This window comes from Chiloscyllium plagiosum, unplaced genomic scaffold, assembly GCF_037043375.1.
Source record: "Chiloscyllium plagiosum isolate Xiang-an unplaced genomic scaffold, Cpla_swu_hap1 HiC_scaffold_45, whole genome shotgun sequence".
In the NCBI taxonomy this organism is placed as follows: Eukaryota; Metazoa; Chordata; class Chondrichthyes; order Orectolobiformes; family Hemiscylliidae; genus Chiloscyllium; species Chiloscyllium plagiosum.
In genome coordinates this window covers 10,563,746-10,804,812 of record NW_028270183.1, presented here as the reverse complement: position 1 = coordinate 10,804,812, position 241,067 = coordinate 10,563,746, and the positions used below count along the sequence as shown (strand labels likewise).

Below are 241,067 nucleotides of genomic sequence, written 5' to 3'. Positions count from 1 at the left end.
CACGCCCCCCCACACACACACACCCCACGCCCCCCCACACACACACACCCCACGCCCCCCCACACACACACACCCCACGCCCCCACACACACACACCCCACCCACGCGCACGCACCCCACCCCCCACACGCGCACGCACCCCACCCCCCACACGCGCACCCCACCCCCCACACGCGCACACACCCCACCCCCCACACGCGCACACACCCCACCCCCCCACACACACCCCACCCCCCCACACACACCCCACCCCCCCACACACACCCCACCCCCCCACACACACCCCACCCCCCACACACCCCACCCCCCCACACACACACCCCACCCCCCCCACACACCCCACCCCCCCCACACACACACCCCACCCCCCCCACACACACACCCCACCCACCCCACACACCCCACCCCCCCCACACACCCCATCCCCCCACACACACACCCCATCCCCCCACACACACCCCACCCCCCCACACACACCCCACCCCCCCACACACACCCCACCCACCCCCCACACACCCCACCCCCCACACACCCCACCCCCCACACACACACCACCCCCCCCACACACACCCCAAACCCCCCCCACACCCCCCCCACCCCCCCCCCACACCCCACCCCCCGCACACCCCAAACCCCCCCCACACACACCCCACACCCCCCCACCCCCCCCCAACACCCCACCCCCCCCCAACACCCCACCCCCCCCACACCCCACCCCCCCCACACCCCACCCCCCCCACACCCCACCCCCCCCACACACACACCCCACCCCCCCCACACACACACCCCACCCCCCCCACACACACACCCCACCCCCCCACACACCCCACACACCCCACCCCCCCACACGCCCCACCCCCCCACACACACCCCACCCCCCCCACACACACCAAACCCCCCCCACACACACCAAACCCCCCCCACACACACCCCACCCCCCCCCCACACACCCCACCCCCCCCCCCCACACCCCACCCCCCCCACACCCCAAACCCCCCCCACACACACCCCACCCCCCCCCACACCCCACCCCCCCCACACACACCCCACCCCCCCCACACCCCACCCCCCCCACACACCACCCCCCCCACACACACCCCACCCCCCCCACACACACCCCACCCCCCCCACACACACCCCACCCCCCCCACACACCCCACCCCCCACACACACCCCACCCCCCCCACACACACACCCCACCCCCCCCCACACACACCCCCCCCACACACACACCCCACCCCCCCCACACACACACCCCACCCCCCCCACACACACACCCCACCCCCCCCACACACACACCCCACCCCCCCCACACACACACCCCACCCCCCCCACACACACACCCCACCCCCCCCACACACACACCCCACCCCCCCCACACACACACCCCACCCCCCCCACACACACCCCACCCCCCCCACACACACACCCCACCCCCCCCACACACACACCCCACCCCCCCCACACACACACCCCACCCCCCCCACACACACACCCCACCCCCCCACACACCCCACACACCCCACCCCCCCACACACCCCACACACCCCACCCCCCCACACACCCCACCCCCCCCACACACACCCCACCCCCCCCACACACACCCCACCCACCCCCACACACACCCCACCCACCCCACCCCACACACGCGCACACACCCCACGCCCCCATACACACACACCCCACACCCCACGCCCCCACACACACACACACACCCCACGCCCCCACACACACACCCACATCCCCCACACACACACCCACACACACCCCCACACACACACACCCCCACACCCACACACACACACACACCCCCACACACACACCCCACCCCCCACACGCGCACACACCCCACCCCCCACACGCGCACACACCCCACCCCCCACACGCGCACACAGCCCACCCCCCACACGCGCACAGCCCACCCCCCACACACACCCCACCCCCCACACACACCCCACCCCCCACACACACCCCACCCCCCACACACACACCCCACCCCCCCCACACACCCCACCCCCACACACACTCCTCCCCCCCCCACACACACTCTTCCCCCCCACACACACACACTCCTCCCCCCCACACACACACACACACACTCCTCCCCCCCACACACACACACACTCCTCCCCCCCCACACACACACTCCTCCCCCCCACACACACACTCCTCCCCCCCACACACACACTCGTCCCCCCCACACACACACTCGTCCCCCCCACACACACACACCTCCCCCCCACACACACACTCCTCCCCCCACACACACACTCCTCCCCCCCACACACACACACCTCCCCCCCACACACACACTCGTCCCCCCCACACACACACTCGTCCCCCCCACACACACACACCTCCCCCCCACACACACACACACAAACACACTACACCCTTCCCCCCCCACAGTCCTCCAACCCAACCCACACACTCAAAACCCCCTCCCCACACACTCATATCCCACCCCCAGCTGTAAGCCCCTCCCCCTGCACTCTGAGTTGGGTTGAGGAGGTGGGAAATGAGACGAATCAATTGTTTTATTTCCATGTGTTTTTTTTTAGCTTTTCCTCAGGCGCTCAGGTTTCATTTCTCCCCACCTTATGGATTCAAGGAGTTGCCATTTTGGGGAATTTTTAAGTGGAATTAGACAAATAATGTTAACCCTCTGTTAATTTAAATCACAACACACAAGGAAAGAGGCTCTTTCCTAAACACAATGACTTAAATTGGCACAAGACAATATGTATTAGCCTTTTTTTCCCATGAAGTAACTGACACACACTTCTGACCCCAAAACTTCATCCCCCGAAACACACCTTCCATAGACTGGTGAAGTCACAGATAATAGATTTTTGTCGTTTATCAACACCTGGAATATTTTAACCAGGCAGTTGTTTCCTTTCTCACTCCTCAGATGTCAATTTAACCAACTGACACAGTGTTCACTATCATAGTTTCAACTACATTTTCTCCTGTAGCAGCTCCTGAAATTATGCAGTCTTAAACTTGAGATTCCACATTCATTTGCAGGGAAGCCATTACATCAATGATTTCTTTTGTTTCTTATTAGCTGACTAATGTTTGGTCGACATGTTTAGAACTAGACTCTCCGTTTTTTTTTAGCCTCTCTCACTCCCTCTTCCTTTGCAACCTCCCTCTACCCATAACTTCCTAATACCCTTCTTGCAGTTTCTCTTTTAACCCCATTCCTCTTGCAACTTCCTTCTCCACCCCCTTTCAGCCTCCCTCTGCCCCAAAACTCCCTAATGCCATTCTAGCAAACTAACTTTCTCAACCACCTATCTTGCAGCCTTCTCTCTCACCAGTAGACAACACCCCTTCTTGTGACAAAAAGGCACAGCTGCGCCAAAAATCCCTAAAGGGCCCAGCTCCAGGAAAAAGGTCCCAAAACCCGTGTGAAAGCTGGCTCAGGCTTCCCCAGTGGCTCCTGCACAACCAGTCCTACCTGCTCACTGCTCCACCAATCACAACTTAGTTTTAGGCCACCTTTGCTGCTGATGTGAGCCTATCAGCAGCAAGTACTGAAGAGAGCCAGCCAGTGATTGGAAGTGCCGCTGCTCAGAGATTCTGTCCATTTTACATGCAGATGCATGCCATTTTCCCTCGACATTCTGGGCATTTTTGGGGGCAAATTCTCCCTCCTTGCTGGTGTATTTTAAGCTTTGCAGTGCAGCTTGAGGGGGATTTACAGCAAGAGGAAAGGATAAGGACATAGAGGGAATTTGAAAACAATGATGAGGATTTTAAAATTATGGCATTGCTCAACCAGGAACCAGTGCAGCTCAGTAAATATGAAGGAAGTGGACCTTGGTGAGAGTTCGCACACAGGCAGCTGTGATTTTGGAAGATCTCAACTCAATCTTATGGTGGATAGAAAGTCACAATAGTCATGTCTCGAGAGGTAATGTCGGCACAGGTGAGGATTTTAGCAGCAGGTACATAGTTCCTTGAAAGGGATGTCACAGGTAGGCAGGATGGTAGTGTTTGGCAAGTTTGCCTTCATTGGTCAGAACATTGAGGATAGGGGTTGGGACATCATGCTGCAGCTGGACAGGAAATTGCTAATGCTGCTTCTGGAATAACGTGCACAGTCATAGAGTCATAGAGATGTACAGCATGGAAACAGACCCTTCAGTCCAACCCGTCCATGCTGACCAGTGGGCGGCACGGTGGCACAGTGGTTAGCACTGCTGCCTCACAGCGCCAGAGACCCGGGTTCAATTCCCGCCTCAGGCGACTGACTGTGTGGAGTTTGCACGTTCTCCCCGTGTGTGTGTGGGTTTCCTCCGGGTGCTCCGGTTTCCTCCCACAGTCCAAAGATGTGCAGGGTCAGGTGAATTGGCCATACTAAATTGCCCGTAGTGTTAGGTAAGGGGTAAATGTAGGGGTATGGGGTGGGTTTCGCTTCGGCGGGTCGGTGTGGACTTGTTGGGCCGAAGGGCCTGTTTCCACACTGTAATCTAATCTAAAAAAAAAATCTTCAATATCCCAACCCAACCTAATCCCACCTGCCAGCACCCGGCCCATATCCCTCCAAACCCTTCCTATTCATATACCCATCCAAATGCCTCTTAGATATTGCAATTGTACCAGCCTCCACCACTTCCTCTGGCAGCTCATTCCACACACGTGCCACGCTCTGCATGAAAAGGTTGCCCCTTAGGTCTCTTTTATATCTTTCCCCTCTCACCCTAAACCTATGCCTTCTAGTTCTGGACTCCCCGACTCCAGGGAAAAGACTTTGCCCACTTACCCTATCCATGCCCCTCATAATTTTATAAACCTCTGTAAGGTCACCCCTCAGCCTCCGACGCTCCAGGGAAAACAGCCCCAGCCTGTTCAGCCTCTCCCTGTAGCTCAGACCCTCCAACCCTGGCAACATCCTTGTAAATCTTTTCTGAACCATTTCAAGTTTCACAACATCTTTCCGATAGGAAGGAGACCAGAACTGCATGCAATATTCCAACAGTGGCCTAACCAATGTCCTGTACAGCCGCAACATGACCTCCCAACTCCTGTACTCAATACTCTGACCAATAAAAGAAAGCATACCAAACGCCTTCTTCACTATCCCATTTACCTGTGACTCCACTTTCAAGGAGCTATGAACCTGCACTCCAAGGTCTCTTTGTTCAGTTCTGGTCGCCCTCAGGAAGGGTGTCATTAAATTGGAAAGGGTGCAGAAAAGATTGACATGGATGTCACTGGGACAGGAGGGTCTGAGTGATAAAGACAGACTGAAAAGGTTGGGACTTTTTTCCCCTGGAGTGTTGGAGAATGACCTCATAGAGGTTTATAAAATCATGAGGGACGTGTTTAGGGTGAAATGTATTTTTCCCAGAGGATATAACATGGAACATTACAGCCCAGTACAGGCCCTTTGGCCCTCGATGTTGCGCTGACCTGTGAAACCAATCTGAAGCCCATCTAACCTACACTATTCCATTATCGTCCATAGCGGTTAGGGGAATATGGGCCAAATGCTGGCAATGGGACTCGGTCAGTTTACGATATCTGGTCAGCATGGATGGGTTGAACCAAAAGGTCTGTTTCCGTGCTGTTCATCTCTATGACTCTCCGACTTTATCATTAGACTTCAGTAATTGGCAGCTTCTCTTTCAAGGATATGCTGGACTGGTTAGGAATGTAGTGGATTATAGAAGAGGGTGATTTGATCAAATCGCACTCGATCCGGAGAGGTCATGACAGGGGAGAATGTGCCCTCTTGTGGGAGAATCTGGAACTAGGGATCACTCCTGAAAAAGGAGTCAACCATCAAGGCAGAGGCATGGAGACAGTTTCTCTCTCTGAGGGTCATGCGTCTTTGGAACTCTGTTTCCACTGTCTTTTCAGGAAGAGAGTCTTTGAATATATTTAAGGCAGCAGAAGGTCCCCTGGTTCGGAGACTTCAAAACCAGACAATATAGATTTGAGGCGAGTGGGGAGAGATTTAAAATCGACCTGAGGGACAGAGGGTGGTGCGCATATGGAATGAACTGTCAGAGGAAGTGGTGGATGCAGGTATAGTTACAACACTTAAAAGACCCTTGGACAGGTACATGAATAGGAAAGATTTCGAGGGATATAGAGCAAACACAGGCAAATGGGACTATTCAGGTTGGGAAACCTGATCGGCATGGACAAGTTGGACCAAAGGGTCTGTTTCCGAGCTGTACGACTATGACTCTAGACAGCCATAGCGTCACAGAGATCTACAGCCCCACTTGTCTCTGCCAGTCAAAAGCAACTACCACAAGAGCAAAGTCTAGTTTAATATTGGTATTTCTAGCAACCAGTTCTGAACAATACAAGTATCAACTTTAGCTTAAAAGCTTATACATTGGTACAGCAACATATCACACTTCAAAGACATCCACAGAAACACAGACATAAAAAACAGGGAATCACTCCTTCCTGAAAGCAATCAATGGTTTGGCTTCATCTTTCTATGGCGGAGAACTCTACAGGCTCCCCACTCTCTAGGTGAAGACATTTCTCCCCACCTCAGTCCAAAATGGCCCTTGTATCCTTAGACCATGACCCCTGGTTCTGGACTCCCCAGTCATCAGGAATGAACTTCCTGCATTTTCCCTATTACACTTTTTTCCCTATTACACTTTTACCCTCAATTACTGAGATTTCCCCTCAATTACTCTAAATTCTAATGAATGTAGTCCTGATCGATTCAATCTATCTTCCTACATCAGTCCTGCAGCATATCACGTGATAAATTACTCTAAGGCGCCATTTCAGTTATGGTAGCCATTTTGTGAACAGGAAGATACCATAAATGAGTACTCCATCTGTGCCTGGTATTCCAAAAGGATTACCTTCCAACCTTCAAACAGAGCCATGGAAATCATCTATCCAGCAGAACCACAGAAATAGACAGATAAGACCCAAGACCAGCACCTCTGACAATGTGGCACCGACCAGGTGGTCACTAACAGTAAACTGGACAGGGTGCAAAGGTTATTAAGTTGATGTTTCTCTTTCAACAGTTTACCTTGGTTTCAGCATCTCCAGACTCTCACTGAATTGGTTATTAAGAAACAAGTCCATAGCTGACATACATTCATCCAGCGATGTCTTCAGGTCTACCATTGAAGAACTGCAAAATATAAATTGAAAAGAAGAAATCAGAATATTATCTACAGTTTACTTCCACCTTCCTGGTCCCCCGCTGGGGTACAAAACTATTTACACCAATATCCTCGTGATAATGGACCTGTGTACTGCATCACAAATTTTCAGGACAACCTGTGCTCCCATTCGGCAATGTGTGAGGGGAAAGGTACAAACTATGGAGGTGCAGCTATCCCAGCATTCATTGCAGTTGTGAAAGTTCCCTATTTATACTTCCAACAAATTGCTTTCAGCTCACACAACAAATGACTCCAAGAGGGAAAAACAAAAGAAAATAGGAATGTTGGAACACCATTCGGGACAAAGCAGCCCGCTTGATTGGCATCATATCCATAAACATCCACTCCGTCCATCACCACCTACAAGATGCACTGCAGAAGTTCACCAAGGCTCCTTAGACATGATTTCCCAAATTCACAAATACTCAAAGGACAAGGGCTGGGAACACCACCAGCTGCAAGTTCCCCTCCAAGCCACTCACCGTCCTGGCTTGGAAATATATTGTTGTTCCTTCACTGTCCCTGGGTCAATATCATGGAATTCCCTCCCTAACAGCATTGGGGATCAACCGACAGCACGTGGACTGCAACAGTTCAAGGCAGCAGCTCAATAAATGCAGATCCAGTCAACAATGCCCACATCACACAAATGACAAAAAAATCTCCATTTGCTGCATCACCATATTATCAAGCACCTTCATTCTACAAAGCTTTTACATTTGGTGTTACCTAGCCACTATCTTATTTAATGTCTTATTCAAACAAAAAGCTCTTTGCTTTCACCAAGAGTGCTTCATTTATAAAATTGCTACAAAAAAAATTATCTCCATCTGAGTTTGATTTGGTTGTGTGTCAGCCAGTGTTCCATTGTCCCAGTCTTTGGAAATTCAAGTCGCACACCATGGGCTGACACAGAGAGAGGGCACTGCAGTGTTAGCTGTTCTGATGGGAAACAATGCCAAGGCCCCTGACTGTCTGAGATTGAGGTAAATTGTAAATGTGAATTATCTGGAAATAGAGGGGAGAAAATCTTCCTGGCATCCTGTAGTCAATATCATAGAATCCCGACAGTGTGGAAACAGGCCCTTCAGCTCAACAAGTCCACGCTGATCCTCTGAAGGGGTGCCCAAAGCTGGAAGTGAACCCAGGTCGCTGTGAGGCAGCAGTGCTAACCACTAAGCCACCATGCTGCCCCAGCTCCTAGTCTCTCTCTAGTTATTCTTTTTTCCTTTAATACACTGAAAGAATCTTTTGAATTCACCCTAATCTTCTTAACCAAGGCTATTTTGTGCCCCCATTTCACCCTCCTAACTTCCTTCTTCAGTAAACTCCTGTGTCCCCTTTATATCTCCGGGGATTCCCTTGATCCCAGCTGCCTGTACCTGAGCCATACCTTATTTTTACTTGGGGTAATTTCCCAAAATTTGCTGCACTCTGGAGCAGTTCCAAATCACATCTTTCAAAAAAGCTTGCTTGTGGGAGCTGGCTGTGTGCAAATTAGTCCTCACACCATAACACTGACTGCACTCCACTAAGTTCGTCATTGGGCAAAACTCATTGAGACATTCTACTGTCATTAACGGTGTTATATAAATGCAAATACATGTACACACACATGGATATACATACACATGTTGAGAGATACATAACTGCTAATCAACCAACAAAAGTTATTTACTTAAAGAGAACATGTACTGTTTGTCTTATTACTAACTCAACCTACCCCTGAGACAAGTTGCTAATTATAGGCAATAAAAATCTCCATACAATTTACCTGTGGTTTGCCTGTCTGCAATACTGTCAAACTGCTGCATCACACCACCTACTCCCACATCATTAAGGAGGTGGAAAAAGATGAGAGAATAACATCACTTCACTTCTGCAAAGTCCTCGCACCTCCACAAAAGGAATTCAGCAGTTCTGGAAGAATGCATTCCGATGTCTACATTCTCTTGCAGTTTGGTTACGTGGTTAAGGAGTTGCCCTAGGACTCCTCATCATTGACATAGGACTCCATGAAGTCTCATGGCTTCACGTCAAAAATGGGCAAGCAACTTTCCACTCGGTTGATGAATCAGTGCTCCTCCAAGTTGAACACCACTTGGAGGAAGCATTGAGAGTGACAAGGGTGCGACATGATAGTATCGATAAGGGAGACCAGTGCACAGTCCCTGTGGAGACAAAGCTCCGTCTTTACACTGATAACTCCTACATTACATTGTTTGGCACTCTCACTGTCTCCATGAAACAGACTTTGGACAGAACTAGCAATTCAAGTCTTGGCCTCCATGAGGCACTGTCATCCATCAGCAGCAGAATTGTACTTGAACCCAATCTGCAACCTCATGGCCTAGCATATCCCCGCTCTACAATGACCATCAAGCCAGGGGATCAATCCTACTTTAATGGAGAGTGCAGGAGGGCTTGCCTGGAGCAGGACCAACCATTCCTAAAAATGAGATGTCGAGCTGGTGCAGCTACAAAACATGACTACAAGGGGTGAATTTAATCTGAGGTGGACATTAAATGGAAGTGTGAGAGACAACCAAACCTGAGCCAAAAGATGACAAATGCACCTCAGATTAATGAAAGCTGGTGTGTGGATCGTTGATGGTTGACTGCAAATTCTCCTATTTCCATCTCCAATATCCCATCCTCTGGCAAGCATCAGAACTCATGAACGACATGGAGAGTTCAAACTCACTAAAGTCACACGTACTTGCCTCTCAAGAACGGACTTCATAGAAATCTGCAACATGGAAAGAGACCATTCAGCCCATCAAACCTGCACTGACTATCTGAAGACCATCCCACCCGGACACCCCCCTCCACTTCAGATTCAACAAGGTTAATCCATCCACCTGCACAGCCCTGGACACTCTGGGCAATTTCCTCTGGTCAATTCACATAACCTACACATCTTTAGATTGTGGAAGGAAGCCAGAGCTGCCGGAGAAACCCACACAGACACTGGGAGAATGTGCAAACTCCACACAGACAAACACCCAAGGCTGGAATCAAAACTAGTAGCCTGGTGCTGCCAGGCAGCAATGCTAAGCACTGAGCTGTTGACCTGCTCAGTTAGACTGCAGATTATTAAAAGAATTAAATTGATGGGATGTGGGCGTCACTGACCGAGAGGCTTTTGAAGATAGAAAAGCTAATTGTGTGACGGGACACGCAAGCACTAATGCAGAATAAAGCTCTCTTTACTTTGACCCAATAAATTCTCCAGCTCTCACTGTAACACAAACCCAAGCACCCCACCCCCAACCAAAAACACTACCACCTATTGACAATTCTTCATCTCAAATCGAAGTCAGGAGTCTGCAGTATACTCTCTACTCGGCTTAATGGATGCAGCTCCCAGAAGCTTGACACCATCCAGGACAGAGAAGCCCACTCAGTTGGCACCTCATCCACCACCTTTAATAGCCGGCATGGTGGCACAGTGGTTAGCACTGCTGCCTCACAGCGCCTGAGACCCGGGTTTGATTCCAGCCTCGGGTGACTGTCTGTGTGGAGTTTGCACATTCTCCCCGTGTCTGCATGGGTTTCCTCCGGGTGCTCCGGTTTCCCCCCACAACGTGCAAAGATGTACAGGTTAGGGTGAATCGGCCAGGCTAAATTGCCTGCAGTGTTAGGTGCATTAGTCAGATGGAAATGGGTCTGGGTGGGTTACTCTTCGGAGGGTCGGTGTGGACTTGTTGGGCCAAAGGGCCTGTTTCCACACTGTAGGGAATCTTTTAAAAAAAAAACTCCCTCCATGACAGTGACAGCAGTGTGTACCATCAACAAGGCACACTGCAGCAAGGACATTCCATCAACACCATGACCTCTACCTCTGGAAGGGCAATGGGCAGAAGGTGCATGTCAATACCCTCATTTAGTTCCCCGCCAAGTCACACACCAACCTGAATTTTATGTTTAATTTGAATTTTACTTTCTTTCACGAGTGTTGCTGAGGCCAGTGGAGAATATGCAACCACACTCCTGACCTTTACCCTGTAGATGATGGGAGAGATGAGGTGACTTTCTGCAGGATACCTAGCCTCTGGCCTGTTCTTGTATCCGCTACATGAAGTGTTAATCAACTCTCTGCTTTGGACAGGAGCCAGGAGAGGCCAAGGCATTGACAAATTAGGGGGAGACTGACTAGATGCAAGTTTTCCTTGAGATCTCTTTGGACCGGGTGCAAAGCAAGTCATCTTTCTCTGCTTAGGAAGGGTACGATAAACATTAGAGCAACTTTTCAAGAATAAATATTACACACCAGCTGGTCTTTTAGAACAACATTGCACCCCACCCTCATGTAAACATTAATGTGGGCTGTACAATTGGTTCAAAGGAAAATGGAATTAATCAAGTTCAATTTTTATTACAATGGATTCTGGCAATGGAAACGAGGGCTGCAGAGATTACATTTCATCTGTTTTCTCGGGAGAAAAAGAAGATTGTAAGCCATTTGTCTTGATTAAAAATGACAAGTTGGCACCTCCTCTGTTGCCATTTATAGACCCAGACAGGTTTTCTAATGGTATATTTGGCAAGGACAGCCAAATAGCTGAGACAAACAGACCTTATAGCACTCAGGCTTCACTCACTGTTTATGCTGAGTTCACCGATCACAACAAAGGCAATTTCGTCACAGGAGCCCCTCACCAAAGTCCAGAGAAACAAAGAGGTCCCATGGTTTTGAATGGGGAGGTCATGATCAGGTTCAACTGTGACAGTCCCAAAGGTCATACAGTGCTGCTGCCATCTAGAGAGGCTGCCATGGCAACATCACCAGATTATCAATCCTGAGGCCCAGGTAAATGTTCTGAGGACACAGTTTCACATCTCGCCATCACAATTGGCGCTTTTTAAATTCAATTAGTAAAATTTGGACTTTAAAGCTACTCCCACATGACAACCAACAGACCCATCTTGTTCACTACTGTCCCTCAGGGAGAGAAATCGGCCGTCTTTACCTGGTCAGGCCTACAATGTGAAGGTAGGCCTACATATCCACAGATATGTGTTAGCCTTTAACTAACTTCCAGTGGCCTAACAGGGAAGGGCCACAAATACTGGTTTATGGCCAATGAAAGAACTCAAAAAAAAAAGGTTGACATCAGGCAAAATATCAGAAGATGTTGGGAACTTGAAGCAAGTGGCAGAAATTCCCAGTGGCTCACACAACGTCTATGGTTAGAGGGGAAAGAAAGAGAGGTTTCCAGTTGACAACCTTGTGTTAGAGAACTAGAAAAAAGCCAGGGGTTTTAGGACAAAGTAACCTCGAGGAGATTTGGAGACTTTAAGAGAGAGCTCAGATGTGATGCTCTTTCATGGCAAGTTCTTTGGTCGGTGGCCACCAATTGATTTAGCGAGTTTTGAGAAGATTTGTAGCTCAGTTTGAGGTTCTACATCCAGAACCAATTGGTTTAGCCGACTACAATGGGCCTGGAGTCACATGTAGGCTACACCAGGAAAGGTCTGAAGTTCACCTTCGCTGAAGGGGCATTAACAAACAGATGAGCTTTTACAACGATCAGCGATAGTTGTCGTACTCACCTTTACTGAGGCTAAAGCTGAAAATGTGTTGCTGGAAAAGCGCAGCAGGTCAGGCAGCATCCAAGGAGCAGGAGAATCGACATTTCGGGCATGAGCCCTTCTTCAGGAATGGGCTGAATTTACTGAGGCTAGCCTTAAATTCCACCCGTACTAATTGAATTCAAATTCAACCAGTTTTGACAATCAGAGTTGAGCCCAATCCTCCAGGACTGAAAAGGTTTGACACAATCCAGGTCAAAACAATCCACTCCAACTGGCATCCTATGCACCACCTTTTAACAGTCACTCTCTTCATCACCAATCCAAAATCAAGATGCACTGCAGCAACTCACCAAAGCTACATGGACAGCATCTTCCAAACTCTCAATCTCTGACCCAGACAAAGATGCCTAACTCCCACGAAAGAGTATTACAAAGCTGGATTGGATGTGGAAATACAAATGGAGTAATGACCTTTGAGCCTTGAGTTCCTGGTGAAATGTGAAACAATTTGGAATAGTCCCGACAGCATTTTTACTTAGCTCTTCACATTAACTCTTAAGTGGAGTCATTACTGCTTTTGCTATGCTGCATAGGAAGATCCCATAAAGAGTAAGGGAAACAAATGACCTTGTTAAACTGTTTCTGGAAACTACTTTCTTCCCACAGTTTCCAGGCTCATGGCAACAGAATAATAAAAAAAATCATCACTCACTTCAGCAGCTCGAAATATCTTCTGTGAAGATCTAAATCGGAGCTTTATAGGAAAGTTGTGCCAGCTAATAAACCGATCACATGGCTGGGACTTCACAAGACAGCAACACAATCACTGGGCAGTCACAAAGTCGCAAGTGCCATTCACATGAGAATGAGCTAATGTGGGTTAGAAACAGGCAGTAGGGACTGAGGCAGCTCTGGTAGTCTGTAATAAATACCCAGAGCTTTAGGTCACAAATCAGACTAAAATTGGAGGACAAAAGTTAAAAATCACACAACACCAGGTTACAGTCCAACAGGTTTACTCAGAAGCACTAGCCTTCAGAGCACAACTCCTTCAGGTGGTTGTGAAGCAAGACCATAAGGCACAGAATTTATAGTAAAAGATTACAGTGTCGTGCAAGTAAAAAGATATATTGAATAATTGTTGTTAAGTCTTTCACCTTTTAGAATGGGTTGCAGGTTTCGGTTCATTAAAATGTAAATCCAGAACTTCTTTTAAATCACATTCTTGAGATAACTAAAGGTTTTATTTTTAAAAAACCATTCTAAAAGATGTAACAACAATCTAGGTTTGTTCAATATATTATTTCAGTTGCATGACACTGTAATCCTTTGCTATAAGTTCTGTGTCTTATGGTCCTGCCACCAAGAAGCAGCGCTCCGAAAGCTAGTGCTTCCAAATAAACCTGTTGGACTATAACCTGGTGTTGTGTGATTTTTAACTTTGTCCACCCCAGTCCAACACCAGCATCTCCACATCGTAACATTGGGGGAGCAGAGAAATCCCAAAAACAGCAATGTGTTAATCAGCAGATTAATTTGTCCCTTTAAGGAATAAACGTTGCTCAAGATACCTGGAGAATTCCCTACTCTTCAAATGGCAGTGTGGAATACTAACCTATCAGGCGTGACTTGGAGAGTTAATTGGAGCAGCAGTAAGCCATTCGGCCCTTCAATCCTGCCTGTTTCCACACTGTAGGGAATCTAATCTAATAACGGAATAAAACAAAAGTGACTGCACCTCAAAATGGTCACCAGTTGTGCAATTTAAATGCAAGTCTTCCCTTTTCCAGTATTAGACTCATAAAGGTCAACAGCACAGAAAAAGGCCCTTTGGCCCATCACGTCAAAAATAACCACCTAACTATTCTGGGTTGGAAGGTCTGTTATTCTGAACGTCTAATTTTTGTTTTCTAATGTATTTCTACGATCTGCAATGCTGGACTTCTTATTCTTTATTTTTCTAATTAGTGTAAGAATTTGTACTTCAGAACCTCGGTGACTTGTAAACTTTTCACTGTACTCATTTGAGTACATGTGACAGTCAAGCTAATTCTAATTCTACATTATAATCTGATTTTTCAGGGCTTGACCCATAACCTGGCCTATCTAGCTCAGTCGGCAGAGCATGAGACTCTTAACCTCAGAACCATGGGTTTGAGCCCCATTCTGGGTGCTTCCATTTTGGGGCTGCATGGTGGCTCAGTGGTTAGCACTGCTGCCTCACACCACCAGAGACCCGGGTTCGATTCCAGCCTCAGGCGACTGTCTGTGTGGAGTTTGCCCATGTCTGCGTGGGTTTCCTATGCGTGCTCCTGCTTCCTCTCAAAATCCAAAGAGGTGCAGGTCAGGTGAATCTAAATGTGCAGGGATATGTAGGTGCATTAGTCAGGGTAAATGTAAATGTAAAGTAATAGGGTAGGGGAATGGGTCTGGGTGAGTTACTCTTCGGAGGGTCAGTGTGGACTTGTTGGGCCGAAGGGCCTGTAGGGATTCTATGATTCTAAGTAATCTTGTAGGCCTTGGTATTACAAGTGCACATCTAAATAATTCCTACCTCTACCACCCGGACAGGCAGAGAGTTCCAGATCCCCACCACCCTCTGGATGAAAAAGCTTTTCCTAACATCTCCTCTAAACCTCCTGCCCCTTACCTTAAATCTATTCCCCTGGCCATTAAGCTCCTCCATCAAGGGGAAAAGTTTTTTCCTGTCTTTGCCCCTCATCATTTTCTGTATCTCAATCATGTCCCCTATCAGTCTCCAACTGCAATGTGTCCAATCTCTCTTCATAACTGAAACACTCCAGGCCAGGCAACATCCTGGTAAATCACCTCTGCACCCTCTCCAGTGCCATCACATCCCTCCTCTGGTGGGATGCACACAACACCGTATCTGTGAGAGGGGCGGCACGGTGGCTCAGTGGTTAGCACAGCTGCCTCACCGCACCAGGGACCCGGGTTCAATTCCTGCCCCCGGTGACTGCTTGTGTGGAGTTTGCACATTCTCCCCGTGTCTGCGTGGGTTTCCTCCGGGTGCTCCGGTTTCCTCCCACAATCCAAAGATATGCAGGTTAGGTGAATTGACCATGATAAACTGCCCATAGTGTTAGGCGCATTAGTCAAGGATAAATATGGGGAATGGGTCTCGGTGGGTTACTCTTCGGAGGTTCGGTATGGACCTATCGGGCTGAAGGGCCTGTTTCCATACTGTAGGGAATGGAATGGAAAGTGGAAACCTGACCAAACATTAATACAGTTCCTTCCTGCTTTTAGTCCTCTCATCAGGCAGATGGGGTCCGCAGTTTAAAAAGCCTTACCCCCAACGTAGTATCTGCACCAATGTAGCACTCTCTCGGGGCTGTGAAACAACGTGAAGTGTCAGGCAACTGTGTCAGTGCTTTCCACTGAATTAGCTAAAGAAGGGGGCATCCTACAATTACTAACATGGACACAAACATTCTCACACAGTGAGTTTGCGTGGTTTGTATTATTTATGCCAATGGAGGGTAAGTTTTCAAATGTGGCCTTTCCGTAGCACACCACTGTGTGACATGGGTCAAGATCTGCAGCTGGCCTAGGATTTCCTGTGTCTGTGCAATGCCCTCTCAGAGTCTCACAGTAAACCAACTGGGGTTCAGATGGGCACCCTACAAACCAATCACCTCTTCCACCTAGAAGGACAAGGTGGCAGTCACATGGAGACACCGCCCCCTGCAGGTTCCCCTCTAAGCCACACTACATCCCGACTTGGAAATCTATCACCGTTCCTTCAGTGTCGCTGGGTCAAAACCCTGGAACTCCCTCCCGACAGCATTGTGGCACACGGACTGCAGTGGTTCAGGAAGGCAGCTCCCCCCCACCTTCTCCAGCGGGGTTAAGGGATGGGTATTTATACTGAGCTTTTCACAACCACCAAATATCCCAAAGCATTTTACAGGCAGTGAGTCACCTGCTAGAATGTTGGGAATGCTGCAGGGAATTTGCACACAGACGGAAGTGGGTACTGCAGGTGCTGGATATTAGAGTCAAGATCAGAGTGGTGCTGGAAAAGCACAGCAGGTCAGGCAGCATCCGAGGAGCAGGAAAATTGAAGTTTCGGGCAAAAGCCCTTCATCAGGAATGACAAGGCGGTGTCTCTGTAAAATTTGCACACAGCAAGCTATCACCAACTGCAGCGTTTAACAACCAGATCATCTGCTGCATTGGGTTGTTGACTGAGGGATAACATTTGGCCAGAACTCCTCTACTCTTCTTCAGAACAGCAGCAAGAGATCCTTTACAGCCATGAATGCAGGGCAACAGAATCTCAGTTTAGCATCTCATCTGGAAGACAGCACTTCAGACAGCGGAGCACTCCCTCTGAACAGCATTAGAGTGTCAACCTTTGTGCTCAAATGCCCAACCTGGTCCTGGAGTCTCTGAGCTGGGCTTTGGCAAAAGGCAGTCACACCGAGTGAATCCTTCCCCATACATGGAGCAGATCGCTTTCTAGCTCAGACTCAAATTCCAAATGCAGTCTCTTCCATCAATAAACCCCTTCATCTCCCCCAATGCCCGATCTTCACCTCAAATCCACAGTGAGCCAGCCACCCAATCCACCAGCAGAGAGTTAGTCTGATTCGTGTGATGTTCCTGGGAGAAAGAGCGTTGACCAAGAAGGAATCCTTGCAGTGTTGCACAAAGTTTAACAATCCAACGGCCACAGGTAGAGGAGCTTCATTTTCACAATCCAACATTCTGTACTCTGCAGCCCTGTCAAAGCATCAGCCACAATGCTCTCACGGGCCCCCTTTATGTCCTTTATCACCACCCTGGCTCCCTTTAACATTGTAACACAAGTTAGACAAAACTCATCCATAAAAATGCAGCTCAAAAACTGTCTACTGCTTTATGGCGAAGCTGAGTGACTCCACTTTTATTTAGCTTCCCTCCCAGCGACCTCTCGAGCCCACTCCCTCAGCTCCTAGCTAATGAATATGAGCTCCCAGCAAACGGTCCCACTCAAATGTGAAACACCCCATTCCCAAGACTTGAGCAGGTCATCCATTGTGACACTCCAACGCCACTGTGAGGGAATGCTGCATTGTCACAGATGCCTATTTATTTTGTTTGGAATATTAAACCCTCATCTTCTGATATCTCAGGTGGACGAGGTCAACCTCATGGTACATTGAGATGAACATGGACTTCTCTTAATGGCTAAACCTTCCCTCATCAACATCAACAGGGATTCTCAGATCATTCATTTTTTTGCTTGTGGCATCTTCCTTTGCACAGAACTGACACCACCAGGACTAAGATTTGTATTGTCATGATCCACTGTGTCTTGAACTTTCAATCAACATGTTCAAAGACTGGGCACAGTCAGCATGGACGAGTTGGACCGAAGGGTCTGTTTCCATGCTGTACAACTCTATATGACAGTCTCAAACCCACAAGGTGTTAAACACACCACATCACACCACATGATATTGGAAGCAACATGAACACATCCTTTTTTTTTTAAAAAAAGTCTTGAATTTGTTGATTTTTTTAAACCATCAGCTTGAAGCTGCTCCTAGTTAATTCGGCCAGTAGATCAGCAGTCAAAAAGCCCGACCACAAACTAGCCACAAGTCGCCAAACAACCAAGGTAATTAACAACACTACCTTGAAAGTGCAGATTCACCCCAATAGAGAGAAGGGCTCAGCCCAACTTATTCCAGCTTCAGTTTTACCCCTGAACCAAACTGCTGGATATTCGAAGACAGGCCTCAGAACCCACAGAGAATCCTTTGTTTTACAAACCTCACTCCAACTTTAAAACATCAACACCATCCAAAAGACTACAGTGGGAAACTAGAAACATACATCAGAGAGTACAAAAACTATGACCTGTAATAACAAACTACCTTCATCCATATCGGACACATATGAGTGTGTGTGTGTCTGTGAGACGTGTCCACTTTGGTGTCAATGTGTGGGAATAAATTACCTTTACTTTAAACTCACAAAAGCTTGCTGCTGTTTTCATACAATTGAAATACATATTCAAAGGGGTAAGACAACACATAACTTTGATACAAAGGATCCCAATCGTGGGTAATAAGAAACCATCTAAATTCTGTCCATAATAAATCATTAAAGTGGCTCTCTCAATGTTCTAAAATACAAGGTGGATACACACAACATATAGGCTAAGTGGAAAGTAACTTTCATACGATCAGGCAATTCCCAATAAAGGTCAGACAGGCATTAATGCTGTGCCTTCATGTCTCCAAAAGCGCTTCCTTAACTGTAAAGCAGTGAAGTGTCGATACTGTCGTTACGTAGGAAACGTGGCAACCGATTTGCACACAATAATCTCCTACGTACAACAAAGAGATAATGAGTAAAACATTTGTTTTGGGTGTTGGCTAAAGCATCGATACACATCAGGATCCAAATAGTCACTTTGAAATAGCAACTATTGTATTCACTTTTTTGGGTTTAGTCTGAAAGGAGGCTCTTCTGACATTGAACTCAGGCTTTGGCTGAGGATTTTAAGTCTTTGAAGTAGCCCTCATAGAATCATAGAACCCCTACAGTGTGGAAACAGGCCATTTGGCCAAACAAGTTCACACCGACCCACCAAAGTATTTCCCACCCAGATTCATTCCCCTACTCTATTATTCTACATTTCCCATGACTAATGCACCTAACCTACATACCCCTGAGCACTAAGGGCAATTTAACATGGCCAATTCACCTGGCTTGCACATCTTTGGACTGTGGGAGGAAACTGGAGCAGCCGGAGGAAACCCACGCAGACACGGGGAGAATGTGCAAACTCCACACAGACAGGCGCCTGAGGCTGGAATCGAACCCAGGTCCCTGGCGCTGTGAGGCAGCAGTGAACCACTGTGCCTTGACCCCATATCCTCAGGAATGCATGTGCTATCAACTGCTTCAATACAAGATACCTGAGATGAGAAAATCCAAGCACTTTCCCTTTCATGCAAAAATGGCATCAACATTGAATCACCTCCTTAACTCACTAAATCCCCTTCCAACAGCTACAAGCCACAGTCTGGAGTACACCCTGCTTGCTTTAACACTGAAGGAATACAGCGCTGTGCAGATCAGAGCAGTGCAGAGTATGCAGGTACAGCAAATGAGTAGGAAGGAAAATCAAATGTTTAATGCAAGGCAAATAGAATATCAAAATAGGGAATCTTTTTCTACAATTGTACAGAGCATTGGGGAAATCAAATCTGGAGTACTGTGTAGAGTCCCTATCTCCTAACTTAAAAAAGGATTTAATTGTAACAGCTTAGAGAAGGTTTGTTGCTTTGATTCCTGGGACAAATGGATTGTTTTAATGAGATAGCTGGGTCTGTACCCATTGTAGCTTAGAAGAGTGAGAGATATTGAAACATGCAAGACAGGGTAAGCACAGGAAGGATGTTCCCAATCATCGGAGACTCCAGAACCAGGGGTCACAATCAAAGGCTAATTAGGAATGAGATGAAGAAAACTCAGAGAGTGGGGGAGCCTGTGGAATTCTCCGCTACAGAAAGCAGTTGAGGCCAAAACATTGAATGCTTTCAAGAAGGACTCAGATATAGTTCTCGGGGCTGGAGGAGTCAAAAGTGTGAGGTGAAAGCAGAAACAGGGGACTGGGCTGGATGATCAGCCATGATCCTATTGAATGGCAGAAGCAGGCTCTAAGGGCCGAATGGCCTACTCCTGGTCTTAATTTCTATGTTTCTGTATTAAAATCCTGAGGGGACTTGACAGGTTGGTTTCTAAAAGGAAACTGTGGGAGAGATTAGAGGACAGAGTTTTAGGGAAAAAATGTTATGACAGGGCAGAGGAAAACTGACGGTATTTCTTCTGTGGTGTTTTCCTTACGGAACAGCGGAGGTTGGCTTATGGAGTATTTTTCAATGCTGGCTTAGAGGGATTTCTGATTGACAGGGAGTTAAAGGCTATAGGGAGTGGACAGGGTAATGGAATTGAGCCCACAATGGGGAGGCAACAGCTGAGTGGTATTATCACTGGATTATTAGCCTGAACTTGAATCCTGCCTTGGCAGATGGTGAAATCTGAATTCAAGTTGGAGAAAGTAATCTGGAATTAAAAGTCTAATGATGACTATGCAACCATTGCTGACTGTCTGGGGACAAACTGACCTGGCTCCCTTTAGGTAAGGACATCTTACCTGGTCTGGCCTACATGTGACTCCAGACCCGCAGCAATGTGGTTGATTCTTAACTGCCCTCCGGGCAATTAGGGACAGGCAATAACTGCTGACCCTACTCAGTGACACCCACAAACTGTGAATGAATTAAAAATAAATCAGATCAGCCATGATCATATCAAACATCAGAGGATCAATGGCCCGATTACTGCAATCATTTCTATGTTCACATGCAGCGGAAATCCTCCCCGGCCTGAACTTTAATCAGTCAATGTCTCCACCGTGGTGCTGTGTGCTATGCTCTGCAGCTTCTTACAAAGCTCTGACCTCTCCCAACCAGAGGGAGAGAGCACATACAGTAGGCACCACCTCAAGTTCCCTTCCAGTCCATCCACCATCTCAACTTGGGAGACCTGTCTTTTCAATGTTATTGGAACTCTCCATCTCATCCACAACAGTCGTAACCAGCATTCAAATGACTGAGCAATAAATAGCAGTGTGGGGAGATTAAGTTTCTGTTTTGATAGACAGTCTCGTCACCTTCCCTTAAAATCGGATGCTACATAAATGGAAGAGCTCCCTTCTTACAACAGATTCCCATTTTCTCTCCAGGTAGTTGGCAGGTGCAGCTATGTGGTAGGTAAAATTACTGGCTGTATCATATTTCTGTCCAAGGATTGTTGTACACTTTTTACTCCAACCTTATGATTTTCACTGCTCTGACATTAAGCTCTCGAATTCCCTCCCTGTATTTTCAACCTCTGCCTGATTCTGTTTAAGATTTTGTTGGTCACATTTCCCAGTCTCGATACTAGCCAAACAAAGAGATTTTGTGACACAGCAGTTACCACCTCTGCCTCTGAACCAGAAAGTCCGTGGTTCAAGTCCCATGCCAGGACTTGACAGCCAAGGAACCTGTGGCCAAACAAAGCCGCAAATCCTTCCAACGGCGAGCAGTAAGAGCCAGAGAGATCCCTGGTTGATCCTGTGATGGGAAGAAACTGTGGCCTCTCCCATCACTGTCCGCAGATCCAAGGTACAACGTGAGTGTCACCACTGGATGCCACCCTCTCCAGAGTGAATGGCAACATGCCAACACCATCCATAGCCAGTGCCAGGCTGCCAATTGGCATTCTTGTGAAGTGCCAGTTGGTATCAAAAGGTGCTATATGAATGCAAGCCTGCTACATGGAGCAATTTCACCTCTTGCCATCCTGATAACAGCTGGGGGGAGGGGGGGGGGTAGAAAACAGAAACAAATTCAACCATTCCCCCACCCCACATGAAAAAACACAGGAATCAGAACATAATGGGGCCATTCGGCCCATCGGGTCTGTCAGCCATCCTCAGATACTTGCCTGCCCTTTCCCCACACTACCCTCGATTCCCTCACTAATGAAACATCCATCACACTCAGCCTTGAATGCCCTTGACCCCACCCCCAGCCTCTACAGCCCTTTGCGGTAAAGAAATCCACACGTTCACAACCCTCAACGTCCTCCTCATCACTGATCTGGAAAAGGGTGACCCTTTGTTCTAAGATTAGATTAGATTCCCTACAGTGTGGAAACAGGCCCTTCGGCCCAACAAGTCCACACCGACCCTCTGAAGGGTAACCCACCCAGACCCATTTCCCTCTGGCCAATGCACCTATCACAATTGAGCATGGCCAATTCACCCTGACCTGCACATCTTTCGATTGTGAGAGGAAACCAGAGCACCCAGAGGAAACCCACGCAGACACGGGGAGAATGCACAAACTCCACACAGACAGTCAATCGAGGCTGGAATCAAACCTGGGTCCTTGGCGCTGTGAGGCAGCAGTGCTAACCACTGAGCCATCTGCCACCAGATCGCACCCTGTCCCACAAAGGGGAAGAATCTCTCTGCCTGTACCCTGTCAAGGAACCCACTGAAAGACCATGGAATTCGTCCTGAGTAACTTTCTGCAAACACGTCTTTGGTGTTTGAGATACAAGGGGTGACCCTCAGGTTAAACTCAGCACCAGTCCATGCCTGTGTGGAGCTTGCACATTCTCCCCGTGTCTGCGTGGGTTTCCTCCGGGTGCTCTGGTTTCCCCCACCCCCCACAGTGCAGGTCTGGCAAATTGGCCACGCTAAATTGCCCATAGTGTTAAGTGTGTTAATCAGAGGGCTACTCTTCAGAGGGTTGATGTGGACAGGTTGGGCTGAAGGGCCTGTTTCCACACTATAGGGAATCTAATCATAAAACAAATGGGCCCTAGAGTTTCCTGGGATTATGGCGACTCAACCTTATACCTGTTGTACACAGGAATTGCTACATCAGCCTTTCAAAGTGGGGTGGGGTGCTGTAGGTAGCAACTGGTAACCCCCCCCCAACAGGATAGAAAAGGACCATTGTGCCTGAGTGGTTTAGTCAGGACCCCGGGTGTCCTTTATTCCGAGATGATTCCATTCTGCCGATTAAAAGTGCCACGTTTGCATCCACCCAGAGAATTTTTGTTTCTCCCGAAATGGAACGACCTGAAATTCTGACCCGAAACAAATTTGCAAGCGACTTCCCTTTGATGGCAGCAAGTGAGGTGAGGGGTGAGGGGTGAGGGCTTTGCCTCAGACTGAAGGAAGTTCCATTATTCTGTTTCTCTCCTGTTATACTTGCCTCCCGGGTGGGGACTCCCTGCAGTTTGCCATTTGCAGCCGCTCCGGTAAACGTCGAGGCGAAAGTGACTTCGGAACCAGGAATCCGGCGTGTTAGGAGTCGATGTGCTGGGTCCGAAGGGCGGGGGAGGGAGAGACGGTGCCCCGCCAACTTTTCCCTGCAGCTCCTCCAGGGGGGGGGGGAATGAACGCAGCCCAGAAAATATATCCAGCCTTCCCCCACCCCACTCCACCGCAGTTGCAACTTGCTCGCTTTCCCAGGGATTGTCTGTCTCTTAAGGGAGGTAACGACGGCCGCCTGTCGCTGCAAACAGCATCTCCAAACCCCTACACCCACAGCTTCCACCCCCCCCCCGTCACAACCTGTTTCAAAAGCGGCCTCTTTTGAATCTCTGTATCCCTCATCCGCGCCTGGTTTTCATTATTTCAGCTTTCCTCACAGACAATGGGAATTAGGGGGAGCCAGTCTGCTCCTGATTGGAGTCTCTAACACTCCAGGGAGGCATCCTCACGCTAGGTAATTCCTAACCAAAGTCCGAGAGTGTGTGTGGTGCTGGAAAAGCACAGCAGGTCAGGCAGCATCCGAGGAGCAGGAGAATCGAGGTTTCAGGCATAAACCCTTCACCACCTTTCTGATCAAAACCCGAAAGAACTGCGGATGATGTAAATCAGAACAAAAACCGAAGTTGCTGGAAAAGCTCAGCCGGTCTGGCAGAGCGAAATCGAACTTTAGGTTAGACTCCTTACAGTTTGGAAACAGGCCCTTCGGCCCAACAAGTCCACACTGACCCTCCGAAGAGTAGCCCACCCAGAACCATTTCCCTCTGACTAATGCACCAAACACTGTGACCAATTTAGCATGGCCAATTCACCCTGACCTGCACATCTGTGGGAGGAAACCGGAGCACCCGCAGGGGACCCACGCAGACACGGGGAGAATGTGCAAACTCCACACAGAGAGTCGCCAGAGGCTGGAATCGAACCTGGGTCCCTGGTGCTGTAGGGCAGCAGTGCTAACCACTGAGCCACCATGCCGCCCCCAAGTGGTACTTTAAAAGTGACCCTTCGTCTCTGGACCCAAAACCTTAACTCTGATTTCTCTCCACCAGATGCTGCCAGACCTGCTGAGCTTTTCCAGCAATTTCTGTTTCTGTCTCTAATGTGCCTGTTCAACATTGTAATTGTACACCTCTGGGGCAGGTGGGTCTTGAAACCCAAACCCTAACCCTTCTGACTCAGGATAGTGTCCTAAGCCCAACCATCTTCAGCTGCTTCATTAATGACCTTCATAAGGGCCAGGGAGGGGATGGTCGCTGATGAATACACACTGTCCAGCACCAGTCACAACTCCGCAGATACTGAAACTGCTCCGTGTCCAATTGCAACAAGATCTGGAAAGTATCCAGGCTTGGGTTGAAAAGTGACAAGTACCCAACCATATACCAGTAATATTCAAGGAGCATGATCCCTTCCAGGATAAAGCAGCCCGCTCAATTGGCACCACATCTACAAACATTCACTCCCTCCACCACCCACACTCAGTAGCAGCAGTGTGCACTATCTACAGGATGCACTGCAGAAATTCACCAAGACTCCTTAGGCAGCACCTTCCAAACCCACGAAGACTTCCATCTGGAAGGACAAGGGCAGTAGAAACATGGGAACACCACCACCTACAAGTTCCCCTCCAAGCCACTCACCGTCCTGACTTGGTGCCTTTCCTTCATGGTCACTGAGTTCAAATTCCGGAATTCCCTCCCTCAGGCCATTGTGGGTCAACCCACAGCAGGTGGACTGCAGCGGTTCAAGAAGGCAGTTCACCCCCACCTTCTCAAGAGGGAACTAGGGGCGGGCAATAAATATGGGCTCAGCCAGTATCCCACGAATGAATAAAATGCGGGAACCTATTGCCCATGAACTGAGAAGCTTGCTAGGCAATATCAGAGGGCCACTTAACATTGTTGTGGGTCTGGAGTCACATTTAAGTGACAGGGACCGAAGTCACGGGCCCTGGGAGTGTTGCTGACTCAGGCCCCGCCCCCAGAGCAGCAGGGCCCTTAAAGAACAAACAACAACAGGAACAGGTCCTTCGGCCCTCCAAGCCTGAGCCAATCCAGATCCTCTATCTAAACCTATCGCCTACTTCCTAAGGATCTGTATCCCTCTGCTCCCTGCCCATTCACGTCTCTGTCTAGATACATCTTGTGGGAAAAGATCTGCCCCCCTGCCTACCATGGCATGGCCAAAGGGAACACAGAAAATCAAGCCTGTCCAAACCATACAAGAAACACCCAGAATGCTTCAGCATTGACCAAACAAGCTGACAAAAGAAACCAGACATGAACATAGTCACTCACAGACCAGGGAAATACACTTCCCAAGACAAACTGACAATAAGCTTCCTGGACCCAATCAACACAGCTGTCCCAAAGACCTAAGGGCAGTCTCATACCCTAGTGATACCAAAACCACACAAAGGACAGGTCAGATGGAGAGGCACCAGAGTACCTGGCTCACAGGAGAGAAACAATGGAAACACCTTACTGCTTTAAAAGGGACATTCTCACCTACCGTCAAAGAGAAATTGAATCTCCTTATCCCATTAAAAACTGATGCCAGGATGCTCCATTGTATCTACAATTAAGACATTCTTCTATAACTGCTTTGCAGTTATTACCATTGTAACTGGATTACTTAATTATCAAATATATTGTATTTTCCTTGTTTTTAATTAACATCATTGTACAAGATTCCTATAAAATTTGGCTTAATTTTCAATTCGAGGAAGAAGGTTTCAGCTACCTGGACAGACTCCCTGTGCTGTTTCAGCTTAGTCCATTTCCCTTCCACTATATCACTGTGTTAATAAGCTGTTTGTTAATTTCACTTCGATCTGTGTTTTGTGATCTCTGCTTTATTGGGCTAGTTTCTCCAACACATCTTAAATGATGCTATCGTTCCTGTCTCAACCACCTCCGCTAGTAATGCATTCCAGGCCCCTACAGCCCTCTGCGTAAAGAACTTTCCACGCATTATCTCCCCTAAACCTTTCCCCTCTCACTTTGAACTCATGACTCCTAGTAATTGAGTTCCACACTCTGGGGAAAAAGCTTCTTGCTATCCACCCTGTCTACACCTCCCATGATTTTGTAGACCTCAATCAGGGCCCCCCTCAACCTCCGTCTTTCTAATGAAAATAATCCTAATCCACTCAACCTCTCTTCAAAGCTAGCTCCCTCCAAACAAGGTTACATCCTGGTGAACCTCCTCTGCACCCTCTCTAAAGCATCCACATCCTTTTGGTAATGTGGCGACCAGAACTGTACACAGTATTCCAAATGCGGCCAAACCAAAGTCTTATACAACTGTAACATGACCAGCCAACTCTTGTACTCAATACCCCATCCAATGAAGGAAAGCATGCTGTATGCCTTATTGACCACTTTACTGACCGGTGTTGCCACCTTCAGGGAACAGTGGACCTGAACACCCAGATCTCCCTGTACGTCAATTTTCCCCAGGACTTTTCCATTTACTGTATAGCTCGCTCTTGAATTGGATCTTCCAAAATGCATCACTTTGCATTTGCCTGGCTTGAACTCCATCTGCCATTTCTCTACCCATCTCTCCATTCTATCTATATTCTGCTGTATTCTCTGACAGCCCCCTTCACTATCTGCTACTCCACCAATCTTGGTGTCATCTGCAAACTTAAGCAACTGATTCCTTCCTCCAAATCATTTACGTAAATCACAAACAACAGTGGTCCCAGCAAGGATCCCTGTGGAACACCACTGGTCACAGTTCTCCATTTTGAGAAACTCCCTTCAATACTACTCCCTGTCTTCTGTTGCCCAGCCAGTTCCTTATCCAGCTAGCTAGAACAACCTGGACCCCCATGTGACTTCACCTTCTCCATCAACCTACCATGGGGAACCTTATCAGACGCCTTATTAAAGTCCATGTATATGACATCTACAGCCCTTCCCCCATCAATCAACTTTGTCACCTCCTCAAATAATTCTATTAGATTTGTAAGACATGACCTTCCCTGCACAAAACCATGTTGCCTATCACTAATAGGCCCATCTTATCCCTCAGTATCTTCTCCAGCAGCTTCCCTACCACTGACATCAGGCTCACCGGTCTATAATTAGCTGGATTATCCCTGCTACCCTGAAACAAGGGGACAACATTAGCAGTTCTCAAGTCCTCTGGGACCTCACCCATGTTCAAGGATGCTACAAAGATATCTAATAAAGCCCCAGCTATTTCCTCTCTTGCTTCCCTCAGTAACCTGGGCTAGATCCCATCCAGACCTGGAGACTCATCTACCTTAATGCCTTTTAGAATACCCAACACTTACTCCCTCCTTATGCTGATTTGACCTAGAGTACTCAAAGATCTATCCCCAACCTCAACATCCATCATGTCCCTCTCCTTAGTGAATACTGATGCAAAGTACTCATTAAGAATCTCACCCATTTTCTCTGACTCCACACTTAACTTTCCTCCTTTGTCCTTGAGTGGGCCAACCCTTTCTCTAGTCACCCTCTTGCTCCTTATATATGAATAAAAGACTTTAGGATTTTCCTTAACCCTGCTTGCTAAAGATATCTCATGACCCCTTTTAACCCTCTTAATTCTTCATTTCAGATTGGTCCTACATTCCCAATATTCTTCCAAAGTTTTGTCTGTCTTCAATTGCCTAGACTTTATGTACACATCCTTTTTCATCTGAGCTAGTCTCACAATTTCACCTGTTATCCATGGTTCTCTAACCTTGCCATTTCTATCCCTCATTTTCACAGCAACGTACCTCTCCTGAACTCTAACCAACCTCTCTTTAAAAGCCTCTCTTTAAAGCTGAAGATCCAGGCTATTTAGCCCCAATGTTGCCCCACCCCACTCCCCACCAAAGGCAGTAGTGAACCAGATGGGGTTTCACTAGCTTTCAATTCCAGATTGATTATCTGCACTCAAACTTCACGGTGAGACTGAAACCTACATCCCCAGATTGTTTAGCCTGGGGATGTGGATCCCAATCCAGTGCAATGCTACTACACTGCCATCTCCTCTGTCCAGGGAGGCAGGGGTGAGGTGTGATGTTTCAGGGAAAATCATCACATCTGGAGGAGGAAGGGAATGAGGAAATGGTTTTTATGGCACCTGAGAAATATTTTGGGGCAATAACTAAAACCAAAGTGAGTGGTACCAGATAAGCCACTGGGTATACTCACTCTGAGATATTTGTTCGCATTGACTTCTATCGAAGTTCATGCCAGGCACAACTAGGAGACAGTGGACCCAAAAGCCTTTAGCTGCCTTTTGGGGAGATGATGGCCTAGTGGTATTACCACTGGATTGTTCAGCCAGAGACCCAGGTAATGTTCTGGGGATTGAGGTTTGAATCCTGCCATAGTAGATGCTGGAAGTTGAATTCAATACAAATCTCGATTTAAGAAATGACTGTTGGGGGAAATACCCATTTGGGTCAGTCATGTCCTTTAGTGAAGGAAATGTGCCATCCTTACCTGGTCTGGTCGACATGTGACTCCAGACCCACAGCAATGTGGTTGACTCTTAACTGTCCTCTGGCCAATAAATGCTGGCTTAGCCAGTGATGCCCTCAGCCTGTGAATTTAAAAAAATCCAAAGTTATGGAATTCCCTTTCAAAATCTGTCATGTTCTACACCTCTTGTTCCTTTTGAGACTCTCCTTAGATCCTACCTCTCTATTCAGACCCCTAGACCTGTCCTGCTATCTCCTATTGAAGCTCAATGCCAGCATCTCTCTGATAACCTCCCTGTGAAACACCCTGGGAGCTACAACAAACGCACTACATAAATGCAAGATATTGTTGCTGCCTGGACTCAGCAGTTTGAAATAGGCATTTGTGTAACAGACCAAGGGATTGGTTGTGTTTTGACAATTAATCGCAGCCTGGGACAGAGAGAACAAAATCTGCAGAAATAATTTTAAAGTAGCAAACAACTCTGGTTTGTAAGGAAAGAATATTGGCCTCAAAATGTTACCTCTCTCTGTCTGGAGATGCTGCCCTCCAGCAGTATGGATTTTTATTTCAGACCTCCAGCATCTACAGGTTTACTTTTTATAGAATCCATTTCCCCACCATCTCAGGGCACTTCAAGCTCATCTTCAAATCAGTTGGTTTTCTCCTCCCTGTCTCCTCAACTACTGCCTCCCCATCCCCTCCATCTCCACACTCCTCCACTCCTTCAACCACTGCCCCCCATCCCCTCCATCTCCACACCGCTACACTCCTTCAACCACTGCCCCCCATCCCTTCCATCCCCACACTCCTCCACTCCTTCAACCACTGCCCCCCATCCCCTCCATCTCCACACCACTACACTCTTTCAACCACTGCCCCATCCCCTCCATCTCCACACCACTACACTCTTTCAACCACTGCCCCATCCCCACCATCTCCACACTCCTCCACTCCTTCAACCACTGCCCCCATCCCCTCCATCTCCACACCGCTACACTCCTTCAACCACTACCCCATCCCCTCCATCTCCACACCTCTCCACTCCTTCAACTACTGCCCCATTCCCTCCTTCTCCACACCCCTCGACTCCTTCAACCACTGCCTCCCCATCCCCTCCATCTCCACACCTCTCCACTCCTTCAACCACTGCCCCATCCCCTCCATCTCCACACCGCTCCACTCCTTCAACCACTGCCCCATCCCCTCCATCTCCACACCGCTCCACTCCTTCAACCACTGCCCCCATCCCCTCCATCTCCACACCCCGCCACTCCTTCAACCACTGCCCCTCCATCTCCACACCCCTCCACTCCTTCATCACCCAATCCTCCTTCCCCCAGATCCCTTCAGCATCCCCCCTTCTTTCACTCCATTCTTGATGATCTTCTCATTAGTCGTCTTTGCCCTCAGCTCTCAAATGCTCCCCCCCCATATATTCTGCCCTCCTGCTGCAATTCACCTTTAAGAGGTGTTGCTCTGTTTCCAATGTACTGCTGCATCAGAGGTGTGTTATAAAACGTATGTTGGAAATGTAACCACATCTCTTAAAGGTATATTGTAACACACTGCCCCTCTGTCTCCTCTTTTAAGACTCCTGTCTTTGGCCAACCCTAATGTCTCGTTCCAGTTAGTGTGTGTTTTACAATCCAGCCCAGTCTCAGGGCGTTGCAGGTCGGAGTTCAAGTAATTGTTGAACCATAAAGAGCAGAAAGATCCCAGAAGAGTCAGAGCTGCGTTAGTGTTGGGAGTAGGATTAGGTCTCAGTGCCCCGTGTAACTAATAGGTCAATTGCCCACTTCAGGTGGAATTTAAGATGGTGCATGAGAACAGGATCTAGGTTTGCAGTGATGCCACCTACAGTTCAATAGCTTACACATGGTCACTTGGGGGGGTATGCAGCAAGGGAGGGTTGTGACTCGGCATGGAGCTGAACAACCTGCCATATGATGTAAGGGAGATGATGAACAAAAATAAAATGAAATTAAACATTGTGTCAGCTCAGACAATGTGTAGAATTTTTACATTACTGCTATGTCAGGATGACCTTTAAGGTTAAAATCGTTACTCACTCAAACCACTGAGTCACTGATGCAATTCCTCTTTCAAAATGTAGATAAAAGCTGCCAGACCTGAAAAACAGGATCTTGAAGAGAAAAATCTCCTCATGGGGAAATCACATACAGCAGGAGATTTATTTAACAGCACGAGATCAAACACAGAAAGACCGAATGAGAGACACATCAAAGCTGAACTCTAACCCCAACAGTTTTGCAGGTTGACACGGTGAATTCTCTTTCTTCCACCGCCCCCCCACCCCGCCAGCACTACTTGCAGCAGAACCGATTTTAAAAGGTGCCAATTATTCCTGAAAAGGAATATCAAAGCAATTACTTCAAGGAGCATAAGGCCAAGATTAGGCCAATTAGCCTCTGATGAAGGGCTTTTGCCCGAAACGTCGATTTCGAAGCTCCTTGGATGCTGCCTGAACTGCTGTGCTCTTCCAGCACCATTGATCCAGAATCTGGTTTCCAGCATCTGCAGTCATTGTTTTTACCCAATTAGCCTCTCAAGTCTATCCCATCATTCAACACAAATGTGGTTGCTCTGAAGACCCTTTGGATCTCTCTTCCCACCTTAAAACAGCCCTTCCAGTGCGGGAGATGTGATGATTGGGTGACTCAGATCTGGGACAGACAGAGGGTATGGGCAAGTTCTGAAGAGATGGGCGATTCTGGACATGAAACATCAACTCTGCCTCTCCCTCCACAGATGCTGCCAGAGCTTCACCACCACTTCCTGCTTTCATTTCAGATTTCCAGCATCCGCGGTATTTCACTTTCAGTAGAGGCGTGGGCATCATCTTGTCACAGGGATCACTGGGCCTCGTCATCTTGCCCATGTTTCCTCAAATGTCCCAGCGCCACGACAATTTCCCAAAAATAGTTGAAACGCTAAAATAAAACAAAGAACTGAAGGTACATAAGATCTAAAACACATTGGATTCGAAGCGTTAACTCTGTTTCTCTCTCTCCACAGTTTCTGACAGACCTGCTGAGTTTCTCCAACAATTTCTGCTTTTTGTAAAAGTTCAATACTCTGGTTTTCACATTTCCCCTTTTTCTCTGTCAAATGTAAACTGGGTTCTCAAGTGGGGAAGGGGTACAATACTTGAGTGAAATTTCATCCTGTAGATATCCATCATATCACATTTGCCCTGCAAGCTACAGTCCTGATAGTAAAGTTCAAACAATGCACAGAATAATGCCAACCCTGGCCGGGCATAATCCACGAGCTATCATCAAAGAACCTTGCACCCGCAATTGCTCCTCTACCCAGACTCCTGCCACTGACCCCATGACATGCCAATCACCACAGATACCTTCCCACCTTCCTAATTGACTTTGGAAACCAACACAGAGAATGCTGGAGAAACTCAGCAGGTCTGGCAGCATCTGTGGGGAGAGAAGATTAGATTCCCTAAAGTATGGAAAGAGGCCCTTCAGCCCAACAAGTCCACACCGATCCTCCGAAGACTAACCCACCCAGACCCATTTCCCTAACACTATGGGCAATTTAGCATGGCCAATTCACCTGGCCTGCATATCTTTGGATTGTGGGAGGAAACTGGAGCACCCCAGAGGATGGGAAACCCGCGCTGACACAGGGAGAATGTGCACACTCCACACAGACAGTCGCCTGAGGCTGGAATCAAACCTGGGGCCCTGGCGCTGTGAGGCAGCAGTGCTGACCATTGAGCCACCGTGGGAATGCTTTGAGTCCGGCGTGACTCTTCATCAGAACACTTTGAAAATTTGGTCAGTGCTGCTGAAAACAATCCCAGATGGATTCGGGAAAGCCAGTGGATAAAAGTTGATTAGCTTTCATTGCAAAGGTGTTCTAGTACTTGCATTAAACCCTGCAATTTCTGTTTTAAATTCATTCATTGTTGCTCCATAGGCCAGTATTTATTGCCCATCCTTAATTGTCCACAAGGCAGTTAAGAGTCAACCTGGGCAGTATCTGAGGAGCAGGAGAGTCAATGTTTCAGGCAGGACCCTTCATCAGGAATTCTGACGATGGGTCCTACCCGAAACGTCAACTCTGCTGCTCCTCAGATGCTGCCTGACCTGCTGTGCTTTTTCCAGCACCGCAGTCTATCTACTCTGACCCTCCAGCATCTGCAGTCCTCTCTATCTCCTAGTTTAGAGTCGGCCACATTGCTGTGGGTCTGGTGTCATATGTAGGACAGACTTTAAGGATGGCAGACTTTCTTCCCTAATTAATGAACCAGACAGGATTGTACAACAGTGGCCACCATTAGGCCAAGTTTCTAATTGAATTCACCACCTGCTATGATGAGATTCAAACCCACACATGACATGTGACTGCTGTTCTGGATTACCAACCTAATGACATGAACACTACACCACTGTTATGAAGGGTTTTGGAGAGATCAGAACCAGAGCTTGTCTACAGTTTCCTCCTTGGCTTAATGAGTGAGATACCCGTCTTCAAGAGAGATGGGGGTAGGTTAGCTCAGTTGGCCGGATTGTGAGGCAGTGTGACACTGACAGTGTGGGTTTATTCCCTGCATTAGTTGAGGGTACCTCCTGGGAACAGATTGAGTCAAATATGTTTTTACTCTCTTCAGGAGACCTAACTGTTTAAAAATCTGTCTGTGGAATGTGGGCATTGCTGGAAAAGGCAAATTAAAATATTAAAAAAAACTCAGCTTTAATATAAATCAGTTAGCAAAGGCTTGTTGACTTTATAAAGAATGGAACACTCAGTCCAACATTGAAAGGAGAGGGGGTGTTGCTACCATGTAGCCCATAATATTTGATGTATAAACCAACAACAACTTGCATTTCTACAGCACCCTTAGTGTGATTGGATAACTCCAAGGCAATTCACAGCAGTGTTACCTTACAAACTTTGAAACCAATGAGTTAATACGGCCATGGACCCAGTGCCTGGTCAAAAAAAAAGTCTGCTTTTGAAAAGTTTCTGAAAGGTGGGGAGAGAGAGAGTTGGAGGAGCATAAGGAGGAACATTCCAGAATCGAGGGGCAGGGCAGCTGAAGGCATGGCTGCCAATTCGAGAGAAATAAGCAGTCAGGTTGGAAGAGGTCATCAGGATCGGGAGACAAGAGTTCATGGAGGCATTTGAACTCAAGAATGAGAGTCTTAAAATGGAAGCATTGATAGAATGGGAGCTAATGTAAGTTAGTGAGCACTGGGCTGATGGGTAAGTGAGACTTGGCACAAGTTTCGATATTTTACAGGGTAAGTCACCAGTAACTTTAACCTCATGGTTCTAGGGGAAAACGTCATTGCTTTAATGAAGGAGTGTAGTGATGAAATACACCTGGGAGTATACAGAAGCTTGTTTGTCTTCTTATAATTGTACCGTGACAGCAAGGTTACTAAAGTTCAATCTGACACTTGATTCACCTGTAGACATAAATGGACCCTATTTATTTGTCAGTTATTTTTATCTATTCTAATTTCTCTCCCTGACAATTCATGCCCTCCAGTCACCTTTGCCTAAGTTGGCATTCTTTAAAGGCAACTCTCGACAGTCTATTTGACTGTGCCAGGCATCACCACTGAACATGATCATATAGGGGAGTCCAAAACTAGAAGGTATAGGATGAAGGTAAGAGGGGAAAGGTTTAAAAAGGGCAACTTTTTCAGGCAGAGGGTGGTGTGTGTATGGAATGAGCTGCCAGAGAAAGTGGTGGAGGCTGGTACAGTTACAACATTTAAAAGGCATCTGAATGGGCAGCACAGTGGCTCAGTGGTTAGCACTGCTGCCTGACAGTGCCTCACAGGGACCTGGGTTCAACTCCACCCTTGGGTGACTTTCTGTGTGGAGTTTGCACATTCTCCCCATGTCTGCGTGAGTTTCCTCCCACAGTGTGCACAGATTGACTGTGCTAAATTGCCCGTAGTGTCCAAGGATGTGTAGGCTATGTGGTTAGCCATGAGAAATGCAGGGCTATAGGGTCGGGGGGGGGGGGGGTGGGATGCTCTTCGGAGGTTCGGTGTGGACTTGATGGGCTGAATGGCCTGTTTCCACACTGTAGGGATTCAGTGAATAAGAATGGTTAAGAGGGACACTGGTCAAATGAGACTAGATTAATTTTGGATATCTTTAGATTAGATTACTTACAGTGTGGAAACAGGCCCTTTGGCCCAACAAGTCCACACTGACCCGCCGAAGCGCAACCCACCCAGACCCATTCCCCTATATTTATCCCTTCACCTAACACTACGGGCAATTTAGCATGGCCAATTCACCTAACCTGCGCATTTTTGGACTGTGGGAGGAAACCGAAGTAAATCCACGCAGACATGGGGAGAATGTGCAAACTCCACACATTCAGTCGCCTGAGGTGGTAATTGAACCCGGGTCTCTGGTGCTGTGAGACAGCAGTGCTAACCACTGTGCCACCGTGCCGCCCGTATCTGATTGGGATGGACAAGTTAGTCCGAAAGGTCTGTTTCCGCGCTGACCTTGACCCTCATGATGTATGCTTCAACCAGCAGGGGTGACTGGGACAACATTGGGAGTGGGAATTCAGCCTTCCTGTCTGATGCCACTCAACGGAATTGTGACTGAACTAGAGATGCCCAGTATATATGGTCTTAAAGTGCCAGACATAATGCGTGATACAAATAAAACTGGATCCCACTTGACGTTATCATGCTGCAGCAACATTTCAAGAAAATGCAAGGACCATGTTTGTGTTGCCCTCCTGCAGTGTGACCAGGTGGAGTGGGTAACCAACTTTTACTGAACTGAGTGAAAATTGGCAATTTGTCAGCACTTGACCAAATAACATCCTGCCACATAAGCAGTAAAATTGAAAATGATATCTCAATGACTCTTGTTATGAAAACGAACACAGTAAGGGTGTCCTGGATGGTAAAGTTACTGTCATCACACTCGCTTGTTAGAGAAAGACAGAGATACAACTGACAGTGAGTTTAACCTGAGGGTCACCACACCTCAGGTGAGGTGCAAGGTTGAGAAGGTGGGGCCTTCAGGCTAACTTCAGACAGTGCAGGAATTGAATCCTCGCTGTCCGCATCACTGCATCGCAAACCAGGTGACTGAGCTAACTGACCCTCAGTAAAGCCTGCAAAACCACCAAGAAATTGAACAGGTGCTTAAAGGTGAAGAGAGGACTGATGGTCAGCGCTGTGGGGAAAACTGCTTCCTCTGTCGGTAGACAAGTCTGACCCCACAGTGCCCCAACCTCTCCCACAAGCCAGCAGGTTCCGAATGGACCCCAGCTGAAATGGGAAGCGAACTCCACCAATCTGACCCACACCAGGAAAACAGTGGGAAATCAACCTTCCTGTCTAAGACTAACTACAGCACCCCTGGTGCCACTCAACAGAACCCAGGGAGTCCAGGTTGCTGCGACAGCAAACACTTTCACATTCGTGTTGAAGCGGTTAAGAGGTTCCACACTCGGTGGAAGGGTCACCGGGCTAAGGTTGCCCACGCTTCTCATTAGCAGCTTGATCCCTGCTGGGAGACAATAGACAATAGGTGCAGGAGTAGGCCATTCTGCCCTTCGAGCCTGCACCACCATTCAATATGATCATGGCTGAGCTGCTTCTGGGCCTCATACCAGGTGCAGCCCCAATGGGAGGAGATGGTTGTACCACCATTACTGAAATGGCAGGCCTTTGGCATAGGAACACCGGGCTGTGGGCTGCATTGGTTAGTGCTCTCACTGGCTCTCTGTCTGATATCTCTCCCATTGTTACAGTTCCAGCCTTTAGAGTGGGCATCATTATCCTGGAATAACATAATTTTGATTTGATTTTTATAACTTTCCCTTCCTAGTTTTGTACTTTTCTGTTAACCTTTAAATGTTGTCTTGGTTGCAGTGTTGCACCAGGGGCTATTGAATGGAAATGAATATTTTCTTCAAAACAACAGAAACACTGGGATCGATGCCTGATCCACATATTTCCATCTGAAGAGTCAGGAAAGTATTGGATACCTCTAAGGCTTGGCTTCATCTTGTTTTAGAGTCAGAGAGATGTACAGCATAGTAACAGACCCTTCGACCCAACTCGTCCATGCCGACCAGATATCCTAAATTAATTTATTCCCATGTGCCAGCGCTTGGCCCATTTCCCTCCAAGACCTTCCTATTCATATACCCATCCAGATGCCTCTTACATGTTATAATTGCACCAGCCTCCCACCACTTCCTCTGGCAGCTCATTCCATACACATATCACCTGCTGCGTGAAAAGATTGTCTCTTAAGGTCCAAGTTATATCTTTCCCCTCTCACCTTAAACCTACACCTTCCAGTTCTAGACACCCCACCCCAGGGAAAAGACCTTGTCTATTCACCCTATCCATGCCCCTCATGATTTTGTAAACCTTTATAAAGTCACCCCTCAGCCTCTGACGCTCCAGTTTGAAGTTAGACATTTTGCAAAAGGATGCTCTTCAATATTCTCTAAGTGTATCTTTGAAGGAACCTAGGATCTGATAGACCTCCAAGAGACACACAGAAACCTCCGAAGGTGGAAGGGCAAGTTGAGAAGGCTGTGGAAAAGGTCTACAGGATACTTAACTTATCAATATTGAAGCAGAGGACAAAAGCATAGAAGCTATACTAATATCATAGAACCATAGAATCCCTACACTGTGGAAACAGGCCATTTGGCCCAACAAGTCCACACCAACCCTCTAAAGATTAACCCACCCAGACCCATTCCTCTACCCTATTACTCTACATTTACGCCTGACTAATGCATATATCTTTGTATTGTGGGAGAAAACCAGAGCACCCGGAGGAAATCCACGCAGGAGAGAATGTACAAACTCCACACAGTCGCCCAAGGCTAGAATCGAACTCGGGTACCTGGCGCTGTGAGACAGCAGTGCTAACCACTGAGCCATTGTGAATAAACATCTAGAGGAAGTGGTACCCTCTAACTCATTGGAAAACCTCACCCATAGCATTGTCTCCAATTCCTGAAACCAAAGTTTGGAATTAATATCAAGGCCTTCGTGAGGCTACAGAGAAGGTTTGTATAATTTCTTATTAATGTTTATTTTTGTTCATTCATGGGATATGGTATTGCCTGCTGGTACCACATTTAATGGCCATAACTAATTGCCCTGGAGCAGTGGTGGTGGTAAACACGTTTTGAACTGCCGCAGTCCTTAATTGGTAGGATTACCGACACAGTGACTGTTCGGGAAGGAGTTCCAAGCTTTTGACCCAGTGACACTGAAGGAACGGCGATATATTTCCAAGTCAGGGTGGCGAGTGGCTTGGAAGGGAACTTGCAAGTGGTGGTGTCCCCATGTGTCTGCTGCCTTTGTCCTTGGGGATGGTAGATATCACAGGTGTGAAAGATACTGTCAAAGGACCTTGTTGAGTTATTCCTTTTCATCTTGTAGATAGTGTACATTGCTGAAGCTGTGTCTTTGTGTTGAAGAGAATTAATGTTGAAGTTAGTGGATGTGATGCCAATCAAGCAAGCTGCTTCGTCCTGGGATGGTATTAAGTTTCTTGAGCGTTGCTGGCCCTGTACCCATTCAGATAAATTCTCTGCTGTACATTCACGATAAAAGCTACAAATCACACAACACCAGGTTGTAGTCCAACAGGTTTAATTGGAAGCACTAGCTTTCGGAGTGCTGCTCCTTCATCAGGTGGTTGTGGCTGATGAACCACCCGATGAAGGAGAGTCGCTCCGAAAGGTGGTGCTTCCAATTAAACCTGTTGGACAATAACCTGGTGTTGTGTGATTTGTAACTTTGTACACCCCAGTCCAACACCGGCATCTCCAAATCACGATAAAAGCTGGTTCCCTTACCCTACTGCTGTGGTCCCTTTCCCATGACATGCAATTGTAATATTTCATGATCCCATTTTAGCACCCACTCTCAAGTGCTGAGGCATTTCCTGTGTTTGAACAGTGACCAATGCCACTTAGGCAAAGGCAAACACAGGAATCAATAGTAACTCAGTGTCAGGTGGTGTGTTTTGGTTATAGAAAATGTTACACCCATACATAATAGTTCTTGTTTGTTCAGCCTGCTTGTGAAAGAGAGGCGCATTTAACTTTGACTCAGTGTTTAGCTGCTCAGGTTTCATTTACTTATTTCCTATAGGTCACCCTGTGATATTTATGGGGCACACGAAAAAAAGGGTTAGCCAGTAAGCTACTATCTGTTTTGTGGTTTACTTTGCAGGCTTTATCCCTCTGGCTTGGCTTCCCCTGATATCATTCCACTCCCCCACTTCCTTGTCCAGTAGCCTACTTCATCTTGTGAAATGTTTGCTGTTCAAATGTCCCTGGGTGGGGTGCGAGAGAGAAAGGCACATATCCCTTTGGTTATCTTGTCCACCCCAGATAGGTTGTTGAACCTCTTGTGGTCTGCCAGTGGGTTTAGGCAGACTTCAGGAATTGAATGGGAGTTGGTTAGTTCGGATGTCAAGCTTTGTGTACAAAATAATGCCAATATTCATTCACAGGATGAGGGCATCATTGGCCAAGCCAGCATTTATTACCCATCCCTAATTGCCCAGAGGGCAGTTAAGAGTCAACCACTAACATCCTTACCCACTTTGTGAAGAACGTTTTAGTGAATTGTGCTTTGGAAAAACCAGCAGGTCTTATGGGGTGGTATAGACTGGTGATGGAGCATCTCCCCCAAGATTACCTCACAAATATGGTGCACCACAAAACAGAGCAGTTTTACAAGACGTGGCAGCCGTTTCTAAATTATATTGATGCAGGCTTATCAGCAATATTAATTAGGGCCATGGTATAGCCATGGGAATCAGGATGGGTGCCTGTGGGGCCCCAGGAGGGGGAGGCTGGGGGATAAAGAGTACGGGTACTATTACAAGACTCCCAGGGATGGGAGCCAAAGTGGAGGTGTGATGAGTGAGATAGAATAAAGTAGTGAGATATAATTTAATTTAAGTTACTTGAATTTAGTTTCAGTTAATATTTATTTAATTTGTAGGGTCCCATGTTCGATTCCAGCCTTGGGTGACTGATTGTGTGGAGTTTGCACATTCTCCCCGTGTCTGCATGGGTTTCCTCCGGGTGCTCCAGTTTCCTCCCACAGGCCAAAGATGTGCAGGTCAGGTGAATTGGCCATGCTAAATTGCCCATAGTGTTAGGTGCATTAGTCAGGGGTGAATGGGTCTGGGTGGATTACTCTTCGGCGGGTCGGTGTGCACTCGTTGGGCCGAAGGGCCTGTTTCCACACTGTAAGGAATCTAATCTAATGTGGTTGTTCTGGTAGAATAGTAGGTGGTTCACTAATAATAGTATCACATTATGACTTTGTTGTACTGCCTCTACTTTTCTGTTTTTATTTTGGTGTTATTCTTTTTTTGTATATAGATGTTTTGGAAAAGATTTAAAAAGGTCTTTAATAAAAATATTTATTAAAAAAGAGTCAACGACGTTTGATCTGGAGGGTGGGTCTGGAGTCACACATAGGCCAGACCAGGTAAAAACAATAGACAATGAATTCATGATCATCACTCAGCTCGTCATTCCAGATTTTACTGAGTTCAAATTCCACCATCTGCCATGGCAGGATTTGTACCAAGGTCCCCAGAACATTACCTGGATCTCTGGATTAGCAATAAATAATACCACTCAGCCATTGCCTCCCCTCCTAATGCAGGTTCAGTCCCTGTGCTGACTGCAGTAAGATCCCAGTATCTCTCACTGTTATCCTGTTGTGATATCGTGACACAAGCCATGATGAGAAATCCTTGGTTAATGAGGACAATACAGAGAGAGAGAGTTTGAGGGGCATGATATACAATGTTAAATATCTGAACTTAAGTCTGTCATCATCAAATGCCATGTTCTTTCCAGCAGTGATCAGGAGTGGGAATCAGAGTGACTTTGCCCTATCATTGCCCAGGATACTGATCAATTGTAATGTCCCATTAAGGTTCAACTACAAAGCAGAATTTAAATTTGTAATCTTCATCACCTACAATGTGTCAGACTACATTTACTCATCAAGAAATCTACAGCTTGCTTCTCACTTTTAGGAGTTAAACTTTTGCTTTAAGATGCACCGTTAGCCTCCAAAATGTACAAAAGGCCTGGAACTGTCCCTGTGACATTCATTTTGTCAATATTGACTCCATGGTGGGAAGGGGAATTGACTGAATGAATTTTCTGCATGGTTTTCTGATAATCATGAAGGAAGGAAATCTTGCATTTGTGTCGCGCCTTTAATGACTTCAGGACACCCCTCAGCATTTGCAGCTAGCTAAATGCTGTGTTGTCACTGTTGTAACGTAGGCAATGTGGCAGCCAAGCTGCAGGCAGCAAGTTTCCACAAACTGCAACATGATATTGACTGGGATAATCTTATTGGTTACAGGATAATTATTAGCCAAAACGCCTGGGTAACTCACTGCCCTCTCTAAAATAGTGCTGTGAAGTATTTTACATCTACTTGAAAGGACAGATAAGGCCTCAGTCAACGTCTTATCTGAAAGATGGAATCTCTAGAAGTGCAGCATTCCTTTGCCCTTACTTTGGGAGTACCAGCCTAGGTGCTGTGCTCATCTCTCTGGAATGTTTATATATTGTCACTGATGTCTGCATTCCTTCAATTCTAGCCCCTTACAAGTTTACCATTTTAATTAATAGTTGTAATTTCAGTCGCCTTGGCCCTAATCTTTAGATTTCATCCTGTAAGTCTCTCCATCTCCACCTCGATGCTCATATGTTTAGTTATCTGTTCTGATTCCTTCTCCTGAGCCTCAGCATCTTTTAATGTGATCACTTTTCTTCTCTCACACGACTGAGTGCCTTTGGAACACCTTGCCACAGAGAGCTGTGGGAACAGAGGCCTTGTGCATATTTAAAGCGGAAATAGATAGATCCTTGATCAGCAGGGGAATCAAGTGTTACAGGGGAAATGCAGGAAGGTATCATAGAATCCCTACAGTGTGGGAACAGGCCAGTTGGCCCAACACATCCATACCGACCCTCTGAAGAGTAACCCACCCAGACCCATTCCCCTACTACTCTACATTTACCCCTGACTAATGCACCTAACCTACACATCCCTGAACATTAAAGGCAATTTAGCATGGTCAATTCACCTAACCTGCATATCTTTGGATTGCGGGAGGAAACTGGAGCACCAGGAGGACAATGTGCAAACTCCACACAGACAGCTGCCCGAGAGTGGAACCGAACCCGGGTCCCTGGTGCTGTGAGGCAACCACTGCGCCACCATGCCGAGATGTGATCTCAGACCACCCATGATCCTACTCAATAGTAGAGCAGGATCAAGGAACAAAACAAACACGTTTACCGTTATTGCTTTCCTTCTCTCATATGGTTGTGTTTCTTCAGAATACCTTGCAACAGAGAGCTGTGAGGACAGGGTGCTTGTGCATATTTAAAGCTGAAATTCTGTTCCTATTTCTTACAGTCTAAGCATTTGGGACATTTTTCTATGTTAAATGTGTTACATAACTACACAATGGTGTTGTTGCTTGCTTGCTTCTGGACAAATGCAGCAGCCAATCTACACTCGAGGAATGAGACTCAAACCAGTTCATGTGTTTAATCTTGTGAAATGGAATTGATTGAGGGGTTAATGCAGGTCAGGAGGACTCCTCGTGCAGAATGTGCCACTCCCTCAGTCATGCACCACAATGTCATTTTAGATTAATTTCTCAAATGGAGGAGTGACATTTGACCCTATTACTTTCAGACTCATGGACAAAGTTGTTAAGCAGCTGTGATGAGCTTTCAAAGGGATTTCAGAAACCAGGCCAGAAAATAAACATCAGAAATTATCAGAAATACGATAAAGCTTACATTTATTTTTTCAGCAAAGGATTGCACTCAAATTGGTACACTCAGGTTTGCAGCATTCATAGAGTCATGGAGGCATACAGCACAGACACAGACCCTTCAGTCCAACTCATCCATGCTCACCCAAATTTCCCAAACTAGACTGGTTCCATTTGCCTGCATTAGGCCTATATACCTCCAGACCCTTCCTGTTCATGTATCCATCCAGATGCCTTTTAAATGTTATAGCTGTGTCTGCACCAACCACTTCCTCTGGCAGTTCATTCCACAAATGGGCCACCCTCTGTGTGAAAGAATTGACCCTCAGATCCCTTTTAAATTTTATCCTCTCACATTAAAGCCACATCCTCTAGTTTTGAACACCCCTACCCTAGGGGAAAGACCTTTGCTAGTCACCTTATCTATGCCCCTAATGATTTTATAAACCTCTATTAAGGTCATCTCTTCCTCTCCACTGAAAGAAATCCCAGCCTACCCAGTCTCTCGCTTTAACTCAAACCTTCCAGTCCTGGCAACATCCTGTAAATCTTTTCTGAACCTTTTCCAATTTCGTAACGCGTATCCTTCTTATAGCAGTGTGATCAGAACCGTACACAGTACTCTAAAACTGGCCTCGCCAATGTTCTGTACAACCTCAACATGATATTCCAATGGTCTGAGCATGTTGACGATACCTTCTTGACGATCTTATCTGCCTGTGATGCAAATTTCAAAAAACAATTTGCCTGAACGCCTAGGTCTCTCTGTTTGGCAACACTCTCCAGGGCCTCACTACTAACTGTGTAGGTCCTGCCCATGTTTGTCTTACCAAAATGCAACACCTTGCATTTATCTAAAATAAACTCCATCTGCTGCTCCTCAGCCCAAACGATCAATATGCCTTTGAAATTTTGGTAACCTCTTCAATTTTGGTGTCATCCGCAAACTTACTAACCATGCTTCCTAAATTCTCATCCATACAGTTGCCTGAGGCTGTGATCAAACCTGGGTCCCTGGAGCTGTGAGGCAGCAGCACTGAGCCACCGTGCCATGCTGATAGTACTTAAGGAAAACTTGTTCATCCAGAAGTTGTTAGATATCTGAAAGTGTCAGATGAACACTGAGAATGCCGTAGCATTCAAGGCTATGGACCAGCTGCTCAAAAATGGGATGAATAGATAAAAGCCTGATGACCCAGTGAAAAATTGAGCACGGTGGCTCAGTGGTTAGCGTTGCTGCCTCACAGTGTCAGGGACCCAAGTTCGATTCCAATTTTAGAAGATGGTCTGTGGGGAGTTTGCACATTCTTCCTGTGTCTGGGTGGGGTTCCTTTGGGTGCTCCAGTTTGCTCCCACAGTCCAAAGATGTGAAGGTTAGGGTGGATTGGATTGGCCATGCTAAATTGTCCATAATGTCCTGGGATGTTTAGACTAGGTGGATTAGCCATGGTAAATACAGGGATACAATAGGGAACTGAGTCTGGGTGGGATACTGTTCGGAGCATCAGTGCAACTCAATGGGCCGAATGGCTTCTATCTGCATTGTAGGTACCCTATGATTGGTACTAAAACAATAGGCTGAAAAGTTATTTTCCACATTGCAATCCTCCATGACTAATATCCAAGACTTGTTAAAAGTGCAATTTAGAGATCTTCTATCTATTTAATCAATGCATTGTCTCTTCTACTGTGACAAACCACCAATCTCAACTTGATTAGCAAAAGGGAATGTCATAACCTTGACAGTTTTATTCTGTTTGCAGGCTGGTATTTTGACACTATCAATCGTTCCCACAAAAGCTTTCTCATTTCCTGATCGCCCCAGCCTTCAAATCAATTGGATCAGCAGGGTAGCCCCATCATCCCACAAAGCTCCGGTTCAAATCCTGCCCCAGAGTTTGAGCACAAATCAGTGGGATTACTTCAGTACAGTAATCAGTGAGTGCTGCATTGTCAATGGTGCTGAATTTCACAGGCAGCATCCAAGTCAGGTCACACCAACCTGCTTGGGTGGATGAAATCACGTGATTCCACATTCCTCTTTTAATTCAAATATTTTTACATAAGATCCCAAAGTACTGTTTCATAACAGGGAAACGATCCCCACATTCAATACTTATCCCTCATTCAACATTACAAAAAAATAGATTATTTCATCTTTAGTACATTGTTGTGCACAAATGGATGCTGTGTTTCAGAGTTATGGTGGCAGCAAAAACTGACAGCAAACAAGTCAATAACGAACGAAACAATAAAACATAGAAAATAGCTGCAGCAATAGGCCATTCGGCCCTTCGAGGAGGAGAAAGTGAGGACTGCAGATGCTGGAGATCAGAGTCAAGAGTGTGGTGCTGTCAGGCAGCATCCGAGGAGCAGGAGAATCAACGCTTCAGGCAACAGCCCTTCATCAGGAATGAGGCTTTGTGAGCAGAGGGGGGGTGGAGAGATAAACGAGAGTGGGTTGGAGCTGGGGGAAGGCAGCTCTGAGTGTGACAGATAGATAGAGGTGAGGGGTAATGGTGATAGGTCAGAGAGGAGGGTGGAGCGGGTAGGTGGGAAGGAAGATGGACAGGTCATGAGGGTGGTGCCAAGTTGGAGAGTTGGATCTGGGATAAGGTGGGGGGAGGGGAAATGAGGAAACTGGTGAAGTACACATTAAGCCTGCTCTGTCATTCAACATGCTCATGACTGATCCTTCATCACAATGCTCCATTCCCGCTTTCTCTCCATACACCTTAAGTGCCTTTAAGATCTAAAACTCAAATCTAAATTCTTTGCTTGAATATGTTCAGCGACTTGGCCTCCAGCGTCTTCAGTGGTAAGGAGGGCCACAAAGCCACTACCCTCTGACTGAAGAAATCCTTCCTCATCTCAGTCCTAAATAGTCTCCCCTGTATTCTGAGACTGTCCCCTGCCAGGAAAAACATCTTCCCTCTACCTAGTCTGTCTAGCCCTGTCTGAATGTTATTAATTTCAATCACAGCCCCTCTCATTTTTCTAAACTCTGGTGAATACAGGCCCAGTCCATAGACCAGAAAATCTTGGATTTGATCATTCAGCCCATTAAGTCTGCTGTGCCAATCAAGCAGGTCATGTCTGATCTGATTATCCTCAACTCTACCTTTCTGCCTTTTCCCCATAACCTTTGATTCTGATTCCTTTACTGATAAAAAAAATCTACCTCAGTCTTGAATTTGCTTAATCACAGAACCTCTGCACGCCATTCAGCTTATCAAGTCCACACCAACCCTTCGAAGAGCATCCCATCCAGACCCACTCCTTCCCAGTAACCCTGCATTTCCCAAGGCTAATGCACCTAACCTAAATGTCTCCAGACACGATGGGCAGTTTAAAATGGCCAATTCACACCTTTGGACTCATAGAACCCCTACAACATGGAAACAGGCCATTCAGCCCAACAAATCCACACCAACTCTCCAAACAGCATCCCAGCCTATCCCTATAACCCGACACCTCCCATTGCTAATCCACCTAGCCTACACATTCCTGGATACGATGGGCAATTTAGCATGGCTAATTCACCCTAACGTGCACATCTTTGGATTGTGGGAGTAAACCAGAGTACCCGTAGGAAACCCACACAGACACAGGGAGAATGTGCAAACTCCACACAGACAGTCACCCGAGGGAGGAATTGAACCGGGTCCCTGGCACTGTGAGGCAGCAGTGCTAACCACTGAGCCACTGTGTCATCCTAATGACTCAGCCTCAACAGCCCTCTGTGGTAAAGAAATCACAGATTTACAACCCACAGAGAAGGAATTCCTCCTTATTTGTCTTAACTGTATGATCCCTTATTCTAAGATTATGCCCTCTGCTCCTAGACTCCCTACAAGGGGACTCAACTTGTCCAAATAAACCCTGTCAAATCCTCTAACCAGTCAAACTTATCACTCCCCATAGGATAGTCCTGTGTACACGGTATCAGCCTAGTGAACCTCTGCTGCACACCCTCTATCACAAGTATATCCTCTCTTAGGTAGGCACACCAAAATTGCATGCAATAATCCAGCTGTGGTCTCAGCAAGTCTCTGTATAACTCCAGGTTATGAAGCTATCCAAACTTAATGTGATATTGTATTCTGAAAGTGGCCAGAAGAGGGAGCCCAAGGAAAACTTTCCTCCAATGCTTGGGTCCACTTCAGAAAGAAATGGACACTGTACAAGTTTCCTATTAAACCCACTCTGATACACACTATATGATAATGGTTTATTTTCATGAATCAGTAATGAAATAATGGGGGGAGGTGGAAATTCAGGCAATAGTATTGCATGAATGGTTAACTAATTAGACAGTTGTTAACTTAAGTCAACAGAAGTCAACTTCTGAAACTTAACACACTTTGCCTGGCCCCTCTCCTCAAGGTACGACTTTTATGGCTACACTAACTACTCAGGCTCTTCTCAATGCAGGAGTCTCATCTCAATATTCAACTAGGGGAGGAGATAAGGTCACTGCCACAAAACAGCAAAACACTACAGGTGCTGGAAATCTGAAATAAAAACAACGCTGGTGAAACTCAACGGCAAGAGTAACCGAGTTAATGTTTCAAGCTTAAAGACTTTTCATTGGAACTGAAGGAAGATGAAAAATTATGGTTTTTGCACTGTTGACAAAGGGGAAGGAGGAGTGAGTGGAACAGATGGTGAGGGTACCCAAGGCAAAAGACAACGGGAGTGCTAATGGAGGGAGAGGTGTTAATGATGGGTTTGAATTAGACAAAGTGAATTAGACCTGCTGGGAACAAGATATTAAAAAAAGGACATAGCAGTAGTGGGGGTGGTGGAGAGAACCAACATGGAGGATAGTGTTCATGGTCTGAATTTCCAAAAGCGGTAAAGTGCTTAAGCAGAAAGTGAGGTGCGTTTCCTCCAGCTGATTTTGAGGATCCCTGGAACACTGCAGCAGGTCTAGGCTGGAAGTGGTAACTTGCGAGCAAGACGATTTATTGAAATGGAAAACATGGAATCACAGCCAGGTTTGGCCTGATCTCCCCTCCAATATCTTTGTGCATGCATTTTCCAGCAAAGACCAAGGGTTCACAGCTCAGGTCCAACAGGTGTGTAAATGCAAACAGCCATTCAGGAACAAAAATATTTACCCCTTCCAGCACAGAGCACACTACACCACAATGTGCCTCTACTTTCCATCAGAGATCATCAGGGATTCAGTCAACCCCTCATTTAGTTTGGCAATCAACCGAACATTGTAGGAGAACTTGTGGCACAATGGGTAGCGAACCTACATAGAAAATAGGTGCAGTAGTAGGCCATTCAGCCCTGCACCTTTATAACTGGTCATGCAATTTCATTATTCCACTCCCACTTTCTCTCCATACCCTTCAGCTGCAAGAGCCTCATCCAGCACCCTCTTGAATATATCTAAAGAACTGGCTCCAACTGCTTTCTGTGGTTGAGAATTCCACATGTTTGCAACTTTCTGAGTGAAGAAATTCTTCCTCGTCTCTGTCCTACCTCTGGGGTTAAAGCTTCATGTCTAAGTACCACAGCATGACTTGTGGACAGTGTTTGTCACGTGGTCTCGTGAGCTGATAATCAGCCTGGAAATCCTTCCATCACCAGCCAGAAGTTGTATGCAAATGTGCAAAAAAACCTGTACTCTGCCCCCACCTGCTGGCTGACTGAGACAGGCCGAAGACAGCTCAGAGTCACACTATGTGACACTCTTATCTTACTGCAGTGGCTGGGACGTCCTGCAATCTCTCTGGTTATTAACAGTGCTACAGTTTTCTTAGAGCTGGGTACGTGAATGAGGTTCAGGAACAAATTACTGCAGATACTGGAATCTATACTGAAAACAAATGCTGGGGACCACAGAGGGTCAGACAGCATCCATGCAGAGACAGCTAGGTGAACAAGGTTACATGTGCCTACCATGGCTGTAAGATACAGTTTTATCCTCAGCAATCAACATATTATAAAACAATGTAGCTGACGTTTGGATTGCACTGATTGTTTTTCTCTCCATCCTATTCTGCTTCTTGGAATCAAGTTGCAAGTTAGTTAGCACTATATCTAGCTATTCCAAGGTCAAATGCTTCAATAGTGGAAGTGACAGATTCAGGACGTGCATGCAGAATGAGCTGCTGTCATACCAAACCTTAAAAACTAGGAAGTCATGGTTTACTATCCAACCAATGTAAAACACCTGCTAATATCGCAGTAGGTGACCGTTAGCTGAATGGACACAGTTGTAATTAATTAGAATGGCAGAACAGAGGTGATGGTAGTTAGCTTCTCAAACACAATTGATCATTTGTAAATGACAACTGGCCTACTCAGCTAAACCTCCCTTTTACACATCATAGGTTTTTAAAAATATTTACCTGTTTGGACATGTTCTGATGCATCTCAACGCCATCACATCCTGAGGTAGGACTTGAGCTAGATCCACTACCATTGTACCACAAAACCCAACTTGCACATTATGTGAGCAAGACCAGCAGTTATAACCCCTCTCTAATTACCTTTCACTGCCATCTTTTTGACCCACCATCGGGTGTAGTGCCTCCCATGGTGGTCAAGGGATTTCCAGGATTTTGACCCTGTGACACTGTAGGAATGGTGATTTATACCAAGACAGGATGGTGCGTGACTTGGAAAGGAACTCAAAGGCAGCTGTTGCACTTATTCTTCTGGGTGATGGAGGCACATATTTGGACAATGTTATCGACAGAGCCTTGGTGAGGTACCAGTGTGTTATGTAGATGGTACGCACCGCTGCCATTGGTGGTGACGAATGTGAATGTTGAAGGTGGTGGATAGGGCACCAATCTTGTTCACAGCCAGTGGAGGGAAAGCAGAGATCAGTAGATGGAGTGCTGATTAAGCTTCAACAGCTTTGTCCAGAATGATGTTGAGTTAATGAAGTGCTCATCCATGCAAGTGAGAATTAATCCTAATTAACGGAAACCTAACACTTGAAAATTTTTCAGTTATGTTGGGCTGAAACAAACATCTTAAGTTTCCTTAATTACCAAATATTTCATCATGACCTGAAAAGTGTATGTTTTGTTTCACAACAGCAGTCCACTCTCTATCACACTTATTAAAAATTAAACACTTGTTAATGGTTTAAATGTGAAAGGTTACCATTAAATATACCCTAGATGGCTTTTAAAGCAGTTCGGTAAGCAGAAAAATAAACAGCAGCAGAAAATGGAAAATGCTGCACACCGCAACACACTCAGGTTGCAACAGGACCCTTGTAAAATTCCCTTCGTTGTTGGGGGGGGGAAATGAGTCGACAGTCATAGGCCCCGGAATTTAAACAGCCTGGAACTGGGGGCAAAAGAATTATAATAATCAAGATATCAAAATTGGAAGGGAATGAAGTTGCAGGGATATGGCAAAATAAAAAGTGGATTCAGGAATTAATTGGATAGATCTACCAAAGAGCTGTACAGGTAGGATAAGTCAAATACACTTTCCACGCAATAATTTTTTAAAGATCTAAAATAAACAGATTCTAATAATGAACTTAACACTGTTAAAAATCACACAACAGGTTATAGTCCAACAGGTTTAACTGGAAGCACTAGCTTTCGGAGCACTGCTCCTTCATCAGGTGGTTGTGTGATTTTTAACTTTGTACACCCCAGTCCAACACCGGCATCTCCGAATCAGAACTTAACACTGTTGTTATCAAATGTATAAAACAAACATTCAGTTTAGAGTCTTATTTTAGGCAGTTGATACATTTGTTACTGGGTAAAACAATGTTGAAAGAAATTAACTTGGAAATTCATTTGATTGATTGATCTCTCCTATCTTTCGCTATGGTTCTTATGACTGGGAGAAAGTATTTTGTGAACAGTGGCATCGCTAACAGGGATGAAGGTGAACTCAATCTTGAATTCACAAGCTTGCACAGTTCCCCTGGCCTTTTATCTTGCTTAAGTGGATAAAGTGAGAGGAAAATGAAAGATTTCCCTCTACAATACATCACTCAGGATGTCTCGAAATGCCACATTTCTGAAACAGTCATTGTTGTAACCCGGCAGCCAATTTACACGTAGCATGGTCCCACAAACAGCAAGACAACAATGACCAGATGAAGTTTTAAAGTTGTTGATTGAGGGATGAATGTCCAGAGCACCAGGATTAACATCCCCTGCACATCTTCACAAAGTCCAGTGATATATATCTGGTGGTCTCTGAGGGCCTCAGTTTAACATCTAGAGTGTCAGCATGGATTTTGTGCTGGGGTTTCTGGACTAAGACATCAATCCATAGCCCTTTGACTCAGAAGTGAGAGTGCTACCATTGTGTGGCACAGCTAACATCTGTCTACAAGGAGAAAATATGGCAAACAATGGAATTCTAATACAAAAACACAAAATATTCAGCAGGCCAGGATGCACCCATTTTCTCTCTCTGCAGATCTCTCTAAACCGCTGAATATTTCCAGCACTTTTGGTTTAATACCAACTGTACAGAAATTATTTAACACAAGGGACCACCTGTCTGAACACTGTTGCTAACTTTTAACACCCATTCAAAATCACATAAGTCTACATAGAATAGTGAGGAAGTCAGGCTATAAAAGTCCAGATTATTATGGATATTATGTGTCCTTTAATAAAACAGGCAAAAAGTCAACACACAAGCCATTTCCAAATTAATTAAAAATAACTTTTAATTACACAGAAACTCTTGAAGACAGGTGTCTTTGCCAATGACAAAGCAATAATGACACTGTAAAGAAAACAAAGTTCTATCCCATCAGTCTTAATCTATTTTAAGTGGGATAACAAGAAAAAAAACATACTTCAAAGGTGCAGAGCCCATACCCTTTTTCTAAGAAATAAACCACTTTGTAATGCGAATGCGATGACTTGGCTGTGCACAGTTGCCACACAATGGTCCTGATGCAAGATAGTTCACTAAACACATACACACAAAAAAAAGGTGTACATGAAACAAAGGTGTGGAAGGTAAACTAGCAACAAGGTCCAGTCATGTACCCATTTTTGCTGCAAACATTGAGAAGCATCTGCTATTAAAGCAGGTAGTTAGTGCACTGGTGCCCAGGGTTCTCAAACTTATGGTGAACCCTTTTAAATATTCAATTGAATATGGATCGTCTCACACCCTCATGCTCCCCATTTCTGGGCGCTTAATTTTGTATCACTTCAGGTGAAAACAAATCTTTAAACCTAGTAAACAAGTTATATTTACACTTTTATTTTGCTTTAATATTGAAGATATTCTCCCCCAGTTCAATTTGCAGCCATTACAGGTTAAAATTAGTTGTGTTTCTAGCCCCACCTTAAACTGTAATGTACAGTCTCTAATAGTTATTTCTATCATTATTTACGTACACAGCTGAAAGACAGCATTTCAATTGAAGTTGGTTTGCGCACTGGAGAGCAGATAATCAAACTCTATGCCTAGAGTTTCTTCCCTGTTATTCATTCGTCGTCAAAGTTCTGCTGCAGCAAGAAGTTTGCAGCAAGATTTTCATTCTTCTCACAGGCAAAGTAAGCCTGAATGACGAGGCCTTCAGGAAAACCCAAGGCTTTTAACTGTGCAAGAGACAGAAAAGGAAAAGCAAATGTCAGACAATAACAACTTGCATTTATGCAGCACCTTTAACACAGTCAAGCATCACAAGCTGCTTGTAGTACCTGTTTTTAAGCAAAATTTGATACCAAACCACATAAGAAATTAGGACACTGTAGGTTTCGAAGACACCTTAAGAGAAAAAGAGGCGTAGAATCCAGGGAGCCTGGGCAACTAGAGGCACAGCTGTATTGGTGGAGTGACAAGAAATCAGGGATGCTTCAGAGGCCAAAATTGAAGAGACGCAGATATATCAGAGGGGCTGAGAGATTAGTGGGATTTGCAAATATGGCAAGAATGTTTAAGATGATACAAAATTAAAATAAATTCCAATCCACAAATACAACAAGTTGGGAGAACAAACACAGTTCAGGCCCACCAGAAAGGCTTAGTCTAGGCACCTTACATTACTTCTGAACAAGGTTTTTAATTGAAATATAGCCACCTTTTCAGATGCTGAAGTAAGATCTTTGTATAGAAGTTGTATTTAAATATTACACATTAACTGAACAATTTCCCTTCAATCATCATCTCTCTTTCGCTTTTAACAATCATAAATAGGTAGGAGTAAATTATGAATGTGTTACCAACTGCTTATAATGATCTACTGACAATAATCAGATCTCAATGCCAACAATTTATTGATGTACTGTGTGGACCCTTGTGGACACGTCTGATCAATCATAGGTCTGTGACGACTCAGCTGATCTTATCTGGCATAGTTGGAGATGACACAGCAATTGTCTTTTGTTCTCATACCAGGGTCAGAGCAGAAAATAATGCACGGCTACCATTTCAGTGATTAACCATAGGAAATGATGTATACAGATGTCAGGAAAGAATATTAAATTATTTGTCTATAAAACTGTAATATGATAGTCCCTTAAAAAGCAGGATGGAGGGAAACTTTTGCCTCCACAACACTACTTTGGGGACAGGAAAGGAGCAAAAGGAATCAACTGAAGGTTTTATATTCTTGTTGGTAACCATTGTGATTTCAAACCCTGAAGAGGCTACAGTTCAATAAATTCTGAGCTGGCATAAGAACATGATCAAGAAAACTGAGCATTTAGCTTTTTAAAACTTATTCATGAATATACTCAGAAGGAAACCTGCCCATGTTTACCTGATCTTGATGTGTAAAAATTGCTCTTGCCTCTTAGAACCTTCTGCTTTGCTTTCTCCAAGAACTAATAAAGGAAAGTAAATAAACATACCACCTAGCCTTCACGCTGGTGACTCGTATCACCTGGTTATGCTCCAGCCTCATATTATCCTGCCATCTGTCCTGTCTCCTTTACTTAGCCTGTATCACCCAAGCCAGAGTGAGCCCATATGTTGCCTTTCAGCAGCTTTACTTTGCAAGAGTAATACCTCTTATTGAGGGTTACTGCAGTATTACTGGACAATAGCCAAAACAAAAAAAACCATTCCAATGTTCAGTTGAAAAACATGGTGCAGACAAACACAGAAAAAAAGGAATAGTATATTTGCAAGCATCTGTAAGGATTATTTCTACCTTAGTTGGTTACAAGAAATCTGAGTTTGAGATGTAATAGAAAGCTACAAAATCTCCACGAATTGCAGTCACAGCTAAATATTACCAGAAAAAGAAAGCTGCTTTCCTCACTACTGACTGACCCAATGAGTATCTCAGTTTGAAATGAAGAAATGCATCATTCCTGTAGGACAGGCAAAAATACGATGTAGCCCCTAATTGTTTACTGCACTGTTAGTCTCTGCCAGAGCAGCCATTTGGGAATCTAAAATTGGTTTTATCTCCCTTAAGGTAGAGAAAATAAAGGGATCATAGTTTCCTCACATCCAAACAACAATCAGGAACATACTGTGCCAGGGATTAATGGACCCTGCACAAGCACAGTCCACTGTAAGGTGCATTGGCAGCAATCTTGAAGGAAGTGGGCAGTCTAACAAATAGGTTGTGCACAGCCAAGCGCGTCAGTGGGAACACGGACTGTGGCACTGGTAGTGACGTACGTGCATTAATTGTGGGCAAGGTTAGGATGGGGTTTGGCTATAACTGAATGTATCAAGGTACTGGAAAATGTCAGATACTTTATGTAAACATAACCAACACAAGTCAGTAGCCTCACAAGAAAAAGGGGTAGGAAGGATAAAGAAATTGCATCACTTTTGAGAAATGTCCATCCTGATAATATTTGAAGAGTCAATGGAAACACAGGAAATTGAAAAAGTAGGCTATTTGGTCCTCAGATTAGATCATGCCTCAATGCCATTTTCCCCGCACCATCCCCATAACATCCCATTATCCCCTAATGTCATTAGCAATTAGAAATCTATTGATCTGCACATCGTGAACATACTGAATGGCTCTGCCTTCACAGCCCTCTGAGGTTGAGAATTCTAAAGATTTACCATGCTCAGAAGAAATCCCTCCTCAACTCAGTGTTAAACGGCCTGCCCCTTATTCTGAGATTGTGCTTCTTGTATCTCAATGCAACGCCCCATCCTGCTCCCCCAAACAACATAGCTGAGGAGAGAAATATTTGGTAATTTTCCCTTCACAGCCCATTATTAAACATTCAAATAGATTTTGAACAAAAATAAGAATAAAAGAACTAGGAGCAGGAGTAAGCCATCTGGCCCTTCGAGACTGCTCCGCCAGTCACTAAGATCATGGATGATCCTTTTGTGGCCTCAGCTCTACTTACTGCCCTCTCACCCTTCACTCCTCCAGTGTTCAAAAAAATCTATCTTAGCTTTAAAACATTTACTTCACTGGGCAGGGAATTCCATAGATTCACAACCCTCTGGGTGAAGAAGTTCCTTCTCAATTCAGTCCTTAATCTGCTCCTCCTAATTTTAAGGCTATGCCCCCTAGTTTTAGTTTCACCTGTCAGTGGAAACATCTTCTCTACGTCTATCTTATCTACTCCCTTCATAATTTTATATATTTCTATAAGTTCCCCGCTCATTCTTCTAAATTCCAATGAATATAATCTCAGTCTATCCTCATAAGCCAAATCCTTCAACTCCAGAATCAACCTGGTGAACCTCCCCTGTACCCCCGAGTACCAGTACACCCTTTCTCAAGTAAGGAGACCAAAACTGCACACAGCACTCCAGATGTGGCCTCACCAGCACCCTACACAGCTGCAACATAACCTCCTTCCTTTTAAACTCAATCCCATAAGCAATGAAGGAACAAAATTCCATTTGCCTTCCTAATTACCTTTTGCACCTGCAGACCAACCTTTCTGATTCATGCACAAGGACACCCAGGTCCCTCTGCACAGCAGCACACTGAAATGTTTTACCATTCAAGTAATAATCCCTTTTACTGTTACTCCTAAGAAAATGGATGACTTCACATTTGTAAACATTGTATTCCAGCTGCCAGACTTTGCCCTCTGCAAAGTTTCACAGTCTTCTGCACACTTTGCTCTGCCACTCAGCTTAGTGTCATCCACAAACTTTGACACATTACACATGGTCCCCAACTCCAAATCATCCACGTAAATTGTGAATAATTGCAGTCCCAACACTGGTCCCTGAGGCACACCACTAGTTACTGATTGCCAATCAGAATAACACTCATTTATCCCCACCCTTTGCTTTCTGTTAGTCAACCAATCCTCTATCCATGCTAATACTTTACCTGTAACACCATGCATCTTTATCTGATGCAGCAGCGTCTTGTGCGGCAACTTGTCGAAGGCCTTTTGGAAATCTAGGTACACCACATTACCGGGTCCCTGTTGTCCACCGTGCTCATAATGTCTTCATAGAATTCCAAAAGATTAGTTAAGCATGACCTGTCCTTCATGAACCTACGCTGAAGCCTTGGTATTTCTTCCTTGATAATAGGAAGCATCTTCCCTACTACAGAAGTTAAGCTAACTAGTCTTTAATTCCCCATCTTTTCTCTACACCTTTTTTAAACAGTAGTGTCACATTTGCTGTTTTCCAATCTGCTAGAACTGCCAGAGTCAAGCGAATTTTGGAAAATTACAACAAATGCACTGGCTATTTCTCCCGTACTCTCTTTTAGTACCCTGGGATGCATTCCATCTGGGCCAGAGGACTTGTCTATCCTTAGCTCCATTAGCTTACCCAACACTACCTCTTCCGTAATAATGATTGTTACCAGGTTCTCACTTATCTTTGTCTCTTTATCAATTACTGGCATGTTATTAGGATCCTCCGCTTTGAAGACCGACACAAAATACCTATTCAGTGCCTCTGCCATTTCATCATATCCCATGATTAGATGTCCATTCTCATCCTCTAAAGGTCCAAAGTTTACTTTAGCCACTCTTTTTTGTTTTATATATTCATACAAACTTGTGCTATCTGTCTATATATTCCGTGCTAGTTTTTTCTCTTGCTCGATCTTACTTTTCCTTTTTGCTCTTTTGTGGCTTTCTGTTAACCTTTGAAGCTTTCTCAATCTTCTAATTTCCCGCTGATCTTGGCCACTTTGTATGCCTTCTCTTTCAATTTGATAGCTTCCCTTATTTCCTTAGACACCCATGGCAGAATATCCCTTTTCTTACAGTCCTTCCTTTTCACTAAAATATACTTCTGCTGAACACATTAAAAAATTGATTTGCAAGCCTCCACTGCTCGCCAACTGTCCCACAATAAAGTCTTTGTTTCCAGTCTACGTTAGTCAAGTTCTCCCTCATCCTATTATAGTTCCCTTGTGTAAGCACAGGACCCTGGTATTGGACTTCATCTTCATACTGTCCGTCTGTATTCTAAATTCAACCATACTGTGATCGCTCCTTCAAAGAGGATCCCTATCTATTAGATGATTAATTATTCCTGTCTCATTACATAGAACCAGATCTCGGGTAGCTTGCTCCTTCATCAGTTCCATTACATACTATTCAAGAAAACTGTCGCAGATACACTCAGAAAACTCCTCCTCAAGGCTACCCTGACTGAGCTGGTTCGACCAATCGACATATAGATGGAAATCCCCCCATGATAATTGCCATACCATTTTTACAGGCATTAGTTATTTATTTGTTTGTTGCCCATCCCAATGTGATGTTATTATTTGGTGGCCTATAGACTACGCCTATCAGTGACTTTTTCTTCTTAGAATTTCTAATTTTCACCCAAATGGATTCAAACTTATTCTCCATAGAACCTATATCATCTCTCAGCACTGCCCTGATGTTGTCCTACACCACCTCCCTTACCTTCCTGTCTGTCCTTCCGAATAGTCTGATACCCCTGGATATTTAACTACCAGTCATGACCAAACTGCAACCATGTCTCCGTAACGGCTTCTAAATCATATTCATTCGTGATGATTTGTGCTGTTAACTCATCAACCTTGTTACGAATGTTACAAGCATTTAGGAGAAGTGTCCTTATGAAAGTTTTCATACCCTCATGATTTCCAACATCTCTAATATCTCCTGAGTTTTCTTTCCTTTTTACTTCCTTCACAGTCTGCCTTGCAGTTAAATCCTCCTGCACACATGCTAACTCCACAATATGAAGTATGTTTTCAATGTAATGAAAATATATTTTCTAATTTAGCGAAATTCTTTCATTGTATTCACTGACCCGCTCTATGGCTTCTTTTTCTTGGGGCGTAACTTGAACGTAGCTTGACTGCGATGCATCTTCTCCAACTGCTCCCATCTCCCCTTCAATCTCTGTGACGTCCTCTATAGGTTCATTGAGCATCTGGATGAAGTGTTCTTGGTGCTGGCTGATTTGCTGCAGGGAAGTCATTACCAATGATTAGATTTGTGTTGATATAACATCCTATTACATTGGAACATCACAAAGCATTTCATATACATAAACCTGTCTTGAAATGGAATGACTCCTTTGACGTTTGTGAAGTATATATTGGTCTGAAGACAAGGAGAATATCTGGCTAAGAGCAGAAATGCACCATCAAGGCTACCACTTCAAGTTGAGAAAGGAAATTAAACCCTTTTGTTTATATATTGGCAGGATAGATTTTACAATAATTCATTTTTGAAAATTAACGACTTTTATATTGACAAACAACAGCTAATTTTTCAATGGAAAGGTCCAAGTAGCAGCAACAGTTTTTGAAGGTGAGAGTTATATTTGGAATGCCCATGTTCTTCTGCAGGTAGTGTTATATGATCTCTTAAAATTCATTCAAAACCAGAAGGAGCGTCAGCTTAATGTCCCAATCAAAAGTCAGTTCATTTAGCGATATAATAATGCCCCAGTGACATTCAAATGCGAGACTACAAAACATGCTGAAGCAGACAGTAAGGTTAAAGTGAATGTAAGAATCCGAACAGGAATAGGTCACTCAGCCTAACAAGCATGCCACCCCATTCTATAAAATCGAGGCTGATCTGACTACTCCACATTCCTGTTTATTCCCAATAAACTTTTAGTTCCATGTTTATCAAAAATCTATCAAAATCTACCTCAAAATATTAAAGCTTTTGCATCCACTGTCTTTTCAGGCAGAAGTTCCAAACTCTCAGAGAGAAAAAAAAACATTTTTTAAAATGGGCAACCTTTATTTTTAAACAGTCATCTCCTCAGGCTAGAATCTCCCACAAGAGGTAACATCCTCTCCAAACGCAGTCGTGTAAAACTTCTCAGGATCTCGTATGTTTCAATCAATTCACCTCCTAATTTTTTTAAACTCCAGCTAATACAGGCTAGTCTGTCCGACCCTTCCTCCTAAGACAATTTGCCCATTCCCAGTGTTACATTAGTAAACCTTCTCTCAATTGCTTTCAATTCATTTACATCTTTCCATAAATAAGGAGACTAACAGTGTACACATGACTCAAGATGTGGTTTATTGAAATGCCCTCACAATAAACAATAGCATTAAATTAATTTTCTAGTAACTTGCTGCAACTGCACATTAACCTTTTTGTGACTCAGGCAAACAGCTACCAACTAAGCTAAGTGATACTATAAAAAGACAGTACTGTAAGGCCACCCTTTCTAAATTATTTCGATTAATGCTGGAATCAGTGTTTTTGTGATTAAGGGGGAAATATGAAGTTTTTAACATTGTTCAGTTTCTCCAACTCATTCCTTAGCAGAACTAAGGCTTCTAATTTAATACAGCTGAGCACATATCGATTATATGTTGTTAACTGCACTAGGTTGAGAAACTACAGACTTAAGAAATATTGAGAAAGGCCACTGCTCTCTTAGCACAGTCAGATTAAAAACCTGACATTTTTTTCTTCGTCTCAAGTCATAACATCAAACTTCTTCAATTTCCTTTGGCCTTCGCTACCCTTCCTGCAAATGTATTGCTATGTGGATGGGAAATTTCCTTACTTCACTCTTGTTGCTAGTCACATATCCATCCTAACACTGCAGTTTAACTTGAAGCATATCCACCTTCCTTGCACCATTAACTAATTTATATACCTCTAGAGTCAGATTGTTGTAAAGAATTCATTAAAGTGGCCAGCAGCTTTTCACTGTTACCTGCAGTAGTTGTGGGTTCTCTCTGCCCAGCTGTTGAAGCAGGGCTGGTAACATCGTTGGATTCTGCTGAAGTACTTGTCTCATGTTTTGGAACTGGGGCAGGTCCCGGAGGAAGTCCAAAGGGTTCTCAGCTGAGCAAGAAAAGACATTTTTAACATTTGAATCAGCAATGTGACTGGGAGTCTACAAGCAGCAAATGTGCACTCTGTACCAAACTGCTAAGTTCCTCAACTCATGTCAGTGCAAAGAACAAACAAGGCAGGAGGGAACAGACAGAAAAATAGTTCCGAAGAAGGATCACTGAACACAAAACGTTAACTCTGATTTCTCTCCACAGATGCTGCCAGACCTGCTAAGGTTTTCCAGCTATTTCTGCTTTTGTTTCTGATTTCTAGCATCCGCAGTTCTGTTTATTTTAAAACACAGTTACCCTCCTCCTATTGGCTGTCTTCAGGGCATTGTTGACAAGAGGCTTGAACTCTGGTCCTAGAGCAATTGTGACACAGGAGGCAACCATTTGGCCCATCTTGTCCATACTGCCTCTACTGGGCATAAATGAATTGCCTGGTGAAGCACCACCACAGACACATTGACTCCCTATACCTACTAATATGCACTCCAAGAAGGCAACAGTGGGGTCGCAAGAAAGATTTTGGTGCCTTCGTGTCAGGGAAATTGAAAAAAAGGCTAGGGCTCACACTCCTGATTCTAATCCAGTGACCTCATGGGAACTCAGCAGTGATGCTCCCCAGGCTTTACTGTTCACTGTTGAGGTCCCAGCTTGCAATGAACACTGTCACGCAAGGAAGAAATACCAGCAGTGAGTATGCAAATCTCAGCAAGGACACGAGCAAAATCAGTTCCAGTATCAATCATCATGTGGTGACATTATACATCTGGCTATCATGTTTACTGAATGCCCTAGTCAGATAATCGATCATCTTCAATGTCTCAACTTATGCATAAATAATAATCACACAGAGGCTCCACAGTGTCTATGGCACCCCCATCCCAGAACCCACAGCACTGTACTCCAGCAAGGAGACACTGCACCAAGAAACACTCACAAATATTTCAGCATGTAATCAAGGAGCAGCTTTGTCAAATAAAAGAGCAAATGCTGAAAATACTCTTTGAAGAGAAAAAAAAACAGGATTAATGTTTCAGGTCAATGATTTTCATCAGACATTGCTCATCAGCAAAATTGCACACAATGTCCTTTACCTTGTTGTTCTGGCATCGATAGTGGACCAGAATCGTGAATATCATGGGACATCGCACTCTCCTGCACTGGGCTATGGGGGATACCCTGTAAAGATTAAAATGGAGGCATGAGAAATTCAATTCAGGTCTACAGCAAGGTCAATTAAATACTTTTACAACATTTAGATCTAATGATACAGCATAAATACTGCATTCTCCGTCATTCTCTCTCCTACTTTCAGTTATACCATTGTGGTAGCCTATACGAGAAGAAAACATACAAAATGTCCAAATCTATTGATTATTGTTGAGAAAAATGCACTGTAAACACAGGAAAGATCACAACACTTCTTCATTGTCAAGCACAATATTACAATTTAAACATGGTCAATATAGTTAATATACAAACAAAAACCACTTGGATGAGCTATTTTTCCTTCCTTTTCATTTATATATTTTTCCACAGATCATGAGCATCACTGGCTAGGCCAACGCTTGATGCCTGTTCTTTATTGCCGTCGAGAAGGTTATGGTGAGCTACCTCTTTGAACTGTTGCAATCCATGTGGTTTAGTTCAATCCACAGGGGGAGGGTTCCAGACATTTGACCCATTGAGAGTGAAGGAACAGCCAACATTGATCCAAATTAAGTTTTACTTCACCTCTTATTCACTACCACCTTTGTGTGACTAAAGGTCAATTTACTTTCCACAGAATTAAATAAAAAAATTCAAAAGAAACTGCTTTACACAAAATGTGTAGGGGGCTCTCTTGTGGCGCAGTGGTAGTCCCCCCACACCTGGACCAGGAGGCCCAGGTTCAAGTCCACCTGTTCCAGAGGTGTGTTATAACATCTCAGTACAGGATTAGAAAAAAATAGGTTTTCTTCTTTAAATTAAGAATGGGAAACTCAGTACCACAGGGAATGTTTAAAGCAAATACTATACAAACATTTAAAGGAAAGATATGCAAGCATGAGGGAGAAAGAAAAAGGGGATTACAATGGGAGGCAGATGAAGTGGACCACTATTCAGGTGATCTGAATGATCATTGTTTCTATGCTTCATATCTTATGTATTCTTATATAACTAATTGCAAGTTAACTAATACCCCTTTCTGAGGACAGCAGCCAAAACCTTCCATCCCTGCAAAATCCTATTACTTTGTCAGGTACAGTCCGATAAACGTGCAGCAAATGGGGTGTACCGCATCCACCCGTGTCCACACACACCCCCTACCGTTAGCAGGTACTCTACAGCTCTGTGTGGGTTGTTGAAGCTTGCCCTTAATGCTGCCACCACCTGTTCACGCTCATAACCCATTGATATAATTTCTGACAGCATGGTTTCGTAAGCAGTGTCCGTCACTGAAAAGGAGAAATTAAACATTTTATTGTAAAAACAAGACTTGTGTGGTGTACTGGCAATTGTCTACAAAATCACAATCTTCTATATAACCACCAACATTCAGCATTACCAAAGGGCAACAAACTAGTCAATATTCAACATGACTCTCATCAATTAACAGATAGAATACATACATGCACCAACAAACCTTCCATGATGCTGCCCAATGTCTTAAAATAATGTTACGACACAGGGTGAACCACGCCCCACACCCAGTTAATTTAAACTAGCAACACAGAAATTATTTAACCCAAGGTTTGTGAAGGTTTGTAGCTCAGGTTGAGGTTTACGGTGTAGGTTTGCTCGCTGAGCTGTAGGTTTGATATCCAGATGTTTCATTACCTGGCTAGGTAACATCATCAGTGGCGACCTCCAAGTGAAGCGAAGCTGTTGTCTCCTGCATTCTATTTATATCTTTCTCCTGGATGGGGTTCCTGGGGTTTGTGGTGATGTCATTTCCTGTTCATTTTCTGATAGATGGCATCAAGATCTATGTGCTAGATCTATATAGCACATGATGATGTGCTAGATCTATATAGCACTGATGATGTTACCTAGCCAGGTAATGAAATATCTGGATGTCAAACCTACAGCTCAGCGAACAAACCTACACCCTAAATGATTTAACCCGTGCTGTAATCCGTTACAATTCAAGAGGCCAAGAACTATACAAAAGGTCACTATTTAAAGTAGAAATTAACAACTTTTTTTTTAGAAAAGTCTAACAGAGAATAATTAACTAGCAACTATTTATAACTCCTTTGTCTAACCTATCTTTTACTTTCCCTTCTATAATACTGGTCCAATAAAACCCTCGATTAAGATTTACCAAAAATTTCAAATTGCAAAACCAGCCAGCTGTTGAATCTTCTCTTTGCACCTTTTTCTGTCTTCTTTTCTTCTTCTTAGGGTTTCTGTTTCAAAGGTCGTTGATAGATAAAGGTACCTTTAAGAGAGCTATTCTGCAGGCAGTCTGCATGTGTTGGTGGCTTGGCAGTTCTCCGACAACTGTTCAACTTGTTTAATATTTATACCCCAAAGCATCGGATCATTTCATTGGATTTAATATTGTCAAAATAATAAATTTAAACTTGATTGGATTTTAGTATCTTGCGGCATAATTTAAACTGATTGGCCAAATTTGAATTTGTTTTTGTCTCATAGCAACCCAGGTACTGCTAGCTGCTGGACCAAATGTTACATTGTAAATGCTCCAGCAGTCTGTGTGCTTACTAAGTCCTTCAACTCTTAAAAGTACAGAACCCCTTCCACCTTCAGAACAATAACAAGGAGTTACCTAGGATAGGAAGAGTGACCAGAAATAAAAGTGACACTGGAAACGTAAACTATAGCACAAGACTTTTCATATTTCATGGATCAGATCAAATTGATAAACAAGTTAAGCTCCTGCTACAAAGAGATCAGACCGTGCTGAATATTTAAAGTTCCCTCTCACAGTTCATGATTGTAAAATTCTGCCATCATCTGATTTATGTTTATGCCAGTCGTGGAGGGCATTTCTCTATAATAGCAAATTGAAAGTTAACAATATGATTTCTAATAGTAAATATTTGTAGACTTTAGGTTTTCTCCCCACCCCCTTAGTCCTATTCTTTGTGTTTATTTATTTAAAAAAAGGAAAGTTGTGGATTTACTGACCTGTGGTTGTGTTAGCATCATCATGGGGCAGGTCCTCAGACATGTCACTCTGCAAACGCGGTTCTGACATTAAATCGATCATGGAAAGTTGAGCAGGGTGCAGATCACTAACTGACAATGGATTGGACAGTATGTCACTCCCTGAAGAAGGCATTGAACTGCAAATATAAATTTAAGATGCATCTTTCACCAACAGTTCAAATATTATTCTGAAGGTCTAATAGCATTGGTGCATATGATACAGAAGCAGAATTAGGCTATTTGGCCCATCATATCTGCTCCGTTTGGTCATAGCTGATAAGTTTCTCTTGCCTTTCCCCATAATCCTTTATCATCTTACTAATCAGCTTTATTCACGATTCCACAATACCAATGTCCTTGCATTGGCACTGGTATACTGCTCTCCCATCCTATGGTTGAATTATAGAATTAGGTATTTGAGAGGCAGATAATTTTGAAGGCAGGATAAGGGATCCAGGTTTAGTTAACATCGAGAGCTGACTCTCAGAGTCTTGTCTCCTCGAACTGATATAAATTACAAAGTATTGAAGATGTTGGAAATCCAAAATAAAGGCAGAAAATTCCAGAAATATTCATGTCAGTCAGCACAGAACACTGACAGTATTTATGAAACACATACCTGTGCATTCAAATCCTAATGGCTGTAGCAGAGCCTACTGGAGAACTGCTACAGCATCAATGGGATGTCCACTGTGCTTGCTATAACTGACTTCCACAAAACAACAGCCAAAAAGGAACCTTTTGAACCTACCCTAGACACAGTGCTCCCGCTCCCCTCTCTTTTCTCCACTCCTCTTGTAAAGGTGTTCACTGATGTAGGGCAGTTGTTATTGGTTGCTTTCACTTGCTCAGACAGTAGGCATTTCTTATATTCATGCCTAAAATTATGTGCTACTTATCCATGGAAGGTACAAGAGCACAAACTGATTGCGACAATCACCCACTTCCCAACAACGGTGGTGGAATAGTGATCAGAAACCAGAAGCAGAGATCACTTCATTGTTCACTGCTCTAGACCAGGGCATGAAGACTGAGTGTAGATAACTAAGATGACACTGCATTAGATTTTACCAAGGAACTTTCTAGTATTGTTTCTAAATTTCTCCAAGCTCTGTCTCTCCCTATCTTGGAGATCTCCTCTGTCCTCAAAATCATTCAACTGTCTGGACTCCTTTAATTCTGGCCTCTTATGCATTCTTAATAATAATCGCTTGACCAAAGTTGGCATGTCTTCAGTTATCTAGGCAACCCCCAGTACTAAAACTCCCCCGTAAAATCTCTCAACATTGCTCCCTCCTTTACAGACTTCATAAAACCTACCTCTTTGAGCAAGTTTTGAGTGTCATATTTTATTTTACATTGTAGGCACAATATAAATGCAAGTTGGTAGTAGTGGTGTTGTAGTCTGCACAGCTCGGCAGTGTACCTGGGATTGAACTTACCCACCGACCAAGATTGATAGCTTCCCCTGGAGACACTTAACAGTAAATCCGCAAGTGCCTCTACATTTTTCATCAAGTCTGAGTCTTTTCCACACCTTGGGAAAAAAACACATTAGAGCATTTTTCCTTTCTCTTCATGGGAAGCTGGGAGTTACTGCTAGATTTTGTTATTATCTTATACCTGGATATTGAAACAGAGCTGGTAATAGTCTGGGTCTGGCTTCCATCATCTGTATTCTGTCTCTCCTCTCCTTCTAGCTGCGACTGTGTGGAGGATGGCGCAACTGTAGAAACAGATCCAGTTTCTGCGGGGGTACTCTTAGGCTGCAGATTTGTAAAGAAAAGGTTGCACTTTTAATTAAGCATCTATTCAAAGTCATTGAATTAATTCAGAATTAGGCATCTAATAAGTATAAAGAATGCATAATTTTACTGCAATATTGTGTCAGTGATGAGACAAAGGTAGAAACTTGCAGAAAAAGAGACACAAATGCAGCTATTGAGATAAAACTCTTCAGTCTCTGAAGATAAAACTCTGCAAATACACAACACAGATATGCAGATTAAAGTGTGTTTCAAATCTGTAACAAAGGACAAGATCACCTCAACAACAGTACAAATAGTGAACGTTACAATAATGTATCAACTATTTGTCACATTACTGATCATCACCTGATCTTGAATACAATTCCAAATATCTTGCTCAGGGGGTCATTTTGGAACGGGGTAGGTGGGATCTAGAAAATGATAGTACATTTTTCATGTGGAGGTTCTGGAAATAACAGATGAGTCATGGAAAGGTGCCCTTCGATCTATCATGTCCACACCAGTCATCAAGCACCTATCTACTTTATTCCCATTTCCCAGCAATTAACCCACTGTCATGCTTGCTATTGTTTTTCAAGTGTTCATCTCAATACTTCTTAAACGTTGTAGTGGCTTCGGTCTCTACCACCCTTTAAGGCAATGAATTCCAGACAGGGAGATTATGCCAATGCCTCAGTGGTATTATCACTAGATTATTAATCCAGAGAACAAGGTAATGATCGTGGGACCCAGGTTCGAATCCCTTCAGGGTAAATCTGGAACTAAGAGTACAATGATGATGTTGTTAATTGCTGGAAAAACCTATCTGGTTCACTAATGTTCTATGAGTAAAGAAACTGCTATCCTTAGCCTACATGTGACTCCAGAATCAAAGCAATGTGATTTTGACTCTTAACTGCCCTCTGGTCAATTAGGGATAGGAAATAAATGTTGGCCTAGCCAGTGACACCTGCATCTCATGAATGAATTATAAAGAAGTATAAATTCCCCTTCAATCCCTTCTAAACCTCTTGCCCCTCACCTTAAATCTAAGCTGCTTGGTAATTAACACCTTTACTCATGGGCTCAGTTGACAGGGTGGCTGCTATGCAACAGAGTGATACCAACAGCATGGGTTCAATTTCCACACCAGCTGAGATTACCATGAAGGGCTCACCTGAGGCATGGTGACCCTCAGATTAAAATGCTACCAGTTGTCTTTCTAATGAGACAGGAAACCTGATGGTCCAACAGGGCTATGGGGACTTACTTTGCTAATTTTTCTGACCCTCATAAATTTTTTAAGTGTCAATCAGATCTCTCCTCAACCTTGACTGCTCCAATTAAAACAGCCTCAGCGTAGTTGCTTTTCACAGTTGAAACACCCCACCCGAGGCAACATTCTGGTAGATTTCTTCTGCACTCTCTCCAGTGTAATCACATCTTTCCTGGTAACCAGGACTGCACACACTACTCCAAGCAGGGGCCTAACTCATATCCTACACAGTTCCATCGTAACTGTCTTGCTCTTATATTCAATGCCTCACGTAATAAAGGCAAGTATTCTACATGCTTTCTCAACCAACCTACCTACTTGTCTTGGTACCTTCAAGCTTGAAATACATGGTCCTTCTAAATCCTCAGCACAACACAGAATCTTACTATTCATTCCGTACACCTTGACTTGTCAGTCCTCTCAAAATGCATCACTTCACACTTTTCAGGATTAAATTCATATGCCACTGTTCTGTTCATCTGACCAGCCCATCTATATTCTCTTGTCTAAAGCTTTCCCCTTCGCTCCTTACCACACCACCAACATCTGCAAGCTTACTGACAAATTTTACAATATTCATTTTGAAATCATTAATGTATACCATAGGCATCAAGGGATGAAGCACTAAACTCTGTGGTATGCCACTGGACACAGGATTCCAATCACCAAAACAACCTTCAACCAGCACCCTGTACCTCCTGTCATTAAACCAGTTTTGGATCCAATTGGCCAAACTGCTATGGATCCTGAAGACTCTTACCCAGTCTCCCATCCAACACCTTGTCAAAAGTCTACTGAGATTCATGTAGATTACATCAAATGCACTATGCTCATCCAGACATGTGGTGATCTCCTCAAAAAATTCAACTGAATTTGTTCGAATGATCTCCCTAATCAAAGAGACAACTTGGGAAGGTTCTGAGGGAATGAGCCAGAACACCAGCATAACCTCTCCTCTATGACATCTTATTTTTCAACTGATAAAGCAGGTGTCAACACATTCTAAATACCTCACACGAAAGTCAGTGTTTCTACCTAGAAAGATGTTGTAGCACATAAGTCAGAGTTGTACAGTCATTATGGATCAGAATGCCAAACAAGTGCAGCTCTCTGCAGGGTAATCTAGTTAGTCCCTCAGCCCTATAAATTTATTTTCCTCAAATATCCATCTAATTGCCTTTCAAATTCATTAATTACTTCAGTTTCTACCAGCCTTGCGGGCAATCATTACCATCAAATACATGACACGTCACGATCACCCCGACCCCCTCACGCTCACATTCCTCCTTCATCTCTCATCCAAAGCCTTCAAAGTGTACACCGGAATCTTGTACCATTAATTAATAGGAGCAGTTTTTCTTTGTTTATTTATCCTAAACCGGTCACATAATCTTGTACACCATCAGATTTCCCCTCAACCTCCTTTGTTGGAAGAGGAAATACCATAGCTTCTTCAACTTAACCTTGTAACGAAAATCCATCATCCCTGGAACTATTCTGGTAAGAAAAAAACACCCCACTGCTGGAAACCCAAAAATATTGCACACCTTTGTTACCATAACGACGACAAAATTCTTCTCGTCAATCTTGTATTCCTTGAGCCGCACATCGTTGCTTAGAATCTTTCCAGCATAAATGAGTTTCTGACCAGCAACAGGGAAACCAGTGCCCTTTTCTGCTTCAATACACTCTTTCAATGCTTGCACCTGCAAAGTAAAATTTTGTAAGGACAGGAATAAACAGTCAAGCACTAATGACATGACTAAGAATAACTAGAACCATGATCCTTTTAGTCAAGAGGTCAAGCTAAATGTTTGAGACCTTAAACTCCATACTTAACATTAACTTTATCCACTTAACAGACCTATTTTTACAAATTTAAAAAGATGCATTTCAGGCATCATTCTTCCAATTTCCATATTCGAAACACTCTATTTTAAAGAGCTACATCAACCAAAAGTTACCAGTTTCAATTTCTGGCCTCTACCAAGTTCGCTGATATCAAAGAGACAGTCAGGAGCTCTATAACTGACTTCGATGCCAACGAGTGAGGATAACCCAGACCAGAGTTTCCCATGCTGACTGAAAACTCATAGGCAAATAGAACGGTAAACATAGACAAAATAGAAGTGTTTAATACTGGTCGCTACATTATGAGAAGGATGTGGGAACTCTGGAGACAGTGCAGAAGAGGTTTAGAGGGGATTGAGCTACAATGAGAGGCTAGAAAAACTCAGGTTATTTTCTCTGGAGTGGCGGAGGCTGAGGGGAGACTTGATAGAAGTCAATAAAATTATGAGATGCATTGATAAGGTTGATGGTACGAATCTTTTTCCCAGAGTTGAAATATCTAATATTAGGGCATGTGCATTTAAGGTGAGCGGGGAATGTTCAAAGGAGATGTGAGGGGTCAGGTTTTATCTTACAAAGAGAGTGGTAGGAGTTTGGAACGCGATGCCAGGGGTGGTGGTGGAGGCAGATATGATAGGGACTTTTAGATAAGCACATGGATATGCCAGGAATGGAGGGATATGGACCATAGGAAAGCAGAAGGGATTATCTTAATTTGGCATCATATTTGGCATAACATCGTGGACTGAATGGCCTGTCCCTGTGTTGTACAGTTCTATATTCTATTAACAGGGCTGTTGATGCCATTGCAATCATCACATAACAGGCTTCTGGACAGCAAGGGGAAAAATCCACAGCTGGACAAAATATTATTTTAAAATCTGAAGTACAATTTCAACAGAATAGTATTTAGTGCCAACTGGAAGTGAATTCCATTTGTTATTCTTCAAATGGTAATTTAAGAAATACATTCTTTCAAATACAGTTGGCATATAACAGTGATGAACACTGTTTAAGGTGATTAATGCACTATTAAAACTACAAACAAGCAATAATGCTGCTGGCTCATGCAAGATCCTACACAATTTGTGCAAAGGAGAAATGAAAGGATGAGTAATTAATCACCAAAGAATTCAACAGAACCTTCCAAACCATGACCTCGACCACAACAAAAGACAAGGCCAGCAGTTACATGGAAATACCACCACCTGCAAGTTCTGCTCCAATTCAAACACCATCTCGAACAGCACTGAATATACCTGGCCCCCAAGGACTGCAGTGGATCAAGATGATGGCGCACTACCACTTTGACAAGAGCAATTACGGCTGGGCAACAAACGCTGCCTTAACCAGTGATACCCACATCCCATGAATGAATAACATCAAAATTAATCTTGGCCAGAATCCTGGCAAACTTCTGAGCCTTCCAAAAATAGTCAAGGATGTTTCATGTCAGCAGGCAGACAGAACCTGAATTCAGCATATCACATTAATGCAGTTCTCCAGAGCAATACAATACCTCAGTATTGCATTTAAGTATCAACTTCGATTATTTAGTCATGTCATTGAGTCCACAATGTTCTAGTTCAGGGACCAGACTGCCATTGCTAAGTCACATTAATGGCACTAAAATATTACATAACTACCATCATATGGCAGATTAACACACCAACAATAGATTTCATAGAAAGAGGGGCTGGTTATTGTCATGAATCCAATGTCAATATTCCTATGGATTATACTTCTGATTCCCACTTAAGTGCACACCATTCTACAGATTATCTGTCATTATTAATGACCAAAACATCAAACATTAAAGTTTCTGAAGATTATGAACTAATGCTCAATGGTATTAACACTCCCACTGATTGATGTCAGTACACAAGCAAGAATCAATTCTACAGCAGTTTATTAAATTTGTGACACTAAAGAATACCCCAGTCATTAATCCTTCCAAATTCCTGATATTAAAACATTCCAGTATTGATAAAATAAAGGTTATTAGTGATCAATTTAGGAGTTTCTAATTTGGCATTAAAGCAAGTTGTGCGAAGCAGAGAGAACAATTCCGAGAGGTGAGTCCCGACCAAGCATTTAAGATAACAACCTCGACTGTCCTGTATGAAATAAGAATTGATTCTCTGAATTTGGGCCTTTACAGCACCAATTTGGTGAACTCACTTAAAGGCCTCAGAATGATTCACAGAAGAAATGTAAAAATATCATAGTGGGTGTGGTAAGAGGCATTCTTTTGAGACTGGACAGAATCAATGCTGATTATATTTGATTACTATCTACCTAACAAATGATTGATGCAAACACCAGGATTTGTGTTCCACTCAACAGCGCTGACTTTCCTCAGCATCTCTATTGCCTGACTTGACAGCTACAGAACTCCATCATTGCGGCTTAAAAGCCTCCAAACAAAATTGATGTGAAGTGTGCACGAGTGAAAGATGATATAGATCACATACTCTTCTCCGACTACGGCAAACCTTTCCTATCTCTACCAGAAGAAAACTTCAGGCAAGTGGTCAGCAAGGGAGATTTGTATGTGTGTACATGGAGTAGTCCTGCAGTTTGGTAAACAAATCACCTTCATGGCACCACAACAACGCTTTCATTGGCAACCTTTCCACTATGCAGCTAAGCTGATCCAATATATTAAACTCATTCCATTGCAAAATTACCTAGCACCTGAGAGAACTATCACATATATAGACCTGTCCAGGTCCAATTAATCTTCATTCTGAAGAATCTTGAAATGGAGTTAATGTCTGCTCTTCATAAATTTAGAAAATTTGAAGATTTAGTCCCAAGTAAGACTTCATATCAATTCAAATTACTGAAAAATTCATCCAAGCAGAGTTTCTATTAGCTTGATCCTAGCTACACAATTTTTCTCCAGAGAATCTAAACTCTGAGTTCAGAACAGAATAGCAATCTCCAATTTTAAGCCTTCACAGTATTCACAACTATACTTTCACTACAGAGGGGTGTACCCTAAACCCCCCTTTCCCAGATAATCTCTCCAACATTGTCCTGTACAGGGCAAAGGTGGAACCTGTCCAAACGTTGCAGTGAAAAGTTGTGTGTGTGTGTGCGCGCACGCGTTATTTTGAGACTCACCCCCCCACCTGCCCTTAAAAGTCAGCAACAGCAGCAGTCTTGTTGTTGGTTTCCAGTCCAGCTGCAGGGGGGGGGTGTTGGCTAAGATCAGAGGTGGGCAGGGGGCGGTGTTGGATGGGGAGTGGGGAGGGGGAGGCCTGTACGCTGTATGCTGCTGCCTCGTTTCTGAACGGGTGGACTTAACAAAACACTCCGAGCTCCAGAGGAAAGGGATTTAATCGATTTACCAAATAATTGATTATCCGAATGAAATAGCGCCCGCCCATCTCCTTCGGATAATCGAGGTTCCTCTGTATATTGATTTGTGGGTAGAGGTGGATGGATTGGCAGGAGGTGAGTATGGATGAATAAGGCAGGTTTGGGGCAGAGGGGGGTGGTTGTGGATGGATGGGTATCAGTGTGCACGGATGGGGAGTGGGGTATGGATGGGGGGCGTTTAGGGGTTTACCTAGAGACATAGAGTCTTACGGCATGGAAACAGACTCTTTAGTCAAACTCATCCACGCCGACCAGAAATCCCAATCAGACCTAGTTCCATTTGCAAAATTTGGCCCATATCCCCCTAAACCTTTTCCATTCACATCACCATGCAGGTGCCTTTTAAAAGTAATCATACCAGTCTCTACCACTTTCTCTGGCAGTTCATTTCATACTTGTACCACCTCTTGTGAAAAAGTTACCCTGCTGGTCCTTTTTAAACCTTTCCCCTCTCACCTTAAACCTGTGTCCTCTAGCTTTGGACTTCTTCACCCGAGGAAAAAGATCTGGGTTATTTATTCTATCCATGCCCCTCATGATTTTATAAACCTCTATAAAGGTCACTCTTTAGACTCTGAGGCTCTGGGGAGAAAAGGCCCAAGTCTCTCGCTCTAGCTCAAACCCTCCAGTCCCGCAACGTCTTTGTAGATCTTTTCTGCACACTCTCAAGTTTAACAACATTCTTTCTATAGAAGGGCGACCAAAATTGTATTGAGTATTCCAAATATGGGCTCACCAATATACAGGTGCAACATGGCATGCCAACGTGTTACGACCAATAAAGGCAAGTGTACCAAAATGCCTTCTTCACCACCCTGCCTACCTGTGACTCTACTTTCAAGGAACAATCCACCTAGGTCCCTAGGACCCTACCATTAACTGTACAAGTCTTCTCCTGGTTTGCCTCAATAAAATGCAACACCTCACATTTATATAAATTAAACTCCATCTGCCAGTCCTTGGCCCATTGGCTCATCTAATCAACAACCTGTTGTACTCTGAAATAATCTTCTTCATGTCCACTATATCGCCTATTTTGGCGTCATCAGCAAACTTACAAATTATACCTCCTATATTCATATCCAAATCATTTAATTAAATGACGAAAAGCAGAGAACCAGCACTGATCCTTGTGGCATACCACTGGGTACTGGCCTCCAATCCAAAAATTAACCCTCAACCACCACCCTCCATCGCCTACCTTAAAGTCAATTTTGTATCCAATTGATTAGCTCTTATTGCATGCCATGTGTCTAGCCTTGCTAACCAGTCTACCATGCAGAACCTGGTCAAACACTTTGGCGAAGTACATACAGACAACACCTACCGCTTAGTCTTCATCAATCTTCTTTGTCACCTCTTCAAAATATTCAATCAAGTTAGTGAGATGCATAAAGCCATACTGACTATCCCTAATCAGTCCTTGCCTTTCCAAACACATGTAAATATCGTCCCTGAGAATCCCCTTCAGCTACTTACCCAGCACTGATGTAAGGCTCACCAGTCTCTAGTTCCCTGGCTTTCCTTACAGCTTTTTTAAAATAGCAACACCACCTTGGTCAACTTCCTTGATCACCCATGGCTATTGATAATGCAAATATATCAGCAAAGGGCCCAGCAATCTCTTCCCTAGCTTCCCACAAAGTTCTGGGAAACACTTGATCAGGTCCTGAGGATTTATCTACCTTTATACATTTTAAGATCTCCAGCACCTCCTCTTCTGTAATATGAACTCCTTTCTAATGTCACTATTTATTGTCATGTTATTGGACATGTGAGAGTGTGTTATTGTTGTGGGGGAATGGTGAGTGGTGCTGTTGTTGTTGTTGTGTGGGGGTGTGAGTGTTGTTGTGGGAGCGTTTGAGTGCATTGTTGTGGGGGTTTATGAGTGTGTTGTTCTGCGGTGTGTGTGTTGTGGGGTGTATGAGTGTGTTGTTTGGGGGGGAAGTGTGTTGTTGTGGGGGGGGTGAGAGTGTTGTTGTGCGGGGGTGCGTGTGAGTGTGTTGTGAGACTGTGTGTGTGAGTGTTGTTATGGGTGTGAGTGTTGTTATGGGTGTGAGTGTTGTTATGGGTGTGTGTGAGTGTTGTGGGGTTATGTGAGTGTATTGGGGGTATGTGAGAGTGTTGTCGGGGTATGTGAGAGTACTGTTCTGGGGTATGTGTGAGTGTTGTTGTGGGGCTGTGTGTTGTTATGGGTGTGTGTGTGTTGTTAGGGTATGTGAGAATGTTGTGGGGGTATGTGTGAGTACTGTTATGGGGTATGTGTGAGTGTTGTTGTGGGGCTGTGTGTTGTTATGAGGGTGTGTGTGTGTTGTTATGAGGATGTGTGTGTATTGTTATGGGTGTGTGTGTGTGTGTTGTTATGGGGGCGTGTGTTGTTATGGGGGTGTGTGTGTTGTTATGGGTGTGTGTGTGTTGTTATGGGGGGGGTGTGTTGTTATGGGGGTGTGTGTGTTGTTATGGGTGTGTGTGTGTTGTTATGGGGGGGTGTTGTTATGGGGGTGTGTGTGTTGTTATGGGGGTGTGTGTGTTGTTATGGGGGGGGGTGTTGTTATGGGGGGTGTGTGTGTTGTTATGGGTGTGTGTGTGTGTGTTGTTATGGGGGTGTGAGTGTTGTTATGGGTGTGTGTGTGTGTTGTTATGGGTGTGTGTGTGTGTTGTTATGGGGGTGTGTGTGTTGTTATGGGGGTGTGTGTGTTGTTATGGGGGTGTGTGTGTTGTTATGGGGGGGTGTGTGTTGTTATGGGGGGGTGTTGTTATGGGGGGGTGTGTGTTGTTATGGGGGTGTGTGTGTTGTTATGGGTGTGTGTGTGTTGTTATGGGTGTGTGGGTGTTGTTATGGGGGGGGGTTGTTATGGGGGGTGTGTGTTGTTATGGGGGGCTGTGTGTTGTTATGGGGGGTGTGTGTTGTTATGGGGGTGTGAGTGTTGTTATGGGGGTGTGTGTGTGTTGTTATGGGGGTGTGTGTGTTGTTATGGGGGTGTGTGTTGTTATGCAGGGGGTTGTTATGGGGGGTGTGTGTTGTTATGGGGGGTGTGTGTTGTTATGGGGGTGTGTGTGTTGTTATGGGGGTGTGTGTGTTGTTATGGGGGGTGTGTGTTGTTATGGGGGGTGTGTGTTGTTATGGGGGTGTGTGTGTGTTGTTATGGGGGGTGTGTGTGTTGTTATGGGGGTGTGTGTGTTGTTATGGGGGTGCGTGTGTTGTTATGGGGGTGTGTGTGTTGTTATGGGGGTGTGAGTGTTGTTATGGGGGTGTGTGTGTTGTTATGGGGGTGTGTGTGTGTTGTTATGGGGGTGTGTGTTGTTATGGGGGTGCGTGTGTTGTTATGGGGGTGTGTGTGTTGTTATGGGGGTGTGTGTGTTGTTATGGGGGGGTGTGTGTTGTTATGGGGGGGTGTGTGTTGTTATGGGGGTGTGTATGTTGTTATGGGGGTGTGTGTGTTGTTATGGGGGTGTGTGTGTTGTTATGGGGGGGTGTGTGTTGTTATGGGGGGGTGTGTGTTGTTATGGGGGGTGTGTGTGTTGTTATGGGGGTGTGTGTGTGTTGTTATGGGGGTGTGAGTGTTGTTATGGGTGTGTGTGTGTGTTGTTATGGGTGTGTGTGTGTGTGTTGTTATGGGTGTGTGTGTGTTGTTATGGGGGGGGGGTGTTGTTATGGGGGTGTGTGTGTTGTTATGGGGGGGGTGTTGTTATGGGGGTGTGTGTGTTGTTATGGGGGTGTGTGTGTTGTTATGGGGGGGGTGTTGTTATGGGGGGGGTGTGTTGTTATGGGTGTGTGTGTGTTGTTATGGGGGTGTGTGTTGTTATGGGGGGGTGTGTGTTGTTATGGGGGTGTGTGTGTTGTTATGGGGGTGTGTGTGTTGTTATGGGGGGGTATGTGTTGTTATGGGGGTGTGTGTGTTGTTATGGGGGGGTATGTGTTGTTATGGGGGGTGTGTGTGTGTTGTTATGGGGGTGTGAGTGTTGTTGTGAGAAAATGAGTTGTTGGGAGGTGCGAGTGTTGTTGGGGGGTGCGAGTGTTGTTGTGGGGGTGCAAGAGTTGTGGGGGTGCAAGAGTTGTTGTGGGGGTGCAAGAGTTGTTGTGGGGGGGGTTGTGAGTGCATTGGGGTATGTGTGTTGTGTATGTATAGGGGGGAGAGCATGAGTTGTAGGGGTGCGTGTGTTGTTATGGGTGGTGTGTGTGTGTCTTGTTGGGGGGGGTGTGAGTGTTGTTATGGGGGTATGTGAGTGTGTTGTTCTGGGGTGTGTGGGAGTGTTGTGGTGAATGCGTGTGTTGTTATGGGTGGTGTGTGTGTGTCTTGTTGGGGGGGGTGTGAGTGTTGTTATGGGGGTATGTGAGTGTGTTGTTCTGGGGTGTGTGGGAGTGTTGTGGTGAATGCGTGTGTTGTTGTGAGGTGTGTGTGTGTCTTGTTGTGGGGGTGTGTGAGTGTTGTTATGGGGGTATGTGAGTGTGTTGTTCTGCGGTGTGCGAGAGTGTTGTGAATGCGTGTGTTGTGAGGTGTGTGTGTTGTTGAGGGATGTGTGAATGTTGTTCTGGGGGGATGTGGATGTGTTGTTGTGAAGGGGTGTGAGTGTGTTGTTGTAGGCGAGTGAGTGTGTTGTGTCAGTGTGTGTGAGACTGTTTGGGGATGTGTGTGAGTACTGATCTGGGGGGTGAGTGTTGTGGGGGTGTGTGAGAGTGTTGTTGTGGGAGGTGTGAGTTGTTGTGGGGGTGTGAGAGTGTTGTTGTGGGGAGTGTGTATACTGTTCTGGGGGAGTGAGTATTATTATGGGGGCGTGAGGTTTTATGTGGGAGTGTGTGAGAGTCTTTTTGTGGGGGGTTGTAATTATGTTGGGGCTATGTGTGTGAGTGTTGTGTGTGGGGTGGGAGTGAGAGTTGAAGGTGTGTGTGTGTTGTTGTGGGGGTGTGTGAGTGTTGTTGTGGGGGGGTGTGAGTGTTGTTGTGGGGGGGGATGTGAGTGTTGTTGTGGGGGGATGTGAGTGTTGTTGTGGGGTGGGAGTGAGAGTTGAAGGTGTGTGTGTGTTGTTGTGGAGTTTGTGAGTGTTGTGGGTGTGTGTGTTGTTGTGGGGTTTGTGAGTGTTGTGGGTGTGTGTGAGTGTTGTTGTGGGGGTGTGTGAGTGTTGTTGTGGGGGGGATGTGAGTGTTGTTGTGGGGGGTGTGAGTGTTGTTGTGGGGGGGTGTGAGTGTTGTGGGGGGATGTGAGTGTTGTTGTGGGGTGGGAGTGAGAGTTGAAGGTGTGTGTGTGTTGTTGTGGAGTTTGTGAGTGTTGTGGGTGTGTGTGTTGTTGTGGGGTTTGTGAGTGTTGTGGGTGTGTGTGAGTGTTGTTGTGGGTGTGTGTGAGTGTTGTTGTGGGGGTGTGAGTGTTGTTGTGGGGGTGTGAGTGTTGTGGGGTGTGTGTGAGTGTTGTTGTGGGGGGGTGTGAGTGTTGTGGGGGGGTGTGAGTGTTGTTGGGGGGGTGTGAGTGTTGTTGTGGGGGGATGTGAGTGTTGTTGGGGTGTGTGAATATTGTTGCGGGGGGGTGTGAGTGTTGTTGTGGGGGGGTGTGAGTGTTGTTGTGGAGGGGTGAGAGTGTTGTTGTGGGGGGGGTGAGTGTTGTTGTGGGGGGGGTGAGTGTTGTTGTGGGGGGGTGTGTGCGTGTTGTTGTGGGGGGGAGTGAGAGTGTTGTGGGGGGGGTGAGTGTTGTGGGGGGGGTGTGAGTGTTGTGGGGGGGTGTGAGAGTGTTGTGGGGGGGGTGAGTGTTGTGGGGGGGGTGAGTGTTGTGGGGGGGGTGAGTGTTGTGGGGGGGGTGAGTGTTGTGGGGGGGGTGTGAGTGTTGTGGGGGGTGTGAGAGTGTTGTGGGGGGGTGAGTGTTGTTGTGGGGGGGGGTGAGTGTTGTTGTGGGGTGAGTGTGAGTGTTGTTGTGGGGGGTGTGAGTGTTGTTGTGGGGGGGGGTGAGTGTTGTTGTGGGGTGTGTGAGTGTTGTTGTGGGGGGGGTGTGTGTTGTGGGGGGGGGTGTGAGGTGTTGTTGTGGGGGGGGTGTGTGAGTGTTGTGGGGGGGGTGAGTGTTGTGGGGGGGGGTGTGAGTTGTGGGGGGGTGTGTGAGTGTTGTGGGGGGTGTGTGTTGTTGTGGGGGGGGTGTGAGTGTTGTTGTGGGGGGGTGAGTGTTGTTGTGGGGGGGTGTGAGTGTTGTGGGGGGGGTGTGAGTGTGTTGTGGTGGGGTGTGTGAGTGTTGTGGGGGGGTGTGAGTGTTGTTGTGGGGGGTGTGAGTGTTGTTGTGGGGGGTGTGTGTGTTGTTGTGGGGGGGTGAGTGTTGTTGTGGGGGGGTGTGAGTGTTGTTGTGGGGGGTGTGAGTGTTGTTGTGGGGGGTGTGGTGTGTGGTTGTGTGGGGGTGTGTGTGGTGTTGTGGGGGGGTGTGTGGTGGGGGTGTGGTGTAGTGTGTGGGGGGGTGTGAAGTGTTGTGGGGGGTGTGAGGGTGTGTGTGATGTGGTGTGGGGGTGGTGTTGTGTGTGGTGTGGGGGGGTGTGGGGGTGGTGTGGGTAGTGTAAGTGTTGTGGGGGGGAGTGAGTGTTGTGGGGGGGTGTGAGTGTTGTTGTTGTGGGGGTGTGTGTGTTGTTGTGGGGGGGTGTGAAGTGTGTTGGTTGGGGTGTGGTGTGGGGGGGGTGATGTGTTGTGGGGGGGTGTGTGAGTGTTGTGTGGGGGGGGGTGTGTTGTTGTGGGGGGGTGTGGTGTTGTGGGGGGGTGTGAGGTGTTGTTGTGGGGGTGTGAGTGTTGTTGTTGGGGGGTGGTGTTGTGGGGGGGGGAGGTGGGGGGTGGGTGTGTTGTGGGTGTGTGTGTGGGGGGGGTGTGAGTGTGTTGTGGGGGGGGTGGAGTGAGTGTGTTGTGGGGGGGTGTGAGTGTTGTTGTGGGGGGATGTGAGTGTTGTTGTGGGGGGGATTGAGTGTTGTTGTGGGGGTGTGTGAGTGTTGTTGTGGGGATGTGAGTGTTGTTGTGGGGGGGGTGTGAGTGTTGTGGGTGTGTGTGAGTGTTGTTGTGGGGGGGGGTGAGTGTTGTTGTGGGGGGTGTGAGTGTTGTTGTGGGGGGGTGTGAGTGTTGTGGGGGGTGTGAGTGTTGTTGTGGGGGTGCGAGTGTTGTTGTGGGGGGATGTGAGTGTTGTTGTGGGGGGTGTGAGTGTTGTTGGTGAGTGTAGTTGTGGGGGGGGGGTGAGTGTTGTTGTGGGGGGTGTGAGTGTTGTTGTGGGGGGGTGTGAGTGTAGTTGTGGGGGGGTGAGTGTTGTTGTGGGGGGGTGTGGTGTTGTTGTGGGGGGGATTGAGTGTTGTTGTGGGGGTGTGTGAGTGTTGTTGTGGTGTGTGAGTGTGTGTTGGTGTGTGAATATTGTTGTGGGAGGGTGTGAGTGTTGTGGGGGTGTGTGAATGTTGTTGTGGGGGGTGAGTGTTGTGGGGGGGTGAGTGTTGTTGTGGGGGGTGTGAGTGTTGTTGTGGGGGGGGTGTTGTTGGGGTGTGTGAGTGTTGTGTGGGGGGTTGTGAGTGTTGTTGTGGGGGTGTGTGAGTGTTGTTGTGGGGGTATGTGTGTTGTTGTGGGGGTGGTGTGTTGTTGTGGGGGTGTGAGTGTTGTTGTGGGGGTGTGAGTGTTGTTGTGGGGGTGTGTGTGTTGTTGTGGGGGTGTGTGTGTTGTTGTGGGGGTGTGTGTGTTGTTGTGGGGGTGTGTGTGTTGTTGTGGGGGTGTGTGTGTTGTTGTGGGGGGGTGTGAGTGTTGTTGTGAAGGTGTGTGAGTGTTGTGGGAGGGTGTGAGTGTTGTGGGGTGTGTGAGTGGTGTTGTGGATGTGTATGAGTGTTGTTGTTGGGGGTGTGAGTGTTGTTGTTTTGGGGATGAGAGTGTTGTTGTGGGGGGGGGTGTCGTTTTCGGGGGGGTGAGTGTTGGTGTGGGGGTGTGTGTGAATGTTGTGGGGGGTGTGAATGTTGTGGGGAGGTGTGTTGTAGGGATGGTTGAGTGTTGTGTAGCGGGGTTTGAGAGTATTGTTGGGGGGGCTGTGTTGTTGTGGGAAGTGTGTGTTGTTATGAGGGTTGTCTGTTGTTGTGGGGTGTGCAAGTGTTGTTGCGGGGGTGAGTGTGTGTTGTTGTGGGGGCGATGTGAGAGTGTAATTGTGAGGGGTGTGTGTGAGTGTGTTGTTTGGGGAAATGACTTGTGGGGTTGTGCGTGAGTGTTATGGGTATGTGTGTGTGTTGTGGTGTGTGTATGTTGTTGTGAGGTGTGTATCTGAGTGTGTTGTTGTAGGGGTGGGTGAGAGAGTGTGTTGTGGGGGGGTGACAGTGTGTTGTTGTGGGGAGGTGAGTGTTGTGGGGTATATGTGTGTTGTGTGAGCTGTGTGAGTGTGTTGTGGAGATTGTGAGTGTTGTGGAGTGTGTGCGTGAGTGTTGTTGTGGGGAGTGAGAGAATTTTGTGGGTGTGTGTATTGTGGGGGGTGTTTCTTGTTGTGAGATGTGAGAGAGTGTTGTGGGAGGGCGTGAGTGTTGTTGTGGGAGGGAAAGAGTGTTGTTGTGGGAGGGCAAGAGTGTTGTTGTGGGAGGGCAAGAGTGTTGTTGTGGGGGTGTGTGTTGTGGGGGTGTGAGTGTGTGTGTTGTGGGGGAGTGTGTGTGTTGTGGGGGGTGTGTGTGTGTTGTGGGAGACGTGAGTGAGTTGTGGGGTGTGTCTGAGAGTGTGTTGTTGTGGGGGATGTGAGTGAGAGTGTTGTGGGTGTGTGTGTGAGTGCTGTTATGGGGGGGTGAGAGTGTTGTGGGGTGTGAGTGAGTACTTTACATTAGATTAGATTAGATTACTTAGAGTGTGGAAATAGGCCCTTTGCCCAACAAGTCCACACCGACCCTCTGAAAAGCAACCCCACCCAGACCCATTCCCCTCCATTTACCCCTTCACCTAACACTATGGGCAATTTAGCATGGCCAATTCACCTAACCTGCACATTTTTTTTGGATTGTGGGAGGAAACCCACGCAGACACGGGAGAATGTGCAAACTCCACACAGACAGTTGCCTGAGGCATGAATTGAGCCCGGGTCTCTGGCACTGTGAGGCAGCAGTTCTAGCCACTGTGCAGCTCATTGTAAGGGTGTGTGTGAGAGAGTGAGTGTTGTGGGTGTGTGTGTGTGTGTGAGAGTATGTGTGTGTGTGTGAGAGAGTGAGTGTTGTGGGTGTGTGTGTGTGTGTGAGAGTATGTGTGTGTTGTGGGGTCTGTGTGTGTGAGTGTGTTGTAGGGGTGTGCGTGAGTGTGGTGGGGTGATTGGGTGTGTGTGTTGTTCTCAGAGTGAGAGAGTACCGTGCCCTCCCTCCTTGTGTGTGTTGTTGTGGGTGTGTTTGAGAGTGTGGTGTGTTGTCTGGGGTGAGTGTTGTTCTGAGAGTGAGAGAGTACCGTACTCTCTCCCTCCCTGTGTGTTGTTATTGCAGGGGTGTGTGTGTGTGTGGTGTGTGGGTGTTGTTCTGAGAGTGAGTGTACCGTGCTCTCTCTCCCTCCCTGTGTATGTGTGTGTGTGTTGTTGTTGTAGGGGTGTGAGTGTGTGTGTTGTTCTGAATGTGAGAGTACCGTGCTTTCTCTCCCTCCGTGTGTGTTGTTGTGGAGTGTGTGTGGGTGTTGTTCTGAATGTGAGAGTGCCGTGCCCTCTCTCCCACTGTGTGTGTGTATTGTTGTAGGGGTGTGTGTGTGTGTTGTTCTGACAGTGAGAGTACCGTGCTCTCTCTCCTCCCTGTGTGTGAGTGAATGTGTGTTGTTGTGAGGTGTGTGTGTTGTTCAGACAGTGAGAGAGTACCGAGCCCTCCCTCCGTGTGTGTGTGTGTGTGTGTTGTTGTAGGGGCGTGTGTGTGTTGTTCTGAGTGTGAGAGTACTGTGCTCTCTCTCCCTCCGTGTGTGTGTGTTGTTGTGGGGTGTGTGTTGTTGTAGGGGTGCGTGTGTTGTTCTGACAGTGAGAGTGTACCATGCCCTCTCTCCCTCTGTGTGTGTGTGTGTGTGAGAGAGTGTTTGTTGTTGTGGGGTGTGTGTTGTAGGGGTGCGTGTGTTGTTCTGACAGTGAGAGTGTACCGTGCCCACTCTCCCTCTGTGTGTGTGTGTTTGTGTGTGAGAGTGTGTGTTTGTGTGTGTGTGAGAGTGTTTGTTGTTGTGGGGTGTGTGTTGTTGTGGGGGGATGTGTGTTGTTCTGACAGTGTGAGAGTGTACTGTGCACTCTCTACCTTCCTGTGTGTGTGTGTGTGAGAGTGTGTGGTGTGTGTGTTGTTCTGAGTGTGAGAGTACCGTGCTCTCTCTCCTCCATGTGTGTATGTGTGTGTGTTGTTGTGGGGCGTGTGTGTGTGTGTTGTTCTGAGTGTGAGAGTACCGTGCTCTCTCTCCCTCCCAGTGTGTGTTGTTGTAGGGGTGTGTATGTGTGTGTTGTTCTGACAGTGTGAGAGTACCGTGCTCTCTCTCCCTCCCTGTGTGTGTGTGTTGTTGTAGGGGTGTGTGTGTGTGTTGTTCTGAGTGTGAGAGTACCGTGCTCTCTCTCCCTCCCCGTGTGTGTGTGTGTTGTTGTAGGGGTGTGTGTGTGTGTTGTTCTGAGTGTGAGAGTACCGTGCTCTCTCTCCCTCCCTGTGTGTGTGTGTTGTTGTAGGGGTGTGTGTGTGTGTTGTTCTGAGTGTGAGAGTACCGTGCTCTCTCTCCCTCCCAGTGTGTGTTGTTGTAGGGGTGTGTATGTGTGTGTTGTTCTGACAGTGTGAGAGTACCGTGCTCTCTCTCCCTCCCTGTGTGTGTGTGTTGTTGTAGGGGTGTGTGTGTGTGTTGTTCTGAGTGTGAGAGTACCGTGCTCTCTCTTCCCCCCCCCCCGTGTGTGTTGTTGTGCAGTATGTGTGTTGTTCTGACAGTGTAAGAGTACCGTGCCCCCTCTCCCTCCCTGTGTGTGTTGTTGTGGGGTGTGTTAGTGTGTGTTGTTCTGAGTGTGAGAGTACCGTGCCCCCTCTCCCTCCCTGTGTGTGTTGTTGTGGGGTGTGTGGTGTGTGTGTTGTTCTGAGTGTGAGAGTACCGTGCTCTCTCTCCCTCCCCGTGTGTGTGTGTGTTGTTCTGAGTGTGAGAGTACCGTGCTCTCTCTCCCTCCCCGTGTGTGTTGTTGTAGGGGTGTGTTAGTGTGTGTAGTTGTGGGGGTGCGTGTGTTGTTCTGAGTGTGAGAGTACTGTGCTCTCTCTCCCTCCCCGTGTGTGTGGTGTGTGTGTGTTGTTCTGAGTGTGAGAGTACTGTGCTCTCTCTCCCTCCCCGTGTGTGTGGTGTGTGTGTGTTGTTCTGAGTGTGAGAGTACTGTGCTCTCTCTCCCTCCCCGTGTGTGTGGTGTGTGTGTGTTGTTCTGAGTGTGAGAGTACTGTGCTCTCTCTCCCTCCCTGTGTGTGTGGTGTGTGTGTGTTGTTCTGAGTGTGAGAGTACTGTGCTCTCTCTCCCTCCCTGTGTGTGTGTGTTGTTGTGGGGTGTGTGAGTGTGTGTTGTTCTGAGTGTGAGAGTACCGTGCCCTCTCTCCCTCCCTGTGTGTGTTGTTGTGGGGGTGTGTGTGTTGTTCTGACAGTGTGAGTGTACCATGCCCTCTCTCCCTCGCTGTGTGTGTGTGTGTGTGTGTGTGTGTGAGTGAGAGTGTGTGTTGTTGGGGGTGTGTGTTGTTGTAGGGGTGCGTGTGTTGTTCTGACAGTGTGAGAGTACCATGCCCTCTCTCCCTCCCTGTATGTGTGTTGTTGTGGGTTGTTGTGGGGGGGGTGTGTGTTGTTCTGACAGTGTGAGTGTACCGTGCCCTCTCTCCCTCGCTGTGTGTGTGTGTGTGTGTTGTTGGGGGTGTGTGTTGTTCTGACAGTGAGAGTGTACCGTGCCCTCCCTCCCTCCCTGTGTGTGCGTGAGAGTGTGTGGTGTGTGTGTTGTTCTGAGAGTGTAAGAGTACCGTGCTCTCTCTCCCTCCCCGTGTGTGTTGTTGTAGGTGTGTGTGAGTGTGTATTGTTGTGGGGGTGTGTGTGTTGTTCTGACAGTGTGAGAGTACTGTGCCCTCTCCCTCCCCGTGTGTGTTGTTGTAGGGGTGTGTGAGTGTGTGTAGTTGTGGGGTGCGTGTGTTGTTCTGACAGTGTGAGAGTACCGTGCCCTCTCTCCCTCCATGTGTGTGAGAGTGTGTGTTGTTGTGGGGTGTGTGTTGTTGTAGGGGTGTGTGTGTTGTTCTGACAGTGAGAGTGTACCGTGCCCTCTCTCCCTCCTGTGTGTGTGTGTGTGTGAGTGTGTGTTGTTGGGGGTGTGTTGTTGTGGGGGTGTGTGTGTTGTTCTGACAGCATGAGAGTACTGTGCCCTCTCTCCCTCTGTGTGTGTGTGTGTGTGTGTGTGTTGTTTTGACAGTGTAAGAGTACCATGCCTTCTCTCCCTCCATGTGTGTGTTGTTGTGGGGTGTGTGAGTGTGTGTTGTTGTGGGGGTGTGTGTGTTGTTCTGACAGTGTGAGAGTCCCGTGCCCTCTCTCCCTCCCTGTGTGTGTGCGAGAGTGTGTGTTGTTGTGGGGTGTGTGTTGTTGTAGGGGTGCGTGTGTTGTTCTGACAGTGAGAGTGTACCGTGCCCTCTCTCCCTCCCCGTGTGTGTTGTTGTAGGGGTGTGAGAGAGTGTGTGTTGTTGTGGGGGTGTGTGTGTTGTTCTGAGTGTGAGAGCACCGTGCTTTCTCTCCCTCCCCGTGTGTGTTGTTGTAGGGTTATGTGACGGTGTGTTGTTGCGGGGGTGTGTGTGTTGTTCTGACAGTGAGAGAGTACTGTGCCCTCTGTCCCTCCTTCTGTGTGTGTGTGTTGTTCTGACAGTGTAAGAGTACCGTGCCCTCTCTCCCTCCCCGTGTGTGTTGTTGTAGGGGTGTGTGAGTGTGTGTTGATGCGGGGGTGTGTGTGTTGTTCTGACAGTGAGAGAGTACTGTGCCCTCTCTCCCTCCGTGTGTGTGTTGTTGGGGGGTGTGTTGTTGTGGGGGGGTGTGTGTTGTTCTGACAGTGTGAGAGTACTGTGCCCTCTCTCCCTCCGTGTGTGTGTTGTTGTGGGGTGTGTGAGTGTGTGTTGTTCTGACAGTGTGAGAGTCCCGTGCCCTCTCTCCCTCCCTGTGTGTGTGCGAGAGTGTGTGTTGTTGTGGGGTGTGTGTTGTTGTAGGGGTGCGTGTGTTGTTCTGACAGTGAGAGTGCACCGTGCCCTCTCTCCCTCCCCGTGTGTGTTGTTGTAGGGGTGTGAGAGAGTGTGTGCGTGTGTGTTGTTTGGGGGTGTGTGTGGTGTTCTGACAGCGTGAGAGTACCGTGCCTTCTCTCCTTCCCCGTGTGTGTTGTTGTAGGGGTGTGTGTGTGTGTGTGTAGTTGTGGGGTGTGTGTTGTTGTAGGGGTGCGTGTGTTGTTCTGACAGTGTGAGAGTACCGTGCCCTCTCTCCCTCCCTGTGTGTGTGTGTGTGTGTTGTTGTGGGGTGTGTGTTGTTGTAGGGGTGCGTGTGTTGTTCTGACAGTGTGAGAGTACCGTGCCCTCTCTCCCTCCCTGTGTGTGTGTGTGTGTTGTTGTGGGGTGTGTGTTGTTGTAGGGGTGCGTGTGTTGTTCTGACAGTGTGAGAGTACCGTGCCCTCTCTCCCTCCCTGTGTGTGTGTGAGAGTGTGTGTTGTTGTGGGGTGTGTGTTGTTGTAAGGGTGCGTGTGTTGTTGTGGGGGGGGGGGGGGGGGGGGGGGGGTGTTGATCTGACAGTGTGAGAGTGTACCGTGACCGCTCTCCCTCCCTGTGTGTGTGTGTGTGAATGTGTGTTGTTGTGGGTGTGTGTGTGTTGTTCTGACAGTGGGAGAGTGTACCGTGCCCTCTCTCCCTCCCTGTGTGTGTGTGAGTGTGTGTGTTGTTGTGGGGTGTGTGTTGTTGTAGGGGTGTGTGTGTTGTTCTGACAGTGGGAGAGTGTACCGTGCCCTCTCTCCCTCCCTGTTTGTTAGAGGGAGAGTGTGGTGTGTATGTTGTTCTGAGTGTGAGAGTACTGTCCTCTCTCTCCTTCCCTGTGTGTGTGTGTGTGTGTGTGTTGTTGTGGGGTTTGTGTTGTTGTAGGGGTGCGTGTTTTGTTCTGACAGTGTGAGAGTGTACAATGCTCTCTCTCCCTCCCTGTGTTGTTGTTGTAGTGGCGCGTGTGTTGTTCTGACAGTGAGAGTGTACCGTGCTCCCTCTCCCTCCCTGTGTGTGTGTTGTTGTGGGGTGTGTGTGTGTGTTGTTGTTGTGGGGGTGCGTGTGTTGTTCTGACAGTGTAAGAGTGTACCGTGCCCTGTCTCCCTCTGTGTGTGTGTGTGTGTGTGTGTGTGTGTGTTGTTGTGGTGTGTGTGTTGTTCTGACAGTGAGAGTATACCGTGCCCTCTCTCCCTCCATGTGTGTGTGTGTGTGTGTTGTGGGGTGTGTGTGTGTGTTGTTGTGGTGTGTGTGTTGTTCTGAGTGTGAGTGCACCGTGCCCTCTCTCCCTCCCTGTGTGTGTGTGTGTGTGTGTGTTGTTGTGGGGGGGGGGGTGTGTGTGCTGTTCTGACAGTGTGAGTGTGAGTGCACCGTGCCCTCTCTCCCTCCATGTGTGTGTGTTGTTGTGGGGGGGGGGGGGATGTGCTGTTCTGACAGTGTGAGTGCACCGTGCCCTCTCTCCCTGTGTGTGTGCTGTTCTGACAGTGCGGGTGCACCGTGCCCTCTCTCCCTCCCTGTGTGTATGTTGTTGTGGGGGGGGGGGGGGGGGGGGGGTGTGTGTGTGCTGTTCTGACAGTGTGAGTGCACCGTGCCCTCTCTCCCTCTCTGTGTGTGTGTTGTTGTTGTGGGGGGGGGGTGCTGTTCTGACAGTGTGAGTGCACTGTGCCCTCTCTCCCTCCCTGTGTGTGTGTTGTTGTTGTGGGGGAGGGGTGTGCTGTTCTGACAGTGTGAGTGTGAGTGCACCGTGCCCTCTCTCCCTCCCTGTGTGTGTGTTGTTGTTGTGGGGGAGGGGTGTGCTGTTCTGACAGTGTGAGTGTGAGTGCAACGTGCCCTCTCTCCCTCCCTGTGTGTGTGTGTTGTTGTGGGGGGGGGGGGGGGTGCTGTTCTGACAGTGTGAGTGCACCGTGCCCTCTCTCCCTCCCTGTGTGTGTGTTGTTGGGGGGGGGGGGGGTGTGCTGTTCTGACAGTGTGAGTGCACCGTGCCCTCTCACCCTCCCTGTGTGTGTGTGTTGTTGTTGTTGTGGGGGGGGGTGTGTGCTGTTCTGACAGTGTGAGTGCACCGTGCCCTCTCTCCCTCCCTGTGTGTGTGTTGTTGTTGTGGGGGGGGGGGGGGGGGTGTGTGTGTGCTGTTCTGACAGTGTGAGTGCACCGTGCCCTCTCTCCCTCCCTGTGTGTGTGTTGTTGTTGTGGGGAGGGGGGGGGGTGTGTGTGTGCTGTTCTGACAGTGTGAGTGCACCGTGCCCTCTCTCCCTCCCTGTGTGTGTGTTGTTGTTGTGGGGGGGGGGGGGGGGGGGGGAGTGCGCTGTTCTGACAGTGTGAGTGCACCGTGCCCTCTCCCTCCCTGTGTGTGTGTTGTTGTGGGGGGGGGGGGGGGGGGGTGTGCTGTTCTGACAGTGTGAGTGCACCGTGCCCTCTCTCCCTCCCTGTGTGTGTGTTGTTGTTGTGAGGGGGGGGGGGTGCGCTGTTCTGACAGTGTGAGTGCACCGTGCCCTCTCACCCTCCCTGTGTGTGTGTTGTTGTGGGGGGGGGGGGGGGGGGTGCTGTTCTGACAGTGTGAGTGCACCGTGCCCTCTCCCTCCCTGTGTGTGTGTGTGTTGTTGTGGGGGGGGGGGGGTGTGCTGTTCTGACAGTGTGAGTGCACCGTGCCCTCCCTCCCTCCCTGTGTGTGTGTTGTTGTTGTGAGGGGGGGGGGGGTGCGCTGTTCTGACAGTGTGAGTGCACCGTGCCCTCTCACCCTCCCTGTGTGTGTGTTGTTGTGGGGGGGGGGGGGGGGGGTGCTGTTCTGACAGTGTGAGTGCACCGTGCCCTCTCTCCCTCCCTGTGTGTTGTTGTGGGGGGGGGGGGGTGTGCTGTTCTGACAGTGTGAGTGTGAGTGCACCGTGCCCTCCCTCCCTCCCTCCCTCCCCGCTTCCCCTCGTGCCCTCCCTCACCGTTTGCTCGGGGTCGATCTCGATTTTGAACGTTTGCTGCTGCAGCGTCTTCACGGTGATAAGCATGGTTACGGTCTCCTTCCCCTTTTACCTCCCCTCCCCAGGGAGAGAGAGAGAGGGGGGGGAGGGGTTAGGGGTGTCAGCAAGAGAGCGAACCCACCGGGTAAATAAAACGAAAGTACAGTAACCCCCGCTCCGCCGCCTGCGGTTTGCTGGAAGATTCCACCGGAGACCAGTTTCAGGCCGTCGCCGCCATCTTGACGCAAAGGCCACGCCGGCGTAACGTCATCACCATGGTAACCAGGCCGTCTCACGTGGTGTGCAGCCTTCGCCCCCCTCCCCAAATAATGTCTGGGTGGGGTAAGGGGAATGCCCCAGCCACACTTACACATCTTTCAATACCTTAATCATGCAATCAATTTCTTTGAAGTTGCAATGCAAATTACACTGGAAATTTAAAAACTTGCGGGGGGGGGAAAATACACTGGCAGATACTAATGTCACAAACAATTATGCAGAAGCCCAGGCTAGTCATACAGGAACATGGTGGTTTATGTCATTTCTTCCCCCCCCCCCCCCGGCCAAAAAAACCCAAATAAAACAGCACCCAAAGCATCTGACAGAATTTAAGTTCTAATAATAGAATATGTCACTGAACTTGAGGCAGAATCCCCACTGCTGGGTCAGCAGGCCAGGGTTCAAGGCACACCTATTGCAGATTCAATATCTCAAAACAGATTGATCAGAAAATATGAAGGATTAGTCTCCATCATGGCAGATTCCTCAAGGTGGAAGTGCAATAAAAAAAAATGCACTGTACTACTACAGCCTCATCATACGGAGCTCTCCACCTTTTGAAAAAAAAATGGAAAATGCTTTAATAGCTCAGAAGATGAATGCCACTCACTGAAGCATGGAAGACCACCAGTGTGTCAGGGACTTTTGGCAAATTTACTTTGAATGATAGAACAGGAGTGTTATTGGAAGATTTTACACTTAATGTTAAGATCCTAGGGAGTATTGCTGAACAAAGAGATCTTGGAGTGCAGGTTCATAGCTCCTTGAAAATGGAGTCGCAGGTAGATAGGATAGTAAAGAAGGCGTTTGGTATGCTTTCCTTTATTGGTCAGGGTATTGAGTACAGGAGTTGGGAGGTCATGTTGCGGCTGTACAGGACATTGGTTAGGCCACTGTTGGAATATTGCGTGCAATTCTGGTCTCCTTCCTATCGGAAAGATGTTGTGAAACTTGAAAGGGTTCAGAAAAGATTTACAAGGATGTTGCCAGGGATGGAGAATTTGAGCTATAGGGAGAGGCTAAACAGGCTAGGGCTATTTTCCCTGGAGCGCTAGAGGCAGAGGGGTGACCTTATAGACGTTTACAACATTATGAGGGGTATGGAGAGGGTAAATAGGCAAAGTCTTTTCCCTGGAGGTGGGGAGTCCAGAACTAGAGGGAAAGAGGGGAAAGATATTTAAAAAAAAAAACCTTCAGGGCAACATTTTCTACACAGGGTGGTATGGGTATGGAATGAGCTGCCAGAGAAAGTGGTGGAGGCTGGTACAATTGCAACATTTAAAAGACATTTGCGTTTGAAGGGATATGGGCCAGGTGCTGGCAGGTGGGACTAGATTGGGTTGGGATATCTGGTCGGCGTGGACAGGTTGGATCGCAGGGTGTTTTCATGCTGTACATCTCTATGACTCTATGACAAACGAGAGGAGTGTGTTAGAAAAATACTTCCCAAATTCATCCCCTGTGACTCCATTTGGAGGCTTCAAAGCTGTTGGAGCCCATCTATGAATAGTGGGAAGAGGGGTAGGACCTAGAGTGAGGGGGCAATCTGTCTTCACTGCCAGTGCTCGAACTCAGTTCCAGCTTACAAACTATTGGGGTTCAGCTGTCACCTTTGAAAGGCTTGCAGTAGAGTTTGAAAACTCTGTGCAAGTCTTTAAATTTGTCAAAATACAGAGTTACTTTTAATCCAAGTGGAGTGATAGCACAATTACTGAAACGTGACATATAGTGAAAGTGTCAGTCAACAATCACCATTCCCAGACATGCACAACATCAGATTCAAAAAAGATAGAAATAACCATTGACCCAGACAGGCAGGAGTACAAATATTGTGTCAATGTGTAACATCTCAAAACATGTTAACTTGAGTTGCATAAACAAACTCCAGCAATGTTATAACTTGTTGTTAATCCACTATTTTCTCTCTACCCGCTTGTAGGGCAAGATCTGTTTTACTAGAGGGCTTGAACTGGGACTGAAAACCACAGCCCATGGAACAATTCTTTGAAAGCCAACATTTCATGTGCTTCGAAAATGGTTTTTGCACAAATAGCAGTGGTTCATTGCTATCTAAAAATCTTGTAATGTGTAAAAATGATTAGAATTGTACATTTTGGAATTGACAGTTTCCATAACTAAAAACATGTAGGTCTGGTACATAACTAGGGATATGAAAAGCAAGCTCTTAATCCTTATTTGTAAAATTTAAAATTAGAGGACAACAGAAAGTGGAATCAGAATTCAATAGCTCTTATGTAAAATTATTTTCAATATTATCCAAGACAGGAATGGGACTAGGGGTTAATTAAGGGAGGGCATGACAAATTCATTTTGAACTGTGCTGCAAAATTCTTTGAATGAGTTAAGAGGTTAGCTGAGAAGGCAGTGTGTGGAAATTGGTTAAATCACAGGAAGGCAAAAAAAAAAGTGAGGACTGCAGATGCTGGAGATCAGAGTAGAGAGCGTGGTGCTGGAAAAGCACAGCAGGTCAGGCAGCATCAGGGGAGCAGGAGTTTTGGGTAAAAGCCCTTCCTGATGGAGGGCTTTTGGCCGAAATGTTGATTCTCCAAAATCACAGGATGTGCCAACCAAAGAAAGTGAACAGGAAAACAGCATTGAAAGAATAGCCATCTAGCCAGTGCACTTCATGGAGTTCAATTGACCTTAGTATTACTCAAGAACACAGTAGTTGTAAAGTATTATAGGAGGAACTAGATCTTTAGCCCCAGCTACACAGTTTTAATAACAGGAATTAATTTGTTTTCTGTACATGCCAAGTGTGATGAATAGAAACACACCCAGGTCCCCCTGAACAGAAGCTTTTAACCATTTAATTCTTGATCCCCAAATCCAAAATGATAACTTTTTATAATTAGCATCTGCCAAATTCTTACCCATTGATGTTTTTGCAGTTGGAGATTTATTCAAATTTACTTTTCCACCCATTATAATATCAGCAATCTTGGTTAGGATTATCCTGACCCTTTATTCATTTATAGATTAAAATTAGCTGAAGTCCAAATATTGATTCTTGCATTATTGCATTGCTCTAGCCCAGCAACTCTAATGGCTTATCCAACTCCTGCTTGGTTAACCAGCAAATCCATGTTTATATCACCCCCAAACCCCATACTAAAAGTCCAAGAAATTCAAAGGACAAGAAAAATGTCATTTCACTTCCATTGGTATTTATTGTAGAAATGTGATCAAACGTATTTCTGTATTGCACGCAGAACAAGTTTTCCAAACAGTCATCGATTAAATCACCAATTTACAACATTTAAATAACGGATTAAAATGACAACTTTAGACTCTGTCTGTACAGAAATTTTAAGTCTCCTTTTGAATGTTGTTGGAAATAAAGAAACCTTTTCCCTTCCTTTCCTTGAAACCCCTATAAAGAATGCAAAATACAAAGGCAAAGTTGACCCTGGATTTGGAAAGAGCTGATAAACATCCATTATATATAACCAGTGCAGTCCTGCTCAACCCAATTGTTCTGAATGGAAAAAGGCAGCTATACAATTACAGTTGAAGCCTGTTAAATGGGGAACTCCCAAATGGAAGTGAAATTGGTCAATTTAAATCCGATCATCCCTAATGTTAATTCCCATCACCAGATTTTAATTACACTTGGGAAGAGTGGTTATCAAAAACCAAACAAATAAAAACTTATGAAGTAGTAGACCCTGGAAATTAACTGGCATCAACTGTAGAATCTCAAACATGCTCAAGTACACTGTTCAGTGTATCATGTTTACCTAGACAAATAGACAAAACAAGCTAATCTAACAGCATTGGAACCCAAATTTGGAAATTATTGGCAGCAAGCAAATAGATAAGGGCTTCTACCAAATTTTAACCTGAGGGGTTGACCCACTTAAATGTTTAAAAATGTTAACACCTCAGTTAAAAAAAAGCATAAAAATGCTCAGATGATTCCCAGGATCACCATTAAGTGTTCAGTCAGGGTGGCATGTTCAAGATGCAAAACACAGCAATCCATGTTCCACTCAGGTTTGAACTCTCCCTACTCACCATTAATGAAGCTGACCTCCAGCTACTAAAGTTTTGATAAGAAAGGTTTAGAAATTTCAGAAGTCCCCTCCTCAGTGGGTATCCTCATTTTCACCTTCTGCCCCAACCCTGAAAACCTGACTCATTTTTCTAAATTTGTTCGTAAACAAAAACATTCCAATAAGGGGTCCCAATTGCTTTGTGTAATTCTTTTCTGCACATTGCCCTGCTGCCATTCATTCTCAGCATTTATTACAATCTTTATAACTCATCCTTTTGAATGGTCTCAGTTTCATCTTCCTCCTCTTCCTCATCTTCCTCTTTTTCTTCCTTCTCTTCATCCTCATCCTCTTCCTCATCACCTTCAGCTTCATCCTCCTTATCCTTTTCTTCCTCCTCCTCCCTCTTCTTTCTCTCCTCTTCATCCTGTTGTTCCTTCATTTTCTTTTCTGGCTCCTGAACAAAGACAATTTAATTTAAAAAAGACACAGGAGAACAGATTTAACAAATACAAAATGGCCATTCGAACTTCAAAGCACAAAAATCAACCTCAAAGCATTCCATTTAAATGAGTGTCCTAAGAGAATTTTGATTCTCAAAAAACCTGGATTAAAAAAGCAGCAGTGCAGCTAACAGGAAAGTAAAATTCCCGTTCAATGAGTTCCGATTCAATGAGAGCCAAAGTGCCTAAAAGCCTGCTCCAAAGTAACGTGTTGCTGGAAAAGCGCAGTAAGCCAGGCAGCATCCAAGGGGCAGGAGAGTCGACGTTTCGGGCATAAGCCCTTCTTCAGGATTCCTGAAGAAGGGCTTATGCCCGAAACGTCAACTCTCCTGCTCCTTGGATGCTGCCTGACCTGCTGCGCTTTTCCAGCAACACATTTTTCAGCTCTGATCTCCAGCATCTGCAGTTCTCACACAACATTACTTTGGAGCAGGAGAAAGTATCTGCCATAGGATTACATTGAATGGCAGATTTCATTTTCAAAAGGCAAATCAAACCACAAATGGAAAATTCTACCACAAATTGTGCAGGGGAGTTAAAGCTTCTTCAAATGCTACCTTGGAGATTGCTGCAAGAGCTTTTCAATGCACAAAGATTTTCCCAAAATTTCCAGCTCCAGAATTCCTAAATTGTAGGTCACGACCAGAGATGAGATTTTGGGTTGCAAATTCTATGGCCAGTAATGACTGCTGTCGAATTCAGACTGATTTCAGACAGCTAAAGGCTCTTAAAATTGTGTTTTTTACAGCCACCCCTCCCCCAAAATTGGTGGGGGCAGCCTAACGGATTGGGCCACAAGCCTCATTTGTCACTGCAACAGACAGTAGATTTTCTCCCTTTTTGTGGTATAAGCCTTACCTTTTCATTAATTCTAAACAATTACTATTGCTCCCCTCAATACAACCAATGAAGCCTCCACGTAGGCCCCCTCCATTTCACCCAAGTCTTGGGCATAATCTTTCACCCCAGATCACACAGGAGACATAAAATGGGATCACACTAAGATGATGCTTGGGAAGCACCTATGGCTTCACTTGCACAGTATTTATTATAGGTGTTTTTTATTTAAAAAAAAGACTGTCAATTTCACTGTTCATTCATTTTTGACAGTAGTATCATAAACCAGCACTTACTAAGAAACAGGATGTCACAAACTCAAATAAACTCCATATAATCATTACACCTTCAGAGAGATTTTCATTCTAGTTCCCATTGGGTGAGGACCGGTCTCAAAAATGAATGGTCAAAATATCAACAAGGGAAGAATGCATATTTCAAAATGAAACTGATGATTTTGAAAACAATTCTGCTCCTATGCAGTATTCTATAGCCAGCTTTTTGAAACAGTGGATTGAGCTGCCTGCAGGGGATGTATTACACCTTTACCTTAGTTGCTCCCCAGGTTTCTGTTCCAAACTTTTCAGCAAACTTTTCATCATCTGTGATCAGGAAGTTATCAAATATTGTTCCAGATTTAACCTGACAAAAAAAAAAGCAAACAAGTGATAGGACTTGGAAGATATCAACTCACACCCAACTTTGCACAAGTTAGAAGGCAGTGGGGCAAGACAGAATACCAGCAAAGCATATAGTGTATAATAAATATTTACTTCTTGCAGATGGAGGTGGACATTTCAATTCTGAAATGTAATTTTACCCTAAAATGCTCCTTTCCACAAGAGGGAAAAAAAGGGAAAGGAAAACATTTAAAATGCTGGCTCAGCTCTCCTTCTGCAAGTTAAAAACAGCTTTGCCTTATTGAAAAGCAGATTTTAATGGCTTCAAAAAGCAGCTAATCTTTAAGCAGAAAGATTATAGCTCATTGTTTAAACTGATGAGGAATAACATTTTGGGCAAATGCACAAGGAAATGCCATGATTTTTCCTTTTTAAAAAGGAATTGCAATCTTAGATTCATGGCCAAGGCTCCATAATGATAATGCAGAAACTAACTATTAAAGTACATGAACAGAGTCAAACAGTTATTCATTGTGGCCTGACCAATAACATCCTGAATGCAAGTCACAATCCTCAGTTTTAATGAGTTAATTATGAACTTAAGCACTGCAGGACAAGTTTAAAATTAACATTTGCATTAAATTCATCATGTCCCCAGATGGAAATAGCTTTTAAAAACTTGCCAATAAAGGAATAGAAATGTCCATACCTGTGGCTCATGAACTTGAGAATGAGATATAAAGACCTAAAGTTTTGCCAGCCACAAAGACACAGTATGAATACTATTACAGACATCCAATTAATTGGCTGGAGCGCAAGAATAAATTATTTCTTCAAGAAATATTAATACTAAGCTTAAAGTTCAGGCATTTTGCTAAGGGAAACAAAATGTACACCAACCTGCCAGAGGTCCAGGCCAATCACACCAATATCTTTGTAAAGGTAAAGGTTGTTATCTGGAGTGTACTCAGGATTATCAATTTCAGGATGAATCCATTTGCCTTTGTAATCTGGATTATCAATTTGACGTGGTTTCCATTCACCCTAGGTCACAAATACATTAGAATTATTAATAATTTCAACTTAATGGCCTGACTGAACCCAACTTGGTTAATTGCATTTTCAACTTAAAGCCTGAGAAGGTACAGAATGCAAGTTACTGAAAATACAAAAAGCACAATTTTAGTCAAACAGCAAATAATGAATCAGATGTGACCTTCTCTAAAGTGAACAAGACCTACAAGAGATCAAGTTTGATTCATTACTTGCTGCTTGGCTAAAATTACACCTTGAGTGGAGGAACAGCAGAATGGAGTTGAAAGTATTGAGATATTAATGCGGTTGTGTCAGTTTTTAAAAAAAAATCAGACAATCCAGCAAATACAGCTCAGGTGAAATCACAGAACTATGCCAGTTCAAAAGTTAAGGATCAAGATCATTCTTGAATTTTGAATAAGATACACCACAGCACTGATGACTGGTGGCAAGCAATTGTAACAGACTAGATAAACAGAATTGTGGGCATGACAATTGCAACTGTTGCTCTGGCAAGTACAACAAAACAAGAACAAGTCATGTGACAAGATAGAGAAGTACAATGCCCAGAAAGCTCAAATTGAAACAGGTCTTCAAATTCTGAACGGGTAGAGTTTTAATGCTTCAGTTAAGCTCAAAACTGGTAGTTGTAAAGCATTCAACAATAAAAAGGGAAAAAAAAAATTGTCGTACAAGCGCCCGATTTACTTCTGCCAGTTTTTGCAAAGGGGCTAGTGAAATTAACTGCTTGTTCTAGTGAACAGAGGTCTCACCACAGTGGGCAAAGAGCAAGAAGCTCCAAATTGGACTCTTAAGTCCAAACAGCTAATGAAACAGCCACACTAAGAATCAGACAAATCTGATGGTAGGAAAGATTTCCTGTCATGTGCACACAGAACATGATGCTTTCAAAACAATATTCACCTCTGTTACACAAATAAAATATTACAACCAGCAATATATTCCCAAGTATCACCAAGGGTAACAATACAGTCAGGATCGGGCATCTTAACAATTCAAAGTTTTTGATTTGATTATCCATTACCTTATATTCACTGTTCTGAATCATAGGTGGCTCCCATTCACCATCCATCTCATCGTCCCAGTCTTCAGGTTTCTTGGCATCAGGGTCAGGAATATGCTCAGGTTTATCCCAGTCCTGGAAAAAGAAAAAATAATTCAGAAATGCAGTTGGGCAAGGACAGAGCACAAAAAGTTAAACTTTTTCAGCATTACAATTTCTGAAAAGCTTTATTTACATCAGGTTTCTTGTCCTCTGGATCATCGATCTTTGCACGTTCATCCCAGTCTTCTGGTTTCTTTGCTTCTGGATCTTTAATTTTCTTGGGTGGAAGGAAGTCCCAGTCTTCTTCCAAGCTACCAGATTCAACCTTCTGGTTGTCAATTTTCACCTCATAAGTATTGTCTGACCGGACAATGAGGGTGTAGAGATGTGAAAATTCATCATCCTAGTTAAACATCAGGACAGGGAGATTAAAAAATGGGTTACAATCCATTTTAACCAAGCTGGTCAAGTGGTTAAAACTGTGGATTGCCAAAAAGGAGTTAAGATACATTTTAAATGCAAATCAAAATACTATGGAGGGGGATTAGACAAACTGAGTTCAGACCACACCAGATCTGCCATAATTTTGGTCAATGGCAAAGCAGAAGCCCTAATAGTCAAACCTGCTCCTGTGTCCCATTGCTCATGACCTGAGTTTGGCAAAGACAATGTAGAATTACTATGCTGCATCACTATAGCAGGAGGGAGGCTGCACATGTGGTCAAGCATGCTGGGTAGGTCATAACATTCAGACTGGAGTGTAAACTAAAGATTAAATGTCATAATTAACCCTTTTTTCAACTTACTGTTGTGACCTCTTCCTACACAATTTATTTTTCTATCCATTACAGCAACCGGTCCTAACCAATTATTCTGGTTGCAAGGAACCCCACAAGGATAGTCTATTTCGATTACTAAAAGTCAATCGAATATAGTCTCCAAACCGTTCTGCGCACACAATCTATTGACTCAATGACAGATGCATATGAGCAACAAAATAGTCAATATTCAAGGTGAAAAACTATGGACTGGTGTAGGAGTGGACTTTACATACCATTTCTTATCAGACCATTAATGTGATACAAATCTGGATACTATAACACAAGTGGGAAAAGTAATCTCAGCTCTTTCTTCAATTCTGACAAAGGACCACCACACAATATTAACTCAAGTTTGTCATCTGCTCAGATACATTTGTACATTTAGCCTCTTTTTGTCACAGTTTAATCAAAACTGGTGTCACGCGCAGACAAAGTGGCAAAGCTGTTACTCACTTTGCAACGAATATCCTTAGAAATCAAGTGATTCTTCCCTTTGTAATTGAAAATCACATGGACTTTCTTTGTTCCTGGACCACAAATGTCAGGACCTGAAATTAAGAGAAAAGCAACACCATTATTTTGACTCACTATTGAACACTTCAATGTCCTACAACATTTGGCAAACAGAATTACACAACCACTTCCTTCGCACCAGAATTATGGCACATCAAATAAAATTGAAAATACGTTAGCGAGTTAAACTATTCAGTCACATTTAAGGTAAAATTGGAACCTTTTTGATTCAGTACATGCCCAGACAACTATAAACATGATGCATACTGCCCTCATAGGAGTAGGGTAGGCCAGTCAGTCCATGGAGTCCGCTTCACCATTCAACAAGATCATGGGTTGATCATTCACAAGCAGCCCATTGCCTTCACTATCTCCAGATCCCTTAACGTTATGGGCTTTTGTAAATGTTACCTCAATCTTAAATACAGAGAAACCTCAATTATCCAAAGGACACGGGAAGGGAGTATTTTGTTTGGTTAACTGAATTCCAGATAACAATTTAGCCAAGCATCAAGACCTTGCGATCTTGCTGCATAAACGGGGTTTCTCTCTACCTTTGGAGTACGTAGAATTGAGAATCTTTGGAACAGGATTTTTTTTTTTTTTTTTTAAAAACCTTTACTGAATTCAGTCCAAAGTGCCTTCCTTTTTTTTTGGAATGGTATAGTCCCTAGTTCTGAACTCAACTGGGGTTTGGAGTGGAGGTGTGAGCTTACTTGCTGCTATCCCTGGAGGTATTTCACTATTTCCAACAAGACTACCTTCTATTCTTTGACGTTCGGGAAAATAAAAGATCACTTTGCCCAATTCTCTTCCGCCCCCCCCCCCACCAAGACAGTCCTGCCAGGAACAAGTCCCCTGAACCTCTACTGCATTTCCTCTATAGTAATAACATCCTTAATGTAAGGAGACCAAGTACAATCCAACCATGCTTCTTTACAATCAAAGCAAGAGTGATCTACACCTACACTCAAACCCTGAAATAAGGCTAATGATACTAACGATACTATTAGCCTTCCCAATTGCTTACTGGAAGCACCTTCTAGCCTTCAGAATTCTATGGATGAGGAAATCCAGATCTCCTTCCATTTAAAAAAAAAGTTACTCCACACATCTGTCCCTCTTTCCAAAGAAAGTAACCTCATTTATCCCCACATTGAGCAAGGGTGTAACACGGCATACAGTAATCAAGTCAGTTTAAATTCTCTTTATGCCACTGTCTCTTTCTCACTGAGAGTCATCACCAGCTTCAAAACATTGGTAGTACCTGCTGGCACCCTGGAGCATGTGCAGTTGCACCAAATTTGGAATTAAATAATTAAAAACCGAAGTGAAGTGTAGAAAAGTACATTACATAGAAAAAGGTAAACAAGAGCTTTTTGTAGGCCACATGTGCATGCAAAATGTTGAAAAAGGTTCACAGTCTTTTCATTTTACTATTGATGTCAGCTTTGGCAAACATTACACTTGATCCCCAGTGATCAGCTGGGAGGCCCCCACTTAGCCACAGATAACCAATCTATGCTTGCTGTTTTCTGCCCATCAGCCAAATACTTAATCCATGTGCTTTAATTTTGCTAACCAATCTCCAGTGTGAGCACTTGAAAATATTGAGGGAAACTGTAGTAATGAGAGAAATATAATACCACCCAAAAAATATTACCAAACATAATATTGTAGTTTGAGTCTCCATGCATATCAGTTTGATCTAGGGTTGAGGGAAAGATCTTCACATATCCACCACCACAGTCAATGGTCTGCTCGTGCTTCACCGTGAATTGAACAACAAGAGTCTTCCCCTCGTTACTAAAGGGTTCAAACTTTGAAGACATGGCATAGAATCTGGCATCCTCACTTGTCTGGAGTCCTGGAATTGAGGAAAATCAGTTAATGAGTGCTGAGAGGTTAAGTAAATTCAGCTCTGAAACAAAATTTAAAAACCAAACAAACAGAATAGGAAATAAAGGCATGTTGCAATATTCCAATACATACAAGATGGTTTAAGATGTTCACTTAGTTGGATTAACAATTTGTGATAATACTGAAACCCCAGTAACATTCTGGGGACCTTGTGTTCAAACCCTGCCATGACAGTGAAATGTGAAATCCAGATTTCTAAAAATAAAAATCTGGAATTGAGAATATAATGATGACAATGAAACCAATGCTAATGGTTAGAAAAACCCATCTGGCTCATTAATGTCCTTACCTGGTCTGGTTTGGGCTCATGGTAATATGGAATAAGTGGTGGCTTAGCCAGTAATACCCACATCCCATCAAAACAGTTACAGAAGAGTGGGCGCCACTGGCTATATCAGCATTTATTGCCTATTTCCAATGACTCGTCTGAATCAAGCATACCACTGTGGGAGTAGAGTCACATATAGGCCAGACTGGGTAAAAGCTGTAGATTTCCTTCCCTAAAAACAGGATTAGTGATTTACTTGTCTTTATAAAGGCAATTAAGCTGTCAACATTAGATTTGCTTCTTTTCCATATCTTTATGGAAATTAAATGTAACCATCTACTATAGTGGAATTTAAATCTACGTGGAGCAGGAGCACTACCATTTATTAAACGTCCCTGATGGTTTTCACAGATTTTCATTACACAATTACAATATACATATAACATTTTACTATGAGTATAACATTCACAACCATAGGTTCATGGCCAATTCTCCAAGTTTCAATGCACAAAACATTTTTTAGAGCAACGACTTAAAACCTCACACTGCATTCAAAATTCGCTAGAAGTTTACTCCAGGTAGTCTGAACCAGATATTGATTTGCCATGTGTCACAGCAGTAACATCAGAAGATCAAGCCAAGCAAAAGCTGCCCAGTACTCACCCAACAAAAACTCCATGAAGTACCAATTCTCAGCCTCTTGGCAGGAGGCATCCTTTTTGAATGCCTAAGATGACCTCACCCTACATGAATTCTACTTCTGACCCAGCTAGCCAGATAGTGAGTACCTTTAGTACAAAGATTTCAGATCAGATTATCTTGCTTCAGAGTTGATAATTGATCTGTGGAGGCAGAATCTTTCAGAGGGAAAAGAGTGATCAACAAAAAACAAAGAGGCAAGACAGAAGCTCAATAGAAACTACGGCAGATTTTACTTTCAGCCTGTCGACATGGCAATCCATTGGAAACCATTTAGACTGGAGATTTATCCCAGCATTCACAGCAAGACAATACATTAGGAACACCACTCTAGAGCACACTACAAGGCAGTAGTGAAAGATATTGAAGACAAAGATTACTACAGCTCATAATTTTTTTCAGATAGACATAGGAACATAATTCAGCCTCAGGCCTGCTGTGCCATTTAGTGTGATTATGGCTTTTGTTCAAAATTCTAAATTCCTATCTACTCAATCGTAGATCCCATTACTAGAATCAACTAGTCCCACCACAAAAATTAAGGACGAGCTCCATTGCCATCCACCAGAGTTACAAAGTCAACATACAAATCCCATTCATTTCTGTTCCAAAAGAAAAACAAAAGAGACCCTTAAAATTGTACCCTTTAATTCTACACTCACAAAAAGGAACATCTTTTCCACATCCACCTTGAGACCGTTGAGAATCTGGAATGCTTTAAATCAAGTCATCTCTTATTCTGCTGAACACGTGACAACAAATCAAGTCTGCCCAACTTTTCCTCAAAAGACAACCTGCTTATTCAAGTAAATATTCTCTGAACCACATCCAATGCACTCAACATCCTTCTTTAAATAAAGAAAAAGACAAACACATGCAGTATTTGAGAGGTGGTCTCACCAATAATCTGTATAACTAGAAGCTCAACATCTTCAATGATCAATTCCCCAAAAACTGAGTATTCCATTAGCCTTCTGATTACTTGTTGTACCTGTATACTAACTTTGCAACTTGTTAATTTGAATTCTGCAGTCACTACTTTTGGTCATACCTTTTTCCTGCCAAAGTGAAGAACTTTCACTTTTTTTTGGTCCCCTACCCCCACATTCTCCTCTAACTGTGAGACTTTTGCTCACAACCTATCCAAAACAAGTTGACAACCTCTAGCCTCTTCACAAATACTTTCCTCTTCACACTGGTCTCATCCACAAATATAGTTAGCATGCTTTCACAGCACAGACCCCAGAGGGATTCCATTTGTCATGTTATGCAAATCAGGAAAAGGCCTAAAGTGTACTCAGTGAATCTTCTATCCACGCTAGTATATCATGCCTATGCCATGTCCTTCTATTTTGCAAAATAATCATTTAACTGACAGTTGGTCATCAAAACAGCTTCTAGAAATCCAGATGATACAGTACATCAACCAGCCTCCCCTTTATCCACACATTACTCCTTTAAAAAAAAAAGAGTCCAAGAAATTGGTTTAAGATGATTTCCATTTCATAAAATCACACTAACTCTCCCAGGTTACTTACAGTTTTCTTAATTGCCCATCTATAACCTCTTTAAAATGACCAATTCTAACAAGTTTCTCTCAACAGGCAAGATAACTGGCCTATATTTTCCCCAAATTTTGCCTGCCTCCCTTCATGAATAGAGGCATTGTTATTGCTGTATGTGAGACACAGTGGCATAGCGACTAGAAAATGCCAAGGCCAGGTAAATAGGTTCAAATCCCACTGCAGCAACTAGAGCAATTTAAACTCAATATAATTGAAAATTCTTAAAGTCAGTGTGACTACAAACCCTTTGTCAGTTGTCAAAATGGATCTGGATCACTTAACTCAATAGAAAAGCCTACCCTTACCTGGTTTGTCTACATGCAACTGCCCAATGAAGGGCTTTTGCCTGAAATGTCAACTCTCCTGCTCCTCAGATGCTGCCTGACTTGCTGTGCTTTTCTAGTACCACACCCGACTACATGCAACTGCAGATCCACTAAGTGCTACTTGCCCTCATATGGCACAGCAAGCCACTCCGTTCAAGGACAATTAGAGACACAATAAATGCAGCCCACAGAGCAGTAAAGGAAAACATGCTGCCTTGAAGTATATTCCACCTTAATATCTATAGGCAGAATTCCACTTCCCCAAATTTAGTTATTTTCTTGTCTCACCCTCCCAAGGTGAAGAGGAGAAAGTGAGGACTGCAGATGCTGGAGATCAGAGTTGAGAGTGTGTTGCTGGGAAAGCACATCAGGTGAGGCAGCTTCCGAGCAGGAGAATCAGCATTTCAGGTATAAGCCCTTCATCGAGGAACACCTGTCCTTACCTGGTCTGTTTACATGCAACTGCCTGATGAAGGGCTTAAACCTGAAACATTGATTCTCCTGCTCCTCGGATGCTGCCTGACTTGTTGCTGGGAAAGCACAACATACCCCCCACAAAGTAACTAAATCGTTTTTTTTAAAACCTTCTCTGCATCATGCAAGGGTTCAATTCAATACCAATATTAGACAGAAGTCAGACCTATTAAAGGCAAGGGAGGGCTGGATCTATTTGCGATGTCTTAATACTTCTTGCATTCATAAACCTCCCCTCGACTTAAAAATCAGCATGTGAAAGGCTGATGGGCCATTTTGGTCAGTGACAGACAAGAGGTCACATAGGCTAAAGTCTGCCTGATGCCAGAAACAATTTGGCTTGCCTTAGGGAAAGACTGGTTGGAGCAACACTATATAAGGGCCTCTGTTTTAACTACAACTGGAAGTAAAAGTCAGGAAACAGCACATCGGTCTAAACCCTGATAGATAGGGAGCAAAGAAATTTCCATACCTTGGTCTTTCTCAGGGTCACCATAAAATTTGCCAGAAGTCAGCTTGAACTTTCCATAGTCAGATTTGTGCTTTGATTCAATCCATCGCTGTGTCCAAGCATCTGTTGCACAAAAACAAAAACACTACAGTGTAAGATGTAAAATGCCTCAGATCATAAAATCGTTTCAAGAGTTTCAAAAGAACCTTTCATGCATAAATTTTGAAAATGCAGACTGAATCCAGTATCCATTGCCACCATTTTGTCAGGCCTCTAGGTGGCAGCTCAGTAGGTTTTTCCATTATATGGACAGCTCAGTTTAGTCACACCCACTGAAAGCTGAACAGGTGGAAAGAAGCACTTGACACCAATATCAATCTAACTAGCTTTAACTTTACTTTCAATTTATTCCTGTAAAAATAAAAGTGTAAACATGGAGACTGGCTCAGCAATAAAACAGGAAGCAGTTGTGTAGCCTGATTACTGAAATAAAGTGTGGATTACTTAGACTGCAAAATCCCAACTCAATTGAAACGTGAAAATAGTCAGCTAATTGTGGATTCAACTTTAAAATAGTCAAGAGATCCCAGGTTTTCAAAATAAGCTTATCCAAAATACTTAACCCACATGGTCAAGAACAATCCAAGGCTTGATGCTGAATACAGGCTGATGAGAAAAGTGTTACGATGGGCTTTATGTTCTGTGCTCCAGAGACAAATGTGCGAAATCTCATGGCAATTAACCAGCAACTTATACTGAAAAGGGCAGCGTGGATCGCTTGCCAAAAAAGAAGAGGCAAATTCAGCTTTTTCCTTTAGTGATGGGGTGAGGAGGAGGTTGCATTACTCTAAATTTTGAATATTTGGAGAAAGGGCAAAGTTACTAGCACCCATGGCATTGTACAACATACTCAGGGCAGGGTGGAAACCACAAGGCAAGTGACTGGGATGGCCATGGTAAAACAAAATTATATAGAGTCATAGAGATGAACAGAATGGAAACAGACCCTTCGGCCCAACCAGTCCATGCCGTCCAGATATCCCAACCCAATCTAGTCCCACCCGCAAGCACCCAGCCCATATCCCTCCAAACCCTTCCCATTCATATACCCATCCAAATGCCTCCCAAATGTTGCAATTGCACTAGCCTCCACCACATCCTCTGGCAGCTCATTCCACACACGCACCACCCTCTGCGTGAAAATGTTGCCCCCCACCAAGGTCCCCCTTATATCTTTCCCCTCACCCCAAACCCATGCCCTCTAGTCCTGGACTCGCCAACCCCAGGGAAAAGACCCTGCCCATTCATCCCATCCATGCCCCTCATAACTCTGTAAACCTCTATAAAGGTCACCCCTCAGTCTCCGACGCTCCAGGGAAAACAGTGAAAATGAGGACTGCAGATGCTGGAGATTAGAGTCGAAGAGTGTGGTGCTGCGAAAGCACAGCCAGTCAGGCAGCATCCAAGGAGCAAGAGAATCAACATTTCAGGTATAAGCCCTTCATCAGGAATGAGGCTTGTGGGCCAAGGATGCTGAGAGATAAATGGGGGGTGGTGTGGGGCTGGGGGGAAAGTAGCTGGGAATGTGATAGGTAGATGAAGGTGGGAGTGAAAGTGATAGGTCAGAGAGGATGGTGGAGCAGATGGTTGGGAAGGAAGATGGGCTTTATATTTTATACTAAGCAAGCTCTTTAAGAAAAATTGTTTTCCAAAGTGATGAGAAATAAAACAAAATAGACAATCATTTTATTTAGAACATTTAACAGAACAGAAAATATTTCTATAGAAGTAGCAAAATTGGTACTTGATTTTCCAATGTCAGTGAGCCAGTTGATCAGGTACAAGGCCCAAGTGAATGTTAGCCCACTCATATGAATATGGACCAATTAATTTATTTTAAAGCAAGTTATTGCAGAAATGTAATTTGCCAGTGTTAGCAGATATTACAGGAGATACTAAGCATCAGGCAGTACAGGGGCTTAGTGATTAGCACTGCTGCCTCACAGCACCAGGAACGGAGAATAGGTTCTAGCCTTGCATGATTGTGTGAAGTTTCCACCTTCTGTGACTGTGTGGGTTTCCTCCCACAGTCCAAAGATGTGTGCATTAGGTGGAATGGCCATGCTAAAATGTGCCTATTGCCCAGGATTAGGTGGGTGAACCATGGGGAATGTTGGGTAACAGGGATGTGGGTGTGGACAGTACGGTCTTTGGAGGGTTGGTGCAGACTGAATGACCTCTTTCACCACTGTAGGGATTCTATGATTAGGGAATGACAAAAACAAACAGTTATCTTTTCAGAACAATCACCCGTAATCAGACTGGTGAAGCAGCTTGGCGCCTATTCCTACACTGTACAACAGCTCCAAACACAGGTAGCTAATTCCCACAATTTGAAAGCCAACTACTAGTTTCAACATTCTCTTCAGATAGCTTCTATTCACTAACAAATCTTCCAGCAAGAGATCAAATCAAAAGTGCAAAGATTTAAAGAAATGATGCTCTATGTATTATCCCTTATTTCTTATTCTGATCCAACTCCTTTGCTTGGAGATTAAAGCAGATGGGATCCTTGGAGTGCTGGTAATTCACCAGGACTAGCATGCACAGCAAGTGGGTACTTTAAACTGGCAACACTTCAAAGCTCCATGCAAGGTAGGGATCTGGTGTTGTGTAATCCACCACTGATGTAAACTTGGCCCATGTGTGTCAAACAGACAAACCTCCAAATTAGAAGGACAAGACAGAGGGATTCCAATCCTTTGAAAGAGGGACAACTTGAGGACTAGTACCACTATGAAGCAACTCAGCCAAGCTTGGTCCACAAGTATGCACTTCTGGATTATCGTCTATAGGTTAGACTGACAAGGAAACCACATATGACTCAATTAGCATCCACCAAGCAATTGTTGTAAGCTGCAGCTTTCATTTTAAAGCTAATTTATAATGCTCTTTTAGATTGGATGCCAAAAGCAGAGTTTACCAGTCTTAATACTGTCCTGCATTCAATACCAGATTTCCTGCTCCAGGTTGAAACCAGCTCTACAAGTAACCTCCCTGTACTGGGGAAAATAGGTTTTGTATAAGCCCTCATGTGCACACAGGGCAGAAACAACTTAAAGAGAGATCAAGTAGTCTAAAAAACAGATGTTTTAGGTTTCAAAAAAAAAAAAAAACAGGAAACGCTGGGAATGAGGCAGATCTCTATGGAGGGAATTAAATAGTTTCAGTCTTGAACTGGATGGAAGGTCATCTTTTTGAAACATTAGCTGTTTCCCTCCCAGAAGTTGCCTGACCTGTTGAGACTTTTCTGGCATTTTGTGCTTTTGTTTCATATTTCCTGTAAATTACTTGAGCTTCTAAAAAAAGAAAAGCAGACCTGAGAGCGAGGGCTCAATTTTTATTTTTAAAAAAAAGCTATGAACACTTGCACCTGCTGTAGGGATGCTTTTATGGCAAAGTGAAGTGTCTTTGCTCTAACAGAGAGATTCTCTGGGTTGAAGTCCCATTCCAGGAAACAATGGCCTTGGAGAAACAGGTTAATCAACCATTCAAACCCTTCCAACACACGACAAGTGGGAGAAGTTCCTGGTTAGCCACATGATGGTACAAAATTGAAGCCTCTACCATTCCAGGCTGGAAGTACATGCAAAAACACAAGAACAGAGTACTTTAAAGAGGTTAAACCCAACTAGTCAGCTGCACAACAACCAGCGTTGTATGGCTACACACTATAGCCTGCCTGGAATCAGATAGAAAATCTGATTTAAAAAAAAGAACAAATTGCCACAGTAGAAACAAATAGCTTGTAGTCCATGAGATAGATGATCAAATCATTCATTGGTAGTAGTCTTGGCATTTGTTCTAGTCAGACACATGTGATTCAGCAACCTTTGCCCACACAACAATTAATGTTACAACATTCATGGAAGGATATTCCTGTCTGGAGGTGACACCAAGACAAGCAACAGTTGCTTATTCTTTCTGACAAGAGAGCTGGCTCCAGTACTAAGATAGCTTCACTATCAGGATATGGTACAGGCACTGTTCAAGATTGGAGAGTTGATTTCCTAATAATTCTGCAATCAAGAGTGTAAGAAAAAAATAACAGCTTACAGGAATTCAAAGAATTTCTTACCCGAGGTGGTTTTAAATCCATGTAAACAGCATTTCCTTATTACAGAATACAGATGTATTCAAACTGCCCTCAAAATAGAGAAAGTCATGAACTCCCCTACATTCATGAAACTCAAGTCATGAGTTTTTTCTGACAATAACTTATGAATGGGAAATAACTGGATTGACCATGACCATATGTTTTATACTGTAATCAAACAGTTAGAATTTTTGGTTTGACATTCTATAAAGTCACTCCAGACCATAATTTGTGTTCTCTTCGCAAGTACCCACTTTACTCACGGTACCATTACTACACTTGAGGGATCACACCCATGTCACTTTCAAAAACATTTTCCTCACTTCTCTTCCTCCTTAAGAGGATGTTTCTAAATCACTTCTCTGCCAAAAATATACTCATTGTCCCCAAGGCAAAAGTGAGGACCGCAGATGCTGGAAACCACAGTTTAGATCAGTGGTGCTGGAAAAGCACAGCAGGTCAGGCAGCATCCCAGGAGCAGGAAAACTGACGTTTTGGGCAAAAACCTTCATCAGGAATTCCTGCTCCTCGGATGCTGTCTGACCTGCTGTGCTTTTCCAGCACCACTCTGATCTAAACTCATTACCCCTAACTTTACCATCTTCAGCTCGGAGATGCCCTGGACTGTTTCATGATAATTAGGGTAATTTACAAGTATACAGGTTGTAAGCAGTGAATGGAGATAGTGGCAGTGGGAGAATAAGGCACTATGTCAATGCTGCATAGGTTTCTTTCAAAAGACAACAGGCAGCAACAGCACAAACTCCACAATATTTCAAAAACAGGATTTTAGTGTACACAATTTGGCAGCAAAGCTCACCAAAAACTAATTTTTTTTTTTAAAAAGTCATCCATGACAGGATCTTTCCTTCGTTTAATAAGGAAATCTATTGCCTACTTTGCTGTAGAAGTTCCACAGCCATTCTGCATTTCACAACTTTGGAGTTAGCTTGTGCAACATTACATATTACGTGTCTTTAGAGTTTTTGACAGGGGAAAGTAGGTGGAGTTGCAAAGGGGTAACCTATCCAAATAGGAACCACTTTGCAGGAAATATTGAATATAGCGATCACTATCCAGCATGTAGCCTGCTTTTCTGGTCTTCCCCAATACAATGATCAAATCGGCACCATCCTCAGTAGAGATTAGATCGGTCTCAATGTGGTACCTAAAGAAAACCTAGGACATCAAGAAAGTCAAAATAGCTTCTATTTTCCCCTAAACAAACTAGAATAGACAGTCTATAAAGGGCAACAAGTAGATTTACTTTACCTTACTCCATTGGTAACTGTTTAACATTCAGGGACTAGAGAGTTTTGAAAGATCGGCCCCTATACTTACCCATTCACTTGATAGCTTGCAATTTAACAATCTTGCAAACAGCACATAGCCAAATAAACTGGATTAAGTAACTGTAACTGATAAAATATAGATCAAAATAGAAGACAAAATGAAATGCTTTATAATCACATTCATAAGTCCTTTTGGCAAGTTTGCACACCACCTGGCTAAAGGACATAAAAGCCAGCACATTTTATGGAGACAGACATCATTGATTCCAAACTAACATCCCTAAACAAAAAGGGAAAATGCCAAGTTTTGCACAATGTTTTGAAAAGGAAGGGTTTAAATCCTTTCCAAGTTTGACATTGGATGGATAAATAAAGACATACTTACATTGAGTCAAGTGCCCCAAAATGTTGGGGTTTTAAAGAAGTTTAAATGAAAAACAGTGAAGATTTTAAAATTCAAAAGTGATAATTCTAATTTTTATAATGTTGGGTCCTTTAAATCAAAGATCTAATAGTACCACAAAAAAAGTGGGGGGGGAGGAAAGAAAGAGGGGAGGGGGGAGGAAAGAGAGCTAAATTCCATACACCAAATGCACAAAAATGAAAGGAAGAAAAATAAACTTCAAGTCTCAAAAACTTCCATTTTTGATATAAAAAGAAAAGCGAAACAAAAAGTTCACTGATCTCCCCCATGTTCAGTTCACACACAAAAAACTGTTACACCAGGAAATTATTTTCTTTCCAAAAAAAGAGTTAGGGAGAAAAAGAAAGGTCGACATTTCCCTAATATTTTGCTCCCCAACCCTCTTACCCCCAAATCGAATCTGGATTGATCCAGAAATGCTGGATAAATAAATAAGGAGCTGCAGATTCAGGCTCATCCACACATACATCAATATCAGATTGAGAACACTTTTGGGAAAGGTTTACAGCCAAGGATGGCCTACTCCTTCTCCCACCTCAAACTCACCTCCATCATTAAATTCCTCCTTAAAATAAACGGTGGGGTCTGCAGCTGCCAAGGCAACCAGCAGGCAGAGCAGCAACCTGGTCTTCATCTTCAAGAAGGGGATGTATTCGACTATATGGCCTCTATAAATTACTTATCAGGGGAAAGGATGGACGGGCGCGGGCTAGTATTTGGGGGTTGGTGAAAAGGGGAAGAGTTTAACACGTGAATCAAGGAGCCTCTAACAGATCTGAAGCCACCAGGAATGAATAAGCCCCCCCGCGGTTGCTTTTATACCTTGCGCGTCATACAAACCTCACAGTCGGCCAAAGCGCACCGCCTCGTCCCGGCGGTGTCCCCTTTTGATTGGCCGCCCCGCCACTGCGGCGGATTGCTCCGGCTCCTGATTGGTCCCGGTGGCCATCACTCAAGGACCTGACTGCCCGTCCCTCCTCCCCCTCCCCGGGCCGCAACCCACGAGCAAGTTAGGTTGCGCAGCGTGCCCAGATGGCCAATGCCGATTGGTCGCCCCGAACGTCAAGGCGACCAGGGCTCTCGGCCAATGGGCGACGACCACATGTTCGGTCGGCGGAAGGAGTGGGGCGGGACCAGCCCGGCGCATGTGCCCGCTACCCATTGGTGGACATGGCTGTCAATCAAACATGAGTCATAAAGGACATGTTGCTCCGCCCCCCCCTCCTCCAACTCCAGAGATGAGGCTATAGTTTGCAAACCAGCTGCAAGGCAATATAGGAACATAAGTGTAAAACAAAGAATTGGGGATGCTGGATATCTGAAACACACAGAAATTGCTAGATAATTTCAGCTGATCTAGCAGCATCTGTGGAGAGAAAACAGAGTTAATGTTTTGGGTGCAGTGACCCTTCTTCAAAACTCTGCTTTCTCTCCACAGATGCAGCCAGCCTTGCTAAGTTTCAACAGCAATTTCTGTGTTTGTTTCTGGAACATTAAAACATAGGAGCATTATACCATAGGAAACATGGAACATTGAAATATAGGAAGATGGAAACATTAGAAGATTGGAACATAACATAGGAACAGCCAGGCACGTCGGAACATGGGCCAGCATGGTTGTACAGGGGTTAGCTGAAACTTTATTGCTGGAACAGCACAGCAGGTCAGGCAGCATCTAGGGAACAGAAGATTCGACGTTTCGGGCACATGCCCTTCTTCAGGAATGCTTCAGGAATGTACAGGGGTTAGCATTGCAGCCTCACTGCACCAGGAGGGACTGTGGTGTTTGCACCATGTCTGTGTGGGTTTCCATCAGGTGCTCTGTTTCCTCTCTCAGTCCAACAGTGTGCTAGTTAGGTGGGTTGGCAACGCTAAATTGTCCATGGTGTCCAGGGATGTGCAGGCTTGGATGGATTAGCAAATAATGATTCCTTTCACAGGAAACAGCACACTGGGGACCAGTACAAGGACCAGTACCAGTACTCTATTCATTTTTAATAGAGTATGCCATATTTTTATTGAATAGGGCCAAACAAGCTTGAGGGGCTATAGAATCTTGGCTAAAATACTCCACTTCATTGAAACACAGGATCTGACCATAACAATGTGATTTCGACTAGCATTTAAACTGTACACAAAAACAAAGAATAAATATCATAGAATCCTACAGTGCAGGAAAAAAAATTCAGCCCATACCAAACCTCTGAAAAGCATCCTACCCAGACCAGCCACCTACATTATCCCCATAACCCCACATTTACACAGCTAATCCACCTAGCCTACGTATTCTTGAATGATGCAATTTTTTTTAGCACAGCCAAACACACCTAACCCGCATTTCTTTGCACTGTGGGAGTAAACCTGTACACCCAGTGGAAACCCATTAGACACAGGGACAACTTGCAAACTCCACACAGATAGCCATCCAAGGCCGAAAAACTCAGGTCTCTGTTGCTGTGAGGTAGCAGTGCTAACCACTGAGCCACCATGCTGCCCATGAGGAAGGTAAGCCTTACGTCATAGAGCTGTACAGAATGGAAACAGACACTTTGGTCTAATTCATCTATGCCAACTGGATAATAAATCTAGTCCCATTTGCTAGCATTTGGCTCATATCCCTCTAAACCCTTCCTATTCATAAACCCATCCAGATGTCTTTTAAATGTTGTAATTGTACCAGCCTCCACCACTTCCTCTGACAGCTCATTCCAGCCTTCAGGTGAATTTTGAAGGGCTTCCTTTGCCTTCCTCTCATTTGAGTGCCATCCTCAAACTGGGCAAAGATGTGCTTTTGCAGTCAGAATCCAGGCATCCTAAGCACATGGCCAGAGTTAGTTTTGGATGATCATGACCTGGTGCAATTGGCTCCTTCAAGGACACTGATGTTAAAATACCTGGTCATCTGATCTAATAGCTCCCTGCTATCATACTGTCTTTTATAATGAAGTACCCTGGGGTGTTTTGCTACAATAAATACACCATCCATACACTACATAAATACAAGTTCTTGTTTTTGGTTGAAGGACACCTTTAAGATTGGAGTAACAATTTATTTTATTACTTGCTCATACGTTGTGGGCATCAGTGTTCAGACCAATTTTTATTGTTTGGTTCCTTCTTCAACCGCTGCAGCCATATGGTGTAGGTACACCGATCATACTATTAGGGATGGAGTTCAAGGATTTTGACCCATGAATCACAACCCTGTGATGGAGGAAAACAGGGAAATGAGGGATGGAACACTAAAGAGAATGAGAAGAAAGTATATTAGAGTAGACTAAGTGTGGGAGCAGAACACAAGACTACTGCTGGAAGCCTGCACATGACTTTGTTTAATATGGGAGCTTGAGCTGGTTGGTGATTAGGTTTTGATGATGTGCCAAACCACTCCAAGCAGGACCACTTTGCAGCTGGTGAGAGGCTCAGCCTCTCTTTAACTGTTCTTCCATTGAGGGAAAAACATGTGAAGGCCTTTGTAGAAGTTGATAATATGTCTGAGTGCACAAATAAATATGTGAGACTTCATATTGGATCTGCATATCAATTACACTCTTTCATTCCAATTAATCCTAATAAATTGTAAAGTGCTGCCTGCTTTTACTGAATCAAAGTGGAATTTGCATATGGTAATAGTTGGTTGATATGATGAATTGTCTGGAACGAAACTTGAAATACAAAACACAGTCTGTAAATGTAGGAAAATGTAGTATGGTAGTAGATATGGGAATATTATAAGGCAACGTAGTACCATGCTGTCATTAGGAGACATAGCTGATGATTTAACTTGAGGATCACCACAGCTCAGGTGAGGGGAGCTGTTGCAAAGGAGAGTCCTTCATAGTAACCTCAGCTTGAGAGGGAATTGAAACCCGCCCCCCCCCCCATGCATCGGAATTGACAAAATAAAGCTATTATGCAACTACAGAATGTTGTTGAACCTGTTCTATTGGAACTGATTCTGGTTCAGCGCAAATCACTTTAAAACTAGCTCCATTAGGTAGGGTATGTTGTCTGAATGTCTGACAACACACTTCCAAAGCACTTGGAATTCAGTTGCAGAAGGACACACCTTACAAGGATGGCCTCCCTAAAGAAGTCAAACATTCCTCGTGACCCACGGGAGACCCTGACTGTGAACAACCAAAATCAGTAAGGCTCAGGTACAGAAGTCAACATTTCATTAGGCACATGCAGAAGCAAAGTCAGGGGGAAATCATAAACCTCCAAACAACCTGTTTATCCAGCCCTTCAGGCACCACCTGACCAACATGTAGCAGAATCTGCAAATCACACATTGAACATCATTGGCCAACTCAGAAACCCATCACATTGCTTTGGAATTGCAAGTCATCCTCAATCCCCACAGACTGTCTAAATAGAAGAAGGATGTTATCAAATATTAGTCCCCAGTTGGAGCTTTCTGGGCATTAAATTTTCTGAAGAATCTCACTTTACAGAGGGGCCACAGCAGATTATTAGAAGGAATGAAAGACTACAGTTACGTGAGCAGATTAGGTTAGAGAAATTGAAATTATTCTCCTTTGAGCTGAAATTGTTATGAAAGATATTATATAGGGGTTCAAAATCATGAAGTGTTTGGTAGCATAAGCAGTAACAAAAGGGTCAATCCAACAAGCACAAATTTAATTCTCAAAATTACATCCCTTAACTCGTCATGGTGTACTGATCCAATAAAAGTCAGCGTAAGTTTACAGAACAGCAATCCATTTTCAATTCGGCCCATCACCGCTTTCCTGACTCAATATATTTCAGGCCATAATCTTAGTGGCCATGTTGTTTCTTTTCTTTTAAGCTTCATAGTTTTGTACATTTATCTGTATTCAGACCAAAACTCACCTGTTCGGAGTGCATCCTTTGTTTCTTTTCTTGCCCTATTACCATTCAAAAACAAAAAACAAGATCTGCCAGAGGAAGTGGTGGAGGCTGGTACAATTGCAACATTTAAAAGGCATTTGGATGGGTGTATGAATAGGAAGGGTTTGGAGGGATATGGGCCGGGTGCTGGCAGGTGGGACTAGATTGGATCTGGACGGCATGGACGGGTTGGACTGAAGGGTCTGTTTCCATGCTGTACATCTCTATGACTCTATGATTCTAAGGAATTGGGACGTCTTGTTGAGGTTGTACAGGACTTTGATGAGACCACTTTTGGAGTACTGTGTATAGTTCTGGTTGTCCTGCTATAGGAAGAATGTTATTAAACTGGAGAGAATTTAGAAAAGATTTACCAGTATGTTGCCAGGACAGTTTGAGTTATAAAGGTAACTTAGATAGGTTGGGACTTTTTTCCCTGGTGCACAGGAGGCAGAGGGTGACCTGATAGGAGTTTATAAAATCATGAGGGGTATAGATAAGGTGAATAGTAGAGGTCTTTTCTTTAGGCTGGGGAGTTCGGAAAGGGGGCAATATTTGTGAGATGAGAAAGATTTTTAAAAAGACCTAAAGGGCAACTTTTTCTCACAGATATTTGGATTCGGACATGATTACGAAAGGTTTAGAGGGATATGGGCCAAATGCAAGCAAATGGTACTAATTTAGTTTGGGAAACCTGGTTCAGCACAGGTGAGTTGGACCAAGGAGTCTGTTTCCGACTGACTTTAATACTTGGAAATTATTGCATTGGGGCAACCAGAGTTTCATTTTAAGGTACACATTATGATTTGGACTCTTATCTGTCATTCACGAACTTGACTGTTTTGTCCTTTTGGGTAACTGAAAGACTAATAGGTTAATCTGGGCAAAAGTGAGGACTGCAGATGCTGGAAGTCAGAGTCAAGATTAGAGTGGTGCTGGAAAAGCACAGCAGGTCAGGCAGCATCCGAGGAGCAGAAATATCAACGTTTGGGCAGGAGACCTCCATCAGGAATGATGGTTGATCTCTCCTTCCTTCGCTTCTCTTTGGTCTTCTGACCTTCCTTTGGTCCTCACCCAACCCTTACTCAAAACCTATTCCAAACATAAGAAACAGGAGAAGTAGACCATTCAGCCCCTCAAGTCTGCACTGCCACTCAATAAGATCTGGCTGATTTGCTGGGTTTTGAATTCCACATTTCCATCTACTCCTGCTAAAACATAAAAGAGTTATCTATCTCCACCTTTAAAACATTCAATGAGGATTCCGAAGTTACATTGCTAACTTACCCCACTTCTGATGAAAGGTCGCAGAGCTAAAACATTAACTCTTCACAGACACTGCCTGACTTACTAAGTATCTTGCATTCTCTATTTTTATTTCAGCTTTAAGGTAATTGGGAAAAGAATGGCATCATGGACAGCACAGACATAGTGGGCTGAAGGGCCTGTTCCTGTGCTGTACTGTGATGAAAACGTGTTATGCAGCAGGTTACTATGACTCTGGAATGCATTGTCTGACAGGATGTAGGAAATGAACTTAATAGATAGGAGACAGTTACAGAACTCGGCCCGGACAATCACAAAGGCCAACCTCCCATCTATAGAATCCATCTACCAGGCCCGCTGTCAAGGAAAGACCACCAGCATTCTCAAAGATCCATCCCACCCTGGCAATGCTTTTCAACAACCTCAACCATCATGGAGAAGGTACAGAAGCCTGAACACATGCGCCAGCCAGTTTCGAAACAGTTTCTATCCTACTGTTGGTAGAATACTGAATGGACTCACAAACTCTTAACATGCGCCTGTACCTGCGTTTTTGTTTTTGCCGCTGTTCACTTATTATGTACTTATCTATGCTGCTAAACTCTGTGATCTGATGTATTGTTTGCAAGACAAAGCTTTTCACTGTGCCGCAGTACACGTGACAATAAATTCAATTCAATTCAATAGGGATTGGGCAGATGTCCTTATAAGGAAAAAAAACTGTAAGGCTGTGGGGAAACAGCATGATTTAAGTTGAACAGCTCTGTATGTTTAAAAGGTTGAGGGAATAAGAAATTATTAGAAAATAAAAAAGTCTCACGTAGAAAGAGTAAACTTGCAAAGTTCTAATCTAAGCACACAGACTCACTGATCACAAGCATCAATTTTCTGACCAATGTTCACTAGCAGCGAAATTTTGCAAAGAAGCATTTAAGTAGAGGAGTGCAGTATAATTAAAGATAGGATAAACAAATCAGGATTAAAATGTAGTATGATCACACCTGCAGGAATACTGGTTAGCATTTATAGTCCATCCCCAAATGCTCTTTAAAAGATGGTGATGATGAACCAACTTGTCAATGTAGAAACATAGAAAATAGGAGTAGGTCATTCAACCCTTCATGCCTGCTCCTCCGTTCAGTACGATCATCCGGCTCAGTACCCTGTTCTTACTTTCTCCCTGTCCCCTATAATTACTGTAGCCCTAAGAATTATATTGAACTCCTTGTTGAAAACATTCAATCCTTTGGTCTCACTTGTTTTCTGTGGCAGAGGGTTCCACAGGCTCACCACCCTCTGGGTGAAGGCATTTCTCCTCATCTCAGACCTTCCGGTAAGATGGCGATGGAGTAAGGCCTCTGAGCCAGGCTCATCCACTCTGTTCACTTTTCTTTTTTGCTTTTTTTCCTTTTCTTACTTACCTCTTGTTGAAGAGCTCGGTTGCAGTGAGGCCATCGGCGGTGAGTGGACCCAAGTCAGAGGCAAATTTGGGTTCCCATGGGCTTCTGCATTGACAAGGACGTCGTGATGCTGACTCACGGCTGCTGCAGAGGCAGGTTGGGCTCCTGGCAGCATCTGTGTCCAGCACAGATTAGTGGTGGCAGTAATGTGTTTGAGCTGGTTCAGCACCTGGCCACATCATTGGCATCTGCACTGGTGAGTTCCATGGAGGACTAATAGTGGCGAAAACATTGGCGGAGGCAAGATGACATCAAACCAGTGGCAACTTTTATTCCAACTTTCATTAAGTGAAACACAAAATAGCCTAATTTTACCTGACTTAACTCATCTGCTACTGAAACCCTTGTTCATGCTTTGTTACCTCTAGACTTGATCCCAATGCACTTCTGTCTGGTATTCCAGGCTTCAACTTCCATAAATCTGAGGTCATCCAAAATTTTACTTCCCTCATCTTAACTTAGCATTTGCTAACCTGTACTGGCTGCTGGTCACAAGCAATCTCCCAACAAAAACTCTCTTATCCTGGCTTTCAAATCATTCCTCTAGGAGAGAGTGAGGAATTCAAATCATTCCTGTCTCTTTAATCACCATCAGGCCCAAAACTGACTACTTCAGCATCTGAGAGTTAAATTGCAGGACACTGTCAGTGGTTGTGCCTTCAGTGACCAAGGCTCTTAACTCCAGAGTTCCCACAAAAGCCTTTACCTTTATACCAGCTGGAGCTGTTGTAGTAAAGTCCTAACTTTTGAATCAGGAGATCTGGGTTCAAGTCCTCCTACTCAGGTAGATTAAAAAATATTTTAAATATACACAAGGGCTCTGCACCCATAGCTTTATGTTGCAAGGGGTTCCTAAACCACTAAATGTCTCTTTATAAAACAGTCCCATTCAACTCTGGAATCCATCTAGTGAACCTCATCTGAGCTCACCCTATATATCTATGATGAGCTATAACACCCTGCATAAGGGAAGACGAAACAGATGGGGTAACCACTTTGCGGAACACCTACGTTCTATCCATACTAATAGAACATAGAAAAGTACAGCACAGAACAGGCCCTTTGGCCCACAATGTTGTGCCAAGGATTAATCCTAATGTAAAACAAAATAACTTAACCTACACACCCCTCAATTCACTGCTATCCATGTGCATGTCCAGCACTCGCTTAAATGTCCCTCTGATGTCCCCTCCATACCTTTCTCCTAATATCTTAAAACCATGACCCCTTGTGCCAGTCAATCCTACCCTGGGGAAAAGTCTCTGTCTATTGACTCTATCCATGCCTCTCATTACCTTACATACCTCGATCAGGTCACCTCTCTTCCTCCTTCTCTCCAGAGAGAAAAGTCAAAATTTAGTCAACCTCTTCATAAGTGAAGCCCTCCAGTCCAGGCAGCATCCTGGTAAACCTTCTTTGCACCCTCTCCAAAGTCTCTGTATCTTTCCTATAGTAGGGCAACCAGAACTGGACACAATATTCCAAATGTGGTCTCACCAGGGACTTGTAGAGCTGTAGCAAAACCTCGCGGCTCTTAAACTCGATCCCCCCCCATTAATGAAAGCCAAAACACCATATGCATCCTTAACAATCCCAACCACTTAGCTGGCAACTTTGAGGAATTATGTACTTGTACTCCAAGATCCCTCTAATCCTCCTAATGACCTTGAGCTTCCAGTTGCCTACCCCTACGAAACACCACAGAGTTCCTTGGCCACAATTTCTGTCTTGGGGCCTGCTGCAGCATTCCAGCAAAGCTGAGCAGAAACTGGAGGAACAGCATCTCATTTTCCACTTGGGAACCATGCAGCCTTCAGAAATCAACATTGCGTTCAACAATTTTAGAGCTTTTTTAGAAAAAAAAGAGTTTCCTCCTTGTCTTTTACCAACCTATTATGACTTCAACACAGGCAACCCATTCCCACCTACTCCTGGTCCCCATTATCAGCATTCTCCGTCCCTGGAGTATCATAAATTTCTTTCTTCCTCTCTGTCTCACGTTCTGGCTTCATTTCCTTCCTACTCACTCACTCCTTTGCCCTTCCCAACCCCATGTCTTCAACATATATACCATTTCCCAGATACTACTAGTTCTGAAGAAGGGTCAGTAGACTTGAAACATTAACTCTGCTTTCTCTCTCCAGAGATGCTGTCAGATTTGCTGAGCTTCTTCAGCAGTTTCTGTTTTTTATTTCTACTCCTGAAAGTTGTTGTTGCAGGACCAGGGACAGCATCACGTGACCAAGTGAGCCAGCCCCGCCCCCCCCACGAGAGGTTAACATTTATAAAAGCGTTGTAAATTTATACGGGTCGGGGCTGTGTCAGTTCGGATGCTCGTGGAAAGCGTTTATTTGAGGGTTGGAGTGGGGTTTATTTTGTTTTTCTTTAATTGTTGCGGGGGGCGGTTTGCGGGGTCAGGGGTCAGGGGTCAGAGTGACGCCGCAAGATGGCGGAGCCGGCGCTGCTCGAGGAGCTGCTGCGGAGGCTGCAGGAGGCGGGCGGAGGGGGAGCTGACAGCGGGGAGCTGGCCGCCCGCCTCGGAATCGACCACCAGCTCGTGGTGGGCGCCGTCAAAAGCCTGCAGACGCTGGGCGATGTAAGACAGATGTGTCCTCTTTTACCCCCCCCCCCCCGAACTGTGATGTGATGGTAGAGGATGAGTGGTGTGTGGTATGTTGAGAGTGGTGGGGGGGGAATGGGAGCGGGGAGAGTGGGGGGGGGAATGGGAGCGGGGAGAGTGGGGGGGGGGGGGAATGGGAGCGGGGAGAGTGGGGGGGGGGGAATGGGAGCGGGGAGAGTGGGGGGGGGGGGAATGGGAGCGGGGAGAGTGGGGGGGGGGGAATGGGAGCGGGGAGAGTGGGGGGGGGGAATGGGAGCGGGGAGAGTGGGGGGGGGGGAATGGGAGCGGGGGGGGGGAATGGGAGCGGGGAGAGTTGGGGGGGGGGAATGGGAGCGGGGAGAGTGGGGGGGGGGGAATGGGAGCGGGGGGGGGGAATGGGAGCGGGGAGAGTTGGGGGGGGGAATGGGAGCGGGGAGAGTGGGGGGGGGGAATGGGAGCGGGGGGGGGGGGAATGGGAGCGGGGAGAGTTGGGGGGGGGGAATGGGAGCGGGGAGAGTGGGGGGGGGGGGGAATGGGAGCGGGGAGAGTGGGGGGGGGGGGAATGGGAGCGGGGAGAGTGGGGGGGGGGGAATGGGAGCGGGGAGAGTGGGGGGGGGGAATGGGAGCGGGGAGAGTGGGGGGGGGGAATGGGAGCGGGGAGAGTGGGGGGGGGGGAATGGGAGCGGGGAGAGTGGGGGGGGGGAATGGGAGCGGGGAGAGTGGGGGGGGAGGGAATGGGAGCGGGGAGAGTGGGGGGGAGGGAATGGGAGGGGGGAGGGAATGGGAGGGGGGAGGGAATGGGGGAGGGAGGAGGGGAGGGGGGAGGGAATGGGAGGGGGAGGGAATGGGAGGGGAGGGGGGAGGGGAGGGGGGAGGGAAGGGGAGGGGGGAGGGAATGGGGGAGCGAAGGAGAGGGGGGAGGGAATGGGGGAGCGAAGGGGAGGGGGGAGGGAATGGGGGAGCGAAGGGGAGGGGGGAGGGAATGGGGGCGCGAAGGGGAGGGGGGAGGGAATGGGGGTGCGAAGGGGAGGGGGGAGGGAGTGGTGAGAGGGGAGGGGAGGGGGGAGGGAGTGGTGAGAGGGGGTATGGTGTAGGATAGTATACAGTGTGATTAAAGAGGGGGAAGGGGAGGTGTGGCGGTTGAATGGCAGCGATGGGAAGGGGAGGCGGGGTGGAGGGTGGTAGGCAACGTTTGGCGGTTGAATGGCAGCGATGGGAAGGGGAGCTTGGTGTCAAGATGCTTGTCACTGATTCATTTGCATACCGGAGAGAGCATGACTCAGACAGGGATGAAGACTTGACCGGTGCCCAGACAACAAGTTGACCCTGTATAAAAGCTGAGTGCTGCCAGTGGTGGAAATCTGAAATAAAAAGGAAAAAAAATGTTGTAAAAACTCTGCAAGGACTGGCAACATCAATGAAGTGAAAGAGATGGAGTTAACATTAAACAGAAAAACTGGAGTCCAGTTCTGAAGAACGGTGACCGCACTCAAGATGTTAACTCTGCTTTCTCTCCACTGATGCTGCCAGATCTGCTGGGTTTCTTCAAAACTGTGTTTTTGTGTTTCATATCTCCAGCATGTACAGTTCTTTGTTTTATCATAGAACTTACATTGTGACTGCTGTGATTCTCCAGGGCAATAGATTGACTTAAAAAAGAAACTATAACAATCCAAATACAGAGACATCTCTCCTCCCAATCCATTCAGACAGACATGTGGTAGTTCAACCCATCCAGGCAGTGAGTGGACCTGTCCAGCCAGGTGCACTATCTGAGAGTGGACCAATTCACCTGGGCAGGTAGACAATGGTGGGTTAACCTGTCTGAAAGGATGGTGGATGGCTTAACCATCTGGGCTGCCATATAGCAGGCCAACAATTAGGCGTTGGGGCCTCCCCATCTTTTTATTTGTAGGAAAAATTGTGTTGGAAATAAACGAGATACGGGGCCTTATTTTAAAATATTCTCTGGTTCAAAGTAACTTTGCTAAATACTTGCCCCAAATTATTCATTCACCTATTGTTTGGGGACCATTGAAGTCTGTATGGAAAAGGTGTTTCCTCAACACCGGGCGACCGACCGACCGACCGACCGACTTCATATTGAGTTGTAGACTGTATTGCGGCATGACCTTCCCTATGTATATGTGTATTCCACAACAGGATTATGAGGTAATGAAGAAGGGTAGGAATGTTGTTGCCATGTAACTTGAGCTCATGTTTAATGCATCCAAACGTCTGGATTACTTGCCCACTTGTATAATTATGGAGGTAAAAACAATGACTGCAGATGCTGGAAACCAGATTCTGGATCAGTGGTGCTGGAAGAGCACAGCAACTGCTCGTCGGATGCTGCCTGAATTGCTGTGCTCTTCCAGCACCACTGATCCAGAATCCAGTTGTATAATTATGTCATTCCCATCAGCATTTTCCGGATGACTAAAGCTCAAGCTGTTTGTTTGTTTCTTTCACTGCAGGTGATTGAGGCTGAGCTGCGATCCAGCAAGCGTTGGGAGCTGACAGATGAAGGAAAAGAGATTGTGGAGAAAGGCAGTCATGAAGCTCGGGTCTTTGATGCCATTCCACCAAATGGAATTACTCAGAGTGACCTGATGGTGAGGGCGTTGCAGAGGGTTGTTGTCTAATATAAAAAGTCTTGGCCCTGTCTTGAGGGGCTCCCAGTCATGCTGTTTCCATAAACATCATTAATTTTGCATTTCTACAGTCTGCATTTCAAAGGATAAAATGCTACTTTCAATAAACTGACCTTTTTTCATTTTTACTAGAAATTCCCATGTGGAAAAGTGGGATTCAACAAGGCCATGTCCAGTAAGTGGATACGCATAGACAAGAATGCTGAAGGAGGACCTCGGATCTTTAAGGCTGTAGGTAGTCGCAAATTCCCTAGTGTCTGTGTAACTTTACTCTTATTATACATATAGAGCTATCAGATTTATTCGCCCAAGGGTGACAGTCTCCTTTTGAGAAATAGATTCTGTCGTCACGAAGTTGAATTGAATTTATTGTCCCGTGTACCGAGGCACAGTGAAAAGCTTTGTCTTGCGAGCAAAACAGGCAGATCACAGAGTTAAATAGCATAGATAAGTAAATAATAGGTAAACAGTGGCAAAAACAAAAACACAGGTACAGGTGAATGCTAAGTGTTTGTGAGTCCATTCAGTATTCTAACAGCAGTAGGTTAGAAACTGTTTTGAAACTGGCTGCGTCTGTGTTCAGGCTTCTGTACCATCTCCCCAATGGTAGAGGTTGTAGAAGAACATTGCCAGGGTAGGATGGATCTTTAAGAATGCAGGTGGCCTTCCCTTGACAGTGGGCCTGGTATAAATGGGAGGTTGGCCCTTGTGATTGTCAGGGCGAGTTCACCACTCTCTGTAACCGTCTCTGATCTTGAATGGGACAGTTGCCATACCAGGTAGTGATACATCCAGATGGAATGCTCTCAATGATGCACCTATAAAAGTTGGCAACGGTATTCGCCATCATGCCAAATTTTCTCAGCTGCCTGAGGATGAAGAAACATTGTTGGACCTTTGTAACCAGTGCGTCCACATGAAGAGTCCAAGAAAGCTTGTTGTGGATGACCACTCCCAGGAGCTTGACACTCTCCACTAGTTCCACCTCTGAGCTGTTAATGTGTTGGGGGATATGAGTAACATCCCGCCAAAAGTCAATAATGAGTTCTTTGGTTTTGCTGGCATTGAGAGCTAGGTTGATTTCAGTGCACCATTTTTCCAGGTCTTCCTCCTCCACTCTGTAGTCTGTTTCGTCGCCATCTGAGATTTGACCAACTATGGTGGGGTCTTCAGCGAACTTATAAATGGCATTAGTCTGGTATTTGGCGACGCAGTCATGAGTACACAGTGAGTACATTAGGGGACTGAGTACGCACCCCTGTGGGGTTCCAGCGTTGTGTTAGTGAGGATGAAATATTGAGGAGGATAAATGGCCCCCAACACGCACATGCATGCAAATGCACGTTAGGTATAGAAAGTTGAAGGGGCTTCATTGCAGCATACCCACTTTTTTTCCAAACAGTGAAGCTTAGAATGAAAGGAAAAGCACTCCTTCCCCTCGCAATCAAACAGATTTTCATATTTACTTTCAAGGCCATACTTAAACCTGTCCCATTCAAATGTGACTATAACCATCCATCTCCTGACACAACTGCTGTTCCTTTTTAAATTTCTTTTCAAAGGTGTTAATCAGTATCGTGTTAACTACACTTTCTTTTAAATTGAGGAACTGGTGTCGGATGATTTCTTTCAACAGACAAATTTGTGAAATTTGCCATCTCGCAATGCAGAGAATTCAGATGCAAGATTCCTGTTTTCCTGATATCTTAACAGTCACTTGCTTTCTTCTGATAGAGTGATTGCATTGAAGATGCTGTCAAAAACAAGTTGCTGCTGGTCCAACAGGGGAAGGACAGCAAACTGGATGATAAGGAGAAGAATGAATTGAAAAAGAGAAAGCTGCTCAGTGAGGTGTAAGTTTTCCAAGCCCTTTGCATCTTGCTGTTTGTTCATGTCTGTGCCGTAGTCGTCTAGGTCTTCCCTCCTGCTTCAGGTGCCAGCATGCTGTTTGGCCACAGGAGGCGTCAGGGCCATGGTGTGAGAAACGCACCTTTTGCTTATCCATTGGTTAGAAAGCGCATTCCTAATGTGGGCGGATGTGTGTCGAACTCCTTCCCCGTTTTCCCCTTCCCCATGATGGCACTGCAAAGTTGAGAGGGAGGGTACAGAAGCTGGAGAAGAATGTGGAGAGGGAGGTATCAGAGTAACTTACCGTGCAGGATATGCTGCCCTGCAAGGCCAGGGGAACAATGAGAAAGTTTGAGCTCCTTGAGATGTAGAAAGATCCTTGATAATTGCAAGCTATTTTCTGTGGATGGCAGTAAGTACTATGTCGCTTTACTAATCGTACAGCCAATGCTTAAAGTCATAAATACAAGAGGAATGTAGGAACAGGGTGGGGGCCATTCAGCCCCTCTAGCCTGTTCCACCATTCACTGAGATCATGGCTGATCTGTGACCTAACTCCATATACCTGCCTTTGGCCCATATCCCTTAATACCTTAATTTTAACATATTTTTCTCTCTCAGATTTAAAAATAACAACTGATTAAGTGTACGCTGCCATTTGTGGAAGAGTGTTACAAACCTGTACCACCCTCCATGTGTAGAAATGCTTCTTATCATCTCTCCTGAACAACTTAGTTTATGGACTATCCCCTAGTTCTAGATTCCCCAACAAGTGGAAATAATTTGTATATCCTGTCTTTTCATGTTAATATCTTGAAAACTTAAACCTACATTGTAATGGCGGAATGCCCATCATAGTAGTTCAACAATACAGAGGTTTCAGCTGTCCATCGGAAAGCAAAGCCAGTTCTGAAATCTAACCACACAAAGCCAAGTGTCTCTAAGCAGCCATCCCCCCTGATCTGAGCTCAACATGCACATTGTATGACACTCGTCTAGTTCAAAGCTGTATTTTAATGTACTCAAGTGGACTATCAAAACTTCTGGAAGCTTTCTAAAACTTCCTGTGGTGCTGTGACACCTTACAGTCTCTGCCCACACATTCCTTCCCAACATTACTGCTCCTGCTGTGGCAATTGGAGCTGTAAACACATCTGTGCATTTGAACTTTACTTTCCAACTGTCTGTTAAACTAAACTGAGTTCTTAGCTCCTCTAGGACCTCTTCTGATGATAAAGTCAGCAACTTTACTTGGCACCTTTTGTCTGAAGGAGTAATGTTGCTCATTAATTGAGCAGGTGAATATTTATTGGAAGTAATCTTAAAGAATATTTTACTACTTTGTGACTGTTTTCCATTTCAAACCTGTTTGAATTTTGAATGGCTTGCATTCTTTTCAGATTTCTCCTTATCAGCATGGTACTGAGAATTTTGACCTGTTTTAGTTGCCTAATGTCCTTCTTTCTCAATCCCTCACTTCCATTCTGATTACTCCTTTATCATAAATGAACACGTTTTCTTATCTTGAATTTGTTCGTTAATGAAGGGCCTCTCTGAGTGTGTTGGTTTTCAGGATGTATACTGAGCGTTATGTGCTATTTTAAACAGTTCTATTCCTTGTGCTGACAGCTATAGGAGCTGATAAATAATGTTACAGTTTTCTTAAGGCTAATCTTCAAGGCCACTCGAAGGTTACTTTGTACCAAACAGAGGGGTGTCACTGCAACTTTTCATAATAAGTAGATCTCCAAGCTGTACCCGTTTTGTTTATTTTATCAGATTTGGGTATTGCCCCCAAGGCAAGTATTGATTGATTGATTGTGCATTTCTAACTGTTATCAAGGACAGTTAAGAATCAACCACGTTGCAGTGGCTCTGGAGTCAGATTTTCTTCCCTAAAGGATATTTGTGGGGTTTATAATATGTTGGACAGGTAAATATTTTAAAACGATCAGTGATAGTTGTCATGATTACCGTCACTAAGAATAGCTTTCATTCCCAGATTGATTCATTGAACTGCAGTCCCACTAGCTGTCATGGCAGAATTTGAACCCTTGTCCCTGGAGCATCAGTGACTTCACCAGTACACTGTTGTCTCCCAACTACTGACCACATTTGGTCCTATGGTCCACAGTGAGAACCTTTACTCAGCTCTGTACAATGGTATATAGCAAGCAGCAGGTCAGAGACCTGCCAAACCCCCTTATCAGGAAATCATGCTGCGATGCCAGACAGATTGGGCTGTTTTCATGGTAACGTTGTAGCCCCTTCAGTGCCAACTTTGGGTTCAAGTCCCACTTCAGCAATAACATAACCTAGGGCTGACACTTGAAGATGCTGTTTGTTGGTTGAGAGTTAAGAAAGTTTCCATCTGATGTCTGTGCTTGAGGTAAAAGGTCACAGCATAACTTTGAGGGCAGGGAGTTTCCCAGATGTTCTAACCAATGTCACTGGAAGAGCCATGGATCTGGGCATCAAATTGCTGTTTCAGGGAGCTTAATATACGTAAACTTGTTTGCTGTGATTCTTGCATTCACGACACTTTAAAAGTATTCCATTTAGTTGTAAAGCATTTACACACCTTTAGGATGTCTCTAAGTCCTTTAGTGAAATGCCCAAGGTAATTCATTTGATATTTGGTAGTTTGGTCTTTGCCTGATTTCATTGTGAACCTAAAATGTCACCGGCTTGCGTCTCAATTTAAGTCACTGTGGTCAGAACTTTAAAAGCAAAGTGAGTAATGGGAAGAACCACAAGGAATCAAAGTCGCAGAAATTGACTTTAGCTCTTGTTTTCTACAGGACTGTGAAGACCTACTGGATCACCAAAGGAAACTCATTCAGCACCACAGTGGTTAAACAGGATACTGAACTTACACCAGAGATGATAGCCAAGTAAGATGCGAGAACTAATCAAAATAGGCAGTCAAAGATTTGGCAGTAGTTAATGTGTCTAGTATGTTGTGGCATAAGCAGCAACACAAGATCAGACATGTCCCTCCCATATTGTGGCATGGTAACACCTCAGTCCCATTGCAGCCCAACAGCTAAAGAATAAAAGATGCCAACCAAATACACAACTTGTACTATTGACCAACAGTGGAGCATGAGTTTGAGCTTCAGGTTTTTTTTTTGTCGTTTGTCCAGCTGTTTTCATCTCTTCCCCAAGAATCTGCAGCAGTAACCTCTGTTAGAATCTGGTCTTTGGAATGCAAGTGGGACTTAGTATGTAGTCAAAGTAACTTTGGTGATTGTGTTGGTGATGTCCATGTGTAAAACGGTGTTGCAATTGAGCCTGGTGCTGTTTGTGTGATTGGTGAGTGAACACACTACTTCAGTGATCAGTAATTGGGAGCAGAATTGGATGATCTTGTTTGTTTCCCCCCCTCCTCGTGTTGATAATATTCCACTTGATGGTGTTGGGAGATCATTCAGCTTCATTAAATGGGCATTGAAATTGTAACTGTCCTGCTTTAAATGGCTCTGTGCCACAACACCTAATACACTTCCAAATAGCAGTCTGAATTTGAAAATTCCTTTTCATGATGCAATTTTAGCAGCTTGCTACTCCACCATAGACATTTTATTCCTATTCTGACTGAGAAATATTTAATAATCCTTGTACCCATTATAATCTACACCTTAAGTCTCAACTTGCCCCAAATAAGGTTGAGCCTAATTGTCAGGTCAGCTTTTTCTTTTGGTGTTACTGTTGCTGAGAGTAATACTGTAGTGTATAAGATGTGCACTGTGAAATTTTGTTGATAGTGGATCGTGGAAAGAGAAGAAGTTCAAGCCGTACAACTTTGATGCTATGGGTATCGTTCCAGAATGCGGGCACCTGCACCCCTTGATGAAAGTCCGAACGCAGTTCAGACAGATATTCCTGGAAATGGGGTGAGTGGGGTTTATTTTCTTAATTGTCTAAATTTATCCACTTTTAGTCATCTTAGCTGCTAGTGCTCCCAATGTTACTTGTTACAAGAGGACTGCTTATTCAATTGTAATTAAGGAATAAAATATGAAGGAGATTTGTCATGACCAATTTTATAGTGAGTATAGCATGGTACATCGCAATGTGTTGCTCCATTATGTAGTGCTAGCTCTTTGACAAACCTACACAATTTGCCCTGCTCTTTGCCAAGAGAAACTCTAATAAAATTATACAGAGTGTAACAATCAGGGGAAAAATGTTAATGATGATTTAGTTGGTTCTGCATTTGGGGAACCAGGTATTCGGTTGACAGGATGGAAGGAGCAAATTTGAAATGGAGTTCAAGGGGGAAAGAATTTTCAGTAATGATGGCTATTCAATGTTGCCTTGATCCAATACTCTATTTTCATTTCACTACTTCCCACACTGGTGCTTCCCTGCCCGTCCCATTATTGAGCTGTCTGGAGCTACTGCTCTCATACCATCAGAATGTTTATTAAAAACTTTTGAATCTTTTCAGTTTCACAGAGATGCCAACCAATAATTTCATTGAGAGCTCATTCTGGAACTTTGATTCCCTCTTTCAACCCCAGCAACACCCAGCCCGAGACCAACATGACACCTTCTTCCTGTCTGGTATGAATTCTAAATCGTGCTTTTGGTGAATTGAATGTGGCAAAGTGGTTGAGTGAATTAAAACACCATCTTTATAAAACTACTGGCCTGACGCAGTACTGAGACAAAGGGGAACAAAAAACAAAAATACTGGAAATACTCAGCAGGCCTGGCCACATAAGTTGGGAGAGAAGGTGTTAACGTTTCAGCTCAGCATACCTCTTTAAATCATAGAGATGTACAGCACAGCAACAGACCCTTCAGTCCAACTCGTCCATGCTGACCAGATATCCCAACCCAATCAAGTCCCACTTGCCAGCATCTGGCCCATATCCCTCCAAACCCATCCTATTTATATACCCATCCCGATGTCTTTTAAATGTTGCAATTGTACCAGCCTCCACTTCCTCTGGCAGCTCATTCCATACACGCACCACCCTCTGCATGAAACAGTTGCCCCTTAGGTCTCTTTTATATCTTTCCCCTCTCGCCCTAATCCTATGCCCTCTAGTTCTGGACTCCGCCACGTCAGGGAAAATACCTTGTCTATTTATCCTATCCATGCCCCTCATGATTTTATAAACCTCTATAAGGTCACCCCTCAGCCACCAACAAGCCATGGAAAACAGCCCCAGCCTATTCAGCCTTTCCCTGTAGTTCAAATCCTCCAACCCTGACAACATCCTTGTAAATCTTTTCTGAACCGTTTCAAGTTTCACAACATCTTTCCGATAGGAAGGAGACCAGAATTGCATGCAATACTCCAAAAGTGGCCTAACCAACGTCCTCTACAGCCGCAACATGACATCCTGACTTCTGTTTTTAATAAAACAGCCTATGCACCTCTTTGCTTTGTGTAGGTGCACACTTCTCTCTGCCCATACCTCAGTGTCCCTGTTCCTCCTAGATCAGATTTCCTAGCTATTCTGTTTATTATGCTTCATATTTACTTCCTGAACAACAGCTGCACTTTAAAAGTAATGTCAATCTGAAATGTTTAGATGTGTACAATATTGTGCTGAGTAAATAGCAGCCTCCTTTTAATTGTTTATTCCAATACTAATATATTTTGCACTCCTGTACACAGAATCCCTTGACTCCAGTGATATAAGGGAGAGGGTGATTGAACTATGCACAGTTTGTGCCACATGACGAAATAACGAAAACTTATATATTTAGAATTTTAAGTATCCCTGCTTTTCCCCTGTCCAACCACACACAGAGCCAGCCACTGCAACCAAATTTCCAATGGATTACCTTGAAAGAGTAAAGAAAGTTCATTCAGAGGGTGGATATGGATCCCTGGGGTAAGTCTGCACTAATTATTTAAGCTAACTTGGGAGATGCAAATTTTATTTGTCTTTGTGCAGTGTTGTTGAGGAACAATGTACAGTAAAGAATTTTCACATTTGTATTTGTTCACGTCATCCAGTATCACTGAAAATAAATACTTGCTGCTATCACATTGCCTTTTGTGGACATTTGTGATATGCAATTTGGATGCTGTGTTTTCCACTTTACAGTGAACACATTTTTGAAGACCTTTGGCTGTCTCACAGCTTGTGATTGTCTGATAAAGGTGCAGGTCACTTGGCATCTTGTGGAGAAGCACATTTAAATTTCAGGAGCTGCCCTGTGACAGACTGTGATATTAATTTGTCTCTTCTCTCCATAGATACGGACTGACTGTGTGTTTGGAGTGATTTTATATGCACCTGTTACAAATGATGTGCTAAGGTGGCAGGGTTGGGAGCAGAGATGAGGACAGAGCCCCCGGAGAGGAGCAGAGCAATGATTGGATGCAGGATGGAGGAGAGAATTGAGCAAATTAGTTTGGGGGAGGAGAAAATTGGGTGTGATGGCATGCATGGGGGTATTGACTGTACTGCTATAGGAGAGTGTGAGGGGAATAGGGTGCACAAGGGCGTGGGTGCATATTTGCATGCCAGGATGGTTTGAGGTTGGTGCACTGGCAAGTGGGGCGGCATAGATGAACAAGGGTTGCGGGGGGGAAATGGTGTCGGGCTGGAGTTTGTTTGTGCACAGTCTTTGGCTTTCTTTGCTGTGAATAGGGCACAGGGTTGGCGTTGTGTATACTGCCCTGGATGAGGGAATTTAGAGCACTGGATTATGTGGCCAGGCTATTCTTGCATACATGACTTGTGTTGGGCAGTGCACAAGGAGAGGCATTTTTGTGTAAAAACGATGGACCGTTGGCTTTTCAGACAGAGTAGGTTTGTCACAGTGTGGATTTATCCCCCCTCGGGGATCAAACCTCTGTCTCCAGTTGAGCTGACCTATTTTTTAAACCAGTAAATCATCAGAATTGTCCAGTGAACTAGTTACGCTCACTGCAGTTTAAAGAATTTCTTCGTACTCCCCTGGGTCAAAGTCCAGGAGGAGTGATTTAATTCGAAGTCAGGATGGTGTGTGACTTGAGTTTGCAGGGACTGGTGTTCCTACGTGCCTGCTCAGTTTGTCTGTCCTTTGTTTGAAAGGTGCTGTCAAGAGTTGAGTTGTAATGTGTCAAGTTGATGCTGCACGCTGCTGCCACCATGCTCAGGTAGTCCTGGGGAAAAACAAAGATTTAATCATTTTAAAACTGTTTCTAATATAAGTTTGAGGATAAGTGTGCTGTGTTTAAAGTTGTGCAAATGTTGCAGTCTTTAGTTCTTTGTGTTTTCAGTAACTATTTATGTATGTATCCAGATACAAATATGACTGGAAGATTGAGGAAGCACAGAAGAATCTCTTGCGAACACACACTACAGCTGTCAGTGCACGAATGCTGTACAAACTTGCCCAAAAGGTAAGGTGGCTATTTTCTCCCTTTTTTTTTTAGGAAGTATCTGCTCAGGTTGTTTCAAGTGCTTCGTACTCTTTCCGTCTAACTCCTGAGCCCCCTGTGTTTGCAGTTTACCATTGTGATCAGGATGGAGAATCCCAGATCCATTTGATTTTCTCCTCCCAGTTTCTGGTGTGCTAAAGTGAGTATGCCTCATGCCTCATGACAAATGTGCCAAGGTCAGGGTGAAAGCTTACATATCTGTAGTTAACTACTTTTTTTTTAAATCCAAGTAGATTACCAGAACAGAACTTCCAAATTTTTATTATGTCAATACTTTTATAGTTGTTCTAAGATCAGCACCTTTGTCTGATCTTGGTATTGCTCATACTCATTCATGCTCCTGTCACATGTAAAATTGTTTTTAAGTTAATTTCTGGAGATGAAAAGGGGACAGCATGGCTACAAAGTGACATTACTGGTTGAGTGCCACTTTTGTACCGTGTCTTGACAGCAATATTGAAATGAGATCATTTTTTAAACTGTACTGTCTGAATGGTGTTGCCGTTACTTGCTATGCACTCCATCTTCTCTTACTTTTCTTTGTCTTTGTATCATTCGGTGGGGAACGTTTATAAGCATTAGTGTGTATAGGTATTGACAGACATTTGATTATTGCTGTGAAGCTAAGTTGGTAAAAGATAATGGCTCCATTAGTGAAATGGTCAGCTGGAAGCATCCTGAAGATGGTTAATGTGAAATATGCAAGAGGGCAGTTTGCTGAAGCATGCTGTCATCATGCAGCCATTCTTTTTTTTTAATCTCCTGCACTATAAAATCTGGTGTGGGACTCCCAGCTTTGCGAGCTCCCGCAGTGCTCCCCTGCCTAAGGGACATCATGTCCTGCCCACAGGGTTGTTTGTGTGTGGTAGAGCTTTATCGGGATGACAGCAGGGCACTATTTAATTCCATCTCTAGCCAGCTGGTGGAATACAAAATCAGACGCATCAATAGTATCCTGCTGTTTATAGAGAGTGCATTCCCAGACAACTTCACAGTCTGATTTTTGTTTTCCACAAGTTGTCAGACTGCACATGTGCAGTGCACACCTTTTTTACTCAAAGAAGCAAGTTATGTTTTGTTCTTATCCCATTTTCTTTAAAACCACAGATAACCTGTCTGTGTTAGTTTCCTAGTCAGCGTGAAATAAGCATTGTGGATTAACCAAATTTGTGAAATGCAGACACAAACAGCAAAGCCTCCTAACTACTGCCTGCTATCCCAGCAATATCCCTATTTTGATTGGTCTCACCCAAAATACCAATTTAATCCACATTAAAGGAGTGCTTCGTGATTAAGTCACTTTAAGGGGGCACTATGACCAGAAAAATAGAGTGGAAACCTACAAAGTTTTAAAATAAAATTTTTGGTTTTGAGGAATGGTAGTCTCAGAAGGTCCACAGAGTACTATTGAACACTGTGCTTCTCCCTTCACAGACATGCGCGCACAACCACAGGAGAGAGGCAGGAAGCCCAGTATGGCTACCCCTCGAGGGCCCAACTGCTGATCTTGTCAGGCCCAGCAGCATTTCCTCGTACTATTTTAAATACAAATTTTGAACTGTTAAAGGGCAATGGTGACAAAGGTCAAATCACTAGTGAAACGTGCAAAATTTAAAATTGAAGTTTGGTTGTGGGAATATTTTAAGTAGCCAATTAAAAAGTTATGAAACTAATTTAAACCAAATCAGGAGTATCTGTGTTCCAAATACTTAACAAACCCATGTGCTTGCTTGTCAAGATAAGTATCCAGTTAACAGGTGTCTGAGAGTATAGGGATTCTTCCACATGAAGCAGAGCGGAATGCTGAAGTCAGTGATCCCTGACTTGGATTGCTGGTGTTCCCGGTTCCTGACATGTGGATTTCTCTCTCTTGTGCTGGGGTAGCAGGTGTTGTGAGTTAACTGCTCATAACCCTCATGTTAATTTGCCAGTTGTGCACTTGGGAGACCTATATGAAGGCAATATTAAATTGTTGGAGGTTAGTCTTTTTTTTGATGTAGTGGGTGAAGGCGAGGATATGAAACACAAAAGAAAATTGTGTTGTGTGACCTTCATGCTATGCTTGCAATATGTCCAAAGCTGTGTTCTCTCCTTCCCATCCTCCCCCACTCCAACATGATTGTATTTTTTGATAACGGTTTTCATTGTAACTGTGCAGGAAGCGTTTACACCCGTGAAGTATTTCTCTATCGACCGAGTCTTCCGTAACGAGACATTGGACGCCACTCACTTGGCAGAATTTCACCAAATTGAGGGGGTGGTAGCAGATTATGATCTGACGCTGGGTGACCTGATGGGAGTTCTCCAACAGTTCTTCAGTAAACTTGGTGAGACCTTATCTCCATGTGGTTCTTCTCTGTTCCTTCCTGTAACTGACTTTAGTCCAGAAAATAATTGCTCCTGCTGATACACAATCAAGTGTGGCTCTTTGTAAACTTTGAAGGCGTTATGTGTCACTAGAGCCCATTTAAAAAATTTTTTTGTAAGGTTAGCAATCTATTTAATGGAAATGTATGTATTTTTATTCATTTCTTGTTTCTCCACTGCTGTTCCAATACTCAAGACCGTTAATAAAGGGAAGCTTAGGATGGGTAGTTGCACAAATGAGGAAGTTGAATTTTTTTCATCTGGAGGGATTGCTGGATACTTCAACTGACTGTTAATTCAGTGATCTCACTGTACAACTGGATATCATCATTGAGTAACTCTTCTTCCTCACTCATTTTAGCCTACACTTTTTTTTTAAAATCCAAGTGAAGGGTCAGCATTGATCGATTTTTAAAGTACTCATTCTTTGGAGGTTTGGGTGTATTGGGAGGTGATGATGGTGGGAGCTGACAGTAGTTTGAAGGCAAGTGATTTGCTGAACCTTGGGTGCTTTTAATTGATATTTCATGTGTGACTGAAGTCAACGATAATGAGGAGGAACTTCATGTTTCCTTCTCCAAAGGGCATCAGTGTTGCAACATGGAAGGTGGCGATCTTTTTCTGAAAACTTTTACTTACGATTTAATTTTTTAAACTGAATTTTAGTTCTCAAAATGCAAAGGTGGGATTCGAATTCTTTGTTCTTTGGGTTAATGACCCTGGCCTTTCAAATGTTTGTCCAGTATTACAAGTACCTTACAATCAGATCCTACCTTCTATTTCTTATCTTCCTATTGAAAATTCAGCTTTAATAATAACAAAGTATGCATTATGTTTTATTCAAAATGCTTCCATTTTAAAGGTTGAGTTTTTTTTTGTGGTCTTTCTCCTGTTGACAGGTATAACCAAACTGCGTTATAAGCCAGCCTTCAACCCCTACACAGAGCCTAGTATGGAGATCTTCAGCTATCATGAAGGTAAGTGTTAAGGTTTAGGTCTAGAAGATCATGAGCGGTTCAAGGTTCATGTAGTAGTACACTCCTCTTTAATAGCCTTCAGTCCCAATGTTGGTGTTGTTGCTTTCAGCTTCTTTGTCAATACTATATAGGTATATGGATCAGAAGCAGGAATCGATTCAAACCTGCCCTGCCTGCTCTGTTAATCTGATTGTGGCCTGAATACCACTTTCCCGGCTACCCTCCAATAATTGTTGATTCGCTAAACATCTATGCTTCTGTCTTTAAAAGTATTCAATGACCTTGCCTTCTCCATTCTGGAGAAGAGAATTCCACATTCCCAAGACTTTTTAAAAATAAAATATTTCTCATCTATCTTAAATGGGAGACTATTTTTAAATGTGCCTCCCTGTCCCACAAGGGGAAGCAGCCATCCTGTCCAGGTCCTCCAGGTTCTTCTTCAATTAAATTACTTCTAAACCCAAATTAATGAAATCCTGAACTGTCATACTTTTCCTCATAAGATACCTCCCCTCGCCCTAACCCCAGGGAGTTCTTTGAACTGCTTCTAATACATTTCCATCCTTCCTTAAATAAGGAGGCCAAAACCCTCTGCAATACTCTCGATATGGTCTCCAAAACAGTATAGAACTGTATCAAAACATCCCTACTGGTATTTTATCATTATTCTCTTTTTGTAACTGTACACAACAGAACTCCTATTAATAGTGAATGAATTCGCAAGACTTAACCAGTTTTTGATGATGGAAACATAGGTGGATTCTGGGAGAGTTGTCCACTTGTCCGTAGACACTTATTTACTTACATTTGGCACAACAGGCAGGCAGATGTGGCCCCATTTAACATTTGAACTTAGCACCTCCATCACTGAAGCAGTCCCTCAGCGCTGCCCTGGTGGTAGATTACATGCCCAATTCTGTGATTAGGCTTGAACTTGCAGCCTCTTGACTCGAAGTGACTGCATTACCAGTGGCAACAAGCTGATGTTCAGAAGCACTATTGCACTGAAAGGTTAATGGTTTCACTGTCCTTTTGAATTTTGTCGGCTTTTTTAATCCACGTGTTAGTTCAATCAAAGGTCCATGTATATAATGAGGACAAAATACTGCAGATCTGAAAGATAAACACAGTCCTGGAGATGTTCAACAAATCTGGCATCATCTAGACAGTAAAAAAACAGTTAATATTTCAAGTCCCATTTCATTGGACACATTGTTCTCTTTGTCTCCCTCGCCCTTGACCCACACAAATGCTCCCAGACCTGTTTTTCTCAAGCAATTTGTTTCCATTTGGCTCTTGCTGACATCCAGATTCATGAGCATATACGTTAGCAGCAATATCTCTCATTAAATATATTTAAACAGTGTCTTGTACCTAATGATAAAATGTTGGAATATATGTGATAAGAATGTTTTAAAGCATAATTTTCAATTTTTAAAAGTCTGCTCGAATACGCATGTGTGCAGATGCAATTTGGCAGTGGGCATGGAGAGTCAGCGCACATCATGATGTTGGTGTCAGCAAACTTACTGGTTTTGTTTTTAATCCATTACATTCACTCCTTCCTGGTCGCCTTCAGTTTCCTGTCCTCTGCTGAATACAGGTGCTGTAGCTTTCCTTTTGATGCTACAATACTTGCAAAAACATTCCAAACCACATTCCAAATCCTCTAACTGATGTGCAGGATGGTTTAGGAGGCATCCCTCCTTCTATTTTGTCCTGATTGAATTCTTCTCAACTCCAGGCACTCCCTCAAATTGTTCACTTGCACGGGGTCTCGTGCTCATTTAGAGAAATGTTCTGTTTTCTCCAGGATTGAAGAAGTGGGTGGAAGTCGGAAACTCTGGGGTTTTCCGTCCTGAAATGCTGCTTCCGATGGGTCTACCAGAAAACGTGACGGTGATAGCTTGGGGCCTCTCACTTGAGCGGTAGGTAATAGCCCGGCCTGGCACAATTGAAAGAAGGTTGAAGGCCATACTGAGAATATTTGTGGCCTTCTGTACACCTCCCCGAACCCGCATACTGCCTCTACAAACTTATCTAAATTGGGGTGGGAGGGATTGCAGAATTTGCAGTTCTGAAGCGCCTGTCATGATCTCTCATGTTCAAAAGCACTGTTATCCATGTTGAAATGTAGGAATCAGAAGTAATGAGAAACTGGAGCTAGGAGAGTTGGTGAAACAGCTTTTAAACAACTGATGGGATTTAGCAGTTTTATTTTAATACTGAACAAGACTGACTCAAATTAACACTTGTAATCAAGCTGTTGAAGTCAAGCAAGTTATTTTTTACTCACGCACTTTCATACCCATGAGTGCTGTTAGCTGTAACTTCTGATGGTCCAGCTGTTTAAAGCAGTAAAATAACTGGATAAGAGTCAGAGTCATACAGCACAGAAATAAACACTTCAGTCCAACTCATTTGCACTCACCAGACATCCCAAACTGACCTAGTCCCATTTGCCAACATTTGGCCCATTTCCCTCTCAGTCTTTCCTATTCATATAACCATCCAGATGCCTTTTAAATCTTGTAATTGTACCAGCCTCCACCACTTCCTCCGGCAGCTCATTCCATACACGCACTACCCTCTGCTTGAAAAAGTTACTCCTCAGGTCTTTATAAAATCTTTCCCCTCTCTCCTTAAACGTATGCCCTCACACCTTAGGAGTTTTGGACTCTAATCACTCTATTCGTGCTTCTCAGAGTCATACAGCATGGAAATACAAACAGTCCCAGCTGATCATAATCCAAAACTAAACTAGTCCCACCTGCCTGCGCCTGACCCATATCCCTCCAGACATTGCTTATTCATGTACTTATCCAAATGTCTTTTAAACATTAGAACTGTACTCTACAGACAGCTCCTGTTCCTAGTTTATGGTCAAAACTGGGGGTGTAGAATTTGTCTGTATACACACCAGGAAAGAGAGTGGAAATCACAGTTTCCTGATGATCAGTGTGACACACATACATACAAGTCTGGCTTTGATCCCCAAACATGCCTCAGTTTGTGTCCAGTTACAGCAAGATCTGAATAACATCCAGGCTTTGTCTGACAAGAAACAAATAACATTTTTGCCGCAGGTGCCAGAAAATGACCATCCCCAACAAGATTGAAACTATCACTCTTTGACAATTGATACCATTGTCATTACGGAATCGTCCACATCAATATCTTGGGGGTTATTATTGACTAAATTGAACTGGACTGCCATATAAATACTGTGGCTTCGAGAAGGTCAGAGGCTAAGAATCCTGCAGCGATTATATCCCCTCCTGACTCCCAAAGGCCTGTCCACCATCTATAAGGCCCAATGTAAAAGAATACTCTCCATTTGCCTGGATGAGTGCAAGTTCACCAGCACTCAAGATGCTTGACACTGTCTGGGACAAAGCTGCCTGCTTGATTAACACCACATCTGCAAATATTAATAGAATTTATCACCACACAATAGCAATGTGTCTCATCGACAAATCATACAATCCCTACAGTATGGAAGCAGGCTATTTGATCTATGGAGTCCGCACTGATTTCCCTACTCAATTCTTGTAACCCTGCATTTCCCATGGCCGTTCCACCTAGCCTGCATGACCCTGGACACCACAGGGCAATTTAGAATGGCTAATCCCCCTAACCTGCACATCAAATGTGCTGCAACAACTTGCCAAAGTACCTTAGAGACTTTCAAACTGTGACCATTAACATCAGGAAGGAAAAGGGCAGCAGCTGCACTGAAGTGCTGCCATCTGGAATTTCCCTTCCAAGTCACTCACCATCCTGACTTGGAAATATATTACTGTTTCTTCAGTATCAAATCCAGGAAGTTGCTTTCTGGTAGCACTGTGGGTGCACCTACAAATGGCTGCAGTTCAAGAATACTAGTCATTAATCACGGGAGGGCAATAATTGCTGGCCTAGTCACCAATGTCACATCTCATAAATGAAAATTAAAAAAAAAAACACTGACCAGCATCCTGCTTGATGCTCACACTGGATACCTGAGATGAAGTGTTTAGATTAGATGGAGAAAGTGAGGTCTGCAGACGCTGGAGATCAAAGCTGAAACTTTATTGCTGGAACAGCACAGCAGGTCAGGCAGCATCTAGGGAACAGAAGATTCGACGTTTCGGGCACATGCCCTTCTTCAGGAATGAGCAGAGAGTGTTCAGCAGGAGAAGATAAAAGGTAGGGAGGAGGGACTTGGAGGAGGGGCGTTGGAAATGTGATAGGTGGAAAGAGGTCAAGGTGAGGGTGATAGGTCGGAGTAGGGTGGAGGCGGAGAGGTCAAGAAGAAGACTGCAGGTCAGGAAGGCGGTGCCGGGCTGGAGGGATTCGGCTGAGACAAGGTGGGGGGAGGGGGGATGAAGAAACTGGTGAAGTCCAAGTTCATCCCCTGTGGTTGGAGGGTTCCCAGTCGGAAGATAAGACGCTCCTCCTCCGACCGTCGCGTTGTTGTGGTTTGGCGGTGGATGAGTCCAATGACCTGCATATCCTCGGTGGAGTGGGAGGGGGAGTTGAAATGCTGTGCTACAGGGTGATTGGGTTGGTTCGTCCGGGTGGCCCAGAGGTGCTCTCTGAATCGCTCCGCAAGTAGGCGGCCTGTCTCCCCAATATAGAGGAGGCCACACCGGCTGCAGCGGATGCAGTAGATAATGTGGGTGGAGGTGCAGGTGAATCTGTGGCGGATATGGAAGTTTCCTTTGGGGCCTTGGAGAGAAGTGAGGGGGGAGGTGTGGGCGCAAGTGTTGCACCTCCTGCGGTTGCAAGGGAAGGTGCCGGGAGTGGAGGTTGGGTTGGTGGGGGGTATGGATCTGACAAGGGAGTCGCGGAGGGAGTGGTCTCTACGGAAAGCTGATAGAGGAGGGGAGGGAAATATATCCTTGGTGGTGGGGTCCGTTTGGAGGTGGCGGAAGTGACGGCGGATGATGCGCTGTACATGGAGATTGGTGGGGTGGTAGGTGAGGACCAGTGGGGTTCTGTCCTGGTGGCGGTTGGAGGGGCGGGGCTCAAGGGCGGAGGAGCGGGAAGTGGAGGAGATGCCGTGGAGGGCATCGTCGATCACGTCGGGGGGGAAATTGCGGTCCTTGAAGAAGGAGGCCGTCTGTGTTGTGCGTATTTTGAACTGGTCCTCCTGGGAGCAGATGCGGCGGAGACGAAGGAATTGGGAGAATGGGATGGCGTATTTACAGGGGGTGGGGTGGGAGGAGGTGTAGTCCAGGTAGCTGTGGGATGACCCCCTGTAAAAACGACGTTTCGGGCATGAGCCCTTCTTCAGGAGGTCTCATTCGTGAAGAAGGGCTCATGCCCGAAACGTCGATTCTCCTGCTCCTTGGATGCTGCCTGACTACCTGCGCTTTTCCAGCAACACATTTTCAGCTCTGATCTCCAGCATCTGCAGTCCTCACTTTCTCCTCTTTGAATTCTACCGTACTACAGGGATTAAGAGCTATTTATCATCTAATTCCTAGCGATTCATTGCAGCTTTCAGAGCGCAAAGCATTAATTAAGAATCAGTCCCTAAACATGTAATTTTGTTTTTTGCAATTTCACTTATGTCAAACCTTCTGGTCACAACCACACTGTTCAGATTTCTTGTGAAGGTGCATTAAATTTGCAGGTTAGATAATTGATACTCGGGTATGTTCTAAACAGTCTTCACCTGTACTGTGATCAAATTGCATTTCTCGTACTTAAGATATTTGGTTAATCGATCTTTCACTAAAAACCAACAGAGCACAACACAAAGGTATTTCCTGTGGGAATGGGTGTGGAGACATCTAGTGGCAGATCTGTTCAGTGCATAGATCTGTATTTAGACATGTCTTTCATGATCCTTTGTCCAAAGTGAATTTTTCAATCCAATGAAGTATAACTGAAGTCTCTTGGTAAGACAGAACTTCTCTCCTTAGCAATAGTCATGTAGCTGCAGCGTTTCATCTTGCATTCATCAGAACAATTACAAGAATACCAATATTCCAGCTGTTTGAGAGGGATTTTAAAGAGTTGCCTGAGTCCTGTGTTTCAGTAGCACAAATTGATTTTTATTTGGAGAGGTCCCCAGGACCCTTTACCTTTCTCAATAAAGTCTGGGATATTTATACATTTTGTGTTACAGTGATTACATGCAATGTTGACATCGCACTTGCGACCTCTCCTCTGCCTATTATGCCCCTCCCCAGACATTTGCCAACTGCATGATACCGAGTGGATGCTGTTTCTTACCTGTGATGATTTATCGTTCCGAGGTCATCATGACTAATGTTTTGCAATTTCCACCCCTATGATACTATATATTTTCCATAATGTGGAGGTGCCCATGTTGGACTGGGGTATACAAAGTTAAAAATCACACTGCCAGATTATAGTCCAACAGGTTTATTTGGAACCCCTAGCTTTCATCAGGTGCTTTTGGAGTATACTACACAACCACCCGATGAAGGAGCAATGCTCTGAAAGCTAGTGCTTCCAAATAAACCTGTTGGACTATAACCTTGGTGTTGTGATTTTTAAAATTGTTTTCCAATGTTCTTTCAAAAGGATATCTGTTTACACCCTTTGTTATATATCAATAGGTCCTCTTTGTACCATTCATCCTTCAATGGGGGCTTCTCTCTACTATCTACAGCCATTTGTCCAAATGAATTCAGCTAAATTCCTTAACATTAATTTGTTAGTTGCACTTATTAAAAATGTAGCTATACTGAAATTATATGTAATGGCAATTGCTTATAAAGCCTTTGATTATGGGATCTTTGATTATGTAAATGGGATCTGACTTTCCAATTTATACTTTACTAAGTAACAAGTTTTTGTCATCATCACTAAGATTTCTGTGAGGCACTTCATTATCTTATCTGGTGGCCATGATTCTGACTGTGGAAACTGTTGCCTCAATTAACAATTGTCTTCAGCCATTGGCAACTCCAACACCCACCATCACAACAGTTTATTTCTTTTTTGTGTGTGTGTGCGCAGGTGTGAGACACAGTGAAAGACACAAAGTGCACCAATCTTTATTCAAATTCCACCACTAGGAAGATAGGAAAACACCCGGGTGGCCAGTGACAAACACTGCCCTTCACATCAAAGGGCCACAACAGTTTATATGATAGGATAAAAGGGTATTGATTGGTTAGTAAATAGACACTGGTTGTGGTGTTGCCATGGAGATAGTGATGGAAACTTGTCTCATGTTGCATAAATTGTTGTGATGGTTTGAAATTTGGCATTCTCACATATAGTCCCAATGCGTGAAACACAAGAAGCATCAGCAATGCACCTCTTTTCAACCAAACGTTTTGTTGGCTTTCTTATGCTCTAGGAAACACAACAACCAATTTGCACACAGCCAGCTCCCACTGGCAGCAATATGACGAGGATCAGATAATCTGTTTAGTGGTGTTGGTTGAGGGCTTAATATTGGCTGTATTTCAAGTTGCGCCCTTTGTGTATTCACCCAAAAGGACAGACCTGGTGGATTGACCATTTGAAAGGCAATAGCTCCAATATTCCTACATTGAAAGAGTCCGTATAGATCATTAGCTCAGCTGTTAAGTCACTGATTATCCAACTGGGGCATCCAGATGCCAACCCTTTGAACCAAGGATAACCAGATTAAGAAGAAAAATGTGAGCGGAAGGGTGAGCTTATTGTAACATCTCAGTTGTGGGGATGGGTTGGAGTAGTAGTAAGATGCTATCAAGTGCCTTCATGTCAATAAGGCAAACTTAATGAATAGAAAGTCTGCGTGTGTCCCAATCAGGTTCTGTGCAATCCCACCTTTGTTCATAGGTTAGCTGCTTGATGGTGTACAATGTACTAAATTGGGGGATTGTTTTGCTCCAAAAATGAAAGTAACTACAGGCACAAGCAGATGAATCTTGGCGATGGTTCCACAACCACTGGAATTTAATACAGTAATATAACTTAATTTTAGGGCAAAATGTTTTCTACTGGGACAGTGACTTCCAGCCAAGGACCAATGCAAGGCATCTTGAGTAACAGTCCTGGGACTTTTATTTTATGGGTCCCTTGCACCACTCTTATTCCCTTTCTTCAGTAAGATGCTTTTACTGTCTATAGGACTTTGACTAATTACCAATTCTTATATTGAGCTGGCGCCAAGAGTATGGAATGTTAGAAACTGACTATGGGTGAGAAGGAGCTTGGGGATTACTTGTCTTAACTTACAGCGGTCACTGGGCACGCAATCTAAATATAAAGAATGTCCTCTGCACAACTTCATACACGTTGTCAGATCCTCTTCTGTTCAGTTTATAAATAGCGCTAACCTATTCACCTGATAGTGTTTTCTGCTGGGCAAGAAACCGCAGTTTTGTCCTGTAATCTTATAGATGCTGACATCTTCAGATATGGGCCAGAATCAATTATTCTCCATTGCCTGATCAGGAGGTTTTATTGGACAGTGAATTTAAAGCAATTTGTCCTTAAATCCTCCTTTTATAGTTGCCGGCGTGAACTGAACTTTCTCCCTCCTTCCACTGAAAACACAATCTGCAAAGTTGGAAGCACGGTATTCTAAAATCAAATTCTATTTTGTCCATTGTGTTTTATCCCAGCTCTTCTGGTGTTCTTGTTCCTCATAATATCACCTGGCTGGTTAGGAAGGTTCGTAAGGTTTTCTTGAACCCCAATCTTTAATATCACCTTGAATGTTTCCAGTTTTGATTCTTCCTGATTCCATGGCACTGTATGTTTAATCAAAACAAGTATGACCAGCACTTACATGGATGGAACTGGTAAGCTGCTAAGCGCCATTCCTGGTCTGAGTTAATTAATTTCTGCACCTGTAGAGGTAATTGGCAAAAGAGCTGGAAAGATGAAAATGTATTTGTAGGTTAGTTGTTTTGTGTTGCCTGATTGAAGCAGTAACTTTTCAAAAGATCATTGGATGTTGTGTGTATTTAGGTAGTGAAAACAATCCAAAGATGTGCAGGTTAGGTGAATTGACCATGCTGAATTGCCCATAGTGTTCAGGGATGTGTAGCATTAATCAGGGGAAATGTAAAGCAATAGGATAGGGGAATGGGTCTGGTTGGGATACTCTTCGGAGGGTCGGTGTGGACTTGTTGGGCTGAAGGGCCTGTTGCCAAACTGGGGATTCTATAACTGAAGAGGTATTTCAAAGTGCTAGTGCACAGGTGATTGGCTGAAAGACCTCCTAAATAGGAGGAGCAGGTTAAAACCATACTAGTGCTTGCTATACCTTTTCATAATGATAGCTGACCTTCTTTAATTCTACTTTCTTCCTCATATATTTTGATTCTCTGAGAGACTACAAATGTCTGTCCCACCTTTATCTATACATAACAGTGGAGCATCCACAACTCTCCTGTGTAGAAATATTTCCACATTTCCTGGATTCTAATATTCTACATGTACCTAGTGACCTTCTTGCACAATACAACACATCCACAATTGCATTCACTCATAGTAAACTGATACAAATTTTCTTTATCAACACCATGCTTTCCTATCTCAGAACATTTAGTTTGTATAAACGCCATTACAACACTGGGTAAAACCTCCTGCTTAATTTAAACCCAGCAACACGAAAAGATTTATCTCATGCAGTAATCTGTAAAGAAAAAATTGAGTGGCAAAGAATTATTTAAGGTAAAAAAAACTTTTTCTTAAAGTACAACAGAATAATTAACTAACCACTATTTACAATTTCTTTCTCTAACCTATCTTTTACCTTCCCTTCTATAATACTCGTCTGATAAAACTCCCAATTAAGATTTACAAAACAATACTTCTTATTTCAAAACCAGGCAGCTGTAAGTTCTTGTCTTTGGATATTCATGTGTCTTCTTTTCTCCTTGTTAGTAATTTCTGTGTCACGAAGTTACTGATTGAAAAGATACATTTGAGAGAGGTTTTTTCAAGCGTTCTGGTACATGTTAGGCTTGGCAGTTCTCCTCTCTACTGTTCAATATCCCCCCCCCCCGGTCTTATATCCCAGCGCACCAGATTGTGTCATTGGCTTTTAAGATTGCCAACATACTCAATTCAAACTTGATCGGTATTTTTATCGGGGTATAATTTAAACTGATTGGCCGAATTCAAATTTGTTTTTGTCTCCAGGCAACAAATATTGAGTTGTTCAACCTTACATATATTGTTGCCTTATTGTTACATATATTGTTGCCTTATTGAGAACACTTTATGTTGTGTCCAGTTGTTCTGCTGCCTTTAGCTCTCTTAAGGGTATACCCACATCTTCATAACAACACGACAAGTATATTCTTTTGTTTGATACCTTGTAATGCAAGCCGTTTGTTGAATGGCCATTGATCTGTAGTTGACATTGAGGCTACTGTAGTCAAGGCACTTGGTATGTTTGCCTTTATTGGTCAGTGCATTGAGTATACAAGTTGGGACATTGTGTTGTGGTTGTACAGGACATTGGTTAGGCCACTTTTGGAATACTGTGTGCAGTTCTGGCCTCCCTGCTGCAGGGAAGCTGTTGAACTTGAAAGGATTCAGAAAAGATTTACAAGGATGTTGCTGAAGTCTGAGGGTGTGAGCTTATAGGGAGAGGCTGAATAAGCTGGGACTATTTTCCCTGAACTGTTGGAGGCTGTGGAGTGACCTTTACAGAGGTTTATAAAATCATGAGGGGAATGGTGAACAGTCAAGATATTTTCCGCAGAGTAGGGGAGTCCAAAACTAGAGTGCATAAGTTTATGGTGAGAGGGTAAAGATTTAAAAAGGACCAAAGGAAACTTTTTCACGCAAAAAGTGTTGCATGTATGGAATGAGCTGCCAGAGGAAGTGGTGGAGGCTGGTACAATTACAACATTTAAAAGGCATCTAGATGGGTATATGAATGGGAAGGGTTTGGAGGGATATGGGCCAGTTGCTAACAAATGGTACTTGATATTAGGTTAGGATATCTGGTTGGCATGGGCGAGTTGGACTGAAAGGTCTGTTTCAGTGCTGTATCTTGGGTTGTGTTTCAGTGCCTTTCCTTCCTGATACCTCTTGCCTTCACCTCGGTCTCAATCCGACACAGAAATGGAATAGAATATCAAAATCAGATCTTAAGTTTTGCTATTTTTTTTATGATTGCTTTCTAGGCCAACCATGATCAAGTATGGCATCAACAACATCCGTGAGCTGGTGGGACACAAGGTGAACCTGCAGATGGTGTATGATAGCCCAGTTTGCCGCCTGGATCCCTAGCATTTAGTGCAAACGGACTCTTTCTGAAGTGTGTGCTCTGCACGTCTTTAGCCTGAGGAAAGGTTTCACTATATATTTAAGATTGGGGAGAGGCAGAATAAAGTTTTGGGCTTTCTAGCCCTGGGAAATGGTTTACTATCACTTGCCATTTCATTGTCTTGTTCATGTTCCACTTATTTTTGAGTTGGCCCTTTTGAGGTGTAGCATGGACATGACACGAACTTGTGGTTGTTGTGGAAATGAGAGACATCACATTGAAATAGAAGTGGAAACTGGAATTGAACTGCAAGTAAAAGTTAAATTATTACTGTTTGGACTGTTACCAAAATTGTTCTTATTGTAGGTATATTGGAACCCTATCTACTTACCACTAGACAGAGCAGAATATGAAATCCTGAAACCAGCAAAAAGAAGCAGTGGTTTTAGTCATTGTGCAATCCTCCTTTTATAATTACCTGTAATTGTGGTCCTGGCCCCTTTTTTCCTTTCTTCATTCTGAAAGGCAGTCACTGTGGCACATACCTCATTGTCACATGCTTTAAATGTCTTGATTCCTGGGCAGTATGTTTATAACAGCCACCTTGTATCACAAATTTAAATGGGAACTGTAATCTAAAGCAATAAATGGAGCAAAACTAAACTGTATTCCATGGTGTTTCACTTTTTGGCCAATTAATCTCAAGATCTGTTGTTTGGTTGAAAAGTCAGTCTTTACGTTGAGTGACTGGAATATGTTCAGATTGGTTTACTCTTAGCTCTTTCACTGGAGAGACTGTAACATCCATGGGGAGGTTATCACTGCTCTCCCAGGCTTATCAATAATTAAATTCCAGCAGGGATAAGAGGGCACTGTTGAAAAAGGTGATGCAGCAGCACTGCAATCCGAATAATATCAAACGTTACACCTGAGTAATCAGACACCCATGTAAAGTTTCTTTATAAAGTATTGAGACCAACAGCCAATGCAACTATTGCAAATCAAGAATGTTTAATAAAGCATCTTGCTAGGTATAGGAACAAATGCTTCCTAGAAGATATTGTCAACATTTCCTTGCACAACTGCAACAGTTTGGAAGAGCAGCACATGGTAAGGAGGGAGTTATATATTAATTGACTTGTTTGGTTATGTTCTGACGCACCTGTGGTTCAGGTAGGACTTGAACTTGGACATTGCAGTTCAGACAGGAACACTGTCATGGTGCCATAAGAGCACAGAGACTCAGGATGTTGCACCATACTCAATCACTCATTCAAGTTAACAATCAATGTTAATAATTTTTAAGTGCAGCTTCACTTTACTAGCCTAGGTCCCTTTTAACCCATCACCTTTAATGTCATTGCCTTTACTTGTATGTTGCCAAGTGCTGCCTTCGTGCCCATCGGTTAAGTGCTGCTAAGAAGCTCCGATAATGTGCATGGAAACTGTTGGAAGGATCACAAAACCTAGAACATTTGCTTGGAGTAAACAAAATTCCACAGGTGTGAAATTATTCCAAATATGAGGAGAGATGAGCTAAGAGAAAGGGTTGATGCTAACTGCAGCCTTCAGAGCAAGAAAATGAAGCAAGCCATATAAAATGTTCTGAAGATAAATTCCAAATAAGGAAGAACATTGGAACAAATTGGTTTTGAGGCTAAGCTAGAGAAAAATAAATGCAGAAAGAATGCATTATGTGTACAAATATCTGGAATAATCTGACCAGTAGGGAATTGTGACCCAGTACAATTGGATTCTCGACTGGCAGAGTTTAAAGTAGCAAAATATGAGATTTGACTGGTAAATTCATCCAATATTCACCTCAACGAAGTAACTTGGGATATTTTGCCATGTTAAAAGGTATTATATAAGGGCACAGCTTTCCCTTGAAGGCTTGCCATTCTATTCATAAATGCATTTATCAGGTGTTATATATAGTATAGTTACCTCTCCTACATAAGGAAATACATTTTAAGGTTTCGAAATGTCGCAAGTTACATTCAGTTACAAGAAACTGAGTGGTGATGGCAGCTGATGCCATTTGACTGAATTCAGTTGGTGCTACTGATGGGATGAGGATTTTGCTGTGCGACGACTCTTTGGTGAATCCATCCCTCTGTTCCTAGTTGTGAAGTCACGTCTCCTGCGGTGGATGCAGTGTCTCCTCTTCTGCGATTCGGATTGCCTCTTGATTCTGGAGTGGGTACAATGGCGTTTCACGAGTGATGCACTTCAGGTCATTGCCAGTCCCTGTGTCATGCTGCCTTGGTCCAAATGTGCAATCTGTTGGAAAACACCATGTAAAACGAAAACTTTGAGTGACTAATTTTGATATAATGTTATAGAATGGTACAGCATGGGAGGCCATGGAGAGCCACAAATGCGTCCCATTTTAGCTGTCCTCTCCACTCCCTACAAATAGTTATTCAAATTCTATTTCATAAGCTACTTAATCTGCTTCACCACCCTTAAGCTGAATGCAAAACATGCAAGACTGAAAATATCTCTCCTGGGGTTCATTTACCAGTAATTTGAAAGATTGTTCAAGGATGCAGGGTAAAATTGCATTGTACTAGCAGCTTTAGTATTCACAAAGTGCCCCAAAGCACTCAACCAATTTAGAGAAAAATCAGGTGACTTATTGCAAATTATTATAGTTAAGAAAATTAAGCATCATTTATGCAAGATGCAATGAGAAATTACCAGATATGGATATGATTATTGAGAGAGAAATAGTGGATAGGAAGTAGGACAGACTCGCTTACCTTTGAACTGTGCCATGCAGGTTGTCCTAATAACTCCTCCAGTTCAGTACTGCATCACAGCTTTAGCCTGAATCCTATGCTGGAACAGGCTTTAGCTCCAAGACCTTACAAAGCCATGCCTGTCACCAACTAAGTATATAACACAGGGCTAGAGAACATGAGAGCTAATCAGACCTATTTTACTTAGGAAATTTTGGATCCTAATGAGCTGTCGTAACAATGAATTGTGATTAAAGTTTGTCACTTAGCATGGAGCAGGCAATTTTGTTTCTGCATTGCTAAGTGAAATAACTTGAAGAAGGGGTCAGCAATTGGAATGGGATAGGGAGGTTCCAGTTACTATACCCTCCTTAAACTTTGTAGTCTTTATTTTTTCATGGGATGAGGATATCACTGCCAGAGCCAGCGTTTGTTGTTTATCCTTAATTGCCACAACTTGAGTGCCTTGCTTGCCATTTCTGAGAGGGTTAGGAGTCTGCCATATTGCCATGGGTCCAGATTGGGTAAGGAGGGCAGATTTCCTTCCTTAATGGACAATAGTGAACCACAAGGGTTTTTGCAACAATTGAGTATTGTTGTGGTCACCGTTACTGATGTGATTATATCTGGGTCCAGCTCTTTCAGATGTTAATAGTTGAAGTAAAATGACTGCATTCTGTGGTCAGGGGGACATGATAAAGTCAGCAAATGAAAAGTTTTATGGAGATTAATGTTTAATTGCACACTGTTATAATGTCTTGATCATACATAGTTTGGGATATTGGGGGTGATCTGGTTCCTCACAGGGTATAGTTATCATCGTGATGATTTTGAAATGATATTTCAGGAGTCATTTATTCAAAAATCTACATGGCAATTTGCTGAATTCAGCAAATCTGGTTCCTTACAAGCTAGCACCAGAGAATATAATCATAAAAAGCAGCCAAATTGTTACAAAATCTCAGTCCTTCCACCACTTCTTAAGTCTGGTATCCCATAGCCCTGTGACATTCCCCACTTCATGTAAACAGTCTCTTTCTGAAAGTTACAACGGAGTCTAATTCTGCCATCTTATTTGGACAGCACATTCCCAATCTTAACTTTTCTTTGGAAGAAAACAACAATTCTTCCTTTGCTTCTATTTCTTACCCAGTCATTTTAAACATGTTTGCTCTCCTGCCCATTCCTCTTTTTTTTTTATTGATCACTCAAGATCATCATAGAGTTACACAGCACGGAAACAGACACTTCAGACCAACTTGTCCATGCCCTCCAGATATTCTGATTAGTTTAATCCTATTTGCCAGCATTTGGCCCATATCCCTCCAAACCCATCCTATTCATATACCCATCCAGATGCCTTTCAAATGTTGTAATTACACCACCTCCATTACTTCCTCTAGCAGCTCATTCCATACACGCACCATCCTCTGCATGAAAATGTTGCCCCCCCAGTTCCTTTTTAAATCTTTCCCCTCTCACCTTAAACTTATGCCCTCTAGTTTCGGACTCCCTTAGCCTGGAAAACAGGCCTTGGCTAGTCACCCTCTCCATGCCCCTCATGACTTTATAAACCTCTATCACATCACCCCTCATCCTTCATGCTGGGGACTGCCTTGAGAATAATAGTTCTTTTAATTTCCTTAACACAAACACGGGGGTTACTGTTATTGGATGTTAATATTGTACAACTGTGGCTTTTGAACCTCGGTCCCCAGAAAAATACCTGATTAACAATCTAATGATAATATCAATCTTCCATTGCCTCCCATTAACATCTTTTTGACAATTATAGAGAATCTCTGCTAAATAGTTCCAAGAGGTTCCATAACCACCTTGGGGCAAGCAATCAGTACAGCATTTTGTCAGCACTAACCAGTTCCCAAATGCAGATTGCCCAGGATGAGACTGGGTATCGGATGATTAAGGTTCTGATCACATTAATGACAACAAACTGCTGCTTCAGATTTATAAACTGCATTATGGTATCTCTTCCACAACATAGCTGGATTAGCACTTCAAATTAAAATCCATTATTTTATAAACTTAAAATCAAGGTGCTGGAAAAACTCAGCAGCCTTCATAACTCAATATCCAGTTTAATATATTTACAGCCTGAACACTTCATTCCATGTCTTATACCAACCCTGATACTCAATCAATGACATGCGCTGTTTTCAGCACAGCCACCCCATTCTCACCTTCACATGGCCCCCATTCGATCTCTCTCCCTCACTCACTCCCTCCCTCCCATGGCCATCTATCCTCTCCTCATCCCCAGCTATTATCAGTTCTGAAGAAGGATCACTGGGCTCAAAACCTGAATGCTTTCTCTCCACAGATGTTACCAAACCTCCTGAGTCTTTCCAGCAACATCAATTATTTGGCTGCAATATATCTGCTGGAGAGGTTGAACTGGATGATGTACACATGTAGTATTCTGCTGCTTATGTGAGCTATCTGAAAATTGGATTGTCTTTTTAAGATCATAACATTGAATTGATATAAATAGAGACAAACTACTTTTTGTTCTGTAACTAACGAGTGTGTTTATACACATGTGCAACCATTCTCTACACTATGGTTTACCAACAATACATTTTTCAGATCAAGCATCATTTTTTGATCACGCGTAACACAGAGGAAGAGCAAACACCCATGAATGAAGCTGTTAAACAAGACTTTGAGATCTTTTAATCCAAATGCGTGTGGCTTAAATAAAAGTCAGCCAGCTCATTGGTAACTAATCGCATTGATTTATCAGGGTGCGACTGAATAATTCATCTCAGCAGATCACACAATTTCAAGTATAAACCCTCTTCCAGTGTGTTGCAAGACAGGGCTGGGAATTATCCAGGAGCAATTCCGAGGCAGTGCTGTGTTTGTTGATGACAACTGTTGCTGAAGTCTCAAAGCATTGGTCTGAGACAAGAGCCATTGGTCACTACATGAGGTCATAACGCACCTAATGACATGAGTTGGATGTTGTCGCCTTGAAGGTGACCTAACCTAATGCAGGGTCGACATAGATCAGTCGGTGGCCACGCTCATGTGTTCTGCCACACAAGGGCATCTGTTTCAGTATCTATTAAGATAACAGGTCACTGCTTAGATATTAGTAGATATGGTACTATTGGAAATGACCTCCCAGGGGTCAAAGCTATGGATCATCTTTGGGTCGGTACAGCAAATTAGAATGGGAGCAGCATCAACTGTGATGGTCCTTATGGTCAAGTAGCCAGTTATTCAAAGGCTGGGCATTGACATGAGGCTAGCCCATGTACAGCTGTGCCTCTGTGGAAGTTGTACCTTGAGGAGGGAGAGAGGCCATTAGAACAAAATGCTGATCTAATGCGATATTGATCATGTTCCTACTGGCAAAATAGCAGCTAACAAAGAAATGTGCATCTTGCTTAAGCAGGTACCCTTTGAAATAGTAGGCAAAAAAAATGTTGCCCCAGTCTTAATTCCTTTCAAGTGATGGCCAGAGAATGTTTTGCTGTGTAGACAGCACCTCCTACCACACTGATGAATCTAACCCAGTGACATTCCTCAGCCAACTCAGTTTGAGAAGTTACTGTTACTGGGTGTTATCACAGTGGAGAGCTAACCCAGCATCTACTGACAGCTGCAGAGATAAGTCAGATAACCATAATCGACTAGCCTCATAACACTACAAAGCAGTGTTGAGAAAGGAAATCGACGTTTTACATATTGGATTGCAAGTAGTTAATTGCTTGGATTTTTAGAGCTCTCTGAAAAGTCAACATAATGAATCTTTTTTTTGGAGTGTGTTTTTTTTTGCAGGCGCTCGATATGGTGATGTTATTCATTCTTGGGCTGTTAGGTGTTGCTGATTTATTGCTTGTACCCATGTGTTTTTGAAACAGCTGCAGTGTGTGTGGGGGTGGGGGGAAGGTTATCAGTACGCCCACAGACCTGTCCATGAAGGGATTTACAGTGTTTGATCTCGCAATGGCGAAGAAATGGTGATTTAGTTTCCAAGCAAGCTGGTGTGTAGCTTGGAGTGGAAATGATAAGAGTTGGTGTTCCTGTGTGACTGTCACCCTTAGCCCAGGTACTAATAGAGATCATGGGAGAGGAAGTTCTGTCAAAGGCATCTGCAAGCAAGTTTCAAGAAAATGATATGTTAATCCATCTTTCCTGCTCCATCGATTGAAGAAGGAAAGGTGGCCGTGACACAGAGAAGACTTCTTATCTCACTAGTTTCTTATGATCTAATTAGATAGTTGGGACCAAGAAATATTTAATCCTGGATCTGACAAAACAGCAACCTCATAACCTTGTACCAGATTCTCAACTGTGGGGAAAAGAGGTGGGAACATAAGAGTTAAACAGACTCTGGGACTTCAGTCCCCTGGTTGATTTTGAGAATGACCGTCTCCAACAACAGTGAATCTTTCACCCCTTGACATTCACTAGCATTACCATCACTGAATTCCCTACTATCAACATCCCGCAAGTTACCATTGACCAGAAACTCAAATAGACTAGCCATGTAAATACAGTGGCTGCAACAGCAAGTCAGTAATGCTGTGACACCGTCCATCACCTAAAAGGCACAAGTCAGGAGTGTGACTCCCCACTTGCCTGGATGGGTGAAGCTCCAACTATGCGCAAGAAGCTTGACCCCATCCAGGACAAAGCAGCTCGCTTGATTAGCATCACGTCCACAAACATCCACTCCCTCCACCACCGATGCTCAGTAGCAGCAGTATGTACTAGCTACAAGATGCACTGCAGAAATTCACCAAGGCTTCCTGGACAGCCCCTTACAAACCCACAACCACTGCCATCTAGAAGGTCAATGGCAGCAGATACATGGGAACACCACCCCCTGCCAGGACCCTTCCAAGCCATTTGCCATCCTGACCTGGCCGTTCCTTCAGGGGTCACTTGGTCAAAATGCTGGAACTCCCTCCCTAAGGGCATTGAGGGTTAACCCACACCAAATGGACTGTATGGGCGCTCACCTTCTCAAAGGACATTATAGACAGGCAATAAATGTTAGCATATCCCCTTTATGAATTAACAAAATAGGACACGAATCTCCCTGATTCCCTGCTCTCTGGACTTCTCCACCTCCTGTGTTCTTCCAGCCTCCTGCCTGTCTCTTCTCTGATACCTTAAAGCTGCAAATCCCAAAAGGAAAAGCATTTCGGCTCCAGCCCTTTGATACGCGCTAAACGTTGACCTGAACTCACCTGCGGAGTCGTGGGCGAGGTCTTTAAGGAGATGTCCCACGATGGCATAAGCCACTGCGACCACCACCAGGGCCGCCATGAGCAGGTAGAGCACAGCTTTGGGGAGAGGGATGAGTTCCTTCTGAGGAGGTGTGTAGTCGCTGTAGAGCACGTCGCTGGAGGACAGCGAATACTGGAACGCGTGGCCCTGCGCCTCTGTCAAGTTGGTCGCGTTGCCTGGGGGCAGTTGCTCCATAGCTCTGGGTCCGTCCAAGGTGTGACCTGAACACCAGGGTGAAGGCGGGGGGGGGGGAACTGTTCTACAAAGTCAACTTGGCTGGGACCCAGCTTCGCTTCATTGTTGTGGGGACATTAAAACTTCGGGGGTCCTTTGCCCCTCCGATAATCTTTCTGCGCAGGTTTTCGTTACAGTTTGGGAACATTCACCTGGCCGTTAGCAAACTGTGGACAAAGACTGTCCTGGAGATGGCATCTCCTCCAGGTCTGACTCTCCGATGCCAAGCTCAGAAAGCTCAGCGTCGCTCTGTCTTGCCGAGGTTTACTGTTGACTGCTTGTCAGCAAATCACATCCATCCTGGGCGGTATCTCCTAAAACCGCTGGGATTGCAGGGGGGGGGGGGGGGGGGAAGTGAAATGTCGAGAGGGAGAAAGGCACAAGATCAGAACATTAAAAGACCCAGCAAGTAATTTAAGCGACGATTACATTGTGGAATTAGTACAATGCAAAGGAAGAGACAGGCAGGAAAGGGGAAATCATTAGCAAAGCCAAGCGACAAGTTGACAAGTTTTCTTTTCCTCAGTAGAAAGTGCTGGAGAAACTCGGCAGAGAGAAAGCAGAGTTGACGTTCCAGTGACCCTCCCTTTCGTTTTAGTTGTACGCCCTCGTTGCCTTCTATGGATTAGATTAGATTCCCTACAGTGTGGAAACAGGCCCTTCGGCCCAACCAGTCCATACCGACCCTCCGAAGAGTGACCCACCCAGACCCATTTCCCTCTGATTGATGCACCTAACACTACGGACAATTTCCCGTGGTCAATTCACCCTGACCTGCACATCGTTAGACTGTGGGAGGAAACCGGAGCACCCGGAGGAAACCCACGCAGAAACTGGGAGAATGTGCAAACTCCACACAGACAGTCGCCCGAGGCTGGAATCGAACCTGGGTCCCTGGTGCGGACTCAGTGATGTGGAGGAGCCGCTGTTGGACTGGGGGTCTACAAAGTTAAAAATCACACAACACCAGGTTAGAGTCCAACAGGTTTATTTGGAAGCACTAGCTTTCTGAGCGCTGCTCCTTCATCAGGTGTCTCCCAAATAAACCTGTTGGGACTACAACCTGGTGTTGTGTGATTTTTAACGCTGTATTGGAATAACCTAGGATTAATAAAAATCAGAATATTCTTTTGAAGATGTGAAGCTTGAAGCTTTGGACGGCACAGTGGCTCTGGTTAGCACTGCTGCCTCACCGCGCCAGGGACCTTGGGCGACTGTCTGTGTGGAGTTTGCACATTCTCCCCACGTCTGCGTGGGTTTCCTCCGATTTCCTCCCACCGTCCAAAGATTTGCAGGTTAGGGTGCATTGGCCATGCTACATTGGCCATAGAGTTCAGGTTAGGCGCATTAGTCTAGGAGAAAGTGAGGACTGCAGATGCTAGAGATCAGAGTCGAGAGTGTGGTGCTGGAAAAGCACAGCAGGTCAGGCATCATCCGAGGAGCAGGAGAATCGACGTTTCGGGCATAAGCTCTTCATCAGGCATCTGTCACATAAATCAGGAATAGGTGCATTAGTCTGGGTGGTAGACTTTTCGGAGGGTCGGTGTGGATTTGTTGGGCCGAAGGGCCTGTTTCCGCCCCGTAGGTGGGGCATTCCCGAGGTCTGAGCTCTGACTGGGGAGTTCCAGTTCCTCACTGATGTCCACACACTAATCTCCATTCATCTTCACTCCAGGTGGGATTACAAACATTTGGCTATGAGTTTCCCTCAAACCCGGGCACACCTGCTCATTGTTCTCCCTGTCAGTGCCTGACTCAGAAAGTCTCATGTAGGTAATTCTAACTCCCTGACAGTTCAGCCTCTCACTTCAGAACCAGGTACTAACTACCGCACACTCTTTTTGCTTAATGTTTGCTGATCTTTCATTTGTTCAATCCACTGCTTCAAGGAGTGATAAAAGCGAAGTTCCGACATTTAAAAATAAGCAAAGAAATCGCTCGAGAGACTCAGTGAGGAGAGAGAGAAACAGAGTTAATGTTTCGAGTGTGGTGAATCCTTCCGAACTGATTTGGGAATTGAATTAGGTTTGTCACATATGCACTCTTTAATTAACCCTTTTCGGTCACTCACCGAGGTTACTGGGAAACCCAGCTCCCAACTGACATTAAAATGTGTTTAAATTCAGAATGAGCAATGATACATTAAACCAGACGTGAGTTTCATTTGGACGAGGCGTTTTTCTATAGACCCAGTGGGCTATGCGTTTTAAATCTCTCAACCGCCGAAGGATTGACGGGGCTTTGGGATAAATTGTTAAACTGAGTTAAAAATCACACAACTTCAGGTTATAGTCCAACAGGTTTATTTGGAAGCACCAGCTTTCAAAGCGCTGCTCCTTCCCAACCACCTGACGAAGGAGCAGCATTCCAAAAGTGCTTCCAAATGTTGGACTATAACCTGGTGTTGTGGGATTTTTAACTTTGTCCACCCCAGTCCAGCACCGGCACCTCCCAATCACGTTAAACCGAAGCTTTGTTTAATCCAGGCCCGGGGAGCTGATACAGCAGCGCCCATCGAGGAGCCAACACTTAGGACTGAACCAACAAGCCACGGTAGATTAACTGAACATGCCGTGCACTGAGTTTGTGGATCTTTGCTCCAAATTCCAACCGCCTGGTGGATAATAGCAAGTGGCAGCTAAACATAACGCCTTGCTTATAAAACTCGTGGAATGTGATGAACTGTTGCATGCATACAATGTCAAATTAAGAGCACAGGAACTTTGCAATTCTGGTGCTGCTTTGTTATAAATTAGGTGAAAGCCATCTGTCTCATAGCTCATTATTATTCAGCTCACTTTGCCCCATCTGTCCAGGCCATGTGTCGTCTGCAGAATATAATCCAGGGCGACATTCTCAAAGCAGCGCTGAAGGAACCTTGCGCTGTCAGAGGGGCAGGTTTTGAGGTGAGGTGATAAACAGAGACCCTAACTGCCCTCTCACGTGGCCAACAATATCATGGGAGGCAGACAGTGGCCTAGTGGATGTGCGTTAATGATCCAGTGATCCCAGACTAAAGGCCGCCATGGGTTCTAATTCTATCCTCAGAGAAGGCAGTGAAATTTTAAATACAATTGTTTGTGGATTTTTTTTGCAACTGAAAGCAGTTTTGGCCAAAACATTGAATGTTTTCAAGAAGGAATTATAGTTCTTGGGGCTAAGGGGATCAAAGTCTATGGGGAGAAAGATTACTGAGTTGGGCTATTGGTCACAATCATATTGAATGGCAGAGCAGGACAGAGGGGCCGAATGGCCTACTCCTGCTCCTGCTCCTAGTTTTTATGTTTCTAAAATCTAGCAGCACGGTGGCACGGTTCCTCACAACAGCAGGGACCCAGGTTCGATTCCAACCTCGGGCGACTTTCCGTGTGGAGTTTGCCATTCTGCCCATGTGTGCGTGGGTTTCCTCCCACAATCCAAAGATGTGCAGGTTAGATGAATTGGCCATGCTAAATTGCCCATAGCGTTAGGTGTATTAATCAGAGGGAAATGGGTCTGGGTGGGTTAGTCTTCAGAGGATCAGTGTGGGCTGAAGGGCCTGTTTCCACACTGTAGCTAATCTAATCTAAAATTAGTATCAGTGATGGTGACCATGATAGTTGTAAAAACCCAACTGGTTCACTAATGCCCTTTAGGGAAGGAAATCTGCCATCCTTACCCAGTCTGGCTGACATGTAACTCCAGGCCACAGCAATGTGGTTGACTCTAATCTGTCCCCTGGTATGGCTGAGTAGACCACTCAGTTAAAGAGCAACAAATGATGGCCTTGCCTGTGATGCCCATACCCCAAGATTTAAGAAAATCTATTTCAAAGGCTGGCGGGGAATTCTCCTTGATGTCTTGTGGGTAGTTAACCAACCTGCTCAGATATATTATGACACACCTCTGAAGCAGATAGGTCATGAACCTGGATTGGGAGACAAGGATGCTACCGCTGCACCATAAGAGCCCTACTAGTCTCTGGCCAGATAGTTTTCTAGCCAACCTGTCAGAGACATTATTGCACACCTCTGGAGCAGTTGGGACTTGAACCTGGGCCTCTCAGTTCAGAGATACTCTGGTAGTCCAGAGGTACACTGCCACTAGATCATTATTTTTGTCACTGGCTATTTACTGTACACTAATTGGTTGCCATATGGTCTACACTTTAAAACATGCTTATTAGCTTTAAGGCTCTTTGGAATGTCCATAGATTGTAAAAGGTGCTACACAAATTCATCTGCTTCTTTTTTTTCCTTTCCTTTCCGAGCGTTGACAGCTGCTGGTAAACCTGGCCTAATGTTAGGGTAATGGGCTGTGTGTTGAGGCCACAGTTTTCATTCTGCGCAGTCATCCACTCCATCAGTGGAAACTTGGCTGATTTGATCCAGTGTTCCGAAACTGAAAAAAAAACAATGCAACATTCATTTATGTAGGGCAAGACAACTCAAACCACCAACGATTGTTTCAAATTTCATTCTTATGGAAGTGCAATAACTGTTGTAGTGCAGCATCTTGTTTGTACACAGCAAGGTCCCACAATGAGGTAAGTGACAAATTCATCTGTTAACAGTGGAGTAAGTTAGGGAATGAAATGTTGGTCAGGGTGTTAGGAGCACTCCTTGCTCTTTTTATACCAAACTGGTAGATAGCCTCTCAGTTTAATATTTCACATGAAAGGTGGTGCCTCTGACAACACAGTACTTTTCTGCTCTGAAGTATCAGCTCAGCTGACATGTCTCAGGGTAGGCGAAGTGAGATGGTAATCAGCTGAGGCCATGGAAGGTGCTTTACAACTTAAACTTGTAATCTCCGCATGGGTCCTCACTTAATCGGGGCTTCACCTTTAACTGTTTGGGCCAATGTGTTTCTATCAGATGAGGAGGAGAGAATACCACATATTCTATCAGTGTGTCACAGGCACTGCCTGTTCCAGTAATGTCAAAGAGTATTACAGCACAGAAGAGGCCCTTTGGCCCATTGAGTCTAAGCTGACTCATGTGCACTAATCCCACTTACCAGCATTTAGCCCATAGCCTTAAATGTTATGACATTCCAAGTGCTCATCCACATACTTTTTAAAAAAATTATGAGGTTCCCCTCTTTCCCTCTGGGTGAAAAGGATTTTCCTTAAACCCCCGGATTTTCACCTTCGAATTATGACCCCATCGTTTTTACTTTTACCTATTTTTTAATCAACCTGTTCAGAGATGTCATTATACACCTCTGGAGCAGGTGGGACTTGAACGTAGGCCTCTCAGTCCAGAGGTAAGGACACTACCACTGCACCACAAGAGGGGCCCTAACCCTCTTGGTATTGATCCTTCAACTAAGGTGAAACAGCATCTTCCTAGTTCTGGACTCCTCCACCCCAGAGAAAAGACTTTATATATTGACCCTCTCCATGCCCCTCATGATTTTGTAAACTTCTATAAGGTCACCCCTCAGCCTCCAATGCACCAGGGAAAACAGCCCCAGCATATTCAGTCTCACCCTATAGCTAAAATCCTCCAACATTGGCAACATCCTTGTAAATCTTTTCCAAACCCTTTCAAGTTTCACAACATCCTTCCGGTAGGAAGGAGACCAGAATTGCACACAATATTCCAAAAGTGGCCGAACCAACGACCTGCACAGCCACAACATGACCTCCCAAATCCTATACTCAATGCTCTATCCAATAAAGGAAAGCATACCAAATGCCTTCTTCACTATCCTATCTACGTGCGACTCCACTTTCAAGGGATTATGAACCTGCACTCCAAGGTCTTTGTTCAGCAACACTTCCTAAGACCTTAAGATTAAGTGTATGTCATGCTCTGAATTGCCTTTCCAAAATACAGTACCTCACATTTATCTAAATTAAACTCCATCTGCTACTCCATGACCCATTGGCCCATCAGATCAAGATCCCATTGTACTCTGAGGTAACCTTACAACATGTAATAGGATGGATATATGAATAGGAAGGGTTTAGAGGAATATGGGCTAAGTGCTGGCAAATAGGACTAAATTAGGTTAGGATATCTGGTTGGCATGGATGAGTTGGACCAAAGGGTCTGTTTCCGTTAGGTCTATCCCTATCCCTAATCCTAACCCTATCTCTATGACTCTATGACTCTATCCACCCTGTCCATGCCCCTCATAATGTTATGCATCTCAATCAGGTTCCCCTGCCTCAGCTATCTCTGCTCTGAGGATATCAACCTGAGCCTATCCAACCTCTCTTTATAGCTAAACAGCTTCATCCCAGACAACATCCTGGTGAATCTCCTCTGCACCCCCTCCAATGCAATCACATCCTTCCTTTAAACTCCTTAAAATTATGAAGGAATTCCCCTGAGTGGATGTGGAGAAGACAAGAGAGCGTGCAAAAGAACGTGCAGTGACCAGAACTACACACACACAGTCACTCCAGCTGTGGCCTAACGCCTCTGAAGAAGAGCCGGTTGCTGAGGAGGTTGCCATGGCAATAAGTTGGCCTGCCAGCCTGCACTTCCCACCTCTTGAAGTTGCTGTCACTCAAGGCGCGAACGAGTGCAGCGTGTCAGAGTGTGAAATGAAGAGACGCGGAAGAAAGTAAGTGCGAATGAAATCCGTGACAGATCATCCCAGAGGTAAGGAGGCTGACTTTTAACCAGTGACAGCCTGAAATGAAGAGGAAGCTTTTTTTTTGACCAATCTTCAATTTCTTCCTTACTCTCATTCCACGTCGACTGTGCAGAATCTGGCCATTCAGCCCGACAGGTCCTTGCTGCATAGAAGCTTCCTTCTTTTCTAATTCATGTACAGGTCCCCTGAATGCAGGGTTACAGGGATAGGCTAGGGGTGTGGGGTCTGGGTGGGATATTCTTTGGAGGGGACTTGATGGGCCAAATGGCCTGCTTCCATACTATAGAGTTTCTATAATTCTATAAATATGTCTTTCTATTCCTCATTCTCCCCATGGATTTATTGAATTTCCCCTTAAATACAGCTAACTTCCAACAGCAGTAAATTTCACATTCTCACAACTCCCCTGGATTTCTCCTGAGTCCCCCATCAGATTTTATTATTGCTTGGCTCTATGCATAGCCTCTAATTTTGCACTCTCATGTCTTCTCCACATCCACTCAGTGGAATTCCTTCATAATTTTAAAGTTTACTTGGGTCACTTCCATGTAAGTTTCATAGAATCCCTACAGTGTGGAAACAGGCCCTTCATTCCCACAAATCCACACCAACCCTCTGAAGAGTATCCCACCCAGACCGATTCCCCAACCCTATTACGCTACTTTTCCCCTGACCAATGTCCCAAAATCTAGACATCCCTGGACACCATGGGACAATTTAGCTTGGCCAATTCACCCTAACCTGCACATCTTTTGACTGTGCGAGGAAACTGCAGCACCCCAAGGGAACCCATGCAGACACAGGGAGAATGTGCAAACTCCACACAGATGGTCATTCGAGGCTGGAATTGAACCCAGGTTCCAGGTGCTGTAAGGCACAGTGTTAACTACTGAGCCACCGTGCCGCCTCACAATATGTATCTTTATCAAAGAGAAGCTAATGGCTTTCTGAAGCTCATTATTTGGTCCCCATGATTTTTTTTTTGTCTCTTGTCCAGACTTCATTGCTTCCATGTTATTTTTCTATTCAATGGAACTGGGCACTGTGCTCTGTCAGTGCACTCTGACCTTGATCCTATACAAGTTTCAGGGAACAGTGCTGCGCTGCTTAAATTCTGTGATACCAGATGTCAGATGCCACTCCAGTGGGGTTTCTAAAGGATAGGATTGAGGCGCACAGTTTCGGCAGGGTGGTGGGAGCTTCTATAACGTTGTTGTACCTAACCCGAGAGCTCTTCATTACTGGAACTACACTCCAAACCTGAAATCAGTCATCCTGCTTTATCTGACAGAGGCAGATCAGTCAGATAACGTATTTATTAAGACAGGAAAGCCTTTTAGTCTTTCTTGTGACTTCTGAATAAGCCTCTGTAGCTTCTAGATTAGATTACTTACAATGTGGAAACAGGCCCTTCGGCCCAACAAGTCCACACCGCCCCGCCGAAGCGCAATCCACCCATACCCCTACCCCTACCCCTACATTTTACATTTACCCCTTACCTAACATTACGGGCAATTTAGCATGGCCAATTCACCTGACCTGCACATCTTTGGACTGTGGGAGGAAACCGGAGCACCCGGAGGAAACCCACGCAGACACGGGGAGAACGTGCAAACTCCACACAGTCAGTCGCCTGAGGCGAGTATTGAACCCAGGTCTCTGGCGCTGTGAGGCAGCAGTGCTAACCACTGTGCCACCGTGCCACCCTATGACTTTCTACTTTGACTACCAAAGCCAGAACAGTCGAAGTATTCATCAAACTTGGTTTGGTGTGAACAATTCTTTCTGTAATTTGTATTACATTCAGTTTGATCAGTTTGCCCTATTTATCCTAGACTTACCTACTCCAGATTTACCTCACCCTCACCATTTTCTCCCTTACCTTTCTACAGTTGTTTCTCTCACCCGCTGATCTCCTGCCTAATATCACTGGAGATGGACCTCTCTGGGCTACCTTTAGGAATTGATTTTGTGTCTTTATCACGAAAGACTAAGTGGAACGAAGGAACCATTCAGCCCATCAAGCCGGTCCTACCATTCCCAGACCTTGTACTGTCTGAAATTCTTTGGTCAACAAAAACCTAGTAATCTCAGTTTTAAAATTAACGTAGCACCAGTTCCTAATGCTGGAGAGAGCTCCAAGCTTACATACTGCCTTTTGCAATTAGCATTATTTCAGATTTTCACTCCTGTCTCTGGATGGATGGGATACATTCCCAACCTCCTCCATTCCTCCTTTTGATTATATACTTGGCTTCCCGAGTCATAATTGTAAATTGGAAGGTGTCCTGCTGTGCTCAAGATGTGAGCAATAAATTAATCAAATCAGATGTGATTTGAAAGGGTTCTTCTGTACTGACTTAAGCCCTACCAATTTATCATTCTTGTTTGTTATTCATCTTTCTTCATTAGTTGTAGCACTAGGTGCCCTGAAAAGAAACACTCACGGACAACGTTACCTCAGCCTGAGCCAATACACGTTCTTTTATTGCCAACCTAATTTCAGACTAGCTTACTCAGCATGTTGTTGTGAATCATCACTTCCCGTGAGGTCGGTATTGTCACGCACTGGGGACTGCCGGTTGCACATTTCCTGTCATGTTCACGTTTTGCAGCTGTGTCCAGTTCTGTCTCCAAACAGTGAAACCAAGAATGGGAAAGAGTCCCGTCCCAGAATGGACCTCTCAGTGGTTTCTGTTGATGCTCAAGTCGTTTGTGTTCTAAGAGGGGTCTCTCGTGTCACTGCAAGGAGCACCATCCACGACTGTATCTGCCGCCGAGGTCAGAAAGGGGTCACTGATGCACTACGGGCTGATTCTTCCAAGGCTGAGTTTTCTTGAGGTGAAGGCTGATTGAAGGAGTGGCAGATGCTATGGTTTGGTTCATAAATGAGCAAGGAGGCGATCAAATGGGTTGGACAAGGTTCTTTGTCCTCATCCAAAGATGATCTTGTACAGATATTTTGTTTTATGCAGGGTGGAAGGCATCTAACTGCCTTCAATATGATATCGATTCACCTTAAACAGCCCAGTCCATAATGTCTGCTGCTGTGAGATAAAGGTTAGAGGCAAGTACGGGGACGGCAAATGATACACTGGATGTTGGAATAATGGCAAGTTGGCAGAAGACGGTAAGGAAGGGCATTTAAGGGATATGAAGCTAAGATAGCTGGGTGGAGTTGGTGTATATATCAGTATGCGACTACATAAGTGGCTGTCTGACCGACTTCTGACCCATTATTGCTTTGCATCTAAATGTACTGTTCTTCATCTCCGGGAATCCTTGCTGCTAAGATTCGGACATTGCAACGGAGAGGGTCATTGTAAATCCAAATGCATGACAGATGAGCAGTAAATGGGAGTGGGGGTAGGAACAGTTGAATATTTAACACACTTGACATCTCTTATCATTTTCCGAAACCTGTCCCTCTGGAACTGCACCCGAGTGTGGGCACAAACGCAGAGTCTCGGAGTGCAATCTTTTTGCTGCAAAGACAGGGGCAGATTCCTGTGAATGGCAAGGGGGGTCCAAATAGAGTGCTGGAATCTGGTAAAGGGTGATATATCAGGGGGCTGAGGTTGACAATTGGGCTATTGTGGTACTTGTTACCTTGTCATCTTAACAGAGTCCATTTTCTAACCTCCCTCCCTCTGCCATTCATCCATGTAACATAATTGACTTTAATGTGGGAGTGGTGATTGGGGGAAGGCAGGGTTGTGGTTCTGGAGAGAATTTGTTTCTGTCCGTCAAGGTTTTTGGGAAGTAGGTGACCCTCCTCTGTTCTCTGCTTATCAAAAGCCAACTTTGCAGCCAGTGTTACATTCTTCAATTTTTCTGTTATGGCACTGATTTGTTGTCACTTAAAAGCTAATTGCTGAGTAATATTGCCAAATTGGAGGTTGCTCTCTACCTCATGGCCATTCCATACAATGAAACGATGTGCAGACTATCCCTGAATCCATTCCACGTTGGACCCTCCTGCTGTCTAATGGTAAGAGTGTCCACAGGATGAGGACTCGGAGTGTTGGAACCCACAGCTGCAGGCTCCTGATTGGGCACCTGCACAGGTCTTGGCTCCGGGATCCTTTGGGCTCCCGCAGCTACAGAAGGATTCATTGCCTTTCGAGCACTGGTTGGAGCTGGCTGAGGTTTCCTTTGGCTCTACCCACTTGCAGCCTCCGTTTGCTGGCTTCGAGTCTCGGCACGTACAAATCTTCCCTTCCTCTTTTGATTTCTCGCAAGCTTCTGCAGGTTTCGGTCTCTCTTCAGGCTTCGGTTTGGCACAAGAACTTTCTGCGGGTTTTGGCCGCTCTTCCTTGGCTTTCTCTGCTTTTAGTCTCTCACATTCGGCTTTCTTGGCCTTTTGTTTCTCCTCTTTCTCTTTCTCCTCTTGGGGCTTTGGTTTCTCGCATGTGTCCGTGGCTTTCTTGGCCTTTTCTTTCTCCTCCTTTTCCTTCTCCTCCTTTTCTTTCTCCTCTTGGGACTTTGCTCGCTCACATGTCTCTTCACCTGCCTTGGGTTTTTCTTTCTCCTCTTCCGGCTTTGGCTTTTCACAACTTTTGTCCGCTTTCTTCTCTTCCCCAGGAGGTACTTCACAGCTCTCTCCCTCTTTCTTGGCTTCGGCAGGAGCTTCCTCTTTCTTGGCTTCGGCAGGTGGTTCCTCTTTCTTGGCTTCGGCAGGTGGTTCCTCTTTCTTGACTTCCTCGGGCGGTTCCTCTTTCTTGGCTTCCTCAGGAGGTGCCTCCTCCTTGGCTTCTGCAGGTGGTTCCTCTTTCTTGACTTCCTCGGGCGGTTCCTCTTTCTTGACTTCCTCGGGTGGTGCCTCTTCCTTGGCTTCTGCAGGTGGTGCTTCCTCTGGGGCCGGTTCAGGTGGTGCTTCCTCTGGGGCCGGTTCAGGTGGTGCCTCTTCTGGGGCCGGTTCAGGTGGGGCCTCTTCTGGGGCCGGTTCAGGTGGGGCCTCTTCTGGGGCCGGTTCAGGTGGTGCCTCTTCTGGGGCGGGTTCCTCAGGTGGTGCCTCTTCCTCAGGTGGTGCCTCTTCTGGGGCGGGTTCCTCAGGTGGTGCCTCTTCTGGGGCGGGTTCCTCAGGTGGTGCCTCTTCTGGGGCGGGTTCCTCAGGTGGTGCCTCTTCTGGGGCGGGTTCCTCAGGTGGTGCCTCCTCGGGCTGCCCCTCTTCCGCAGGAGCTGCAGCTTGCTCGTCGTCCGCCATTTCCACAAGAGTTGGTTGGCTTACAGCTGACACAGGTCTTCATGTGTGAACATGGGCCCTGACTGCCGGCAACTTGATGGACCATTGGGGCATCACAATGAAGCTTAGGCCTTTTGTCACCTGATATACACCTTGTTCTGACTGCAGCAAGGCGGGGGGTGGGTCACAGGTGGGGGTGGGGAGGAGAGGAGGAAGACAGAGGGAGGGGTAAATTTGATGTAACTACTTCCGTTTACAGATGCCGAGTCCTGTTTTAGTGACCCTTCTTCCCACCCCAGTTCCGAGCAGCTAAAGTTCAAATCGGGGTGGGGGCATGTGGACATGCAATTGGAACCTCCCCTGAGCTCACTAGGTAATGCTTATTGCATCATGACAACATCATACACAGCTTTGTTGCTTGTTCCTTAGCAACCTTCTCTCTAGACACTGTAATTCTAGAATATAGATAGAGATCAATGACACTAACTCCTATATGCCTTGTTCAATCTTCTATCCTGACCTGGTCATCATCATTTTCCCTTCATTATTGATGATGGCCATTTCGTGCATTCACGTTGTCACAGCTTCTAATGTGGTTGTGATGCCTGACCACCAATTTACAAGGCTTTCCAATTTATTGGCAAGAGTGAATTGTCCGATTGCACTGTCTAGCCTTTCTATCTTGCCTCTGGTATTTGTAACTTGAAGGAAACAACGTCATGACTGAAGATTGCTCGGTTCTCATGCACATTTCCATCAGGACATGATGGGAATGCCACATTTCCGGATTTGATTTCAAGGGGCCCTTGAGTTGAATATGTGACTACTTTTAGGGATGTTATCATTCGTACATAACCACACGTCCACTCCATCTGAACTGGGCTTTGATGATTAATGCTTCAAGTCCAGAAATTTCTGCTCTTTGAAGTCCCCCATTAGGCACTTCATGGTGTTCTGAATGCATCTCATGTGGAAACCTGTCGAATTGTTTAACGTCTTTGGAGTGGGTAGACCGTGTCTCACAGGCATACTGGGGAGTAGGAACTACCATTTGACTTTGCAAGTTTTGTTGTAAGTTTGATCCCTCATTTTACTCAGAGTCTCTAATGTTAAATTTGAATTGAATTAGAATTAGAGTCCCTACAGTGTGGAAACAGGCCCTTCGGCCCAACAAGTCCACACCGACCCTCCGAAGAGTGACCCACCTGTAAGAAACAAACTCAATAAAATTTTAGACGAGACCAACAAATCTGGAAACAAGACAATTTATTACGGACTTGCAAGTACGGGCTGCAACTGCACAAAGCAATTGAGCAAATTAGACTTGGGTTAGTTTACAATTATACCTTTGAGCTGAGTGAGGTCACCTCTCCAGACTCCTAATTACCCAATCTCTCTTACTAGGCTATACAACTGCCCATCTTCGCTCGACCCTTGTTAATTCCCCATCCCCATGTTAGCAACCTTCCTCCATGTTAGTGCTGGCATTTTCATTATTTTGTCGATAGTACATCAAGATATAGTTTAACATTTTGTATCAATACTGCTGGTACATCCCATTCTCCGTACACTTCATCAATTTTGTATCATTTTTGTACAGCTCAGGCATTTTAGTTATCTCAGTTTTTTTGCTGAAAACTTATTTTAAAAGAGTTAACTTGACTCCAGAATTAATATTTAATTAACCATAATTAAAAGTAAAGATACACTTCCCTAAGTACCTGCAGAGTTAATAGTTTTTCTGCTGGACCCCTTTTCTTCATGTTTTTATATACCTGCAAAAACAATACTTCTTTTCATTTATAACAACTCCCCCATTTCTTTTATTTTACTATTTGTTGTTCTTGCAATTTTTATCCTCTGCCCTCTTTTCACCCTAAGGTGTAGACGTTCACAATCTTACCGTTTCTACTCTCTTAAGTCTGCCTTTTTTTCAAACTGTATGAGTAATCTATTACTCTCTCTTTCTTGTGTGTTTAATGTTGTCATGATCATCATTGATTGTTGACCTCCCAAGGACATTATCAACTTACTCATTATCCACTTTAACATGTTAAATCCTATTATTAGTCCTACTATTATTAGTAAGACATAAGTGCCTAAATTAGCTAACCATTTTCCCCAACTGGTCAGTCCCCAGTCACCCCATTCCCATCTCTCATCTTTTCGAAGTTTATTCTCAATTTCTTTTATATTCTTTATCTTTTTCTTTACTATTTCTGCCTTATCTTCCACTAGGGAAGTGTCGTCTGGGATGAAGGTGCAACATTCCTTACCAATTAGTGCACAGGTTCCCCCTTTTTCGGCCAAGAGATAATCTAGAGCCATTCGATTTTGTAAAGTTGTTAATCTTGTGGCAATCATTTCGGTGGTTATGGCCGATATTTGGGTCTGAGTTTCTTCCATTACATCGGAGGTATTATTAGTTAATTTCTCAAGGGCAGCCGCCAGTTTATGTATCTCTCCTCCTGCCGTTGCAGTACCGTAGCTTGGGAATAATGTCCACAACAGACGATCAGAGACCTCTCGGGTCTTACGTTTTACATCCCCTTCATTTCTTAGGTTGTGTTCATGTTTTTCTAATCGGAGGTGAGGAATTATATAAGCAAGATAACAGCAGCCACTCCAGCTTTTCTTGTTTTGAGGCAATGACTCATCAACATCAAAACATGCACTTCTTCCTATACATTCAGTTATTCGAATGTATTTCTCCCCGGGAATAAATGGATAGGCCTTCCAGCCGCATATCCAATATGTTCCATTCAATATTTGGGGAACGGTCTTGGCCATGGCTTGGCTGGTGTAGACACAAGATGATTTTCCTAATTGGAAGGGTGCAGCATTATTCTGATTACAAAAGCAGGTGGTATTCACTGCTCCTTTCAGTGGGGGTAATTTGGGCAGCACGGTGGCACAGTGGTTAGCACTGCTGCCTCACAGCGCCAGAGACCCGGGTTCAATTCCCGCCTTAGGTGACTATCTGTGTGGAGTTTGCACGTTCTCCCCGTGTCTGCGTGGGTTTCCTCCGGGTGCTCCGGTTTCCTCCCACAGTCCAAGGATGTGCAGGTCAGGTGAATTGGCCATGCTAAATTCCCCGTAGTGTTAGGTAAGGGGTAAATGTAGGGGTATGGGTGGGTTGCGCTTCGGCGGGTCGGTGTGGACTTGTTGGGCCGAAGGGCCTGTTTCCACACTGTAAGCAATCTAATCTAATCTAAAGCCATCGATAATACCCTTGGTTCTCGGAGCTGGTCTAGGCAACCATCTTGCAAAGTTATATTTACCCTTTTCGTGACTCCACATTATGTTATTTGTGCCTGAATCAAATTGTTGCACATCATACACTTCCTTTTTGGTAAGTGGTATTACCGAGGTGGGGATTCCAGATTCACCATGGTGTGGGATCTCTGCACAGACCCAACAATTAGTAAGTCCTTTTTGTTCAGCATAATTTTGGCATAGTGTAATAAAGTGATTTCTCCCGTTTCCTTGAATAGTTAGTATTACTATTGTTATAAGATTATACCAATACCCACCCATTTCTAACAACTATCTACCTTCCTTATTTCTTTAGACGCCAGGAAGAGGTGAGTCCACACAGCCCTTACAATCAATACCAATATATCAGCAAACTTTAAAAGAGTCTTTTTGTCTCGATTCATTCTTTCTTTCTCAGCTTAATTTTCAGAGGATTTTCTGTAGGATGGGCGTGCCACTCCGCCACTGGGGCGTTCACAGGACCTTTGACACGAGTGTGATGGCTCCACCCTTTCTCAGGAGTCCGAACAGCTGTTTCAGTGGTTAGAAGAGTTAGGAACGGTCCCTCCCAACTTGGGTGTAGTTTGGTATCCTTCCAGGTTTTAATCAAGACCCAATCACCTGGTCGTATACAGTGTACTGCAAACTCTAGCGGTGGTGTTTGTACCAACAAGCCTTTGTTCCTAAGAACAGATAATGAAGAACCAAGTGCCATAATATAATTTTTCAAAAATTTATCATTAAACTCGGCTGTAGGTACCTCTCCTTTCCCTCTTAGAAATGGTAGTCCAAACATCATTTCATAAGGGGGAAGACCTATATCGTGCCTCGGGGCAGTTCGGACACATAATAGTACAATAGGCAAACATTTGGTCCACGGTAATCGAGTCTCTGTGACTAATTTAGATAATTGTTTCTTCAAAGTCTGATTCATTCGTTCCACACGTCCGGAGGAGGGTGGGTGCCAAGGGGTGTGAAATTCCCAAGAGATTTCTAATCCTGCCATTACTCCTTATAGGATACTGGAAGTAAAATGGCTACCTTGATCTGAATCTATATTTTCCACTATTCCATATCTTGGAATAATATGTTCGAGAAGGGTTTTTACCACTCCTTTTGAGGTGGCTGATGACATTGGGAATGCTTCTACCCACCCTGTTAAATGGTCTACTAAGACCAACAGGTATTTCTGCTTTCCCACTGGGGGTAGTTCAGTGTAGTCTACTTGTATACTTTGGAAGGGTCTCACCCCTGGGTTTCTTCCTCCTTTGGGTATTTCCCTTATTATTTTCTTATTAACCTTTTGGCAAGTTGTACATCCTATGCATATTTGTTTTGCTAATGTATAGATTCCCTTGCATCCATATTTCCTTAACACAATGTCGCACATAGCTTGGGAGCCCCAATTACTACCTTGGTGTAAAGTAGCTAGGATGTTTCTCATAACTGGTTTACTCACCAATTCCCTCCCATCTGGCAAGATCCATTTTCCTTCAGTTGTCTTATTGGCCCCTATTTCCTGAAATTCTTTTTCTTCTTTCTCCGTGTACATGGGATTCATGGAAGAAGAATCAATTAGGGGCATTAGTACTTGCATTCTTGTTACTGTGTGTTTCATAGCTGCTTCTTTGGCTATTTCGTCTGCTAGCCTGTTTCCCTTTGCTTCTCGTGTGTGTCCTTTCTGGTGTCCAGGTACATGTTCTATAGCTATCTCCCGGGGTAATTTTAGGCTCCCCAATACTTGTCCTATCAATTCTTCATGCACTAATTCCTTTCCTCTACTATTGATTAGTCCCCGTTCTTGCCATATCTTTCCAAAGATATGAGCTACCCCGTAAGCATACTTAGAGTCAGTATAAATTGTTCCATCTCGATTCTCTCAGTGTTTTAAAGCTTGGTTTAATGTGTACAATTCACAAGTCTGTGCTGACCATGCGTTAGGTAGCCAGTCAGCTTCCACTATCCGGTTCTCATTACCGTCCACTACTGTGTACCCATTGCATCGTTTTCCTTCCACTACTCTTGATGACCCATCTATAAATAATCTGTCTCCTTCATGTAAAGGAATGTCTCTCAGGTCTTGCCTAATCTTAGTCTGATATTCTATAATATCTCAACAGTCATGTTCTAGTTCTCGTTTGTCTAGAGGTTCTCCCTTCCATAAGAAGGTAGCTGGGTTTAGACAGGTGTCTGTTGCTAATACAAGGTCATCATTTTCCATCAGAATGGCTTCGTATTCTAAAATTCGCGAATCTGTTAACCATCTTCCTGCCTTTTGGTTTAACACAGTTCTGACTTGATGGGGGGGGGGTACTAATTACTAGCGCTCCTCCAAAAGTGAGCTTCCGACTTTCTTCTACCAATATGGCAGTCGCTCCTACTGCCTGTAGACATTCAGGCCATCCTCTTGAAACTGGGACCAAAGCTTTGGACAGGAAGGCTATAGGCTGTCTATTTCCTCCTCCTTTCTGAGTTAACACTCCTAAGGCTGCTCCATCATTTACTGTTACAAAAAGGTGAAATGGTTTCTCTAGTGAGGGAAGGGCCAAAACTGGAGCTTGTATTAAACTACGCTTTAACTCGCGTAATTTTTCTTTTTCTTCTTCAGTCCAGTGCAATTTTTCATGTTCGGACTCAGTCAATTTATAATATAGCCCCTTTGTTTTCTGAGCGTATGACTCTATCCTTAATCTGCAATAGCCCATTAACCCTAGAAACTTCCGTAATTCTCGCTTGGTTTCCGGGAGGGGCAACTCTACTATCCCTTGAATTCTGTCAGGGTTAATGCGTCTAGTTCCTTTGCTAATAAGGTGTCCTAAGTATTTCACCTCTTTTTCTGCATATTGCAATTTACTCCGAGTTACTCTTAACCCCTGTTGTCCCAGGAAATTTAACAACCCATTGGTAGCTGAGCTTACATCATTTCTATTTTGTCCTGACACAAGTAGATCGTCTACATATTGCAACAGTGACGTTCCCTGAGGCATTTTATGTTGTTCCAGGACTTGTTCCTGTACTTGCCCAAATAAATTAGGTGATTCTGTGAATCCCTGGGGAAGTACCGTCATTCAGAATTGTTGTTTTCTGCCAGTGTATGGATTTTCCCATTCAAAAGCAAATATATCACAACTCTCTGGAGCTAAAGGACAAGCCCAGAATGCATCTTTTAAATCTATCACACTAAACCAACAGTCGTGGCACGGTATCTTACTAAAAAGGGTATATGGATTAGGCACCACTGGGTGGCGTGTCTGAACTAGTCGGTTTACTGATCTGAGATCTTGTACTAGTCGGTAAGTCCCATCTGGCTTCCATGGCTGGTGGTGAGAAGGGCTCTGCCTGTGAGATCCTTTATGCACGCCCGGACCCTCAGCCACACCGCACGCTGCCCTCGAAGCGGCTGAGGGGGGGGGGAAACAAGACTGTCACACACCTCCTTCTGGAATGTGCCTCCGCAGAAGAAGTCTGGAGAGGAATGCAGTGGTGTTTGTTGAGGTTCGTCCCGAGCAGCGCTGTGACGCGGGACTCCGTGCTCTACGGTCTGTTCCCCAGGACGCACACCGAGACGAACATCAACTGTGCCTGGAGGATCATCAACTCAGTGAAGGACGCTCTCTGGGTGGTCCGAAACCTGTTGATCTTCCAGCTGAAGGAGTTGACCCCGACTGAGTGTTGCAGACTGGCACATTCCAAGGTCCAGGACTACATGTTGAGGGATGCGCTGAAGATTGGGGCAGCTGCCGCCAAGGCACGGTGGGGAAAGACCACCATGTAACATCTGCCTGCCTAAAAAGAATAGGGGGCCCACCCAGTCATTTGGGCTCTGCTGATGCCTCAGCTAAAAATGTAATCGTACAGACCTGTATATAGGAATGATTACTCGGTTTTCAGTATGCAAAGAAATGGAATGTTTACATATGCATGGCATGTCCAAGTGTACAGATCATCAAAGTATTTATGAATAAATTTATTTTTGAAACAAAAAAAATCTGGCTTCCTAACTGGTAGTATTGGAGTATTAAAGGGTGACATACATGGTTCCAATAACCCTTCTTTTATTAGGGAGTCTATAAATGGTTGTAGACCCTTGCGTCCCTCTAATGAAACTGGATATTGTTTAAGTCTGTTTTATTGTCTTGTGACAGTGTAATTACAATGGGATTAATGTTTAAATAACCTGTGTTCCCAGTTCTTGCCCACACATTAGGATTTATCTGCTCTTTGTCACTGGTTGTTAATCTATTCATCGTTACAGCTACCGAATTGTTCTCCACTCCAATCTTTAAATTTAGTAAAATTATCAAATCTCTACCTAAAAGGTTGCTTCTGACATCAGGGATATATAATAATTGTTCCGTTATTTCTTCATTATTTACTTTTCTTAAAGTTGGTTCGAAAACGGGCAGTAGGAATTCTTCCCCTTTTATTCCAGAAATCTTGAGACTTTTGTTAGTTAACTTAACACCACTAGATCTAAAGCTTATGGATGATCGGGCTGCTCCCATATCCACTAGAAATACTGTTTCCCCTCCCTTAGGCCCCACCTTTAAATTTATCAAGGGCTCCCGGTGGGTTTCAGGAAGAAGGAACCCCTGACTTCCCTATTCTTCATCAAAAGTCATCAACGAAACTGCTTCTTTTTGTCGCATTAGCTTTGGACAATCTTTCTTAAAATGTCCTATTATTCCGCAGTAATAACATCCTGCCGATTGCCTTTTTTTATAATCTGTTCTTTGTCTCTCTTGTCTTTCCTTGTTGCTTTCTGATTCTATCTTTCTCTATCTTTCTCTACGCAACTTCCTCGACTGCTGCAACCATTATTTTAGTTTTCTGTTTCTGTTTCTCATCTTCTCTTTTTACATATACTTTCTGTGCTTCATGTAACAATTCCTCCATCTGTCTCTCACTCCATCCATCTAATTTCTGTAACTTCCTTTGTATGTCTGGCCATGATTTGGTTACGAACTGGACCTTCAAACGTCCCTGAGCTACTGGATCATTAAGATTCATTCCTGAATATTTTCTAGTGACTTCTTTTAGCCTTTGCAAGAAAGCTGACGGGGCTTCATCTTTGTCTTGTCTTACTTCAAAAGCTTTCGTAAAATTTTGGATCTAGGCGCCGCCTCTCTGATTCCTAAAATAACCATCTCTCGAAAGTCCCTCATTTCTCCTCTATCATGTACATCCATACCCTTCCATCGTGGGTCTATATTGGGGAATTTGTTTTCAGCTGGTATTACTCCTTCGCCCACAGGGTGTCTCTTTTCCCATTCCCTAAGCGCAGCTTTTCTAATCATACCCCTTTCTTCTCCTGAAAATAGTGTCCCCATAATACTCATCAGTTCACCCCATGTATACAAATTCGGTCCCAGGAATTGATCCAACTGTTCTGCCAATCCTACTGGATCTTCAATCAAACTTTTCATTTCTCTTTTAAAAGACCTAACTTCACTGCTGGTCAGCGGTGCATTAACATATCCGATTTCGCCATTACCGATGGATACTTCTCTAAGGGGATATATTTGTGCCGATGCCCCGCCCATGTCTCCCTCTTCCCTTTTTACTGCTGATCTCGTTCTAATCGGACTCAAGGAAAGGTCTTCTCCCGGACCATTTTTAGGTTCTTGTACTGGAGGGGGTGCTGTGGGAGAGGGAAACGACGGGCCATTATTATCATTGTTATATGGGGGAGGGGGTAAACTTGACAAAGGATCCCAGAGGGAATCCTTTGTTTCCTCATTGCCTTCTTCCGTTTTTGATTTTTTCCGAATTAAAACTTTCGGGGCTCCCTATCCAACAGGCGGCATAGTCAGATTCTTTGTAGGAGCATTTATGTTTCCTATTTACATATATATTTAAATCTTGACATAACCAATCCTTGTCTGACCCATATTTAGGCCAAAATATATTTGGGGCTTTAATGTTTTCCTTAGTCCACTCAAAACAACAACATTTTATCATTTGTTTTTTGTCTTTTCCTCGCGTCCGAGGATTGTATTTCAATCTCTTAGCATTTTTGCTAAAGGACTGTCCATTGGGACATAGTCTTCGGATGTCTTTCTCATGTCTCTTTCTACATCTAAATTACGATTCTTATTTCCCATTTTAATACTCGGCCGTTTTCTTTATATAATTTCAATTAACCTCTCTGAAGTTCGGTGTTACCTTCTTCCACACCCACTTCAGGGTCCTAATCGCCGCGTGGGGGTTTCCCCTCTTAATAACCGGTCTAAGGCTGAGTAATCGAATCAATTAGACACCTTACTTGTTAGATTAATCTAGCCAATTAAAGACCTTTATTCTCTATTTTTTTAAGTTGCCAATTCCCCCGTACTTCTCGTACGGAACCGACCACCAAGGTAATACTTAAAGGTCAATTTTCATACCTTGGTCTGTGCACAAAAGTTACCTGGTCGAATGCGCGCCCCGTCCCGCGGCAATACCAGACAGCAAAAACCATTGTCAATCTAGGTCGCCCGAAATTCACCTTTACCCGGGTCTTATGTACACAAGAGTAACCCGACTGAACCACCACGTCTTAGTACCCTTCGCACCGCGGCAAAACAGCAAGTACTGCTGCAAATCCCGGCAGCCCGCGAATGCCGACCAACGCACCATGTTTCATCACACCTAGAACCACGGCAAAACAGCAAGTACTGCTGCAAATCCTGGCCACCCGCGAATGCGGGACTTAAGTCCATAAGAGTTACCCGACCAACCCGCCGTGTCTTATTGCGCCTCGGTCATGGCAAAGACTGACAACAAAACAAAACCCGCTGCCTACCTCGGTCGCCCGGATAATACTTATTTAAGACCTTTTTCTTACCCGGGTCTTGTGCACAAGAGTTACCCGACCGAACCTGCCACGTCGCGCCTGCCCGTCTTGTTTGCAGGGTCTCTCAGTGCGGATCTCACTTGCCTGAGCCACCGCGGCAATGGGGGCAAGTAGAGACCGCCAAAATCGGCGGGGTGCACCTTCTCCGTTTTTTCAAAATTGCCGAGCGACCATGCTGAGTTGGCCATCCCGGACGAGCCCCCAAATCTGTAAGAAACAAACTCAATAAAATTTTAGACGAGACCAACAATTCTGGAAACAAGACAATTTATTACGGACTTGCAAGTACAGGCTGCAACTGCACAAAGCAATTGAGCGAATTAGACTTGGGTTAGTTTACAATTATACCTTTGAGCTGAGTGAGGTCACCTCTCCAGACTCCTAATTACCCAATCTCTCTTACTAGGCTATACAACTGCCCATCTTCGCTCCACCCTTGTTACTTCCCCTTCCCCATGTTAGCAACCTTCCTCCCTGTTAGTGCTGACATTTTCATTATTTTGTCGATAGTACATCAAGATATAGTTTAACATTTTGTATCAATACTGCTGGTACATTTCATTCTCCGTACACTTCATCAATTTTGTATCATTTTTGTACTGCTCAGGCATTTTAGTTATCTCAGTTTTTTTGCTGAAAACTTATTTTAAAAGAGTTAACTTGACTCCAGAATTAATATTTAATTAACCATAATTAATATTTAATTAACCATAATTAAAAGTAAAGATACACTTCCCTAAGTACCTGCAGAGTTAATAGTTTTTCTGCTGGACCCCTTTTCTTCATGTTTTTATATATCTGCAAAAACAACACTTCTTTTCATTTCTAACACACCCAGACCCATTCCCTACCCTATATTTTGCCTAACGCACCTAACCTACACATCCCTGGACACTATGGGTAACTCAGCATGGCCAACTAACCTGCACATCTTTGAACTGTGGGAGGAAACCGGAGCACCCAGAGGAAACCCACGCAGACATGGAAGAATGTGCAAAACCCCACATAGACAGTCACCCGAGGCGGGAATTGAACCCGGGTCCCTGACGCTGTGAGGCAGCACTGCTAACCACTGAGCCACCGTGCCACCATGCCACCGATTAACTCACAGTGGCAATTCTAATGCTGTCTCTCCAGAGATTTCTGGCTGCTGCTTCTGTGATAGGCAAAGCTATCTACAGCCTTCAGGGTTGACTCATTGATAGTTAGAGTAGGTAAGGCATAGTCAGAATTTGTTGGTGATTGATGAAGCACCTCTCTATTCCTGAGGCTGATGGTCAGCACAGTCTTCAACTTTGACACTAATTCTATGGTCCTCTGAAGTGAGAAGGGCAGAGTCCTCAGTAAAGAGATCATCTCATGTTATTTCCTTTAGATATATCCATATATTTGTGCATAAAATAGGGAAGATTGAGGGGAATAATGTAATAGAGGAGTTGGAAATCCTGCAGCATTTTGAAACATAAATAAAGAAAAGCTCTTTCCAGTAGTAGAAGGGACAGTGAGTCTAATTCTCACAGATTTAAGGTTATTCATAAAAGAACAAGACGCAAAATCAGAATTTTGTGTAAGGCAGTGAGCTGTACTTAATTGCAAAGTACTGTCTCAAAGAACTGGTAGCAGTTTTAGTTGTGAGTTTCTGGGGAGAATTGGATAAAAGCATGAAAAGGGGGAAAATTTTACAGACCAATGAGTTAAGAGCAGAGTAACTGAATGGATAGTTGCTCAGGTATGATGGGCTGAATGCCCACCAGTTCTGTATCAATCTCTGATTCTATGTCTTGCAGGTATATAGGTGCACCTTAATTCTATTTAGGAATATATTGCATCGGCTTCATTCACTCGGTGTTTGCAATATTGTCACACAAAATATGGAAACCAAGAGTTAATTGGAATCCTTTATGAAGCCTCAGTAAGAATACTGGGTGCTGAATCAGGTTACATGCTATAGGAAAATAAGGACTGTAGAAAGGGCATAAAGTAGACAAATGAGGATGCTGTCTAGGAGAAGGAAAGGTAACTACTAAAAATAGTTTGAAAAATTGAGGCTTTTTCCACTAGATGGTATGTCATACAGTCATACAACACAGAAGCAGACCCTTCGGCCCAACCAGTCCATGCTGACCATAATACCAAACTAAACCAGTCCCACCTGCCTGCACTAGTCTCATATCCCTCCAAACCTTTCCTGTTCACGTACTTATCCAAATGTCTTTTCAATGTTAAAATTGTACTTGCATTCACCACTTCTTCTGGAAGTTCACTGCACTCATGAATCACTCTCTGTGTAAAACGATTGCTCCTACGATGGAAATGAAATGTCAGGAATGAAGAAAAGATGGAACAGACTGTTTCCAGTTGTTGCAGGTTGTAAAGAGAGGAAGCCATAGAATCCCTATAATGTGGAAACGAGCCACTCGGTCCAACAAGTCCACACCAACCCTCCAAAGAGCAACCCACTCAGACCCATTCCCCTACCCTATTACTGTACATTTCCCCTGACTAATGCACCTAACCCACACATCCCTGAACACTATGGGCAATTTAGCATGGCCAATCCCCCAACCTGCACATCTTTGGACTGTGGGAGGAAACCAGAGCACCTGGAGGAAACCAGTGCAGACACAGGAGGAACATGCAAACTTCACACAGATGCTCTGCACTCACTACACACACACATACACTTTCTCACACTCACAACCCCCAACCTAGACAGACAGACAGACACACACACACAGACAGACAAAGACCCACATGCACACATATATTTTGTGGGGTGAATTTGTACTTGCAGGGTTACATTGTACTTTGCTCAAAAACTGCATGCATTCATGTAGAACTCTGAGCTCAAAAACTGCATGAATTTATGTAAAACTCCGTTATCTCACTTTTTAGATTAGAATCAATCTAAACATCAGGTCATAGACAGAGGACACAGGGGGCCAACACCTTCAACACATTGTCTAGCTATCATCATTGTTAACAGCTAACCTGAGAATGCAACTTTTTTAAAAAAAAGGTTTTGTGATTTACACATGAAAGAAATGAAACTATCACTGTATTCTAACAGATGAAAGGCTTAATAGACAATCAATTCTTCAATGTGTAATTTCAGTTACATCACACTGTAAATTGTTACTATAAATTCTGTGTTAGGATTGAGCCCTCCACTATCACCTGATGAAGGAGCGTCGCTCCGAAAGCTAGTGTGCTCCCAATTGAACCTGTTCGACTAAAACCTGGTGTTGTGTGATTTTTAACTTTGTACACCCCAGTTCAACACCGGCATCTTCAAATCATTCACACAGACAGTCACTCAAGGCTGGAATCGAATCCGGGTCCCTGGTACTGTGAGGCAGCAATGCTAACCACTGAGCCAATGTGCCACCCTGAAACATTAGATTAAATAAATTAGATTTAAAACAGAAGACAGAAGAAAGTACACACAGAGTTGGAGGATTAATTTCACAGTCAGCCCCAGTGGCAAATGCATGACCTCTTTCCTGCAAGGGTCATCCTAAAGACTTGAGAAACGAAAAACCCCAGGCTAACACTGTACTGAGACAGCACTGTCAGAGGTGCTGCCATTCAAATGATTAAATTGAGGTTTTACCTTCTCAAGTGGACATACAAGATCCTGCAGACACTCTTTCATGGAAGAGTTATCATGGATTATCTGGTCATTGACAAATTGTTGTTTGTCAGAGCTTGTCGTGCACAAATTGTTTGTTGCATATCCTGCATTACAACAGTGGGTCTGAGCGTGCTACAAGACATGTTTGATTTGGTTTGATTTATTGTTGTCCCATGTTCCTAAGTGCAGTGTAAAGGTTTGCCAAGAGTACAGGCAGATCATAGCAAACAAGGACATACAGATTATCGGGTACTTAGGCAGAGCAAGGCATACAAAATATGTAAAGCAAGATCAGCATTAGCCAGATTATTTGAAATTAGACACACCATGGGGGTGTGAAAGACACTCACAAAGAAATGCAGATCTTTCTTTCTGTTGAGACTTTCTTCAACACTTGAGGCAAACAGGGGTGGAGGTGGGGGGTGGTAGAGAGAGAAAAGGGAAAAGGATGGATAAATGTAATTAGAGTTGCTCACTCAAATGGAAGTATGAGCTATCCCCCGGTTTATCTTCTATTTTCTAGCCCTACAACCTCTCGATGAGACCGCATTGCTAGAATGAACTGCCTGTGCACATCTAGCTTCATTGCTATACTGGCCACACCGTCTCCCAACTGGACCCTGAGATTTAAAATTCCTAAATCTCTCCACATCTTGGAGACCTGTCTCTCAACAGCCACTTGAATGTATTTCATGCCTTTAATGAAAAAAATCCACCCTTGGCATAAGCATTATGAATAAAAATTGGACGCTGGGCTGCGGAGAACAGTATGAAGGCAGATGCCTGAAAGCTTGGTCAAAGATGTAGGCTTTAAAGAGGTGCTTGAAAGGAGAAAAGAGGGAGAGAAGAAATTAAACAAATGGAGGAAATTCTAGAACTTACAGCATGGCCAGTGAAGACATAGCTGCCAATGATGAAACAGCTAAAATTGGAGATGTCTGAATTTGAGGAGCGCTGATATCACAGAAGGTTGTGGTGTTGGAGGAGATTGCAGACATTGGAAGATATGGGGCCATGGAGAATCTTGAGAACAAGTACGGAAGTTTTAAAATTCAAAGGATTGCTTCACCAGGAAGGGTGAACAGTCCTCCCTTTCAGATCCTACTTAGAGTCATAGAGATGTACAGCATGGAAACAGACCCTTCCATCCAACCCATTCATGCCGACCAGTTATCCCAACCCAATCTAGTCCCACCTGCCAACACCCAGCCCTCCAAACCCTTCCTATTCATATACCCATCCAGATGCCCTTTAAATGTTGCAATTGTACCAGCTTCCACCACTTCCTCTGGTAGCTCATTCCATACATGTACCATGCTCTGTGTAAAAAAAGTTGCCCCTTAGGTCTCTTTTGTATCTTTCCCCTCTCACTCTAAACCTATGCCCTCTAATTTTGGACTCCTCCACCCCAGGGAAAAGACCATGTCTATTTACCCTATCCATGCTTCTCATGATTTTATAAACCTTTGTAAGGTCACTCCTCAGCCTCAGATGCTCCAGGGAAAACAGCCCCAGTCTGTTCAGCCTCTCCCTATAACTCAAATCCTCTAATCCTGGCAACATCCTTGTAAATTTTTTTCTGAACCCTTTCAAGTTTCACAAAATCCTTCCAATTGGAAGGAGACCAGAATTGCATGAAATATTCCAAAAGTGGCCTAACCAATGTCCTGTACAGCCGCAACACGACCTCCCAACTCCTGTACTCAATGATCTGACCAATAAAGGAAAGCATACCAAACGCCTTCTTCACTATCCTATCTATCTGTGACTCTACTTTCAAGGAACTATGAACCTGTATTCCAAGGTCTCTTTGTTCAGCAACACTCCCTAGGACCTTATCATTACGTGTATATCTCCTGCTAAGATTTCCTTTTCCAAAATGCAGCACCTTGTACAGTATTTATCTAAATTAAACTCCATCTGCCACTCCTCAGCCCATTGGCCCATCTGATCAAGATCCCTTTGTAATCTGAGGTAGCTTTCTTCGCTGTCCACTACACCTCCAGTTTTGGTGTCATCTGCAAACTTACTAATTATATCTCTTATGCTCACATCCAAATCATTTATATAAATGATGATAAGTAGTGGACCCAGCACCGATCCTTGTGGCTCTCCACTGGTCACAGGCCTCCAGCCTGAAAAACAACCCTCCACCCCCACCCTCAGTCTTCTACCTTTCAGCCAGTTCTGTATCCAAATGGCAAGTTGTCCCTGTATTCCATGAGATCTAACCTTGCTAACCATGGGGAACTTTGTCAAACTCCTTACTGAAGTCCATATAAATTATGTTTACTGCTCTGCCCTCATCAATCCTCTTTGTTACTGCTTCAAAAAACTCAATCAAGTTTGTGAGGCAAGATTTCCCATGCACAAAGCCATGTTGACTAAACCTAATCAGTCCTTGCCTTTCCAAATACACGTATATCCTGTCCCTCAGGATTCCCTCCAACAACTTGCCCACCACCGACATCAGGCTCACTGGTCTATAGTTCCCAGGTTTGTCCTTCCCACCCTTCTTAAACAGTGGCACCATGTTAGCCAACCTCCAGTCTTCAGGAACCTCACCTGTGACTATCAATGATACAAGTATCTCAGCAAGAGGCCCAGCAATCACTTCCCAAGCTTCCTACAGAGTTCTAGGGTACACCCGATCAGATCCTGGGGATTTATCCACTTTTATGTATTTCAAGACATCCAGGACTTCCTCCTCTGTAATATGGACATTTTTCAAGAAGTCACCATATATTTCCCTACATTCTGTATCTTCCATGTCCTTTCCAACTTAAACCCAGCAACCTCCTAGTCGCTTGTCCTAACGCTTCCCTCAGTGTCAATGTTTGTCTGAGTTACACTGTGATGCACCTTGGAATGTATTACAGTGCTGAAGGTGCAATATTATTACATATATGTCTATGGTAACAGCCTGCTGTCTCGTATTGTTGAAGTTCACAGGGAAAGATGACCATTTGAGTGAGGTACGGCAGGCAACTGATGACAGTGGAACCTATGTATTTCCACTAAGATGCAATAGCTCGAAGAGAGGGAATAACAGACTTTGCACAGTAAATATCAAATCTTGTAAGTGCCACTTCGAAGTGTTTTTACTGGTCTCCTACTCTGTCACTGGCAGGTCAGTGATTTATTGAGAATAAGTTGTCAATTCCTGTTGCAGTAGCAATGTAAATTATTTATAAGCCTGTAACACAATATTTTACCTCTCGGTTAATTTCTATAGATGATTATTCCATCATGCTCCATCACGTTCACAGTTAAGCTTCTCCATCTAAACATTTTTTTTTTGTTTGAAACCCACAGGAGAGGGGGAACAAAGGTCAGGATGAAAGTGATTGTCTGTCCCATGCATCTTGATAAATGGTTCAAATCTTTACGTGATTTCTCTGTTCTTTTTGCTCGGTTTTCATTCCTTGCCAGCTGCTCCTGGGCTATTGATCTTGGCAAACTTCACGTTACTTTGCTGCCACTGTCTCCCACTTGTTCTTCTCTTAACCATCTTCACTCTCGGAGTGGTGGGCATAAAGTCATGGACTGCAGCAGTTCAAGAAGGCATCTCACCCCCACCTTCTCAACAGGCAACTAGGGACAGGTCAATAAATGCTGGCCCAGCCAGTGACGCCCATGAGTGAATAAACAAAAAAATTCTGAACAAGCTGAGCATTTATCGCCCTGCCTATCTACACCTGAAAAACTCACAGTGAGCCACTTTCTTGAAATGCTGTGCTCCACCTACTAAGGATGCTCCTATGATGCTGTTCAGTAGCGAGTTTCAGGATTTTGATCTAGCGGCAATAAAGGAACAGCCAAGTGAAGGTGGTGAATCAGTTGGATGGGAACTTGGAGAAGATCACATTCCCCCTGAACCTGTTGGAATTTTGGTTGGTGGAGATTGTGGGTTTGCACAGCACTCGAGAAGAAACTCTGCTGTGGACAGCACACACTGCAGCTACATTGCGCCAACAATGGAGGAATTGGATGATACACAAATATGAGAGCAGCAAGTCAAGAAACCCCATCAAGATGCAGCTTCTATTAGAACCTTTCTTTAGGACATTGACATTTTTCTTTCAATGTAATTTAAGGCACTGCCTCATGAGGACATTCCCATTTAATAATAATACAGATAGGGGGACCAGCACTGAAATAGAAACTGCTAGAAATCCAACTTCTATTGGTCTTATCAAAGGGACTTCTGTAACATCCAATTCATTTTATACAGTTTTTTTGTAATTCCAGGAATCTGGACAGAATGTCTTTGGGGATGTTATGATGTTGCATGTTATACAATTGTAGAATCTTTTGGTACGGGGGGGGGGGGGGGGGGCACTGTCCTGTCTCTGTGAAAGCACTGAGTCCCATTTCATCACTATTTCCACATAACACTGAAACTTTTCAATAATGTATGCAATTCTCTGTAAAAATAGTATTGAATCTGCCTCCATCAGCCTTTCAAGCAACACATACCAGATCCTAATAACTCATAACTCTTATGAACCACTTCTATGATTAATGTATTTCTGAGAACTCATGTTGCACCTTGCTAAAATTGGTTTAATTGAAAGACAGTGAAGGTATGGACCGTTTTTTTAAAAGGTCACTACAAAAGCATTTTGAACTTTAAAAAAACTTCTTTAAAAAAAACCTACATGAAGTGATATGTCTCAATTAAACTGCTTGAACTTTATGGAAGTCACATGTTCTGAGTTTATGGCTGTCAAGAGTTGTGGTGACATGATATTGTTCAGAGTTCAGTTGGTGTGTAGACTGCTGAGTAATGTGACCCAACCCATCCTATCTATTTTGAAGAATCTTGTGAGAATCCAGAGTGAGAACTGAGAGAAATCAGAAGGCAAGTCAATTGAAAACTGGTTGAAAACTGCAACCGTATCTACTTGCCGTCCAAACAGAGTAACCAGTTGCAATCTGAGCGGCTACTACTTCTAACCCTGCGCCTGAATATATCAGGAGACCTCGCCCACCTCCATTCCCGAGAAGCTTCTGGAGGGTCTCAACTCATTTTGTCTTTGGTTTTCTCGCTAAATCTGCAGTCACTTGTTGCTGACCATTCTGAAAGTAGAACAACTATTCCCTTAAAAACCTTAATAATTTTAAACCCTCCCACTAATTACACTTTGCTTTGCCTTAGCTGAACAATCCCAGATTCTATAGACTCTCCATGTAAGTGAAGTGTCTCATTCCCAGGAATTCAGAAATGACTGCTTAAAGTTGCAATCATTAGGTGCTGGATAAAGAGCAGCTTTTGGATTGCTTCATATGTACCCTTTTGTTAACCTTCACGATGTATTCGACTTTGAGCTGTTAGCTCTAATTCTGGCTTCTTAATGATAAATGAGGTGGACACTTGGGAGTTGGATTTCTAAAAAAAAAGGTCAAATTATTTTCTCTTCTGGTGAAGAAATTTAGGATTGGAGCCCCACAGATGTGAAAATTGATTCTTTTCTGGGGTTAATCATTTGGCTTTAAAACCAACTTCGCATCAATAGCTTGTGTCTATTCATTTCGAGGACTGGAGCCAAGGAGTAATCTCTCTCTCTCTCTCTCTCTCTCACACACACACATACACACACACACACACACATACACACACAGACACAGACACAGACATACACACACACACACATAACCCCCCCCACACACACACCAACAGACACAGACATACACACACACCCCCCATACACACACATACACTGTATACACACACACACACACACACACAGCATTCACATACAGACATACACACCATACAAACACAGACACACACACATACACACACACCCCATACGAACACACACATACTCTCACACACACATACATACACATACACTCACATACACAAAACTGACTCCTGTTTCATTCATACACACAGGTTTGTGAATCAACGCCAAGACCAACTGTTTAAAATGAGTGAAGGCCGGTGATAAGGCAGTCTATTTTTGCTGCCGGGTGAGTCCAGAGCAAGGAAAGTATAACCCGAAAGTTACAGCAAGTCACACAGGTGGGATGGGATGGGGTGGGGTGATATGTCAGGAATTAGGAGCAAACCTGAACTGAACACAAAAACTGCTGGAGATCACAACTGGTCAGGCAGCATCCATGAAGACAAAACAAGCTAGCGTTTCGAGTCTGGATGACTCTTCATCAGAGCTGAAGTGAAGTGTAGAGGGGACAGTGTTTATAGAATAGTGAGCTGGGGAGGGGTGGTGGTGGGATGTTGGAGTTCTTTCCAGTCTGGCAGTTAGACACACCATTGTACTGCTATTCCCACATTCTGATCATTTAATTTATCAATATCCTTTCTCCCCCATCACTCCAAAGCCACCCCCACCCTCACTGTTGCATAAATGTTGCTCCCTCCACACTTCACTTCAGCTCTGACAAACAGGCATCTAGACGCGAAACATTAGCTTGCTCTCTCTCCATTGATCCTGCCTGACCCGCTGTGATCTCCAGCAATTTTGTTTTCAGACATATTGAGAAGTTTTTCATCACCCAAAGAACAATGGAAATGTAGAACTCAAGGCCCCCGCTGAAGAGAAGGAAGATTCAGACAGAGTTCATTGAGGAACTGGTAACACACTGAAACCCTCCGAAAGAGACAATGTATATATGAAACATCATATAGTTTGCAATTAGACTGTGACAGCTCAGATCGCAACACACCTACTGGAAGAAACGTATTTTATTTGTATTTTCCATAATGTCCAATATGGAAAGCACTTCAAGATTTTAAAAAATTTAACCTATTTTTCTAATCAACCAGTTCAGAAATGTAATGATACACCTCTGGAGCAGATGGGACTTGAACCTGGGCCTCGCAGTCCAAGGATAGGGACACTACACTGTGGCACAAGAGGGCCTCATAAGTTTTTTTAAATTTAATCCGTTTTTCTAAGCAACCTGCTCACAGGCGTCAATACACTCCTGTAAAGTAGGTGTGACTTCAACCCAGGCCACTTGGTGCAGGGGTAAAGACACTACCACTGTGCGGGTCGAATGGACATCACTTTTCTATGGGAAAAAAACTTACCCAAAAAACTGCTGAGGCTAAAGATCAATTTCAGATTGAGATCCAACAGACCATAAGACAAAGGAGCAGAAGATGGCCATTCAGTCCATCGATTCTACTCTCCTATTCAATGCGATTTTACCTGATAATCCACAATTCCACTTTCCTGTCCTTTCCCCATAACTCTTGATTGCCTTACAGATTAAAAATCTATCTATTTCAGTCTTGAATATTCTCAGTGAGCCAACCTCTATAGCCTTTGTGGTAAAGAATGGCCTCTTCATCTTCATCGTAAATAGGCTTATACTGAGACTGTGCCTTCTGCCTAGACTCTCCCACAAGGAGAAGCAACCTTTCCACATAACCTTGTCAAATTCTCTAAAAGTCTTGTATTTTCAATAAAGTTGCCTTTCACTCTTGTAAACTCCAATGAGTATGGGCCCAACATACTTAATCTTTCCTCATAAGACAGTCCCTCCATATCCAGAAGCAACCCAGTGAACCTTGAGCCTTCAGTATCAGTATACCTTTTCTTGGTCTGCCTTGTATAGTTTTATAGGTTTATTTGGAAGCACTGATCTATGTCTTATGGTCCTGTTCCACAGCCACTGATGAAGGAGCAGCACTCTGAAAGCTAGTGCTTCCAAATAAACCTGTTGGATTATAACCTGGTGTTGTATGATTTTTAACTTTGTTCACCCCAGTCCAACACCAGCTCCTCCACATCTTGTATAGTTTTGGCAAGACCTCCCGGAGTTTATGTTCCATTCTCTTTGAAATAAGGGCCAACATTCCATTTGTCTTCCAGACAGACAAGTGGTGACAGACAAAATCATGAAAGGTCATTAACTCTGTTTTTCTCTCCACAGATGCTGCCTGATGCACTGCACATTTGTAACACACTTATTTCGCTTTCTAGACATTGCTCACTGTGAAATTCATCTGTGGGCGAGACACTGCACAATCTTTGTGAACCTGAACGTTAATTTCAGCAACTGTATATCACATTCACCACTCCCAGACAGCAGTGACAGTTCCGCACTTACCATTTATACCTTCCCTGGATCCATCTGTTGTTCCTTTAATCATTCCATCACCACTCTCTTTTACAAACAAGGAAGATGAGGCAGCCACTCAGCCCTTCAAACCTGCTTTTCCATTCAATAGGATCATGGCTGATCCGATTTTAACCTCAACCCTACATTCCTGTATACCCCTGAAAATCCTTCCATTCCCTTGGTACTCAAGAATCTCCTTGCCTGTACCTTAAAAATATTTAAAGATTCTGTATCCACTGTCTTTTTGAGGAAGGAAATTCCAAAGACACACAACCCTTGAGAGATAAAAATGTTCCCCCATCTCTGACTTAAATGGGCACTCTCTTATTTTTGGATGTAAGTTTGCTCTCTTATTTTTAAATGATGACCCCTTAATTCTAATGATTCGGAGATGCCGGTGTTGGACTGGGGTGTACAAAGTTAAAAATCACACAACACCAGGTTATAGTCCAACAGGTTTAATTGGAAGCACACTAGCTTTCGGAGCGACTCTCCTTCATCAGGTGGTAGTGGAGGGCTCGATCGTAACACAGAATTTATAGCAAAAATTTGCAGTGTGATGTAACTGAAATTATACATTGAAGAATTGATTGTCTGTTAAGCCTTTCATCTGTTCGAATACAGTGATAGTTTCACTTCTTTCATGTGTAAATCACAAAACCCTTTTTTTAAAGTTGCATTCTCGGGTTAGCTGTTAACAATGGTGATAGCTAGACAATGTGTTGAAGGTGTTAGCCCCCTGTGTTCTCTGTCTATGACCTGATGTTTAGATTGATTCCAATCTAAAAAGTGAAATGACAGAGTTTTATATAAATTCATGCAGTTTTTGAGCTCAGAGTTCGACATGAATCTATGTGGTTTTTGAGCAAAGTGCAATGTAACTCTGAAAGTACCAAAAAAATTCACCACACACACAATATATATGTGTGCATGTGGGCCTTTGTCTGTCTGTGTGTGTGTCTGTCTGGGGTGGGGGTTGTGAGTGTGAAAAAGTGTGTGTGTGTGTGTAGTGAGTGCAGAGTGTCTTAAGTCTGTGAGGGGGTGCATGTGTGGGAGTCTGTGTGTCTATAAGGGTGTGTGTGGGTGTCTGTGTGTATCTGTGTCCGTGTGCATGTGAGAGTGTGTGTATGTGTAGGAATATCTGTGTGTGTGTGTGTGTGTGTAGTGCAATGGTAATCACCTGTAATGTGACATGAACCCAAAGTCCCGGTTGAGGCCCTCCCTATGGGTACCGAACTTAGCTATCAGCCTCTGCTCAGCCACTTTCCTCTGCTGCCTGTCCCAAAGTCCACCTTGGAGGATGGTCACCCGAAGGTCCGAGAATGAATGTCCTGGACCACTGAAGTGTTCCCCAACTGGGAGGGAACCCTCCTGTATGTTGATTGTTGTGCGGTGCCCATTCATCCATTGTCGTAGCCTTTGCTCAGTTTCCTCAATGTACCATGCCTCTGGGCATCCCTGCCTGCAACGTATAAGATAGACAATGTTGGCTGAGTCACATGAGTACCTGCCATGTACACGGTGGGAGGTGTTCCCACGCGTAATAGTGGTATCTATGTCCACAATCTGACACGTTTTGCAGCGTCCACCGTGACAGGGTTGTATGGAGTTGTCCTGAGAGCCGGGCAGCTTACTACGAACAATGATCTGTTTGAGGTTTGGGGGTTGTTTAAAGGCAAGTAGTGGAGATGTGGGGAAGGTCTTGGTGAGGTGCTCATCTCCATTGATAATGTGTTGCAGGTCGCGAAGAACATGGCGTGATTTTTCAGCCCCTGGGAAGTACTGAACAACGAAGGGTACCCTGTCAATTGCAGCCCATGTCTGTCTCCTGAGGAGGTCATTACGGTTCCTTGCTGTGGCATGTCGGAACTGGCGGTCGATGAGTTGAACATTGTACCCCGTTCTTGTGAGGGCATCCTTGAGTTCTTCCAGGTGTCCGTCACATTCCTCCTCATCTGAGCAGATCCGGTGTATGCGTAGGGCTTGTCCATAGGGAATGGCTGTTTTAATATGTTTCTAACAGATGAAAGGCTTAACAGACAATCAATTCTTCAATGTATAATTTCAGTTACATCACACTGCAAATTTTTGCTATAAATTCTGTGTTACGATCCACAATCACCTGATGAAGGAGTGTCGCTCCGAAAGCTAGTGTGCTTCCCTTAATTCTAGACTCTCCCACAAGAGGAAACATCTTTTCCGCGTCCACCTGGTCAAGGACCCTCAGGATCTTTTATGGTTAAATCAAGTCACCTCTGACTGTTCTAAACATCAGAGGATACAGACCTAGCTTTTACTCTTAAGGCAATCCACTTATTCCAGGGCACCATCGTTACTTTTCAGTATTTTTAATCTCTTGCCCTTTATCTTGCATTGGATTCCTTGTTCTTCCTCTCCCCCTGACTTGCTACAAAGCTGTAAATCTCTGATTTGTGAAGCTCTGGCAAAAGCCAGTTGCTCATGCCCACCCTCCCAAGGTGTCATTGTAAACTCACGTCCATTCTGGTCCATCTAGTCAGAGTCCCGAACAACATGATGCACAGCAATAAATGGTTTGGGTTGAGGGTGTGGGACAAAGGGGGTAAAGTAATGTGCATCATGTGGAGTCAGGAGCAGTCACACAGTGGGTAGTTAGGATCTGCAATGCACTGCCTGGAAATGTGGAGGCAGGTTCAACTGAAACATTCAAGATGGGCCCTGGAAGATTATTTGGATGAAAGTAATGTGCAAGGCTATGGGGGAAGAAACAGAAGATTGGTACCAGGTAATGACCCTCATATATAATGGCTGGTGCAGGCATGATGGGCCAAATGGCCTCTTTCTGCATCCTAATGCTTTTGGGTTGAAGCTGAGAGGCAACAACACTGATTCCTTTCAGTTGGTCTTAATCCTTTAGAGAATTCACACAGACACTAACTCACAAAGATTACAGGTTACAACGGGTTATGTGACTTCCTGTGAGCACGTACACCATTTTCTGCTTTTGTTTCGGATTTTTGGAGGTGGCTCTCCCAAAGCACTGTCATTCGCTAAAGTAAATATTATCTCATTCATGCCTTTGTGAACAGTTAGGGAAGATGACCGATGGTCACATGAACCAAACATAGTCACAAGTCAGCACCTTTAAAGCTAGGGAAGGGCTTGGGTATGAAAGACAGGCAGAATAAAACTGCATTATATTATGTGCTTATAAGCCAATGACTGCCGCATTAATTGCCTGTAGAATTCATATACACTAACTCACTGTAGCCTTATTAATTCTCTCAACTCTCGCACTGCATTCTCAGGAATGTTTCAGAACAGGCAGAAGAGGATGAGTTGGGTAAGATCTCTCACCAGGCTACATGCTCATTGAACTCTAAACAATATCTAAACAACAACTCCTGACAGCCATAAACTCAGACATGTGACTTTCAGTAAACATGTCCAACAGGTCAAGACAGGTGATCTCCAAATCTTTGTATTTAATAAAGTAAGCTTTCAGTAGCCTCTAAAGAACTAAAACCCATACCTTTTCAGACTTCCAAATTAACTAATTTTTGCAATCTTTTAAACTTGCATAGGTGCTTTCATAGAGATAGGACATGGGCTGAATGGGCTTCTTTGATACTGTAAGATTCCATGATTGTTTAATCTGTAAAGTACTAACTCTCCTCAGTGCATTTTGTTCATATCTCCAGTGTCCTGGTCAAAATCTATTCCTTTCTCTGACCTTTATCATGTTTCTGTTTGTGGGAGTTTACTTTGCTCAAATTGATTGCCGTGATTCATATAACAAGGACTATAAATATATACCTTGTTGGCTGTGAAAGCCTCTGGAAAGTGCAAAGGATGTTAGAGATGCTACAGTACATCACATGGATGAGCACTAGAAAGTCATAACATTCAACGTTATGGGCCTAGTGTTGGAAAGTGGGACTAGTGTAGATTTAGAATAGTTTTTGTCAGTGTAGACTTGATGGACCGAACGGCCTTTCTGTACTGTATGATTCAATGATAAATGCATATTTTTCATCATCTTCAGGATTGAGGGAAACCACACCTTGTATTTCTTTTATTAGATTAGATTCCCTACAGTGTGGAAACAGGCCCTTTGGCCCAACTGGTCCACACCGACCCTCCGAAGAGTAACCCACTAAGACCCATTTCCCTCTGACTTATGCACCTAACACTATGGGCAAATTAGCATGGCCAATTTACCTGTCTTGCACATCTTTGGACTGTGGGAGAAAACCAGAGCACCCAGAGGAAACCCACCCAGACACAGGGAGAATGTGCAAACTCCTGACAGAGAGTCACCCGAGGCTGGAATCGAACCTGGCACCCTGAGGCAGCAGTGCTAACCACTGAACCACCGTGCCAGTGATATTTAACAACATTAAAAGGATGATATTTAACAACTTTTAAATTCTGTCAAGGATACAAGAATTCTCAGCTCAATATGTATCTCAGCTCACTGCCATTGTTGCCCATATTGTCAAATATCTCACCCCCCTAAGTGGCTCAATGCTGTGGTTGCAGTGATTTACAGAATCCAGCATATCCACACAAGCAGAATTGTTCTGGAAACTTCCATCTAGCAGTGTGACAGAAGATCTTCACAGATTATTGATTGGGAGAGAGGAAAAACAAAAAGAGAATCATTAACCTTATATTTCCGGGACTCATTTCATGCTGGAAGGATGAAAATGTGACCTTATTGTAATGAAGGGAGGGAAACTGTTACTCTGAAGTGAAGCTCATTAGCAGCTCTTTAAAATGTGAAGTGTAAACATTCAAATGAAATTTAATATCTATTGACAGAGCCACATGCGAATGTATTGTGGAGATGGTCAATCTGCAGTAATGCCATTTTTTCAACAGGTGAGTCTATTTCCATCAGTGTTGATGTTAGCCGCCTTTACTGTTGAAAAATTTCCTAACATAAATGGTCACGGGTGGACTTATTAGTCAAAACCCAGTGCAATCGTTGCAGTTTTTGACTTAATCATTCAGTCAGGGGATAAGATTAGCATTTATTCCCCTTGAGAAGGTGGTGCTGAGCTGTAGTTCAGGTGATGGTAGTCCTACAGGGCTAGTATACATTTTACATTTGCTAGGCTATTTCAGAGAGTAGGAACAGGAGTAAAGCCATACAGCCCATTGAGTCATAGAGATGTACAGCATGGAAACAGACCCCTCGGTCCAACCCATCCATACCGACCAGATATCCCAACCTAATCTAGTCCCAACTGCCAACACCCGGCCTATATCCCTCCAAACCCTTCCTATTCATATACCCATCCAAATGCGTCTTAAATGTTGCAATTGTACCAGCCTCCACCACATCCTCTGGCAGCTATTTCCATACATGAACCACCCTCTGCGTGAAAAAGTTGCCCCTTAGGTCTCTTTTATATCTTTCCCCTCTCACCCTAAACTTATACCCTCTAGTTCTGGACTCCCCGACCCCAGGGAAAAGACTTTGCCTATTTACCCTATCCATGCCCCTCATAATTTTGTAAACCTCTATAAGGTCACCCCTCAGCCTCTAACGCTCCAGGGAAAATAGCACCAGCCTGTTCAGCCTCTCCCTGTAGCTCAGATCCTCCAACCCTGGCACATCCTTGTAAATCTTTTCTGAACCCTTTCAAGTTTCACAACATCTTTCCGATAGACCAGAATTGCACACAATATTCCAAAAGTGGCCTAACCAATGTCCTGTACAGCTGCAACATGACCTCCCAACTCCTGTACTCAATACTCTGACCAATAAAGGAAAGCATACCAAACGCTGCCTTCACTATTTTATCTACCTGCGACTCCACTTTCAAGGAGCTATGAACCTGCACTCCAAGGCCTCTTTGTTCAGCAACACTCCCTAGGCCCTTACCATTAAGTGTATAAGTCCTGCTAAGATTTGCTTTCCCAAAATGCACAACCTTGCATTTATCTGAATTAAACTCCATCTGCCACTTCTCAGCCCATTGGCCCATCTGGAGTCTGTCCACAGTTCAATACGACTGTGGCTAATTAAACACAGCTATGCCTTTCACCCATCCTATCCCTTTAACTATGTGTGCCATTGGACATCAGAAATCTATCAATTGGTACCTTAAACATACTTAAAGACTGAGTTTAAACAGCCCTCAGGATTGAGAATTTGAAAGATTCTAAATCCTCTGAGATAAAAACTGACTCCTCATTGTGGATTTAAATGGCATCCATCTTATTATTAAATTGTACCCCCTGGTTCTAGTCTTCCCAACCAGGGGAACCCTCTTACCCTGTCTGTCACTCTAAGTATTTTGTAACTCTCAAATGCAATCACTTTTCATTCTTCAAATCTCTGGAGAATATCGACCCAGTGTGCCCAATATCTTTTTTCATCGGATAGTCTCACCATCCTGGGAACCAAGACTGGTTAACCTTCAGTGAGGTCTCTCTATGGCAATCATATCTTTCCTGAGATAAAGAGACCAAAGCTGCACATGATACTCCAGGTGGGGGATCATGAAACCATAGATGGATACATAGACAAGTAAATATATATCTCCCCGAAAGTGAAATATGAAAAATATCCATTATTAATATTTTTAAATCAGTGTGAGATATTAAACTAAGGAGATTTCTGTCTTTTTAGTACATGTAAGATTCCTGCAAAATTTAGAAGTAGATGGACAATTATTCTGATCAGTATTCATCCCTCGACCAACATCAGGAAAATCTATCTGCTCACGATCGCATTTCCATTAAAGGCAGCTTGATCTGTGCAAACTCACTACTGCATTGGAACAGTAATGAACAAAGGTCACTGGACTCAAGACGTTAACTTTACTCCTCTCTCCATAGATGCTGCCAGACCCACTGAGCTTCACCTGCAATTTCTGTTTTGTTTGTTTCAGACCTCCAGCATTCAGAATTCTTTGTTTTGTATATAATTTGTGGTGCTAGGTCACAGATCTGCCATGATATCACTGGATGGCATTATTATTGTTGATGATCAGCCAGACTGTTTCTCTTAGCGAGACCGACCTGCAGCAGCGAAAATATCAAGATATGCAGGATTGTTTTGCTACTCCAGTTACTTTGCCTGCCAGCAAACCCACTAGCCAGTAGGGTAACACAGGTTGGATTTCTAGAGGTGTTGACATTTTATTTATGAACAAAAGTATTATTCAGCATCTGCAAAGCACTTTGGGAGTTGTTGTGGTCTCAAAAGACACAACAAAAGCACTGTTACCTGTGAGTCAGCAGGCCTGGGTTCAAGTCCCACCTAGTCCAGAGGTGAGTCATAAAATTTCTGAACAGGCTGATGAGAAAATATCTAAAAATAATGTCAAGAGCACATCCCTATTTTGTTTGCAAGGTGGGTAGAGTGAAAACATATTAATTAGTCCTGATTCTCTATTTCCACTTAGTACCACAGAGCACTTAGCATCATACACACGCGGGCTCTGACCACGTGGAGGGCATCGAGAGAGCGCGGGAACGGCTCCAGTTTGTGAATGGGGTCACGATGATGTAATCATCTGACGCCACAGAAGGGTGGTGCAGGGCGTGGGTCACGTGAGGGGCGGGGCGTGTCGCTAGGGGGTTGCGGCCCTTAGGAACGGGCCTGGGAAGCCAGAGGGAAGAGGCAGGTAGCCTCAATAAACCTTCATACTTATATGTACTCACATTATATCATTTTAAATAAAAGGTAAGGCCGTGGTATATGTAGTTTACTGTCGGGCAATGACAATTAACAGGAGTTAAATGCATTTAATGATTTTGTTTTCTCAAAATTGTGCCCAACTCAAGTTTTTCTTAAATATTAAGGCACATGGTGCAGAGTGGGTGAATGCAGAATGTATTGCTGTGTTTTGCATGGCTCATACCAGCCAGTGCACATCACTAGACTATTTCAGGCAGGAATATGCATATCCCTCACTTTGTCTCCTCCAGTGGCGAGATGCAATTTCAAGGGTAAACTCAGTGTTGAGACTGAAGAGTGAAGGTGGGTTGCTTCACGTCACCTCTACAAGCTAGGGAGCTGGCTGACAAAGTAACCTGGAGCTGACTAGCAAGAAAATCCAGCACATCTTGATATTTCCACCACTGCAGGTCTCACTGAGAGCCAAAAGGATTCATTCCTGACGGGCTTTTGCCTGAAATGTCGATTTTCCTGCTCCTTGGATGCTGCCTGACCTGCTGTGCTTTTCCAGCACCACTTAATCTAGACTCTGATCTCCAGCATCTGCAGTCCTCACTTTTGTTTCACTGAGACCAGGCTGGCTGATCAAACAATATTATTCTTGAAACCCAAGAAAACAGGAAATGATGATATAGCCCATCCAGTGATAAAATAGCTGATCTGTGACATAATTCCACATGTGGGCCTTTGATGTCCCCTATTCCTTAACATGTTTTGTTAAACAATGTCTTAGCAATCTCACAGCTAGTATCAACTGCTGCTTATGGAAGAGAGTTTCCAAATTGCTACAACTCTTTGTGTGTAGAGATGTTTAATTTCATTCCTGAATTAGGAACACAGAGCATATTGAATTTATTGCAGAGGCATTGTTTAGTTTAACATTTGCACTGCCCCCAACCAAGCTACAAAGCAAACAATTGAAAATTGAGTGTTTTTTCTTGCTGTTCCAAAGAATTATACAACACAAAATGGTAAGGTCCTGAGGAGTATTGCTGAACAGAGATCTTGGAGTTCAGGTTCATTGTTCCTGGAAAGTGGAGTTACAGGTAGATAGGATGGTGCAGAAGGCATTTGGTATACTTTTCTTTATTGGTCAGACCATTGAGCACAGGAGTTGGGATGTCATGTTGTAGCTGTACACAATGTTGATTAGGCCACTTTTGGAATTTACGTGCAATTCTTGTCTCCTTCCTGTAGAAAGGATGTTATGAAACTTGAGAGGGTTCAGAAAAGATTTACAAGGATGTTGCCAACGTTGGAGGGTTTGAGCTTTAGGGAGAGGTTGAATAGGCTGGGGCTATTTTCCCTGGAGCGTCAGAGGCTGAGAGGTGACATTATAGAGGTTTATAAAATCATGAGGGGCATGGATAGGGGAAATAGACAAGGTCCAGACAAGTAGACCAGAATTGCACGCAATATTCCAACTGTGGCCTAACCAATGTCCTGTACAGCTGCAACATGACCTCCCAACTCCTGTACACAATACTCTGACCAATAAAAGGAAGCATACCAAACGCCTTCTTCACTATCCTATCTACCTGCGACTCCACTTTCAGGGAGACATGAACTTGCACTCCAAGGTCTCTTTATTCAGCAATACTCCCTAGGACCTTACCATTAAGTGTATAAGTCCTGCTAAGATTTGCTTTCCCAAAATGCAGCACCTTGCATTTATCTGAATTAAACTCCATCTGCCACTTCTCAGCCTATTGGCCCATCTGGTCAAGATCCTGTTGTAATCTGAGGTATCCCTCTTAGCTGTCCACTACATCTCCAATTTTGGTGTCATCTGCAAACTTACTAACTGTACCTCTTATGTTCGCATCCAAATCATTTATGTAAATGACAAAAAGTAGAGGACCCAGCACCAATCCTTGTGGCACTCCACTGGTCACAGGCTTCCAGTCTGAAAAACAACCCTCCCCCATCACCATCTGTCTTCCACCTTTGAGTCAGCTTTGTATCTAAATGACTAGTTCTCCCTGTATTCTGTGAGATCTAACCTTGCTAATCAGTTTCCCACGGAGAACCTTGTCGAACGCCTTACTGAAGTCCATATAGGTCACATCTCCTGCTCTGCCCTCATCAATCCTCTTTGTTACTTCTTCAAATAACTCAATCAAGTTTGTGAGACATGATTTCCCACGCACAAAGCCATGTTGACCATCCCTAATCAGTCCAGCTGAAGGCCAAAAGTAAAATTCTATGGATGCTGAAAATTTGCGACAGAAACAGAAAATGCTGGAAAGTGTTGTTTAGGACAGAGGAATTAAGTTATCATTTTAGATGAATTGACATTTCATCAGAACTGAAGTTTGGAAATATATGATTTGGGCAAAGCATCAAATGGTGATTATGAACCCCCAAGGATCTGCAGCTTGCAAGAGAGCAGAAAATTCAATGAAAAACATATGCAATCAATACAGACTAGTTTTAAATATGATGCAAGCTCTTAAAACTCTGCTTATTGTTGTAGATCAGGATGGCTGACAAGGATTATGATAGCGCTGAGCAAAAGATGGGGAATGTCAGTGAAAACACACTGCTAACTAGTGGCATCAGGAAGAATCTCTACACAGAGGCGGATTTAAGGTGAGGTGTTGCTATTCTGTCTTAAGCGGGAGAACAAACAAACTGATCTACAATGTTGTTGTTCCAAAGGTGCTGGAACATTTGCTTTTTGTAGTTGTCTTGATGCTTTGTGGGCCACATTGTCTACATTTTCTGCTTGAGTTACAACTGGGAGAATCTGATGGACTTCCTGCTGTTTTCACAAAGGCATGCCCGTGTATAGGAATGCACACTGTTCTGTGTAGCTATGAGTGACAGAGGGGCATTTTAACATTTAGCTCAGACAATCAATCTGAGATTGACAAATTGCTTATTGAGCTCCAAGTTAAAACATTTACAGCTATAAAAAATATATACTTTAGATGGCAGCACAGAGGCAGTGAATTTGCAGAGGTAAATTATTTCTTAATTCCAGTTTTTGTGGAGCTTTTTAAGATGAGGATTGGGAATGAAAATTTAGTAAAGATGGAGTATTTACCGAGCATTAAATACCTGGTAATTATCTGATATTTAACATAAAAAAGCAGTTATGTTTTGGTATGAAATCTTACAGGAGGAGTACTTACTTGTAAGAACTGATCAGGCTTTATTAAAAGGTGTAATGAGAAAGGTGTGAGAAAATGATACACGCCAGATACAAGTCCTGCTGTCATATTGTACACTGGTGTTACATTGGCAAAGTTCAAACTTTGAGTACAGCTATTGCTTAAATCTGTAAACTCTTAGCATTTTTTAACATATGTCACACATTCTCCTTATTTGGGCTTCACCATTCTCTAGTGCTTATTGGGACTAGCTAGCTAATTCTGATTTGAGCTGTTAGACCCAGAATGCTTTATAGAACATAGAACATAGAAGAATATAGCGCAGTACAGGCCCTTTGGCCCTCGATGTTGCGCCGATCCAAGCCCACCTAACCTATACTAACCCACTATCCTCCATATACCTATCCAATGCCCGCTTAAATGCCCATAAAGAGGGAGAGTCCACCACTGCTGCTGGCAGGGCATTCCATGAACTTACGACTCGCTGAGTGAAGAACCTACCCCTAACTTCAGTCCTATATCTACCCCCCCTTAATTTAAAGCTATGCCCCCTTGTAATACCCGACTCCATACGCGGGAAAAGGTTCACACTGTCAACCCTATCTAACCCCCTAATCATCTTGTACACCTCAATCAAGTCACCCCTAAACCTTCTTTTCTCTAATGAAAACAGCCCCAAGTGTCTCAGTCTATCCTCATACGATCTTCCTTCCATACCAGGCAACATCCTGGTAAACCTCCTCTGCACCCGTTCCAGTGCCTCCACATCCTTCCTATAGTATGGCGACCAAAACTGCACACAATATTCCAGATGCGGCCGCACCAGAGTTTTATACAACTGCATCATGACCTCAGGACTCCGGAACTCAATTCCTCTACCAATAAAAGCCAGTACGCCATATGCCTTCCTCACCGCACTATTTACCTGGGTGGCAACTTTCAGAGATCTGTGTACATGGACACCAAGATCCCTCTGCTCATCCACACTACCAAGTATCCGACCATTAGCCCAGTACCCCATCTTTTTGTTATTCTTCCCAAAGTGAATCACCTCACATTTAGCTACATTGAATTCCATTTGCCACCTTTCTGCCCAGCTCTGCAGCTTCTCTATATCCTGCTGTAACCTGCCACATCCTTCCTCACTGTCAACAACTCCTCCGACTTTCGTATCATCCGCAAACTTGCTCACCCAACCTTCTAACCCCTCTTCCAGGTCATTTATAAAAATGACAAACAGCAATGGTCCCAAAACAGATCCTTGCGGAACACCGCTAGTGACGGCACTCCATGAAGAAACTTTGCCATCAACTACTACCCTCTGTCTTCTTCCATCCAGCCAATTCCTAATCCAAACCTCCAACTCACCCTCAATGCCATATCTCCGTATTTTCTGCAGTAGCCTACCATGGGGAACCTTATCAAACGCCTTACTAAAATCCATATATACCACATCTACCGCTTTCCCCTCATCAACCTCCTTCGTCACCTTTTCAAAGAATTCAATAAGGTTTGTGAGGCACGACCTGCCCTTCACAAAACCATGCTGACTATCCTTGATCACATTATTCCTATCCAGATGTGCATAAATCCTATCCCTTACAATTCTCTCTAAGACTTTGCCCACAACAGATGTGAGACTCACCGGCCTATAGTTACTAGGGTTATCCCTACTCCCCTTTTTGAACAAGGGAACCACATTTGCTATCCTCCAGTCTTCTGGCACTACTCCTGTAGACAAAGAGGACATAAAAATCAAGGCCAATGGCTCTGCAATCTCCTCCCTTGCTTCCCAGAGAATCCTAGGATAAATGCCATCAGGCCCAGGGGACTTATCTATTTTCACCTTTTCCAGGATTTCCAACACCTCTTCTCTACATACCTCAAAGCCATCCATTCTACTTATTTGTGACTCAGTATTCACATCGACGACAATGCCCTGTTCCTGAGTAAATACTGAAGAAAAGTATTCATTCAGTGTCTCCCCAATCTCTTCCGCCTCCACACGCAACTTCCCACTACTATCCTTGACTGGACCTATTCCTACCCTAGTCATTCTTTTATTCCTAACATACCTATAGAAAGCCTTAGGGTTTTCCCTAATCCTACCGACTAAGGACCTTTCATGTCCCCTCCTTGCTGCTCTTAGCTCTCTCTTCAGGTCCTTCCTGGCTACCCTATAACTCTCAATCGCCCCAATTGAACCTTCACGTCTCATCTTGAGATAGGCCGCCCTCTTCCATTTAACAAGGGATTCCAATTCCTTATTAAACCACGGCTCCCTCGCACGACCCTTTCCTCCCTGCCTGACAGGTACATAATTATCAAGGACACTCAATAGTTGCTCCTTGAACAAGCTCCACATATCATTTACACTCTTGCCTTGGAGTCTACTTTTCCAAGCCACACATCCTAAGTCATGCCTCACCGCATCATAATTTCCCTGACCCCAGCTATAACTCTTGCCCTGTAGTACACACTTATCCCTTTCCATCACGAGAGTAAAAATCACCGAATTATGATCACTATCCCCAAAGTGCTCACCTACCTCTAATTCTAACACCTGGCCTGGTTCGTTACCCAGAACCAAATCCAGTATGGCCTCACCTCTTGTTGGCCTGTCTACATACCAGTATGGCCTCACCTCTTGTTGGCCTGTCTACATTATCTGCTGGACTTTGACTCATGGACTTCAGCTGAGAGCAGGACAGAAGTAAAATTTGAAACAGAAACTGAAAATGTTGGCAGTGGTTGTTTAGGACAGAACTGACATTTCAGCATATCCTCCTGCAATTTTTGCATGTCTATCTACTGTCTCACAAACACACTTAGTGATTTCTTTTGCTTGACTTGCTTTGCATGAAGCCACAGGAGGTTCACTCGTATTGATTCAAAATAATCTAAACATAAGTCTGATGCAATGCTAAAAAGCCATAAGTTAAAGTAAAATGTATACGTAACGTCTTACAGCTGTTCTTCAATGTTAAATGCACAAATTAATTATTTTTGAAATTGTACTTTTAGAGTAGAAACTGCTGATTTTTCTGTTGGCTGATAATAGAGAACACAGTGTTCCAGGGAATATGTGTAAATCCTTAGTTAATTGACTCAGTACATTAACATAGAACATTACAGCACAGTACAGGCCCTTCGGCCCTCGATGTTGCGCCGACCTGTCAAATCAATCTGAAGCCCATCTAACCTACACTATTTCATGTATGTCCATATGCTTGTCCAATGACAACTTAAATGTACTTAAAGTTGGCGAATCTACTACCGTTGCAGGCAAAGCATTCCATACCCTTACTACTCTCTGAGTAAAGAAACTACCTCTGACATCTGTCTTATATCTATCACCCCTCAATTTAAAGCTATGCCCCCTTGTGCTCACCATCACCATACTTGGAAAAAGGCTGTCTCTCTGTCGTCTGCAAATTTACTAACCCACCCTTCTATGCCCTCATCCAGGTCGTTTATAAAAATGACGAACAGCAGTGGACCCAACACCGACCCTTGCGGTACACCACTGGTAACTGGACTCCAGGATGAACATTTCCCATCAACCACCACCCTCTGTCTTCTTTCAGCAAGCCAATTACTGATCCAAACTGCGATATCTCCCACAATCCCATTCTTCCGCATTTTGTACAATAGCCTACTGTGGGGAACCTTATCAAACACCTTGCTGAAATCCATATACACTACATCAACCGGTTTACTCTCATCTACCTGTTTGGTCACCTTCTCAAAGAACTCAATAAGGTTTGTGAGGCACCACCTACCCTTCACAAAACCGTGCTGACTATCCCTAATCAAGATACTTGTGAAATGCTTTCAGTTAATGTACACCTCACCATCATGCAACTACGTAACTTCAAACTCGTCATGAACAATTATTTTTATTAATGAAAAATACTGTCTCCTTCCCAGAGGATGCCTGTCCTACTCAATCCCAAATTTGGCTTTCTCCCACCTCTTCAACCTTTGCTCCATTCTGTCTATATGTTCCCTCTTTGTGTTGAAACCCTAATCCATGTCTCCATCACATCTTGATAGCACTTTTTAACACTAGTCGAACTGCTGTCCTTGCTCCAATCCTCCAGTTCGTTCAAAATTTCATAGCTCACCACTAAAGAGAATTAGAAATATCTGACATGGAAGGAAGCCATTCTGCCCATCAGGTCCTCAATGGCTGACAAGAATATATCCTGATGAATGGAGGTGATAACCTTGTATTTGAGATGAAGTTAGACAAGTTCATGAAGGAGAAGGGAAAATAGAAATGTAGATAGAAAAAGAGTTGGAAAAGGCTAATATGGAGCATAAAAACTAGCATGCACCCATTGGGCTGAATGGCCTATATGCAAATTCAATGTGAGCTGTATTTCCACAACCCAAGCCACAATTCCAGCAGGGGAAATTTCTTCCTCTCTAATCCTGAAGGCTTAAAGTTGCTGGCTTGCTGTCAGCAAGTGGCTTGTGCTAAATCACACACTATAATAACCTGCAATCTTGATGTATGATTCAGACTCGCATTTAGCTGGGAACAATCAAGTTTCAATCATCTCGGAAAGGTCTTCTTACCAGGAAACATATTCTAGCTTGGGAAACAAAGTGACTCTGAGAATCTATTTAAGATTGTTAGCAATGATGATCTTTTGCAGTTCCACATGCCAGATTGTGCATGCAGTGTATTAGCCTGAGCTTGGCAACACAATAATTTATGAAACACTGCCTTTTACACTGGGTTTATGTGAAGAATTGACATGAATAGAAGATGCTTAATAATGGAACAGTCACATTGGGTTGAATTTCCATAATCTTCCCCTCTGTCCGTGGTTCTTGACCGCTAATGTTTGCATCCTCTGATAGTAACACATTGATTGAATATTCTTGGTTACCATATCAAGCTAGTTGGACTTTGTGTTTACCTGATAGAGTCATAGAGATATACAGCATGGAAACAGACCCTTCAGTCCAACTTATCTATGTCGACCAGATATCCTAAATTAATCTTGTCCCATTTGCCAGTATTTGGCCCATATTCCTCTAAATCCTTCCTGTTCATATACCCATCCAGATGTCTTTTAAATGTTGTAATTGTATCCGCCTCCTCGCCTTCCTCTGGCAGCTCATTCCATACACACACCACCCTCTGCATGAAAACGTTGCCCCTTAGGTCCCTTTTAAATCAATCCCCTCTCACCTTATTCCATCTAGTTTTGGACTCCCCTTGACTATTTACCCTATCCATGCCCCTTATGATTTTATAAACCTCTATAATGTCACCCCTCAGCCTTTGATGCTCCAGGGAAAACAGTCCTGGCCTGTTCAGTCTCTCCCTGTATTTCTAACCCCAGCAACGTCCTTTCAATTCACAGCATCGTTCCGATAGCAGGGAAACTAGAATTTAATGCAGAGTTGATTCAATCCTTGAAGTCCAAAGCAAGTTCTCCTTTATTTGGTGCACACAGTTTAATTTACTGCCTTTGTAATTCCGAAACCTTTCTCCCTGATTCTTATGGAGAGCTTGCAGGCTTACTTGAAAACATCTTTGGGAACAATATCTAAAAATTACTCCCCAGATGTACAATTCTGATAGCTCATTCCTTTCTCTAAAAGGGATAGATGGTCCAGCCATAACATAGCTATGCAATACTTACATTTATTTTAATAACACTTTATCTATAGATATCATACTCACCAGCTTATGATTTTATTTTATTGTTGTTGTATTTTTTCTCCTGTAACAGAGCAGAATCCTGTAGTTTAGTTGATGAAAGAACAGCAAACTCAGATTTTGAGGATTCCACGATTGATTTCAGTCACAAGCCCCCAAACTGTTTTGTGGCATCAGATTCAAGCATCGACGCCCTGTGTGAGCGAACAAAACAGCTGGTTAACGAAATAAACAAAAGTAGGATAAAGGACCACAAGTTGATGAGCAGCTTTAAAGACACTCTTATTTTGAAGGTATTTGTACTTTTCTGAAGCCAAGAGCTGTAATTTATGCAAGGACTCGTTTTATGTGAAGAGTGCTGTGTGTTTGAAATGAGGCAATTTCACAGCCCTTTGCTCTTTATGAAATTCTGTAGCTCCTGTGAAGAACAGCCTAGATGACTCATCAACTGTTTCTTGTGTGTATCGTGTACAGCAAAGGATGTAGTGTGAATGAAGGAAGCTCCATGCAAGATCATTTACCTAGCTATGGGACTGTGGTTAGGAGTTGTTGAATTCCAGGTTGATGCTAAGTTGCTAATCTTAGTCGCTGCAATTGGCCTCGATGTTCCTAGCTGAGGCAGGGGAATAATCAGCCCAGATCACCTGCAAGCTCTTCATAAGAATCAGGGAGAAAGGTTTTGGAATTACAAAGGCAGCAAATTAAACTGTGTGCACCAAATAAAGGAGAACTTGCTTTGGATTTCAAGGATTGTATCAACACTGCATTCAATTCTAGTCTCCCTGCTATAGGAAAGATATGAAATTGAAAGGCTTCTGAAACAATGTTGCCAGGTTAGAGATATAGGGAGAGGCTGAACAGGCTGGGGCTGTTTCCCTTCTTGGGGGGCTCATAAGAATTGTTGATGAAAACTGGACTGGCATTAGTCATCATGACATCCACTCACTCACTGTCCAGACTTGCACATGAAGATTGCCGTATTGGCGTGCATTGGCGAGGATAAGCTGGCCAAGGATACTTAACGGTTTGACGGTGGATAGGCAATGGCAGACATTTAAAGGACACATGGATGAACTTCAACAATTGTACGTCCCTGTCTGGTGTAAGAATGAAACAAGGTAGGGGGTCTTCCATAGCTAACAAGGGAAATCAGGAATAGTTTTAAAGTCAAAGAGGAGGCATACCCGAGGACTGGGAGAAATTTAAAATTCAGCTGAAGGGGACAAAGGGTTTAATTCAGAAAGGGAAAATAGAATATGAAATTAAGCTTGTGAAACATAAAAGCTGACTGCAAAAGCTTCTATAGATATGTGAAGAGAAAAAGACTGGTGAAGACAAATATTGGTCTCTTGCAGTTAGAATCAGGTAAATTCATAATGGACAACAAAAAGATGGCAGAACAGTTGAACAAAACTTTGGATCGGTGTTCACTAAGGAGGTCACAAATGACCTTCTGGAAATGCTAGGGGACAGAGTGCAATGCATGAAGGAAGAACTGAAGGAAATCCTTATTAGTCAGGAAATGGTATTGGAGAAATTGATGGGATTAAAATCCCAGGGCCTGATGCTCTGCATCCCATAATACTTAAGGAAATGGTCCTAGAAATAGTGGAATCATTGGTGATCATTCTGTAGACTCTGGGAGAGTTCCAAAAGACTGAAGGGTAGCTAATGTAACCCCACTTTTTAAAAAAGCAGGGATAAAGGAAATGGGGAACTAAAGGCCAGTTAGTCTGACATTGGTGGTGGGGAAAATGCTGGAGTCAATCTTTAAGGATGTAATAACTGAGCATTTGGAACACGGTGACAGAATTGATCCCAGTCAATATGGATTCACTGTAGGGAAATCATACTTGACAAATCTTCTGGAATTTTTTGAGGATGTGGCCAGTAGAGTGCACATGGGTGAATCAGTGGATGTGGTGTATCTGGACTTTAAAAAGCCTTCTAACAAGGTTCAACACAAGAGATTAGTAAGGAAAATTAAAGCTCATGGTATCGGAGGTCATGTATTGATATGGATAGAGAACTGGTTGGCAGACAGGAAGCAGAGAGTTGGAATAAACAGATCCTTTTCAGAGTGGCAGGCAGTGACAAACGGGGCACCGTCAGGTTCGGTGCTGGGACCACAACTGTTCACAATATACGTTAACGATTTGGACAAAGGAATTGAAAGCAGTAGCTCCACGTTTGCAGATGACACTAAGCTGGGTGGCAGTGTGTGCTGTGAGGAGGATGGTAAGAGGGTGCAGGGTGACTTGGACAGACTGGGCTGAGTGGGCAGACGCTTGACAAATGCAGCATAATGTGGATAAATGCGAGGTTATCCACTTTGGTGGCAAAAACAGAAAGGCAGATTATTATCTGAATGGTGACAGTTTAGGAAAAGGTGAGGTGCAACGAGACCTGGGTGTCATGGTTGAACAGTCACTGAAGATTGGCATCACGTGCAACAGGTATTGAGGAAAGGGAATGGTATGCTGGCCTTCATAGTGAGAGGATTTGAGTATCAGAGTAGGGGTGTCTTGCTGCAGTTAGGCAGGGCCTCGGTGAGGCCACACCTTGAGTGTTGTGTGCGGTTTTGGTCTCCTAGTCTGAGAAAGGACATTCTTGTTATTGAGGGAGTCCAGCGCAGGTTCACCAGACCGATTCCCGGGATGGCAGGACTGACACAAGGAAAGACTGGATCGACTGGGCTTGTATTTGCTGGAATTTAGAAGAATGAGGGGGAATCACGTAGAAACATGGAAAATCCTGATGGGACTGGATAGGCTAGATACAGGAAAAATGTTCCCGATGTGGGAGATGTCCAGAACTAAGGGGGGGGGTCACAGTCTAAGAATAAGGGTAGGCCATTCAAGACTGAGATGAGGAAGAATGTCATCACTCAGAGTTGGGGACCTGTGGAATTCTCTCCCACAGGAAGCTATTGGGGCCAGTTCATGAGAGATATTCAAGAGGGAGCTGGAAGTGGCCCTTGCAGCTAAAGGGATGAAGGGGAATGGGGGAAAGAGGACGGAAATGGGATACTGAGATTGCACGTGCACGATTAGGCATGATCGTATTGAATGGTGATGCAAACTCGAAGGGCCGAATGGCCTACTCCTCCATCTATTTGTAATGTTCCTACGTTTCTGTATGAGTTAGGGATACATGTGGGCTGCAGCAAAACCAGAGCTTTAGCTTTAAATGTTGACTGGGAGAAAATCAGGGAAAGGATATAACTTATAATTTCTTAAGGTTTCAGAATTCTCGAAGAAGATCGAAGAAGGATTGTTTGAAATCTACAGTAGTGAGAACAAATTGATTGAGGACACACTGCAAGAGCTGTTGAACATCCTCGATAGGGTCAGATGTTTAGAGTCCGAACTTAAACAGACCTGCACTGCCATGGCAACAGTCTACAAGGACATGTGTACTCAACCGGAAGTATAAGTGGTACTTTACTACATAACGGGCTCTAGAGAATAACTATTCACATTTTTTCTTTACCTTTTCTTTAAAAGTGTTCAGTGTCGTAGGTAGAAAATGCAATTGCTTATAGATTTCTTGGTGGCCAGTTGGCTTTCTATTAAGTAATGGGTTTTTTTTTTGCAATCCAGTAAAGTTATGCTTTAGAACACAACCTCTGCAAAACTCCAGGGCCCAGCCAATTTTTAACCCATTCAAAACCCATCCACTCGCTTGAGTTAAACTCAGGTCTCCCATTGCCTGAATCTACTACCTTTATTTAATTAGCACTCAGTGTGAAATTGTACTGTAGTTTCTGCTTGGCAGATTTTCTTATATTAACAATTGTAAAATAAATTGTTTAAGAACTGCTTTGCAGGTTGTTACATTTAAAAACAAAATGGAGGTAGTTGCACTGTTGATATAACACTGTGTGCAGTGGAATAGCTGACATACATTCAAAGCCACAATTCTCTCTCAGCCTGGTTGCAATCTAAACTATGTTGTCAAAGAGTTGGACATAAATGGGTGACAGCTGCCACAAATACACACACAGCCATACTCACCTCAGGCTGCAGGCACTGTGTTAAGTTGAAAATTGTAAGGGAGGTTACTCGTTTTAAAATATATGCTAATGATTGTAAATTGTGGTGTGTAGCTTGGTTTAAATTAAAGGTGGTTGTATTAGAAATAAACATCTGTGTTTTGCAGTGTTATATAGTTCAGCATGACAAAAAGGACTCGTTAATGGACATTCACACACTCAAGTGCTGCTGCTACGACCCTTTTATTGGTGAGAAATCAGTGTGCTGTAATGATTAATGTAATTTGGAACGCACACGATAAAAGAAATATCCCTGATGTTTATGCATCACCAGTGAGTAGCATGACTTCTGGGGATCAGGTGGCCCTCAATCAGCTATTTCCCAGGGGAACAACTCCTGCCAACATTACCAGAGTTATCCAGAAATGGTTAGCCCTCAAACTCTCAAAAGCAGAAATTAACGGAGAAGCTTAGCAAGTCTGTTTTCACTCCAGAGATGCTGCCAGAGTTAACGTTTTGAGTCCAGCTATCCATCTTCAGAACTGTTGTGAAGGAAGGTCACTGGATTCAGAACATTAACTCTGCTTTCTCTCCGTAGATACTGCTGGACTTGCAGAGTTTCTCCATCAGTTTTTGTTTCAGATTTTTGGCATCCACAGCTCTTTGTTTTATTATAATGATGAGTGGGTCTCATTGTAAGTGAGATATTTGATACAAATCAAATCATGCAAGACATCTTGGGGATGTCTAAAATAGGAAAACATTAACAAATAGTAATCCCGGCAGACTTTTCTTTCCATTGGACTTTCCTCTCATTGCCATTTAGTATTATTATGTTCGCTCGCAAGAAAACAGTTTCTGACTGGGTAGCAGATTTGCTGATGCAACGTCATGATGAGTGTGCATTAATTGTGCAGTTGATGAATCTGCTAATGTCATCCTGTGGCATGTTTTGGTACAACAGAAGCAAACTGATATTGGACAGAATGTTACATAGAACTTGCTTGCTTCAACCCAGATAGTCTTTGTCAGTGTTTATTCTCTGTGCAATCTCCCCCCCCACCCCAGCCTATTTCACCTCATCTTTTATTAAACTACATGCAGTTAAGCAGAAGAGCGTATTAAGAGCAGTATCTATGTCAAGTCAAAATTTCCTCATTAGCTACAGCACTCAGGCACTGTTTCAATAGAAAGAGAAGACTAGATCAGGTCACCGGAGTTTTGAAGAAAGAAGTATATTTCAGAAATCTAGAAAACTCTAACCGGACTAAAGAGGATAGACATGGGATATTACCATTGACTGGAGAGTCCTAAACCAGGGGTCTTAGTGTAAAGATACGGGGTTGGTCATTTAGAACTGAGATGAGGAGAAATTGTTTGCACTCAAGAGTGGAATTCTCTGTCTCAGGAAGCAGTTGAAGCCAAAACATTGGATGTTTTCAAGGAGTTAGATATATTTTTACGCTAAAGACATCAAAGGGTAAGGAGTGAAAGCCAGAACAAAGTATTGAGTAGGATGATCAGCTGCAATCATATTGAATGGTGGAGCAGGCTTGAAGGGCTAAATGGCTAATCCTGTTCCTATTTTCTATGTTACTTCATGGGTTACTGAAATTATACAAATATTTCACTGAAAAAAAAACAAGGCTTTCAAATAAACTTACCAGATGGATAACTATCCTCTTTATAGAATGCATGCTTATGTTGCTGGTAAATATTTTCCCTTTTTTCCCTCCAAAATAAATCAGATTCATTATTTAAATCAGAAACTTCATCAGAGTGGGTCCTTCAGTTAACAAAGTAATCAGTGTTTTCTATTGGTTTTACAAAACAGAAGAGACTGTTGCAGTTCAGTTTCTCTCACTTCAGACAGACTCAGAGTGAAAACTGTGCCGTAACACTAAACTGGCACCTGTGACTTGTGGAGAACTTACCTTTTCTCCCCTAAAGGGAAAGTACCACAAACTCAGACCCAGATGTACAGGTTAAAACAAATCCATTTATTTGCAACAACAATGAGATACAAGGCTTAGTGTGTAATAAATTTAGAAAATTAACCGGCAGTGAGTTAGAATATCCTCTTGCACACACTGCTTAATATCCAGCAGGACGTTTGAGTAGTAGACTTTTGTGTATCTGTACAGCATCCATGTTGTTGAATATAGGAGGCCGATCTTCACAGAGTTCACATATCACCAGTCAGAATTAGATCAGGAATCTCCAGGTTTCTACTTCAGGGACCTTTCACTTCAATGTTCATCCACTCATTTGTTTTCCTCCCATTCCCCTAGCAGCACCGTCCCTAGCCACACAGTTCAAATGTCCCCATGAATGTCCAATCTCTGCTGCGTTTTAGAGGGCAAGATACCCAATTTCAAATTACACCCATTGCTTGTGAACTCAAGAAAAAGTACTGTCGGGAGGTTATTGTTGGAGCAGAATTGACTGGGCATTGGGGAAGAAAGAACTCAGGCATAATTCTAACAACAAAATGAGCACATGTCTACAAAGAGAATCATTATTATTCATTTCTGAAGAACTTGCAAATTGTCAAGATTTGCAGCTTCCTTTTTTTGGGGTGGGAAGAAACAAAAGAAAACTGAAATCAAATTGAGATAACCAAATCCATATTAATATCTAGGTCTCAGCAATAGAATATGGCTTATGGAATACATTCTAAAGTGCCCATGCATTCTGATGTTTACAGAAGAGACATTTGCTTTAGAAACACCTACAAACTGCAAATTATTTATTAAATTCTTATCTTATTGCTTATAAACATAACACAAACTTCACAAGCAATTATTTTTTGAAATGTCAGTGTTGGCAAAGGACACGGTGACACAGCACCATTTACCATCACATGTTGTTCAGCCCTACCCCACATGTACAACAATACAGTCAGCTTTCATTCTTAGTGGGACATGGCAAAGAAAAAATATAAAATAGGGGAAGCATCTCAATTCCAGAAGGACAAAAGAAACTCAATTGATACACCTGACAATTTCAGATTTCCACTGTGTCTGGCAGTTGAATGCAGAGGAAACTTAGCACAAGGTGGTCAGAGAGGCACAATGAGAAGGGCTTATTTGGTTTTAGAAAGTAAAATTCAAAGACTGATCTCACCAAAGTGTCAAGCCTCAAAAGATACAGATCTTGTCAGCTCGGCAATAAATCACGCAGTCTTTTGTGAAGAGGCGTATTTCACATGTCGGAAAAATGCTTTCTTTCCTTTTCATCAACCAGGAGACCAACACAACCCGAAACACATTGTCGTGTTTAAGAGTCTCCAAGGGAAGCCACTGAAGTCCTCACAGGCAGTTCCTGCTTGGAATGTGTAATGTCCCTCTCACTCTTGCCATCGAGACACACCCTACTTATAGTCCACACAGTTAAGATTCAATGAACTCTCAAGAGACTCCATCGAATTTAAACAATTCAACCCAGTGTCAATGAACTTCTAGTCACATACCTACCCTTGTGTATTCTGAACCAGTCTGGTTCAAAATACTGTCCTTGAGCCCTGAAGACCAGACGAGGTCTTTTATTGGAAGAAGTGCTCCTAAGAGGGAATTTTGTAGCTTTTAAACTGAGTTTTGCAATTTGTTTGGGGGGGGGGGGGATTGGATTCATGATTTTCTTTCTTCCCCACAAACCTCAAAACCATTAGCTATTAATACGACGATGGATTCCTACATAGGGAATAGTAACTAATGGCAATCTAGGTTCATTAGATGGAGACAGAATGCAAAAGGGAAAGAGTGGGAGTCATGTCCTCCCAGTTGATTGGAAAGTAACATTATTGCAAAGAATAGAAGCATAAAGTACTCATTCTATCATCTGATAAATATGTGCATTTTTAGGGGATGCTAGGGTAAGCAACAAATTGTCAACATAATTCAAAAGGTTTACGGTTGAGGACATACTGTTATGTAGCTGTTTTTTAAAAAAAATCCAAGGCACAAATGAATGAATTAATATTTCAGCACTTGTCTGACGTCGTGTTAATCCTTTCTCAAATTCAGATGCAGAGACGTTGAATGCGATACTGGATTTTCTGCGCAAGTAAACTTAAAATGTGTTAATGGTTTCAATGTGTGGTCTAACTCTGGACTGAAGTAAAGAATAAGACAAAAAGTAAAAACTTTTTAAAAAACTCTAATTGAAAATGTCACATTCATTGTCCATTAAAAAAGTTTTTTTCAAACCTAAAGTGCTGAATTATCAATTCAGAAGCAGAACTAAAAAGAACAGAATTGTTTCAAATTAAGCAGTTTTGGAAAACTAATTGGAAAAGAACTGGAGAAATAGGATTATTGTTCTTCTTAAACACAATGAAATATAATCTGGAATGCAGTCAATGATACTGAAAACAGAATCCGTAATACTTTCCAAAACGTACTTGGACAATATTCAAAAGGGAGAGTCTTGAGAAAGAGCACAATGCAGTGTTAATCAAATAGCTCTATTGAAAACCAGGCAGGCAAATGTCTGCCCTCTGAGCTCGGATTATACAATTAGAATAACAAGGAGTTTTGAAAGCTGAGCTACTTCTGTACCTGAAGAGGCCAAGTTGTTCAAAACAGCAGACATATCATGGGCTGAGACAGAATTTGGTTGAAAACAAACTAACCAAAATCGACAAAGTGCTGATTTTCAGAAGTCATACAGCCAAGAGCTGGGACTATTTCTGTACAGTGAAAGATTGCAGACCTGTGATGGCTTTGCCAAGGATTAGGGCATGGATATCGTGAGTACCTGAGGAACAAATTAATAAAGAAAATATTAGGTTTAATTAGAATGGAGATGTCTCAGAAATAATCAACAGTCCCTCCTAGCCTTTATTAAAAAGATATCATCCTCAATGATCATTGAACATTGATCATCAGCGGGCACATTAAATCAGAGTCTGCTGGAGGGAGCAGTGCTAGACAGTTCAGAGGTAAGTGGATGTGTGACATATGTGGCCAGCAATATGTATCATGTTAGCCTGTGGCATCACTCCCACACAAACTTCACTGATCATTATTCAATTTCCCCATTCACCATTCATGGTCACTTTAATTCCAAAATTACTTTTATTGTGGTCATTAATGGAGACTTGGTAATGTCGGAGATAGAACAAAGTCACAAAATTAATCCTGACCATAGAATGCCTACAGTGCGGAAACAGGCCATTTGGCCCAACAAGTCCACACTGACCCTCCGAAAAGTAACCCACCCAAAGCCATTGCCCTACATTTACCCCTGACTAATGCACCTAACCTTCACATCTCTGAACAATATGGGGCAATTTCCCATGGCCAATTCACCTAACCTGCACATTGATCCAAAGTAATGGCAAGAGTGTTGTCTTCCTAACATTACAGAAATGGGCTATACTGCAGACAAAACAAGAACTAGGAGCAGAAGTAGGCCATTTGGCCCTTTGATCTCACTCAGCCATTCAATAAGATCATGGTTGATCTTTTTGTGCCCTCACTTCCACTTACCCATCCTCTAAACATAACCCTCATAAGACCCTCCCCCCCCCCCCCCCCCAATTCTTCTAAATTTTAATGACTTTAATCCCAGTCTACTCAGTCTGTCCTCATAAAACAACCTCCTGAACTCCAGAATCAACCGAGTAAACCTCCTCCAGTGCCAGTACATCCTTTCTCAAGAAAGGAGACTAAAACTGCACACAGTACTCAAGGTTTGGCCTCACCAGTACCCTATACGGCTGCAGCATAACCTCCCTGCTTTTAAACTCAATCCCTTTAGCAATGAAGGACAAAATTCCATTTGCCTTCTTAATTACCTGTTGCACCTGCAGACCAACCTTCTGTGCCTCATGCACACGGACACCCAGGTCCCTCTGCACAAGCAGCATGTTGCAATTCTTTACGATTCAAGTAATAGTCCTTTTTACTGTTATTCCTACCAAAATGGATGGCTTCACATTTATTAACATTGTACTCCATCTGCCAGACCTTTGCCCACTGACTTAAATTACTTATGTCGCTTTGCAAAGTCTCACAGTTCTCTGCACACTTTGCTCTACCACTCATCTCCGTGTTATCTGCAAACTTTGACACACTACACCAGTTCCAAATTATGTATGTAAATTGTGAATAATTGCAGTCCCAACACTGAACCCTAAGGCACACCACAAGTCGCTGATCGCCAACCAGAAAAGCACTCATTTATCCCCACTCTTTGCTTCCTGTTAGTTAACCAATCATCCGTCCATGCTAATACATTAGCGTTGCATCTTCACCTTATGAGGCAGCCTTTTGTGCTGCACCTTGTTGAATGCCTTTTGGAAATCTCAATGCACCACATCTACTGGGTCCCCGCTATCCACCATGCTCGTAATATCTTCACAGAATTCCAGTAGATTAGTTAAGCATGACCTGCCCTTCGTGAACACATGCTGTCTCTGTCTAGTGGGACTATTTCTATCAATATGCCTTGCTATTTCTTCCTTGATTCCTTCCTAGATTCAAGCATTTTCCCCACTACAGAAGTTAAGCTAACCTGTCTATAATTCACCATTTTTTGGTCCACCTCACTGTCAAACACTCAGGGATTTCCCGTTAACATAAAAGGCTCGTTGGTTTCTTTTTCACTTTTAGGAGCTTCAGTTCTGGTAGAAAGGCCCATGAATCAGACAGACCAGGAACGGGAATTGGTGAATCCTCAACTACTAACTTCAATGGTGAGAGGCGGGGTGCGGGTTCAAGCATAAATTTAGAAGTGATTAAAAAAAGGACGTGCTGTTTGCAGAAGCATTTCTGAGTAGATTGAGTGGCTGAATGACCTTCCTCTTTTGTAATGCTCATGTGACATCAGGAAGCCTTAACCCACTATGGTGAATACAAGAGCCGAGTGAAGCTGGGGAGCTGCACTGTAATTTGCTATTGGGGAAAAAAACATGACAAGTATCTGTAACACCACACATGACATGCAGTCACACCTGCATCTTATTGACCTACGGCATCAGATACATGAAAAGAATTCCATATGGACAACATGACCGAAGTCACCCACGCAAATTCACCGTGTCCAGACAACACCACAAGATATCCACCATAAGCGGCGAAAAGGAATTGACAAGTGTTGGTGTCTGAGCCAGCTACTGTAAGTTCTCTTGACATTGTGGTCCATCATTTCTGTGAGCCTGTATACTACTGTACATTGGAACATTTATTAAATGGAGTTCATTGTGCTACAAAATCCACCCGCTCTGCAAGGCTAAATAGGTAGATCTGTCTTAAAATTGCTCAGACCCATATACTGCAATGAGGTAGGTGCAGAATAAAAACTCATGTGCTACAGAGGTGAAGCTGTGTTTTCCTCTTTCTTGGGTCTTCAAAGAAACGCCAAGCTGACTGAGTAAGGACAAACAGAATAATTCAACTCCAGCTCAACCTCACAAGGCACGTTCCCATTTGGTGGTGAATAGATTGAGAGCTTTTTTTTTGCCTCTCCCAGGGGTCTTAAATTTTCACTGCCCCCAGTGAATTTCTACTGACAAAGGTTAGCAAGTCCACAAATTTCTCCAACTCCTCAAGATGTCACAGCTTGCCAAGCTAAATCTTTCAGGAGGAGAGCAGCACTGTGCCTGAAAGCTCCAACAAACTGGTTGGGAACAGCGTAGAGAGAGGAGGTAAAAGGACAAGGCTTTTCAGCCTCTTGAGTCTCTCCACTATTCACTCAGATCTTGCCTAGTATCCCCACTCCATCTACCCTACATTGGTCCTGTAACCCTTAATTAACTCAAACATTTATGAATGCGGTTTTGACATTTTCTGTTGACTAGGAGAAAGTGAGGATTGCAGATGTTGGAGAGTCAGAATCGAAAAATGCGGTGTTGGAAAAGCACAGCATCTGAGGATGCTGGAGAGTCGGTGTTTCGGGCATTAGCCCTTCATCAGGACACTCCTTTCGACTCATTTTCTGACTCCAAGCATTTTGTGCAGAGCTGGTCACCACCCTTCGCCTGAGAAAGTGCTTCCTGACATTTCCCCCGAATGGTCTAGGTCTAATTTTTTTTTTAAAAAAAGCTAGCCCCCATTGTTTGCCAATGTTGCAAATGCTGTGTCAATTGAGTGTGTATATAAAGCAGGCCCTAATTTTGATTGACAGGAGCTGACACTCAGTGGAGAAAGACTAGGGAGCATAGATTAAAAAGCTTAAAAAGGTTCTTGTGGCATATCATGGTACTGTTTTTACTCTGGGATAGAAGGTTGAGTTCAAGTCCCATATGGCCCAAAGGTGTGATTAAAAAGAATGACCTTCTCCCTGGGAGAATGAATAAGGAAAAATGGTCTGCACTTAAGCTGCATAGTATATTGTGAATCATCCAATGTTAAAGATAGAAGGCGTGTCCTATTTCTCTTTGCCAGATATTTACCAAATTAATATTGGTCTCCCGCCAAAGGAATCAGTTTCTATTGGTCCAAACCCAACAAATCCTTTCACCAAAGGGTGGCAGGGGCAGAAATCTTGGGAAGTTCCAGAAGGGAATTTGTCTGGATCATGAAAAGAATTCCTTACCTTCGTAAGTGTTTACAGATTCCAGATTCATGACGTGGCGAATTACGTGATATTCATCACAAATTCCATTTCCGCCCAGTATGTCACGTGCTTGCCTTGCAATATCCAGAGCCTTCCCGCAGGAATTGCGCTTCAGCATGGAGATCATTTCAGGAGCAGCCCTACGGTACAGATACACGTTTAAAATAAAGGAGCGAATAAACATGACCGCCAACACCTCGGTGGAGTGGCTTCTTGGTTAACTCAGAGTTACAGAGTCAGGGGGTTGTAATTAATACCCACTTGTCTTCCTCCTTCAATCGACCCAGTTGGATGCAGGCATGAAGACCCAGTGTGATCTCCGTCAACATGTCTGCCATCTTCTTCTGGATGAGTTGGTTTCTCGCGATGGGAGCCCCAAACTGAATCCTGCAATGAGATTGGAGGTCAGCGTTTGGTGATGATAGAGAATAACAGAAGAGGGAAATCCCCCACAGCCTCCTGACTGGAGGATGCAAGCGGGAATAATCCACTCTTAATCATTCCTTCACCAACTTGAAACATTTATTTCCCCAATTACTTCCAGCCTCAAAACATTTCTACTCTCCTGTTAATCTCTGGAATTCTCGCATCAATGGAGATTTAGATGGGTATTCCACAGGATTGTTCAAACACTTTCTCTGGCATCCACTTTCTCTGGACCTAGGTAAATGTGATAGTTCCCAAACAGGATGAGTGAATCGCTCTTTATTAAGTAAGTGGAAGCCTTCTCTGATTTAGAGACTGTCAGCACAGCTGTGCATTTCTGCACATGTCAAACCTCACCAAGAGAAAGCACACATCCAGATAAGGAGGTAGGGAGATGGCATGCTTGCTGTTCTCCAGCAAGATGGACTCTACAAAGTGCCAAATTAGATGTCTGCAAGAACAGGTGGAGAGCTCAAAGTACAGCAGAATGACTGGAACATTCAGTGGTTAGTCAAATATTCCAGGCTCAACTAGTGACTCATTACGCTGAGTAACCTTGGCACGGCCATGGAAGCAGACACCACACTGATAGGTGCCTGCCTTTGGTTTTGTTACAGAAAAGGCAAATAGGTGAGGCATTTAGACTGGGAAATGTCCACGTTCGTTCAGCTGTACAGTTCGCCAATCCTAGCCCAGGTCACCTTTTTAAAAAAAAAACATGTTATTCATTCACAGGATGTGAGTGTTATTTTCCAGGAGGTGGTGGTGGATGAGCTGCCTCTTCCATTGGCTGCAAGTTCTTTGGGTATAGGGACACCCACAGTGCTGTTAGGGAGTTCCCCGAAATTTGATCCAACGACAGTGAAGAAATGACCGATATAATTCCACGCCAGGATGGAGTGTGGTTTGGAGGGGAACTTGCAGGCGGTGGTGATCCCATGTTTCTGCTATCTTTGTCCTTCTTAGTAGTAAAGGTTAGGAGGTACAGAGGTTCCAGAATACCTTTATGAGATGATTAGAGACAAAAAAAACCCGTGGGCAGCACGGTGGCACAGTGGTTAGCACTGCTGCCTCACAGCGCCTGAGACCCGGGTTCAATTCCCGCCTCAGGCGACCCACTGTGTGGAGTTTGCACGTTCTCCCCGTGTCTGCGCGGGTTTCCTCCGGGTGCTCCGGTTTCCTCCCACAGTCCAAAGATGTGCAGGGTCAGGCGAATTGGCCATGCTTAAATTGTCCGTAGTGTTAGGTAAGGGGTAAATGTAGGGGTATGGGTGGGTTGCGCTTCGGCGGGTCGGTGTGGACTTGTTGGGCCGAAGGGCCTGTTTCCACACTGTAATGTGATCTAATCTAATCTAAATGCCGGAATCCAAGTTAGACAGGCAGGAGGCTAGAAGAACTCAGCAAGCCAGGCAGAATCGGAGGTGGAGAAGCCGACGTTTCTGATGTCCTGAAGAAGGGTTACACCCCAAATGTCAACATCTCCACCTCCTGATGCTGCCTGGCTTGCTATGTTCTTCTAGCCCCCTGCCTGTCTATTTATGAGTGAATTGGCATTCCCAGTCACTACTGTGCCAGTGATACCGGTTTAGGACAGGACTGGAATAAGCTGATGACCACTGGGCCGGACCATTTTATCATGGTTCACATGTAATAGCCATTTGGTTACCAATGCCTACGGAAACTAGTGCATCTGGGAAAAAAGCCAAACCAAAAGGTTTATCCTGCTATCAATGGATATTAATGGATGGTTTGATTTATAAGGAGAGGCTAGATAGGCTGGCACCTTTTTACCTGGAGCATAGGAGATCTTGCAGAGGTTTATAAAATCATGAGTGAATGATAAGGTGAATGGTAGGTGTCTTTTCCCTAGGGTGGGAGATTTCAAGATTAGGGGGGCACATTTTTAAGGTGAGAGGAGAAAGATTTAAAAAAGACGTGAGAGTTTTTTTTAAACAGAGAGTGGTTCGTGTGTGCAATGAACCTCCACAGGATGTGGTGGATGTGGATACAGTTACAATGTTGAAAAGACATTTAGCTAAGCACATGAATAAGAAATGTTTGGAGAGATATGGGTCAAGTGCAGGCAGATGGGACTAGTTTAGTTTGGGATAATGGTCGGTATGGACTGGTTGGATGGAAGGGTCTGTTTCCGTGCCAACCCTGAACAAATGTCTGGGAGCTACCCCCAGTGACTTCTCCTTGAGCACCTGCATCAAGTGGGGCGATGGAATTTAACAGAAACCCAAGCTACTGCAACCTTTTGTAGTCACCACGTTCCTGCTGTTACCTGTCCAATGCGTACTGCCTGGCTGTTTCCAAACAAAACTCCGCAGCGCCCAGGGCTCCCCAAGCGATTCCATACCGAGCATTGTTCAGACACCCGAAAGGACCCTGGGTCAGCAGAAAGAGCAACCGATTAAAACACTTACAAACCACATTCGAAAATCACTCTCAGGATACCTAACAAAAGTAGAGCATACAGCAGTTGGAGTTTATAGTGATTTAATACAGGGAGAAATGACATGACCCATAACTCGCGTCCCCATCCTCAAACCACATTCTAGATGGTTACTTCCACTTGAAAAGATAAGGTACAACAGAACGTGCATTCCTAGAGAGGAATGATCTCAGGATCATTCAAAGCAAAGGACCTTCTGAAACACGATAAGCTAGGATATGCATGGGCGATTTACAATCACAGCTTTTTGATCACTGACTATTTTATTTTGGCGGCAAGTGAAGGGTAAAGATTGGTCAGAACACTGGGGGTGGGAAGAAATTCCCAGCACTACTTCAAAATTGCACCATGTATTTATTTCTAACATCCTTTTGAGGGAGCAGACAGGGACTTTGGCTTATTTAACAGAATACACAACCAGAGAGATCCTGGAATGTTTATTGATGTTGGACTTGAATGTGTTCCCATTGCAGAGTCCGTAGTTACAAGTGAAAACCCACCTGTTTAATTTCCTACAAATCTACAGGGACCTTTACTGTTAGGTTTTGGGATATTGGCACCATACCCATCATCTCAGCAACAGTGACATTCCCTGACTGACTAGTGCCAACGTCCAGACTTGAGATTTGGCTGGTGAGGTCATGAGACTTCCCCATTTGAATCGAGTCTGTTTTCAGCAAAAAAAAAGACTTCTATTTAGTATTTCCACTCTCTTCTTTATCCATCTAGTCACTCAATGAAACGTCACTTATTGCCATTTCCAGATCTCACATAAATTATTTAACTGACCCAATTCAACAAGTTTATCTAGAGCATCTTCATCATTAAAACAATGTTATCCGATGAGTGCTTAAGCATCTCATGTCTCCTCATAATTGTGATCGGTATCTGAATTGCTAATTTGGGGATACCCAACCTCTCCATCCCTGTTCTGTGCATATAAAATGCTGTCCAATGTATATGGCAGTAGATAAAGTGACTCTTTAATAAAATTCCTAATAAAATTTAACTTCTTAAATAAATCCGGAGATGCTTCAGATGAAGCCACTGAATGCAATAATGGCAGCGCTCAAGAAAGTGGTTAGGTCTCAGCTGTAATGGTAACTATACAGGCAGTTCAAGCACTTTACAATATTGGCTGATTATAACACAATATACTGTTAATGAGCTCTTACTGCTGTGTTAATTCTGAGAGAAATAAAGCTAGTTTTTTTAAAAAAGAGAAATCAGGAGCACAAGTAGGCCATTCAGCCCTTCTAACCTGCTGCACCATTCAGTACGATCAAGACCAACCAGCCACTCAGTATCCCATTGCTGCTTTCTCACCCATACCCTTTCATCTCTTTAACTCGAAGAACTACATCTAACTCCTTTCTGAAAGTATTCAATGTTTTGGGCCCAGCCACTTTCTGTGGAAGAGAATTTCACAGGCTTCATCTTTGGGTGAAGATATTTCTCCTCATCTTTGTCCTAAACAGCCTAGCCCACATCCTTAGACTGTGAAAAGTCTGCAGAAAACGTGCTCTGCCCAGGACCATAAGAGACTACAGAGAGTTGTAGACAGCCCAGACCATTGCACAAGCCATCCTCCCATCAATGGACTCGGTCTACTTTTCTCATAACATCATCAAAGACCCCTCCCACGCAGGTAATACTCTCTTCCAACCTCTTCCATTAGGCAGAAGATACAGAAACTTGAACACACGCTCCAACAAGTTCAAGAACAGCTTTTTCCCTGTCCTGTCCTTATCAGACTGGTGAACTTCTCTAATTTCAAATCTAATGATGACCTTGATTTGGAAATGCCGGTGTTGGACTGGTGTGGACAAAGTTAAAAATCACACAACACCAGGTTATAGTCCAACAGGTTTATTTGGAAGAACTAGCTGTCGGAGCACTGTTCTGTCATCAGGTGATGAAGATGAAGAAGCAGCGCTTCGCAAGCTAGTGATTCCAAATAAACCTGTAACCTGGTGTTGTGAGATTTTTAACTTAATGTTGACCTTGATTTGTACACCTCCTGTGCAGCCATAACCCTGTATGCCTCACTCTGCCTAAGCACCCTATGATCTGAATGTCCTCGTTTGCTATGGTCTGCCTGTACTGCTCGCTAAACAAAACTTTTCACTGTACTTAGTGACAATAAATCAAATCAAATCAGGATGTTGAGAATGCGAATACGCCCAGTTTTAAGAGAAAACAACAGAAAAACAACAAATACTATTATCAGTTGATCATCCCATCTCCTCACTCCTCGCTCCGTCCAGTGATCTTCTGTAAAGTGTACTAGAAATTCACGCAGGTACAGGATTCAGATTTTTTAAATGAAAAATGTGGCTGTGCTGATGGTATGAACTTACCGTGAGACCCACTGCACCGGGCAGCAGATTTTCCACTGGCACCTCCACATCCTCCATCAGAATCATTCCAGTCAGAGAGGCTCTTAGAGAGAACTTCCCTTCAATCTTTGGCGTGGCCAAGCCCTTCATCCCCTTCTCAAGAATAAATCCCCGCACCTTCCCATCGTCGCACTTAGCCCAGACCACACAGATATCGGCCATCGGTGAGTTGGTAATCCTAGTCGGGAAACCAGGTTCAAGTTATTCAAAACAGACAGAATTCATACAGCAACAATTCAAGGGGAGATCTCTCCGCTTCGGACGCCTCAGAGGGCAAGTTAGTCACATGTCACAATCCTGGGGCTTCAATTGCCAGTCAATGCCATTACTATATCTCAGCCAGGACAGACTTTGGAGCTACAATTTGCTTCAGCGATCAACAGCAAGCAACAGTATCGGAAAGGTCTACATTTCAGATCCTAATCATTGTTGTTGCTGGGTACGCATTTGTCTTAATGGCTTAGACTCACAGCGAGCAACACTTGATGAGAAGTCTCATTTATATAGTGTCTTGTCACCATCGCAGGACATCCCAAAGCACTTCTTTTTAAATTCAGAATTTGTCAAGCGCAGGGGCGGTCGTGACATAAGAAATGCTATGGTCAACTTGAACGCAGCAAGCTATCATCAACAACAATGTAATAAAATGACCGGGTCATCGGTATTTTAAACGATGTTGGTAGAGGACAAATACAGGCCAGGAGAATTCACCTGCTGTTTTCAAAACAGTGCAGTGAAATCTTCATTGATGAGCCAAGGCAGCAGCTAGTGGCCTTGGGGAGGTGTTGGCCTAGTGTTCTTCACAGCGAGTCAGGCAGCATCCATGGAGAGCGCGCAAGCTAATGTTTCGAGTCTAAATGACTCTTCATCAGACTCTGATTTAAATCCCACCATTGCAGATGGTGGAATTTGAATTCAATAAAAATCTGGAATAGAGAGTTAAGATGACCTTGAAGCCATTGTTGACTGGCAGGAAAACCCTATGTGGTTCACTATTGTCATTTAGGGAAGGAGACTTACCTGGTCTGGCCTACATGTGACTCCAGACCCACAGCAACATGGTTGACTTATAGCTGCCCTCTGGGCAATTAGGGATGGATAATACATGCTGGTCTGGCCAATGCTGCCCACATCCCATGAATGAATGAATTTTTTAAAAAAGGATGTGTCAATTAAGGTCTCATTTGGAAAGGTGGCATCTCTGACAGTACTGCACTCCCTCAGTCCTGTACTGAACGTGTCAATCGAGATCACTAACAAACGGAGTCATCGACAGAGGTAGTGACCAAGAAAGCAAACCCCCCCCAAATTACAAGTGAACTCACCCCCCCCACCCCCCCACGGAGCTTCCAATTTGGTAAACATTGAAATATTGAAAAAAGGTTAAGACATAAAATAAACACCACAAATACAGGAAATCTGAAATTATATTTAAAAAATTGCTGGGAAAGGCAGATCTGGGGAGAGAGAAACAGATTCAACTTTTTGAGTGGAACAGAACTTTTCGGGTAAAAGAAGAAGTCATATTCCACTGAAAATGCAAACTCTGTTCTTCTCTCTACAGAGGCTGCCAGAAAATTCCCAGTACTTTATTAATGGCTTGAAATAAAAGGAGGATTCCATTGTTTGCCAGATCAGTTATACACATCTTTCCAAGTTACAATCAGAATTGTGCAAGGCTAACATGGGGAGACAGGAATGTGGGACAACAATGCATAAAGATAGTTTTTTTTCCCTTTCCTAACCTGTTTTAAAAGCGCTACTGTCCAGTGTCTACTCCAAGTGACCATGGATTAAGTGGATAAAGTGGAACTGTGTCACTGGCTGAGAGCAAAGGCGTCACTGTCTCCTCATCGAACATCGAGGCCACCTTGTGGCTCAGGAAGATAGTATCCCCTAAATCTGAGCCAGAAACCCCAGCTTCAAGTCTCTCTTCAGGACTCAGAGCCATACAGCACAGAAACAGACCCTTCACTCCAACCAGAACATGTCAAACATAATCCCAAACTAAACTAGTCCCACCTGCCTGCTGCTGGCCTATATCTCTCCAAGTCTTTCCTATTTATATGCTTATCCAAATGTCTTTTAAATGTTGTAACTGTACCCACATCCTCATTCCACACACAAACCAAACCTGTGTGTAAGAAATTTGCCCCTCATGACTTAAAAAATCCTTCTCTTCTCACTTTAAAAATGTGCCCCCACCCCGATCGTGAAATCCCTATTCTAGGGAAAAGGCAACTACCATTAACCCTATCTGTACCCCTCATGATTTTATACACCTCTAATAAGGTCACCTCTCAATCTTCAATGCTCCTGTGAAAAAGGTCCCAGCCTTTCTTTATAACTCAAACCTTCCATACCTGGCAACATGCTGGAAAATCTCTTCTGAACCCTCTCCAGCTTAATAATGTCCTTCCTATAACTGGACGATCAGAACTGGACATAGTATTCCAGAACAGGCCTCACCAATGTTTGTACAACCTTAACATAATGTCCCAACTCCTATACTCAAAGGATTGAGCAATGCAGTCAAGTGTGTTAAATGCCTGGTTAACCATCCTGTCCATATTGTTGGTCATGGAAGGTGTATTCATGATGTGACACTGCCCCCAACTACTCCGCATTGAGGGCGAGGGTGTGTGTGTGTGTGTGTGTGTGAGATCGAGAGAGAAAGATATGCTACAAATAAAGAAAATGAAACAGCATTTAGAGAGACAGTTTCTAGCAGAGCTTGCTGAATTTTAATTAACGTTCTATTTCCTAATAGAGCCAACATCTAAGGCCACATAAACACTGGGTTTATAGTGTGTTTGTGGCCTGAAATTTAGCAGATCTTCATGGATAATAAAGGATGGTCAGGACACAGGATGAAGCCTCTTGCTTTTGTAACCCAGAGTATATGAGAAAATTTCAATCACATCAAGGGAAAGGATTTGATATACAAGAGCCCACTGGGTCAGCTTACTCCACATTATAGGAGCAGATAGCATTGAAATGTATCTACTAACTTTGTCTTTCAAAATTACAAGTTTGAACTTTGGTCCAATTGGTTTCAGCATCCACTGTTGCATTTAGGCTGTAGGATAAAGATCTATTATACAATCGGAGTTTCAATTTTAGCCAATCCATTGCATGACAGAATTGTGCAGCACAGGTAAAGGCCATTCGCTCCACTGTGTCCATGTTAGCTCTTTGGTAGAGTTTTCCAAATAATTCCATTCCCCAATACTCCTTTCCTATTGCAAATATTTGTGCAATCCGTTTGGAAAGTTACTCCTGAATTTGCTTCCAGCTCCCCCTCGGGCACATCACAACTCAATACCATCTCTGTCATTTTTGCCAGTTGTGTCTGTGTTACCAACCTTGCCATCTTCATCTTTTGAACGCATATCAAAATTTCATCTTAGCTTTCTCTGCTCCAAGCAGAGCAAACAGAGTCACTCCATTCTGTCCGTCGACCTGCAGTCCCTCAATCCCTGGTTCTAGTCAATCAGTCAATCTCATCTGCTCCCTCTCCGAGGCCTGGCCAGCCTTGCTAAAGCGTGGCACTTTGAACTGAACAGAGTGGTGCACTTGGGGCCAACGCAATCTTAAAGGTTTACCATAACATACTGGCTGAATAGTTCCCTGAAAGATTGGGGGATTGATTAGCACAGTTGGCTGGTAGCTGGGATGAAATGCAACAGTGACCAGATCAGGTTACCATGAAAGTCCTGCTTTTTCAACCTTGCCCGAGGTATAGTAACCCTCAGGTCAACCTCACCACTAGTCGTGGCTCTCTCTGTCTAAGGAGAGAGCAGCCCCCGGGACTATGGTGACTTTCCCTAAAAGTTTCCCTGTGTACGTACCAGGTCTTTGATCCACTTAGTGTGTAAGTGTTGCTGCTCTTGTTGTACCTTGCCTTGGTCTCCATGCTTGAAGGGTCACTTCCATGGTTTGGCTCAGTTAGACCAAAGCAGCCCAACAACTCCCCTTTGGCTGCAAGAATAGGAGGGTGGGGAAACACAAGACAGTGATTCAATCAGCTTGCAGCAACTTACAGCAAAGCTACTGGTCAGAGGTGGCAGACTGGGTCACCCACCTAGTTTTGGGAGATATTTTAGCTTCTGTGCTTCTGTGCCATAGGCTGCAATTGGGTGCATTACCAGTGAGGATTGGACACTCATTACTGACCGATAACTGCTGTCCACCCGCTCCACTTCCCGTGCAATCAGCCCGTAGGCTACGTATGAGGTGCCAGCACACCCATAGCCTGGAATCAGAGAATCTCTCATAATTAAAACTTGAATTCTTTTACTGAGGATCTAATCCTAGCCATCAAACAGCTTTCAAATAAATACAGAGAAACAAACAACTCTATATAATCTTTACAACTTTTCAAACTGCAGTTCAGGGTTTAACTGAAGGGTCCGTTACCTTTAATTGTCGAGCCCAATACGCCCAGTTCTCCCATTTCCGATAGGATTTCACGATGAAACACTAGATAGAATTAAGAATGGTGTAGAAGACAGATCAGAAGACAATCTCATTTGGATACAGGCTAAAATAAAACACAAGCCTAACGACAGGTATCTTTCATCTAATAGGCCAACCCAAACGAACAAGGACAGCACCCGATTGAATCCCAGTCTGTGCTGAGTTGGCTGATTTCAGTGGGTTTTACAAATTAGCCTCAGCTTCCCTAACATGGGCTTTACTACAGGATGGTGGACAACAGCAGTTCAAGAAGGCAGCTCACCGACACCTTCTCAAGGGGCAACTAGGGACGGCCGGGTAAATGTTAGCCAGCCAGGAATGCCCACTTCCCATGAATAAATAAAATAATGCCAACATGGGAAGTAGTTGTAGTGTAAACAGTTTGTAGTATTTTAGAACTGGCTTCATTCTATAGGCTACCCAAGAAATAGAGGAGGAAATTCACAGAGAATTTACCGAGTACCATAAGCTACAGAATAATTATAGTGGGAGAACTTTATTACTCTAACATAGGCATGGGTAGAAGCGACGTAAAGGGCAGAGTGGGTCATGAATTCCTGAATGTGTTCGGGAGAATTTTCTGAATCAATATGTTTCTGACACAATGAGAACTTATTTATGGATCTGAATTGAAAGGAGAATTGCTCCCCCACCTCCAAAATTCCAAGCCCAGAAATTTCAGACAGCAAGAATATTAAAAACACTCTTTCAGTTAATTCCCCTACACCCATCACCTCTTGTGTTTGTTGGATTGGGTCAGAGCTTTGGCTATAGGTACTGCCTTTGTATCCAAATCCAAATATTGTCTCTCAACTCCCTTTTTGCAATCTCCCTACAAACACAGAGTCTGGCTTCCCCATGCCCAATTACTGTGCTCCACCAACAGAGGCCATCCCTTCAGCTGCCCAAGCTTGGCTCTACGCTATGGAATTCCATCTTTAAATATCATTTCTCCACTTCGCGTTCTCCTGCTTAAATAGGTACTGGTGAAAACAAACCTCTCGTTTGGCCAATGGTATTGTAATTTCCTTCTTTAGGCAATTTTTGTCTGACTAAGTTCCTACAGTGAGCTTTGGTTATGTTTTATTTCAGTAAAAAAAGCTTTGTTTAATTAACTACTTGCATTTAAACAATGTTGGTCACATGACTCTGTGTCATCCCTGTATGAATGGGTTTGAATCCCATTCCAGGCCTTGTTTGGCCAAAGAAGATGCATTCATAACACGGCCAAACAGGTTCAGTCCGATCTGTAAATCCTTCCAAAGTACCTCATTGGCAGGCAGTAAGAGTGGGAGAGAATCCTGGTCAGTCTTGAGGTGGAAGGAAATTGGAACCTCCCCCATTAAAAATCCATAACTCCAGCCTACAACGCACACATTACAACCGCAGGATTCCTCAGACTCCTTGCTGAGATTTTCTCAGTCAGGTAGTCTTGTTGGACAGATTAGTGCCAACAGCACAGGGTTCAATCCCTGGTTGGGCTGAGATGGATTTGTTACCTGCCCTCGAGGCCAAAACACTGAACGTTTCAAGAAGAAGATAGCTGTGGTTCTCAGGGCTAAAGGGACCAAAAGGGTTTGGGGGACAAAGCGGGAACAGGGGACGGAGTTGGATGATCAGCCACGATCACATTGAATGGTGCAGCAGGCTCGAAGGGTCGAATGGCCTACTCTTCGGAAAACATCTCAGAACTAACAGCCAGACTTCTCTGACCACTGGGATTCATGACAGTCATGCTCAGACAACTCCTCACCGGAACAAAAGACCCATCATGTGCAACTTACAGGATTCCATGCAAAGACTGTATGAAACCCTATATAGGACAAACAGGCAGACAACTAGCAATCCGCATCCACAAACACCAACTAGCCACTAAACGCCATGACAAGCTGTCCCTGGTAGCCAAACGTACATATGACTAGGACCACAAATTCGACTCGGACAACCCAACGATCATCGGACCATGCTAAACAAAAGGACAGCCAGGGAATTTCTAGAGGCGTGGCACTCATCCACAGATTCCATTAACAAACACATTGACCTGCTCGCAATATACTGGCCTTTACAAACAATATCTGGAATGGGCAACCAAAAGCAGCAGGAATGGAACCAAATAACTTCCAGAAGACACAGCACAGCAGCGCTTCACAGGAAGCTCCAAAGCACTGAGGATGTCACCGAGACAGGAGACAAAATGTCTGCAAATCAACTTCCCAGCTCAGCGAGCATACCCACAACCACGGCAACCGGCACCCGATCTAAAAATCTTTACACAAACCTCTAAGGTCTACTCCTGTTTCTGGATGTAGCGCAGCAGGTCAGACAGCATCCGGAGAGCAGGAAAATCTTATGTTTTGGGTCAAAATGCCCTCCTCAGTCGAAACGTTGACTGTCCTACTCCTCGGATGCTGACTGAGCGGCTGTGTTTTTCCAGCTCCACATCTATTGACTCTGGCTCCCAGCATTTGCAGTCCTTACAGTCTCCTACTGCTGTTCCTACTTTCTAGGTGTCTATGTTTCCTTCCTCTGCCTGTGAAGGTGGTGGGTTGGGACTGGTCTTTAAAAAGAGAAGAATGATAGACCAAACTGCTGAGGCTCTGGGAGTGGGATTGTTAAACATTGAAATCCCACAACGAGGGGGAATGCCTTGGGGACACATGACACCAAACGGAAGAATCGAGTGCAAACCAATCCACAGCCTCAGGTCAAACTCCACACCTTCATTTCGGTTTGCCAGAAGAATTCTTGGCATCAGCTTTGATTGGCAATACTGGCGGAAAGTGTCTCGAATGAGAATTTCTTCTTCAGTCAGCTGACTTTCCAGGTTCAGAGGATCACGCCAGTCAAACTGGACCTTAGGCACTGTGGGGGAGAAAAAAGACAAATTTTTAAAAAATACCCAAACAAACCTTGTGACCGAATTTGACATTAACGCAGGGGTTAAGTACTCATCTTTACAACCCTGGTTAACTCCTACCATCTGCGGTTTCTTAACCCATGAATGCACTGCTCAAATTTAATTGGGAGCATACCATTGCTCTGAATACAATGCAGAAGAAGGACTAAAGTGTAAAGTGCACAAAAGAACATCAGTGCAATAAACTGCAAATCTCAACTTACATTTGGTCATTTTCTGCTCTTCCACCTTTTCATCTTTCTCTGTAAAGTGGGACAAAGAGGTAATTTCAGTAGCGAGTTCTGAACGGTTGTGGACTCCTGTACCATTATGAATTCTTAACCTTTATATAAGCTGTATCATTGACGTCGCTTCCTGCTAAAAATAAACTCCATGTTTGAGCAATGGAGGTGTAGCCAAAGGCCAATCTATGTGCTTTGAGAAGTTAGACATTTTGTAGAACCGACCTGGTGATCAAACATGATCGTAGCCCAGAAATGGCATCTATTTTTCATTGGGTGCGGGCATCAGTGGCGAGGGCGATGTTTATTTCCTCTCCCTAATCCCCTTCTGGAAGGTGGTGATGGGCTACCTTCTTGAACCACTGGGTGTAGATAGACCCACGGTGCTCTTAAGGAATGCATTCCAGAATTTTCACTGACTAGAGTCTGAGAATCCAGATGAATCTAATTGCAGGTACTCATGCCATTTCTTTGGATAGAAAACCCCAGCCTATCCCCTCAACCAGGTACAAAGACTAGGTGTAATCTTACTCATTGTAGCTTTGCTCCAAAGAAATCATGCACAGTTTTGTTATTTAGTTATTGGACACAACTGAACTGGGTCTTCTAAGTAAGGAAGCGCTTTACGTTCTGCTGCTGTTGAAACCATCAGGCAAAAAAAGTTAAAAAGAAATCTCAATCTGTTCCTGAGTTGTTACAGTTCACAACTGACAATTCCACTGACCTCAGTACCAGCAGCACAATGTTCTTGCTACGTGGCTACAGCTTAAATTGCAGTTTACAATGGCAATGTTTGCACCTTTTGAGAGGCAGACTACTTCCTTCAGTTTTAAAGAGCAAAAGATGAACCTCAAAATCAGAACTGCACCAGCCTCAACATCTTAATATAGAGATTAATACAGGTTATCCGCAATTCGATTAACCGAGGGAAATACTCCCCACCCACGTCCTTCCGATAATCGAGCTTCCTCTGTATGCAAAATCAAATGTCCTCAATATGTTGGATGGAGTTTGTAAAACTCAGGGAGCCATCAGGTACATTGCTCAGGGAAACTCTGGGAAGGGGAGAGTGAAAATGGATAATTGTAATTAACGTGCACATGTAACGAATTGGACTCTCTTTGAGCTGGCAATCAGAATTGTAGGTTCTGGCTAATAGTGAAGAATTAATAACCACAGGTACCTTGATCCCCATATCCTTTCGAGGCATCAAGTGTTAAGAGCAATTTAAGAGATTTCAAAAGAATTATCAAATCTGATGAATGTACTAGATTTCTGTGGTTCTGAGAGTTTACTGGTGATGGCACTGAGTGAACAAACAATATTTAAATCAAATTTCATTGTAAAGATCACAACTAGATCACACGTGGTAAAGATCACCTCTCGATCTTTCTCTACACCTTCTCTGTAGCTGTAACACTATATTCTGCATTCTGTTCTATTACTCTGATGTACTTCTGTAAGGTATTTGTCTGGATAGCATGCAAAACAATACTTTTCACTGGGAAAGCTCAGCAGGTCTGACAGCATCTGTGAAGAGAAATCAGAGATACCGTTTTGGGCCCGGTGACCCTTCCTCAGAATCTGTTGATGCTGATTTCCCTTCACAGATGCTGCCAGACTTGCTGAGCTTTTCCAGCAACTTCTGTTTTTGTTTCTGATTTACAGCATCCTGCAGTTCTTTTGGTGTTTATTGTAATACTTTTCACTACAGTACATGTAGTATCTCAGTACATGTGACAATGAGATCAGATTCCCTACAGTGTGGAAACAGGCCCTTCGGCCCAACAAGTCCACACCGACCCTCCAAAGAGTAACCCATCCCCTAGACCCATTTCCCCCTGACTTATGCACCTAACACTGTGGGCAATTTAGCATGGCCAATTCACCTGCCCTGCACATCTTTGGACTGTGGGAGGAAACCCATGCAGACATGGGGAGAATGTGCAAACTCCACACAGACAGTCGCCCGAGGCTGGAATAGAACCTGGGACCCTGGTGCTGTGAGACAGCAGTGCTAACAATGATAAACCAAATCAATCCAAACACTACCCAATCAAATGGATGGGTGTATAAAATTAAAAGAGGCATAGGTAGGGTGGACAGGAAGAAACTGTTTCCCCTTGATGGAGGGGAGAATGACCAGAGGACGTAGCGTTAAGGTAAGGGGCAGGAAGAAACTTTTTTTTTTCCCCACCCAGAGAGTTGTGGGAATCTGGAACTCGCTGCCTGTCAGGGTAGTAGATGCAGAAATCCTCATAACATTGCGATGCATTTGCGATGCCAATGCTGTGGACCAAATGCTGAAAAATGGGACTAGAACAGGTGGTCACTTTTGACCAATGTGGATGTGATAGGCTTTGTTCTGTGCTGTTAAGCTGTTCCTGTCAAGGTGGTGAAATGTTAAAATCTCCATGTCCTACGAGAACAAATCTACAGGCCAAGGTAAGTTTCAATAAATGTTTAAGCAGTTAGATTACTCATTCACAACATGGATTTTATTTTAGACTGACCAAGTGACTCTCCAGCAAAAATAAATGTCAAAGTAGAATTGGTGACTTTTTTTTTTAAATTGTTGCTTCCATTCCAGGAGATGACACTGCAGTATCCCACAAAAAGTCACTTTTAACTGGTTGACTTACATTAGCTATTAAACTGGCATTTAAGTTAGACTGAGAATTAGAAATTCTTCCCTATTGGGTAAAATTAGCTGGTGCTCATAGATTAGATATCAGACTTCCATTACTGGGGCCTGGATTCAAACCCAACCCAAGATTCCTTGATCTGTTCACACCATGTACGAGGGCAAGTCTGGGCAACCTGAATCTAATAATGGCACAAAGCGGTCTGAGTTAAAAGAGGCCATGACACAGGCTGTGTGGCATTTGGAAAAATATCACCGATGTTGAACAGCAGTGTTACAATGCAGGGATAACTAACTCAGTCCATCATACTTATATTTGTATCTGTTTTAAAATGAACCACCTCGGTTAATCCAGTTTGCTCAAATAAAAACTGCATATTCCCCTAATGGAAACTAGATAGTTTCCCTGGAATAGCATATGGAATGCTGTTCCAATAATGGTTTGCGGCTGCAAGTTCCTCATTCGAGAAAACCATTTTTCACTTCCCCTTTCCTAATTTGCTTTCTTCCTACTAATTGCTTTCACAGATGGGTCAAGACAACAATTTCTTTTCATTTACAGTGTCATAAGACAACAAGATGTTGGAGCAGAAGTCGGCCACTGGGCCCATCAAGCCTGCTGTAAACTGGAAGACTTCTATCAGGTCACTTTGTAACTTTTGAGTTTCTATGAAAAAGGAAAAACATCTGAAGGGTCACTGGACTCGAACTGTTAACTCTGCATCCTCACCACAGATGCTGCCCGACCTGTTGAGTTTCTCCAACAATTTCTGTTTATGTGCCCAACTTCTTTGTACCTCACTTCCTTCGACCCTGAATCATCCAACTGAACCGACACTGTGCCTCTTGTATTGTTTTCATATCAACAATAGCGTTTTCAAAATTGCACCCAGGAGGCAGACCCTGCCACTGGTTCAGCATCACCTCTTTTTTTATTCTGTACTCCAGCATGCAACACAAAAGATTGATTCATTTTTTTAAAAAATTGACTCATCAACTCATTGATTCATCCTACATTTAATAACACACAATAAGGAGGGCTTGACAGGATTGTAGCTAAAACGTTGATTATGCCTGGAGAGTCCAGAACAACGGGACTTTGTCTCAGGATAAAGGGTCCACCATTTACGACGGAAATGAGAAATTTCTTAGAGTCATAGAGATGTACAGCATGGAAACAGACCCTTCAGTCCAATTTGTCCATGCCGACCAGATATCCTGAGCTTTGAAGTTCTCTACCCGAGATCTCAGTTGTTAAGTTCAAGATCGGGACTGTTACATTTTTGGACTTTAAAGGAGTGAAGAGATCAGCTGGAAACATAGCCTTGGGGACAATGATCAGCCATAATCTTACTGACTGATAGAGGGTCTCATGCAAGTCGAAAAGTGGTGACAAAGGTTTTTGTTTTGAAGTGATACTCACATTTACAGTTTAAAAACACACACTTCTTGTTTCTGAGTTCCAAATTAAGTGACTTGACATTGTCACCACAATGGAGGTTTCTTCTTGTGGGAAGAAACAGAACGAGGGCACTATTTACAAATAAGGCCACTCCCATTCAAAGGCAGAGATAGACATATATTTTTCTTTCAGAGGATGTGTGTAAATAGTTACAAGCTTTGGGTTACGCCAGTAGGACAGACATGTCTGCCTGTCTAACTTCTGCCTATTCTAGTTAATTCTGTTCATACACACACGCGTAGGTAAGGAGGGAATAGTGGACGGAATTCTCCAAACTTGGTGGAATCCCCACCTGCAAGAAAAAGCAAAACAAGCAGCTGCAAATTGCTTAATATGTCAAAAGCATAATCCCAAGAAAGGAGTATAGTGTCCACCAGGTGCAACTCCCTTGTCATGTGCTCCTTTTGAAAATATCCAGTTAGATTTTATCAAGTTATCTAGATGTCATGATTATGAGTATTGCTGAGTGATAATCAATGTATTTAGTAAATGGATTGAAGCTTATCCCTGTACTGACTGCACAGCAACAACTACTTGTAAAATTCTAAGTGAAATCATACCCAGATTTGGAATACCAGTAACGGTCTCTTCCGATAATGGCCCCCACTTCTGTGCAGAGCTAAACAAGGCACCATGTAAGAGTTTGAATATGAACAAAAAATTCCATTGTGCCAACCATCCCCGAGCAACAGGAATTGTAGAAAGAGCCAACGGTACCCTAAAAGGTCGGCTAAGCAAGTTGGTCGAAGAAACGGGCCTTAATTGGCTGCAAGTACTCCCAATTGCCCTTTTTAATATGAGAACCATGACACAGAAAGACGGGATTCTCGGCGGCTGACCCGAGATTTGGACAACCCCTGAAGAAGGGCTCATGCCCGAAACGTCGATTCTCCTTCTCCTTTGATGCTGCCTGACCTGCTGCGCTTTTCCAGCAACACATTTTTAAGCCCCTGAGAACTCCCTGGTCTGCACGATTAACTGCCCAACACCCTGTTGATTTGCATGTCATGGCAGAAGAGATGCACAGGTACCTGATTAAGCTGACCAAAGCATTGCAGTCTTATCATCAACAGGTCAAAGAAGCCTATTGAGTACCAGGGAAGGAAGAAGAAAGAGCTCCAATGTTTAAAGATATTAACCCTGGTGACTCTGTACTATTGAAAGACTTCAATCGTGAAAAACTTGGCCCCTGCTGGAAAGGTCGTTATCAAGTTCTTCTGACAACTGAAACAGCAGTAAAAGTAGAAGGACGTTCAATATCGGTCTACAAAGGACATTGTAAGTTTGTATACCCCTCACAATCTTAGTGTTAGTACTGATACAGGCATCCAATGAAACCCTAACCCAAGTACATGTGCCCAGATGTAACCAACTCTTCTGTGATATCTCAGACCGGCTAAAACTCCAATGTGACTGTATAACTGAAACCTGTACTAATACCATTGGAAATCATGAATGCAGCTGCCCAGCTGAAACTCAAACTACTCATATTACGTATCCAAACATCACTCGTGACCTTATTGTCATCCTCGTAACACTTCCATGCTAGTCATCATGAGATGGCACAATTCCATAACCTCATCCGCTCCTTCAACCAAAAACTGTTACTTTGAAATGTTTGTTTGTTCCTCTCTCAAAATGAACCATACAGATGGCAGCATTCAGCACATAGTACCGAAATCACCAAACCCTAAGGCACCTATTGCCATGAGACTTATCACCCACACCTTCTCGACAGAATCCTCTCCTAGCCAATCTACCGCCACTGATAGAAATACCTTTAACATGTTTCCTGTATTCAGTAGCTACTGTAATTAACAAGACAAGCTGGAAAGATGAAGAAAGACCAAAAATACTATGCACTCCCCATCCTTCTTCTGTTACTAATGGTTTCTTTATTCAAACTAAATATCCTAATCATGTGTTATCTGCTCACCCTATCATTCTGATGTACAGTGTATAAATAGGACTCACTCACTTATGCAATCCCTCATTTGTGATGGAGAACCCATTTAATAGCAGAAGCACGCCACTGTGTGAAGTGCACTAACAAACCTGAAGGATTCAATGTTAACTTTGTTCCGCTGTTAGAATGGTGCATTGAAAGAACTTCTGGTACCCATGACATGGGGCAAGTAAAGCAGCTCTCACTTTGAGTGGACTCGTCATTCACTCACAGAAGTGCACCTTTGGAACTCCTTTTAGACTTCATTGACGATGCGAAAACAATGCCCACCCATATTTACCCAATGACTGCAACGGACGTTGTGGCCTGGTATACACCTTTTACCCTCCACCATGAAGTAGATAATGAATGGAACGCCCACCAACCCGTGAATCAGTATGGAACACAAAGTAAAGGAAAAACAAAACGGGACTGACACAACTTCTTCAATCAACAAACCGGCTGCTGGGAGGCCTTATTCCTGGCTGGGGTGTTGAAATGGCCCGAGATCAGAAAGTGACCTTGTTTATAATGTCGAAAAACTTGCCAACTCAACAGCCCATGCTCTGAAACTGGTGAACAAAGAGTTACAGGAGACCCGGATGATGATGCTTCAGAATCGGCCAGTGCTAGATATCCTCCTTGCTAAAGAAGGAGGTACTTGTTCAGTCATTGGCCCGCAATGTTGCACCTACATTGATGATTTCCCAAAAGACATTTTGGACAACACAGATGTTATCAACAAAACGGGTCAAGATGCAGGGAAGAAACCTGCCCCAGCATTGTCTGATTCATGTGGATGGGGTGTTACTTGCTGACTATGGCCGCTGTGCAGACGGATTGTGTGGGACATACTGATAATCCTTGGTCTCATCCTAGGAATATATATTGTCATCCGCTTATGCATGAAATGGACTGTACATTGCTTTTCACCTAAGCCAACGAGAAATCTGGTTAATCCACCCTTGTCTACCCCTGTACCTTCATGCCCGTAATTCCATGCTGAAATCTAGTATCTTTCAGACTCTGCTCCTCTGGATGATGACTCGCCAGAGGGGGTACTTGACTTATTGAGAATACAAATCGACTAAATGGACTAATTATACTTGTATAAGCTATGTAGTTGTCATGAAATGACAAAAGGAGGGAATAAGCAAGTCTATAGCCTTAAAACTTGTCCTTAAACATTCAGACTAAAATGTAATGTTGAATTATAGAACACATTTGCTGCACACTAGAAAATAGGCAAGCAGGGAGGATAAGGCAATTAAGAACATTTTCCTTAACATCAGTGAGTCCATATAAACAGGACACCAAGTGATAACATTCACGGCTGTTCCTTTGTGAAATTAATAACAGTGTTTGATTCTGACCTCGAAACGAAACTTGATATCAACTAACTTCTCTCCCAAATTATTGTCCTTCACTGCTATCTGTCTAGTTAAGATTATACAGTGCTTTTGTAAACTTTTTGTGTAAAGGAAGCCTGTTTGTGACAGTACAGCAGAGTTGCCTGCCAGGGCTCTTAAAGGAAGAGCCATATTCTATCCTCCTGATTTATTAGGACCTAGTTAGTTTAGCTTACAGGTATCAATGTTATGTTGTAATAGTGATGCTATTGGTAAATAAAGGGGATGGCTAAAATTAAACTAAACTGTAAGATTTTTTTTATTCCAGACTACCAAGAGTATGATCTCCATGATCAACCAAGAGAGGCTTATAGGTTGAGTCCACAAGGGATTGCCTGGGCCATCACAAATCTGTACTTTAACAGAACGAGGGACACTATTTACATAGAAGGCCGCTCCCATTCAAAGGCAGAGATAGACATATATTTTTCTTTCAGAGGATGTGGAGTGTGAGAATCTCTTCCCCAGAATGGAAGAGGTGGGCCATTGAATATTTACAGGTCAGCTTCGACCAGAAGGATACTGGGGCTCCTACATTCTCGAGCCAAACATTATGGAGTGATCATCATCACAGGAAAGGAAGTCATTTGTCCATTAAAGTGTTTTCAATATCTCTACCTAACTACTTTGCCATTTTAAAGCAGCCCCAGATTGAAATGAGCATCTAGGGGGTGATTTTAATTCAGTGCTGGTGGATGGCTCTTACTTTCGCAACCCCCCCCCCGACCTTTCTTTAAACCTTTACCTAAAGATATAATAGAGGGATTGAAAGTTTGCACAAGAACAGAAATACCAGCCCCGCTTCTCTCTTCCAACACTTGGATGCGAGCATAAGAGGTCCAGTTAGTAAGTTTGCAGATGACACCAAAATTGGAGGTGTAGTGGACAGCGAAGAGGGTTACCTCAGATTACAACAGGATCTGGACCAAATGGGCCAATGGGCTGAGAAGTGGCAGATGGAGTTTAATTCAGATAAATGCGAGGTGCTGTATTTTGGGAAAGTAAATCTTAGCAGGACTTATGCACTTAATGCTAAGGTCCTAGGGAGTGTTGCTGAACAAAGAGACCTTGGAGTGCAGATTCATAGCTCCTTGAAAGTGGAGTCGCAGGTAGATAGGATAGTAAAGAAGGCGTTTGTAATGCTTTCCTTTATTGGTCAGAGTATTGAGTACAGGAGTTGGGAGGTCATGTTGCGGTGTACAGGACATTGGTTAGGCCACTGTTGGAATATTGCGTGCAATTCTGGTCTCCTTCCTATCGGAAAGATGTTGTGAAACTTGAAAGGGTTCAGAAAAGATGTTGCCAGGGTTGGAGGATCTGAGCTACAGGGAGAGGCTGACCAGGCTGGGGCTGTTTTCCCTGGAGCATCAGAGGCTGAGGAGTGACCTTATAGAGGTTTACAAAATTATGGAGGGGCATGGATAAGATAAATAGGCAAAGTCTTTTCCCTGGGGTGGGGGAATCCAGAACTAGAGGGCATAGGTTTAGGATGAGAGGGGAAAGATATAAAAGAGACTCAAGGGGCAACGTTTTCACGCAGAGGGTAGTACGTGTATGGAATGAGCTACCAGAGGATGTGATGGAGGCTGGTACAATTGCAACATTTAAGAGGCATTTGAATGGGTATATGAATAGGAAGGGTTTAGAGGGATATGGGCCGGGTGCTGGCAGGTGGGACTAGAATGGGTTGGGATATCTGGTCGGCATGGACGGGTTGGACCGAAGGGTCTGTTTCCGTGCTGTACATCTCTATGACTCTATGACCTCTTTTCAAAACGTGTGTGTCTTTGGTGCCACATCTGAGCGTTTTATTTAATCTGGGTGTCACTGGCAAGGTCAACATTTACTGACTGGCTTGCTCGGCCATTTCAGAAGACAGTTAGGAGTCAACCACATTTGCTGTGGGTATGGAGCCACATGTAGGTTAAACTGGGCAAGTTTATTCACATATTCAAGTGAATCAGGTGGGTTTTTTTTTAAAATGGCAGTCGATTGTCACCGTTATCGAAAGTAGCTTTTACATTCCCGTTACTATTTAACTAAGTTAAATGTCATCCGCTTTTTATGGCGGGGGGTGTAGGTATCGGAATTGCATCCCTATTGCGTAACCTCTGGCCTCTGGATGACCATTGACGTGACCGCATGCCACCAACTCCCAACCATCTGGGTGATTATAAAAAGTGAAATATGATTCCACGCTTGTCGAGGTCTTAGTACCTTCTACCGCCCCCGACTACGAGCAAAGTTACATAACAGTGTCTAAGAATAAACGACCTCGTCACTTTAAGCGAGGCAGCGCTTTATATAGGTAATAGGTGATATTAAAGGCTTTTGCCCGAAACGTCGATTTTACTGCTCCTCGATGCTGCCTGAACTGCTGTGCTCTTGCAGCACCACTAATCCAGAATCTGGTTTCCAGCATCTGCAGTCATTGTTTTTACCCGATATTAAAGGCCCGACTACCTTTGAAGGCTTTCGCCGTCCCCTGTGTCCTCAAGGAGCTGACGACGGCCGTGCGCCTGGCGGTGCCCAAGAAGCTCCGAGCCGCTTGTCTCAGGGCCATACTCAGATCTGTCAGGAGGCGGCCGGAACAGGTCAAGTGTAACGCTATCGTCTAGATTATTTCCCCCACTCCCTAAGCACGTCCACAGGTCACAGCCCTCCGAGAAATAACTGCACAAAACAGTTATAAAGCATGTCTTTTTAAAACCGTGACCAGACTTCCCCTCGACAGGGAAAAGGGAATCACCTGGAGGTTGTGTAACAATCTGAAACTGACACAAAACTCGCTACACTGCGTTCCACTGAGGCCGACGTCACAATGAGTTGACTGGCAACCCCTGTAACCAATCGCTGTACGAATGTTCCAAACAGCCCCGCCTGACACAGAGAAGGACGGCGAAAGTGAGGCCCGGATAGGGTCAGCGACAAAGGCGTGGGATCAATCCCCGAAAATTATTTTCCTGCTGATTGGGGAAGGGAATTTGAACCTTTTCTTTCGGACAGGACAGCGGCTCTTCGAAGGATGGCATGCTTGTTCCCTTAACAACTCGTGGTTCTGCTGTTTGGAAGTCCCGAGGTTCACCGCAGGGAGGCGGATTATCAAACAAAATTTGACACCAAGCCACGAGACAGAAATTGCTGGAAGAATTCGTCCGGTCCCGCAGCATTTCTGAAACTCGAAATTTTCGCTCTGTTTTCTCTCTTCACAGATGCTGCCACACCTGACGAGTTTCTCCAACAGTTTCTATTCTTGTGTGTTCCAGATCTCCAGCAACTTTGTTTTATTTTCACAGCAGAGCTCTGAGGAAGAATCACGCCGGACTCGAAACGTTAACTGTTCTTCTCTCCACGGATGCTGCCAGACCTGCT

At 44.1% G+C, this 241,067-nt stretch overlaps 8 protein-coding genes across 10 annotated transcripts in view; 2 read left to right on the top strand and 6 right to left on the bottom strand.

Moving 5' to 3' along the window:
• The window catches only part of LOC122552227 (tetratricopeptide repeat protein 39A), a 97,420-nt gene extending 73,710 nt beyond the window's left edge, over positions 1-23,710 (bottom strand). The window contains exons 1-2 of one of the 2 annotated variants that reach the window (XM_043694878.2): positions 23,504-23,710; positions 7,028-7,132 (exon numbers count right to left, since the gene is read on the bottom strand). In XM_043694878.2, the coding sequence (XP_043550813.1) occupies positions 7,028-7,132; positions 23,504-23,535 (137 nt within the window). In that variant the 5' untranslated portion in view covers positions 23,536-23,710. Of the gene's footprint in view, positions 1-7,027; positions 7,133-9,742; positions 9,894-23,503 lie in introns of those variants that run through there. The other variant, XM_087983273.1, reaches the window with a different exon arrangement.
• A 27,752-nt stretch (positions 23,711-51,462) lies between these two features.
• LOC122552369 (lysine-specific demethylase RAD23A-like) lies at positions 51,463-88,804 on the bottom strand. 2 transcript variants are annotated; one of them, XM_087983531.1, is made up of 9 exons: positions 88,553-88,804; positions 68,784-68,942; positions 65,836-65,978; positions 64,192-64,349; positions 62,365-62,492; positions 61,149-61,233; positions 59,925-60,055; positions 58,038-58,193; positions 51,463-52,435 (listed from the first exon to the last, which is right to left on the bottom strand). In XM_087983531.1, the coding sequence occupies exons 1-9, from the start codon at positions 88,616-88,618 to the stop codon at positions 52,322-52,324; spliced, it is 1,140 nt and encodes a 379-aa protein (XP_087839657.1). In that variant the 5' UTR covers positions 88,619-88,804; the 3' UTR covers positions 51,463-52,321. The 2 variants fall into 2 exon arrangements, with proteins under 2 accessions (XP_087839657.1, XP_087839658.1); XM_087983532.1 differs by having other exon boundaries at positions 88,713-88,793.
• Positions 88,805-92,015: 3,211 nt separating this feature from the next.
• On the bottom strand, positions 92,016-110,627 carry LOC122552230 (calreticulin-like). Its single transcript, XM_043694885.2, has 9 exons — positions 110,382-110,627; positions 103,985-104,086; positions 99,924-100,127; positions 98,201-98,295; positions 97,120-97,329; positions 96,906-97,019; positions 95,726-95,869; positions 94,755-94,847; positions 92,016-93,322 (listed from the first exon to the last, which is right to left on the bottom strand). Exons 1-9 carry the CDS (start codon positions 110,467-110,469, stop codon positions 93,128-93,130), a joined length of 1,245 nt encoding a protein of 414 aa, XP_043550820.1. The 5' UTR covers positions 110,470-110,627; the 3' UTR covers positions 92,016-93,127.
• Positions 110,628-119,882: 9,255 nt separating this feature from the next.
• Positions 119,883-147,133, top strand: farsa (phenylalanyl-tRNA synthetase subunit alpha). The gene is made up of 13 exons (XM_043694886.2): positions 119,883-120,032; positions 122,513-122,650; positions 122,822-122,920; positions 124,424-124,542; positions 127,339-127,431; positions 128,305-128,433; positions 128,991-129,106; positions 130,308-130,392; positions 131,795-131,894; positions 134,092-134,260; positions 135,200-135,277; positions 137,091-137,205; positions 146,383-147,133. Exons 1-13 carry the CDS (start codon positions 119,883-119,885, stop codon positions 146,486-146,488), a joined length of 1,497 nt encoding a protein of 498 aa, XP_043550821.2. The 3' UTR covers positions 146,489-147,133.
• A 326-nt stretch (positions 147,134-147,459) lies between these two features.
• Positions 147,460-155,012, bottom strand: LOC148136390 (small integral membrane protein 44). Its single transcript, XM_087983451.1, has 2 exons — positions 154,435-155,012; positions 147,460-148,748 (listed from the first exon to the last, which is right to left on the bottom strand). The coding sequence occupies exons 1-2, from the start codon at positions 154,667-154,669 to the stop codon at positions 148,600-148,602; spliced, it is 384 nt and encodes a 127-aa protein (XP_087839577.1). The 5' UTR covers positions 154,670-155,012; the 3' UTR covers positions 147,460-148,599.
• Positions 155,013-165,284: 10,272 nt separating this feature from the next.
• On the bottom strand, positions 165,285-166,634 carry LOC122552233 (uncharacterized). The gene has a single exon (XM_087983175.1). The coding sequence runs from the start codon at positions 166,503-166,505 to the stop codon at positions 165,285-165,287; it is 1,221 nt and encodes a 406-aa protein (XP_087839301.1). The 5' UTR covers positions 166,506-166,634.
• A 29,274-nt stretch (positions 166,635-195,908) lies between these two features.
• Positions 195,909-208,874, top strand: syce2 (synaptonemal complex central element protein 2). Its single transcript, XM_043694889.2, has 4 exons — positions 195,909-195,989; positions 198,460-198,575; positions 204,853-205,072; positions 208,020-208,874. Exons 2-4 carry the CDS (start codon positions 198,466-198,468, stop codon positions 208,212-208,214), a joined length of 525 nt encoding a protein of 174 aa, XP_043550824.1. The 5' UTR covers positions 195,909-195,989; positions 198,460-198,465; the 3' UTR covers positions 208,215-208,874.
• A 1,878-nt stretch (positions 208,875-210,752) lies between these two features.
• Positions 210,753-240,448, bottom strand: gcdhb (glutaryl-CoA dehydrogenase b). Its single transcript, XM_043694890.2, has 11 exons — positions 240,159-240,448; positions 230,218-230,256; positions 229,816-229,959; positions 227,038-227,100; positions 226,703-226,873; positions 226,470-226,599; positions 222,580-222,796; positions 220,049-220,152; positions 217,597-217,722; positions 217,315-217,475; positions 210,753-213,531 (listed from the first exon to the last, which is right to left on the bottom strand). The coding sequence occupies exons 1-11, from the start codon at positions 240,256-240,258 to the stop codon at positions 213,458-213,460; spliced, it is 1,329 nt and encodes a 442-aa protein (XP_043550825.1). The 5' UTR covers positions 240,259-240,448; the 3' UTR covers positions 210,753-213,457.
• Between the last annotated feature and the right edge of the window lie 619 nt (positions 240,449-241,067).

Coding starts and splice junctions, on each gene's coding strand:
- LOC122552369 (XM_087983531.1), bottom strand. CDS start 88,618: ATGCTTATCACCGTGAAGACGCTGCAGCAGCAAACGTTCAAAATCGAG. Junction 64,350..65,835: donor AGCTCTGTTTCAATATCCAG/GTATAAGATAAT, acceptor TTATATTTGCAG/TTCAATGCCTTCTTCAGGGA. Junction 62,493..64,191: donor TGATGCTAACACAACCACAG/GTCAGTAAATCC, acceptor TCTCCTTTTCAG/TGACGGACACTGCTTACGAA.
- LOC122552230 (XM_043694885.2), bottom strand. CDS start 110,469: ATGAAGACCAGGTTGCTGCTCTGCCTGCTGGTTGCCTTGGCAGCTGCA. Junction 104,087..110,381: donor GGAGGAATTTAATGATGGAG/GTGAGTTTGAGG, acceptor TTTGTGCAACAG/ATGCTTGGACACAGCGATGG. Junction 93,323..94,754: donor AAACCTGGGGAGCAACTAAG/GTAAAGGTGTAA, acceptor GTCTTTGTTCAG/GAGCCAGAAAAGAAAATGAA.
- farsa (XM_043694886.2), top strand. CDS start 119,883: ATGGCGGAGCCGGCGCTGCTCGAGGAGCTGCTGCGGAGGCTGCAGGAG. Junction 124,543..127,338: donor AGAAAGCTGCTCAGTGAGGT/GTAAGTTTTCCA, acceptor TGTTTTCTACAG/GACTGTGAAGACCTACTGGA. Junction 128,434..128,990: donor CAGATATTCCTGGAAATGGG/GTGAGTGGGGTT, acceptor GAATCTTTTCAG/TTTCACAGAGATGCCAACCA.
- LOC148136390 (XM_087983451.1), bottom strand. CDS start 154,669: ATGGAGCAACTGCCCCCAGGCAACGCGACCAACTTGACAGAGGCGCAG. Junction 148,749..154,434: donor CCTCGCCCACGACTCCGCAG/GTGAGTTCAGGT, acceptor GTTTTCCAACAG/ATTGCACATTTGGACCAAGG.
- LOC122552233 (XM_087983175.1), bottom strand. CDS start 166,505: ATGGCGGACGACGAGCAAGCTGCAGCTCCTGCGGAAGAGGGGCAGCCC.
- syce2 (XM_043694889.2), top strand. CDS start 198,466: ATGGCTGACAAGGATTATGATAGCGCTGAGCAAAAGATGGGGAATGTC. Junction 198,576..204,852: donor TACACAGAGGCGGATTTAAG/GTGAGGTGTTGC, acceptor CTCCTGTAACAG/AGCAGAATCCTGTAGTTTAG. Junction 205,073..208,019: donor AAGACACTCTTATTTTGAAG/GTATTTGTACTT, acceptor TAATTTCTTAAG/GTTTCAGAATTCTCGAAGAA.
- gcdhb (XM_043694890.2), bottom strand. CDS start 240,258: ATGGCCCTGAGACAAGCGGCTCGGAGCTTCTTGGGCACCGCCAGGCGC. Junction 226,600..226,702: donor AAAATATCTCCCAAAACTAG/GTGGGTGACCCA, acceptor CTATTCTTGCAG/CCAAAGGGGAGTTGTTGGGC. Junction 213,532..217,314: donor ATCTGTAAACACTTACGAAG/GTAAGGAATTCT, acceptor TTTGTTCCTCAG/GTACTCACGATATCCATGCC.